The sequence below is a fragment of the Lissotriton helveticus genome, chromosome 3_1 (genome assembly GCF_964261635.1).
Source record: "Lissotriton helveticus chromosome 3_1, aLisHel1.1, whole genome shotgun sequence".
Taxonomy (NCBI): domain Eukaryota; kingdom Metazoa; phylum Chordata; class Amphibia; order Caudata; family Salamandridae; genus Lissotriton; species Lissotriton helveticus.
This window is the reverse complement of record NC_136061.1, coordinates 1,023,760,802-1,024,049,159: the sequence shown is the minus strand read 5'-3', so window position 1 is coordinate 1,024,049,159 and position 288,358 is coordinate 1,023,760,802. Positions and strand designations below refer to the sequence as shown.

At 46.2% G+C, this 288,358-nt stretch overlaps 1 protein-coding gene across 3 annotated transcripts; it reads right to left on the bottom strand.

Annotated features, from left to right (window-relative positions):
* Positions 1-90,371: 90,371 nt before the first annotated feature.
* On the bottom strand, positions 90,372-279,411 carry SP3 (Sp3 transcription factor). 3 transcript variants are annotated; one of them, XM_078681549.1, is made up of 7 exons: positions 278,848-278,986; positions 278,658-278,764; positions 278,364-278,465; positions 230,642-232,010; positions 151,703-151,898; positions 102,405-102,601; positions 90,372-92,069 (listed from the first exon to the last, which is right to left on the bottom strand). In XM_078681549.1, the coding sequence occupies exons 1-7, from the start codon at positions 278,852-278,854 to the stop codon at positions 91,753-91,755; spliced, it is 2,295 nt and encodes a 764-aa protein (XP_078537675.1). In that variant the 5' UTR covers positions 278,855-278,986; the 3' UTR covers positions 90,372-91,752. The 3 variants fall into 3 exon arrangements, with proteins under 3 accessions (XP_078537675.1, XP_078537674.1, XP_078537673.1); XM_078681548.1 differs by lacking the exon at positions 278,364-278,465 and having other exon boundaries at positions 278,848-279,411; XM_078681547.1 differs by lacking the exon at positions 278,364-278,465 and having other exon boundaries at positions 278,649-278,764; positions 278,848-279,374.
* Between the last annotated feature and the right edge of the window lie 8,947 nt (positions 279,412-288,358).

Below are 288,358 nucleotides of genomic sequence, written 5' to 3'. Positions count from 1 at the left end.
AACAAAAATCCAGTTTCAGCGTGTGGACATTCATAAGAGGAATCAGCAGGATGAAATATCTATCTGAATATCTGAAACAAGTTCAGTCCCTACGTATTTCAAAGAAAGTGAAATTCCAAAGATTTTAAAAGATTTTTCAACAGGAAAAATAAAACTACGGTGGAGCTCAGAGCTCCAGGATTGTGCCAAAATAAACTGAAACAACCATCAATGACATGGCATGGTGGGATAGAAGTGATGCATGCTTCCTGAAAGGAGAAGTGCTAGTTGTTAAGCCTCTAAAAGCTTCGGCCTAGCCGTATAAATTGTCTTTTTACCTTAAAAAAAAAATGTCTCTTAAAGGTTTTTTTGTCACTTTTCATAACCTGGTAAGAGTTGTTTTGAATTGCAGTATTCTTCTTTTATTTAGAAACACAAGTTGGATAATTACAGTCTATAGCTGGCGGTATATTAAGAGTTGTAATTTAAAGAAAAATTAAAAAAAATGGTCTCCTCAAAAAAGAACAAACAGGTTACAAAGGTAGTGCTTGGAGGCTACACATTTAAGCAAGCCAATGGTTGAAGAGAGCAGACCAGAACCCCACAATCTCTTTCTGTATGTTGCATTTATTTGCGTTTTTTTTTATTTGCCATGATTTTCCATAACACTGCTTTACCAAGTGGTATTAGGGCGCTTCACAAATAAACAACAATTACATGTTACTGGAGCATAATAGGTGTACAGTGCACATGGAAATTAACAGTACATTGGACTTTAAAAACAGGGGGGAGAATGGTGAATAATAGTGAAAACGGAACAAGGATATCTTTAGGCGACTCTACAGAGAGGAGGGTGATTAGAGCTTAGGTTTGAATTGTCAAGTGTTTGTCGTGAAATGGTTTCTGAATAGAAAAGTCTTAAGTTGCTTCTTAAAGGCAAGGTTGTTGGGTTCCATGCTTATTTTGTTGGGTAAGGAGTTCCAAATGAGGGAGCGGCACCCGAGAAAGGCTGTGTTTGAAGGGAGGAAAATCTCTTGCAGTAATAGGCTCTAAGGCTTGGAACAAACTCCCAAACCAGCTCCGCCAGATCCAATCCGAGATTCTTTTCAGAAAAGCCCTAAAGACTTGGATTTTCTCAACATCTGATGCTCTATGCAGAACTCTTATCTAATGCCTTTCCCTCACTTATCGCATCCACCCAGTATATTTCTAACCCCGTGTTCCGCTTGGCTCCATGATGCTCCTCGGAATGACAGTAGTGCTCTACAAGTGTCCAATTACATTACATTTACATTTGAGCCAAAGATGATTTGAAAAACAGGTTTTAGCAAGAGGGATAGAATTTGCTGAGGGATTGCCCAATTCCTAGAGATATTTCCTGTAGATCAGAGAGGTAACTGGGCTGGCCCGTCTGAAGTGTTTTGACGGTGGCAATTTGTAGAATGGAAGATCATTTTCAGTTGCCAAAAGTGGTACCTGGAATCCTAGATAGGAAAGAGTTTCCAATGTCAATTCTAGAGATCACCATGGCGTGGTCTTCTTTGGCTGCCCTAAGTTGTTCATTGGTGAGGGGTGTTTTATTCTTTTTAGCTGTCTAAGGTGGAAGTTTACAGTTGGGATTCGAGGGAAAGTTTGCATCTATGAATAATTCCAGGCACCCATATTTCATTAGCATGAACATTAGTGATGGATCAACTCTGTTGTCTGTTTTGTGTGACAGAAGAAGGAATTTGTTTTTTGGTGAGTTCAGCTTCAGTGGGTTTGTAGAGGCCCAGTTAAATACTTAAACAAGACGTTCGTTAAATGCAAGTTGTCTTGTGCTGACATGGGGCTGCTGACAGCTAACTCTATCTGTAGCCAGACCAAACAAGCATTGGCATAGCCAATAGGTCGTTCCTTTTGGATCTTATAAGTGTTTAGCCATACATCACATTATCGTGGGTACTGTAACCCCAGGGATTGAAGACCTATAGCAAAGCTGTACTGGTCACCTGTTTGCTTTTTATTGCTACATTTGGGTGTTAAACTGGCACTAATGAGGTGCAAGCAATGTCCATTCAGTGTTACCAAGTTTAAAAAGAACGAAATAATGAATAGGGGTGGGCGTCAAATTCCGTTCCATTCGTGGAAATTGCGATAATTTGACATTTTCACGTTCCGCGGAGAGCGATAAAATGCCAAAATTTCTGCGATCCGCGGCATACCGGAGATTTTTTTCATGCTCGCGCTTTGAAAATACGTTCTCGCGCGCGCGATCGCCTTACCGGGATCCCCGCGTTCGCCGACAAGTTTTCCCGATCTGGTTGCGTGCTCCACGAGATGTTGGTAGCCGTTTGCGCTATCTTGCGAGAGTTCCAGCCCGCGATCACGTAATTCGTCTCACGATCATGCACCGCAAGAGTATGAGATCTCAAACACGTCATTCTCCACCGCGAGCGAGAGCATGAGGACGCGAACACGTCATACTGAACGTGACAAGGAGCGAGAGAACCCGAACACGTCATTCTCCAGCGAGAGCGTGAGGACGCAAACTCGTCACATCGAACGCGACAAGGAGCAAGAGACCCGAACACGTCATATCCAATGCGAGAGGGAGCGAGAGAACGCAAATACGTCATTTTGAACGGGCCATCGACATCCGGCGGAAGTAAGGTGAAGCTCGAGAACTCGAACATGTAAAATTTTCAATCCAAAGAAGAATATGATCTCTAGCAGCATAAAACCTTCTGCAAATGATGATTTGGATGAAAAAAAACTCCTCAGATTGACATTTGGATGTCCTTTTTTGTGCAAGGAGTCCTTTTTAAAATGGGGAGAGAGGGAGGAAGTGCCACAGAATCTCCAACTTCTTGTTCCTGTCCAGCAGGCTCCTCACAGTGCTTTGTCCATCTCCTGCTCATTCTGCCTTTGGATTTTGAGCTGGAAAGATCACTCTTTTTGCCTGCTGCATCATTATCATTGGATTTGAGGATTTTTGAATTGGATATTTTAGAAGTAAGTGGTTGTTGTGTCTGTTTGATTGGGGGCATTGCAGTTGTTGCAACTACAATTTAATTTTGGTACTTATCATTCCTTTTTTTTAAATTGCTGTGGGTAGTAGTAGTCAGTAGGCCCAGAGCTAGTCATGGGTGGGTGCATGATGAAGTAACTGTTCCTTTGGTGTGTTTTGATTGTATTTCATTTTCAAGCATCATTTAGGGCATGGATGGCACTGGATTGAGTTGGGAAATGTGTTTTTTTGGGAGTGGGCTTTCTGTTGTTGGGCCTGGCCATGTGGCTGGTGGCCATTTAGAAGCCTAGGCCTGCAAGCTGTCTGGCCTTGTCTGCCAACAGGCCTGCTTTCATCCAGTAGGCTCAGAGCAGGTAGCCACAGCTGCATTAAACAAGTGCTTCTGTGTGGTCTGTTGAATTTAGACATCATTTAGGGCATGGATAGCATTGGATTGAGTTGGGATATGTGTTTTATGGGTGTGGGCTTTCTGTTGTTGGGCCTGGTCATGTGGCTGGTTGCCATTTTGAAGCCTAGGCCTGCAAGCATGTCTGGCCTTGTCTGCCAACAGGCCTGCTTTCATCCAGTAGGCTCAGAGCAGGTAGCCACAGCTGCATTAAACAAGTGTTTCTGTGTGGTCTGTTGAATTTAGACATCATTTAAGGCATGGATTGCATTGGATTGAGTTGGGAAATGTGTTTTTTGGGGTGGGCTTTGTGTTGTTTGGCCTGGCCATGTGGCTGGTGGCCATTTTGAAGCCTAGCCTGCAAGCTTGTCTGGCCTTTTCTGCCAACAGGCCTGCTTTTATCCAGTAGGCTCAGAGCAGGTAGCCACAGCTACATTAAACAAGTGTTTCTGTGTGGTCTGTTGAATTTTAGACATCATTTAGGGCATGGATGGCATTGGATTGAGTTGGGAAATGTGTTTTTTTGGGGTGGGCTTTCTGATGTTGGGTGTCTTAAAGACATGTCTTTGTTGTGTGTGTCTGGTGTGTGTTGGTGTACAATGCATGCACCCTGCAGACCTTTTTTGGGCCTGTGTATTTTTGTGTTTGCATTTTATTGCATTAAAACGGCAGAGCAGTGTGCTTTAGCATGCATCCTTTGCCTGGCTTTTATAGGCCTTTTGTCAGCTCCTGGTGTTTCCCAGGCCCCCTGCTTGTTGCTTGTGATTTGCGAGTGTCCATGTAGCTGGTGGCCTTTTTTTGTGGTGGGAGTTATTAGTGTCCTGCTTTTGCCATATAGGCCTGCATGGTTTTCCTATTGGCTTACTGCTTCCATCCATCCATCCCCTTTGCCAGCAGCAGCTCCATGAATGATGTGATGCTCAAATAATTTAATGGCAAATAGGGTCCACCCCACTTCCATTACATTTTTATTTTGGTGGTTCTTATTCTCTTTCCTATCCTTCCTGAGAGTGTAGTGTGTACACAGTAGTATAACATAGCCCTTGTTGACAAAGTCTCGGAAATGGCTAGACTATATCTTTGTTTGTTTGTTTGTACTTGTGCCGTAGTAACTGAACCACAACAACAAATGCAACATTTCACTGATTTTATTCTCCTGGCTTATTTCCTTTTAGGTGCACACAAAGCCAGAGGAGGAGGTGTCATCATCATCACCCATTGTACTGCCAGCCAGACATAAGTCCTGCTGTGCATCACGTCCACGTGTGACCACAACTTGTGCACCTGCATCCTGCCTGACATCTGAAGAAGATGGCCCCAAAGAAAGGTACCAGGTCCAGTACCAAGAAAGGTGCCGGTGAGAAGAAGGAACAGAAAAAAGAAGTGCCACTAACCATGACTGGTGTGCCGGCCAATGTTTTTTTTGGGACTAAAAATATTACGCCTGCAGCAGCGTTGTCCGCGAACCAAGCTGGGAGCAGCAGCTCCGCACCAGCGGTCCAACCCCACCAACTTAGGCTCAAGCCCTTGAGTGTTGCAGAGGTAGCCAGTCTACTAATGAGCAGCGATGTTGAAATGTCATTATCGCAAAGTAGTACATAATCAATGCAGGCCATACATCACATTATCGTGGGTACTGTAACCCCAGGGATTGAAGATCTATAGCAAAGCTGTACTGGTCACCTGTTTGCTTTTTATTGCGATATTTGCCTGGCTTTTATAGGCCTTTTGTCAGATCCTGGTGTTTCCCAGGCCCCCTGCTTGCTGCTTGTGATTTGCGAGTGTCCATGTGGCTGGTGGCCTTTTTTGTGGTGGGAGTTATTAGTGTCCTGCTTTTGCCATATAGGCCTGCATGGTTTTCCTATTGACTTACTGCTTCCATCCACCTATCCCCTTTGCCAGCAGCAGCTCCATGAATGATGTGATGCTCAAATACTTTAATGGCAAATAGGGTCCACCCCACTTCCATTACATTTTTATTTTGGTGGTTCTGATTTTCTTTCCTATCCTTCCTGAGAGTGTAGTGGGTACACAGTAGTATAACATAGGCCTTGTTGACAAAGTCTCAGAAATGGCTAGACTATATCTTTGTTTATTTCTTTGTACTAGTACAGTAGTAACTGAACCACAACAATATATGCAACATTTCACTGATGTTATTCTCCTGGTTTATTTGCTTTTAGGTGCACAAAAAGCCAGAGGAGGAGGTGTCATCATCATCACCCGTTGTACTGCCAGCCAGACAGAAGTCCTGCTGCGCATCACGTCCATGTGTGACCACAACTTGTGCACCTGCATCCTGCCTGACATCTGAAGAAGATGGCCCCAAAGAAAGGTACCAGGTCCAGTATCAAGAAAGTTGCCGGTGAGAAGAAGGAACAGAAAAAGGAAGTGCCACTAATCATGACTGATGTGCCGGCCAATGTTTTATTTGGGACCAAAAAAATTACGCCTGCAGCAGCGTTGTCCGGGAACCCAGCTGGGAGCAGCACCAGCGGTCCAACCCCACCAACTTAGGCTCAAGTCCTTGAGTGTTGCAGAGGTAGCTAGTCTACTAACGAGCAGCGATATTGAAATGTCAATAACGCAAAGTAGTACATAATCAATGCAGGCAGAAACTCAGCAGATAAGTGTGCAGCAGCAGCCGCAAGAACAGCAGCAGCCTGCAAGAACAGCAGCAGCCGCAAGAACAGCAGCAGCCGCAAGAACAGCAGCAGCCGCAAGAACAGCAGCAGCCGCAAGGACAGCCCACAATAGTAGTTGTTGCTCCTGAAGTTGGGGCATTTCAGGAAATCGAGCTTCCTGTAGACAAAGTGGAGCGAACCACTGTTTCGGAAGATCTATTGTCTCCCAGACCACCAGCAAGGAAAAGGAGGCTTAGTCCATCATCTTCTTCTTCAAGCCCTACTTCTGATGATCGTGATGCCACTTGGCAGCCACCAGCTCAGTCTGAGAGTGATGCACGCCACAAAACAATGCTACTAAAAAGGAAGGTTCCAGAAAAACTTAGAGTTATGGAGGTAGATGTACAAGAGGGGGATGATGTTGATGAAGACAAGCCAGTCATTACGCACATCACTCCCGCCCCAAAGGGGATGGAGACCAACATTATCACCCTATCCAGAAAGGCTGCTGCTGAGCGGGATGAAGCACGGATACTACCAACACAGGTTACACCACCACGACCTCCAGCCGCGATATTTTCAAAGGCCCAGCAGGGACCTACATCCAGCTCAACCATCTCAGTAGGTAGTGGTAGTAGAAGGCACAGTGTAGCGGCACAGAGTCACATTCCAAGCACACCCTCCAGTTCATCTGGTATTGAATGTGGCACATCCAGCAGCGCCAGAAAGTTCTCCTCCCCAGTTTGGGACTTCTTTTCGATTAGCACTAAGGAGGAGAACGTTGCTATATGCTCAATTTGTCGCACAGGTGTTCGGCGGGGTAAGCTTGGTACAGACTATGGTACCGGAGGCCAAACAAGTTATCTCAAAATACACCACACTATTGTGTGGGAAAACCACCTACTTCACTTACAACAAAGTAAAAAAAATCAACCCATTGATGTTGGGCATGAAGAATCAGAGGACGATATTATTGTGGTGGAAGGTCAAGAAGAAGGAGGCATTTCTAGCCCTGTCCCCAGTAGTGTAGTGGTACAGCCAACATCCTCATCAGCAACATCTCAGTGGCACTGCAGTAAGAGCCATACTCGGAGTCAGGCTGAGACACCAAGGCGACCAAGTACTGAAATGAAACAAAGTGCGTTGTTGAGCCTAAGTGGGTTGATGAAAACAACAGCACCACAAAGGAAAGTAATCCTGCCTACCATTTCGAGCATGCTTAGGTTGGAGGGGCAGTTCCAATGCAACCACCCAACGGCACGGTTGTACAATGCGAAGCTGGCTAAAATGTTAGCGCTGGACCGTCTCCCTTTTTCATTTGTGGAAGGGGTGGATTTTCTTGAATTTGTGTCAGCCATCTGCCCTAAATGGAAGGTTCCCAGCCAGTCCTATTTCACAAGAATTGCTGTTCCGGCACTACATCATGATGTGCTAGAATTGGTTGGACAAGCTTTGCAGCAGAGGGCTGTTCACAATATCCACCTGACAACAGACATGTGGACCAGTTGCCAAGCCACAGATTACATGTGCATCACTGCACATTGGGTCTCTTTTGTGGGGGTTAGAGATAAGCTATCTGAAGGAGGTGCTCTTGACACAGCTCAGATTTTTACAGCTACTCTGAAACATGCAACTGTAGCCATGTTCGCCATGGAGAAATCTTATACTGCTGTAATCATTTTGGAAGAGTTTGCAGCAAGGTTTTTGAATGGCTGCGCCCAAGAGGACTTAGTATTGGTTTTGTTTCCACAGATAATGGCAGTAATGTACTTCAGGCCATGGAGCTTGGTTCCTATTTCAGGGTTCCATGTTTGGCGCACTGCATAAACATTATAGTTCAAGACTTTCTGAAAAAAGAACCCATAGTCAGCAACTTACTGACCACCTGCCGAAGAATATGCACTCACTTCAGCCATTCTTTTAAAGCTCGGAAGCAGCTGAGGATCATTCAACATGACTATAAAATGCCAGTCAAAGCACTCATCCAGGAGGTGGCATCCCGTTGGAACTCAACTGATTACATGCTTGATCGTCTGTTTGAGCAGTATAGGCCACTCAATGAATATGTCATTCGAAGAGGGGCTGCTATTGTGAAAGGCATGACCCTTCAGATGGACCAATGGTGTCTAGTTAAATGCCTGACTGACATGCTTCGTCCTTTTGAAGTCTTCACATGTGAAGTCAGCAAGAAAGACTGTACTATGGTCCAAGCGATCCCATTATTGCAAATGCTAGAGCATCAGCTGAAGGCGGTGTCTGAATCATACAAAGGTGTAGAGTAAAAAAAGTAGCCTATGAGTTGTTGGAGTGCTTAGCCCGTAGCTTAGCTGACAATACAAGGGTGTGAAATAAGATGTTGTCAGAAGAACATTACATTTCTGTCACAATTCTGGATCCACAAACAAAATTGGCACTGAAGACATTAATTCCTTTTTCAGAGATGGATGTTGCCCACTACAAAACTTGGATAGCTGAGGCAGCGAGTAAGTTGGAAAATGAACGGCTGTTAATTAAATTTAACCCGCTAGATCAACCCACAACAAGTACTGCAGCAGGGCATCCGGCATCAAGTGAAACTTCGGAGGCTGAGGGTAGTGCGTTTGGCTCAGAACACTCACCATCACTATCAACAACATCAATAACTGGATCATTCGGCCCAGTAGAATCTTTACAGGATTGGTATTTACATTTAGGCATTGGTAAACGCAGTGCTGATGCACAGAGAAAAGACCCGGAAAAAAGTTTAGCACCCCTGAGCATTGAGGGGATGGTCCAGGCCTATCTGGACGACCCAACAGAGTTGTACATTGACCAAAACCCATTGCGGTATTGGTATGGGAAAAGGGCCCAATGGCCACTGCTCAGCAGGCTGGCGATAAGCTCTCTGGCTTGTCCTGTCGCAAGTGTCTCTTCCGAACGTGTTTTCAGTTCTGCTGGGAACATTGTAACAGTGAGAAGGACCAGTCTCTCTCCCAAAAACGTGGAGAGGTTAAAAATGATCAAAATGAATCAGCACTTAATACCACCCAATTACACAATACATGAATCAAGGGAGGAAGATGAGGACAGCCGCTCTGGTGACAGAAGTAGTGTGTTACATGATGATTACCTACTTCTGGTTGAACCCCCAGAGTTTGAGGACGAGGTATACTTCCCTGACATTTAGTTTTGCACTTACTGTCTTCCCCCCTGATTTTCCTTTATTTGGTGTCTGTCTTTCCAGTTAATAACTTTGAATCACAACAAATCCATCACCGCCGTCTTCTACTCTTTTTATTTCAATATACGAGTTTCAGCTGTCTGCATTTCACAGTACAGTCCTCCGAATCCAGCTCCTCTGCTCCAACCTCCTGAATCTCCATAAATCCATTGCTCTCAAGACAGATGATGATTGGATGATGCAAAATAGAAGAAAAAATAAAATCTTTCATAGTCCCACAAAAAGAAGTGGAACATGATGACTAAGCTATCCTCCTTTCAGAGCCGAGAGAGACTGCCCATTAACTGAAAATGAGATGGAACAGGAAATGAATGATGCCATGCATTGGACGCAGACTGAGTGATTTTGTTGTTGTTTGTTGTGCATGAAGTTATTTCATTGTGCACTATTTGTAATAATCATCATTCTATACACTAAAAGTAACTCAAGGCAATTTTCCCCTTCTTACAACTATTTTTAATAAGAAATTTGTACTTCTACTGCAGCTTGATACATTGCTTTTGATTGAATACAGGAAGGGAACTCAATCTGTGCACACTGAGTATGACAACAGCACCGTCCATGATGATGGTAGTGAGAGAGACGGCCCCTTAACTTAAGATGACAAGGAACAGGTAATGAAAATGAATGGCATGCATTGGACACCTGACTCTGAATGATTGGTGTTTCTGTTTTTGTTGTTTGTTGTGCATGAAGTGAAGTCAAAGTGTACACGTCTTAGTGTGCACACTAAAGAGTGCCTCAAGTCAATAATATTTCTACTCTTGTTGTTTAATAACAAAATTGTACTTCTACTGCAGGCCGATCTTCACAGTCAGTCAGTACAAGTATCAAAGATCATTGATGGAATAATAACAAGACAGGCCGTTTCATGAGTGGCATAAAAGGTAAACAAGTCAACAACAATCACAGCAGACCTAAATGTCTGTATAGAAGTGGAGTCCAGTGTGGCGGTGGTATGACTGCGGTGCATTGATTTAGTCATTTAAATTGTAAAAAGCTATGTTGCTGGATACATATGTGCTTTGTCTAACTCTTTAAAAAAACGGAGGATGTGCTAAGCGACGTGCTGTCACTGTGGGCCTGCTCTGTCCTGTTGCTGTTGAAGGTCAATGCTGGAAACGGACTAGAGTAGAGGTGATGCATACATGCCGCCTCGGAAAGTGTTCTTGTTGCACTACATCATAATTAGGGCTCCCGGTTTTCCGTTTTTACGGATTTTTACATATAAATACAGACGGAAAACAAGTTTTTCTTTATCTGTATTTATATATAAAAAATGGGAAAATACTAGTATATTGTGCTGTGCTGCCGTCTGGTGTCTCTCCTTTCTTAGAGGGTTAAGAGGTGACAGCTTCCCCAGCTTCCTGTGTGCACACAGAGCTGCCAGCCGCACCCAAGTACTTCACAGGTCTTTGAAAGACCATTTATTTGTTAATGAGGCTGCTTTGTTATTTCACCCCTTTTAGAGCCCCTGCCAGAGTCAGATTAGGACGGACCCATAGCTGCCAAGGTTTCAGATTGCTATGTAAATAAGAGTGACATTTCAACTACCATGAGTGATACTTTCACAAGCAAAATAAAGCAACGCATAATAGGGAGACAGGATATAAGTATCAGAATTTACATCCATTTAAGCAACTAGAAAAAGAAGATTTTTAAAACTGCATCAGAGCACCAGAAATTGAAGGGCACTTCCCTTGTAACCTTACCGTACTGTTAAGGTCGGCGGGACGGCCCGATTCCTCTAGAAATACCGCTGTATCGACCAGCACAGGGCACTATAATTGCAAGCAGCGTTCGCCAACGAGCAAGGCTCCTCATTACACCTCCCTCTCAGTTAAACTACTGTAATATCCGCTAGTGAGTCATTCCTCAAGCAGAGACAGACGGCTTGACTGCACAATTGCTTGGGTATAGGGGCGAGTATAGGAGCAAGAACGGCAGCTCAGAATGAAGCCATTTTTATACCTGTTGAGTGCAACTAGGTAGCAGGCAGGCACAGGACGTGAGAAAGCTGTCCGTGCTGAACCAACTATAAAGGTGTGCACAGAGTGGTGTACTAGCCTGCTCTGGGCTCCATCACGGAGCTGCGGTCCTGGGAGTACAGGCCCCAATCATCACGGGATCACAATGTAAGATTTATTTTACATTTGTTGCAGCTTCCTGATCGTGCACGGTCTTTCAATAGGTTAACTTAAGATTACAGAAGCTGGTACTTACTTGGGCCGGGGCCGGAAGCAGAGTCCCAACTTGGAGTGTGGCGAGGACGGCTCCATTAATTACTAAAGCAGCGTCTCTCTGCAAGGCAGTGGCTGCAGGCTCATGAATTCAGCCGCGAGCCACCGCAGGCTACCATAATTCAGGGGTTTGTGAAGGCGTATCAGTGATAGTATGCCTCTAGGCTTGCGCCAGTCCAGTGAGTAGTCCCAGGTGCAACACGGCCGTCCAGTGACACACAGACCCAGGGCTAATGAACACGCGCTGGGTCTGCATCTGCTCAGTGCTGCACTGATGGCCATGATTGGCAGAGAGCTGCCGTCCAGGATCCAACGCCGGGTAATATGCGCAGGCAGGAGCACACTTAGGGGCTAGATGTATCAACATACCCTTTTGCGATTTCCAAATAGCGATTTTTAAGGAATCGCTATTTGGGAATAGCAAAATGGCATGTATGTAGCAATTCGCTATTTTTTAGTGATTTCTTAAAATTCCTTATTTGCGATTAACAAATTGCTAATCGCAAATAAGGAATCATTTCCCATTCATTTCTATGGGCCAGGAGGCCCATAGGAATGAATGTGAAATTATTCTCAATTTGCGATTCGCAATTTGCTAATCGCAAATTGAGAATAATTTCAAGGGTGCAGAGGTGTCTCAAGGACACCCTGCTGCACCCCTGAAAAAGACATGTGTGCGCATATGGCGCACATACATGCCCTAAGGGCATGTATGAGCGTCACATGGCACCTTTACAAATTGCATAAAGTGCTTTTGTAAAAGAATTCGCAAATTACCACCAACTACAAGTTGGTGGTAATTTGCGATTTCTTAGCCAAAATTCGCTAAAATGAAATGTTTCATACAATTTGCGATTTCTTAAATGCTTGCACACTGTTAAGGAATCGCAAAATTTGCGATTCCTTAATATTGCAAACTTTTTGCATGATACATCTCATTTCCCGTTTTTCTTGTCACAAACGCTGCTATTTTGCGAATCGCAGCGTTTGCGACAAGAAAAAATCTTGATACATCTACCCCTTAGAGTTTAGCCGCAGATGCTAAGAGGGACGCGGTGGACAGAACAACTCCAGTCAAAGCTCCCGCCGCTTCTGACCGACCTCACTTCCTTCCTGTTCCAGGACATGAGGTCACAACATCCCCCCGCCCTGGATAGGTATTGGGCAGTGAAGTGACGGGTCACTAATGTGACCGGCACCATGCCATTTTATATTTTAAATGCTTTCATAATATCTTAAAATGTTTGTTGCATTCCAACAGGCAGGCTGCATGATGCGAAATTAAATGTTTCATTAAACAACACAGAGTGCATGTGCATTAAATAATTACAAATTATTCTAAAGCGTGCCACGCTTGACGTGCACTGTGTGCGTCAACCTGCAGTGCCAGGAGTGTATTAAACAAAAACCTAATTATCACACTGAACACAGCTCTGCACGTTTGTATCATGGGAATTCAAGCCAATAGGCTTAAATCTTTTAAACAGGAACAAAGAGTGGGGGTTAAGTTCTACCCAACAGCAATCTTCCTTTCTCCCCAAGCAGGAATCTAATGACCCAAAATGACCTGTGTCCTGCCTGCCTCCAGACCTTCGACAGAGATCATAGATTGGGGCTTATTTACAAGCTCCTCGCGTTGCATTGTCAATTTAAATAAATGTGGAAAAATACTAGCTGTAGCGTCATCTTTTGCTTGCGGCAAAAATAAATGTGGATAAATACAGAAAAAATGCCCGAAAAATAAATATGGATAAATACAGACGGAAATGGCAAAAAAATAAATACCATAAAACTGGGAGCCCTAGTCATAATTTGTGCATTTTTAACAACTTTGTTTCTCAATAATATCCCTTTTGTTTTTCCATCTACAATTACAGGCCACGCCTTACCCTGTGCTCTACTTGGGAAAACAATGCACACTTACCTTACCAATAAATCTACATCAGGCAGGCAGTGGCGACACCCAAGATTGATGGACGAGAGGACCAAGAGGAATGCCGAGATGCAAATCCACATTTTTCACCGGGAGAACACAGTAACAGTATCAACTTTCATCATCTTTTAAATAATTTGTTTCATTTTTTGGTCGATAATCTTTACAACAGTGTGTGTTCTTCTTGTTGTTATTATTATCATTAGGCTTGCTCTCTGTATATGATTCCCTACCAATATTTAAAAAAATTATTTGCTATCTGTAAAAGTAAGCCTGCAACAACTGAACAAAAACTGTATGTAATCCGGGTCTCCTTATCAATCATCATCATGCATGCATTTCCTTTTTCTCCCTTAACATATTTATATGGATATGGTAGTCTACAGAGTTTGTTGTTTGTCCATGCGTACTGTTTTTCATTTTCAAACCTTTCCCCAAACCCCCCTTCCCATCCATTCAACAAACCCTAACCCTCTTCCCCCGGGCTGCGTGACTTATTGAGGTGTGACTAAATTAAATGTACACCAATAATTTGTCACACGCTTGCTGGGGCGGGTGTGGCGAAAGCAACAGTACTTCAATTTCAAGCAGAGCGAGGATTTTCTGCTTTCCCACCCATGAGCAGTATATTTTAGAGGTGATTTTTATTTACCAAAGGAACATATACATCCGCATTAATTGCCGGCATTGATTGGATTTGTTGTCATCCTCATACACAGCACTAACTTTTACGCTTGTGTCGAGTGCACTATAGGCCTAGTCAAGTGACTCAACACAACTATAGTTTGTAACTCTGTCTAGTAGGCTATCCCCCCACCACCATTATGTTTTGTTGTAAAATATTTTTGCATATTATTGTTGCTCGGTAAGTTCTGTACTGTACTTCATTCTACTACTCCTCGAACAGTTTCTCTCAGGCGACTGACTGTCTCATTTTCTTTTTTTGCAAATGCTGCCACCCTGCCAGTGTCTACTACTACTACTACCACCACCACAATCATCGCATGTTAGGAAAGGAAACCATCATCACCATGCAGCCATCGCTGTGCCTAAGTTAAACATCAAGCAAAGGTAAGAGAAGTTTGGGGGAGGCATAATTAATAATGGACATGTTTTCAATCAATTCACACACCCCTTTGAGTCCAGTCAAAGAATGCATAGACTAGAAGAAAGAGACTGACAGAACTAGTAAGACAACTCAATCAGTGAGGGGTGTGGCATCTATCTGTTTGTGTCTTACACAGTCAGCCAATTATTTAAATCAAACACTGGCTATGGGCAGACCTGCACCAGCAAGGAAACAGTGTGATGCAAAACAGTAACCCCACCTTTAAAACATTAACAACATTGCATGTAAAGTAGAAATATTGATTTAATATAATCCTAACAAAACTAAACTATGTAAAAAAACACAAAACCTGACCCATTCCCTCTCCCTAACCCCAACCAATGTCCGTAAAGAAAAAGTCCAAACAAATGTCCAAATGTCCAATTGTCTAAAACCCCAATGCCCAATTCCCACCCACCAAAACAATAAATAAAAAAGGGGCAATAAAAAGGGTCTCCTATGTCCGGTGGGATTGTCTTTGGAGGACATGCACTGCCTCCTCAAGTAGGGTCACGCGGCGCATTACAGCGCGGCAGTTGCAGCCACAGTGGGGAGGGGTACCAGGGATTGAAAGGCGGCGGCGGGCAGTCGCCAGATGGTGGCGCCGTACTGCTGGAGGGCGGTGGCTGGGGCCCAGGGCATTGGAGGAGGCTTCAGCTGCTGCCGCCTTCTCCTCCTCTTCGAGGACCACCAGTTGACGTTATTCCAATTGTATGGCCTCCAGCTTCCGGCGCCGTGCCTTGGCGGCCAACTCCTTCCAATCCGGTTTGGAAGGAGTAGCTGTATATCAAAAAGAAAAAACAAGACTATTTTAAAATATACTTTTAGAAAAACAGTAAGACAAGTTAATTATACACATAGTGGCATGGTAGCACTATAAAGCACAGTACATAACATTTGTGGTGTTGTAAATGAATCAAGGACCCTAGTGTAATTTTCCCGATTCATGCCCTTATATAGGTATAAATTACCCGATCCTTATATAGGCATAGAAATCATTACCATATTGAGACTGAGCCTATACAGCCCAAATACGGCATGGCTACTTCCACTAAGTTCCAAGAATCAACAACGATTTCTTAGAGAAACCCGCCTTCAGCAGCTAGGGACTTCCCCTTGCCTGAATACTAATTTATCTAGGAAATAATGGAGTTTTCGAAGAACTGAGTCTTTGATGACGTTATTAAGTCCAATCATACGTCAAACTCGGCACCTTCAAAGTATAAATATGCCTAAATTTGCCCAGACAAACACACGGTGGTTTGGAGCAGATCGACTAACTACTTGCCCGACGCCCTGCAGCAGCAAGTGCCAAAGGAAGCCTACCCTCCAGCTGACGCACTGAGAGACGCTGTCTTTTCTCCTGCCGAGAAATCCAGCTCCAGTGTTTCCAGGCTACCCTTGCGAGTTGCTGGGAAATCGAGTCCTGAGAGAGAGATACAAGACCTCCTTCATTCTAAACCAAGGTAAGGAGCTGATTAGACCCTTAGAGAATTCTTGGCAGAGAAATACTAAACCTAAACTACTCCTCACTTACTTCTTCTCTTGTACTAGACTTAGGTTAGGTACACCGGGGTAGGCGTATTTTAGAAGCACCAGTTGAGTACTTTTAGTCTTTATTTTATCACTGTATGTATTTTATATGTTTTAGGCAATTTATGGCTTAGAAACCATATCATGCCTTTACAGTACTACTTTATAATACTTTTCGTATTATATGCCTTGTACCTTATAACCAGTATAACGATTGTAGCAGTACATTTCTTATGATTGAGAAAGAAGACTGTTCAATAAATACTTTTTATTGAAAACGCCCGTCTCTCTATTTTCTCAGCACCTCTGGTGAAACGAAGCATGCACGATTGACTGAGTAAAATAGCCACCTATTGTTTCCGTGACCCTATGGATTGATTTCTTATTCTTGGGAAACAAATTTGTCATGTTTATGCGGTTGTCAGGAACTAATCCCTTCTTGTGAGTTCGAGAAAGTTTCTAGTGACCTCTGAGCTAGCTGGCACTCACAATTAAGTCTAATATATACGATAGAGACCTAGTCGACCTCAGTCCTACGTCTAAACTATAGTATATGTTATTCCAATGCGCAGAGCCTATTGGGAATAGAGGAACTACACTACATGGCGCCCAACGTTTGGTAAGGCGATAATTTAACGCTAGATACTAGAGTAACTCAGTCGTGCTTTTCACACAGACGCCCTTTTTCCCGTAAAAAACTCCAATAGACGTCTGGAGTGGGTAAAAGGATAATATCCGCCAAAACTAAGTAGGACGAAAAATCCTATGTATTAGTTTTTGGTTTGTTCAACGTTGAAGGATACAGTGTTCCAAAAATATTGTGCACCTAATCTTTGTTTCCTTGAAACCTGTTCTGCAAACTTTTCAGTCAGCAAAATAATGAATAGTGACGAAGAATTAGCTGCAGCGGCAGCACAAGCAGTTTTAGATGACAGAAATCGGCTACAGAATGACCCGGAGGTTATAAACATCCCGGTAAATGTAAGGAAAACAATAACTTACAAACTTATAAATAATGGAGTATCATCGATGGGTGGTAAAGTAATCTTTGTTATAGAGGCACATGAATATCGGCAAACAGAGGTATTCTATTCATGGATTCACTTGCCTCCAGCAGATGGAGGAACACACGAGTTCCACTACTACAAAGTAGGGGAACCTCCAGAGGAATACATTCCTTACGAGGCCATTGAAATTCCATTAACTTACAAAGAGCATCAGCTCTGGTTTAAAGGCGCCCTACATCATCAAAATCACATTAGCAGGCTCAGTCCACCAGGTAGACCAGGAGCAACATGGCCGATTCTAGCCAGCTATACACCACATCCTGACATAGAAAATATGACAGGTCGAGAACTATTAGCTCAGCTGAAACAGTTAATTAAAATACATAGACAATTGGTTCAATATGTCATGCGGACCTTAACAGTCCAACACAAACAAAATCACACCACAGACTATACAATCAGTCATTGGTAAATTGCCTGCCAAAAGGGAACAAATTCCGTTTTGGTTAGCACAAAAAATTACTCAGATAGAGGCAGTATTTCCTGATAGTACGCCTCATGAGAAACACACAGTTCTGACAATCTGTTTACCAATGGGGATAGCACCACATGTGGAGGACTGTGACACTTGGGGTACAGTCTTTGCTTCAATCTACACAAAAACACATGGTGTTCCGTCCATGGAGGTAATACCAGACGTTCTGAGACAGATTCGAAATGAATACGGACCAGAACCTGCCTTAAATCTTGGTATGAAATTACTAAAAGATTTCAAACAGGTCTCGGCTATACTATTAGCCAACATTTAAGCTGAAGCAGCATCAGTGGCGATCCGCCAAAAGCTAAAAGAAACAGATATAACAGACCAACCATATGAGCTTGCTAGAATTATTGAAAAATCATATGAAGAACTAGGTAGAGATAGTTTGGGTGGGAAACCATTAAAACCCCAACTAACTGAAAATCCTGAGAAGGTTTTTATTAAAAATAATCTAACTACTCCTAAAGAGAAGTGGGAAAATACTAAACAGACACTTCCTAAAGAGAAGCGTTCTCAGTCCAGAGGAAGATCTCCCCAACGGGGAGGTAGGTCTCCACAACGGGAGCCCTCTGAAAAAAGATATAACCTTATAAATAGTGATAATCTAAATAAACCTAATAGATATCAAGATACTGATACACGTTCCTCTCGTACCTTTCAGACTTCCTTGCAGAAATCCGAGAGGAGAGGACGGTCAGAACAGAAACAGGAACGCGTGAAGTCCAAAGAAGAGCAGCACGTTCCAAAAAATAAGAAAACTCAATTCACCAAGAAGAAGGTAGCAAGCGTAAAGATCAGACATGCCGAGGATCTTGAGGACACAACTCAAGAACGGGGAGTGGGCTCAGACAATGCTAGACAGCGCAGCAGAAGTCACCATAGCTCGCAAGATCCTGATGGATCATTTGGAGACAGTGGACTTGAATGAATGCATTCAAGTTGAAACTGCCGACACCAGGGTTAGTGTACCCCACAAGTTATATGAAATAACACTCCGGATGGAGGGAGACATACCAAGAAAAATAAAAGCACTTTCTAAGGGTTATGACATTCTTCTAGCTGAACAAGACTGGCCACCTGAATTTGTCAGGGAGTGCCAACATGGTGAAGAGATAATTATGCCAGCCTTCTCAAATCATATTCCTATTCATAAAAAATACACCTATGCCAGAAAATGGGCTGTGGCCCAAGCTCCAGCATTATAAAAAAAATCATGTGGGATGGGATGAGGACTCTCCTCTCCATAAAACCGAGTTAAAAAATCAACATACTGCACAGAGGCAGTATCCAGCAAGAAGCTAAAAAACAAGTCAGGGAGATCTTAAATCAACTTGAATACCAAGGGGTGATTGAAACATGCACCTCGTCAATGAACAATTCTTTGTTTCCTGTCTCCAAACCAGACAATTCATATTGTCTAGTTTTGGATTACAGAAATTTAAACTCCTGTTGCAAAACATTTGCAGTACAAAATGCACACAGTGCAGCATTGATGAATAACATTGTGCGTAAAAAATATAAAACCACATTAGATATTTCGAATGGGGTTTTCTGTCAAAACATTGCACCTGAAAGCAGGCATTTGACCGCTTTCTCAATTATGGGGACACAGCGACAATTTTGCCGTCCCTCCCAAGGATCCAAGAATAGTCCAGGGTTATTTTCAGCCAGGGTAACAGAGTTACTACAAATGTATGAGGATGAGGCATTATCTTATGTCGATGACATTTATCTTACAGACGATGATTTGGACGTGCACTTGAAAAGAGTGAACACCATAATACTTGGGTTTGCTTCGGAAGGGTACAAATTCAATTTTAAGAAATCACAAATTGCCCACCACAGTGTCCTATTCTTAGGATACGAACTTTCAAGTGAAGGCAAAAGCCTGGCAGCAAACTTTCTAGAGAAATGTGCACTGCTTCAGCCTCCAAAGACGCTGAAAAACTTACAGTCAATTCTAGGTTTCCTGAATTTTGGAAGAACTTATGTTCTAAACTACGCAGAAAGGGTTAAACATCTCTACAAACTAATCAAACCTGATTTCAAACCAACTAATTGGACTCAAACACACACAGAAATTTTGCGTTCAGTACAAACGGACATGTTAGCAAAAACACAGTTAGAGACACGCGACAATGTGCGCAATCTTGTGATCCGAATCATCCCAGGGAGATACGGATTCACTTACCTAACATTTAATGAAGGTGAAAAGGTGAAAAGGTACCAATAGCATACAAATCACACTTGTACACACAAGCTGAAATAAAATTCACTTCAACAGAAAAAATTCTGACAGCGGTTCAAACTGCAGTAGCAAAAGAGAGAGCTCTCGCGCAGGGAAAACGTACAATGGTTGTTACACCCGTACCTGCCTTAGAGGCAGTGACGAAAGCAAGCATTCCCAATGCTAAAGCTTTAAATCTGAGATGGATTCAATGGGTTAACTCTCTTGCTGCAACGGTTGAATACGTTTTTGACCCCTATCTGAAGACACAAGAATTCCTACAATATGAACACAAATGTCCTCTGCCGACCGAGATACTGCCTCTAGAACATTACAGATGTATAATCTATACAGACGGATCAGCACAGCCCGCAATTGGGGGTAAACAAGCCTATAGTGCTGCGTGCGCAATTGTTAAAGGTCGCTGGCACAAAGGTAAATTCAGACCAATGGTCACTAAAACCCAATCACTCGGAGACTGTACAGCTCAGCAAGCTAAACTACAGGCTTTCAAGATGGCGCTTGAAAATACCGATCGTGAATTCCCCACACTGATAGTGTGCGATTTGCATTACTGTGTCCAGTCTTACAACGAATACCTACAAAACTGGGTTCAAAATGGTTTCAAAGACGCATAGGGTGGCATAATCAAGCACAAAATGCTTTGGGACCAAATAGTTCTTTTACAGAAAGAACTACAAAAGACTCACGTGATTCACACACTGAGTCATCAGCGTGATGGCGTTCACGTTGCAGGGAATTCATTGGCTGATGAAGCCGCGAAGGCAGCTGTTCAAACGGCACTCGGTCAAAAACAAAAATAGACAGTGAGATAATGCAAGCTGTCACTGCTTCAGTAAAAGACAGTGGTAAGACACTCCCGAAAGGCTTTCCAGTAAAGTACTCATATATAACTGATGCGAATAATGTTCCTTTTGCTCGAATCCCTGGAGTGGGGGATAGGGCAATTCCAAACATGGAACATAGGTTAGGACTAATCTTAGCAGCACATGAAGGGCTCGCCTCTGCACACGCAGGAGTTTCCGCCACAGTATCATTATTAAAACAGAGATATTGGTGGCCACTTCTAATTTCAGATAAACCATTAGCGTGTGTTTACCTGGACCACTGTGGTCCCTTACAAAGGGATGGTAACTATAAATATATCATGGTCGCAGTTGATTCCTGCACAAGATTTATTTGGATGTGGCCTCAGCGCTCGGCTGACGCCAGAACTGTTATAAAGGATCTGCAAGTCTTTATCGGCACATACGCAATCCGCACGCTACATTCTGACCAGGGTCCTGCGTTTAGCTCTCGAGCTTACAAAGAGGCCATGGCTAGCTTGGGCATTGCATTGCGGTATTGTAGTCCCTTCCATCCTGAGGGTAATGCGGTAGTGGAAAGAAAAAAACGTGACATAAAGCAATCCATAACAGCTAAGGTATTAGGTTCGGGTGACGGGTGGGTCAAACATCTAATAAGTGTCCAACGTAGTCTTAAAAATCTGCTAAGAAATTCTCTGGGTGGAATCACTCCATATGAATTACTATTTGGTACTAGAATTTTAATCGAGGACCTCGATTGTCAAACTTCAGTGGTGGAACAAAACCCCTTTGATGTGAAAGATTGTTTGGCTGTTTTACAGGACTTAAATGAAACAAGAAGAAGTCTGAGTAACACGATACAGAAGCCAATAACCACTGAAGAAAAACCACCTGTCCCAGCAAGACCTGTCTGGATTCCAAAGATTGGGGATCTAGTCAGGGAAAAGATCGCGGTAAAGACGGAATTTGGGCCTTCTTACAGAAAAGCAGTACCTGTCTTGGCAATCCAAGGAACAAGATCAGTAGTACTACCACCCCTTGCTGGTAAAAGGGAGAACAGAGTTGTGTGCATCGACCTGGTCAAACCACAACATGTGGCCGATAATAAGTAATAGGGCAAGTGGACTCCCAAGATGTAGCAGACGACCAAATCTTACTACAATCCAAGAGGTTCAAACTGAAAGACTTATCACCTTTGATAAACCTGCAGTAAGAAAAGAAGGACTATGCAACAAAGCAATGGAACTTGTGCCTCTTGAGACCCAAATAACAGTTCGTCAAGAAACTCCTGTCTACAATGATGTAGCCTCTGACTATACAAACAAAGGAAGAAGCAACTCCAAAGATTAATAACAATCCTGATGCAATTCCAACAATTGACAGAACTGCCCCTGGCTATTTCATCAACTTTGATACATTTTCTGAGGATCCCAGTGAACCTGAAGATAAGCCAGCAAATAAAACTTTCAAAGAAAAAATAACAGAACTCTTTCATCAACTTGAAAAAACATATTTGGTTTCACCATGGATTGCATTTTGGATTGTGCTAGGTGTACTGTTCCTCCTGCTCTGGCTCATTCTGGTTTTAAGCTTGGGAAAGATGATAGATGGAAAATACAGTACAATGGACACAGCAAGTAAGAAAATCAACTTGCTCCTGAAACCTCACAAATCATCTCATCGCGAACGAAGAGACCTCTCATCAGTGACCATCACAGCCGTTCCTATACCTGGTGGTATAGCATGGGACATAACTGATTATGACATCTATGGCCCGGTGGAACTGCTGAAGATTTAACACCAGTTTAAGGTTTCTTTGAGTGACTTTATATCATCCAGCACATTTTCTGATGATTGAGACTTTAAAACTGTTAACAACATGATGACAGATTTAGAAATGTCAGCTAAATTTACTGAACATGAATACTTAGAAGGTTCATCAGATTATGAACAAATGTATTGTTTTAATCACTATGGTCACCATTATTTGCATAAATCGGCAAACCCTAGGAATGTTTTACTTATAATCAATGGGAACATTGTCCAACGCCACCAAGGGGTAGCTCAAAAACATTTTGTGAAAAATTTCCGTACTTCTCAGGGTTTAATGTTTCAAATCCAGAAACGTTTTATTTTAAAAATATAAATAAGACAGGAATTAAAACAATGTTGACCAATACTAAACAAATTTATTCTGCAAACTTTTATGCTCAGCTGTCTACATTAGGTTTTGACTTTTGGAAAGACAACATTGAGACAAAAACTGTCTGAGGCACAAAAGATTGGCAGGTGCAAGGTTTAGAAGCCTTGTTCAGAGCCTGCGTTATACCAGAACAAATAGTGTTTTTAAATGACACTGTTCACTGTTAATGGGGCCTCGCAAACCTCGTCAAAAACGTTTCATATACGCCGGTATATATGCTGCGTACAACGAAGCTTGGAAAATAACGCAAATGGAAACTGCAGACAGAATACGAGAAATTGATTGTATTAATTTAGAGAAAGCTCTCTCTGTAGTGGATAATGGGTTAACGACTCTGTCCTCCAGAATATATTCTTTGGACAGCATTGTATCCTCTGCAATTGACATAATAGAGCAGGACTTGCTAATGTTACAACATGGCCAGTCTCAATTATGTTCTATAATGCAGCTAGGCTGGACGTTACAAAATCTTCGTTCAGGCTACGTGCCATGGCGTTTAATCAATACCACGTCATTGTTTACTGTGTTTAACCTTACAGATAGACAAATCTCTTTGGCACAAAGAGGAGCAGACTATACGGTGCTGAGCATTAAAAAACTGGAAAGATTACCATTGACAATTTCTGAGAAGCCTGTCATTGAATGGATAATACATGGCACCATCACGATACCAGTGACGATTTTCCAATTTCAGTATTGTACACAGCATATACCAGCGGGCCTGTATGAAAGGTTGGGTAAAGAATACATTATGTCAACCTGGACTTTACCATACACACACAAATGTTGGAAAGGGGGAAAGGAAGTATTTGTTAGTGGTAAAAATTGTAAGAACACACTAAGTGGTACCCTTTTGTGCCAAGGTATTAATTTACACAGAGCCTGCAAAGTTTCTGCAAATAACCTCTCTTGCCACCTGCACGGTTCACCCTCCACAGTGATAGAACCATTCTTCAGGCAGCTATCAAATGGCAGTTACGTTATGCTCAATGACCACAGCTGTTGTGGCATGTTGCCAGGAAAAGCGTATCTAGTTAGTGTGTCATCCTGGGTCACTTGTTGTATGCAAGTATTGTATCCAAAGAGCAAGACAGACAGGGGGACGGCATTATGGCCTTCACTGAATATCTCTTCTATATGAATTGATACTTTAAGTAGAATGAAAGTCATTCTCTTGCAAAAAACTGTGCCACTGACCTCATCTAGAGAAACGTATGATCTGCAAGTTGCAAGGACTTCTGCAGAGATACATGCATTATTATCAACAAACTGCCCAGTACATTTCGCAGAAATGTTAAGTCAAATCTTAAATATGTCTGATACCAGTGGCATCGCACATGTATTTAAGACGATTTTTTCGGGACTGTGAACACCATTTGAAGCAGTCCTCTGCATTTTTCCAAATTTCGTGCACTCTGTGTTTGGCGGCCTGCCTCTCATCTTGGAACTCGTAGCAGGAATTCTATTTTAATTCCTTCTGCTCCAAAATGGCAAGTACAGTCACCAGCGATACCCAGACTACCATGGAACAAGCCCTCCTTGCCATGAGGTATCGTGAGAGAATTACACAGATTTTTGGCTTGGCTCGTTTAAGAGATCTGAGCACAACTTGGTTTTTATAGTTCAGACCAATCTGGCAAGATTGCATCTTACCTGTTCTACGATATCTGCTTTGCGGAGAGGAATGTGTGTTGGACATTTGTCTTACACTTTCATCAGTCCTGCCATCGGATGTTAACGCTTTGCTAGGTCCGGTAACGACTCATGCATCGTGTTGCCCGCAATGGCTGCCAATTCTAACGACGACATTCATTTAGGTCTCACCGGCAAGTCTAACTGAGGGTGAGATACATGACACTACAGGCACACAGGTACGTTCTACTGTGGACATTGCTAATGCATCAAACGCTGACGGCGATGATCCTCATCTGTGCACATTTGACCTGCTAACTGAAGTGGTTCCACATTCGCCTACTATGGTAGATGGTTTCTTTGCCAGTCTAGACGATCAGATGTTTTCTCCTGACACCGAGAATAACTTTTGATTCATGCACACAGCGTTCCCTGAACTCTGAAATTCTGCCTTCATTTTTTTAAAATAAACCATCCAACTTGGGAACTCTTTCTGCGATGCAATTTGGACATTTTCCAAAATAGAACTTTTTGGTACAGAGTAATCTGCTTAAAGTAGAACTATTCTTAGAGAACAAGATTTCTTTTGACAACTTCGTAGTCACAATATTTGGCCTAATTATCATTACAAAGCGGTTTAAAAATTATACTATGGGATGGTCTCTATTTCTTTTCTGTAAACTTAAGAGACATTTCATGTATGTAATTTTATGTTTTGTGCTAGAATGTATGCTCTCATACTATGCTTCATATCTGTTGAGAGCTGTTTTTTCACACAATTTATACTAGTTTCATGTAAACAAACCTTTTCAAATGTAAATTGTATTTTGTATTTTGGGTGGGATTGTAAACACTAGCGTTAGATATGTTCAGTGCTTATACGTTTAGTTTTATTGAACTTAAAATCGTGGAGTGGGTGTTGAATCTAGGACCCTAGTGTAATTTTCCAGATTCATGCCCTTATATAGGTATAAATTAATAAGTTCCAAGAATCAACAACGATTTCTTAGAGAAACCTGCCTTCAGCAGCTAGGGACTTCCCCGTGCCTGAATACTAATTTATCTAGGAAATCATGGAGTTTTCGAAGAACTGAGTCTTTGATGATGTTATTAAGTCCAATCATACGTCAAACCCTGCACCTTCAAAGTATAAATATGCCTACATTTGCCCAGACAAACACACGGTGGTTTGGAGCAGATCGACTAACTACTTCCCCGACACCCTGCAGCAGCAAGTGCCGAAGGAAGCCGACCCTCCAGCTGACGCACTGAGAGACGCTGTCTTTTCTCCTGCTGAGAAATCCAGCTCCAGTGTTTCCAGGCTACCCTTGCGAGTTGCTGGGAAATCGAGTCCTGAGAGAGAGATACAAGACCTCCTTCATTCTAAACCAAGGTACGGAGCTGATTAGACCCTTAGAGAATTCTTGGATAGATTCTTGGCAGAGAAATACTAAACCTAAACTACTCCTCACTTACTTCTTCCCTTGTACTAGACTTAGGTTAGGTACACCGGGGTAGGAGTATTTTAGAAGCACCAGCACTTTTAGTCTTTATTTTATCACTGTATGTATTTTATATGTTTTAGGCAATTTATGGCTTAGAAACCATATCATGCTTTTACAGTACTACTTTATAATACTTTTCGTATTATATGCCTTGTACTTTATAACCAGTATTATGATTGTAGCAGTATATTTCTTATGTTTGAGAAAGAAGACTGTTCAATAAATACTCTTTATTGAAAACGCCTGTCTCTCTATTTTCTCAGCACCTCTGGTGAAACAAAGCATGCACGATTGACTGAGTAAAATAGCCATCTATTGTTTCCGCGACTCTAGAGATTGATTTCTTCTTCTTGGGAAACAAAGTTGTCATGTTGATGCGGTTGTCAGAAACTAATCCCTTCTTGTGAATTCGAAAAAGTTTCTGGTGACCTCTGAGCTAGCTGGCACTCACAATTAAGTCTAATAAATACGATAGAGACCTAGTCGACCTCAGTCCTACGTCTAAACTATAATATATGTTATTCCAATGCGCAGAGCCTATTGGGAATATAGGAACTACACTACAGTGGTATGTATCTATCCTCCCACTTGCTTGGGCTTTAACGTTTGCGGGATTTTTTCAGGCATTCAACCAACCATGCATCAGATTCCTATCAACCACCTTTGCAATTTGCATGCTTGCATCACACGTATCCTTCTCGCTGTCAGTCATAAATATTAAATCTCGCCCGCCCTTCTTCCTTCCACCCATCTTTCCCTTTTTAGTTCAACACCAGGTGATCTGATCTGACTTTTAGTCTTCTCAATAAAACTTTCAAAGCAGAGTTGAAATCCGATAGAAGAGGCCATTGGATACTCAATACTCCAGCTCCTAATGCCTTTACTAATGCCTATTAAAGGGTTTCTTCACTCTTCAAACATTCACAACAACTCTTACTTACTAAGGGCATCATTAGGATGTCCGCCCGCCATCCTCAAGCTAAAAGGGACCGCCCGCCATAAGGGCGGGGTTCCGTGGGGGCAATTAGGATGCACCCGCCATCGCCCACCACAATGTTAAAAATACATGTTGTGCTTTTCAAAGCACAACGTGACAGGCACCGCGCGGTGCTTGCCACATTGGGCTTTGAAAGGCAGGTGTGGGGTACCATAGGTAACCCCCCATGTGCACCCCCCACCCCCCGGAGTCCATGGGGGCCCGCAACGGGCCCCCCACGCAAACTCTGCATGCCTTTCCGTGGTGGCACTGCCGCCACGGAAAGGCATTCCAAAATGCAGATTCTAATATGGCTGGTGGTGTCTTTCAGACACCGGCACCATATTGGACCCTTTTCCGCCCTGTCGACATGTCGACCCTGCGGAAAAGCAGCGGACGGTCTTTCCATCCGCAGCGGACCCCCCCAGCCATTGTAATATGGCGGGGGGTCTTTTCTACAGGGATGGTGGGTGGTTTGCCCCCGCCGGGCCGGCGGTGACTATCCCCGGCCCGGCGGGGGCACTCCGCCCGCCATCCTAATGGGGCCCTAAGTCTCAACAGTACAGTATACATACAGTACGCCCTTGCAGTGAGTGTAATGTCAATAGTCATGGATTATGAATCTAACTTACCACTGACCGCCACTGGTGCTGGCTCACCCCCTGCAGCTCCATCCGCAACTGCCGCATCCTCGCCAGCAGCGTCGCCTTCGCTGCTGGCCCCGGCACTGGTGGTCGGAAGTGCACCTAGAAAAAAAATTACACATTTTTTAGGTGTCATATACACCTCCCTCTATTGGTCAGTATCAAGATTGAAAAATTAGTTAATAGTATACAATACATCACTAGTACAAATCAGGTAGTACTAGAGTAGACATTAGTAGTTATATGGTCCCTAGAGTCATTCTAGTCTTTTCGTAGTTAGCCCGAGCCATGCAACCATTTTACCTTTGTGTCTTTTATTTTTGTACACGTGACATTACCTCGCAGCTTGTTCTACAAGACACCTTTGAGCCCACATGACCTCATACTGCTACTGTCTAACCTCTGTCTAAGCGGTGCGTACAAGGTCAACCTAAACATTAACAAGCCACTTTTTTATGAAGTCCTGGTGTTAGTCCATATTGCTTAGCCATAAAAATGCTACACTTTTTGGCCCGGCTGAGATATGCTTGCAATATACTAACGTGCACCATTTTTCTCATTACAGACAGAAGATTCCCTTCTACGAACCAGAGCTTTGCAGAGCTTATGATGTAACAACTACCAGTACTAGGTTCTTCTAAGGTGAGGGGTCTCAGAATTCGCTCAGAGATCTTCATTTATAATTTTATATAAACTATATTCCTACCAACGGGATGGTGGTGCTTCCACCACTGTTCAGTTATCATGATTTCCCTTGTTTGTCCTATGGACTTTTAGTTGTTGTAACTGTAAGTAAGTGTAACAATGTTTATTGTTTTAATGTTATGCATTTTCCTGTTGGTGCTGCATTATAGAACAACGTAGATAGCTTGTCAATTCAAAATAAAACTTTTGAACTTACATAGACTCGGTGGTATTTGGTGTGGACTTACACGAGTCAGCGAGCGAAAGGAAGGGTGTGCATGTGCATTGCTTCCACGACTGAGAGGTTGGGTGTGTTATGTTCTGGGTTGTCTACTTGTTGGGTATCTTGGGGGGAGGGTTCGAAGAGCTAAAAGTTATATGACGAGACACTACTATAACGAGTCGGGCAGGGGATTGTGGTGGGTTCTGAACTTCTGATTGAGGTGTGAGGAAGGTCCACCCTCCCATCACCAACATTCTATTTTCTTGTGCAAAGTTCTGTATGTGCAAAATCCCTACAACAGTAGTAGTATGTCCTATCCTATCAAAATAGTAATAAATCTGGTTGGGCATTTGTTGGTGGGAATTGTCGAAAAGCCTCAAGATTAACAAAGACTCAAGATCAATAAGGCTAGAAGTAGTACAAGAGGACAACCCAAAGGACTGGACTCAATGGCTAGAGCTACTGGTGAATCTGAGTTTTATTTAAAACCTTTTAAATAAAGAGTGGCTAACTGGGCAAGCTAGCTACTACAGACAGACTAATAGTAGTAGTACAGAGAGTCATTATAGCAGAGGCAGTTAGAGGCAGGGATAACAAGAATTTCAAAACAGATAGTACAGATCGAAGGATAATTGTTGATAAAAAATAGCATTAGGAAACGGTAACAATAGTTCAGAAAAAATAAGGTGCAGTACAAGTTCTGGAATAAGAATTATTAATATTTAAAAACAAGAAGACTTACTAGGGCCAGTAGAAGAGCCCTCGTCGGTGTCCTACTGTTGCTACTGTTGTGCTCCTCCAGCCGCTTGTGACCCTGTCTGTCTCTTTCTTATATCTTTCCTGTTCGGCACCCAGGGGCAGGCAAACATTGATGATTGGTGTGAAACAAATGAAGTATTTATAAAGGACGGTCAAAAAAACATTTATGTAAACAACAATTGCAATAAATAAATTGACCGGTCTCATCTGGTCAACAAGTAGTATCGGGGGATTCGGGGATCGACTACTTACTATTTATCAACACTAATCCAGTCTTCCATTCTGATTCCAGAATACTAACTAAGCCTAAGTAGTACGTACCACCTGACCTAGCCCGCCTATTCCAGGCGTGCCAATTGTACATTAAGTATGCATTTCCACTTCTTTTAGTCCTGAACAATGCATTTGGTCAAATGGAGGACACATGACTACATTTTTGTATACACCAAATTTTTGGTTGATTGATTGATGCTGATGTTCTGCTAGTGCTAAGCCTATTACCACTCATTGCACAAACTAGAAAAGGTTCTACTAAAGACTGGGGTACTAGCAGCACGTGACATAACAGAGAGGGCATCACGCATACCACTAAAAAAATTACAAACTCATACAAAGTAACTAAACCTAAGTATCAATCCACCCCTATCTCTTAGTGACAGGACAAAGTAAGGACTAGAGTCACTATAGCATTACATAACTTAATTTCTCTAAAATAAACTCCTAAATAATCACGCTAAGCGAGAGCAAACACAAAGTTGCAAACAAGTAAGATTAGTAGCGCAGAAGAGCACCTGTGTCATCATAACAATCACAGAAGACTTTTAAAAGTAATTTACCGGTAATGTAAGCAGCAGCATTCTAGCTGGTCGGAAAAAAAGATATTCGCAACAAATAACACAGAATAGAAGAACAGTCACAAACTAGTAATAATTTAATAGTTACTCACCAATACCCGGGACCTCCACTCCTAGCAGCTCCAGCAGGTCCTGCTCCTGGTCCAGGTTATCGGACCACCGGTGCGTCAGTTGGTTCTGGGTGCGCCGGACCCCAGAGTAGCAAAACACTGCCCGGCGCACCTTCCCCCACCGCTGTCAACACTCCCGGAGCCCGTACTCCACCTCCCCAAATAAGGCCCGTGCCTGCACCCCTTGAGGGTGCCGCCTGCCGCAAGGAAAGCGGTTGCGGATCTGGCTCCTGCGCCGAGACCTTTGACCCTTCGACATGGATCTGGGGTAGATGGGGCGGGAAAGAAAAGGTAAAAAAAATTTAAAAGTAAGTAAAACAAATGAAAAGAGCAGGCAATAGAAAAAGAGTGAAAAAGTAGTTGAAAACACACAAAAAGTAGACAAAAACCAAAAATATAGAGCAGGAAAATAGTCAGAGAGATAATAAATAAAAAACATTTTAAAAAGTGTCTAGAAACAAAGGATTGATAAGATAGAGGGAGGATTCAAAAAAAGAAGGCCCCAGAACCATAGCAATAGAGTGAAAAATAAGATGGCTGCGCCTATAGCGACTGCGTGGGCAAGTTTGCGTGATATTTTCTCCCCGAGCATGCAAAAAGCGGCGCGAACACGTAAAAGCATTCCCGAACAGGAAATACCTGTCGCAAACGGGCACGAGCATGCATTGCGCGACCCGGAACAGGAAATAAGCATCGCGAGCGGGCGGGACAAGTGAAAACAGGATGGCCGCGCCCATAGGCGAGCGCATGGGCAAGTTGTCGAGACATTTTCAACGCGATCACACAGAAAATATAGCGAACAGGCGGGAAAAAAACTTCCGCGTCTTTGCAATATTTCAGAGTGTAAAAAAGTTTTTAAAAAAAATGTGAAGTGTAAGGCTTCACGTTTACATTCACTGCATCCTAAATACGAAGTAAATGTAAACGTGAAGTCTGAAACTTCCGTTTTTTTTTTTACTTACAAGGTCCCAAAGGCGAGACCTATTGGCTATGCCAATGCTTTTTGTTTTAGTGAACCGCTCATGAAGTGCAGAACTCTGTCGTTGTTTGTGTTTGCAAACTTTACCGCTCCTAAAGAAATGCAAATTATGGAAATTAGTTGGCGAGAGCTGTTTAAAATCCTACTCGGGTAAAACCGATCGCAATGCTGCTTGCGTGTGGCATCACTTGCCTGAATGCTGATGTAAGACTCTGCCTGCACTCCTGGGCTCCTCTCTTCGGCATCTCCATAATGAGGAAGCACCCGTTGTTGATCCCCAGGCGTTACTAAAGCTTATGCAGTGGCGGGGGCGTGGCTAAGGGTCCGGCAAGATGGCCGCACTTTAGTGTAGCTCTGCCTGCCGCAAAATATATCCTTAAATAATCCTTCTCCAACCGGGCCATCTACACTTTAATTTAGCCCAGGAGCCCTGTAGCCACTGAGAGCTATCCGGCGCTGGGTCCCTTGTGTGGCAAAGCGCCCGACTCCGCGAGCGCACATTTCTCAGCAGTGCGGGCCGTGCTTCAATGGCGGCCGCGAGCATCGGTAAGCGCGGAGTCAGAGCAGCTGGGACATGTCAGCGTCCAGCCTACACAGTGCCGCGCTGCTGAGAGGATCGGCGGTGCTGTGGTGTGGGTCGGAGAGAAGCGCCAGTGCGCTGCTGGACTTGCGGTGAGCTCTCTCCCAGTTGGCGGCTGCTGAGACACCCCCTGCTGTGACCCGGGAGAGACGACCAGGCGAGGCCCCGGCTTCAAAGGTGGAGGTAGGCCGCGGATATTGTCGGCGAGGCAGGAAGCGGCAGCGGTAGGCTCCTCCGTTCCCTGCCTGTCGCTCCTGCCCCCACGCTAACAACACCACGAACACTGCAATCCTGATTGTGTGATCACGCTGGGGTGTATGAGACCCACTTCTTTGCCACGCACACCTGACAGCGCATGAGAGGCGGATTCGCGCCTGCCATATCTCCGCAGTGGACATTGACTAATGGCGGCGTGGAAGGCATATACTGAGTGAGCCGCTTTTCCACATCTCCTCGCCCGATCTGTTTTCTGAGCAGTGAGCACTGGGGCAATTGCCATGAGACATTTGTATGTGGTGCGTGCTATGTGCCTGGTGTGGGGTGATAGTATCCTGTGCTAACTGTAGATCGTCTGACATTGCCACGCCGTTTTGTCACGCAGAAGACCAGTACTGTGGGCACTGTGGACCTAACCCTGCCCAGTACCTGGAGGCTCATCCTTACCAGTGCGCAAATATACCTGCTTGGGGCGGGCCAGGATATTGCTCCTTCTTCCCAGTAGCCAGTCACTATGGGGAAACCCGACAGGTCCCAACCCGATTAACATTTGATCAGCGCAAGGGCACCAAGTTATCACAAAATGCAATGTCTGCCTCTGAACTGGATGCGGCTGCTCCATCGTCCTCAAAGCTGGAGAAGTCTTTAGCGGCCATACAAGCCAGCCTACAGGCCATGGATGGCAAAATAGAGGCGTTAAACAGGAGGATGGACCACTTCTCCTCCAAACTCGACAAGCAGGCTGCGAGACTGGGGTAAGCGGAGCAGCGAATTTCAGATGCTGAGGATGGGTTGCAGCAGGTCACCTACAAGATGTCGGACATATCCAAGCTCCTGGCCGTGATACAGGCTAAGAATGAGGACACAGAAGCGCGCTCACGGCGCAATAACGTGCGCATTTTGGGACTTCCGGAGTCCACGAATGCTGGAAGACTTGAAGACTACGTAGAGACACTCTTGCGCGAAGCTTGTGGAGCAGATAACCTGTCGGTCATGTTTGCGGTGGAGCGAGCACACCGCTCTCTTGCAGCACGTCCCCCTCCTGGTGCCCCGGCGAGGCCGATTATTACACGACTTCTAAACTTCAGGGACCGCGATACGATCCTACGCGTCACGCGCCAAAAGGGCACCATCAACTATCAGGGTAACGTGCTCACATTTTTCCCGGACTTCACAGCTGCTGTCCAAGCGGCCAAGAAAGAATTTTTGGGAGTTAAGAAACTGCTGATTAACCCTGGGCGTAGTGTGCGGAGTGTGGCTCCGCGGAGCTATGCGAAGTGGGCGCACAACTACGCCCACCCGCGCACTCCGCGTAGCCCCACTCCGCGCCACCCGCCTCCCTCCCGCCCTCCCTAAATACATAAATAAATGTATAAAAAGCTTTTAAAAACACTTACCTTGTCTGCCGCGTCCCCGGGGCTCCCTCTCGCCGTCCCGCCGTTCGCGCCGCCACCGAATCGGATCCTAATGCGCATGCGCGGGCGGCCGCGCATGCGCATTCCTCACGAGAAATGCGCATGCGCGGCCGCCCGCGCATGCGCATTAGGATCCGAAATGGCGGCGCGCATCGCGGGACGGCGAGAGGGAGCCCCGGGGACGCGGCAGACAAGGTAAGTGTTTTAAAAAGCTTTTTATACATTTATTTATGTATTTATGGAGGGCGGGAGGGAGGCGGGGGAGGGAGGCGGGTGGCGGCTGGCTACGCTCCGTCTGCGGAGCGCGCGTAGTGCCGCCTGGCTACGCCGGCTACGCAAAATGCGTAGGAGGCGGCACTCCGTGCACGGAGCGTAGCTGGCCGCCCAGGCTTACTGCTGATGCAAGAACACGTCCCAGTGGAGTAGTGTGGCTCACTGGTTAGAGGCGGCAGGCCTGAGAGCAGAAGTCAGCCCGGGACCAGGGTTCAATTCCCGACGCGGCAGGGTCGTGGACCTTGGTCAGCGGACTCGATAATTCTCGCTTCGGTGCTTACTCTAATCAGGGGTTCCACTCGGCAACTCTGGGCATTAGCTTGCCTAATCTCCACAACGGCCCCACCAATTCCAGGGATGCCTGGCTCCACCTTGGGGACTCCCAGCAAGGGACCATCCCACAGGGAAAGCCAGGACGGGTTCCCCAGAGTTATACAGCGCCGGGACGCCCCGTTGCTGGGGCAGCTGTGCGCTTTACAAGTATACTACATTTACATTTACATTTACATACACCATGCTTTATCCAGCACGACTGCGCATTGGAGAAGCGGATGCCACGAAGATATTTACCAACCCCAAGCTGGCGATGGGCGTTGCTGCTGTAATGTACTGCGCATGCATCAGCTGCATGACGTCTTAAAGCTTGGAGGGAACATTCTGCTTCTGCGCACTAGCATTTAACATGGCTGCTTGAAAACTCACGTGCTAAGCATCTGCCTTGCTGAAACTAAAACAAGATATATACTAAGTATTAATGCATAAAATGTTTTTTTAAGTAAATGGGATTTGAGTAGAGATGGCTGGTATACAGTGAATTAAATTTTATGTAAAACATTTTTTATTGGTCAAATGCACATTTCAGCGGAGCACTGTAACCCAGAGGCTTCCATAGCATCAATATACGGTATCATGAGTTGACAATTTTCTCATGAAATAAAACAGAATAATGAAAAGACTTGCAGATAAAACATAACCAATAATAAACAATAAACATATAATACCCCCCACCCCTTCGCACTGTTGAATCAAGCAAAAGAAAACAACATGTATTGTCGAAGCAGTAGTTCTGCACTCACTATGATAGATTTCTGAGAGGACACTGTGCCACCCAGGATATGTATGGATCGGATCCCCCCCCCCAGTTATATGGAGGAGAATACTACAGCCCATGCGATCTCTGCCCTGGAACTGGCTCCAATTCCAACCCCCGATAATCTGCCCAGCGCTTCCAAATTTTGTAATGTTTGCGCGGGTACCCCCTTGCTAAAAAATGGGGGCCTCTAGGCCCATGGTAATGTCGCCTTCCAGGCTCTAACAATGTCGCGTTTGGCAAAGGTGAAGCCCAGGAGCATAAGGTGGCATTTGTAAACGTTTCCTCCTATATCGTCCATAACATGTAGGAGCACTAATTTAGGGGACCAAGGAAGATCCCAACCCAAAACCTCCGATAGGCATGCCATTACGCCCCGCCAAAACCTCACCAGCACAGAACAATCCCATACAGTATGCATCAAGGTACCCTCCTCGTGCATACAGTGAAGACACTCCGAGGAGGCCACCAAGTCAGCCCTGTACAGCCTGCTCTAGTAAAATACACCCTATGGAGGTAATTAAACTGGATGAGCCGAAGACTCATAGCTATGGCTGCCCCGCGAGGGGAGGCGAGGCCTTCCGTCCAGTCCTCCCCCTCGAGGGAGCCCACATCGTCCTCTCATGCCCCACGAAGACGCTGTAAAGATGGAGAGCAGTGCGTGACCAGAGACTGGTAAATTGTAGATATTTTATGGTCTTGTAGGTCCCCCATGAAAACTTTTGCCTCCACTGGACTGAAGTCAGCCAGCTCCTCCAGGCCCACCAAGCTCGGGGAGAGAGCATGACAAAATTGCAAATATTAAAAAAATTGCGTACGCTGCATTTGAAAGTCTTTCTGCAAGTCCTGGAACGATTTCAAGACCAGCCCACGCATAACATCCCCCAGGGTAGAGATACCAATCGCGTCCCAATCTCTGAAACCAGGCAAAGCCACCAGCTGTGGAAGGCGTCCATTTTGCCACAAGGGAGTCTCCCGAGTCAGGCGGTTCTTCCACCACATCCTCCAAAATGCCTGCCTCCATATCCGAAACACCAGCTGTGTCACACTCGGCAAAGAACGCCACAAGGGCGCAGAGTGTAGGAGCATATGCAACAAATGATCGCCTATCAGTCGACGCTCCACTGCAGATGCCGGATCTGACCTATCCCCCATACCACCATTCATTGAGGACCAATAAGTGGGAAACCATATAGTATGAGAGAATGTCAGATGTCGTGAGCCCCCCGCAATATGTGGACTGAAAGCAAGTGCGGAGTGCCACCCTGGCAGCCCCATCACCCCATAAAAACTGGCCCAAGGCCATATTGATCTGGCGGAACCATCCCTAAGATATGGGATATGGATGATTTTGTAACTGGTATAGCAGAAGAGGAAGAGAGACCATTTTAAAGATGGCCGAGCGACCATATATAGAGAGGGGCATGTGAGGCCAGATTTTAATATCCTCGCGCACCCTATTCCATACAGGCAGTAGGTTTCTATCCCAGGCTATCGATCGTGAGTCAAAGAGGAACACACCCAAATATTTCAGCCCCCCGTGCACCACCTGCACCGCAGAGGCCCAGGCACCAGGATCGTCTTCCCCACCCAAGACCCAGAGAGATGATTTCCGCTTGCTCATATAGAGGTCAGAGGTCTCTCCAAACACCTGCATGATGCGCAGCAGCCACGGACCAGTCCTGTCCAACTGAGTAAGAAAAAACAACACATCATACCCATATAAGGCTATGCGATCCGACAGTCCATCATCCCATTCAAGGCCAGCCACTTGCGCATCAATACACACCCATGCAGCCAGGGGTTCCATTGCCAAGGCAAACAAATAGGGCGACAAGGGGCACCCCTGCATGGTGCTTCGACCGATGGGCAGAACCTTAGCAAATGCGTTGAGAAGGGAGATAGGACGGTAAGATGCATGGTACTTGGGAGGCCTACCAGGTTTATGAAAGACCACCACCTCTGCATGCCGCCAGTCATCTGGCAGATGACCAAGCTCCCTGGTCTCCTCCACCACACTGCAATAATAAGGGTCAAGCTGCAGGAAGTACCGCTTAAAAAATTCATTCCGGAAGCCATTGGTACCCGGCGCCTTACCAGGTCGCAACTCCCGAAGGGCAGAGCCCAGCTCATCCTCCGAGAAGGGATGGTCAAGGTCCACGCTAACCTCATCAGTCAAAGCTCTGGGTGGGAGATCATCCAAAAACCAACCAATAACCTCAGCTGGCAGGCATTCCGTGGGAGCATAGAGGTCTGCATAGTTTGTCGCAAAGCTTTCTGCGATGGCCGACGCGTCTGACAATGGCACCCCATCCGGTCCGACAATACCCGGGAGGACCATGTAGCCCATTGCCCCTTGACACAATCTATGTAAGAGTTTACTCGACTTGTCTCCCCATTGGTAAATCCTACTCCGGGTTGCAAACCATGCCTGGCGAGCTTCAACCAGTAAAAGGGAAGAGTAGTCCTGTTGTGCAAGCGACAACTGGCGGCGGACCAGCCGCCCCCCTTCGTCTCTGCTGCACTCTTCAAGCTCCAAAATTTTAGCTTACGCCCGGATAAGGGACTCCCTACGGACCCTGTGCGCTGCCGTGCAAAAGCAAATATCCACCCCGCGAAGGGTGGGCTTCATCGCATCCCACAAAGACTCCGCCGCCGTCACCGTACCCACATTGTGCAATAAATACTGGTCGATGGCTCCTTCTATATGTTCCCTATACTCCTCGTTTTGGAGATTCCATGTAGAGAGGCGCCTCCGGAAAGGCCCACGTGCCACTCCAGCACGCTGAGTGATGGCCACTGGCAAATGATCCGAAATGCCTTGAGGGAGAATGTCCGCCTCTGCCACCCTGCCAGCCGCCCTCGAGACACAAAGATATAATCAATACGAGAAAAGGAACCGTGGACTGCTGATAGATAAGTAAACCCCTGGGTCCCACCGTGTAACCTGCACCATGGGTCATCCCAATCCTGGCCTACCACTAGGGAATGAAGCTTGGTGGGATGGCGAACCACCGGGCCCCGCCAAGCCCCCACTGATCAACGGCAACATCCACTCCAACCACTGCCAGGCGCTCTGGAATGTCTGTCCAAACAGTCACCAGTTTCTCTACAAATCCCCAAGACAATGGCGGTAGGGCATAGACGCTACCCAATATCATGGACTCACCCATTAACGTACCCTGGAGAAAAAGGAATCTACCCTGAGCATCACACCACGTCTTAATGTGACTATAAGGGACTCGTCTATGGATCAAGACTGCAACTCCCCGGGATCCCCGCACAAAGCCTGAGTGAAACACTTGCACATAACCGAAGCGCTGAAAGCACAGTGCTTGTGTCCCCATAAGGTGCATCTCCTGCAGCATTAAAATATCGGCGCACGCGCGTTTAGCCTGCTTAAGAATTACCCCGCGCTTAATCTTATCCAGTTCAGCACGCGCAGGGACCCCAAGGGGTCTAACGATCTACCCATAATGGAAGCCATTTGCTGGTATCATGAACATGAAGAACCCCGGTGGCCTAAAACAAGTAGTGTAGCAGGGCCCCGACATGCAATTAGACAGTACGATTTGAACACAACAACCATTCCCAGAACAACATAACCAACACCCCCCACCCTATACCTCAAAACAGTGAAGTATCTGTTGCAGAGGGCAGAGTAGGTCGACCACAACAGAAGGTACCACCCCTCACCCGCCAACAGATCCCCAACATACAGTCCATCATCCTCTGGCCCCTATCCCTGCCCGGAATTATCCTACAGAAATACCGGCCATATTCAAACTTCTCCGGCCAATTCTAAGTTTTCTAAGAACCTTTATCACAAAATCACAGAAAACAATCAGTCAGCTGGTGCAGCTTGGCCTGAGGCAGATCCCACACGTGACGGGGCATCGCCAGACTTGGACCGCCTCCTGGACCTGGAACGTCTAGACCCCCTCCCCTTGCCACCAAGCAAGTGTTGTGCCACCCCACTCGAGGACCACTCAGAGTGTCTCCCAGACGGCGAGTGAGGGCGCAGTTGCACCGTCTCGTTCGTCCACTGGAACAACTCCTCCGGGGAGTCAACAAAATATGTGCAAGAGCGATAGACAACCCGCAGCCGAGCCGGGTAAAGCAATGCGTATGGGAGCTTAAGTTCTCGCAGGCGGGCCTTAGCTGCGAGGAATGAATGCCACTGTTGTTGGACCAATTTAGTATAGTCAGGGAATATAAGGATACGGGCATTATTGTACACCAATTTTTTTGGGCCCTGGACTGTTTCAGGATCGTGTCCTGGTCATGATAATTAAGTAGTTTCACAATCACTGGCCTCGGGCGAGCTCCTGGAGGGGGCAAATTAATTTATTTTTGAATCTAATACTTTGTCTTTTGACCTCTCTGTTAGTTCGTATTTGGGACTCTGGAAGATACCAAAGTCTAAAACCCACGTGGGTTTTACCGCATGCGCAAGAGAGACAGTGACCTCAAGTCTTGGGACTCGGCCACGGACATTCTCCACACATGTTCTGGGAACCAGCTGAACAAACATCCTGTAGATTCAATGGACAACTGTGAAATTATATACAATGTTTGCTAATATGGGTGGGAAATATAGCTTGGGAGAACAAATTAATGGCCGGGAATTTAAAAAATTGATATTAAGAAAATATTCAAACAAGCATGGTGTGATGATCATCCCCTCAGCCTCGTCCAATCAGAAATAGGAGTTTCATAAAGTTGAAATATTTAGGGGTGGTACATGCCATTAGGAATGTATAATTGAAGTAGTTAGTTAGATTAGTTACCGCAATCACAGAGAACGCAGAGAGACCGAGATGCTGTCCGAATGCTGATCAAATACCTGAAGAAGCAGACTTAGAATTTCAAGAAAATTAGAATTAGAAGAAGATAGCGGAAGAATCGAGGAGGAAGTTAGTATCAGAGAGGGGTGCGACACAGACGTCGAATCCAGAAGAGGTCATCTATTCTGTCCATCCCGACTTGAAGCACCTGTCACCTGAACTTTCTAAGGGCCTGTTAACTTTTGGCCAGAGTGGTCTGATTTTCGCACCATCCTAGGTAAATATAATTCTGTGTATTGTGTCAATGTGCTCTCTCTTTCTATTCTCTCTTTCCTGAGGTACTCGTTATTGTGGAATCTTAGTTTAAATTGATAAACCAATCTTACTTCCTACGTATGATGGAGTTAACACTAACTTGTCTGCTCTTAATGATTAATTTAGATAAACATTTTAAACCTATCCGAGTGTTGTGGTTTGTACAAGGAACATGGCTCCGCCTCACACTGTGTCATTGGACCAACTTCTAATCATGGTATGGCTGTGTACTTTGTGGAATAGTTGTTACAATTGCCTTTGTTTAATTATTAATATGCAAAATATCAGTAAGGCTCCATTGTTTGTACTAAAAGCTTAGTGGATCATTGTATTTACTTATGCTTGTTTTATGTTGCCCTAGTCATCTGCACTAAAGTCTGGTTACAAACATTGCACTTGCCTGTGATTGTTTCAATTCAGGGTGCATTTGTTTAAAGGTCACACTGTCAAGCCAAGAACTAATTTTCATAAACTGCACCTGTCTGGTTAAGCAGTTAAAACATGTGAGCCATTTTTCTCTTCCCTCTCCAACTGAAGAACCCCAACCTTCAGGAACTCTATAAAAGCCCTTGAAACCCAATCACTCGTGCTTGCGCTCGTTAGCCCACTTCCTCACCTGGATTCCAGTCTCATCTCCGCGTCCTTCCTGCAGCGAGAGGATCTCTTCTTTGGTGCTTCCATTCCTGTTTGGGTCTCCATGGCTACGTCAACGCGGTGATTCCTCTTTCCGGTCCCGATTCCTTTCTGCTCCGACCTGAAACACAAAACAAAAGAGAAGTTGAAGTAAGTTTATCGTGTGCATGATTGGAAGTGCTTTCAAAGGGATTAATGTATTTACGAACTTGATTTTATAATTACTTTAGTTTGGATTCAAAGCACTTTGTCAACCAAAAGTGATTCAAGGGTTTTAAAGGCAAGACACTGTCCTTGTTTTAGAGCGCATAAATGAAAAAATGATCATTGAAAATAAATATACTTTTACGAATACTCACCTTGGAATTCTGGAACTTTTCCCAACACTTTGGTGTAATGAAGGGCTGCAGCTGTGCCTATAAAGAAATAAGACCAAGAGAAGAGGACAACAATTAAAAACATTTCTAGACTCATTCATATGTTTTAAGATGCGCTATATATTGTTATTGAAGATTGTTATTTTAGTAAGTTAGAGACAAGAAGCACATTATACTATGAGCAAAGATTTGGTGCATACAGTGAATATTCTTTTATTTCTCTGCAGACCTAGTCAGAAATATAGGTTAGGTTGCATTCTTTAACGAACACTGTTCTGGTGAAAATAACCACAAGCACTAAAAAGTATTTTCCCTAAAGTTTAATAGATAGACAGAATAAGACTAGTCTATGAATATAAGTTAATATGTTTCATTTGTGTTTTTAAATAGATGTCAGCTCACAGACGCAAGAGTACCTCAAACAGTGTACAAAAGAAAAGAGTGGCGTCAAGTGAAGTTGAAACCAGTGGAGTGTTTCTTTTGTTTATTATCTTGTCCCATTTTCCCCCTTCCCCTGGAGATCTATTCTTGTCAGACTGCATTGTGAATTCAGTCGGGCAGGTATAGGTTTTTAGGAGCAGAAGAGAAATAACGTCTCATCTCTCAAGTTGAACAACCTGGATTTCAGGTAAGTGAAGGTTTAACACCGAATCTGTGGTTATTCAAATAGAAATCGGGTAATTGAGACGTATGTCATAATCATCAAATTCTAATTAACTAAATTAGATCCATTAGTTATGAAAGGGCTTCAGATCAGTAAAAGATAGGAGAATTGATACATAAATGAACTCTCATTTCTAGCCCTATAAACTTCATCCCCAGCAGTTTTTACTGACCTATATGAGTGAGTGTGTGTATGGGCCTAGATGAGCATATAGTGATAGATGTCCACAGGTTGGTAGCCCGCTGGATCAATGCAAGTCAATCCCTTAATTAATCTCATCACAACAAGGGCCTTAAAGCAACAATGGCTGGTAACACAAACAAAGGTAGGTAAAAAGGCAGACTTTATCTGTGCCCACTGTAAAACCTTGCCGAGCTAAGGACACCACAATGCGCCTACATCAAAAAGAAGCTAGTCATTCTATTGAGTGCACCAATTAACAAAATAGGTAGTGTCCAGAGTAAAGGGATTTGGTGAAGGGACGACATGGCACTAAGATCATATTCACAACCTCTACAGGTAAGTCAAAGAGTTTAAGAAGATTGGGATGCACAGCCCAACCCTACAAGGTCCGAACCTGAGAGGGAGCGGGAAAGGACTACATAGAAGTAAAAAGGTCCTCAGAATAGTGTCCCAGACCATAATGATAATATGAAATACCTCTGGGTGAAGTCGCCACTCCTGGCTGGGAATATGGTGCTGGCCCACAACCTCAGCATCCTCCCCACAGAGAATCTGGGTCCATGTCACCCTGCATGTTGGTGAACCAAATCACAATAGTGTTGTCCATGAGGTCTGAGCCAACTAACCATGGGAAGATGGGAGGTGGGGAAAGTGGGGCAGGGGGGAAACACCTCCAGCACCAGGCAGATCACCTGAAGTTTGAACATGGTAAGGACACCTCTGTTCTGCTAGATTCCAAAGTCTTCTGTTCACCAAGGCCTCCAGATAAGTATCCCACTGAACAGTGGAGGCATCTGTCACCACCGTAGCCACTGCTGACTGAGGGCAGAAGGGTCTCCCGCCCGGCTGGTACTTGTAGAACAAGTTACTTACCTTCAATACCGCCTTATTTGGGCGAGACCATCTAACTGTAGAATCCTTACCTTTAAAAAATACCCAGAGGTCAAAATGAATCTGGAAGATTTTCGAACAGTACCCCTGCACGCGGTGTCGTCTGCAGGTGGCGTCATTCAGCTCCAACTCATCAGAGTTGTCCGTGCCGGAAGTGACGTGCGTGGTACCTATATAAGCACCACCTTGGCAAGCTGACATCAGTTACTTTCGTGACTTTCCACGTCAGGACCACGAAGTCTCCATGAGAAATGACCACTGGTTTTGAAAAGACTAGGGCCCTGAAAAGGGTGTTCCTTACACCTGAACCAGTTCGCAGAGCGGGGATGGGAGGGTCAGGGATGGGAGGGTCAGTAAAGAATCTGCCGCTAAATAAGAGTCTCTACCAGATATGGTGGTACCAAAGGTAAGTAAGGAGTAGTTTCTGTCCTGTAACTCCAGTTCTGTAGTAGGGGTATCTCTGTTATAGTCATAATCTAGTGAATAGTCCCGCCCACGTGCGTGGACCCCGGAGCAATCAAAAATAATCTCTTACAGTGTCGAAAAATGCAGAACTGCACAGACACTTAAGAGAGAATTTAAAGACAGATAATGCAGCCTAAAAAGGCTACACTGTCCAGTACTTCAACTAGAAATTCCACCACAAAAATCCACAAAACAGCAAAGCCTGTACAGATTTCCCTTGCTTTAACAGCAAAATCCCTCAGGAATGATAGAGAGAAGAACCTGGACAGACAAGCCCCATAGGCTGCCATTATGTGGCTCAGAACAGGATACTGTGCCTTTAAGAGAACTTTCAAGAACTTCACAGTATCCCAGAATGCCCTGCAGGTCCCAATTACTTTCAGTTCTTTTTGAAGGCGTAACACGCCAGACCTGTAGCATTCCGTACATGAATATCTCTCTCCACCGGGGAGGAGGGCGGGCGCTTATGACTATAACAGAGATACCCCTACTACAGAACTGGAGTTACAGGACAGAAACTACTCCTTCTGTAGTAGGGGATCTCTGTGTATAGTCATAATCTAGTGAATAGAATGGCAAGCCCATCCCCACACCAAAGCGGCGGTGGAGAAACGAGAAATAACACCACTATTGTGCAAACAGATTTCGCAGCAAAGCCTGCCCAACCTGAGCGTCTGCCCTGGCATCAGAGTCCAGGCAGTAATGCTTAGCAAAGGTATGGACCGACTTCCAAGTGCAGATTTCCGCAATTGGCACGTTACGAAGCAAAGCCGTCGTGGCGGCTTTGCCCCTGTGGAATGAGCCTTAGGTTTTCCCCCTAAGGTCTTATTAGCTTGTTGGTAACACAATTGTATGCAGGACACAATCCACCTCGAGATGGACTGCTTAGAGGTAGCAAAACCCGTCCTGACTGATCCATAATTGATGAACAATTGGTCTGACCTACGAATATCTTTGGTTTTATCCAGATAAAATTTCAGCACCCTCCTAACATCCAGGGAATGCAAGGACCTTTCCGCTGGAGATGAAGGTTCTGAAAGAACGTAGGTAAAGTTATAGTCTGGTTGATATGAAAATCAGAAATAACCTTGGGAAGAAATTTAGGGTGAGTACGCATAACAACCTTAGCAGTATGAAATACAGTATAAGGTTCTTGGCAACACAATGCCTGAATTTCACTCACCCTGCGGGCCGATGTAATGGCCACGAGGAACGCCGCCTTCCAGGACAGGTGCTGCAACGAAGCCTTATGAATAGGTTCAAAAGGCTCCTTCATCAACCTGGACAGCACCACATTCAAGTCCCATGAAGGCGAAGGAAGCCTGACAGGAGGGAATACTTTCTTCAAGCCTTCCAGAAAATCTTTGATCACAGGGATCTGGAAGAAGGAAGTCTGTGAAGGGCATTTCCTGTAGGCAGTCAAAGCAGTCAGATGAACCTTAATGGAATGGACATTAAGGCCAGACTGCGCCAGATGTAGCAGATATGGAAGGATGACATCCTCCTTGCAGGTCGTAGGGTCATAGTTCTTAGACTTGCACCAGATGCAAAACCTCTTCCACTTGTAAGCATAAGAAGTCCTAGTGGAAGGTCGCTTAGCCTCCTTCAGTATGTCCATACAATCCTCTGGGAGATTCAGATGGCCATATTGCACTATTTCAGGAGCCATGCCGCCAAACTCAAAGACGAGAGGTTGGGGTGCACCATTCGCCCCCCGAACTTCGTGAGAAGGTCCGGGCTGCACGGCAGCTTCATGTGAGGAAGGAGAGACCGGTGAAGCAGGTCCGTGAACCACCACTGTCTGGGCCATTCCGGGGCAATCAGAATCATCCTCGCCCTGGATTGGGACAGCTTGATGAGAACCGTCGGGATCAGGGGAATGGGTGGAAAAGCGTACAGAAAACTGTTCGACCAGTTGATCCATAACGCGTTCCCCAGCGTCCCTGGCTGGTAGAACCTGGAGGCGAAGTCTCGGCATTTGCTGTTTTCGGCGGTGGCGAACAGATCTACGTCTGGAGTTCCCCACCTTGCGAAGACTTCTCCTAGTACTTCGTCGTTTATGACCCATTCGTGGTTTTCCTGAATCAGTCTGCTCAGCTCGTCTGCCGGAACATTCTGCACACCTGGCAGATGAGTGGCCGTTATCGACAGTCCTTGGGCCAGAAGCCAGTGCCAGATCGCCTGCGCCTCCTGCGACAGAGTGCGGGATCTCGAGCCCCCCTGCTTGTTGAGGTAATACATCGTAGTCGTATTGTCCGTCTGTACAAGCAGAGAGTTGGTCCGGAAGGACGGGTGAAAAGCCTTCAGCGCTAAGTGAACAGCTCTGAGTTTTAGGAAATTGATGTGGTACGTGGACTCCGTCGGGGACCACGTCCCTTGAATCTGTAAGTCTCCGGAGTGCGCTCCCCATCCCTGGAGAGAAGCATCCGTCACGATAGTCTGTGTGGGAATGTCCTTGTGGAAGGGAACCCCTCTGAGGAGATTCTCCGCTGAACACCACAACTTCAGAGCCTGAAGAGCATGCAGAGACAGTTGTATTTTGTCGTCCCAAGAACCTCTCCTCTGGTCCCACTGATCTTCTAAGCACTCCTGCAGCGGTCTCATGTGCAGCCGCGCATGTGGCGTCAGGAAGATACAAGAGGCCATCGATCCCAGTAGAGAAGACACCGTCCTTTCTGTCGTAGATGGAGTGGACATGAGAGCCTGAGCCTTCCGAAGGAGTGATAATCGTCGCTCCTCCGAAGGAGACACGCTTGCTGACAGCGTATCGATGGAGGCTCCCAAGTACTGAATGCACTGGACCGGAGTCGGAACAGACTTGGACATGTTGATGTGCAACCCCAGCTTGTTCAACAGAACGCACGTCTTCTGGAAGTGTGCTTGAGCTTCCGAGAAGGAGGAGGCCTTGATCAACCAATCGTCCAGGTACGGGTAGACAAACACCTTGTTCTTCCTCAGGTGTGCCGCTACCACTGCCATGCACTTCGAGAACGTCCTGGGTGCAGACTACAGCCCGAACGGAAGTACCGTGTACTGATAGTGATTGGTGCTGACTAGAAATCGCAGGAACTTCCTGTGTTTGTGTGCAATGGGCACGTGGAAGTATGCATTCTGTAGGTCTATGGCACATAGCCAGTCTCCCCGTTGCAACTGAGGATAAATCTGATGCAACGACAGCATGCAAAACTTTTCTCTGCGAATCCACTTGTTTGCCTGTCGCACATCCAGAATGGGCCTGAACTCGTTCTTGTCCTTCTTGCGGACCAGAAAGAACCGGGAGTACAGACCTCTTCCCCTTTGAGACAGAGGCACATCTTCTATCGCCCTTTTCCGTAACAGGATATCGGCCTCCGCCTGGAGCTCGCGCAACTGATACTGCGAGCTGACCGGAGGAATCGACGGAGGAGGGCTGATAAACCGAAGACTGTATCCATTGCAAACAATATTCAGCACCGACTTGTCCTGAGTAATTTTTCTCCACTCTGCCAGAAAAAATTGAACGCTTCCCCCCACCGGAGCGGGTAACGGATGAAGGGGAAGTAACCGCTCAGGGGCGAGACTCGGCCGGGCCTTTGGTCGCGGTAGAGGACTGCTGTCCACCTCTACCCCTCTGACGTTTTTGGAAGGGTCTTCGGAACTGCTGCTGTTGTTGCTGCTGCTGTTGTCCAGAAGACTGTCCTCTTCCTTTCCCCTGCGAGCCGAACCGCCGTTGGAACTGACGGTAAGGCTTTTTGTCCTTGGGTTTCTCCAGACCCACAGCCGTCAGGGTTTCAGCCTCGGCCTTCATCCGGGCCATTTCGTCGTCGGCATGTTTTCCGAAGAGTGTGTCCCCGGAAAACGGCAGATTGGCCACCCGCTGTTGCGCCTCAGGCTTGAGTGACGTAAGCCTGAGCCAAGCATGGCGGCGCTGGTTGACCCCGTGACAGTAGCCATGTGCGGCCAACAGCGCTATGTCCGCAGCGGCACTGATGGCCTGGTTGGAAACCAGCATCCCTTCCGAGACAATTTCCAGGAAGTCCTCCCGCCTGTCGCGTGGCACAAGGTCCGCAAACTGTTCCAGGGAGTCCCATAGCACACGGTTGTACCCCCCTAGCAAAGCCGAATCACTGGAGGCTTTCATGGTGGTGGAAGAAGTCCCACAGGCTTACCTACCAGCCGAATCAATCCAGCGGCTCTCTTTATCCGGTGGCACTGTGGAGGACGGGGAGGTAGAATGCAGCTTCCTGGCCGCCGTCACTATCACCGAGTCGGGCACCGGGTCCACACGTAGGAAGGCCGGGTCCGAATCAGGAGCTCGGTACTTTTTCAGGAGTCTTGAGGGAGCAGCCTTCACCACCGCCGGCGTAAGGAACAGCGCTTCCGCCGGTTCGACCAGTCCTGGGACCAACGGCAGAAGAGGGCGAGACAGGTGCTTCTTGTGAAGCGTCTCGAATATCACGGACGTCGTAGGTGTAGGAGCCGTCACCGTGATACCCAACTTCGCAGCCCCCCTCAGGAGCACCTCCTGGAACGTGCCAATGTCGTCGACCGGGGACACCCTAGTCTCCGGAGAATCCGATAGGGTAGGCGAATAGGAACGGGTCCTAGATGATGCTGTACGGGATCTGGACCTATGCCTCCTGTGGCGATGTCTAGATCTGGTGGAGGACCTGTGTCTGCTCCTCGATCTGTCTCTCCGCCTGGAGCGCGACCTTGACCTCCTAGGTCTGGGGCGTTCTGCCAGTTTCTCCGGGGCGGACGTCTTAGGCTTGGGCGGTTCCTTAGACTTAGGAGTCTTCTTGGGAGGGGTCGGAAGCCTGGGCAACGAGACAGACCTTGGCACAGGGGTCCTAGGTCCCGTTGGAAGTGGAGGCAGAGGAGGCAACGGAGGAGGGGTTGGAGCCCTCGGAGGCAGACCTCCTGGCAACGGAGGAGGAGGTGGAAAAGTCTTCTTCGGGGTATACACCTCTTTTCCGGACTGAGGGGAACCCCCCACAGTCCTAGGCCTGTCAGCACGACCCCTCGACGCCGAAGAACGGTGACCAGGCGTCGAACGTAGGTCCCTCGACGTCGAGCGCCCATTCGGCATCGACCTTCTTCTATGCTTCGGCGTCGAACGGCCTCCATGCCTCGACGTCGAGCCCGACCATCTCGACGACGATCCTTTATGTCTCGACGGCGATCTCTTGTGCCTCGACGGCGACCTCGACCGCCTCGACGGCGACCTCTTCGAACGCCTTGACGGCGACCTTGTCCGCCTCGACGGCGACCTCGACCGCCTCGACGGCGACTTCTTCCTCGCCGGAGATTTCTTCTGCCTCGACGGCGACCTCTTCCGTTTCTACGGCGGTCTCGACGACGAGGATCCCCTCGACGACGACGATGTCCTGTCCGTCGACGGCGATCGGCAGTGTCGCCTCGAAGGCGAGCGCCGACGCCGGGCCCGTCGACGTCGAGTGATCGGCGTCGACGGGCCCGGCCTCGCTGGAGATCTCTTCTGCCTCGACGGCGACCTCTTCCGTTTCGACGGCGGTCTCGACGACGAGGATCTCCTCGACGACGACGATGTCCTGTCCGTCGACGGCGATCGGCGGTGTCGCCTCGAAGGCGAGCGCCGACACCGGGCCCGTCGACGCCGATCACTCGACGTCGACGCCAAAGACGACGACGAAGAAATCGTCACTGGGTTCGACGGCGGCCTGTGTAAGTCCCTCGACGTCGACAGGCGACGTTTTCTCAACCCAGAGCCCTGGGGAGACCGGGAGCTGGCCGTGGACCTCCCTCTCGACGTCGTGGTCAGCGCTACTGACCCAGACGGAGAATGTGGACGTTTGCTGGACTTCCTGCCCCTGGGGAGCCCCCCAGAGGCCTCAGCATGGGCAGATGAAGCCCCTCCAGACCCACCTTGCGCCTTCAGCCTTCTTTCCTCGAGTCCCCTGAAGCCTGATCTTCTTTCTTTCCTTCAGGGTCCTGCCAGAGAAGCCCTGACACATCTCACACTCCTCTGGGACATGGGAAGAGGGAAGGCAGAGGATACACACCTCATGGGAATCTGACTTTGCCTTCTTCCTGGAGCACTCCGGGCATTTGTCAAATAATGCAGGCATATTTGACATCAAAAGAGTGCAAAACACCAAGAAGAAAAGCCTAAAAGTACTTAGAAAGTACTCAAATCGAATTTACAGTGAAAAAACACCAATAAACCCTTGAAAAGGGAGAGCTCAATGCTCCAGGGTCCTGCTTGCAGGAGCCGGAAAAAAGAACTGAAAGTAATTGGGACATGCAGGGCTTTCTGGGATACTGTGAAGTTCTAGAAAGTTCTCTTAAAGGCACAGTATCCTGTTCTGAGCCACATAATGGCAGCCTATGGGGCTTGTCTGTCCAGGTTCTTCTCTCTATCATTCCTGAGGGATTTTGCTGTTAAAGCAAGGGAAATCCGTACAGGCTTTACTGTTTTGTGGATTTTTGTGGTGGAATTTCTAGTTGAAGTACTGGACAGTGGAGCCTTTTTAGGCTGCATTATCTGTCTTTAAATTCTCTCTTAAGTGTCTGTGCAGTTCTGCATTTTTCGACACTGTAAGAGATTATTTTTGATTGCTCCGGGGTCCACGCACGTGGGCGGGACTATTCACTAGATTATGACTATACACAGAGATCCCCTACTACAGAACTTGTTCATCTGTTATAGACTTCATGGTGCAGATTCCCTATCTTTGAACAGATACCAAAGTCTTGGCTCTGGTAGAGTAAGCATGAAAGCCGTCAGGGGACTATTTCTTGGCCAATGCATACCAGATCTTAATATACAGGACCATCCATCGTGAGATGGTTCTCTTTTGTACAGATTTTCCTTTCTTTCCTCCCACATAGGCTACGTCCACCCAGAACTCTTGTGCTGTCAAGGTAGAACGACAATGCTCTTTTGGGGTCAAGTAGGTGGAGTCTTTCCTCTCTTTGGAGGAAGGAGGTGGAGCAAAATAAAAAGGTAGAGTGTTGTTCTGTCCTACATGGAATGGAATCACAACCTTTGGAAAAAAAGGAGGGAAGAGTCCAGAGAACCAGCTTGTCTAGATAAAATGTGGTATAAGGAGGGTGCGGAGAGAGCGGTTGTAGTTCGCTGACCTTCCTGGGCGATGTTATGGTCACTAAAAAGGCAGTTTTGATGTTCAAGAGCCTAATAGGGCAATTCTGCAGAGGCTCAAATGGTGCACACAATCAGAAAGCTGAGGACAAGGTTGCAGTCCCACTGATGCATGATGTATGGCGTAGGTGGAAACATTTTGAGGACCTTTAAGGAACCTAACCACCATAGGTGATTTTTTTTTTATTCGGCTGAACATAGCAACCATAAAGAGCAGCATACAGCACAGCAACAAATATATAAATACACCTAAAACTAAAGGTGAAAAAAAATTCAGAATAACAAGACTAAAAACATGATGTCTGCTAAAGACATGCTGGCATCAGTCAAGTCTAACGTCTAGATGGGGGGGGCGCTAGAAGGCGCGCACGCAGAATGGCCGCACTGTAGTGAGGCTCCTGCAGCCTGGCCAGAAGATCCTTAAATTATCCTGACTTACCAACACCAAACCCGATTTAATCCATGCAAGGGTGGCGAGGATATCGAACTGCAGACCCAGTGAAAGTCTGAAGGCGATCGGACCTTGCAGACCGGAGTTAGAAGCGGCGAAGTGCTAGACCGAGACCTTCGCTTAAGCCTGGTGGAACGAGCTGCGGGGAGCAAGAAGCTACTTTACACCACGGCGGCACACAAAGCGCACAGGCCTCAAGAGATAGACCGCTAGAGGAGCCCCCACCATGCGTCGCTGCTGCGGTGCGGAGGTTAATGCGGCACTGGGACAATCGTGGACACTGCCAAAACCATCGGAACAGCCCGGCGGAGCTTCTGAATGCCGGATGGCGGTGCAGCGACGGGCTTGCTGAAGAGGGCCAAGGCATTGCCGTAAGAAGCGCTGGCTACTGAGGAGCGGAGGTGCGGAGAGCCCAACAGTGTGGGGCACGAAACCGGGGTGACCCACGAGTGAAGCCGGAGCTCTGAAGCAAGACACAGACCCCCCCTCCCCGCTGCACGTTCATGACTGATTTAATCGTGCTCGCCTGAGCGGTTTGGCTGGAGCACTGCACGGCCCGTATTAGACTGTACTGTCCGGGGTCATTCAGCTCTGGGCCCCGGACTAAGCTATAGATATCGCTACAAGGACCGGGCCAGGTGGTGGACCCCGGCCTACATAGCGGACAGATTGCGTATAATAACTGCGCTGGGCCTGGAACACGCACACGGGCCTGCTCCGCGACGCTGGGCGGGCAGATGATACTGAGGCAGCTGAACTACACCGGCAGGGAGCACCAGTGATGACCGATAGAGCGTGGAGGGAAGTTATTCCCACGCTACCCTTTTTGTAGATACCTCGGAGGCCTGGCAGACCAGACCGAGACCTTAAAGTGAGAAACTGCACAAGAATTGGGCACCAGCCAGCGACGTAATTACACCGCACTGTTTCGATCGTATGAGTGGATCTACCCGGTGCCTGCCTCAGACTTACATTTACGCGAACAGGCCCTGAAGACACCTGGGATTAGCTGCAGCACGCCTCAATGCCACTTACGGGCAGTGGTGGTACACCCTTCCTGAGAGCTTAACACACCACCATTTAATAAGTACTGCGCCATAACGTGCGGGCGTATTGCCGGCGATATCTGACCTCGAGTCTTAACAGATCGGTCTGGCCTTTATTGCTCCACGCACAAGGATTTGCGCTGCTGCCCGCTTTGGCCGAACCTTGGAGGGCTGCTAATGGTGCCACGCCATCGGGGCTCTTTTTGCTGTCGCGGATCAAGAACTGTTGCCCATAGCGGTTCCCCCGACCGTTTGTGATGTGGTTGTAAAGTCAAATAGCTCCCTACATATCCTCACTTTATTAAGAACAAACATTTGGCTGCCACAAGGCTAAGGGAGGCGAATGGCATCTTACTGACGGGGGTGTGTTGTGTTCCTACTCCCGCAGGAGTGATACATAAGGGTGCATCGCCTTGAGAGTCCTCGTACATTAATAGTGGATTTGTCTAGGCACGCTGCACTCTGCTCATGAATATAGGCTCTGACCTATCCAGAGAAGAACGTGGGAAATGACCCTCGCCAGCTACTTCAAGTCCCTACAGGAGACTCACAATGGGGAAGCAGGACAATCGACAGCCTAAACCGACATTTGAGTCCACGATGACCAAAAAAGGACTGCGAAGCGCACCGGACGCAGGGGGTTCGCAAAGCCCATCTGCCACTGGAGCGAGTTCTAGCTCATCCACGTCGGACATACAGCAGATGATGCAGGAAATGAGGCAGGGTTTTGCCACAATAGTGGATAAAGTGGACCGCATGTCGTCTAGGATGGACGCCATTGTACAAAAAATAGATGTACATGAAGAGCGAATCACCGAAACTGAAAGGAGAATCTCTGATAATGATGACACCACGGCCTCGCATACCACTCAACTTTCGAGAATGGATAATGTCCTCAGAGTCATTGCAGCGAAAAATTAGGAGTTGGAGGCCTGCAGCAGGAGCAATAACATTCGGGTCACAGGCGTGCCGGAGTCCACCAATACAGGGCGTATGGAAGAGTATGTGGAAAAGATACTCCATACTGCGGTTGGGCCTGAAGCGTTCTCCAAACAATTCATAGTCGAAAGAGCACACCGCTCGCTTGGACCGCGGCCTAAACCTGGGGCTCCGCCAAGACCCATCATTGCACGGCTCCTAAATTACCGGGACCGGGATACTGCGTTGCAAGCAGCACGTACCAACCAAAACTTAGCATGTGATGGAGTCCAGTTTTCCATTTATCCAGACTTTACGCCCCTAGTACAGGAGCAGAGACGTAAATTCCTTGATGTCAAGAAAAAACTCCGGGCACTACAGATAGACTATGCACTCCTGTACCCTGCAAAACTGAGAGTGAACCATCAAGCAAAGTAACATTTTTTCACGAATCCGCAGCAAGTGGACGATATTTTGAAAGCTCTGCGACGGGCAAGACCGGGACGTCGAGATGAAGACGTTGAGAGACAGGAGGATGCACAATCGATGAACGCGGACATTTAACTTGGAGTTTATTTTGAATATTGGGGTGTTATAATGTCCCGATGGAGTTCACTAAGAAGCCCACAGGGACGCTTCTATCGTGTGAGAACATCGCTGCTGGTCGCGAATACCATGAACGGGTATTGGACTGTTGGTGGTAACGTATTCCAGGCACCACCCCCTTCCCTTAGACTGTGCCCAAAAGAGGCCGTACAGAGCGAAGGGCAAGGTGTAGGGGGTGCCTATGTGCATTCCCCAGATGACCCCGATAGGGAGTACCCCGATGGTCATGTTTGGCGCATTTTGGATGTTGGGTTGTTCAATTGCTGTTTGGGGTGGTGGGTGGGATGGGGATTCTGGCAAGTTGGGGATGCTTCAGTGGGAGGGGAGAGAGGTAGGGTTTTTTATTTTAGATCTATTGAGTGTTCTACGCTATCATGCATGGTTCTGAAATCTTTCTACTGAAAATGCATAGTAATGGCTGGTTGGGGAACAGGATGAGTATATTATTTGCAAGAGTGAGGAGAATGTTATGTGCTTGGGGCTCGACTGCTGTTGTGTCCTGGGGTGTGGGTAGAGGAAGGACGTATCCAGTGTTACCTCATTGGAAGGGGGGTGGGACACAGGACATCGCTCTATTTTGGATAGGACTTACTGCATTGACAACTGGAACTGTAGTAGGAGTTTCTTCTCCTGGCAAGTTGGGGCTATTTCAGTTGGGGGGAAGGGAGGGTTGGGGGTTTGACAATTCTACTGTAAGTTTGGGCGCAATAACTATCAACGAGGTGTTACATCTGGATACGATAGGCTTTCAGGATGATGGTATGCGGGAGAGTACTCTCGCAGTGCATTTTGTACACACAAGCATTGATTCATGACACTACACTAGCGTGTGTGTTACTAGGGGGCCCGGTTTGCATGGCTCTTGGCCTACTGAGAGGGAATGGAATCCGGGAGCCACTACTCACGGTTTTAGGCCCTCACTGACGTACCTGACATGCTGTATACTACCGTGTGACCAAACTGCTCATGGGGGATACTGATTTAAATGTGTTGACGTGGAATGTGAGGGGTTTGGGAGACTCTAGGAAACGGCATCAAATTCTATCATACCTGGACCGCCACTCAGTGCACATCGCCTTTCTCCAAGAAACTCATTTCAAAGCACAGGCTGCCCACACCTTTGCCAGCAAATGGGCGGTTCACGCTGTCTTCTCGTCCTTCTCGACATATGCTAGAGGTACAGCGATTCTAGTAAAGAGAGGTACGCCCTTTATTATGGCAGGCACCAACATTGATGACCCTCAGTTCTTCACAGACTTATGGGGGGCCATTGTAGGCACAGGCCCACAACACTTGCTCTGGGGGGGAGATTTCAACACTACGCTAGACCCGGCTATGGACAGGTCTCACCCGTCCCCGCACCATTACACTAGGGCAAGAATGACACTGCGTACGGCGTTCGCAGATCACAATTTGATAGACACCTGGCGCCATCTGCACATGGACACACTGGAAGGTACACATTTTACGGCACAAGCACATTCATGGGCGAGGCTCGATTATATATTTATATCACCACAGTTTTACACTGCACTTGTTAAATCTCAACACCTCCCTAGAACATATTCTGATCACTCGCCGGTGAAGATTACTTTGCGGTCTGTGGATTTGGGCCCCCCGACCACTGCCTGGCGACTGCAGCCCACGATGTTGCTTGACACTGCGTTTCAGGAAGAGTTACGTGAGGAATGCTTAGATTGTTTCAAGCGAAATAAAGATTCTGTAAATGATGTGTAAACTATTTGGGACGCCTTCAAGGTAACTTTGAGGGGGTTCTGCATTGCTAAGGGATCGGGAGCTTTGAAGAGCATAATGGCGCGATTGACGACACTAGAGGTGGAGCTTAAAAGCCTTGAAGCGTCATTGGCTACCTGTCCTGATGATGCCACCCTCTCAAGTATACGTGAGAAACTGTCTGAGTACACCGATGAGGCCGCTAGGGAGTCTAAATTTAGGGGCAAGCATTGGATAGCTCACCGATATGGCGAAGGCGAACAACCAGGGAAGGCTTTGGCTGCGACGATGAGATTGGCGCGACCCCCTAATGTTATACTGGAACTTGAAAATTCAGAGGGAGAGGTGTTTAGAGACACCGCGCAAATCCTCAACACTTTTGTGACGCACTACAGCGCACTGTATACGTCCACTAGGGCTGGTGACCTCCAATTGCAAGAGTATCTTGACGATGTGTCCCTGGGTTGGCTGAGTGATGCACAGAGGGCATTTTTGAGTGCCCCTTTCGAGCTAGATGAGGTGCGTGATGCTATCATGCATATGCGATCGGGTAAAGCTACGGGGCTGGATGGAATCCCAATAGAGTTTTATAAAACGTACATTGACTTTATGGCTCCGGTATTACGGGAGGTCTACGAAGACGCGCTCAAGGTAGGCCACTTGCCCCCTTCTATGAGTGCAGCACTTATTACATCTCTCCTGAAACCCGGAAAACCGACGAATAAATGTGACTCTTACCGGCCCCTTTCATTGCTTAATTGTGATGTGAAAATACTTGCCAAGCTGCTCCCTACCCTGATACTGCCCGATCAATCGGGCTTTGTTCCTGGCAGAGTGACATCACATAATTTACGTACTTTCTTTTCAGTCCTAAACTCGGTACACGAAGACCAACCGATGGCTGCCGTTTTCCTGGACGCCACTAAGGCCTTCGACTCGCTAGAATGGGATTAGGTGTTCCGGATACTGGAGCGCATGGGCTTCCCGACAATATTTATTTCATGGATTAGGCTACTATATGAGACTCCAGTGGCCAGAGTGCTTATTAATGGCAGACTTTCCTCTGAATTCTCCGTCACTAGAGGTACTAGGCAGGGGTGCCCCCTGCACCGCTCCTGTTTGCCATAGCTACGGAGCCAAAATTGAGGCAGCATCACAAGGAGAGAGCGCTAAGATGTTTCCAAATACTAATATCCATGTACGCAGACGATATTACTTTATATGTGCGAGATCCCGGCGAAAACTTGAATCCCATTCTCAGAGAATTTATTCGTTTTGGTAGACTCTCAGGGGTTCAAATCAATTGGGGTAAGTCTTGTATATTCCACTCACGGCATCCACAAGACGAGTTGGACTAGATTACCCCATTGCTTGGTGCGAAGGAGAGTTCCGATACTTGGGTATCCACATAGAAAAAGATCGAGATGAATTATTGAGAGCCAATTATGGCACGACAATGACTCGCATTGTGGATAACATTACGAGATGGATCACCCTGCCTCACTCCATGGCGGGTAGGGCGTCTTTGATTAAGATGGTGATCCTCCCACAATTGCTATATCTGTTTTTAAACATTCCTTTCTACCCAGGCAGGTATTTTTTTCAGCAACTCCGTACGGAACTCATCAGATCAGTGTGGGGTGGAAAATCGCCTCGGCTAAAATGGGACATTCTAACTAGGCCATACAATCAAGGCGGGTTTGGCGTTCCCGACTTTGAACTGTATTATCAAGCTGCTCAGGCTCACTATGCCTTCTTCTGGGTGCTTCAGCCTAGGTACATGCCCCAACTAGCGGCGGAGCACTGGCTGGCCCATCCAATCCCCATAGAAGGCGCGTTGTACGCCTTAGTCCCAGGCAGAGACAAGACGCCCACGACTGTGATGAGCACGGTGACAGCGTGGACCCGACTTGCTGCTAGATTGGAGACTGAAATGCTCTATGCGCCGTTGTTACCTCTCGCTTATCACCCGAATTTGCCCTTACTGCAGGAAGGGGTTTCGCAGGCTGCTCCAACGTATCTACGTCACGACATGGGGCGACCTATATAATGATGGAACATTCCGATCCATGGAGCATTTATATGGAGGTATACAACCATCTCCACTTGACGTCTTTCTGTACATTCGGCTACGTCAGGGACTGAAAGCGCCTACGCCTGATTTCCCCCGTGAGCCTCAAATTTTTGCACCTTTGCAGCGCATACTCCAAGACGATACGCCTAACAAACTAGTGTCGACTATATACAGGTCGGTCCACATACGAATAGATGCCCCACCATTAGCGGCTAGAATAAAATGGGATCAGGAGCTAGGGGTGCCACTTACAGACAGGCAATGGGAATTTTGTCTCCAACAGACAAAGCTCATTTCTTCTAGCAGTAGATTCAGAATAATATAAATTTGTACATAGACTGTATTATACCCAAGCCCGAATGTGTAGATTTCAACTTCGCACCACTGACAATTGTGACAGGTGCCACGCCTCAGGGGCTGATTTTTTGCATCTTTCGTGGGCATGTGATGCAGTCCAGCTATATTGGCGGCAGGTGTTCGCAGCACTGTCCAAAATGATTATTACAGAAATAGATCCCTCCCCTATTCTGGTGATACTGGGATATGTGGAGCCCATACAGGCAGCACACTGCAAATTCACCGCACTAGCCCTATTAGTGGCCAAAAGGAGAGTTGCATGTAGATGTGGCAGGGGCAGGGCCCCAAAATTTAAGGACTGGCTGCGTGACCTTACTCATTGCCAAGAACAGATAAATGCATACTCTGAGCTATTGCCGATCGCCTCACGACCTACGGATATCTGGGCCCCATTGCAATGTTACCTGTCAGAGGGGAACGGCGCTGCTACGGGGGAGATGACTTCCTAGGCGGACTCTTGAGAGTCCTCTTTGAGATATTTTTCGGCACACACGCAAGCACACGCTGCTGAGAATGTGGATTTGGGATGTTGAAATGAATACTGTATGAGTGATAACTTTGGAGGATAGTGCTGTATTGTTGCTCAGGCATGCGTTCGGTAGATTACTCTCACGTCATTTTGAACTTGGGCCTGGGAACTTAATGCGCTTCCTTCTCAAATGCTAAAATGTAGAGATTTATTGTCGTAGAAATGTGCTGATGACACAAGTGGCCAAAGATGCAAAGAAGACCCCAGCTGTGTGCAGTGTGAGACTAACTGATATGGCAAAGTAGTATTATGATGAGAATTCATATTCTCCGGTTCCCTGCTTTTATACATGCTCTGTAGATTTTGGACTAAAATGTGTACATGTAAATGCACCCTTTGTTGATGTATTGTCGCTTAAAACCTATAAAAATAAAGTTTAATTAAAAAAAAAGTCTAATGTCTAGATGCCAGGGCAGCTCGTAAAAACCTCTGTACAGCAGATAAAACATGTTAATTAGGGAGCAATGGTTAGAATAAAAGGTCAGGGAGTACTTGGGTAAAATTCAAAGACCTCAACAATGGTAGCAGAAACCTTTCTGGGCCAGCTATAATAATTACATAACATGACAAAATGTAGTGTTCTGTGGAGACCTATTGTCCAAACCACAGGGCAGCCAGTTGCCAGAGTGCAACCACCCCGTATGAGTGGCCATTAAATAGCAAATTTGATTAAAACGAAACCTGGCTAAACCAAATCAAGCATGCCTATTTGTAACCTGCGCAAAATATTGTTTCATGCCACTTTAACAACAGGTAGCCCCTCACTAATGGTCAACAGTTCTGACCCTTCACGATGTGATAAAGCCCGCTCAAAAAATAAGGCCTTGATTCCCTGCAAGTCACATGAGCTCAGAGCATGAGGTGTCAGATGAGCATTAGCTCTCCCTAGGGCCTGAGTGCTGACAATGTAGGCAATCCATGTGATTCTAGATGCTCCGGCCAAGGCCAAACAGTTGGAGAGGATCAATCGGTTTATATTAAGTTACTGTCTAATCCAGACTTTTACCGAGCAAACTAAAGGGCTAAGGAGCACTAGATCGGCAAGGGATCTAACTCCAAGCTCTGCCTGCACAGAACAAGGCGGTGTACCTTGCGGGACCTGTAACAACGCCTTAAAAAATGTTTTCTGTTGTTTGGATGCAGTCAGAATCAATGTAACCCATACCTCATTTCCATAGCAGACCTGCGAACACTGTCCGCCATATAGACTTTAACCAAGATTTGCAGAGACCAGGAACCGAACCTGTGCGCAAAGGAAGCCGGAACCACAGTTGTTTTGATGAGCTCCGTTCTTTTTTTCTCTAGAAGAGTACCCCAGCTATCCTTGGCATCAAAGAGTACCCCTAAGTAGCAGTCCCACTTAGGCATGATGAAGGGGGTAGGTGGATACTTATGTTCAGACCTTTAAGGAACCTAGCCACCATAGGTGCCAAAGAAAGAAGGTTGATCCAGCAACCACAAGCAAGCAGAGAGGGCAGAAAGGTAACCCTTGAATGTGCCCAAAGCAGAATCTGCTGGGCCAAAGACAAAGCAAGCAAGAGAACGTGTGAGAGAGGTGCAGATAGTGGTTCAATGGTATGGGAGGCACACCATGACACAAATATCTCCTAACGGCAGGCACACACCGACTTTGTGGCGGGATGCCTGCTGCCAGAATAACTTCACATACTTCAAGAGGAAGGTCGAATGCTGTTGACTGTCGCTTATGCAGTTGGAGGGTGCGCAGGTTTTAGAGCAGAATCCTCAACTGTTGCTGTGACAGAAGATCCTCTCAAAGAGGCAGCCTGGCTGGAAGACCTATGGTCATGCTCACCAATTCGAGATAACAGACTCTCTATGCCCAATCCAGAGCCACAATAATGACTTGGATCCAGTTATTCCTGATCTGCTTGAGAACTCTGGGCAGGAGAAGTACTGGTGGAAAGGTGTACAGGAGGCCGGAGCAAGAGTCGCCTTGGAAACTCCAGTGCTCAGATTGCACATTCTCAGAGGTGGCGAACAGATCTAATCAAGGATCTCCCCACTGATAAAAGAGACCTTGAACCACATCGAGGTGGAGACAGCATTCGTGTTCTGATAGGTATCTTCGGCTGAGTTTGTCCGCTCTGGCTTTCAGTGAGCACGCTAGATGCTGCAGCACCAGGAAAATGCCCTGATGTTCCAGCTATGTCCAGTGGCGCAGAGCCTGTTGATAAAGGGTACATGACACTACCCAGCCCTGTGTGTTGCAGTACTACATGGTGGTGGGGTTGTCTGTGTACACCTGCACCAACCTTCCCTTGATGAAAGAAAGGCATTTTGTGGCAAGTGAATTGCCTGAAGCTCCAACAGGATTATGTGTAGCTTGGAATCCGCCGGAGACCAGAGTTCTCCTATCTCCACCTCTTCTAGATGGCCAGCCCAGCCAAAGAGTGCTGCATCTGTCACTACAGTCAACTCTGGTTGGGAAGGGAGAGGGGTCTGCCACTGACCCAATTGCAGTTCGTTAGCCACAGCTGCAGGTCTTTTGCAGTTTCCTTCGTGATCTGGACCATATCAGAGAGGTTTCTTTGATGCTGTACCCACTGGGCCTTCATGTCCCACTGTAGAGTCCACATATGTCAGCAGGCATGTGTCACCAGCAGGATGCAGGAGGCCATGAGGCCCAACAACCTCAGTCATTATCACCAAAATCCAGGACAGGGACTAAAACATCGATATCATAGCCTGAATATACTGCACTTGCCACTCAGGAGGCTAGACCCGAAACTGCACACTGTCCAGAACAGCTCAGATGAAAGGGAGCATCTGAGAGGGAGTCAGGTGTGACTTCTGCATTTTGACACCGCAGCAAGTGCAGGAGATTTGCCGTTGACTGAAGATGGGTGACGACTGCCTAGAGCAAGGCCACCTTCAACCACCAATCAATGAGGTAGGGGGAAGACTGAGATTCCCCAACCTCCGCAGATGACCTGCGACCACCGTCATCACCTTTGTGAACACCCGAGGGGCACTGGTAAGGCAAACTGGCCTACCATGAACCACAGATAGTGTCTGTGGACCGGCTGGACTGGGATGTGGAAATGGTGTCATGCAAGTCCATTGTACTATCCACTCTATTGGATCTAGGGCAGACAACACTTGAGTGAGCATGTGCATTTTGAATTTCTCCTTCACAAAGAGGTTGGGAAGGAGGAGATCTAGGATAGGACAAAGACCTTTGGCACCAGAAATTAGTGGGAATAGCAACCATGACCTACTTTTGATGCAGGCACCCTCTCTATGGCTCCTTTGTTCAAGTGTGCACTTCTTGAAGGAGAGATGGTTCTCTGTCAGCCATGTGTAAGTGGGTGGCATAGGTGGAGGGGTGTCACGAAGGGGAGGGAGTAGTGCCTTTGGACTATCTATAGTACCAAACTGTCTGATGTTACTGACCGCCAGCTGGGAAGGGGATGATTATACTGCCTTTCACTGGATGGCCCAGGATGGTCTGAGGGCGGACTAAAGAGGATTGGAGGCAGATGCTTCTGGCAGGGGGAGGTGGATTGACCTGACCGCTGGCTGCATGTCCCACATGGTCGCTGGGACCCGCACCCTTGGCATGAGAAGGTTTGAAAGCCTGTTGGCTGTGGTGGCTGGGAGGGTATTAGAGCACTTGGAGAACCTTTCCATAGCCTAGATAGTTGCAGACAGTGGAGTGGTGTTGATAAGCGGCCATAGATAAGGCTAAGGACCTGGCCATAGCCCTGCTGTCGTTGACGTGCTCCACCACTGAATCTGCCTTTTCACCAAAGAGGTGAGAGCCATTAAATGGCATGTCCCTGAGTGAAACCTGAATATTTCCTGAATAGGCAGATGTTTTCAGCCTGGCATGGCATAGTAAGCCACAAACTATGAAATCACTCTACTAAGCGAGTTGGTCATGTCAAAACAACATCGGTGCATTAAGGAACAGGAATTTCAGCATGAGGGTTTGCAATTGGACCCAATACACCACACAAAGATGTCGAATGTCATGAAAATTTCATATGGCATCGGAGCCAGGCTTCCAACCCAGAAATCTTAAGGTGAGACAACTGACATAGCGGCTTTTGAAAGCAGAGTAACTTCATCAGTGAAGCACCAAGATTAGGTCCGGACCTGCATTCAGGCGTGGAAACCCTACAACTGATGCTGGCACACCAGTTCATGCCTTGTATACGCCAAGATGATAACATCCAGAGCCAGTAGAGTTTCAGCTGAGGCGTTAAGAGTGCCATCAGATGATGGTGAAGAGCTATTGCCAGGAAAAAGGTTTCTGGATTGGTGAAGAGCTATTGCCAGGAAAAAGGTTTCTGGATTGGTGAAGAGCTATTGCCAGGAAAAAGGTTTCTGGATCCAATTTGGTGCCAGATGATATACATGAAGTGAGGGAAGTTATATTTGTCAGAAGCTGAAACATGTCCTCTGCCACTTTTGTACTATAAGTCTTTGAAGGCAACTAAGGAAACTAGCTATTCAGATTTCAGTGTAATTTCCTCTTATTGGCTCTCCAGTTCACACAAGCAGATCAGTGTGAGGGAACAACCCAGTTTCCCTTCTTTTCTCTATAAAACCTATGATGCCTGGCTTCATTGTCTGGCCTTTGCCAATTTGAGCAAAATACAAATTACTGCCACATTTCAGAGCCAAAATGTTGACACTCTCTAAAGCATATATCTAATGAGTGTGTAGATTTGATTGGGATAAATGCCCTATTTTGGGGGGGGTGGGGCGGGGTGGAATACTTCCAGGTGGCATTAGTAACATAACTATCACTATTTTAAACGTGGAAAAATGTGCAATTTTTTTAGACCTTCATTCACATTTGACATTCCAATTGGCTATATCAAGACTGGCAACTGATTCTAAATTAGGACCTAGAGGCGCAAATTGCCAACATGGATATCTCATATTGTCCGTTATTGAGTGATTTTTAATGACACAAACATCTACTTCCTTTCTCTTCTTGCTTCAATAATTTACTCTGTAAAAATTGTTGGTAGTTACTTAATGCTAGACATGCTATAATCCGCTCTCCTCACATAAATTCATATACTCAAACCTGAGCTCACTCGTCTTACTCCATGGCCAGACCCATATACTCTGTCCTGACCCTACTCTTTGGGCTTTTCCCTCTGTTGCTCAAGCCAAAATGCCATACTTTTTCTTACAGCTGGCAAGCTTTTCTTCCCATTGTGCTGCAAAGGTTGTGTCATTCAAGCAGGAGCCAAGTCAGTTCACCACTATTGCAGTGACAGAAGGCAAGATTTTTAGATTTATCCCCTTCCCCTATTTTCTAATAGTATTCCTACAAGTTACTTGGTATTATTTGCCTAGTTTCTTCCTTGTTTGAACAGTCCCCTATTTTTTCCAGACTCTAATATAACTGCCTCCCCTTTTTTCTTTCATCTCACCCGTTTCGTATTGATAACTTAAATACTTCACTAGATACCATGTTGAATGCTAAACGTGGTTCAGAAAAGAGAAAATAACATGAGTCTACACAATGCTTTTCCAATGACTGTTTAAGAGGTGTTCTGAAAACCCTTGCCAGCCTAGCAAAACTGTCTGCAGAAGTTAAAATTTCCGTTTGTTTTACTTGACATATTCAGTCACTATTAGAGTAGAAATCTAATGTGTTCTTCTTTGGCCGAAGGAAACCAGGGCAAACTAAATGGCCACTAAATAGGGATCAGATTGCCTTTGCTGGTGTTTATAAATATTTGGGGGTATGGTTCTAAAACACAGGACGTTTTTACAAACAGCAGACAGTTCTTAAAGCAAATGCTTCTAGTTTCATGTTAACCCTGCTGAAAATAGCTAAAAAAAATGTCGGGTCTGTCTTTAAAGCTTCTTGCAACGATTTAGGGCTGCAAAGTAGGGCAGATTAAATGTTTAGGTGGGCTGAACTGAAGGATAGCTAAATGAGTAATCAATTGCACAAATAGGCACTTCATAATGATTTAGATCTGTTAGAAGTACAAGACATTTGAACATTTTTAGTTTTTTATCCCCAACTCAATTTGAATTTATATTTAAAAATCAATTATTTACAGTCTTTTAATCAAGATAATGACACTAAAGCACTATGCCACTTTACTAGCTCCTTCTGCTGAGTGTAAGTTACAACTCTACCTCACTGAAGCAGTGCCACTAATCCTAAAAAATAAAAATGCCAGACTTGGATCCGGTCTGTTTGATATTAGAGAAATAAAACCAGTACAGAGATGTATTTGGCTCAAAACTCACTGTGGTTCTCCAGTATTAGTATCTTTCATAGGTTCACATGCTTGAATAATTCCCTGTCGTCGGGAGTCCTACTGTACATATAAAGCAGGCAGTAGTAACCTTAACATTGAAGTAAATGGAGGAAAAACATTTACTTTAATAGCTCGTCCTAGTCATTAGGAATGGCCTTATGTCCAGCCAATCAGGCGAAAACACCCTATAGAACCCTCACCACGTAGGCTCCATGCTCTCAGATTTTCTAGCACAAGTGAGAAATTAAGATTATGGATTAGATAGGGGAGCCCCTATAGGAAGGAGGGTGGGTCGCATGTGAATCTATGAAAGATGCCAATACTGGAGATCCACAGTTACCGTTTTTTTATTTTCTTCTCCAGCATTGGATCTTTCCTAGAAACGTTTAGTATATGTGAATACATATATACACACATCTAAATACTATATACCTAACTATAACTATACTACCTACTGCCAGTAGGTAGTTATAGTTAGGACCTTGTTTCTATTTAAAAAGCATTTTTTCTTTTCCCAATTACTTTGGCGCCGGTTGACGAATCTTCGTGAAATTTTCAAAACTTATGGCCTGCTCCGGTCAGCTCCTATCTTGAAAGTTTCGGGGTGATTCGGCAAGCGGGGTTTGAGAAAAAAGGGGGGTCCCAAAATGTGTTTTCTCCAGGTTAATTCCCATAGGAAACTTTAGACACGGCTACAGCTCAAACTGCTAAACAGAATTACACCAAATTTGGCATAAAGGTAGCCCTTGTTTCAGAAAGAACTATTTTTCTTAAATTATGTAAATCTGTTCAGTAGCTGCTGAGAAAATCAAAAATAAAAGTTTCAATATTTAGAGGCACGGAGGATCCGCAGACCCTCCCCACCACGAGGTTTATTCTAATTGGCTGTCAACACTCCAAACCAGGAAGTACTGGCAGCCATCTTGTGCCTCGGTAACCAAGCCACAAGAAAACAGGGAAACAAAGGCATAAAACAAGAAAAGGGGGAAGGGTAGAAACGCCCTAACCCTCTTAGTCCTGCTCTGGGGACCCCACAAGGACCACCAGGGCCAAAAAAAGCATTTTTTTTTAATTGGCAAAAGTCACAAAGGATCCGGCGCTTCGGTATTATTTAGTCCACGGGTGGGCCAGGTCCCGGGGGCAGTGACAAAAAAAAATGTGGGGGGCCCCAATCCCTCCACACACTGCCCCGGGGACCGCCACCTCCCCGGGGCAAGATAATTGAGTTGCGGGGGGCACACAGCCCCCGCAGCCCCAGGGCCGCCACCTCCCTGGGGCTTCACACACCCTCCTGGAGTCCTTCATGGCCCTGGGGACCGCCACCTGCAGTGTCCTGGGGCGCCCACCCCCGGGACACTGCTGTTTACTATGGCAGGACGGGAGCCTCGCGGCTCCCGCCCTGCCATAGCAAACTGTGGTTTGGATTTTGGAAGCGACAGCTCTCTCTTCCAAAATCCAAACCAGATTTCTTTTCCACACGCAGAGCTGCATATTAGCAGCTCCCCATGTTGAAAAGCAATGCCAGCTCTCCCAGGATGCGGGGAGCCGGCAGGGACCGTGAGGGCATTGGGGCTCCCCCATGATCCCCAACAAAGTGGCCAGGCCCGAGGGATGGAGTCCCCGGGGCCAAAAGTGGCCCCCCTCCTCCATATTAAAAATTTTATAAGAAAGAAAACAGCCAAAGGCCGGCCCCGGGCTGAATATGGCCTCGGGAGGGGGGCTACGCAGACCCCTTCCATTAAAAAAAATAGGTGTAAGGCCCTGTGGGATGGGGTCCCCAGGGACCACAAAATAGGAAAGGAAGGGGAGCCACACAGCCCCCTTCTTTAAAAAAAAAAAGGAAAAAACCAACATGATTGTGCGGGAGGCCCCGCCCCCTCCCAGCAACACTCTGCAAATGCGTCCTGTGGCGCGTTTTAATTTGGAGAATTAATTCCCCTTCAATACTGGGGGTCGCTAACTAGCCCACTAGGTATCTCCAATAAGCGCCACAGGGCTGCTTTGCAGAGAAGTGGTCCAGGCCACACCCCTTTTTACACCTCTCTGCAACGCAGCTCTGTGGTGCTTACTGGAGGTACCTGGAGGGTTAATTGGACCCCAGGGACCTTCAGGAATCAAGGGGACTTTATCCCCCCAACGTAAAACGCGCCACGGGCGCGTTTGCACAGTGGTGAAGGGAGGGGCAGAGCCTGAGGTGACATGTGTGCAAACACACCCTGTGGCTTGTTTTAAGTTGGGGAATTAATTCCCCTTCAATCCTGAGGGCCCCTGGGGGCCAACTAGGCCACCATGTATCTCCAGTAAGCTCCAAAGGCCTACGTTGCAGAGAGGTGGTCCAGGCCATGTCAGATTTTACACCTCTCAGCAATGTAGCTCTGTGGCGCTTACTCGAGGTACCTGGTGGGCTAGTTGGACCCCAAGGGACCATCAGGGTTCAAGTGGACTTAATCCCCCAATTTACAACGCACCAGGGGGCACGTTTGCAGAGTGGTGGAGAAAGGGGGCATGGCCTTTGTCTACCTCTCACCAATCCCACTGCGTGGGGGCTTACTGGAGGTTAAAGGTGGGCTAGTTGGCCCCTAAAGGACCCCCAGCAGTGAAGGGGACTTCAATCCCCGTCCAAGAGCGTGCCAGGGAGGGTGTTTGTAGAGTGGTGGGCAAAGTGGGCGTGACTGACATGGTACGAGTACTTACCAGTGCTTCTGTGTGGGACTGACTGGAGGTAATAGTTTGAGAAGTTGGCCCCCAAGGATGTCCTTGGGGGCCAACTACCCCTCTTGTTACCTCCAGTAAGTCCCACACAGTGGGATTGCTAAGACGTCTGGTAGGCCATGGCCCCCTTTCTCTACCACTCTGCAAACGTGCCTCATGGCAGAATATAGGATGGGGGATGAAGTCCAATTTAGACTTGAGGGAGTTTGGGGGCCAAGAATCCCTCCTGATACCTCCTGTAAGTCCTACGCAGCAGAATTCCTGAGCGTTGGTTGGACGCCCAGCACCCTTTCTCCACCACTCTGCAAATGCAACTACTAGTTAAAGTAGCATATTTCTGCACCTGACTTGGAGGTAGTTTTAATCCCCCTGCCTTATTATGTACTAGGGCCTTACAGAGGAGGTCATGCTAATCACAGCGGTACCCCCAACCTATAGTGTTCCCTAGTGTATGTAGGTGTTTTCACTAAATTCTAAGTGTCTTTTAGCATAGTACTGGCTCTAGGCCTGGTTAATCAGTCAGTTACCACCAGTACCCGTCTGAAAAAGTTGTGGGCATAGGATGATTTTGCAACAAGGCCTCTTTCTGCTCCTCTGTTGGTTCTTTCTGCACGTCTTGCTTCTTCCTGCATTTTTCTTTGTCTTTGTGGACTTCTGTTGCTTCTTTCTGCATTTCTTTTGCTTCTTTCTGTGCGTTTTTTCTTCTTTCTTCACATGTCCTACCTCTGTAGGCATAGTTAAAAACTAGCATTTAAAAAACCTTTGAAATTCACTGAAAAAACCACATGTTTCAGACACGTCATAGTTAGAAATTAGCATTTAAAAAACCATAGGTTTTAGGGAAAGTTATAGTTAGTTGGACGTTTCACTCGTACAAAACCAGAGAAATGCCCCCGTTATAGTTAGTTCAGCTAACTATAACTCGCGCCCCGCAATGCACTGCTGATGACGTCACATATTACATCACTCATTACATGGTCAGTGACATCACTGTGACATCATACATGAGATAAGTTGATGCACCTTCTCACACCCCAATATATCATTTGATACACTCACTGATAACTACATAGCCACTCACTGATATTTTGGATAACACACACATACACCCGTACAGTCACTCATACTTATGGTCACTCAGTACAGGACTATCATATGCTCTCATACACCTATATAGACACACACACCGCCACTCATCCATAGAGGTACTCACACACCTAGTCAGTCATGCAAATAATCAATCACACTGCCATTTACTCACCTATACAGTTATACACACAACATCTCAATTACTCATACAAATACTAGCACATTCTTACGCTCTTATACAATCACTGATACATGAACACACTCATCCACACAGCCACTCTCACAATCACACACTTCTAGCCATTTATATACTCCAACACACAAATATACTGCCTTTCACATATGTAGTACATGTACCACTGAGAAATATATATATATATATATATATATATATATGTATATATATATATATATATACACACACACACACACACACACGCGCGCACACACACACACACACACAAAAAAAAAAAAAATATATCAATAGCCCATATAGAAACTCATGTAGCTATTCGCAAACCCATGCAGCTGCTTACACACCAACAGACAGACGGACACAGACATTCACACTGGCTAATGTCACTGACCATGTCATGAGTGATGTAATATGTGACGTCATCAGCAGAGCATTGCGGGGGCGCGAGTTATAGTTAGCTGAACTAACTATAACAGGGGAATTTCTCTGGTTTTGTACGAGCAAAATGTCCAACTAACTATAACTTTCCCTAAAACCTATGTTTTTTTCAGTGAATTTTTAAGGTTTTTTAAATGCTAATTTCTAACTATAACATGCCTGAAACCTATGTTTTTTTCAGTGAATATATATCCACCCCAATGTAGATATGCTCAAGTAAAATATCTATTAAGTCTTAACTCTATGTTTTAAATAAACATAAATAGGTCAAAATGCAATCATATAGCAAGGTGGGAAGTGAAAGAGGCTCATCTTATTAAGAGAGATTATGTCCCACAGCTGCATCCGCGTTGTTTGCGGTATCAAGAGTAATGCAGAGTAAAAGTGTGCCTGCTGACTAGGTTGCTGCTTATTATTTAAACACACTAAGTTTTTTGGCTTCATAAATCGTACATTGCAATATATACTTTGTAAGACATCCTAACAGTGTTGGTCTTGCATAACTACAGATTTGCGCCTCAGTATTCCAGTGTTTAAGCATTGCATCATCTCTTACAGTACATTTTGCAGAAACCTTATTTAAGATGTAGCACCGTAGTATCAGGACAATCTCACAAGTGCATTTATATTAACTTCAACAACTATCAAACCCTTTTCCCTCCCCTTCCCTCTTGCTCTTTAATGACTGCTTAAGGGACCTAGTTCACCCTGGTTCTTTCTTCTACGTATGTTGTCACGATTAATGTACTATTTACATTTGGCAGCGTTACGCATGTAAACCTTCCTGGGACAGAATCGTGCCATCGGGGGACTGTCTACAAATGCTCCTCTATGTGTCATTTGCCATTGGGACAGGCGCAGGTTCTAAGAATTTGAATTTTCCAGCATTAAGTCCCAGTCCATTGAGATCACTCTTTTGCGCAACCCTTCCCATCTAAAGGCAGCACTCTACGTGTTGCCCCATCTCACCCTTTCCTCATGCCACAAGTACACTAATGTACCCCTTGCCGCTTTCCATCTCATGGTTATTCCACGCTTTGCATGGATAAGTGCTAAATCAGCAAACCGCAAGTGCACCTTCCGCGATTTTGATCACCGCTACATTCCCAGTATGCAGTTTCCAGCTGTTTCCTCTGTGGGAATACCCGTCACCGCCCTGACACTCCAGAGGAAACACCGTCCAGAACTCCGCTAGGGCTGGGCAGGGCAGGGCAGGACCACAACATACGCAGGAGGTCTGCATCCTCCACCTTGCATCTTGGGCAATGTTGCTGTGTGTGAGGGAACATACGCTGCAAGTGGTATGGGGAGAGATAAGCTCTATGGAAGACCAGATGCTGAATAAATTTAAATGTGGCGTTACGTTACACCTTTTTTGGGTACTCTAACAAGGCAGACCATTCCCTGTCTGTCAGATCCTTCCCAAGTTCCGCAGACCATTTGTTGCGCAGATCTGTAAGTGTAATCCCAGCGTGTGCCCGAAGAGCCAACTTGTGAGAGGTCACCCCTCGCCCATCAGGTACATTGCTTGCAAAAGTGCATGTGTCGGAGGCTCTTCTTTTGCAGGGGCCCAGTGCCTCCTAATATATGCAGTAAGTGCTGTATAGGTCATATATAAATTTCCTGAGACCCCATTTTCCCTGGTGAAATTTTCATGATCCATGAGAGCCCTGGCATTGAAGAGTGCCCCTACTGTGGTGACTCCTCCCTCAGACCAGCTGCAGGTGTACCATTCTGTGATGAGGCCTGTGGGCTTAGGGGTACAGAGTAGTGGTGTGTTGTTTGAATATGAAGGTGCATTGACTCTTATACTGCAGTGCTTTCTTGCAGGATGCCAATGCTGTGCGTAATAGCATTGGGGCATTCTGGGGTACCTGGGATCAAGGCAGCAGGAGTGTATGCAGTATCTCGCGGCTTAAGTCCTGGGCTGTGTAGTTCAGTTTGTGCAGGTTGCACCCCGCCAGCCAGAACGAGAGCTACTGTAGTTGGCTTGCATACCAGTATGCATGAAGATCAGGGGCTCCCATCCCTCCTGTCTGTCTCCAGCTGCAGCTTGGCTAGGCCCACCCGCTGACGGCCGTTCCCCCAGATCAAGTCAGATAATGGTGTTTCAAGTGCTTTGAATAGAGGCGCAGGGATTATCACTGGGACGTTTGTAAAAAAAAAAGTATAGTATTCATGGGAGGACCACCATTTTAGAGATTGCCACCCGTCCCATTACAGATATTGGTGGCGAGACCCAGAAAGCAGTCTGGGATCGGAGCACCCTAATCGCTCTGGCCAGGTTGGCCTCTATTAAGTCTTGCGGATCTCTGTATATATTTATACCCAAGTATGTTGCACAACTGTTAAAAAGAGCCGCCCAATTTGTAACCTAGCCGGGGGCACGCCAGGGTGAGAACACAAATAGCAGGGATGAAAGCGGGCATCCCTGATGGGTACCTTTGCCCATTAGGTATATACCTGATCTGTGGTTCCCGGTCCAGGCCCTTGCCGTGGGTCCTGTGTACAGTAATTGTACCCACCTCAGATATTCAGGCAGTATACCAAACTTCCCCAGTGACCTGACCATGTAATCCCATTGCAAGCTGTCAAAGGCCTGTGTAAGGTCTAATGTGATGCAACCTGCATTATGCGTGTCTGCTGGAGCGGACCCCATGACATAATAGTCTTCTAATGTTGAGGGATGTGCTGCGCGCTGGGACAAAGCCACATTGATCCACATGTATGAGCTTGTTATGTTATAAATTCTTGTAAAGTGCATGCCTGCCCCAGCAACGGGGCGTCCCAGCGCTAAGACTGACAGGATCATGCAGGGAAGATTTCAAGTAGAGGTTAGAGAAAAGCCACATTTTAATAATTTTCCTGAAGGTCCAAAGGTCTTGCGTGCCCCGAGCAGCAAGAGGAATAGAATTCAATAGTACGGGTGCGATGACCCTGAAAGAGCACCCCCTGCTCTTAGCCTGTGCACCCGGGGGGACACAGGCCAGATGCAGATCCGCGGAGCACAGGGTTCCAGATGGAACATAGGGCGAGCACAGCCCGTTCAGGAGGTGCGGGCCTTGGCCATGCAACATCTTGGGTGTAGTACAGAGTCTTAAAACAGACTCTCTGTTCTATCGGCAGCCAGAGAAGCTGACGAAGGTCGAGCCATGGTAATGCTTAGGTAGCGCAAAAAGCATACGGGCAGCCTTGTTTTGCGCCAGTTGAAGTCTTTTGGTCATAGCTTTATTCACGCCAAATAAGAGCCTGTTGCAGTAGTCGGGACTGTACAGTTAATTGAACAATCATTTGATGGATGGATGCGTCGAAGAATCCCAGAATGGGTTTCAGGCTACGTAGAAGACCGAAGCAGGTGCCTGCCACTATTTTGGCTTTACTCTCAAATAAGAGGGCACTGTCCATCAGAATTCCTAAATTCTTGACCAGGCTTTCCGGTTGGTGAGGGGTACCCAGGGATGCCGGCCACCATTGGTTGCCCCACAGATGGGCATCGCGGCCCACCAGGAGCTCCTCTAACTTGGTGGAGTTCAATTGCAAGTAGTTATCTGCCATCCAGTCAGAGATGGCCAGAAGATCATCTTGAAATTTCGCTTGGTCCTGTTTGGGTTTATTGGAGAAAGTGAATACCAGTTGGGCATCATCGGCGTACCATACTATGTTGATGCTATGTGCCGTGGCCAGAAAGGGCAGGGGGCAGACAAACATTGAAGAGTGGGGCGCAGGGCAGAACCCTGAGGAACACCACATCCAAGAGGGTGTACACTGGAAAAAAAAAAAGGGGGAGCACAGACCTGAAAGGATCGATCGGTCAGAAAAGACGCAAACCAGGCCAGGACCTTGCCCTTGACCCCGATCTCCTCTAACCGTTGTAACAGAATCCTAAGGGAGACCGTGTCAAAGGCCTCACTGAGGTCCAATAAAATCAGTGCAGAGGTTTTGGCCTCATCCAGAGTGGCCTGTGGCTGCTCTGTGAATGCAAGTAGTGCAGAATCAGTGCTATGTCTGGGATGAAAGCCATTTTGTGACCTATCCAGGATCGGATTTGCTTCCAAGTATTCAGTCAAAGCGTTGTTGACATAGACTCCATGATTTTAGCCCGGTATGGAAGAAGGGAAATTGGGCAGAAGTTCTCTGGCAGAGACGTATCTAGTGTTACTTGGGCATGATTCCAAGTCTTCGGGATCACCGACGCTGAGAGTGATCTATTTATCAGATCCCGGCCCTCCAGCAGGAGGCTGTTGTGAAATTGCCTGACAAGATACGGTTTTAAAGGATCATCAGGAGAGCCTGATTTTACCTTGGGTAACAGAACGTCCATGTCTTTAGGGGACATGGGTGGAAGGTCCTGCAGGGAGTACGGTAAGGCTACCATAGTAGAATTCTCCCGCAGTTCAGAGGCTGCCTTCCTCGGTCAGAATGCAATATAAATACGTTCCACCTTGCTGATAACATATTTAGCCAATGTCTTGCATTGTAGGTTGGAGGATATAGTGTTATTGACAGCAGGAGGGGGTTTTACCATTTCTTTCATATGGGCAAAAATAGTTTTAGTAGGATTACTGCTCATCGTGATCATGTTAGCATAGAACATGGCCTTGGTCTTCCGGACCAATTTGTGGTATGCTTGGACTGCATTCCTATAGATAATTTTTGCTGTGAGATCATATGCACTTCTCCAGGCCAGTTCTGGGATTTTTAATTTTTTTCTTTTCCGCAATCAGGGCCTCATCATACCAAGCGAGCGTTTACTGTGAGATCATACGCTCTTCCCCAGGCAAGTTCTGGGATTTTGCCTTTTTTCTTTTCCGCAATCAGGGCCTCATCATACCAAGTATGGGTTTGAATACGTTTGGCATGGGTCATTTTAATCGGACTACAGTGATCTAGTGCTTTATTGACCCATCCCTAAACGCAATGTCTGCTGCCTCTAAGTCAGTAGGCCACTCTGGGCGATGGGAGTTTAGAGTGGATGTGAAAATGTTCGAGTCCAATTTATACCAAGGGTGCTTCATTGAAGACTGACGGGGGGATTGTAGTGGGGGGCCTGCTATACAACGGCGCTGAGAGATGAGGAAGTGATCCGTCCAGAGCATAGGAAGGGGCGGGTTGGCCTCCATAGTCTCGTGATTCGAGAATACAGGATCAAGTGGATGACCGGCTACATGTGTCGGTCCCACCACTATCTAGGTTAACTGGCAGGTGTCCATATCTCCCAGGAAATTGATAACCTCCAGGGAATCTTGGCATTCAAGGTGTAGGTTGAGGTCCCCTATGATATTAAAGTTGGCTTCTTCTAGTATGACTGTAGATGCAGTATTAGCTAAGACTTTTTGAAAGGCTTTCGAAGGACCTGGTGGGCAGTCAATAAGCAGCCCAGCGAAGGTAAAATTGTGATTCAGTTCAATAAAAAAAAAAATGGCACTTTCACAGTCTGGGAAGGTCTGTTGTGCGAGGGTGCATGAAAATGCAGATTTAAATATAATAGCTATATAATAGCTAACCCTCCCCCCTCCTGATTGTCCTATTTTGGGTGCACTTCAGGTAGCCTCTGGGTAGGACCATGGCTGGGACGGCCAGAGAGTCAATAGTGAGCCACGTTTCCATGAGAAAGGAGATATCTGGTGTGGATTCTTGCATCAGATCTGATACCTCTGCATGTTCAGCAAGAGGTCTGCAGTCGAGGCTGTATATAGTGAGATATTACAGCCCTGGGACCGGACAGGACAGCCGTGTACCCATATCCACCCTAAACCCACAACTGTTTCGCTGCTGGTGGGAGAGTCCGGATGCCAGTTATGTGGTGCACAAGGGGTATTGGATTGTAATGCAAGCAGATATTTCCGTGTGTACACTTGCCTATGGGATGTCCCAGAACCAGGGGTCCTGGCGTCTGGTGACGTCCAGGCGCAGACGGGCTTGCCTTTGGTGCGCAATTGGAAGTAAGCAGCGCGCCAATATTTTCCTTAATATTTTAAATTCAGTGGCAAACAGAGCGAGGTCTCGATACCCTGCAATATCTGTAGTAAAGCATCTCGGCTTGGGGATTGATACTAGTGCTTGCATTGTGGTAGAGGAGAGGGTCCCTGCATCCAACGCAGATTGGTACAGCTGTTCTAGATGGGAATCAATGTATCTGAAAAGATGTCAAAGAATTCTATAGGTAGGCCATCTAGACCAGGGGGCTTGTTGCGCAGCAGCACCTTTATAGCCGCTCTAATAATGGGGTCTGGCAGTTCCATCTCGCTGGGGGAATGGTAGGTCATCTAAGAAGGCGTCAATAGATTAGTCTATCTGTCAAGTTGGGGCTTGGTAGTGCCCTTCATAATACTTACAGAATGCTTCATTTATTTCCTGCTGGGGGTGCACTGTGTTCCCTTCTAATGTGGCTATTTCATGTATTGCGGGAGGGGTTTCAAGCAGAATAAGCGCACTAGACTTACCAGCCTCTGTGTGTTTTATCAGAGTGTACACTCTGTAATCCATTACTCTAAGGCTAGTTCGTCATGTTAAATGTGCGCCTCTTGGAATGCCGCGGTCTTTGTGGGATCCTTTGCCGCTTCCTGCTCTATTGTATTCATGGTACTCTCAACTATTTTGAGGTTATTGTGTAACTCCTGTCACCCCCCTGCAGTGGTACTAAAGGCCACACCCCGTATGAGGGTTTTAAAAGCATCCCACTCTACCTGACGTGTGGAGGCAGTATCTGCTTTTTCTGCAAAGTAATTTGTGAGGCCTACTGCCAGTGTATTCCAAAAAACTGAGTCCTCCAACATCTGTGGCTACAGTCTCCACATGGGTGGGGATCCTGCCCCATCCAATCGTGAGCTCTAGGGGGTTGTGATCGGAGAATGTCTTCCCCAGATACGCTGTGTGAGTTACTTGCATAGCAAAGGGAATGCAGCAAAATATCCCATCTATTCTCATGTGGAGCTGGTGTGTTGGGAGAGAAAAAAAATAGCATTCCCTATTGCTTGGGTTTTAAGACACCAAATGTCTCTCAGTGCCCACCCCTCCGACCATCTACACAGTGCCTCCTCTTGCTTAATAGATCCTGGCCCTGGAATCAGTGGATGCGAGCAATCCATAATAGTGTCCATAACCGCATAGTAATCGCCACCTAGTATCCATGGATAGGCCACCCAGTCTGCCACCACCCCATTTAGACCGGCACGAAATTTGTTTTGCTCTAAGTTTGGGGCCTAAAGGCTGCCCAGCACCACAGGCGTATCATCCAGCGTTCCTCGCACCAGTGTGTTATCTACCCAGTGGATCAGCTTGCGTCTCAAACTCTACAAATGGGACTCCATTCCTTACCCATATGGTCGCCCCCCTTGCAAATACAGAGCATGATGTACAGAAGAACTGTCCCTTCCTTTTCTTGCGCAATTTACCAATCTCCGAGATGAGACTCTTGCAGAAACACTATCTGTGCCTTGCGCCTATTGAGCTGCGCATGTATCCTAGGACGTTTATATATGGATCCAAGCCCCCCGCACATTCCAGGTAAATATATTATAGGTACCCAGCATGTGGTCTCATGTTTGTGAATGCTGCGTATAATAAACCAGGGCCTTCAGGCCAGCAAGCGATTTCATAATGTGTAAAGTGAGTAAGTTCCCCTAAACACCCCTATATTAACTTGAAATACTAGGTCCAGTGCTAAAACTGACCTGGTCAAAACTAGGATCAAAGCAATGTGAAAACTAAGCACATTAGAAGTTACTTTTGCACGCTGGGGGTTGCTACCTACATCCTGCATGGTAGTGTGTACAGTTACAGAGTCCCCTTAGCCCGGCCTAAATACAATTAACCACATACACTGGCCGAGCTGGGAAGGGGCATGTGCGCAGATATCGGCTCTCTTACTAAACACCAGTTATAAACATAATTTGTCCAATCAGCTCCCAACAGGTCCTTTCGTTTACAAAAAAGGGAGGGGGGAGGGAACATTACTTTTATCTTATAAAATCATCTGCTGTCTGAGGAGTCACAGTGCGAAACAGGGTTATACCGTTCTCTGAATCAGAGTTCAGAGAACTGTGTTCTCCTCCGAGGAATCCATCGTCGACTGGGAGTGTGGGTCTCTAAGCGTACTTGCCGCTGCAATGACCTCTTCGCTACCATCAGGGCTTACTCCAGAGTGGGATTTCTAGCTTGGGAGCTGCAGGCCAGTCCGTTGCGTCATGATCGCCGACTTGCTGTAGACTTGGGACTATGAGGCATGCTCTGTGAGGAGGCCCCAGATGTCGTTGGGGTGAACACTACTTCCAGCCACTCATCAGCCTCCACCAGGGTTGCAAAAAAAATGGCGCTTTTTGATCATGCAAGACCTTCAGGCGTGCTAGAAATAGCTAGGCATATTTTAGGTTTAGTGCCCTGAGCCTCTTTTTAGTAGCATGATAGGAGGACCTTTTGAGCTGCACAAGCATGGTGTAGTCTTAGTATAAGGATATTCTTTGATTTTCATATTGGATTGGGGATTTCTCTCTTGCCTTTTGGAGCAGCCAGTCTCGGTCCCTGATATTTAGTATTTTGGCGATTATAGGGTGAGGGCGAGCCCCGAAAGGATCCTGTGCGCCCTCTCCACACAGAAAAAAATGTGAGAGACCCTCCGGGGCAACATTGTCTTTGAACCAGTGCCCCATGAACTTGGCGGCATCAGGCCTTCACTGCATTCCGGCATGCAGATGAACCTAACATTGTTCCAGCAATTCCTGCCCGTTGCGTCATCAACTCTGTCCTGGAGATCCATAATTTGCCGTAATTGAGTGAGTTGCAATGTAGGTTCTTTGTGTTGTGGTATCAACTCCGCTAGTGTTATTTTATGATCTTTCATAGTTGCGGCCAGGTTGGCGTGGTCTTTAAGAGAGTGAAGCCCGTTGTGAGGGAACCAATCCGCTGCTCATTGGATTTTCACAAGTCTCTCACCTCTTGAAGAATGAAGTCTAGCTTGTCTGGTGGTGATTCCATGTTCGCTGGCGGTATGCAACTTGATAGTAGTTGCTGGGTGTCTGTGCACACTTGCAAACGTGAGCTCGTGGCAGCTGCTTCAGGGATTTTGCCTTTGGTGCGCCCCATTCCGTTGTAATGAGCAATGCACCGCTGACTCACCACCGAGGATTCTCGCCAGGCAAGTGACGCATCTGAGACCTGGCGCAGTGACTGTCGAAGGCAGGGTTTACTACTTGTACTTGGATAAGCAGTGTATGGGTTCCTGTGCCTGACTGCTGTCAACCCAATTCAGTTCCGTGGGCCAGAGTGTCGTGGCTGTAAGCCCCAGGGCCGCGTGTGGGCAAGGTTCCGGGCCTCTCGGCAGGGGTGCTAACCAGTCTGGCAGAAGCGAGTAGGCGTCAGTCTTCTAGAACTCTCTACGCATATCGCCCGATCCACCACATTCTCCCCAGGCCCTTCCACACACCTTGTCAGCTAGCTTCTTTTATTAGGGGTGGGCCGTAACAGCGGGTGTCTGTACAGTCTCCTGCGCAGCATGGAATTTATGTTGCTCCCCAGATACAGCAGACCATGGTCCGGCTCCCAGATCACACCAGGGGGACGAAAGAAGGTCTAGTTACAGACCCAGAGGCCTTATAGCCCAAGCACCTCTCTTACCAACACAGGGGCTCCACCGCCCTTCTCCACACCACACTCAGGGAGCACCCAGCAGCCTCCCGCAGCCCGACATCATCATATGTGCCCCCACAGCACTGGTATCCGCGATCCAGAAGAAAGGGAGGGGGGGGGGGGAAGGGAGAGGGAGAACCTCAGGCACCCCCAATGAATACTCGTAGGCCGGGGCCCCCCTATCACTCACCTCATCTCCCCATATATTCCGTAGGGCCACTGCCCTTGGATCACCTTGCCAGCTGCTGCAGGGCCAGGCCCCCACTACACTCCCGGGCCAGCTCCTCTCTACGCCTGCATCCATTTAGTCAATGGCCGGGCCCTCCTGCCCCTTCACCGGTACTGCCCCTCGGGAAAGCAGCAGAGCAGCCCGGTCGTCTAGTGCGCAGGACGCGGTCCCAGCAGCAATCGTTGGCCACCACTTCGTGCTCCTAGGGGTGGGGGCAGAAAAGAAGCCCCCGTCGCTGAAGGGGGTAGGAAGATCCCCCCTCCCTCCTGTTTTCGGAAGCGAGGAGGGCCACAGCTGCCCTCTGCCTACTGCAACAGCACTTCGTCCGCATGGGAGGTGGGTTCTTCAGGCGTCCCGGTCACCGCTACATGCACACATAGGGCCCCTTCCCATCTCCAGAATCCGCCGCTCCCCAATACGGCACTCACCGTCTGTAGAGTATGGCCATCGCACAGCACTCAGCAGGTATGAAGAGAGGGAAGCCTGGACTCTGGTACTCCCGGCCGGCCGCCATTTTTATTTCTCCAACTCTGGCAGCATGGTAACTGTTTGCAACAGCAGGCCCCCCCCCGCACCTCCGTGAACCCCCGGCCACAGGTAGAGAAGTCCCAAAACAAGGGAGAAGGCCGCACCTCGCGGCGCTCCGCTGATGGCGTTGCACCGATCCCCAGCTCAGCTCCAGGTCCCAAAGGCAAACCCCACAGGTAGGCCACAGCTAGCAAGCCCATACTCATCGTCAAGCGTCTCCTCCTGCGTCTTGGGGGCAGTCACTCTCCTCTCCGCCTTTGCACTTTTGTGTGGTTGCTGTTTGGGGGGTTAGATTGGCCCCAGCTCCGCAGGATAGTGCAGGATTTGCCAGACCGGGCAAGGAGCTCATCTAGTTTGCGTCCGCCATGCTTAGCAGTTAGCCACGCCCCCACTTGCAGATCTGATTTATAAGCACAACAGCAAAGAGAGCTGTTGAGGGGACAGCTCTGGTAGAGTGGGCTTACGCTGTAGAAGATAAAGTTTGCCTACTTGTTAATGGCAAAACTGCATGGCTGATGATATCCATCGTGCTATGGTCGGTTTAGTAACAGGGTATCTTTTTCCGATATTATCATATGCTACAAAGAGTTGGTCTGACTTGCGTATGCTTGTAGTCTTATGCAAATAGAAATGGATACATCTCTTCCAATCCAGTGACTGTAATGATCTCTCTGCTGGTGTTCACGGATTTGGGTAAAACGCATCTAAAATGACTGGCTCATTTATATGAAAGTCTGATGGGACTGTAGGGATAAAAGATGGATTAGTATGAATGATTACACACACACACAAACTTCTATGAATCCAAGGAAAGGTTGTTAAATAGTGAAAGCTTGCATCTCACTTACTCGTATGGCTGATGTAAGCGCTAGAAGAGATGTCATCCATGAGGTGCATTTTAGCTCAGCCGTATGAACGGGCTCGAACGGTTTACTCATTCATTGAGCTCACACAATGTTGGGATGCCAGGATGGTGGCAAAAGCTTGATTGGTGGAAACATTCTAACTAATCCTTTAAGAAACCGTTTTATGATTCTTGAGGAGCAGAGTGACAGAGCACAATTATTTTGTTGAAATCTGAATACTGCGGCGAGGTGGACCTTTATAGAAGAATGAGAAAGACAGCTTCTTGCTTAATGAAGGAGACATGGAAGTATTTGTTCTGGTGGTGACTGAATGGGATGTACTTCAGAGTTTGAACATTAGTGGCAAAATCTTTTCCATTTGAGTTTGTATGTTTTAGTTGTGGACTTTGGTCTTGCATTAGCGAGGATCTCCCGGCAATCAGAAGGGATGACTAAACCGGCAAACTCAGTGTTCAGGAGCCAAGCGGTTAACTGAAGAGATGTTAGATCTGAATGGTGGGCCTTGCCCTGATTTATCGTCAAAAGGTTTGGTATGGGTCATTACTGAATGGGTTCACACCCTGGAAGGAGGAGTTCAGTAAACCGGAACTGGCGGGCCACCTGGGTTATATGATCAGGATTTGACAAGGCTCCTACTTCATTTTCATGATTACCCTTGGGATTGAAAGAATTGGAGGAAAAGCGTAGGAATAGATCTTTTACCATTCAATCAAAAACGCATTCCCCCACGATAACTATTGGGGTTGGCAACTGGTGAAGTACTGGCATTTGCGGTTCTTGTTGGTCGCAAACAGATCTAATTTTTTTTTACCCCACAGATGAAAGAGGTGGTCCAGAGTTGGTTGGTGCAGTTCCTACTCGTGACAGACGGCGCTTGTCCTGATCAGGGAGTCTGCAAGAACATTGGATACAACTGGAACATGTTCCGCTGCGATGTTTATTTTTTTGTTGAATTGCCCATTTCCCTATTTGCTGAGCTTGCAGAGACAGTGTAGTCGATCTTGTTCCACTTCAATTAGATAGTGCATACTTGTAGTATTGTTGAATCGAATTAGCACCGATGCACTTGAAATCTTTCAACGGAAAGACTTTAGAGCCAGGTAGATGGCCTTGAGTTCCAACGGGTTGATACATAGAGAATATTGATGGGTGTTCCACTTGCCCTTGACCGTCAAGCCCTGTAGATGAGCTCCCCAACCCTCGAGGGAGGCATCTGTTGTAATTACATATTGCGAAAGTCCATCAAGAATGAGCGGCCTATGGATACATTTGGGACTTGGGACCACCATCGAAGAGCATCACTCATTCGTGGTGTGATTCGAATGATATCCTCAAAGGAGCCGGAAACCTGTAACCACTGACTATCCAGTTCTTCCTGTAGTGGCCACATGCGCAACCTGCAGTTGGGAATGAGGGGAATGCAGGAGGAAAGAATTCCCAGTAGCAACTTACAAACTGAAATGGATTTTCTTGAAAGGAAGAGAGCTGGCAGTTTGCATATCTTTTCCTGTCTCTCCTATGAGGCGAAGGCTTTTGCCTGCAGGGTGTCAATAGTTGCTCCTAAAAACGTTATGGCAGTTGAGGGCATTAGTTGAGATTTTTGAAACCTGATTAATAACCCTTGAGCATGGAATAGAGATAGGCACTTTTGAAAATGCTTGTTTGCCATTGATGATTAGGATGCTTTTATAAGGCAATCGTCTAGATATGGGAATATTTGAATTCCTGCTTTTTGTAGATGAGCAGCAACTGGGGCAAATACCTTGGTAAATACTCGAGGCGCTGAGCGAAGGCTGAAAGGCAAAACTCGGAACTGATGATCTGCGCCAGCCACCCTGAAGTGCAAAAATGTCCTGTGTTTGGGATGGAAGGGGAATGTGAAAATAGGGGGCCCTGAAGATCCAAGGTCATCATGCGATCTCCTTGATTCAAGAGTTGTAGCACCTCCTTAAGAGATGACATACGAAATGAAATGTTTCTTTCTTTAGGAACTTTTTGAGGTGGCAAAGGTCCAAGACAAGTTCCCATTCACCTGATTTTTTTAATATGAGGAAAAATCTTGAATAAAATCCACTCACTCTTTGAGCTCGTTACCACTTCAATCGCTCCCTTGCACAACATGTTTATCTGCAACTGCAGCTCTGTTAGATGGTAATGAGGAGGACCTAGAGGTGAAAAATTGAGAGGAATCTTTTTAAATTCCAATGTGTGTCCATTGGAAACTATATTGAGAACGCATCTGTCCGTTGTCATCTTGGACCATTTGGGAAGGAAGCAGGAACTTTTTCCACCATCCTCTAGACAAGAAATGTGAGTTGTGGCTGGCACTAAAGATACATCACTGCTTCTTAGATGTGTCTCTACCTCTGAAGGATGTCTTTCTTCTATGGTCTTTGTAGTAGGCAGAAGGTGGCTGTTTGTATGGTTGTTGATGCTGTCGTCCAGTGGAGTATCTGGAGTGTCCTTATTAAGGCTGTAGCACAAGTTACTACTTGTGTAATGATATATCTGTGAGAGACATTAGTTAGTGATAGATTCCTTACCTTAGAATATCCCCAGGCGTCAGACTGGATCCGGAAATTTTTGCGTAGCAATACCCCTGCGCGCCGGCAGGCGTCGTCCGCAGCTAAGCGTCCGTCGTCGGCGTCGTTAGCGCCGAAATGACGTCGGAGTACTTAGACACCGCACATGCGCGCTGACGTCAGTTCTGATACACAGCTTTTCCGCGCCAGATATGCAGAGCCATGATAGAACCACCACTGGTGCCAAGAAACTAGGACCCTGAAAGGGGATGACCTTAACCCTGAATATCGGTTCGCAGAACGGGGAGGATGGGTGGGACGGTAAGGAATCTATCACTAACTAATGTCTCTTACAGATATATCGTTACACAAGTAGTAACTCGTGCATCTGAAAGAGACACGTTAGTGATAGATTCCTTACCTTAGAATAGATACCCCAGCAATACCAACCCCGGTGGTGGGTCTGCGAACCAATAATCACACCAGAAAGTCCTGGAGGACGGAACGGCCAAAGAAGCCATCCCTCCGGACTTGACTGTCCAGGTAATAGTGTCTTGCAAACGTGTGCAGCGAGGCACACGTAGCTGCCTGGCAAATGTCCTGCAAGGGCACTCCCCGGCCCAGGGCAGTGGTAGTCGCCGTGGCCAGAGTGGAATGAGCCCTCAATCCAACAGGGGGCTCCTTCTTAGCCAAGGAGTAACATGCCTGGATACACAAGATGATCCACCGAGAGATGGTCCGCTTGTGCACCGCCTTTCCCTTCTTAGCGCCCACGTAACAAACAAAGAGTTGGTCATCCACCCGGAACTGGCGTGTGCGATCCAGAAAGTAAGATCACACGTTTTGGGTCCAGACGGTGGAGCCTCTCTTCCTCTTTTGAGGGATGCGGAGGCGGAAAGAAGGTGAGCAAAGTAATGGACTGCCCAATGTGGAAGGTCGTGACAACCTTGGGCAGGACAGAAGGTCTTGTCCGCAACACAACCTTGTCCGGATGAACAGAGAGGAAAGGAGGCGTGGAAGAAAGAGCCTGGAGCTCACACACTCTCCTGGCAGAGGTGATGGCAACCAGGAAAGCAGTCTTCAGGGTAAAAGACGGAGAGGACAGTTATGGAGCGGCTCAAAGGGAGCACACATTAGGTAAGTAAGAACAAGGTTCAATTCCCACTGTGGCATCACGAAAGGAACAGGAGGGAGCATGTGGTGATGCCCTTCAAAAACCTATTTACAATTGGGGACTTGAACAAGGAAGGCTGATCAGGTAGCCTTAAGAAGGCGGAAAGGGCAGAAAGGTACCCCTTGATAGTGCCCAGAGCAGAGCCCTGCTGGGCAAGAGAAAGAAGGAAGAGGAGAACCTCAGAAAGGGGTGCAGAGAGTGGATCCACAGCCTTTGCTGTGCACCATGTCACAAATCTGTTCCACCTGCAGGCGTATACCGACTTTGTGGAGGGACGCCTGGCTGCCAGAATGACATTACAGACTTCAGGAGGCAAGTCAAATGGCCTCAACTGCCGCCGCTCAATCTCCAAGCTTGTAGGTGGAGACTGGACAGGTTCGGGTGGAGGACCGTCCACTGCTGCTGCGACAGAAGGTCCTCCCAAAGAGGCAGACGAATCGGGGGATCGACTGACATGCTGAGTAGCTCGGGATACCAGTACCTTCGTGCCCAGTCCGGAGCCACAAGGATAACCTGGGCCCGGTTGCGCCTGATCTTCTTCAGCACTCTGGGCAGAAGTGGTATAGGCGGAAAGGCGTACAATAGACCGCAACTCCACTCGCGACGAAAAGCGTCTCCGAGTGAGTGCCGCCTTGGAAATTGCAATATGCAGAACTGATGACATTGCGCGTTCTCTTTTGTGGTGAATAGATCTAACCAAGGCTCTCCTCACTGCTGAAAGAGGCCTTGAGCCACGTCCGAGTTCAGACGCCATTCGTGATCCATCATGCACCGACGGCTGAGTTCGCCCGCCCTGGCATTCAGAGAACCTGCCAGGTGTTGAACCACCAGGGTCACGCCCTGATGTTCCAGCCACTGCCAGAGGCGCAGAGCCTCCTCGCATAGGGTCCACGACCCCACCCGCCCTGTTTATTGCAGTACCACATGGCGGTGGTGTTGTCCGTGAACACCTGCACTACACTCCCCCGGACAGAGGGGAGGAATGCCTTCAGTGCTAGTCGGATCGCCCGCAGCTCCAAAAGGTTGATATGGAGCCGGGACTCCGCCGGAGACCAGAGGCCTCTGATCTCCGCCTCTCCCATGTGGCCTCCCCAGCCCTGGAGGGACGCGTCCGTCACAACCACGTGCTCGGGGTGGGGTAGGGAGAGGGATCTGCCACTGACCCAATCGCGGTCCGTGAGCCACCACTGCAGCTGTCTTGCAGTGCCCTCCGAGATCAAGACTTGATCGGACAAGTAGCCCTGATGCTGGGCCCACTGAAACTCCAGGTCCCACTGCAGAGCCCGTATCAGCCACCGGGCGTGATGCACCAGAAGGATGCAGGAGGCCATCAGGCCCAGAAGCCGCAGCGTCAACCTGACCGAGACTCGGGATAAAGGCTGAAAGATCGGAATCAGAGCCTGAATATCCCGAACCCGCTGTTCGGGAGGATAAACCCGAAACTGCGCTGAGTCTCAAACCGATCCGATGAAGAGGAGCTTCTGAGAGGGACACAGGTGCGACTTCGGCACGTTGATGGAGAACCACAGCAAGTGCAGGAGGTCGGCCGTAGTCTGGAGGTGGCGGACGACTGTCTGGAGCGAGCCCGCCTTCAACAACCAGTCGTTGAGGTAGGGGAAGACTGACACCCCTAACCTGCGCAGATGAGCTGCGACCACAGCCATCAGTTTCGTGAACACCCGTGGGGTGCTGGTAAGGCCGAAGGGGAGCACGGTAAACTGAAAGTGCTCGTGGCCTACCGTGAACCGCAGGTAACGCCTGTGGGCCGGCAGGATGGGGATGTGAAAATAAGCGTCCTGCAAGTCCAACGCTACCATCCAGTCTCCAGGGTCCAGGGCAGCTAAGACCTGAGCCAAAGTCAGCATCTTGAACTTCTCCTTCCGGAGGAAGCCGTTGACGTTCCGGAGGTCCAAGATAGGGCGTAGGCCCCCTTTGCCCTTCTTGGGTACCAGAAAGTAGTGGGAGTAACAACCACACCCTACTTCTGCCCCAGGAACACGCTCGATGGCCCCCATGGCCAAGAGGGCCGTGATTTCCTCTTGCAGAAGTTGCAAGTGATCCCCGACACGCTGTGGAATTGCGGTGGCATGACTGGAGGGGTCTCCTCGAAGGGTAGGGACTAGCCCCTTCGGACGATTTGCAGCACCCACCTGTCCGATGTGACAGTGCGCCAGTGGAAGAGGTGATGGCGAACCCTGCCTTCCACTGGCGTCACATGGGCCTGAAAACACGGACTAGGAAGGTTTTGAGGCAGATGCTGCGGGGGGAGGTGTGGACTGGCCTCGCCGTTGTCCCCGACCGCCGCCACGGCGGTTTCCACGGCGGTTTCCACGGCCGCCACTGCGCTGTTGAACATTCTGTGGTGCGTGGCTGGCAGCACGTGTGGGGGCGCCCCTTCCGTGGCCACGAAAGGAGCGAAAGGCACCCGTTTGCTGGCGTGTGGCCGAGAGGCCCAAGGACTTGGCCATAGCCCTGGAGTCCCTAAAACACTCAAGCGCATGGTCTGCCTTGTCGCCAAAGAGGCGACGGCCATCGAACGGCATGTCCAGAAGAGTGGCCTGGACATCGGCCGAAAAGTTGGCGGACCTCAACCAGGCGTGGCGTCGAACCCCCACCGTCGTTGCCATAGCTCTGCCCAGTGAGTCCGTGGTATCCAGCCCACACCGGATGGAATATCGTGCCGCATCTCGGCCCTCCAGAAGGGCTTGGGCGAGTTTAGCCCGGACCTCCTCCGGACATTGTGGCAGCACGTCCGCGTAGCGGCCCAAGAGGCATGCGGTATTGACAGACCGCAGTCCCAAACTCAGGGAGGAGAACACTTTCTTCCCGAATTGTTCATACCTCTTGGATTCCCGATCGGGCGGGGCCGTCGTGAATGCGGTCTGGGAAGTGGAGGCCTGGATGACCGGGCTCTCGGGGGTGGGATGGGTGGACAAAACGCAAGGGTCGCCCGGGGACGGGCGGTAGTGTCTGGCCACGTTCCTATCCACAGGCGGACTGTGGCGGGCTTGGACCAAGTGCCCACAAGAAGTTCACACAAGGCCTCATTAAACGGCAGTAGAGGCTCAGTGGAGCTTGCCTGCTGTTTAAGGACCTCAGTGAGGAGGTTAGTCCTCACGGCCGCGACGGGGAGCTCAAGGTTTAAGGCCTTGGCCGCCCTCGTCAACACTACACTGTAAGCAGCCCCCTGCTCCGTAGCCACGGTGGGAGGGGAGATAAATCCAGTGTCTGGCGAAGTGTCAATTCTACTGGCCTCCCCAAGCTCATATGTCCAGTCCTGTTGAGACTGGCACTCTTGTACCAGAGGGTCCACAGACCCCTCCCAATCACCTTCGTCACCCATCTCCTGCAGAGCAGGGTCAACAGACGGGGCAGTTTCATGGAAATAGAAATCTCCGAAGGCTGTCGGAAGCGGCGCCCAGCGGCACCACTCCGGCGCCAGATCCGGACCGAAGGCAGTATTGGGGACGGCGTCTGTAGTGGGCGCCTGGGGCGACACCCGCAGGGCCGGCGCAGTCGTGAGGTCGACCCGCGACGACCCGGATGCGGATCCAGTGAGTACCTGCGGCGCCGGGACCGAAGTCGCCGGCGGCGCCGGGGCCGAAGCAACAGACTGCGTCGGAGCCGAACCACCCGACGCGCTAGGACCTCCAGCCGGGGCCGTTGGGCCCGGAGGCACCACGGGACCCGGCGGAGAAGGGTGGGACCTCATGGCCATGAGGTACCGCTCGACCTCCTTTGGCATCGCGTCATGCCCAGGGACCCGAAGGTGTGGGGCAGGCAGCGACCCCTGCGACTCCATCGGAGCCACGTGGGTGGTGCACCAGAACCCCCGGCCGCATCGTGCGAGCGTCGGGGTGGGTCGGAGGAACGATGACGTCTCTCCGACCTCTCATGCCTCTTACCTGAGGACTTGGATCCCGACGACCGATGTCCACTCCCGGAGCTGCGAGGACTCAGACCCCACGACCGGTCCCTCGACCTCCTGTGGGACCGGGACCTGGAGCAGCGTGGGGCAGACTGCCGAAGCTCGAGTTGCTTGCGGGACCGCTCCCGCCTAGCTTTAGACGTCAGGGCCCAACAGTCGGAGCAGGTGCGGTCGTCGTGGTCGAGGCCTAAACACTTGAGGCACCGGCGATGGGGGTCGGTAACCGACATCAGTCGGTCGCACTTGGAGCAGTGTTTAAACCCGGGCATCCCTACCAGCACCGGAGTCGAAGACTCGAGTAGAGAAACGATCAAAAGATCAAAAAAGTTTAGTCAAAAAATGACTAAGGGGTAGAGCTTCTCCGGATCTGCGCTAGCTGGCGCGGAAAAAAGAAGAACTGACGTCAGCGCGCATGGGCGGCGTCTAAGTACTCCGACGACGTCATTCCGGCGCTAACGGCGCCGACGACGGACGCGGAGCCGCGGACGACACCTGCCGGCGCGCAGGGGTATTTCTATGCAAAAATTTCCGGATCCAGTCTGATGCCTGGGGATATTCTAAGGTAAGGAATCTATCACTAACTTGTCTCTTTCAGTTCATGTCTATACTGGTTGTAAACTCAGCGAAAGGAAGAGGTGCCCCAGCCTTGAGCGCCGTGATAGGGTTGGTTTTTAAATTGCAGGGTGCTTAGCGATCTTGCAGTGTCTTATCTTTTTAAATTGCTTGTAGAGTATCAATGTGTTGTGGGATTCACGATCATAAGGCATATTGAGCATTTTGTTTGCACTTTCTGGCCAAAATAAGTCGCCTTCAGTCATCGCTGTCGCCTTATTACTACCACCCCAGCTAATTGGCGGAACCTGTAGACAAGTCTACTGCACAACCAATTATTTCTGCTGAGATCCTTTCCCCCCTCTTGCTTCCGCTTTTGACTCAATAAATAGTTACATGCCCAACCACATTTGGAGGTCATATCTATCCAAGATTGGGAGTGAATTTGCTGCCATTGGAGAGAATGTTTTGCAAATAGTGTAAAGTCATCTCCTACCCCTATCCCGAGGAGCAGACAGGGTTGAAGCCAAATCCCTGACAACAGGCCCTGCAACGATGAGGCTGCATCTGTCGATGAAGTTTTGTATTTTCTCGGCAACTTCTTGTTTGACGATGTTACTGTTGACATAGAAGACTTCACTTTTACAGAAACTATGGTTGATGGAGACATAAAAGAGGACATTATTAGCTTAGACATCGTAGTATGAGTGACAATGAAGCCTTTTGTGGAGGGCGCCAATGACGGTTGGTTGACGGAGAATCAGTCTACAGCTTCTGAGGTGATAAAATCTACTGTGGTAGTGATTTTGCAGTTGTTTTGACCTTGGTGGCAGCAGAGGGCATGAGGGCATAGAGGACAGAGAATGTCTCTTATGAGATTAAGGCTTTCTCCTAGAGGTGGAAGGTTGGTCATTCGCCTTAGATGAATGGTGCTGCTTTTTTACCACCTTAGAGGCCTTTGGAGACAAGTTCCATATCATTTGCTCTCTTTTTTTGAGGCAAAAGTTTTGAGAGGGGTATCGCTGTCATCGTCAGATAGAGGGTTATCTTTGGTTTTTAACTTCTGCAACCACAGAAGAAGTCTGCCCTCTATTTCTATCATTTGAGAGAAGGTTCTACGGATTTTATAATCTCTCACCTGGTGGTCAGGGAGAAGGTAGTAAATGCAATTTGTACTGTCTCAGCTTACCACAGGAATCACAGTGTCTAAAAAGAGATCTTTTAGTTGTAGACATGTTGGGATGTAGAAGTCACGCTGTTTAGAAGAAATAAATTCTGACAAGTAGGCCATAAAAAAGAACACTGAGCAGAGCTCAGGGAGACTCCCTTCACATGACCTGCAGTAGAAAATCTGAGAGCCTGGGGCCTCTGTGGTGAGGGTTTAAAAGGGGGCAGTCGCCTGATTAACTGGACTTTGGGCAATTCCTAATGACTAGGACGAGCTATTAAAGTAAATGTTTTTCTCCCATTAACCTCAATGTTAAGGTTACTACTTACTGCTTTATACGTACCGAGGGACTATGAAAGATCCAATGCTGTAGAACAGAATCTCTCACACATTATATGTTGCTGTAAATGCATCAGTTCTGATCAGGCCATATTATTAATTCCATCACTCCAACGCTTAGGCATCAGGCTCTGTGTCCAGACGGTTAAATAATGCTTCAACTTGACAGATATGCAAATAGCAAGCAAAATTGCAAAGTTTTTAACTATTACTTTAGCTAAATTAAAAGCTGCCTTGAAAGCTATAAACGAACAGTGACAACTATTTTTATTAAATAGAATTGTGTGGCCAGAGCCCAATAGCAAACGGAGGTAAAAGGTTTGTCGCAGAAAGCAGACAAAATTGCTTAACAAATGTAATGAAGGCATTGCTCCAAAATGAATTCTACTTAAATGTTTTAATAGTTATTTTAACATACTATTTTATATCTAAAGAAGTACCCAATTGTGTGTGATTGAGGTGATTTGCAATTTTATTAACTATGCAATAAAGATTTCGATACAATAAACTATAATTTGCAATCTAAACAATGATCCCTGCTGTAAATTCATTAATGCACCAAGCTATCCATTCACTTTTTTTTTTATTCGTAAACCTTTAACACCGTCATCTTATATATACACCACATGTCAAAAGATCCCCACTAGCAAGACATGTTGAACCTGAAGCAAAGATTGTTTCAGGCTATGCAGATGGCATACTCCCTTGTTCTATTAATGCTTTGCCATTTGACTCAAACAAAAAATGTTTACTCTTCGAAAGTAATATTTCATGCTCCCTACAACAAAAAGTTAGGTAACTTATATAAACATAGCGAACTCAAAGGAAAAAATAGTGTTTTATTAACTACCACACTGTTATAATACACTTTAAACGTACAATAAGGTAGCCTTTAAATCGGAGGTGTTCTTAAGAGTAACAAACAAACAGAATTTCAAGCAATGCTTGCCAATACGTGAACTGTTGAAGTTGTTGCAGTTACTGCTTTATTACATTTTAGGAAAATTGGCTATCACATAACTGCAATGCACTGTATATTTGTACATTTTCTATAATTGAAAAATATAAACAGTTATTAAAAATGAAAAGAAAGTACGGCAACATGATAAAAAAACATACATATTTATCAGATAAATGTATTCGATACATACAATCTTTAAAGGAAGAAGCAAAAAGGTTTGATATTAATGCAAGTTATCTAGGAAAAAAAATATTAAACCTCTCCAGCGTCTTAGGACTAGCGTCTGTATAGTTGGAGTACTGTTACTATGGAAATGATTTTGCTATTTTTGCATATGCAATACTTTAATTTACATGATGGCTTTAACGCCCCTTGAAAACAGATCATTTAGAAACAAGATTGTAATAGTGGCGACACAATACACCATATTTTTGGTCCTCCAATGTTCCAAGAAAGGGTTTACAGAACTAGAAAGTTTTCCTAATCACCCAAATGCCTCAACCTAGAAAATGGCTCTTTTGACATTAGTTTATTCTCTGGCAGACTTAGTGACTGAAATCATAGGAACCAGATAGATTTGGCAAAATAAATCCTAGACATGGCTTTTTAACAAACTGTGGAAGGTGACTATCTCCAGAGTACCATGTTAAAATGCAGTTCTGAAAATATAACAAGAGTAATGCTTAAAATATTGTACAAAGCGTAACCTAATTAAAATAATGAGCTTTCAAATGACAAATTGGTGAGCTAGGTAAAGCCTACACTATGTAACATTTGCTTGGAAACTTGATTTGTCAGTAATGCATAATAAAAATTCCAGTCATCAAGAAAATTACAAAAGTTCATATCACAACATGATTTTGTTTTCACCCATCAACTTCGTTATCTTACAATAGATAAATACCAGCATGTTCTCATTTTTACACTAAACCACACAGGATTGATGCATTTGGTTAAATTACCATTCCCATCTTCCAAGTTTAATTTTCACTTTACATAACTTGGTAAAATTCCATCGTTTCTAGATTCCAAAAGTACCTACAAAAACATGCAATTTTACCATTTTATTATAATTTGGAATATCATACAAAGTAAGGCATTTCAGTGTCATGTATAACCAAGTTACTGTCAATCCAAAATAGTTTGCACATCAATAAAAAGATATCTAGGAACTTAGGAACAATATTCTTCTCACTACTGTATAAAAATAACCACAATTAATAGGTATCTTTTTAATATTTACTCCATTGTCTCATTTCCAGAAACTGTGACAAGCTGTAAAGGTATTTCTGAATTGGAAATTATATCTTGATTGCTGGTGCCAGAGGCATTCATAGTTCCTAATGCTGAAAGAGACCCTTGTTGAATATTTGCAAGGATAAGTGTTGTTCCTCCTGCAGAAATCATTGTATCATCGGCCTTTGCTTCGATGGATGCAAGTACTGCACTGCTAGTATGAATACCTTTTTTATTTTGATGCGTTTTAATGTGTTTGGCAAGGTGATCACTCCGCATAAAGCGCTTTGAACACTCCGGGCAGACAAACTTCTTTTCACCTACGAGACAATACAACAGTTATGAATGAAATTTTTTTTGTTTTTTTAATAATACAGGTTAAAGTTGCCCTTTCTACTAAAACAAAGATTAAACGTCACAGACTTAATAGAGATATAACAAATCCGCAATGCAGTGTAATTGAAACCACGAGTACCACATGAAGAATGTCAGTAGACTAACAAAAACTGCAACACATAATATCGTTAATTCAAGTTTAGTACAGATTAATGTGCAAGAACAAAATACAGGGTATATGGTTCCCCAGCATAAGTGAATTCTGTATATCACAGAGAAGAGAGTACTTGCGGGTGCTATGGTCTTAGTTCTCTTTTAGAAGCATCTCTAAAAAAAAAGCCACTTTTAAAACAAGATGATTGGCATAAGCAATTCACACATAAATGCATGCCTGACAATACCAGAAATCTGTTTGACGAACTTCGTGCTTTCATTTCAAATCTCTGACAAAGGAGCAAATCCTGCGTTTTGTCTTATACAGGCCTGTATAGACCATGAACAGTGCCAAGCAGGAAATGGTGGAAAAAGAATACCAAAAGGTAGGTATTTAAGCTGAAACGGCCAAATCGCTACAAACAGGACAGCTTCAAAGACTCAAAAACTTGGTGGTCAATTTCCACTCCCATTTCCTTCACAACAGAGTTTGGTGATGGTCCAAAGGCAGATCTTGAAGGACCTTCCTCTGACCTGGTAGCACTTTGACATCTACCTGATGGACCAATCGAATAGCCTCACTTTTTAAGCTGGCTTCCCGATTCCTAATATTAGGATGCAATTCTCCAGGAGTGGACGGGCATAGTTACATATGCTTCACTCATGTGTTTGGAAATCTCTAGCTGTAGGCTAGAATCAGGTGCTTTCCATGGATAGCAATCCTCCTGTCCCTCCCTGTCATTTGGTTCCCCACTACACTGGAGCTTTTCACTGAGAGTATCCCAATTTTACCGTTCCATTTACAGAGCCTCAGTGGGGGAAATCTAAAAGACCTGATCATTGAGGAACCTATGGAGCAAGTTCCCTCAGACACTTTTGATAGGCCTGACTTAAGCAGACCTTTCAGTTCAGGTTGCAAAACTCAAGTTGCCCTGGCAGCTCAAAAAGACTAATCGTCTGCTTTGAGAAACTGGATTTGCTGGTATTTGGCAAGGAGTCTGGATTCCAGTTCATCACCTAGAAATGTAGAGCGTCCTCTCGGTGGAGGATAGTACAATTTGCACTATTAACACTTACAGGTCATCTGTGAGCCGGGCTGATGGATCTATTTGCCATCTATAGAAAAGTCAATTCATATGAGCCCATGCATTTTTCATCCTTTGACCACATTTCCAAATAAGGTATGTACATTACTTTTATAGTAATTACTGCCACTAGGATGGGTTGAATACTTTGAGGCACAATTGCTCAAATGTCTGCTTCCTTGTGTTACTTACATCACGGGGAGCTACAAATATGCTACTACAGGCCTTTAAACTTGCCCATGCCCTCTTGCAATTGCTGTGCCCAATGTTTTTACTCGACCCAAGTGGTGAGTACATTACTCTGATAGTAACAATGTTTCAGATTCCTAAACTTTGCAGGTCTCGAAATGCTAGAGTATCGCTATCAGTAATCTGATTCGGACATCGTCTGTGTTTATTTTCCATGTACTGATAAGACAATTCATAAATGGGAACAAAAACATGAAAATAAACAATTAAAGTTGTCATTGATGTACAACTTCAGTAATCCATGCATTTGCTTAGCAGACTATCAGCACAATAATTAAAAAGTAGGTGGTGTGAGCGAGGTTTACCTCACCGGAGGAAAATAAAACTCAGCAACACTGACTCCCAATCCAGATTTACTTATTGACTTAATATCAAGATGGAATGACTTCACTAATAGGCAGGGTTTGCCATGTTATTCCAATGTAAATGGAATGCAATGGTACACCTGAATGCAAGATTGTGTCATCCTACTAAAGAGTGTGCAAGTCAGTCAGCTATGCACATTTCTATCCGCCTTGGTATACCGATTATCCCCCAGTATAGACTGGAAATGGAAACAAACCGAACACAAAGATACATTATTTCTCAAGTCCAGTTCTGCTAGATGCATTAGTAATGGTGGAACCAGAACAGCTTCAGACAATTATTCTCGCACTATATAGACACTGCCACCTTGTAGAGTAATAATGTGTTGTCTATATTGTGCTTGCCGTGCCAAGCGTCTTGTGCCAACTTCCACCTATATGAAAAGTGTCTCCAGTATTCAGGAAGAATAATTTCAGGATCAGCAGGGCCATGATGTGGTGCATTATCACTAACTTCTTTGGTGGCCCGAGGACATGTGGCTTGTGAGCTATTGGTACAATTATGGGCCTGCAATGTACTTTGTCCCATTCAAGAGATTATTTGTGACATCAATTGTTAACTGGAGGCATAGAAGAAAGATTTATCTGATCAGGAAATAGAAATAACTACAGTAAGAAATTGGATTATTGGTTGCGGGGTGTGTAGAAGCCCCGCAGAGGCAATAATCAAAAAAGTCACAAAATTAACCTTTGCTTAATCCTCTGTTAGCTTGACACAAAAGCAGTCAGGCTTAACTTGGAGGCAGTATGTAAAGTAATTATCTGCAGCACACAAACAGTAATAAAGTGATAACAAGAAAACCTTCAAACCTAGTTAGGAAATAGAGTACATTTTAATAAATAAAACAATACCAGAGTGGTAAACCAGAACTAGAATCATTACATTTTAAAGTTTATAGTGAAATAGCGCCTAAAAGCACAAATCTCCACTCGCAGTCATCTGGTCGCACTAGACTGGGGGAAGTCACAAGTTCAACCCAACCGCAATGGAGAGCGGGTCATATAATGGAACCAGGTTAGTCCGGCGAAGTGTTACCTTCTCATGTCCGATGCGAAGGGTTCAGTTTGCGTTGGAGGAGGCCAAAAGGACGAGGCTTTCGGCACAAAGAGCAGGTCAAGCATCACATATGGTCATTGCTGAAGAGCAAATATCCAGCCGATTGTTGAAGGCAGCACAGTTTTGGCGCAAACAGGCCGATGAGTGTCATGAAGAGCCTAAACTTCAGGATTTTTACCTTTTCTTCTTGGAGGAGCCTCCACTGATGCTATCCAAGGGTTTAGGACCCGGGCTGGGCACCTCCTGTCGATCAGGACTCACTCCAGCAGAGAGCATAGGCATTTCCAGTTGAAGCTGATCAGCTAGACAGTTGCAGGGAGGTCTCTGGAAGCTCGTGTCCAAGTAGCTCACACAGGGGATCAACCAACTGACCTTCGGAGTCACTCTGGGTAGCCTGGGATCAAGGCAAAAAGGACCAAACACTTTTCTTCAGACAGTAAGGCAATCCTTCAAGCAGCAGGGCAGCACTTGTAGCAGCAGGGCAGTGCTTCTTATGAATCTTCCATAGGTCCAGGAGTTTTCTGAAGCCCCATATTTTCTATCTGGTGCCAGTCTGTGAGGGGGAATTCCCTGGCTTACTCCCAAAATTAGTTTGGTTCAGATCATCACTTGACCAGGCTCCAAACTCCAGTAGGTGACAAACGGCAAAGAAGGCCTGGTGTCATCTTCCTTTGTGTGTGTTGTAGGCAAAAGCCTTTGAAATGTAATTGAGGCTGAGCACAGCTCCTTCACAGTGATCCTGTCCACACCTAAGCCCCCTTTGTCTTGCGGACTGGAAACAATACATAAACCCTTACCAGAAGTCCTTCACAATCATGTGACCCAGGATGTTGGCAGAGAGGCAGTTGGTTGGGACAAGAAAATGCCAACTTCCTAAAAATATATATGTCAAAATGGCAACTCAATATCCCCTTTGGGCTTGGGTAGATATGTGTTGGGTAATGTTGCCAACAAGGGATATATTTAAAGGTGTATTTAAGTTAAAATGAGCAAATACTTCCTCGATATCTATTCATGACATCCACAATCAATAAAAGGCACAATGGCCCATGTAGATTTAAAAATAAAGAAAAAAATCAATACAGTCGGGTGTATTCCTTAATTGAATTCTAATATATTTTAAAAAATGAAGCGTACATAAGGGGTCCAAAGAAAGGAGGTACTTCAAAAATATTGATAACAAGACTAATAGGTTCTGAACATTGTTATTTCACTAGTCATAAATACACAAAAACCCATTTCCCACAAGTCAACAAGGTGTAGACTGTCTTAAGCATAGGAACAAAGTTCTTCAGGTCCACTCTTAACAAGGACTAAAAGGAAAATGTGTTAGGGAGTCGAAGTTTCAGTCTCTGCTCAAATAAATCCATGAGACCATCATCAGGACAAGAAATTTCTGAAGATCCGAAACCCCTAGGTACAATAGTCAAGAAAAGTATGCATGAGCAACACCTGCAGATGAATTGCAGAATTTATTTGCTGGAGCTTCCAACAATATGTTGTAAGCATACAGGGTCCGTCAATTGTGACTGTGGCCATTGCAACCTCTGAATTGCGACATAGATCGTTCAAGCGTGTCTCTCAAGGAAATACTTTCCACAATTCATCTGCAGGTGTTGCTCATGCAGAATTTTCTTCACTTACGGCAAACTCTAGAAACAACTAGCACAGTTCAAGTGGCAGCCTCACCATAAGAGATTATCCTCAAACTACATCATGATGTCATGCTGAGAAATTATTATTTTTGCTGCTTAGAGGCCTCCACACATCTGACAAATATGCAGTGTGAACCCTCCTCTCAGAGCAGAAGGCAAAGGCTTGGGTGTGGGGCGATGTTTCTGTTTCTAAGGTAAGATGACGATTAGGGCTCTGCCCAGGAATCAGATTACCTTCAAAGAGACCTGCCCTGTATCTGTCAAATGTTTGTGGACACCAGGTCAGGGACTTTTTGTTCCTCCAGGCAGGGAGGTCCCAATCAAAATGTGACAGGAGCAGCCCCCGGAACTGGTTTAGAGTGACCGCAGAGGAGGGGTTTCTCATTTCCCTGGCCACACATCGGAGGTGGGCACTGAGGCTCTGCACAAGGGGAGAAGGTTTTCACCATCCTGGATTTCATCAGAGAGGGGCACTGAGGAATCATTGCCAGTAGGGCACACAGGAAGTGCTGTAAAGTGGGTAAGTTAGCCCCTGGAAACTCTTACCCCATTGGTTAGGAAGGAACATGGAGTAGACCTCACCAACAGGCTAATACGAGGCATACAAGTACCACCCACAGTACCCTATTCAGAAGACCACTAGACCTATGGAATATCAAAACAGGACCCAAGCTATGCCAGGGAAAATCCTAGAAGAGAGGACCTGGTCTCCCTCTTGTCCCCATGACAAACAAATTGGATTCCACAGGCCTTTAGGAGGACGACCTGTTCAAGCAAAAGGGACACAGCAAGCTACAAGATGCCTTTCCTGCAACTCCTAGGCTACCTAAATCCAACTGTACCTGCCCTGAACCCTGATGGAGTGAGTTTTGAGCAGCCAGGTACTGTTCATAAGCTCCTGGAACCGTGGACTGTGTCAACCCAACAGCTCCAGAAACCTTGGCCATAATAACGTTTTGGCCCCAAAGAGCTCCCTAGGACTGGGACCAATCTACCAAGCTGATCGAAATGCGATGCGTTGTTACTGGGTTGAACATTCAGGTGGCTCGCGCTATGAGCTTTTCTGCAGCAGCAAATCTGAATTAGCGGGACCTTACAGAGAAGTTATATGGTCTTGTGGGCCCTGTTCGGCTAGAGCCTGCATCCTTGCCTCACTGAAAGAATCGGAGCTCCAGAAAAATGACGAAGTCTGAAGGTATGAATCTTAACCAGGAAAAGGTGCAAAAAGTATCTGGCCGGCGAGTAAGCTGCTATGGCTGTGAAATTCAAATTGCTCCTGCCTGGAGTTTTCCAACCAAAAGTCAATGGCTGTGCCGAGATTGTGTTCAACAGCATGGCACCCTCCTCTGCCAAAGCCGTCTGCTTTGCACGCTGAACACTTTTTACATACATTTCAGAGTAAGTCTGATGGTAAAACGTCCGAACGGGTCGCACCTGGTTTATGTTCTCCAACATGGACAGCATCTTGGTTGGCCTTAAGTTGCACTTGGGTACTGGTCAAGCACATTCAGATGAAGTGGTTGGCGCCTAACACTTTCTGGAGATTTTACATTTTTAAAAGTCATATATCTCTTTCCCCTTATTGAATTTGTCATTTTTATATAATTCTATTTACTAACTTATACTCTACGTTTCTAATTGCTTTGGGGTTTTGCTTGCATTGAATTGTGACTTTATCACTGTTTTGATACTGCATAGAAATTGTGTACACCATTTACTAACCAGTTCAGATTAGTAAACAGAATGTCCAGAATGGCTACATTCAGCTGGTAGACATGCCTATTAATTGTGGCTAGGTACTTGTCCAAATTAGTACAATAGTAGTCCTTCAGCAACTCAAATTGGTTCTGTAGGGATTGCTTTCATTGTATTCGTAAAGGTGTTCATAATGGTCCATGTAGAGAATCAACAGATCTGGGACAAAATCCGCCACCATTGTAGCACCTTTGATCTGATAATAGCACTCATTCTGAAATGTATATTTGTTCCAAGGGTGCTATTTCTAACATATACTTATAAAAGTGGTAGGTTTTTGTGTTGGAAGCTCTGTGTTGTTCAAAATAGATCTAATGATGCTAAGGGCATCCTGCTGGGGGATATTGGAATATAATAACTGGATGTTTATTGTCACCAATAATTGAGTTAGTTCAGAGGAGCAGTCCTCAATACTTTTAATAATGTCTATGCTATCTATGATGAATGCTTTTGTGTTGGATGCTGGTAACTAGTGCAATTCCATCTTTATATTTAACGAGTCAGCTATATTGGAAGGGACAAAAGTTGTCCCTTACTTAATACTGATGACTCAGTGTTTTCTTACACAAATTAACTAGAAAAAGGTTTATTACATTGTCAGACTCCTCATTTTCTAGTGGGTCTGCCTTGCATAATAAACCACAATCTGGGACTAGAGCATCAGCTTCCTTTTCTAATGAGGGGCAGACAGGGGACAAACAAAGGAAAAGAACAAGGAAGAAGTTCAGGCAGAGCTGGGGGCAACGGCTGGGCAAATACTACCCACAGTGATCTCACGGGGAGAGACAGACCCACTAGTATCAATTTAAAGGGTAAACAACCATCTAAACCCTATAACTAAGGCCCCTATGTTTAGTTTAAGTACACACTGGCTCAAATTGAGTTGTCTGTATTAAGAAAGGTACTTCCGTATCTACCAATATACCCGACTCACTCAACATTAAGATGGAATTGCACCAGTTTATACACAAAGTGAGACTTAAATAATATTTTGACCAGAACCCCTACCAAGGAATGCATGATCCCTCCGGTCTCAGATACCCCACTACCATCATCCCTCTTTGCATTCAATCTCGGATTAGATTCTAGCAAGGATGACACTGAGGGATGTATGGTGTGTACTGAACAATACGCAATATTAAGTTCAGCATCTCAACAGATAAACAGGATGCTTTAACTGCTCTCCAAAAGAGAGAGTCAGTTAAACCAGCAGATGAGGTAGGTGCCATAGTTGTCCAGGACATCTCAGACTATAATACAGACTTTATGCAGCAATTAGCTGTGCAAGCACACTACAGTAAACTCATATTTGACCCCCCTTTTAGAAATCAGTCATAGAATCATGGAAGTTACAGGTGCCACTTTGCAGGCTGGCTTAGTCAGGATAAATAGGAGTATCTCAATAAGAAATTTCCCAGCATGCCCACTAGCTACAATCTTCCTAAGATTCACAACCTACACAATCCATCAGGTAGACCGATACTGCCTGCTTGGTTCCATCATTGAACCATTATGCACATACACTGATTTATTTATCAAACCGTTTGAAACTAACACAAAAGCATACATGAGGAATAGAATGAGCATTATTAAAAGTATTGTGCACTGCAACTTTGAACCAACTCAGCAATTATTGGTGACAATGGATATAGACAAGAGAGAGCTTGACACTAGTGCCTACCACTGTTTTTATGCACCAGCTAGAAATAGCACTCATACATTTTTAGTTTGAAATTTCAGAATGAGTACGATTTCAATGTCAAATGTGTTATGACCTTCCACCCAGAATATGTGATAAACATGGACCATTACGAACATCTTTAAATACAGAGTGACAGTAATCGAAACAGAACCTATTTGACTTTTCTAAGGAGATGCACAGACTATTGCCCTACTAATTTGGACAGACCACATCCCCTTACTTTATCTGTTTGAAGACCAACTGAATGCAAGATCCACAGATATTCAGTTTACTATGTCACAGAGCAATTCTGAAATTAACTTTTTGAAATGTAAGTAAAGTAAATGAGGACAAACTATATATTAACATGTTGCTGCTCTTGGCACATAACATGAATTCTGTTTTGGTTGGTGGAGTATGCGCTGGACATCCAGGTCTGGATGATGTGCATGCAAGTAATTTTTGAGCAATTGGATGCTTTATGCAGAGGAGACTTTCAAGTAGAGTTGAATATCATTGGCACATTGGCTAATCTCTATGTGGTTATTTGTGAGTGCCGCACCAAGTGGCTCCATAGAAAGGTTGAAGATGACAGGAGGCAGTATAGAACACAGGGAACGCAACAGGTGATGGGATTTATTATGGCCAGGTGGTGTAAATATGGACAAACTGATGACAGTTGGAAAGGTGGAAGAGAAGTAGTGAAGGCCATTGCTGGTGAGTCCCATTTGTATGAGGGTGAGGTGTGGCAATATAAGGAGGCATCATCATCTGTGGTCAAGAGGACATAGTCTACAATGAGTAGAGCAGAAGTGTCCATGCTGCCGTGGAATCTGAAGCCAAACTGTAAGTCATGCAGAAGGTGGTTAGCACCAATGTGATCTTTGAGTTGCGATACACTGCTTTTCAAATGATCTTACCAGTTAACGGTGGGCAGGTTTTTAGTGAGGTCATTAGAGTCTAATTTAGGTTTCTCTGGGAGTGGGAAGATACTTTGAGGGATGCACAGACAATGGTAAGTAAGGGGTAAGAGAGGTCCCCGGAATTAATTTTTTTATATTTCCATCTTTCCAAGAGGAGGCGTTGAGGGAGTGGAGTATGTCGGAGATATGGCTTTAAAGGATGGCCATTATGGGATCCTACAGGAAGGTGTGGGTGAACAGATTACGCAGGCTTGGTGTCTCAGATGTATTGTTGGACCGTCTGTATTTTTTCTCTGGCGTGAAGAAAAGGTGGGTACGGCAGGGCGTTGATGCAGATCTAGATAATTTTGAACAGCGTTCTGCTTCTTTTGGTGGCTTCATTCGTGGCTTTTCGTTCATTTGGTTGTTGAAAAAAAAAAAAAAAAAAAAAATGTTTGCTTATGTCCTGATGGTTGTTTGACTCCTGTCCACATTCCACCATACAAAGCAGAACAATTATGCTTTTTACAATTCCCTGGTAAACAGCCCATGATTTTGGTTGCTTCACGATACATTCTACAGCCGGTGATGGTAGTATTTCGCGTTCTTTTTATTCACAGTGTCAACCATTTCCACATGCTGAAGTGTGCATCTTTTCATTTTGTCCAGGTGAATACCAAGTTGTAAACATTATCGGCCTACAGGGTGAAACATCACCAAACTAAACAAACCTGGACTGTACACATTTGATTTCTATCATACACTGAAGACAATGCTGACCCATAATAGTGTCCTTTTATGAATGTTTAGTACGACCAAGTTTTTTAAAGTAGTTTTGCGTTGACACTATCGTCATCACCTTTATCACAACTCTTGTACACCGCACTATAGATTTTCTTTTTCTTTCTATCGAGCACCTTAATTGTATACTATTGATATATATAAATAAAGGTATTGATTGCATCCTATGGGCTCTAAAATGTTTTGAAATGATTTATGATCATGTGAGGACTGAATCAGCCTCCAAAAAGAAAATAAGTGTTGTGCTAAGCAGATCCATGAGAAACCTTGTTGTTTGTATCAAGAAAAAATACTTTAATGCTGCTGTCCTGCTTGTTCTCTACTGCAGCATCTTTGCAACTAGTTCTTTCACAGAAAGCAGAACCCACTAAAGAATATACCACACAAACGAAAGAGATGATGCACACAGCATAAGATGCTGGTCCATAAAAATGAGGCGAGGCAGAACTAGTGGACATATGACACTAGAAATTTAATGCCCTACAATTGATGTGCTGCAAATCGATAAGAGATTAGAAAACGAGTGACACCATCAAAGAAACAAAATACTTTAATCTCCCCAAAGATTACAGTATGTTCACAATGAAACTGCATAAAAGAAAAAAAATATGCAAACCTGTATGAGTTCGTCTATGTCTCTGTAACTCATCACTGCGGGTGAATCTTTTACCACAGAACATCCATGTACAAACGAAAGGACGCTCTCCTGAATGCCAGCGGAGATGAGCTCTCAAGTGCGATGTTTTCCCATAAACTTTACCGCACCCAGGGATGTGGCAGACATGCTGTTTCTTTTTTCCTAAATTAGTGCCTCTAAAGAGTTGCAGACAAAACAATTACATTAGACTGTGATATTGTCATAAACATGCATTCAAGTGTAAACACAAACCAGTCTCAAAAGAATTACCACAAATCTCAAGTTATTGTCTAAAATAAAATATTCCTGATATCGTCAAATTATGTGGCACGGCTGCACTCTACACTGCCCTATATCAATATATTTTGTTTTAGAATCTTTTTCATAAATTTGCATGCCACTTAGTATCCCATGCCAGGCTGGGAATCTTCAGTAAAACATGGAACAGACCTCGTCTTTTAAATAACGCTAAACCATGTATGATACGATTCCGAACATGTTACACAGATTCTTTCATTCATCCATTTGTTACATCTCCACATAGAGCTATGGTGTGTTGCAAATCAATCTATAAAAGACACTGAAGAACAACTTATACAGGATAAGTAAGAAAAGACGTTGCTTACCTGTAACTCTAGTTATCCAGTATTGGTATCTTTCATAGATTCACATGCTTGAATCATTACCAGTCGAAGTCGGAGTCTCACGATACCATAGTAATGCAATTTAATACAGTAACATCAGCCAAAATGGCATTGCCAAGTAACTTTAATAGTCTACCTATGTCTTTATTTTAAAAAGGACCAAACTTAAACTATAACCAATCAGGAGAAAGTACCCTCTAGAACACTCCCAACAGAGGCTGAATCCCTAGATTTTCACTCTTAAATCAAAATGGGGAGAAGGAAGAGTTAGTGATCCATTCAGCTTCCTTAATCTTAACGTCCAGAAATCAAAGTGGGGAAGGATCACTTGTCCTGAGTAACCAGGGTTTGTTTGTTATTCGTTTCGGATACAGATAAGAAAAACCTCCTTCACGCACCAAGGCTCGAATGGCGGTATATTTTGGTCCTGCGCCTCTCTTTTTAGGTACGTGACAGCATTATCATCAGGTTAGTTCACATGCTTCCTCTACCAGGAGGTGAACCAGTGGTGTAACCGTGCAGTAGTGATTAGTGATGAAAAAGTGAATGAAAAAATTCTTGATAAAAAGCTTGGATGACCAGACAGAGCGAAATTTTATTAGGCCTGGGATTTGACTTATTTTAAAATTATTAATGTGCGTTGGAAGAGGAGTTAGGGGGCTTCCGCACTGATTAGTGTCCAAAGTAGTTCAAGGGGTTGGAGATCTATCTGGTTGAGAAATTAACAACATATACTACAGTTATTTCCGTTGATAACTTACTACCTCACAGTTTGTAATACTGCGGTTTTATAAAATACTAGTTGCTATAAAAAAATGTATACATAGTGCTTCATTTAATATTTTGAAAAAGTGTACATTTCTATGTAATATGACGTCATTTGTGTTTAACAATTTTTTACTCATTGTTGTTGTAACCAGAGATGATGTGGTGTGGGAGTGTTTCTTTTAGCACTTCTTTTCTACTTTATCTAAAAGTAACTGATGTTCTTTTGAAATTTACAAGGATATGGGGCAACACTTTTACAAACTATAGGCGACAAAAAAAAAAGGCAGGGTGTGGCCACGCTTGAGGGATATTTTATGAATTGCGTTTTTATTTGTCACCCCTCTGATATATAAAGCTTCACTTTCCTAAGAAAGTATATTTGTAATTGCTTAATAAAAACTGTTTCAAACCTAGACTAAATTTTTTGCAGTGCAAACACACCTCCCTGTCAGAAAAGTAAACACATTCTAAGTAAATAGCGGTCCTGGGAAGCATCCCACCCGCGGACTAATTAAAAAGAAGACCGCAACACACTCTGTTATTTTCCCGCTGTAATTTGTAGGCCCCACGCAAATTATATGAATGGCCCTTAAAATATATAAAAACAATTTTTACCTTCACAGTCCCTGTCCACCACCTTGTGACCACTGTACAGAGTTAATAGTGTTCCTAACCTCCCCTCTACTACTTTTTGCCCCGTACTCCTTTGAAGTGCGTCACAAAATGGCTGACCGCAGTGAACCGTTCCCAGCCAATAAGGAGCAAACTTGTTCTCGGAACCCTTTAGCCAATAAAATGTCCATGGTGTTCCGCAGAGGGGGGAGGGAATGGCTGCCAACACTTCTACTTTCAATGCTTCACAGCCAATGAACATTAAGCTTGGGAAGGTCCTGCTTCGAACACGTCAGCCAATCAGATGTCCGTGCTACTCCGCGGAGTGGAAGGGAATGGCTTGCAACACTTCTACTTTTAATGGTTCGTAGCCAATGAGCATTAAGCTCTGGAAGGTCAACCTTGGAACATGTGAGCCAATCAGATGTCCTTGCTACTCTGCGGAGGGAGAGGGAATGGCTAGCAACACTTATACTTTCAATGGTTCACAGCCAATGAACATTAAGGTCGTTGTTGGAACACCTCAGCCGATTAAACGTTGATTTTGCTCCACGCACAGGGACAGAACACTCCCTCCCACCTAATATTACATTTCCTCTAACAAAGTGACACTATCCGTGATAAAAGTGAACACCGCATTATAAGTAAACATTACTGCTCATTATATTACAGGAAGGCCGCAATACGGTGCATTGTTGTTTTCCAGATATGATTTCCACAAGCCTACTGAACATTACCGCAATACCGCGCAATGTTGTTTTGCGGACGTGATGTCCGCGGCCTACGCAACACTGAAAACTCCCTGCCTCTGCACCATACAGACTGCTTAAACTAAGTCCACAGTGTTCTTACTATACCCTCTTATACAATTTTTCTCTCTTTTTCCCCCTACTCCTTTCAACTGAGTCACAAAATAGCTGCCAACACTTCCTAGTTTTAACCGTTCACAGCCAATGAGCCGCAAGTAAGCTCACGCTTGTAATGTCTCAGTCAATCAGATGTCAGAATTCTCAAATATCGATATCTGTAAATCTTGACATCTCTCAAAAACTACAGAACGGATTTACACCAGATAAACAAAAGCGTGCTTTCTGGACCAAGACCTTCCTCCCTGCCAAATTTGGTGTAATTTCGTTTAGCAGTTTGACTTGCAGCCTTGTCTAAAGTTTCCCATGCAAATTGCATGGAGTAAGCACATTTTGGGACCTCCCAATTTTCTCAGCCCTCCCTTCATGAATCACCCCCAAACTTTCAAGATAGCAGCAGATCTGAAAAAATAATTTTTGGGGAATATTTCATAAAGATTCGTCAAACGACGCCAAAGTTATAAGTAAATCAAAAAATGCTATTCCTATGGAAATTTGGTTCCAACTATAACTACCTATTGGCGACCGCGAGTAGCTGATACATGCTCCAAGGTAAAGAAATACCAACACTCACGGGAGCAGGTTCACACAGATTTTAATTGGGTACAAGTACGCAAAGACTCTTTCGGCAACTGCCTTTCTCAATGATGGCGGGCGCCGTAGGACGACATCAATAAATACACCATTCATTGGTTGTTTACACAATTCATCAACATTTATTTATTTATTGAAGTTTTGTATAGCGCTGGCTGGACCCGAGGGTATCAGAGCGCTTCACAGCATGTACAGTTATGAGCAAAACATTTTTGGGCAAAGACGTGAACAAAGAAAAGAAAAAGAAAACACAAATAATCTGCAATTTACCAACTCCAGGGCCATATGGGCAAAGTTACAGTACAAATGTTCAGTCTGAGGGGTATCAAGAAGAGGAGTTAGTTGTCCTTCCCAAAGTTTATTTTTTTTTGTGGGGTTTCTCGTTACAGTCTAGCGCGCTCTAGGAAGAGGGCTTTGAGTAATATCTTGAATTTCGGGAATGAGGAGGGAGGGGGGGATGGAGTTCCAAATCTTAGGTGCATTTCCCGCAAAGAATTTGTTTGCGGTTTTGTGTTTCCGTGATTTCATTGGGATGAGTAGAAGCGTGTTGGAACTTCGGAGGGTCCTGGACTGACCGGCCCTTTTGAGTTTGGCGGCCAGATACGGTCCGATGAAGAGGAGCTTCTGGGAGGGACTCAGGTGTGACTTCGGCATGATGATGGAGAACCCCAGCGAATGCAGGTCGTCGGCCATAGTCTGGAGGTGGGAGACGACTGATTGGGGCAAGCCCGCCGTCAACAACCAGTTGTCGAGATAGGAGAAGACTGGAACCCCTAATCTGCACAGATGAGCTGCGACCACCACCATCACTTTTGTGAACACCCGAGGGGCACTGGTGAGGCAAAGAGGAGCACGGTAAACTGAAAGTGCTCGTGGCCTACTGTGAACCGCAGGTAACGCCGATGGGCCAGCAGGATGGGATGTGGAAATAAGCGTCCTACACGTCCAACACTACCATCCAGTCTCCAGGGTCTAGGGCAGCCAAAACCTGAGCTAACGTCAGCATCTTGAACATCTCCTTCCGGAGGAAGACGTTGACGCTCCTGAGGTCCAAGATAGGGCGCAGGCCCCTTTAGCCCTTCTTGGAAACCAGAAAGTAGTGGGAGTAACAACCCCGTCCTACTTCTGGGCCAGGAACGCGCTAGAGGGCCCCCTTGGCCAAGAGGGCCGTAACTTCCTCCTGCAGAAGTTGCAAGTGATCCCCCGACATGCAGTGGTACTGCGGTGGCATGGCTGGAGGGGTCGTCTTGAAGGGGAGGGAGTAGCCCCTTCGGACGATTTGCAGCATCCACCTGTCCAAAGTGATGGTATGCCAGTGGAGCAGGTGATGGTGAACTCTGCCTCCCAATGGCGTGGAATGGGCCTGAAAGCTCGGACTAGGAAGGCTTTGAGGCAGATGCTGCGGGAGCGGTTGTGGACTGACCGGCTATCTGTCCTCCTGCTCCGGAATGCATGTCCGCGACCACGTTTAGGTTGGTTCTGCGGCCTGTGGCTGGACGAACGTGCAGGGGTGCCCCTTCCGTGGCCACGAAAGGAGCAAAAAAGCAGAAGTTTACTTGGCTGTAGCCCTGGAGTCCTTAATAGCTCCAGCGTTCTATCTGCCTTGTCGCCAAACAGGCGACAGCCATCAAAAGGCATGTCCATGAGAGTGCTATGGACATCCCCTGAAAAGTTTGTGGACCTCAGCCAGGCGTGACAAAGAATCGCCACCGTCGTTGCAATCGCTCTGCCCAGCGAGTCCGTGGTGTCAAGTCCACATCGAATGGAATATCGTGCTGCATCCCGCCCCTCAGCAAGAGCATGGGCGAGCCGTGTCCTGGCCTCCTCCGGACACTGGAGCAGCACGTCCACCATCATATCCCACAAGAGTGGGTGTAACTGTCTAAAAGGCATGCAGTATTAATGGGCCACAACCCTAGACTGATGGAGGAAAAGTTTCTTTCCAAACTGTTCCAGCCTTTTGGATTCCCGGTACGGGGGTGCGGTCGGGAAGGAGGTTTGGGACATGGAGGCCTGGATAACCAGACTCTCAGGGGTGGGGTGGGTGGACAGAAAGCAGGGGTCGCTCGGAGCTAGGCGGTGGCGCCGGGCCACGTTCCGATTCGCAGGAGGGACTATGGTGGGCTTGGACCAAGTGCCCATCAGAACATCAGTGAGGGCCTCATTAAACAGCAGCAGAGGCTCCGAAGAGCATACTGGAGCTAGAAGCACCTCGGTGAGGAGGTTAGTCCTCACAGCCGCTGCAGGGAGCCCAACGCCTTGGCCGCTTTGCGCAGCACCACAGCATAAGTAGCTCCCTCCTCCGTAGCCACGTGAAAACCAGTGTCAGGTGAAGTGTCTAGACCACTGGCCTACCCTAGCTCATCTGCCCAGTCCTGAATTAACTGGCACTGCTGTGCCAGAGGGTCCTCAGACCCCTCCCAGTCCTCCCCTTCATCCGTGTCCTGATAAACAAGCAGAAATGACGGAGCCGGTGCGTAGGTGAACAACTCACCAGTCGGCGTCGGATACTGCGCCGGTTCGACGCCGGGCCGAGGCTGAAACCGGGAGCGGCGTCACCAGAGGACGGCGCTGGTGGTGGCTCTGAGGGGGTCGGCGCCAGCGGAGGAGTCGTGAGGTCAACCGGCGTCGACCGGGACCCACGGGGTCCTGCGGCCCCGGGACCAAAGTCGCCGGCGGCGAAGAGGAGGCGGGCCGGCGGGTATCAACGGCGGAAAGAGAGTCCTCATGGCCACGAGGAAGTCTCGAATCTGCTCCAGAGTTGCATTGAGCCCAGGGACCCGAGGGTGTGGGGTTGGATGCGACTGCTCGGGCTCCGCTGAAGCCGCAAGGGCGGCGCCACCTGAACCCTCGACCAACTCTTACGACCGGCGAGGGGAGGTCGAAGAACGATGGTGTTTCTTCGACTTCTTTTTGCGATGCCTTGACTCACCAGAGTGTGAGGACTTGGATCCCGACGATAGGTGATGACTGCGGCTCCGCGACCGGTCCCTCGACTTGCTCCTCGGTCGGTGCGGAGCCGACTGCCGGAGCTCGAGGAGCTTACGGGAACGCTCCCGCATAGCCTTCGACGTCAAGGCCCGGCAGTCTGGGCTTGACATGTCATCGTTGTCGGCCTCCAAACAGTAGAGACACCGCAGTGGGGGCCGGTAACCGACATCAGTCGGTGACAGGTGTCACACAGCTTGAATCTGGGCATCCCTACCGGCACCAGGGGTCGAGTCAACTTGAAAAAGACAAAAATGTCCAAAAAGTTAGTAAAAAAATGACTAAGGGTACGCTCTTCCCGGATCTGCGCTTGTTGGCGTGGAAAAAAGAAGAACTGATGTCAGTGCGCGAGGGCGGCGTCTAAGTACTCCAGCGAGGTCATCCCGGCAATCACGACGGACGCGGAGCTGCAGACGACTCCTACCGACTCGCAGGGGTACTGCTGACGAAAACTTTCCGGATCCAGTCCGACGCCTGGGAATATTCTAAGGTAAGGAATCTAACACTAACATGTTTCTTTCAGATTTATGTACCAGCATATTGCAGAGGAGAATGCTCTTTAAAATGTATAGAATGAAGGTTATATTTGTAAGGATGGGGGTACCCCTGACAAAATTTCCTAAATCCGGGTAGATAAATCAATTGTAAGAACAATTTTAGAAAGCATGATTTAAATTCTGGAACTGAAGTGCATACACAACATATTATAAATACAAATACATCCTGTCAAGTTTGATGTAGAAAAAATATTTTTATTTAACCATCAACCATCGATATTTGTTCCTTGAATCAATTGAACATTCAGTCCAAAAACATTATGTATACAATCTTATTTCATGATATGAAACGGATTTTCTTTTCTGGCATGGCCTGGAGAATTTAATTCCATTAAATTATCCAGAGCCATGCCAGAATAGAATATCTATTGTGGATACTGTGACGGAAAACATATTTACAATACAGTGCTTGGAAAACATGATTATAAAAACATTAACATTATGTATTGCCTGATTGCAGAGAGTATTAACCTCTCAGTACGTTATTTTTAAGCTGTATAGCAATTTAATATACTCTATAATTAATATAAAAGATAAACAAACATTTTTTCTAAATCAAACTTGACAGGATGTATTTGTATTTATAATATATTGTGTATGCGCTTCAGTTCCAGAATTTAAATCATGTTTTCCTAAAATTGTTCTTACAATAGAATGATGGTTATAGACATGCCATAAATACATTTAGAAGCTATGGAGATTGGCATATATCCTTTATTAATACATCCATTAAGCACCACTGCTCCTAAGTCACAGCAAGCCAGCTGGACCCCCAGAGTGGACACACCACTCTCAACTGTCCCTTTCTTCCATGTCCTAACCCGACAGCAATCTGGACACACTCACTGGAAGCAATTACCATTAGGTGGGGGAAACAGAGCCCAGTCCGTAAGCAAGGTTAGGCCATCCCCAAGATTTATTTCCATCCACTAGCTCGTATCAGGCATAGATATGGAAGCCCTGGACCCAATTCAGAACACTCCTGGACATGTGGAAGAACATGTATCAGCCAGGATGATTAGTTCTCTTCTGAGACGGCACCTGAAGGAGTGAACCTCCTCTCCCTCTCAGGACAAAAAGTTGACTCTAAGGGTCATCATGCTGACCTCCTTTTCAAGCTACAGGAATGTTAAAAGTGGCCTTTCCTGCAGATGTCCTGCTGATCAGTGGCGAACAAAGCAAACGCAAGGAGATGATGGACGGAGCTCTGAAACTTTTCAGACTCTCACCCCCAGTTACAGAACTGGGTTGAATACATCATCACTCTTTAGTTCACTTTCCCACCTTAGTTCAGACCCAGCTATATGCAAATCAGTCTTGACCCTTTGCCTCATGGGAACAGTCCAGCCCGAACTGCCAGTCTCCAAGTGCCTCCCTGAGGGACTTGGGTGTTTCAGAAGTGTACTGATGTGATGGACAGGGATTTTAAGGACAAACATCAGAAGGTAAAATCTTGACCAGGAGAAACCTGGTTGATGTTTCCGCCTGGGCTCTATAAGGGTCAGGGTCAAATTGCACTTAGGTCCTGGGCTTCCACTACCATTGGGACTTTTTTGTCACTAGTTCTACGTCATTTTATTTATCAAATGTACTCTTATTTTTCTAAATTTGTTTCAGGATTTTTATTGTTTTGCATTTCAACTTTATTACTGGTTTAGCACTGAGTAAATACTAAAGGCATTGCCTCTCAGTTAAGCCTATCTGATGTGTGCCATAGCTACCCGGGGTTGAGCTAAGACTTATTTAGTGACTTTAGTGGTTCACTCTGACAAGAATTGTGTTTACTACTTCAGGTGGGTATGCTAAATCATGCAGCCAAGTGCAGTGATAGGAAGGTAGTAAAAGTTGGCATCAGAGCCTGGATATTCGATTCAGTTTGCACAAAAATGTCTTGAGAGGTCACTCTGGCATGTGAATTAGATCCTTGTACTAAAACTTCCTTGACCAGTGTAACTGCATCATGTTGATCAGCACTGATGAAACCAGGGTAAGTGGCTGAAAAGTGGAGAGAAATTTCCCTGGCCAACTGATCCTAATGGCACAAACCATTATCCCTAGTTTACGGAATATGGATGCCAAGCTTGTTTTTGATATAGAGAACAGGAAGCCCCTATTACAAAAGACATTTTAAAATTGGTCTAGGTTTGCTTGCAAAGTTATTGTGATACTCTACTCAGAGCACACAGTTGACCATTGCAGATACCTATAATGAAACCAGATTTTACTAAGATTGCTCATAATCAGCTACTGCCATACTGATTGAGCATCTTGGAAAAGTATATTGAATATTGTACCCTCTTGCCCTCTTACTCATTCAGCTAATACATGTAGTCGACTTGAACAAGAACAGTTCTTAGTCATGGGTTAGAGAAAATATTTGATGGTTAGATGTACTGCAATCAGTTCCATTAAGTTGTAGTATTGGTTCTCTTTGATAAATGCCTTTTATTATCAGTGCACCAAGATGAGCACCTCAACGTGTTGGTGACGCATTCATCACAATCATTTGTGCAGGGAGGGTTAGGTGGGAAGGAATTCCTGTCATCATCCAACTCCGAAGACACCAAAATGGGAGATGCTAGTAATAAAGCAAATGAGTGGCTATTTATTTACCTGATGCCTTCCAACTAGCTCAATGTATTCTCCATGCATGCCTGAAGGGTTTGCATTTTTAGTCTGGCATTCCACACAATAAAAATGCAAGATGCAGTAGAGTTACTGGAGAGGAGATCTGATGTGCTGTGGAATGAAGACTTCTCTGAAGATGGCAATGTTGGTGAATAGATGACCATCAAAAGAAAAATCCAGAGTTACAGTAGGTAGTTTAGAATTTGCACCAGTGTTTTCATTGTACAATGGAGAATTGATATGTAGCTCAAGAGACTGGAGAGCTGAGAAAGGTGTATGGAAGTTTTATTAAGGGCCAGTTTTGATTAACTAACCATCAAGCAACCGAGATTAAAATACATTGTCTTCTTATGCAAGCTGCCAAAACTGCCAATCACCTGGAAAAACCAGTGTGGGGCTAAACTGAGTCAGAAGGAAAGCACTTTGTAATGTTAGTGAGATTTTCCTACTGCAAACGTAAGGAATTTCAGATTCTTTCTCACTAGGTGGATGTGACAAACATGAAAAGGTGTCTTGATGTTTAATGGAACACATTCCCAACTGAAGTTAAGGACACATCTGGTGTGTAGTCAACATCCTGACACACAGTACTCACCCATTTGTTTGCTGTCTTTAGATCCAGTCTAGGTTCAAACATGTGCCTAGTACCTTTCTTCTGAAATAGAAAGTGCCAAGAGGATATCTTTTTGCATGGGAGCTACAGAGCTTACGATCTGCTTGAGGAGATTATTGGTTGGAATATGGTTGCAACTCAAAGACATTCTTGATTCACTTTCTTTGGTGAAATCATAAGTGCAAGATAATATGGGTCTTTAAGTAGACAACACCCACTCATTCAACATCCATCTGCCTTTGATTATGTGCCATTAACTTATCAAGATGACTTAATACTACTCAATAATAGAGTTGTGCATGATGGAGGGGAAGTGGGGAAATTATTTTTTTGCAGCTTCTCTGCAGAGGCTGCTGGTAGTTAGCATCTCCTGCTAAACAAATGTCTCATCTGCTGGTAAGTCCTTCTCCAATGCTGTTGCTGATATTATAACGGAGGTATTTGAACCCGCTGCAGCTCATTTTTACAGAAATAGGGATTGTGCAATGCTTGAGGATTCTTTTTCTTTTCTAGGCACACTAATTTCATGGACTTATCTTCGGAGTTGGTCTTGCTCATCTATATGGTTTCAGATCATACTGTTCCAGAGAATGGCACACTAATTTGGCATTCAATTTAAGATCTGTGAACCACAAATGTATTGGAGCATGACAACAATCACAAACGGCCAAATCTGTCTAATTACACATGTGCTAATCACTGATTCTAAACCAGTCAACCCCTCAACCAACTCTGAGGGCTTCCTGAAAAGTCTTGCTCTTTTCCCCTAGGAGGTCCTCTTATACCCACTACAAACATTACCATGAGGACTTAAGAGATCTGATCATTAGCTGCTTTCTGCATAATTCTCTCATTTGTACATATTTCTTCCTACCAAACCTATCTTCTTCTTAAAACTATTAGGAAGCATGGAATGCACAGAAGCATAAAAATGCCCCTTTCACATGGCGCAGACAAGTGCATAAGTAGTGAGGATTTCCCACAAAACAAATACTTAGATGGTCTTTACTTTATTTATCAACCTTTGAATGATAGTTGCAAGGGTTAGCAATGTTTCCATGACCAGGACGACCAAGCCTGGAACCAGCAGCCTAAGTGGTTTCAAAATCAGAGACAGGTGTCTTCAAAATCTCGATCAGAATCTTTAGTTTCATAGCCCCTCTTGCTACTGCACTGGTATGTATCATAATGTTGCTCACCTGAGAAATTCCTAGCTGGTGAATCTACTGGAAATGCTGGTGTATAAGTAGCAGCTTGCATCTGCGGTGCCCATATACCTTCTTTACTGAGAAAGTGAGAAAGCTTTCTCCTGCAGTGATTAGCCCTCCTTTCTAGATTAGAATGTCCACACCGGGAGTCTTGGTTTGTCTGCTAACTAGATTATCAGTCACAGGAAGGCTTTATGGATTGATATTTGGACTCTTAGTAGCAGGAGTTCTTTGAGATCAGATGTCTGGGGCCCTATCAAGAAGATGCCTTTGTGACCTGGAATGGGCAAGACTGGACCTTATCAGAAGCAATACAATCATCTTGGAATTCACAAGTGGCATATCTGTCATTTTCCAGTAGAGGCATTTCTGGCTTTCTGGGTTCAATGGGTTCTCTGCAGGAGTTTTAAATGCTAGCAGATATGGTGCCTAATTAGGATGATTAAATAAGCCGCATGGACATTTGAGGTATGGGCTGAGTCAACATGTAATGTCTGGCGGTCAAATGTGTCCGTCTCCATGTCAACTGAGATGATCTTTTAAGCACTGATATTATTCTTGAAATCCTATATGTACTGGACAGCAAACATTGCAGCTGTACCAAAACCAACAGCGTTGATGTCAATGGAGAATGTAGAGATTTGGCCTTTCTAGTTTCACATCATCTACCTCTTAGAAAGTCCTTTGCAGAGAGTTTTGAAGGTAACTTGGTCCCTTCCTTTCAGGTAGTCTTCTTCTCAGCCTTTAAAAGAAGAACATCTGTTTCCATGAATAACATTCCTTCATTGAAAGGGTTTGCCAGAACCAAACTATACAGAAAATATGATGACTCAAAAGGATTTAAAATATTAATGTAGCACTTAGAAAACAAATCTGTAAAAGATTTCTACAGGTTGGGCACTGTGGTAAATCTGAAGATTGACTCTCACAAGACAGAAAAAGAGAACTAAGGCAACTGCTAGGACTCAGCATGGTAGGATATGGAAGCTGCTGATTTCCTCAAAGATCAGAGTCAAATTTTAGCTTCCAACAGCTGCTGCCTATCTAATTTCATTATTAATAATTGCATTCCGTTTCTTCCTTTAGTGAAGGAGCGGCAAATGTAATTTTAGGCTGTTTTTCTTACTGTTCATTTTCTTTTCATCAAGAACAAATTCAATTATGGAAATGCCCATGATTTAAGGTCTGGCATTAGCAATACCTTTTGATTTTATTAACATTATATATATAATACGCTTATTTATAGGGGCTTTCAGCCAGCCCTCCTCATCCATTGGTTGGTTTTTGTGTGATTCACATTTTCCTTCCGCCAGCCAACGCTAAACCCACTGGCTTTGCCAATGCTAATCATAAAATGTAACTATATAGATTCATGGTTAAGTCAGAGTAAGTCAGAGTTTACACTGAAAAGGTGTTTGTTTTCTTAAGCTCTTCGGCACTGCTGGGCAAAATTGGCCACAACATTCCAATAAAAAATGTCATGGCAAGTTTAATGCAGATCCATCAAGTGGGGGTGTAGCAAAAAAATGGCATTTCCTATTTTGACTACCGTAGGATGCTTTGCTCCTTGATTCAGTGAAAAAAACCACAGCTCAACAACATTTCATAAGCTTGGCATGGAAGTAGAACTTGAAAGTGCCTTTGTTAGGTTTGGTGTTAATCAGTTCAGTAGCTTGATAAACTAACAATCCTCTGGTGTGGCCAACACTCACTGCATGGTCATCAATTATGTGCAGTAGGAGTAGTCTACCCACGGCCAACCTTGCAGGGTTTAGTTCACCTACCTGTAACTGGTGAATTTATGTGATTTTTAGATTTTGTCCTGTAACCTAACTGCACTTTAACTATTGTTTGCGGTGAATTTAAGGGGTTTAAAATATATGTGTGAACGCAGAGTCTGATTTCATAAAAATGCATGCTCAGCATTATGAAAATGTTTACACTGAAAAGAAAAACGCTGCACTTGACAATATATTTTCATGTGTTTCGCTACACTAAGCTTAATATAGGATTAACTTCCATCTTGGATTTAAAGCACTCATGATGTGCGTTTTCGTTCTTTAATGACGTAACATGCCCTATATGTTCTGTAATGACATGCTGTTCTTGAAGAATCGCAGAGGAAGCCTTTTGTTACTTTCAAAGATCCTCCTGGATGTATCATTTACAAAACTGCCATTGTTTATGTAACCAGATTTGTAAAGACACCTTTTAAAGTATTAGGTTAGAACAAGGGAAATTTAATATGCCGTTAGGAGCTAGAATGGTGGCATTAGATGATGCGTGCAATTTCCATTGATGTTGATGGTAAACATGTTTTTATAAGCTAAAACTTTGGAGGAGGGTCAGCCTAGTCTCCGGAGTCCCTGACTTTGGGGACTGAAACCTCCTTCCAGGTTGGCCCAGCAGTTTGGATTTAGAAGACTTTTTATGCTTGACTTCATAACATTCTATTGCTGCATTTGATTGACTAATATTTGTCTTCTGTAATGCTCTTAAATTATTTATAATAAGCTTCATGGTTTACATTTTTTTCTTGACTCAAGAGAGTATATTAAATGAAATGCTACTTAATTTATTTGAGGCGGGGTGCCATTTAGGGACACATTGCCTTCTCGTCTTTAGGTTAAACACCGTCCCCAATCCAGAGCACAAACAATCTCTATTTTATCAGATTATCTGAGATAGCGTCAACAGTTGTGGTAGACAATGTGCACATCCTACAAATATAGGATGCTACAAAAATTTGACATCTCAAAAATAGATTACCCCAACATTTTACCTTACATTCTGAGTGATCGCTAAACTGAATTATTTGCTGAGTTCCAGAGCTGCTTCCGACCAAAGAAGTTTGAATAATAGTAGGGCGTAATGAGTAGTGACTTATGGTGGCACTAGCAGATCAGTGCACAGTGGCATATTTCCTTTGAAAGGCTTAATTTTTGTGAGGACATGAATTATTCGGAGTTGGAGCTTTTTGGTTATGCACTTTTGATTTGTGGGTAATTAGGGGGTTTCGTCACTGATTAGATTGGTGTTTTATTTCGTTGAGCGCAGAAACAGACAGTGATCAAGGGAGAACCGCAACAGGTCGGAAATTTGCCTGTGTGAGACTGATGGTGCCGCAAGATATTATTCCTTCTAAGATTGAATTATGATCCTTTCCTTTCCTTATTTAGGTAAAGCAGACAAGTAATTTCGTTGGCTGTTCGTGTATTTTTGTTAGAAGTCTGAAAAGCATTGTGCTGTGGTGAATCACGCTGTAACTGGACTGTTAAGAGTAATGGAAAGCTGTGCTGCAATTGGTTGACTGTCACAGAAAAGCCGCACTGGGATGGGAGAAAAATCCGAGCGAGTTGTGCTGTCACTGGCTGATTGCTGTAGCATTTAGTGTTGTGATTGGTTGACCTTTACCGTGGGCAGCCCTGTGATTGGTGGATTGCATTTGTGTATATTTCCATGATGTGATTTGAGTGAAAATGGGTTCTATATTGAACAAAACAGTCAGTTCCTCTAATTGAGATCAAATTTCTCCAGAAGATTCTCCAACCTATGAAATAGTGTTGTGGTTAAGAGAAGGGAATTAGATTACTTATGAGGACAAAAATATGCAGTTACTTCTAGAGGGTACTTTTAATGCGAGAAACGTGAATATGTGAAATAGAAGATGCTTGAGAGAAAACCACAGTCAAGACCTTTACAGTTTGAGACACTGAATGAATGGGATCATGATACACCTGAGAAGGAGCAAAAAAAAAAAGAATGAAAAGTCAGGTTAAAACTATAGTCTGAACTAACAGGCCAAGTCTTTCCTGAACCGGAACACAAGCAACCCACAACCAGTTTCTCCCTAGTTAGGGCACATAAGCCAGGTATAGCTTCGTTCCAGTGAAACTGTGTGCTACTGTTTCCACTAGAGCAGACTCAAGACTTATCTGCATTTGGCTGGGTCCAAACTGAGGTGATATGCCGTGAAAATACCAGTGGACTGGGACACAGCCCAGAGTAATTACCAGTAGCTAAGAGCAATTCAAGCATTCCACCACTTTTTGGTATACTTTTGAATCAAAGTCAGAAAAGGGTATGGTGAGAATACCATGCTGAGTGTTGGTGTGTTTCCAGCAATAGTGAGCGACACTAACAAAAGGAAAAAACAGAGGGACCAGAGAAATAAGACAGCAAAATATTAAGAACAATTCAGATGAGGAATATACATTTTTTGATGATTTATTGGATATAAAACAGAAGATGCTGGTGCAGCTGGCACAGGTATGTGTAGGTTGCCAGTAACCCCAACAGCATCAGGAAATAAAGCAGTAGCACTGAGTGGGGTTGACACGTGTAAAACAAGTGTTAATGCAGAGCAAGAAGAGAGATTAAGATTTACAAACTGTATATGGAGAAATTCTGCAGGGTACTGTTACCGTAGAGAGATAAGTAACCTAAAATATGGAAGAATTAAACTGCCTGATTAAAGTAGAAGTTAAGAGTGTGAGTGTAAGAGTGATAGACAGAGATAGATGCAGACAGATAGATACAGACAGAGACAGACAGACAGACAGACAGACACACATATAGAGACAGACAGATAGATATATACAGATAGAGATAGGGCGATTGAGAGACAGAGACAGAAAGATAGAAATAGAGATAGAAAGAGATAGATACAGACAGACAAAGACAGATAGAAACAGATAGAGGGATAGAGATAGATAGCGAGAGATATAGATAAAAAGATATAGATAACGATAACGATAGATATAGATAGAGAGAGCGATAGAGAGAGACAGAAATAGAGAGATAGAGAGAAAGAGAGATAGAGAGAGAGAGGGAGAGAGCTAGATGGAGATAGAGAGAGAGTTAGAGAGAGAAAGTTAGAGGGATAGACAGATAGAGAGTGAGATAGATAGAGATAGATAGATAGAGAGAGAGAGATAGAGAGAGAGATAGAGAGATAGATAGAGGGATAGATAAATAGATCGAGAAATAGAGAGATAGAGAGAGAGCGATAGAGAGACAGAAATAGTGAGATAGAGAGAGAGAGGGAGATAGAGAGAGAGAAAGATAGAGAGAGAAGGATAGAGAGAGGTAGATAGAGATAGAGAGATAGAGAGCTAGTGAGAGAGAGCGAGATAGATAAATAGAGAGAAATAGAGAGGTAGATAGAGGGATAGATAAATAGATAGAGAAATAGAGAGAGAGAGAGAGAGAGTGATAGAGATAGAGAGCGAGCGATAGAGATAGACAGACAAATAGAGGGAGATAGAGAGAGCGATAGATATAGATAGACAGATAGAGAGATACATAGATAAAGACAGATCAAGAGACAGATAGAGAGAGACAGATCAAGAGACAGATAGAGAGAGAGAAATAGAGTCTCAATTTTCACTTTTATCCTTCCATGCTGGGATTAAGTCTTGTTTCCCACATGCCAAGATGCAGCCTCAAATTGATGTTTTAGGGTAAGTGAGAAATAAGCTCATAAATATTCCTGAGGCTTCCTTTTCCCATATGAGTTGATAACCGTCCAGGCATGCTGTCTTTGCAGTAAGGTTTTCTCATCAGTTGAGTGAGACAAGAGTTTTATTGTAGTGTTGATTAGTTTATTGAATCCCTTTTTTCCTATGCTAAGTTTCCAAATGTCTTGGGCTGACAGGTCCTCTATCACCTGGTTTAAATACCTACCCCAGGATCCTTGCATTTTCTTTTCTTTTTGTCTGTAGTTCTTTCCGGCATAGTTGGCCTATGGCCCCGTTTTCAGAAGCAGGCTACCGCCAACATAATTTAATGAAGGTGCCTTTGCTCCGAAATTCCTGATTTAGTAAGCCAAACTCTAGCCGCACCTGGGCTGGCGACGCACATTGTTGGATATGAAAAACTTTATAGACTTTTGTTTGTATGTTGTTCAGGGCAGGGATGTCACATCCTTTCATTATTGCAGTGCCATAGGTTACTGTTGGCATTAACTGTGCCTGCATGACAGTTAATAGATTACTGTATGATGGACAGCTTAATTTATTTTTTAAATACGTTAAAACCGTATATCAGGTTTTGAATTTTGACCTCATTAAGGTGAGCTGTGATCCTCTCCTTGCAGCTGCCAAAGTAAGGAATCTTGTAGTAGTTTATGATGCGGAGTTGTCATTTTCGCACCAGTTCAATCAATTGACTTCATCATGTTTTTTTATGTTGATAAAGGTGTCGCCTTTCATTCCGTCTGAATTGCAAAAGACAGTTGTTGCTTTAGTTTTATCTAGGCTTGATTACTGTAATGCGTTATTTGGGCATTAAACAGCAGTCAGTAAATAAGCCTCAGGCACTGCAAATACTGCATTTTAAAGAAAATGCTAAAGTTCAAGTTGGTCTCTGGTGCTGAGCTTCATTGGCCGCCCGTTAGAAAAAGAGTTGCATTTAAGGCATTATGTTTGGTAAATCAAGCCTTGCATGTGGCTGGACCAGAGTAACTTAAGTGAAATTTAGGTGGTGCTCTCCAAATAGACTGCTGCAATCGGATGCTTCGAGTTCAGTCAATGTTCCAAGAATCAAGAAGGCTTTGTGGGGCGGCCAAAGTTTTGTCCATTCCACTTAACTATGGAACAGAATGCCCTTGCATTTTAAAAGTCAGTCTAATCTTCTTATCTTTTGGACGTATTTAAAATCTTGGCTGTTCTCAGTGTCTTAATAGTTTATTTTCGACTTTGGTTTTTAGAGTTGAATGTCAGGATGATGCTTGCACCAAGACCACCATGGGCATTCGCATTCTTTAGAAATATCAACATCAAATCAATTTCGAAGGTGCTTTGTGTTGATCTGAATGCGCTATTTGAAATTGTGATTCCAAATGATTTGAAGCCAGAGTGTAAAGCAGCCATAAATTGGCTTAAGTGCCCCCCAAGAGTGCTTCCTCACAATACCACAGCTGCTTTAGATCTGGATAATTACAAGGAAGTGATAGCTAATTCAAGGCGAAATGTTCCATAAAAAGATGAATTGGTGAAAGAATACGAGAGCCATCCAAGAGCCAAAAGAGTTAGTGACTATTATTAGAGGCGCATGGAGATTCATATAAAGTTCAGGTAAATTGAAGATCCCGCAAAAGAAAGTAATGGTTATGTGTCAGATTTCCTTTTGAGTCTGCATCCGGAGCTTAGATCTCATCTTCAGAACAGCGTAATATGTTGGCAGGCTAAGAGTATGAATGAAATAATAAAGTATAGAAATGTAGCGCAGTGACTGTTTTGAAGCAAAGCAACAGAAACTAAAGGAGAAGTTAAGGATTGTTCAGACTAAGCAATTTCAGCAAGGTGCTAAAAATTAGCAAGTAGATTTGGAGGATTTTGGTTCAGCTGGTGTTACAAATTATGGTTTGATTGCGCAGGGAAATAGTGGTCAGCAAACAAGTTCTTCTTCAAGGTAGAGGTAGTGGTTTCGTCAAGGGCTCAAATGATACCACAACAAACAGTGGAGAGAGGGTCAAAGGGATATAAAGTGTTAAGACCCTTGCCTGGTTCAAATCCCCAACTACACTATATGATCAAGGGCTCAAATGAAACACACACACATTACCTGTTATATTCAATATCGGTACCCTAATATAGGTCCAGGGAACATCATACACTTTCCCTACATCAGCTCCTGTCATTTCATATGAACGAGCCTTATAAGGTCATAACTCCAAATAAGGTAAAACTGCCTTGTATTGACATAATGCCTTAGAAGGGCTGCAGCCTTTTATGGACTAAACCTTTCACCTAGTTCATGACGAGGGTGGGTTCTGCCCGATCGATACTGCGAAGAAGTCATCCTCAGCACATATGAACAATTAATGAGTACACTCTCCAGGAGGTACACTTCACCTCTCCCATCGATGCACAAGGTTTATTCCCAAAAAGTCATCCTCATAATGAACAATGGGTAACATACGCACATAGACTGTATAAATACAGCACCTCTTGCTATTAGTGAGCAGGAGGGACCCAAGACTTCACGGCCGACACACTGACCAGGGACGCTGCGGCTCTGGCATGACATCGCTCCAGCTGACAGTGGTCTGACGATCCCTTGCGGGGTGGTCAACTCGAGACCAGGACGGATACCCACACTCACTATCTAGGTATGGGGGTTAGACTAAATCCTAGCGGATTCTTGGCTCTTAGATTCTAGGCTATTAGTCTCATTCGTACCTACTCACATGCTAGGTACACTTGGGAACATCTAGTCAGACATCTTAGGAGTACGCACTTTATTTTATAAAGGCATTCTATATTCATGCATAGGTTCATGACCGTTGCAAAATGGTAGAATACTATTTCTTCGTATTCACTGTACTGCTGGCTCAATATCTCTGCTACTGTGTTACAGTCTTAACAGCGCACTTATTCTACATGAGAAGAACTACTGTACAATAAATTCTTATTGTAAACACATTCAACTGTTTCTTCTCTATCTCTCGGAGAGCAAAGACAAGAAAGCACGAGTGACGGGGTGAAAAGTAGTATATTGATTCCACGAGTCGGAGGATTATCGTGTTCTATAGTTGCACAAACTAATCTCTGACAACAGGAGATTCTAGTGGCACTGAGAGCTAGCTAATGTGAATCCAAGGCTAATATATGCGGCAGGGGTGTACACAGAGTCAGTCTGCCCCAGGACCCAATGTATATGTTGTCCGTAATCGTCGTAGGTCCGGCATGACAGGGTACTTTTTGGGACTACACTACATATCATGTTGAAGACGACTACCCCTTGTCAATATTGCAGGTGTCTTGGTCATTGGAAACTGGAATGACAATCAAATCTAGATCAGAATCAGAATTATTGTGTTCCCTAAATGCAGCAAAGTCTAAATCAGTTAGCCATTCATAATGGCTAAAGTCCTTAACGCAAGGAGGCTTACTCTTCCTTAGGGGGAGCGGGAGGTATTGCAGGGACATTGGATGCCTTCTTGACACAAGCGGAATCTGTATTAATCCACGAAAAAACAGATTACTGAAAAAAGATTGTCGCTGGATAACTTAGTGAATCACAAGAGGTCGTAATTGGGGGATATGAGCAGGGCTAAATCCCCCGCCATTGCCCACACAGATCTCGCACATTTGCAAAACGATATAGATAGATAGTCATGAGGGGGGAACGGTTAGAGATTGAAGGAGCTGATACGCATACCTCTGCAGACATTGTAGGTATGGGGAAGACGATGGTGGCGGGAGATGAAGATACGTCAATTCAAGAGTCGTCTGCACCCCCAGAGATCTTGTGTACTGGGCCTTTAGCAGCTCCGCTTTTTCCTGAAACATCTAAGCCACATGGTCTTATGTTAAGAGAGATGGCTACCAGATCTAAGAAGCATTTAAGAGCTAGCCCAAGTGGGGGAGGGGCAGGCACGGGATTAACAACCAACAACGTACTGCCGGCCCAACGGTCTAGGAGTGCTGCCCCTCAAAGACCAAAACAGAAGCCTAAGCAAGCTCCTTGCAAATGCCCCTGTGAGGATCTCACGGACATATGAGTGTATTCTATGCCACAGGGCTCAGATCTGAGTCCCCCGATATTGGACTGTAGCAACATTTGTTGGAGAAGATTAGAGACATTGGTTACAGTACTGTTGGATCCCCTAATTTGCAAACTACGGCTGATCGAGGAGAAATTTGCAGCGATTGTACAGCTTAATAGTGGGCTTGCAAACACAGCCAAAATGGGGGAGTGCTGTTGTAACCACCCTGCTCGAGCAGCGATTGTACCAGTTGTGGTGCAGGGGGTAGTAGGAGGGGTGGAAACAGGGACAAGGATTCCAATTCCAGTGCCCCCAACTGGTCCGGACCCTGTTTTTTTAAAATATCTGGGAGGGGTAAAGAAAATGTAACTTTTTGCCTCAATCAAACGTTGCAGGAGCCCGTTCCAAAACGCGATCCAAGATTCTAAGGCACTCAAGGGATGTGGGGGCAGGACAAGATAAGGCTGAGTCGGAGAGAAGGCAGCACATCCCAAAGAGGGGCATTGAAACCCAACAATCAAGGGGAGGGGGTAGACGGGTTGTTGGTCCCTCATAGTGCAGAGCTCCCAGTAATTGATCTCCCACCGGCAAGCTGCCCATATACAGTGGTAATGACAGGATTTGACTGGGCTTGACAACACACAGGAGGACACCATCCTCCAGTTTATTAACAAAGTGGCTCGCTGGATGTGCAAGTATGCTGGATATAACATCAAAGAGCATCGGCACATCCTTATGGCAAGGAGAGTCGCCTGGATAGGGAGGTCAAAGAAAGCTTTCCCGGGGCGTTATTGTTATATTTAGATACCCAGAACTGGCCCAGGGTACCCTCTTGTATTCAACCAGTGTATTTGCCATAGAGTCCAGCATTAAACCTTTGACCCTGGGGTATTTTTATAGACCAGGGCCTAGTATTAATCATGTCCAATGTTTTGCGGGAAAGGGTCAGGGAATTGGGCTGCCGGGTTTGGGGCATCCTTGAATGCATTCGCATCACTGAGGGACCTGAATGACGTCAATTGACTCCTATCCAGGGAGGTGCGGGGGGAGCTAGCCACAGTCACCTGGCTAATACTGGGTGGCAGAGAGGAGCGTGGAACACTTTATAGGGACAACAATGTTATCCCCGGCTATGTACAGCGAAACTGCTAATCGGGAGACAAACTTGGTGGAAGGGTTTGCAGGCCCCTGGAGTAGTAGTGGGCCTATCGTTCTAAGTGGGGGGAGTAGTGGAGGAGATATAAAGATCAATTTGTGTAATATAGCGGGATTATCTAGTAAATTTGGTGATGAGCTATGGCTCACCCATGTGAGGGAGTTCCATATAATATGTCTACAAGAGACATGGGAGACAAGAATGAACGTCTTTATTGAAGGTTATAAATCCTTCTTTTCCCAGTCAGTCAGATCAGTATCCGGAACAGCTAAGGGGGGTTTGATTATGTTTATAGATGTGAGATTACAAAGTAAATGGAAGAATTTGCCCTGGGATTCAAAGGTCATTCAAGGGATTCAAAGGTCATTCTAAGATTAAAATTCACAAATAATTCCTTCAGGGTAATTCTAATAAATTTCTACAATGCATTGTTAAACTCGCAGGGTGTGTGTAGTTTCCATGAACTAAGTACATGGCTAGAAAAGACACAAGCAATCTCAATTGATACTAGCAGGACACTTTCTCTGTCACCTGTGCCCTCAATTGAGGGTGGCACAGGATGACTGGCTATCCTGCCCACTAAGGAAAGGCCCACATCTGGAGCATACCCAGTTGGGAAGAGAACTTACTGGCCTATTACACTCATACGGGTAAATTCATGCGATGGACGTGATTACCAATTAAAGGAATAGTTTGGTTTCCCTCACATTTATAGGGAGAGGTTGTCACTTGTTTATTGCTTTTATCTTTGCCACCCCCTTATTAAAGGGAGGTGTACTGAAATACGATATTGAACATAGTGTGTTCAGTGATCACAACCCACTTATTATAGTGCTTGGAACACAGTCACAGTTGCAAGTGATGGATAGACAGGTAGGGTGTACAGAAGTTGTTGCTAAGGATCAAAGTAGAAGGCTTAGATGGGCCCAGGTCGATACTAAAACTTTGAATGCCTCTTTATTTGATAGAGGGCAGCAGGAAACAATGAAATGTCTAGATTTAGGTGTGGAAGGGGTGGAACTAATTGAGGCCTTCACGAACATTGCACATCTGGTAGAAAATGTATTGAAGTCCCCGTCACAGGGGGTCTAGCGGGGCCCCCCCAAGGTGGGTTGACAGCCAGTGTTCGGAGGCCCTGAGAAAGTTAAAAGGGGCACTTCAAACAGAAACCTAGAGATAGGGAATTGGTGGCTGCTTGTCGTGCAAGCTATAAGTTAGTGGTCAAAGGAAGAAAGTGGAAGTTACAAAGTGCTACATGGGAAGAACTCACAGGGGCGGCAGAATCAAAGGACTCTGCTCGCTTCTGGAGAGTAATTAATAGCCCCTGTTTCTCAGACCCAAATAAGCCAGGGCTAAGTAATATTTTGCTAGACCAATGGCAGGAGCATTTTCAGGGATTATAGAACCATCTTGCTAGTCAGGTTGAACTGCAAACCCCAATTATGCAACTAGGTGGTAACCCCATTGTCTTTACGTTGGATGAAGTAACCCTAGGAATGGAGGGTTTGACTAGGAACAAGGCATCAGGGCCAGACTGGATTCCACCGGACCTTTTTAGGTCTAACACGGAGGTCTGGGGCCCTCTTCTAACCAGGGTTCTGAATGCAGCAATAAATACAACTATGCCAGCATCCTGGTCGTCTGCTATTATCGTGCCGATTTTTAAGAAGGGCAACAGGGACAGTCCAAATTGTTATCAGCCGATATCTTCGATAGATGTCGCTGTGAAGGTCCTGGGGCGGGTGATTCTAAACAGGTTGATGGATTGGACAGAGGAGACACAAATTATCACGAATGTGCAATGTGGGTATCGCCCGGGAAAATCTACAGTAGATTAAGGTCTTAACCTGTACCTTATCACCGCAAAATATACTATAGCAAAGCCTGGGGTGCTACACTTAGTCTTCATGGACCTCACCGTGGCCTTTGATCGTGTAAATCGCAATTAAGTTGTGGATTCTAATGAGGGACCTCGGGGTAGATAGCTATAATAAATGTCTTTCAGTCACTGCATTCCAACACAACAGTATCTGTAAGATACACAAAGGAGGGGAAAGTCACAGGGTTTAAGTGTTCTAGTGGGGTTAGACAAGTATGCATTTTAGCGCCATTCTAGTTTACTTTATATATGAATGGGCTCGATGCCACCTTGTGTAACATTGAGGCTGATATACCTAGAATAGGTGATAGAACCAGTTCTGGTTCTGCTGTACGCAGACGAAGCAGTGCTTCTAGCCCGTACCCTACAAAGCTTGCAGCTTTTAATAGATGGCGGAGTGAAATTCATGGATCACTTGGATATGTCCTCTAACCTTGCAAAATCATATGTAATGGAGACAGGAAAGAAGCCTAGTAAAAAATATAATTACACCATAGTCTCATACACCTTAGGAAAAGTCCCAGCCTTCGCCTATTTGGATGTGTTTTTTGATAACTACCTGAACTTCAAATATCTAATAGAGGAGAAGTGTGACTTTGAACAGGTCCATGGGTTAAATTGCAAATTATGCCCAGAGGCTGGGGTGTTGGAACCCAGGTGTGATTTTAAAATTATATAATTCCATCTGCTGTGCTAAAGTCTTGTATGGGAGTGAGGTGTGGGGATTTGATAAGCCCACCAACTTGCAAAGGGAAGAGAATAAATATCTAAGGCAGATGCTGAAGGTCCCACATACCATGCCAGCATACTGTGCACATGCGGAACTGAGGGTTAGGTACATACCAGATAGTGTGGGAGTGAAGCCCCTAGTATGTTGGTTGAAGATTTGGATCAATGCAGAGGTGGGCCTGACAAGGCTGGTAGTGCGGGATTGTCTCTACTTGGGAGTACATGCGGACAATCCCATGGTTGAAATACGTTAGGGATTCCTTTTTTAACCTGGGGCGCGCAGATCTATTTAACGAACCAGAGACAATAAGGTTAAAAGAGATAGGTGGGGGGTGGGGGGGGTGGGGGTCAGGGGGCGAAGCTAGCGACAGACAAGATGGCCGCAGTTTAACTGAGCTCCGTAGTAGACTGGGCATTCCCGCATAAATCCGGAAATGATCCTGAACGAACAGCAGTGTTGCACTAAGAATCCAGTGGAGGACAATTTCCGACGCCGAACGGGCTAATCTGGACCCCCGGAGCTGCAGAGAGCGCAGAGATCTGCTACCGAGAAGAGAAGATCGTGGCCTGTGCCCACGTTGCAGCCGGGACCTAAAGTCAAACTCGCCCTGGACGAGTTAGGCGGCGCCGGCTGTGGCGGAACTGGGAGCGGAGGCTGAAGGCGCGCTGACTCAGTCATGAACCGCTGTGCAGTGTTAGATCACTGTGCCCGCGGCTGGGAGACACAGGCGACTACGCATAATAGCAGCGGGGGAAGACCATCAGTACCCGGGGAGGCCCCGCATAACTGGGTCTCACTGATGGGAGCGGCCTGGGCACCAACGGGCAACAGATTGTGCAGCGCAAAATAATTTCAGTGGGGTCACTCACTGCTCTCAGTAGCAGCAACTTCCAACGCTGGACCCCCAATGATAAAGAGATCACTGTGACCTGCCATCGGAAACGTAGCAGCCTAGAACCACGCTGCAGCCGAGGCCTCAAGTAGTGGCTGACTCCGTAAGATCGTGCAGGACTGACGTAGGCGGTATTGGCTGGGGCGGAGCTGGGCACTGAGATCTGCGGCGTGCAGCCACCGCCGCTGTAGGAGAGTAGGGTCTGCTTCCTATGGTCACCCGCACTTTTTGCTGAGATTTTCTGGGTTTTCGACTTTAGTGTGGCTGTGGGCCTGCTAATCAGACCCACAGCCCAGCTGTTCTCTCTCTAAATTGATACCATGTAGTTTAGGTACATACCAGATTGGGTATTGGGTCACCTTTGTGAGCCCCTGTATAGTGTACCATAGGTACCCAGGGCATAGGTGCATCCAAGGCCAGCATGTAATATACCACCCCTGGCTGGCCCTCCAAACTGACACCACAGGCTGATCACTCAGCTTGGGTAAGGTGGTGTAATCACCCCTTACTTAGATATAGTATATCTATATCTACCTATACATATACACACATATGCACCTATAAGTCACTCCTAAGGTAGGCCTCGACAATCCTGGAGGCAGAGTGCTTGGTTTTATGTGAGAGGGTGCCCTAGCATGAGCTGAGCCCCTCTACAGCTTTCGGAACCATCTCCTTATAGCTGTTCTAAGATATAGCCATACCATATACTCTTAAGTGCATTATAATCCTTGCGGTTAATGCTAACTTTGGTTTGGCTTTATCAAAACATGTTGTGTAAGGTGTCAAACACTTTGGAATACTAAACACCACCCCCACCCCAGCCAATTCTGGCGGCGGGGGTAACATTCCACACCCTTCTAGAGGGAAAAGACATGTATGTTACTGCTTTACCCGGTTAAAGTTAAACAGAGCCCCAGCATCACAAAATGGATGCTGCTGCCACAGACACAAGTCTGACCTCCTGCTGCTGGACGAAAATCCGGCACGAGAAGCCTGGACAAGAGGTTTCCTGTCCAGGGAGGTGCCAGCACCTCTCCAGACAGGCAGATGTGTATTGGGACAGGGAGGGCTACATCAGCAGATGCTTTTTAAAACACTGCCTGGGGCACACAAGGTACTCCATGCATAGCCCGGTTCAAACCAGTTGCTGGACAAAGGGAAAGGGGTGTAACCACCCTCTTCTCAGGTCCACCTATAGGAGGGACCTAGGCAGGTAATCCAGCCCCTTAGCTTAGTATAAGTATAAGAGCTGTGTCCCCAGGACTTTAGATTATCCTGGAAAGAAACTGTGATACCGAACTCTTGGACCTTCGACATTCAATTTGGACTAGAAGACGGAAGACATCTCCCTTGTGGTCAAAGAGTGACCACCCTGTGCAAACAGGCACCACCAGTAACTTGCCGGTCTGCTTTGTCAACGCTTCCGCCGGAACCCGAAGACTCAGCGACACAGGAACTGGACTCTCAGACTTCTCTAACTCCGACCCACATTCACAGCAAAGCTGAGACCCGTGGCGGACACGAGAGACGTGGGACTGGACATCCTGCATTTTGCTAACAGCTCGACTACCGAGCTACCCTCGCAGTTGCGCATTGGGGTACGAGAAGCCCCAGACCCGAGCGCCATTTGCACCGAAGGTCAGCCCTCCACACTCCACGAGTGCCACGTGAGGCCCGCTCTTGCATTTCAGCTCGACGCGCCTTCCCGGTTTCTTGCCCGTTGGCTAGTGAGCCCCCTGAAGACTTTCCTTCTGAACTAAACTGCTTTCCTGGTTGCTCCAGGCTTGCTCCAGCTTCCCTTCAAAGGAAATGTGCCACAGACCTTGCTGGTCTGCAACAGAGTCAATCTCGACATCCTGCGTGGATTGCGGTTGCCAAGGCTTGTTGGGTCCAATCCGGATACCAACACCGCAGTCAACTAGATCCTTCGTGGTACAGCTCAAATCCAGCGCCTGGCCATCGTCGATGCCTCCTGGACTTCGTGGCTGAAGAGACAAACTCACCTTCTTCACCTTCAAGCACGCGACATCGCCTGGTTCCTTCCTGGTCACTGGCTAGTGACCCAGACTATGTCCCCTCTGCTTTCAGGTTCTTCACATCACTGATCCACCTTTGGATCCACCCGAACACTTTTCCTCTGGTTGCCTCCAGTACTTCTTTCCAGATCTCCACAGAAAACGACGACGAAACCGGACACCAAACAGGCACCTATGCACCCAGCTTCCCTGGGTGAGGTAACGAGTACTCCGGTGTTCCCGTGGGTCTTGACTCTCGAAGTGTCCTAGTCTAAAGGGGTTTTATCGTAGTCCATCCGGAAGTATCCTTAAACAGTAACTTTGTAACTTCTTCGTTTCCCATTATAAGTCAATGGTAACTCGCGACTGTGTTTAGACACTGCACGCGTCTCCCGTGGGCCTCCTACTTCCTAACCTTTGGCCGTTTAGTGTAGCCCCAGCGATTCTACAGGCCCTAGGCCTGCTGTCTAGCTCTCACGTGGTTCTTATATCACTTCCTTAGTATATGGTTTGTGAGGCCCATACAGCATAACTGTATTTGTGCAACTTATCGTATGCTAATTGAGTAACTTGTGATGTACTTTTACCTCTGACCTCAAAGAGTGCAGAGGGGTTCTGTTTAGAATAAATACATATATATTTGATATATACCTTGTGTGGTGTCCTTTAATTTGGTATTCAAGGGATTATAATTGGTAAAACAGCTTGCTTCACATGCTCTCTGAAGTCTTAGCCTAAGACTGCTGGTCGATGCTACTACTAGGATAGCTTGTCTATAAGGTTGACTTTACAACCACCATCAATAAGGGTCGATTAGACTGGTGCAAGGTGCCCACTAGAATAGTGGACATCATATGCCAGGCTAACTTCTCGCATTGGTGTGCAGCGGATGGGATAAGAGCTTGCTGTTTTTTTTTACCATATATTCTTAAGATAACATTTGAAAGATCACATCAAGGTACCTGTAGGTACATATAAATCAAGTTCTTATAATACATAAGTTCTACTGAATTTAGCAGTTGTAGGTGGTAAGGGCCTAGCACACCCTGACTACAACTCCTAGAGAGGTTCTAGTAGGAAAACATTTAGCGTAGGTAGGTGCACACACCACACCTCATTAGAAAAAGTCCTTGGATGCAGGGCTTAGTGGGCCTCTGCCAGAAGCTGACCCTCCCAGGGCACCTTCAAAATATGACACATTCACTTTTCATGAATTGAGAAGCCGGTGTACAGCCAGAGGGCTGAGACAAGGACAGAGTCCAACCTTTAACCACCTGGTAGATATTTAAGTGGAGTATGATGTAGAAATGGCATCCACCCCAGATCAAAACGGTAGTACAGAGGGGGGCCATCCCTCAACAGAAGATACCACTGGTGATAACCAAGGGGAGTCTGATGATGATGATGATGTAGATGCTAACCAGGTAGAAGTCAGGAAACTGAACCAGGTTAACCTAGGACTATTTGGGACTGGAGGAGGAAGAATCCAATCCAGACCCCCAAGTAGGCCTAACCCTGAGCACAGGTCGCTCTCTAGTGAGTCCAACCACTCTGATGACTCAGTAGGGTTCCATGCCTCAGCTCTAGGGAGAATGACTTCCCCTCAGAGAAGAGAGCATAAGGCTAGGATGAGGGAATCCAAGCTTAGAATCAGGAGGCAAGAAGTTGCCCTTGCAAAAGAGACCCTGGCTTTTGAGAGAGAGAGAAAATTGTGTGGGCTAGAGCCCACTGGTGGCAGCACAGTACCTAGAGATAGGGAAAGGTCTCATGACCATAGAAACCTGAATAAGATTGTCCCTCCCTACCAGGTTGGGCATGACATCCACAAATGGATAACTGCTTTGGAGAGGGCTTGCAAAGTATAGCAGGTACCCCAAAGTCAGTGGGCAGCAATCGCGTGGCTCTCCTTTTCAGATAAAGGCAGAGACAAGCTCCTGACAGTTAATGAACAGGATACTGACAACTACTATGTCCTTAAGAGTGCTGATAGATGGGTTTGGCTTAACCACTGAGCAGTACAGGTTGCTGCTCAGAGATACCCAGAAGGCACAGACTGATGACTGGACTGACTTTGTAGATTGTGCTACGAAGGCTCTGGAAGGCTGGTTACTGGGCAGTAAGGTTAATAACTATAAAGGATTGTATAATTTGATCATGAGAGAACAAATTCTTAACAACTGTCAGAACCAGTTACTGCATCAGCACCTGATTGACTCTGATCTGACCTCTCCCCAAGAATTGGGAAAGAAGGCAGACAAATGGGTCAGAACCAGGGTGAAGCAGAAGGTACAGAACCAAGATGGTGATCACAAGAAGCAAGACCAAAAGGGTGGGGAGAAAGCAAAAGACAAGAAGTCTTCTCAAGGTCCCCAAAAAGCTTCTAATGGTGGGGGTTCCCAACCTGCAAAAAAGAAAGAAGGTCCTAAGAAACCATGGTGCAAAGTATGTAAGGTAAATACTCACTGGACCAGTGAATGCACCAAGAAGGAGGCAGCTCCAGCCACCATTGCCCCCAAGGCAACTGCCCCCCCTAGTACAGCTAATAATGGTGGTTCTCAACAGAAGGGTGTAGTAGGGTTAACCCTGGGAACCCGAGATGGATTCTGGCCTATTCAGAATACCAACTCAAGCTGTTCTTGTCTGTGATGTGGACATGGCTATGTCCTCTACTGTGAGCCCCAGTAACTTGGGCAAGTACAGACAGACTCATTTAATTTTTAACAAAGTGGCTCAGGCCTACAGGGACACATGTGCTAGTGTCACAATGGTGACACCCAGCTTTCTGGACCCTGGACAGATAATACTAGGTGACAATTACCTAGTGACCAATGAAAGCAATGTCACTACCACCCATAGTATGGCAATTGTTAATTTCTCCTGGGGAGGGGTAACTGGCCTCAAAAGAGTTGTTGTTAGTTCAGACCTCCCTGTAGAATGTTTGCTTGGCAATGGCCTAGAATCTTCAGTCTGGTCTGAAGTGGAGTATACGACTCATGCAGATATGTTAGGTATATCAGCACATGTCCTTGCTGTGACCAGGTCACAGGTCAAAAATGTCAACACTGAACAGGCCCTGGATCCTGAAATAATAGACCAGTTACCTACCAGGAGGAGAAGTTAAGGCAGTGCCTTCCCCTTGCCTCAGGAAGAGGATCAGCCTTCTCAGGAAGCGGATTGTGAGACCCAGGAGGAAACTGTCCTCGAATAGCTTGAGCCTGATCCGGTTGAGTTTCTTGGGGCAGGGGACCATGCAGGGCAGATCGGAGGCAGGCGCAGTTGGACTGCCCTTCTCTTGAACCCCTCAGACAGCAAGCTGCTGCTGAGGCTGCTGGGAATGCTAGTGGGACCCGAAAAGTCTATTGGGATGATGGGCTCCTGTATTCAGAGGCTAGATACCCCAAGCCTGGTCCTTCCAGGAGGTTGGTCATACCTTTGGCATTCAGGGGCTTCCTTCTCACACTAGCCCATGATATTACCCTTGCAGAACATCTTGGCCAGAACAAGACTTGGGACAGGCTTGTCCTCACTTTCACTGGCCCCACATGTCAGAAGACACCAAGGAGTTTTGTCGCTCCTGTGTCACCTGCCAAGCCAGTGGCAAATCAGGTGGCACCACAAAGGCCCCCCTAATACCACTACCTGTGGTGGGGGTTCCCTTTGAAAGAGTAGGGATTGACATTGTTGGACCAATGGATCCCCAAACAGCCTCTGGGCACAGTTTAATTCTGGTGGTAGTGGATCATGCCACCAGATACCCAGAAGCTATTCCCCCAAGGACCACAACAGCACCTGTTGTGGCAAGAGCCCTCCTAGGAGTTTTCTCAAGAGTGCGTTTTCCAAAGGAGGTTGTCTCAGACAGAGATGCACACTTTATGTCTGGATATTTGACTGCTATGTGGAAGGAGTGTGGAGTGAACTACAAGTTCACCACACTCTATCATCCACAGTGCAATGGTCTGGTGGAGAGATTCAACAAGACCTTAAACGGCATGATCAAGGGTTTACCTGAAAAAGCTTAGGCGAAGGTGGGACATCTTGCTGCCCTGCCTTTTGTTTGCTTACAGAGAGGTCCCACAGAAGGGGGTTGGCTACAGCTCTTTTGAGCTTCTGTTTGGGCATCCTGTAGTAGGACCCCTTTGTCTGGTGATGGAGGGATGGGAGTTACCTCTCAAAACTCCCAAACAGGACATTGTGGATTATGTACTTGGTCTCCGCTCCAGGATGGCTGAGTATATGAAAAAGGCATCCAAAAACCTTGAGGCTAGCCAGGAATTACAGGAAGGCTGGCATGACCAAAAGGCTGTGCGGACTGTTTACCAGCCAGGACAGAAAGTGTGGGTGTTGGAGCCAGTGGCCCCAGGGGCACTCCAAGACAAATGGTCTGGACCCCACACTATTGTTGAGCAAAAGGGAGAGGTAACCTATTTGGTTGATCTTAGAACTCCCAGGAGCCCCCACAGGGTGCTTCATGTCAACAGATCGAAACCATACGTTGACAGGGCAGACATGGGGTTGCTCATGGCTACAGATGAGGGACAGGAGGAGGAGAGTGACCCTCTCCCAGACCTGCTTTCTCAGAACCCTGATGATGGTTCAGTTGATGGTGTAGCCTTGGCAGGCAGCCTCACTGACCAACAGCAGCAGGACTGCAGACAAGTTCTACAGTCCTACAGACATATGTTTTCTCTGACTCCAAGTCAGACTACCGGGTGCACTCATGAAGTGGACACTGGGGACAGTCTGCCTGTTAAAAGTCATGTCAGGGACTGTATCAGGACAGAGGTCCAAAAGATGTTGGAGTTGGGAGTCATTGAGCCCTCAGAGAGCCCGGGGGCCAGTCCAGTAGTCCTGGTGCCTAAACCTCACATCCAAGATGGTAAGAGAGAGATGAGGTTTTGCTTGGATTACAGAGGCCTCAATGCTGTCACTAGGACAGATGCCCACCCAATACCAAGGGTAGATTAACTCATTGACAGATTTGCATCTGCCACGTTTTTGAGTACATTTGACTTGACAGCTGGCTACTGGCAGATCAGACATGAGGAACAAGCCAAAACAGCATTTTCAACGCCAGGAGCACATTATCAATTTGTGATAATGCCCTTTGATCTGAAAAATGCACCTGCCACATTACAAAGGTTGGTGAACCAAGTCCTCTCATGTCTTGATGACTACTGTGCAGCTTATCTAGATGATATTGCTGTCTTTAGCTCCACTTGGGAAGATCACCTGATCCACCTGAAGAATGTTTTGGAGGCCCTGCAAAAGGCAGGCCTAACTATCAAGGCTACCAAGTGCCAGATAGGGCAGAGCAAGGTTGTATAACTGGGCCACCTTGGTCAGGTTCAACCATTGGAGAGCAAGATCCAGACCATAAAGGACTGGACTGCTCCCACCACCCAGACACAGGTCAGAGCTTTCTTGGGCCTGACTGGGTACTACAGGAAATTTGTCAAGGGCTATGGGTCCATTGTGACACCCCTTAATGACTTAACTTCCAAGAAAATGCCTAAGAAAGTTCAGTGGACAGTAAGCTGTCAAAAGGCATTTGATGACCTGAAGCAGAACATGTGCACTGCTCCTATTCTGCAAAGTCCAGACTACCCCAAAGAATTCATTGTTCAAACAGATGCTTCTGAGTTGGGTGTAGGTGCTGTTCTTTCACAACTGAATAAAGATGGTCAAGACCAGCCAGTAGCTTTTATTAGCAGACGGCTGACCCCTAGAGAGAAACGTTGGTCAGCTATTGAGAGGGAGGCCTTTGCTGTGGTTTGGGCACTAAAGAAGCTGAGGCCATACTTGTTTGGTACTCACTTCAAGATTCAGACAGACCATAAGCCCCTCTTGTTGCTAAATCAGATGAAGGGTGAAAATCCCAAACTGCTTAGGTGGTCCATTTCCCTACAGGGGATGGGCTTTACAGTGGAACATAGACCGGGGACTGACCATGCCAATGCAGATGGACTCTCCAGATAGTTCCACTTAGAACATGAAAACTCAACTGGTCAAGGTTAGTTTAATGTCCCTGCGTTTGGGGGGGAGGGGTAGGAGAGTAGGGTCTGCTTCCTTTGGTCACCCCCTCTTTTTGCTGTGATTTCTGTTTTTTCAACTTTAGTGTGGCTGTGGGCCTGCTAATCGGACCCACAGCCCAGTTGTTCTCTCTCTGTATAGATACCATGTACTTTAGGTACATACCAGATTGGGTATTGGGTCACCTTTGTGAGCCCCTATATAGTGTACCATAGGTACCCAGGGCATAGGTGCATTCAAGGCCTACCAGGGGCAGCAGCATGCATTATACCACCCCTGGCTGGCCCTCCGAACTGACACCACAGGCTGATCACTCAGCTTGGGTAAGGTGGTTTAATCTCCCCTTACTTAGATATAGTATATCTATATCTACCTGTCACTCCTGAGCCCCTGTACAGCTTTCGGTACCATCTCCTTATAGCTGTTCTAAGATATAGCCATACCATATACTCTTAAGTGCATTCTAATCCTCGCAGTTAATGCTAACTTTGGTTTGGCTTTATCAAAACATGTCGTGTAAGGTGTCGAACATTTTGGAATACTACCCCCCCCCCCCGCCAATTCTGGCGGCGGGAGTTGCATTCCACCCTTCTAGAGGGAAAAGACATGTATGTTACTGCTTTACCCGGTTAAAGTTAAACAGAGCCCCAGCATCACAAAATGGATGCTGCTGCCACGGACACAAGTCTGGCCTCCTGCTGCTGGACGAAACTCCGGCAGGGAGGCCTGGACAATATGTTTCCTGTCCAGGGAGGTGCCAGCACCTACACAGACAGGCAGATGTGTATTGGGACAGGGAGGGCTGCATCAGCAGATGCGTTTTGAGACACTGCCTGGGGTACAACAGGTGCTCCATGCATAGCCCGGTTAAAAACAGTTGCTGGGGCACTCCAGCCCCAGCTCTGGCGCGAAACTGGACAAAGGGAAAGGGGTGTAACCACCCTCTTCTCAGGTCCACCCATAGGAGGGACCTAGGCAGGTAATCCAGCCCCTTAGCTTAGTATAAGTATAAGAGCTGTGTCCCCAGGACTTTAGATTATCCTGGAAATAAACTTTGATACCAAACTCTTGGACCTTCGACATTCAATTCTGACTAGAAGACGGAAGAAATCTCCCTTGTGGTCAAGGAGTGACCATCCTGTGCAAACAGGCACCACCAGTAACTTGCCGGTCTGCTTTGTCGACGCTCCCGCCGGAACCCGATGAACCCGAATACACAGGAACTGGTCTCTCGGACACAGGAACTGGACTCTCAGACTTCTCTAACTCCGACACACATCCACAGCAAAGCTGAGACCCGTGGCAGACCCGAGAGATGTCGGACCGGACACCCTGGACATCCTGAATTTGGCTAACAGCTCGACTACTGAGGTACCCTCGCAGTTGTGCATTGGGGTACGAGAAGCCACAGACCCGAGCGCCATTTACACTGAAGCTCAGCCCTCTACGAGTGCCGCGTGGGGCCCGCTCTTACATTTCAGCTCGACGCGTCTTCCCGGTTCCTTGCCCGTTGGCTAGTGAGCCCCCTGAATACTTTCCTTTTTAACTAAACTGCTTTCTTGGTTGCTCCAGGCTTGCTCCAGCTTCCCTTCAAAGGAGAAGCGCCACAGACCTTGCTGGTCTGCAACAGAGCAATCTCGACAACCTGCGTGGGCTGCGGTTGCCAAGGCTTGTTGGGTCCAATCCGGATACCGACACCGCAGTCAACTAGATCCTTCGTGGGACAGCTCGAATCCAGTGCCTGGTCATCGTCGATGCCTCCTGGGTCTCGTGGCTGAAGAGAAACTCACCTTCTTCACCTTCAAGCACGCAACATCGCCTGGTTCCTTCCTGGTCACTGGCTAGTGACCCAGACTCTGTCCCCGCTGCTTTCAGGTTCTTCACATCACCGATCCACCCTTGGATCCACCCGGACACTTTTCCTCTGTCTGCCTGCAGCACTTCTTTGCAGATCTCCTTAGAAAACAACGACGAAACCAGACACCTGTGCACCCGGCTTCCCTGGGTGAGGTAACACAAGTACTCCGGTGCTCCCGTGGGGCTTGACTCTCGAAGTGTCCTAGTCTAAAGGGGTTTTATTGTAGTCCATACGGAAGTGTCCTTAAACAGTAACTTTGTAACTTCTTCGTTTCCCATTATAAGTCAATGGTAACTCACGGCTATTTAGATACTGCACGCGTCTCCCGAGGGCCTCCTACGTCCTAACCTTTGGTTGTTTAGTGTAGTCCCAGCGATTCTACAGGCCCTCGGCCTGCTGTCTAGCTCTCACGTGGTTCTTATACCATTTCCTTAGTATATGGTTTGTGAGGCCCCTAGAGCATAACTATATTTGTGCAGCTTATCGTGTGCTAATTGAGTAACTTGTGATGTACGTTTACCTCTGACCTCAAAGAGTGCAGAGGGGTTGTGTTTAGAATAAATACATATATATTTGATATATACCTTGTGTGGTGTCATTTCATTTGGTATTCAAGGGATTATAATTGGTAAAACAGCTTGCTTCACATGCTCTCTGAAGTCTTAGCCTACGACTGCTGGTCCATGCTACCACTAGGATAGCTTGTCTATAAGGTTGACTTTACAACCACCATCAAGAAGGGTTGATGCAAGGTGCCCACTAGAATAGTGGACATCATATGCCAGGCTAACTTCTCACAGCCGTGCAACATCAAAACGCGGTCAGCCACTACACCCGGGGTGGGGAAAACCAGGAAGATCACCAGTGAGCATAGAGGTCCCGTGCAACTAGGACCCATTGCACCAGCACAACTAACCCAGGACACAGTAGGCAGCAGAGGCCGGAATAAGGTGGTGATTGCCAGCACAGGCGAAGGCGCGCACCCCGAGCCCAGAAACAGAAGTGCCAACATTTTCCGAGGGTGCGCATCAATTCCAGTCCGACAGCAGGAGCCAGGGAAAATAGACCGTAAGGGCACATCGACCCCACCATCAAAATATAGTACCGGTGCAGACACGGCAGAGTGTGATTACAGTAAGCAGACTCACAACCCTCGAGCGGAACACGCCTCAAGGCACTGGGTGGTAGGCCTACAAAAGGCGTGAATCTGCCGCAGAGATGAGTGGGAGAGGGCCCAAAGTACAACAGGCCCCCAGGCTAGACAAATATGCCTACACGAAGGATTCCTCCAGTGGCTGACCAACTTCTTAGTAGATAGAGGGCAGACCACCTCACTTGGAGCATTTGTGTCTAAAGGCAAATTCTTATTGGACAAGGGGGTACCACAGGGCTTTTGCTTGAGCCCTACCCTCTTCAATATATATGTAGCCCCATTAACAAAAATTGTCCAATCTTTCGGCTTCGAGATAATCTCGTATGCCGATGACACGCAGCTACTATTTCCCATAGGAAAAAACATCATGGACGAGAAACTGCGTTTCTCGGCTGGTATGCTAGCGGTTGCTAATTGACTGAATGATCGGTGCCCACAACTGAATCTTGGGAAGACAGAGCTCATGCTTTTAGGGAAGGATGCTCGATCCTGGAGGTCGGAATGGTGGCCCCCAGAGTTAGGAGAAGCGCCTACACCCGCCACCTCAGTGAAAAGTCTGGTAATTCAGCTGGATAATTCACCAAACATGAAAAATAATGTTAAGCATATAGCAGGGACGTGTTACTATAACCTACGCCTGTTACGTAGAATCATTCCCTATCTTCCTCTAGATCATCGCCCTACCGTGGTTCAGGCCACGGTAGGGAGTAGGTTAGACTACGGCAATGCCTTGCTGGCAGGAATAGGTACTACCACCTTAGCAAAACTGCAGGTTATACAGAATACCGCTGCCAGAATGGCTCTGAATGCGCCGCCTGGATTCCCTTCCCTCCCCCTACTCAGGCAGTTACATTGGCTCCCTGTCCAAAAGAGATCTGTCTTTAAGGTATGCTGTCTTGCCTTTAAAGCATTCAGAGGAGGGGGACCAGCATACCTCCATAATAAACTCTTAAAACAACTTCATGAACGAAACTTAAGATCTAATGATCTAGTTCTCCTGAAGATTCCACGGATTAGGTTAACCCGTACAGGCGGCAGAGCCTTTTCCTACATTGCCCCTACATTTTGGAATTCTTTACCGATTGCTTTGCGGCAATCTAGTACTTACTTGATCTTCAGGAAACAATTAAAAACATTTTTATTTTAATTAGGTCATGATATAACACATTCTGTTCTCGTCTGCCGGATTTCTATTGGTACTGCGCTGAGATGCCCCTGGGTGAGTCATGCGCTATAGAAGAAATCAATAACATAACATAACATAACGCTGGCCAGCACCCGACCTCCCGACGCATCAGAGGGCACAGAGGAGGTGACCCTCCAAGATGTAATGGCGGCCCTACGGACAATGCAGTCCTCGATGGGCATGATCTCCACGGATATCTCCCTAATGCGGGCGGACTTTGCTAAAATGTCGGACCGACTGGTGGAGGTTGAGAAGAAAACGGCGGGGCTCTCGACGGACATGGCAACACTGCAGCAGCAAGTGCAGAGGCTAGAAGAGGACAACAAAATGAAGGCCAAACTGGACGACCAGGAAGGCCGTGCCCGGTGAAATAACGTGCACCTCGCAGGTGTGCCGGAAAATGCAGGCGGACCAGCCCTAGATCTTTTTGTAGAAGATCTGATCCAGAACCAACTGCAGCCACGGGGGCTCTCTAATTATTTTTCAGTAGAAAGAGCGCACTGTGTACCAGGAGGCAAACCGCATCCGGGAACACCACCGCGGTCGATATTGGTGCGAATTTTCAATTTTCGAGATCGCGATGCAATCCTGCAGGCGGCATGAATCGCACCACTAATAAAGGTTGATAACTCGGAAGTCTCCTTCTATCCTAATTATACAGCAGTCGTCATACAACAAAGACGCAGTTTCACGGAGGTTAAGAAAGAACTGCGTGCCAGGGAGCTGAAGTACTCTATGATTTTCCCGGCGAGGCTCCGAGTTGAATCTGAAGGAAAGACATTGTTCTTCGAAACACCGGGAGAGGCACATGACTGGCTAGAGGGATGGAGGCCGGCCAGAGGGCCCAAGAACAGGGAGAACACACCCGCTACTCGCTGAGAAGACTGAGGGCAGAACCCAATGAGGAGGGATATCACTGCGAGATTGAGACTATGGACGCCTACAGGACAAACGCAACACAGGCAGCAACAGCTAATGACCTACTGTGGGGCCCTCATTTTGAAAGAGGCCCTTTGTTGAACACTGCTGTGCGAGAAGAGACACTGCCCACGAAGGGACTGGGTCATGAACATTCGATTACACGAACTTTGATCAGGGGGTCGGAGCCCCCACAGGTAGGATCTAACAGATGGGGGACAACACGGAACAGACAGTTTGTGATGGGAGGGCCTTGTTCTTATCACGGAAGACTCACCCCCGCGAGTGATGTGGTCTGTTTGGGAATTTTGGCACTCTGCTCAGTTGGGGGGGGGGGCAGTTTTAGAACCGCCGGGCAGGGAGGCAGGGTGGGGGGCGCAGGTCAAGGAAATCAAGGGAATCGTTTGGTTATGTTTTGTTTTTCTGGTTAACGCATCTCTCCTAAGGAAGTTGATGACAACCGTACATTGTGTTCATGCACACGACACACACCTCTGCACTGACACTACCAACAGCACTGTAACCAAATATCACAAACTATGCCACGATGTGATGATCCGGGCGCAGACTCTCAGCCGGTATGATCACTGGGCCCTCCCCTGTCTGTGATATCGTGGAACGTGAACGGACTGGGGCACAAGATCAAAAGGGGGCTAGTTCTTCAATATCTAAAACGGAAAGGCCCCACAGTAGCGTTACTTCAGGAAACACATTTGGTGGGCACGGCCTGTAAAGCGCCTGACGGCTGGGGATTCAAAATGGTAGCCCATGCGTACTTCACATCTGGGTCCCGGGGGGTGGGTATCCTGGTGCATAAAAGCTCTCCCATGGTGATAAAGAGGACTTGGACTGATGACCAGGGCCGCTTTGCCGCATTGTCATGTCAATGGGAGGGAAGGATGTACAACATGGTATCGGTGTATGTCCCCCGGCGCTTCATCAGACAGCCTTTCAGGATCTTGGGCGGTTCCTACTGGACCTTTCTGATGGGGGAACTGATCGTAGGCGGGGATTTTAATGCAGGGATAGATGCTACTCAGGACTGAAGTCCACCCAGAAGAATCAAATAGGTCCAATCAGGCCCTGAGGGAATTCCTAGACGCAATCGGACTAACTGACATCTGGAGGGTTAAGCACCCTACTGAACACCAGTACACCTTTCACTCTGGAGTACACAACAGTCTTTCCCGAATAGACTACATACTCACTCTAGCGATAACCCCAGAAAGGGTAAGCAAGGTGGAACACTTACCAAGAGGCATCTCAGACCACTCACCAATACAATTCATATACACCGCACAGATTCCTGGCAGGAAAAGAATTTTCCCACTCTACCCGGGTTATTTGAAGGACCCTAAGATTGCCAAGGCCCTAGCGAAATCCACTGAACAATACTTTGCCGAAAACACACAATCAGTGTAATCACTGGGCATTTTATGGGAGGCATACAGGTCAGTAATTAGGGGTCAAGCCATCTCGGTCATTACCAGACACAAACAATAACATAGGAAGAATCTAGACACCCTAGAAGAAGCAGTGCAGAGGGCGGAGGTGGGACATGCCGCAAATCCTACTGATACCACAACGCAAACCCCGACGTTAGCAACCCAAGAATTTAGGGATTATGTATGGGAAACAGCAAAAACCAGACACTCCGATACCCTACATCGAATGTATGAATTGGGTGATAAGACTGGAAGAATGCTTGTGTGGTTGGAAAGACGAGAGAAGGCGAATAGATGGATTGCCCAACGGACGTTAGAGGACGGTACTATAACGACTGACCCCCAACTCATAGTAGAGGAGCTAGCAACCTATTATGAAAAGGTTTATACACCGCGTGCCATTGCCACAATGGAGGAAAACATACAGTTCCTCCGAGATATAAAAATGCCTACATTACAACCGGAGGCCTTGCAAGAGCTGGAAGCAGACTTTACGGCCGAGCAATTGGGGGTGGCACTGACAGCGCTTCACATGGGAAAGGCAATGGGGCCTAATGGTTTGCCGGTAGAACTATACAAAAAAGTGTCAGGGAAAATCACGCCGCATCTCCTCAATATGTACAATGAAAGTCTAGAACAGGGGACGTTACCCAAAGACCAAAGATTGGCCTTGATTGTGGCAATACACAAACCAGGGAAACCTGCGATGGTTAGCTCTTCTTACCGCCCAATATCTCTAATAAACGGAGAAGCCAAGATAATGGCCAAAGCATTGGCACTCCGATTGCAGCCACACCTTAAAACACTGATTCACCCAGATCAGTGTGGATTTATGCCGGGACGCAACACCTCCCCCCCCTTTTTTTTTTTTGCTGAGTTTTGTATAGCGCAAACTTGACCCGAACCGAATCAGGTATCAGAGCGCTTTACATAGCACCAGTTACATTACATAAGGACACACATTCATTTTTTTGTTAGGCCTAGTGGAATGGCTGTTTCTGTTCGCAGTACTCCGAAAGATGGGATTCGGCCCAAAGTTCTGCGAGTGGATCAAACTATTATACACAGCGCCTTTAGCGCAGGTGGTAGCAAATGGGCGTGTATCACGAGAGTTTACATTGGAGAGGGGGACGAGACAGGGTTGTCCGCTGTCTCCGCTCCTCTTCGCACTAATACTGGAACCCTTTGCGGCATGGGTAAGGCAGGATTTGTCGATCCGTGGGATGAAATGGGAGGCGGAATGGGAAGACTGAATTTCGCTTTACGGGTATGACGTGTTAATATACTTAACATCCCCGGCAAGATCCCTGGTATTCTTGCTGGACATCTTTACAGCATACGGGACAGTATTAGGATACACTATTAATTGGACAAAATCACTGCTCTATGTGTTACATGGTCCTACTCCCAGGCTCCCCCGAGGTTGTGAGTTACAAATCACGACCAGAGGATTTAAATATTTAGGAATATATGTTACCCCGCAGGAAACTATTTTTATAGAGGAAAACCTGATGAGGCCTGTTAGAACCGGCTATTTCTGGTAGGCTAAGGCTGACGCCAAAGCCAGGCAGAAACCACCATTCTAGTCAGGGCAAGGAAGTCACACGCCAAGATAACCCCTGCTCACCCTCTAGGTAGCTTGGCACGAGCAGTCTAGGCTAAACTCGGAGGCGATGTGTAAAGCATTTGCGCCAGCGCACAACAGCAACAACATACTAGGTACACCACAAAAGAGACTCCACACAAGGTTATATTAAAATAACTTTTGTATTGTCAAAACATATCAGATAGAAATCACACATGTACATTATGCCAACTGGCACGGCAATATTCACAAGGGATTATTTACAAGACAGGGCCACATGGGCCACTGTCAGAATCAACACTTTGCAGATATAAAAATACTTGTCAGAAATTAGAATAAAAGTATATAAACTTCACTGTAACACAAAGTAACAGTTATAGATCACATCCAGTAACTACTGGGAACAGGTAAGTACCACCTACGCAACCCTAACCCCTTAGGAGACTGTCACGCAGAGGACCAGGACCTCACTAGGACCACCTGTACTAAAAAGAACAACCACCTAAGTATCACACAGCATTTAGGGGTCTAAGAAAGAACACATTACCCATGATGCATAAATATACATTCAGAGGAGTAGTAAAGAAAAACACATAATGCATGAACCTACACATTCAGCGGTGTTAAGAATAAAGCACATGATGCAATAAAATTACATTCAGGAGGTACCATAATACAATAGCGCAAAAGTCACATGATGTCTAAAAACATTCAGAGGTGCAGGAATAAGACATGATGCAAGAAATCACATTCAGAGTTGCAAATAACCATACAATTGAGCAAGACCTACATAAGCCACCATCTGTGGCAGTCCCTAGGCCAACTGGCCTTGTTGGGGCTAGAACGCCCCGAGTCTCAATGTACTTGCTGGGCACCTGGGAACACTCACAAGGGCCTAAACGCTGCAGCTGGCACTAAGTGCTGCGCAGCTGTGACTGGCCGGGCACCTCTGTGCCATCTCTATCCCTCTCAGGGACCCCCCCTCCATCTTGCGCCTAAACGGTGCAGCTGCCCACTAATTGCTGGGCAGCTGGAGAATCAAAACTGCGCCGGGGCCCTCACTGGCCCTAGAACAAAACTGCACGAAAGGTTGGAGCCACACAGGCTCTAAAACAGCTGTGGGGCGTTGGAGCCATCTGGCTCTAGAAATACCTCTGCCCCCAAGTCCTCCGTGGAACTTTCAAACAACTGGCCAAAGCAGAGCCACACAGGCTCCGAACAAATATGCCCCCTGAGCCTAGCAGGCTCTTAGAACAACTGTGGGGTCGTTGGAGCCCTCCCTCGGGGGCTCGACATCAAGCACCTGGCCCCCGAGCCTCTATTGGCTCAAAACACACACAACTGCGGGCGGGGAGTCCCTCTCGGGGGACTCAGTCCAAAATGCCCCACGATGCGGCCGCTGGGCTGGCAACCCAAAGCCCCCTGGACGTTGGAGCCTCGCTGGCTCAAAGCACGCAATGCCCCATGGCCTTACTGGGGCTCCATCCTACGTTGGGGCGACCCGCTGCCAACCGGGGCCGCCCTTCCCGTACCACCGCCTCTATGTGGGAGCGGTCCACTGCCATTCGGGACCGCTCTGGACCTTGTGCCCCCCGGGTACCGCCAGCAGCATCACGGAGCCCCCAGCCCTCTCACTCACCGGGCTGTCTTCGGCGGGGCTCCTTCGCCGGCGCTGCTCTCCCGGCTCCTCTCTTCAGCCGGCCGGAATTCCTGTCTCTGCAGGGCTCCCTCGGCACACGGGAGCCCTGTCACCCGGCCGCCTCGTCTCCTCGGGGCTCCCTCAGCCGAGAGGAGCCCCGCGCACGGCCGCCATCTTCCGCGCCTTCCTTTCTTCTTCCCCGGACTGCGGGGGCGGGACTTTCGGCCGGCCGCGCTGGGATTGGCCGGCCAACCGCTTCCGGGTCGCTGCGGGCAGCGCAGCGGCCCTTCTCCTTTAGGCAGGCAGGCGGGGGCTGATTCCTTTTACGGGCCAGATGCCGGGTGGGCACCGGCCATAGGAAATAAAGCGCTTCCAAGCGCTAAGGAAAATTAGCAGAGCGCTACCAGCGCTATAATCGGGAATAAAGCGCTCCTAAGCGCTATTGTCCCAGTGAAGCGCTCACAGGCGCTAAAGAGAAGAAACCCAGCGCTCCCAGCGCTAGAAGGACACAAAGCGCTCTCTCAGCGCTAGATGCAAATGAAGCACTCCCTCAGTGCTACAGGGACAAGTCCAGCAAAGTCCTTCAGGGGATACAGCAAAGTCCCTCTAGGGTAAAGCAAAGTCCCCCCATCCTTCCAGGACAGGCAGAGGGGTCCCCCAGAAGTCCTCCAGGCATCCAGGGGCTGGGCAGCGCCCACCCCTGGTAGATTCAAGTCAGTCACAGGAACAAGACAAGAACCTTTTGGAAGGGGACACATCCCCCTTCTTATACACAGAAAAGGCTTTGAAGCCTTTTGAAGTCTTTGTGTAAGCGAGCCCTAAGCCCTGGGTGTATCTGGTTTCCTTCTCCTGTCAGCCTCAGGTCAGAGGTGACAGTGGGCCATCAGGAGGGAGAGCCAGCATGGTGGGCTGACAGGCACAGCCCGGCACCACCAGAGCTCTTTCCTCCCATCCCTGACAGCAGATGGTGGCCTTTCATCTACGGCTGGCTCAGACCCCCTCCTCCGGGGCCCTGCAGACCCTGTATTACTCAAAACAGACAGTCCATCCACCAGCAGGCCCAGGCACTCCTGGGCCAGGCTCATCAGCCAATCACGTATCAGCAGACTCACTACACAATTATGCCAACTTCTAAAAGTGGCGCTTCTAGACTAGACACAGCCATGCCGCATATACCATTCTGCAGCATTCATTCTCACGAGTTCACACATATCAAACTCGACCCTGCACTCCCCACGCATCAGGAATCTACCATGGGCATACATATTCCCCATTCATTCCTATGGGAGGGCAGGTCACTCACCACACATACACAGAGAGCACACGCACTTTACACTGTACCACAGTGAAAAAGTGCGCAGAGGCCTAAAAATCACCAACCCAGGTTCCAAAAACAGGCAGGGAAAAAGCAAAAATTCTCGGGGTGAACCTGCCCAAAGGACCGGGTCCAACAAGGCCACTGGCAAAATTCCGGGCAGATGTTAAACACTGTAGATCCCTTCCGTTGACGTTACTGGGGAGGCCGGCACTTTTCAAAATGCTGGCGTTGCCTAGGTTTCTCTACGCCCTTCAGAATACCCCATTTCCAGTCCCCCCTCTTACTGTAACGCAATTGAAGCCGAAGTATCCACACTGCTGTGGGACGGGAAACCGACCCGCACAGCACAAATTAGTGCGTAGCTGATACGATGGGGGAATCGCATTACCAAATATTAAATTATACTATTGGGCCTCACAATTAGTGGTGATCAACCAGTGGCTACACGTCCCGCAGGATGAACAAGCATTCAGAATAGACAGATGCCTCCTGCCCATAGATCGTCTGATGAAAGCCCTTTACACCAATAAGAGACGCAGCACACTCGCAGGACCGACGGCGCACACGATTAAAATATGGCACACAGCACAAAGAGCGCTGGGCTGGGAAGGAGTACTGACACAAGCCACCCCACTCTGGGAGACTCGACGTTTGGGCACCTTGGCCAACACTAAGGGCTTTAGACAATGGGACCTCATTGGTATTACAGAAATAGGTGATCTATGGGTGAAGGTCCTTCCCTTTGTAACACTGCGGGAAAAATACGGAATGGCGGAGACAGAACTCTATCGCTATATTTAAATTAGACACGCGCTCCGGAGCGCTATCCCCGGGATACCCAACTAGCTGAGACTTCGCCCTTAGAAGACAGACTCCTCACGGACTATATGGACAAAAAGGCCATCTCCCAGACGTATCGTAAGCTTGGTTGGTAATCGTAATAACCAACCAGACCCCACTGTGACACTGAAAGAGAGATGGCAGGCAAACTTAGGGGACATGGAGGAGTCAGACTGGATGGATGCACTAGCGACGGCCCGGGAGGCTGCGATACCATCTAGGCTAAAACTCATACAACTCAAAGTGCTGCACCGTATACATTATCCACGCACCACATTACACAAGCTTGGACATACACCCGATCCACTCTGCCTCAGAGGTTGTGGGCATACTGGAACATTTTATCATATAATATGGGACTGCCCGCGTATACACTCCTATTGGGAACGTGTGATGTCTGACATCTCGGAGATGGGGGGGAGGGGGGGGGGAGGGGGGAGAGGGGGGGAGGAAGTCCCGCTAGGTCCCAGTTGCTGCCTTCTGAATGTTTGGCAACCTACCGATTTAAGTTTGGCGCTACAGAACTGGGCCACTCTAGGGACAACGATCGTCAAGCAAAATATAGCCAAGAACTGGGGGTCTGGGGTACTACCTACACACCAACAATGGGAAAAAGATATGGATATCGAAATGGTGGCTGAAAGGGCGGTTTATACCCATAGGGGGTGTCCCAAAAAATGGTCCAGAATATGGGGAAAGTGGAATGAATTCCAGGGGAATATATGTGAGCCTCCACAAACTGACTCAACCCCTGAAGCAAGCCCGTGAACGTAGGAAGGGCCACGTATGGTGAAATGTGGATATGGATAAAGGAGGTTGGCAATGGGAGGGATGATATGTTGGTAGAGTTACCTGTTGTGGTGAAGGTTTCTAAGATATGATGCATTTCTCATGTGTGCCGTACAATATATGTACAACTTAACTTCGGATGGAGATGTTTAGTGTTTATTGTTCATACGGATGTAAATGACAACGCAATAAAATAAAATGTTTTTTAAAAAAAAGATCAAAAATGCCACCTTCAATAAGGGTAAATGAATAGATCAGACCTGGCAATCAAATTGTTTTTCATTCTTTGTCAATATTTATTGAACCCAGTCAATACCAAAAAAAAAAAAAAAAAAAAGACATAGGTTATATTAAAACGCTGTACCTAAAGTTTGCTATGGCGCAGCGCGAAACTGTTGAATTGGGGAAACACTCAGTGAGAGATCATATCTAAGTTAAAACATCACAGGGCATACAACCTTATCTAACATTAATGACCAGTGCCCATGACAGATTTTTGATAACCTGCTTTAGATTTAATTGCATCCATCATTTATTGGCAGTACCGGCAGGTTTTATTATAAATTTAGAAGAGAGAGGGCCCTGCGGCTGCGACAATAGGTCTCCGCAGGATACCCTTCATTTAGTTTTACTCTGCCCGTATTACGCCCTCCCCAGGAAATTGTTTTTGAAGGACCTGTTAGGGAAAGTTAGATTTAGGCAGGCACGGGTAGCATTGTTGTTTTTAAAATTGTCAACCGATGTGTTTACTCTCTATTGTGTGGTAAACTTTTTAAGAGCCACTTTAAAGCTATGAATAACAAGGGAGGATTGAGTATATCAGTGAGTTTTATTTCCCGTTAACACACAGTAAGTTAAGGAATCATGCTAATGATATTTTACTTAAGCTTATTTTACTCACATTCCTGTGAAACATTTTTTTAATGAATTATTTATATGCTTTTATGGTTTGTGTATCAAATCGAATAAAGTTTTTTATAATAATAATAAAATCAGTTAGCACAGAGTACACCGCAACGTCTTCGGTCAATAGTCCCAGCACACCTGGCTCCTGTGCAAAATCTACAGAATCAAGAGTGAATCAATATATATATCTGCCTGAGCCTTAGTTATGCAAAGTGCCAGAATCAAAATACAGGTTGTACAGCAAAACCCTCCGTTGATTGAAAATTACTTTAAGCAAATCTCACTGAATGGGACTAATTCATAAGGACAACGGCTGAGGTGTGGCGAGGGGGGACTGCATGCATGGAGCAATCAGAGAGGTAGACCAGAGTGGCCCATATCTAGATGGAGAGTTAAATGGCCACCCAGTATCATATCCGATTGATACAAATACTACCCCATCCACAGTTCGTCTGATGGAGGTTCTAAAACTACCCCTCTGGGGAAAACAAATCCATGTTGTTGGTATTAGTAATAGACAAATTACGAATCCGGTCTCAGCTAATGACCCTTTAAAAATTGGCCCACTTGAGAACGACCATGATTCATATTGTGATAGTCCTGTAAAGTTACTTGACAGGAACCTACTTTTCTAAATGAATTGCTTGATTTATTATAAGCCCGATGGTATCGGAATTGAAATCCAAGATGAAGACTTTACCTTTCAAATTTAAATCAGAAGAGTCCAAAGTACATTTATTCCCAGTTCTTACAATAGAGGATTTGCCACCCAAATAAAGACAAAGTAAAAGAGGAGGAATGGGATTTTACAAGTAAAGAGATAGGACTAATCAAAAGTTTAGCGCCAGAGAAAATTACAGTGAAACCAAATGCAATTTATCTGTTTGGGTCATCAAACTGAAAAAGGGGCAAGAAAAGTGCCAAAAGAAAGTGTTTCTGCAATGCTAAATACCAGTCTTCTGAGTACCCAAAGGGAAGTGAGTATGTTCCTGGGAACGGCTAGATACTGTAGACAGGGAATTTCAACTGTTTCCCTCATTGCAAAACTTTTACTGAAGCTTATCCACATCGATGTTCCTGATCTGGTGCCATTTGATGAGGAATGCTTCAGTGCCTTCCTTGACCTCCGAGAAAAACTATGCAGTGAATCCACTCCGCTCTAAAAATGTCAATTTACATAAGGGATTGTCACCTATTTTGTTACAAGAGAGAAGGGTGTGCTTTGTCAGTTCTTGTTTAAGAGTATGGTGAAGTCAAGAGACCTATGGATTCTTTCTCTGCCAAGTGAGACCAAATTGCTAATGCACTTCTGGAATGTTTAAAATTGGTTGCAACAGTTTCCCTTGCAAACAAACTGAGTGAGGTTACTGTAATGATGTATTCATGTATTGTGTTAGACCCTTATTCAGTTGAGATTTTTCTGACTATTATACAAACTCAAAAGCTGACTTACATCATCTTACTAAATAAAAGCAAAGAATTGTATTGGCTTACAATGTACCCAAAAGAGAGATGCACTAATGATATTTGGGTGGTAGCCCTGAAAAAGTACCTTTTTCCTGATTCCATGTTGTTTTCTATGAGTAGGTAGGTTTATCGACAGTACCAACTAGGTTTTGAGCAGACACATTTGTAAAACGTTTGTATGAAAGCCATTTTCTGAATACTCCTGATGCTGACAATTTAAACTGGCAACAATACAAAACACTAGACAAAAAACAGAGCAAAACAATTAGCATAGACAAATTCTAGGCCTATGTAAAAGAAGACAACCAGACTGAGTGCCCTTCTTAACTGGTATGATGCAGCCAAGGAGTGAAAACCTGCAAAACTATATTTCTAAAGAGATACTGGTAACTGGACCTATAACTGGTTGTTGGAACTTTTAAATGTTTTTCTTTCAAGTCAACTTCAAATTGCACTGAAAATTACAAGAACATTTCATGTTGTAAAAGCTTATTTCTTACCTTCCACCGCCATCTTTGCAGTTAGGACAGGTGCACGCTACTCGTCGCAACCTTTTCCCTTCTAGATGCGATTGGTCCCCTTCTTCTTCTACTACCTGCACCCTTAAATGGGTCAGGTCATTGGTATTCAGAGTAGAGTCTCCACTAAGCTGCTGCCATTCCTCAGGATCTGGCTGTTCCTCTTTAATTCTTATACCTAAAGACAATACAAAAATAATGGTATCTGGCATCTACAAGGCAAAGAAACCCACTCTTAAAACAGAGGTGAGAGACATAAAAAAATGCAATTAGAGGGAAGGTAAAATAAAGAGATAGGAAATAAGGCACTTGACTAGGATTTGTAAACTGCTGAAGTAACCTGCAAGTATAAAAGGGAGAGGACTCAGTTCTTGGGCATCTAGTTTGTCAATGTAAAGTCTAAATGATGGAAATAATAATGCACAGCAGTAAAACCTGTCACACAATGTACTTCTTTAAATAAAGGAATATTATATTCCAAATAAACAAAAATAGTAGTGTATGAAGATACATTTGTTTATTTTAACCCAACTTGATCATGCAGCCAATGTACATTACCAGCCAAAACAATGCAATTCTATAATACATGCATAAGTGGTCCACACAACAGTTGAGATACAGAGCGAAAAACCAAGCTACAATATTCTCATAGTTATGCACATCGACAGGCAGAGTTTGTCTTGGTATGTTGCGTGGAACTTGGTACCTAGCATTTACTGCTATTGTGGTGGCCTCCGGCCTACATGCCTTTCTCTGCATCTGCCATTGCGCCGGGCAGATATGCCCTTAGGGGCTCCCATATTTCTATAGGTCGGATGTCCACACTAGTAGGTCGCAGGGGTAGTAGGTTGCTGTATTTTTCAGAATGCATGTGGCAAAGCCCGTGATCTACTCGGCTGTTGTGGGAATTTTGCCTCTGCCCCAGTGTATGGCTACTCTCTGTTTGCCCATCAATAGGGCTAGTCCTACAAATTTCCACTCGCTCTTTGGGACTTTTTTTTTTTAACATAGTGTAATAGTGTTGTCAGTGGGTCTGCCATCTGTGTCAGGCCAATAATGGTGTCAAGAATCTGCAATAGCCTCCTCCAGTAGTTACTAACCGGTGCGCAGTGTCAGGCTAGCTGTTGAAAATCTGCTTGGAGGACATGGCATCATAAGCATAGTGCGTTATCATGACCACTAAATTTGTTCTGCGAGACAGGTGTGTAGTACTTTAAGTATATGAATTAATAGTGAGTCACTCCGTGCCTCCCCTTCATGGAGATTTTAGTACGTTTCAAACAATAAATCCAGTGTTCATCTATTATTTCAGTTCCCACCTCACAGGCCCACTACTGTTCTCTAGTCCGGTTGGACGGGATTGATAGATCTGCAATAGCTGCATTATACATTAGGGTGATCAATTTCTTGGTCCTGCAGCCACTAGTGTTAGACCCCATGTTTTCATCTCTGTGGGGGACCCAGGGAATACCGCCTGCCTCTCTCAGTCTGTGATAGATTAACTCATCTAAGGCGGATCTCTTGCCCATATTTAAGTAGTCTGCCGGAGTGATAAAATAGTTTTTGATCTATAAATACACCAGAACTTGAATGACCTAATCCGCTAGTTGTTTGACAGAGTGGTTCAAACGCAATCTCGAATTTGGGATTTCTAGCTAAAGGTTTGTGTGGGAAGTATATGGCGTCAATTTCGCATATCTTGGCTAGTCTATGCCAAGCTCATACTGTGCAATTTACAGTGTGAATTTCATTTTTGGGTCGTACTGGGTCTCTCAGTATCACTGTGCAGAGGTCACTGGGGCTAGAGTGTGTTTTTTCCAGTACTCTATGCGGGATTGGACAGAAATGAAGTAACCAGTGTGAGGCAAATTGTGCTTGAGATATCAGGCAATATACCTCAAAATTTGATTCCGCAAACCTCTCCCATCCACCACTCTTCACCCCCCTCTGTATGGTCTCTGTATCATATCTCAAGCGTGGCTGTTCACCAGCCCATGCAAACTTTATCATCAGTGATTTAAGATTATAAAAAAAAAAATAACCTTGCTGACTGGTATGGGAATGTATATGTATTTGACGTAGGATAACCATTTTCATTATATCAATTCTGCCTGCCATGGGGAGAGATAATTTCATCAAATACCATCCAGTTTGTCCACCGTTCTGCCATAGTTCTCTTTTACTACAACCAAGTATAAATGGAATTGCACACCAGGGTACTGAATTGAAATAGCTGTGTCAATATCGGTTTGTTAGTGTTATCCGTCAATAGCATCAGGTTGGATATAGAATAGGTAATAGTCAAACCTGACCACTGACCAACTGCTTTGATTTTATATTATTATGGGTTGCAAGTTTACCTCAATATTCTTTTAATAGTAACAAAAAAACCTATCAGTGTATAGGGATATCAGCAGTCGTCACGTGCCAAACTGCATGCCCTGGTGTCGATGGGATTGTTGTAGTTTGCATGCTAGGGGAGTTGTTACCAATGCAAAAAAATAGCAATAATGGGCATCCATGCTGCGTACCAAGCTATATTTCTATAGGGTTTGAGGTTAGCCTTAAGACGTATTCACGTTGTAGGGTGTGTGTATAGGAGACCCATCTATCGCAACATTGCCCTTCACAGGTTCATTCTATTGAGTGTCGTCATTATGAATGGCAACTCAATCGAGTCAAACGCCATGGCTGAGTCTAAGAAGATCACGACAGTGTTGCTTTCAGGTTTCCAACTGATGGGCAGCAATGAAGAGGGTTCTCAGACTGTCTGTTGTGGAGTGACCTACTGTAAACCCAAACTGTGCTGGTAGGATAAATCCATGAAGTAATGGTAATAATCTGGCAGCTAATATTTTGGGCAATATTTTATGGTCTATATTTAAAAGTGATAGTAGTCTGTATGACCCCCAACACTCCAGCTTAGGTTTTCCCAGTTTCAGTAGTTTAATCACTATTGCCTCTTGTACAGTAAGTTGGATCTCACCTTTCATGATGGCCTCCCCAGTCACTTCTACCAAATGTGGTGCTAGGAGGTTGGAGTATTCTTAATAAAACTCACTGGTCAGTCTGTAAATCCTGGGCGCCTTGCCAGATTTCAAGTCGGCAATGACTTTTTTGATATTGTGCTCAGTGATTAGGGAGCATATCTTTCTTTTGGTCGACTGGACCCAGGACAATGAGACTGCGTCCAGATGCAGATTGATATCATCTTGCTTCTTCCTATATTGGGAGTAGTATGGTATTCAGCGAAGGTCACGAAAATATCTGGGGTACAGTGAACTGTATCCCAGTCTCCAACTTCCACAGAGACAATGTGGTCTTCGGCCCACCTGGGCTTAAGGCAGTTGGCCAACGTATGCCTGTGGCGCTCTCCGCCTAGATACACCCTTGCAACAGCATATTTCCTCAAGTAGTGGACTTCCCTTTCAGCTTTCATATGTATGCGCTGAATGTTTGTCAGAGTGTGTGGAGGGCAGAGTGTCTAGGTCTGTGTTATAACATCTCCTTTCTAGTTCCTGGCGTTCATGTACTACTGTAGCCAATCTACCCCAGATAGACTTCAGAATGCATTCTAATTATCGCTTTGAATGCCCCATGGCAATAAGGATCCTGTCCAGTCCTTATTAAACAGAAAGTAGTGTGCTCCTCTCTAAAAGCGCTGGCACGTAGTATGGATGCAAATAAGTTACTTACCTCTAACTGTTGTTCACCAGTATTGGAATCTTTCATACATTCACATGCTTGAATCAACCCTGCAGTTGAAATGGGAGTCCCACAGTACATTAAAATAGCTAAGTGGACCAGAAAGGCCACAGGCCCTTTCATTTTGTAACGTAGCACAGTCTTTTTTTAAAGTGACCAAAGTTAGGTTTCAATTAATCAGGTTGCCCTGTCCTCTAGAACACCCCTGTAACCTTGCAAATTGTAACCTTGCAACATATGCTAATTTGAATCACAAATGATCGTTGATAGGACAACAAACTTTGAACTTCCAGGGTCATAGTCAGGTTAATGATTGCTGATAACAAGATAAATCCTTTGAACACAACAGAACTGGGACAGCAAGCAATGTCTCAGTTATGTCTTGCTTTTTCACATTCACAATCAATGGGAGAAAAATACCATGCTGAAGAAAATAGGCTGTGTACAGTCCAAGGTTGTACCAATTTAATTTTGTAAACAACTGAGTTTAATTGAACCTCATCTTTGGAAGCAACATCCTAATAGTGATAGTGAGTTTCCCAAGCAGCTGCCAGACAAATGCAGCCTTCGTCCTTGTGAAGGATATTCTGCAGCAGGAAAGAATTGTGGGAACAATAAGATATGAACCTAAAGGAATTTAAGTGACTATACCTTTAGACCTCTAAGTAAGTCAGATCTTTCTTGTGCAATCATTAAATAGTACTACTACTATGGATATCTACAACAGGTGCTCCAAAAATACGTGCCTCAATTAACTGGTCACTTAGGAATTTGCAATGCAGACACTTGCAAAGCGGAGCAAAAAATACAAAGGTGATGCACAATATTAGGTCATTCTTTACTAGCAATAAACAAGTTACCTTTAGTAACGTTCTTTCTGGTGGATACTCAAACTGCGGATTGCTCACCTTTAGAATATCACATGGGACATACTGGATCCAGAAATCTTTTCGGTATAGTCCTTGTGAGCCAGTCAGTGGAGTCGCGTAGCTACATATCGACTCCATTCCGCCCTGCACATCATAGATGGGAGTCGCAACAAAGCAGCTCCTAGGCATGCTGATGTCAGTTTTTTTTCGCGATAGTGCTGGAACGCTGAGCCTAATAATTAAGGAACTTTGCCAGTGTGCAAATCTCTCATTTGTGGCATTTTTATACGGCAAATAGGTAATTCCACAGAACTAGGAGGTGGGAGGGCGGTGAGGAACCTGCAGTCCGATAGATTATCCACCAGAAAGAGTGCTGCGGATGCTAAGTAACTAGTTCTTCTGAGTGTTAGATAACAGTATATTCCTCACCTTTAACACCTTCGTTGCGGGGGTAATTCCCCCACGGTGCAGGGGGGTGGGGGTGCAGCGCCGCAGTGCTCGTGACAAACCCAGCTCGTCATCAGTCACAGTGGAGCTGTGCTCATGACGAGCTGGTCTTGTCACAACCCTGTCTACGGATTCATTCGCCAGCACAGGCGGAGAATCAATCGCGCGTGGGCGGCGCGCAGCAGTTAGGACAGCTCCACTGTGACTCATGACGAGCTGGGCTCGTCATGAGCACTGAAGTTTAAACTGATAACAAAACAGTAGCAGCGGAAGGTTTGTGGATCGACTCAGACCAAAAAGTCCTGTAGGATCGAACGCCCAAAATATTTTTTTAAGTGAGCTTGGCCGACAAGGGAGTAGCAACGTGTGAATTGATGCCCATGTGGTGAAATGACGAATATACAGGACAGGGGTTCTGGTTATCAGCACACTGGTAGCAGCCTTCGCACTGGTGTAATGAGCCCTCAGTTTACCTTGAGGCTGCTTCTTGGGCAGTATGAAGAAGATCTTGATGCACAGGACAATCCATCAGGACAAAGCCCTTTCCTGCACTGCCTTTATTTGCCCCAAGCATGCCCACAAAGAGCTGATCATCCACCCAGTAATCTTTGGCAAAAAATCAATGTAAAAGCTTAGTGCCCCACTGGAGTCCAAACAATGAAGTCTCTGTTACTTCTTCGAGGGGTGAGGTGGAGCAAGGAACCCTGGAAATAGGAAGGATTGCTCAAACGAACAAGTTACTTACCTTCGGTAACGCTTTTTCTGGTGGATACAGTATCTGCCTGTGGATTCCTCACCTTATGAATATCCCCTGCGCCAGCATTCCGCGGAAATGTTTCCTAGCTCTCCGCGCCGAGGAGGTAGTCACAGCGTCGCGGCTCTGCATTACGTCACCGGAGCCATAAGAAGACCACGTCGGCGTGATGACGTCAGTTCCACCCATTTTTTCTGTGCCACCGAGGCAAAACGGGCGGACCGACCATAGAGACAATTCGTACATGGTATACAGAATTCACACAAATACACACAGTGTATAATGAAATAAGAATGCTTACATTTCAAATAAGACAACAGTAAACCATTAGAGGTAGTAAAGTCTTGAGTACACAAAAATACATCAAATAACCAATACATCAGCTCTTAAGGTATAAAAAGGGTGGACAACGGGGAGGTGGGTGGGTCAAAGCGGAATCCACAGGCAGATACTGTATCAACCAAAAAAAGCGTTACCGAAGGCAAGTAACTTGTTCTTCTGATGGATACATCTGCCTGTGGATTCCTCACCTTATGAATAGAATCCCACAGCAGTCCAACTCCCGGAGGAGGGAGTCCACCCTTCTATACCAAAAAGTCTTGTAAAACAGAGCGTGCAAAATGGCCGTCCCTCCTCACCTCAGAATCTAGGCAGTAAAGCTTCGCGAAAGTGTGGAGGGAGGCCCAAGCTGCGGCTTTACAGATGTCGAAAACATGAACACCCCTGGACAAAGCAGAAGTAGACGATTTGGCCCTGGTGGAATGAGCTCGGATGCCTACAGGAGGCTCCTTACCACCCAGGGAGTAGCATATCTTGATGCACAAGATGATCCATCTCGATAAAGTGTGCTTGTGCACTGCCTTGCCCTTTATACGACCAGCATATCCAACAAAGAGCTGATCATCTTGACGGAAGTCCTTCGTTCTGTCCAAATGGAAGCTAATCGCCCTCTTTGGTTCCAAAAGATGAAGCCTCTCCTCCTCCTTGGAAGGGTAAGGGGGAGGATAAAAAGTAGGGAGGGTAATGGACTGACCCAGATGGAAGGGAGTTACCACCTTAAGCAGAATAGCAGCCCTGGTCCTGAGTACCATCCTTTCAGCATGTATGGTCAGAAAAGGAGGCTTTGAACTCAAAGCCTGAAGCTCACTTACCCTCCTAGCCGAGGTGATAGCCACTAGAAAGACCGTTTTGAAAGTCAGTAGTCTCAAAGGACAACTATGCATAGGTTCAAACGTGGAACCCTTTAAAAAAGTTATCAGATTCAAATCCCACTGGGGCATAATGAAAGGAGTGGGTGGAAACAATGTAGTGAGCCTCTTAATGAACCTTAAGACTATTCGAGACTTAAAATGAGAAGGCTAATCGGGCAAACAAAGAAAAGCCGACAAAGCAGACAAATCCCCTTTAACAGTGGCCACAGCACAACCCTGCTGAGCCAACTAGAGTGAAAAACAGAGAACATCAGAAAGATGTGCTTTCAGAGGATCAATAGATTTCTCTCCACACCATCTAACAAATTTCAACCACCTGTAGGAGTAGATAGATTTGGTGGAGTGTCGCCTGGCCGATAAAATAACATCCACCACGTCAGGTGGGAGAGAAAAAGAATTCAGGTTGTCCTGTTCAATCTCCAGGCATGAAGTTGCAGGCCCTGGAGGTGGGGGTGTAGAACCTGCCCCGCCATCTGAGAGAGGAGGTCTGTCCTGAGAGGGAGATGGAGCGGAGGGTGCAACGAGAGGTGAAGAAGGTCTGTGTACCACACCCTTCTTGGCCGGGTCCATCAATATAACTTGGGCCCGGTCTTGGTGAATCTTCCTCAGAACCTGAGAAATCAAGGTTATGGGAGGAAACGCGTAAAGGAGTTGCGAGCTCCAACTCAACTGAAACGCGTTCCCAGACGCTCCCTGCCTCGAAAACTGGAGACTGCATAATGACAGGCAGTGCGTGTTCGAGTGGCCAACAGGTCCACCCGAGGAGTTCCCCACGTCTGGAAGATGTGTCGAACTACCTCCGGATGAAGCCTCCACTCGTGGTTGGCAGAGAACTGTCGACTGAGACTGTCCGCATGCACATTCAGCACCCCGGCCAGATGATTTGCCATCAAGCAAATCTGATGGTCCTGAGCCCAGGATCAGAGACGCAACGCCACTCTGCAAAGACGGTACGACCCTACTCCTCCCTGCTTGCTGACATACCACATTGCAGCAGTGTTGTCCTTCAGGACTTGAACCGACTGACAGCAAAGGGAAGGGAGAAAGGCCTGGAGCGCCAAACGAATCACCCGCAATTCTAGAAGGTTGATGTGAAGCAACCTTTCCTCTGGAAACCAAAGACCCTTGATCTCTAGATTCCCCCAGATGAGCACCCCACCCTAGGGTAGAGGCATCCGTTATCACTGGGCCACTGATGGAGGAAGATGGAAGGGATTTCCTTGGGACAGATTGCCCTCCACGCTCCGCAAAGACAGATCCGCTGCAGCTACTCTGGAGATCCTTACAGACTCCCTGAGATCTCCGTTGTGCTGATACCACTGCCTGCGGAGACACCACTGGAGCGCCCTCATGTGCCAGCGTGCATGGCTGACCAACAGGATGCAGGAAGCGAACAGACCGAGCAGGCGAAGGACCTTCAGAACTGGAAAAACCGCTCCATTGTAAAACAGAGGAATAATTTCCTGAATATCGAGGATCCTTTGCGGCGGCAGGAAAGCTCGACACAGTGGTATCCAGTACTGCCTCTTTGAACAGGTTGCGCTGAGAGGGCACCAGGTGAGACTTGGGTGCATTTATCGAAAAACCCAATTTGTACAACAGCTGGGTTGTAACCTGCAGATGACTCACCATCTCTGGTGACTCTGCTTTCAGTAGCCAGTCGTCCAGGTAGGGGAAAACAGGGATCCCCGACCTCCTGAGATGGGCAGCCACCACTGCCATCACCTTGGTGAAGGCTCGAGGTGCAGTAGTAAGACCAAACGGAAGACCCGCAAACTGGTAGTGTTGCGACCCAACCATAAAGCGGAGATACTTCCTGTGTGACTCCAGGATTGGGATATGGAAATACGCATCCTGCAAGTCGATGGACACTATCCAGTCCTCTTGTTGCAGCGCCTTTAGAACCTGCGCTAGAGTGAGCATCTTGAACCTCTCCTGCTTGAGAAACAGATTCAAGATTCTGAGGTCCAGGATAAGACGTAACCTGCCATCCTTCTTGGGGATCAGGAAATACCGGGAGTAGCAACCCTGACCCCTTTCCTGCTCCAGAACCACCCCTATCGCACCTTTCTGTAATAAAGTAAGAACCTCCTTCTGAAGAAGCAAATGATCCTCTGTGCAAAACCTCTGACAAGGAGGGTAAGGAGGAGGGAATTCCCTGAAGGGAAGGGTTTACCCATTTTCCACAAGATCTAAAACCCAAAAGGTCCGAAGTGATTAATTTCCAATCTTGTAGAAAATAGGTAAGCCGGCCTCCCACGGGACCCACATGATCCAGGATGGCGGATCTAGGGCTGCTTTCCTGCATTACCAGGAGGGGTTGGGGAGGAAGAGGAAGAGGGATGACGTCCGGCTCCACAAAGGTGACCTCTGCCTTTACCCCTGTAGCTTTTATACAAGGGGTTTTGCTGCTGTTGCTGCTCCTGAGGCTGCCTGAACCCAAGATAGGAAGACTTCCCAAGCAACGGTATCTTTTATATCCATAGCCTCTTGATTGAGTCTGCAGACCCAAAGACCTTGCCGTTGCCTTACTGGCCTTACATTTATGCAGGGCAGAATCCGCCTTTTAACCAAAAAGCTTGGAACCATCAAATGGCAAATCAACAAGAACAGCCTGCATGTCAGGTGAGAACCCCGAAGATTTCAACCATGCATGCCTCCTTGTCGCAATAGACGAGCCCATGACTCTGGCAACAGGTTCCGCTGTATCCAAACCAGACTGGATAACCTGTCGAGCAGCTGCTTGAGCATCCACCAACACCTCACTCAGGTTTCACTTAGCCTCCTCAGATAACTTAGGGAGAAGCTGTTTCGCAGAGTCCATCAAAGCATGAATGTACCAATCCAAGAGACAAGTGGCATTGGTGGACTTTAAAGCCATACTAGCTGAAGAAAATACCTTTTTCGCAGTCTGATCCAACATCTTAGAGTTCCCTGTCTGCCGGAGCCTGTAAAAACGCTCCTGACAACTGCTTCGAGCATGAAGCTTGCACAACCAGACTTTCAGGAGGGGGATGAGAGGAAAGAAACACCAGATCTCCAGGAGCAGGTCTATACCTTCTTGAAACTTACCTTAAGACTGCAGAAGCAAAAAGAGGATTGCGTAGCCACTATTATTAGATCCACCAGGCTCCTGCGGGGCATCGACTGGGGAGACGGTTGGGAGGACAGAGTGTCGCTATATGCCGACGATATGTTAATATACCTAACAGACCTGGAGGTGGGCATTCCTGTGCTACTAGCGCTGTGTGAGAGACAGGGAATAACCTCAGGTTATAAAATTAACTGGTCGAAATCGGTGGTCTACATGCTGCATGGAGCGCCACCTAACCTTGGAGAGGGCTGCCCACTAATATTTGAGACTGCATCCTTTCGATATTTGGGGATCCAGATCAGGAGAAACCACGCGACATTTCAGGATCTGAATCTCAGACCACTGCTCGAACGATTGAAGACAGATGTGAAACACTGGAAGACCCTCCCACTAACGCTGCTGGGCAGAGCGGCGCTATTTAAGATGTTGGCACTGCCCCGTTTTCTGTATGTCTTGGAAAACACGCCGGCGATGGTCCCATCGTCGTTCTTCAGACAGGTATCAGGTCAACTGTCGGGCCTACTATGGGGGAACCGGCCAGCTAGGGTTGCACAGGCGAAAATGGTTAGGGACTGGTATAGTGGGGGAGTGGCTCTCCCCAACTTGGAATTATACTATTGGGCGGCTCACCTCAAGGTGATCAACCAATGGATACATGCACCACAGGATGATCCGGCGTTTTTAGCGGACAGAAGACAGCTAGGTACTAACACCCTTCTGGCCCCACTCTACAACAAAGGAATGGTGACAACACTGATTGGCCCGACTAGACATACAGCGTCGCTGTGGCATAAAGCGCAGATACGGCTGAAATGGGAGGGAGTGATAACACAGCTCACGCCTTTGTGGGATTCCAAAGTCCTGGGTAATCTAAGACATAGTAAAGGGTTCACCCAATGGGATACCATTGGAATATCCACTGTAGGTGATATGTGGACGAAAGATGGGGTGGTTCCATTTGAGACCCTGAGGGAGCAGTATGATATGGGCATTACTGAAACATACCGCTACATACAGATTAGGCATGCGTTACTGAATGCAATTACACCGGGAACTAGGGTCCCAGAATCTGCTCCACTAGAGGACCGCCTACTCACAGACTATATGGAAGCCAGCACCACTTCTCTCACCTACCGCAAATTGATAAACAATCTACCTGACCCACTGCAGAAACTGAAAGAGAAATGGGAGGATGAATTGGGGGAGATGGATGAGACAAACTGGAATGCAGCAATGGCGTCACCTAAAGAAGCCGGTATCTCAGCGAGATTTCGGCTTGTGCAATTTAAAATATTACACCGGGTATATTACACGCGCACCACCCTACATAAAATACAGAGGGCAGATCAACCTTATTGCTTGAGAAACTGTGGGGAAGAGGGCACACGGTTTCATACGCTGTGGTCCTGTCCCAGCATGGTGGACTACTGGCGGCGTGTAACACGCACTATGGCCCAAACTCTACAAACGTCCATCACGCCTGACCCTAGAGTATGTTTATTGAATGTGTGGGGCCCAACCAACCTGAAGTCGCAAGAACGGCAGTGGGTGGTTATTGGTATGATGTTGGCAAAGCGAGATATAGCGCAAAAATGGGGGGCATCGGAAACACCAACCTTAGCGCAGTGGTGCAGGAACATGGATATGCTCATGGTGGCAGAAAGGGCAGTGTATCAGCAGAGAGCTAACCCACGTAAATGGAACAGAATATGGTCACCTTGGAACGCATATAGAGGAGATCTGTGTGAGCCACTGCCCGAAGAGGAGGAGTTAGATAGTTCAGGGGAGGAAGATGACATAGATGTGAGTAGCTAAAGGGGGCAGGGAAGTGCAGGATACGGATTGCTCCGGGACTCCCGTGCTCTCCCAGCATGAACAATTGCTATACGAACTATGGCGTACAGAACTTTAATCGCTATACTACCATGACTGACTGTATTAATATGTATATTGCTTAGTGCTAGGATTCCAATCTATAACCGTAAAAGTTGAAAGTTGCATTCAAATTAAAACGGTTGCTTTAGTGGTTGGGTGTGGCTGAATGTTGACGCTACCCTGACGAATGATTGCTCATGCTAATCTATATGTCTTGTTGCAACAATAAAAACAATTTAAAAAAAAAAAAAAGAGAGGATTGCGCCACACATCAAGTATAGGCTCCGTAAGAGCATCATGGCAAGAGTGGCTCAACCACAGAAGAAGGAGAATGAAGCACTTCAGTAAGAAGATTAGGCTTATACTCCACCACACGAAGCTGCAAGTCCAGAAGTTCAGCAGCCTTCCTAATAACTGTGTTATATGGAGCAACATCCTTAGAGGGAGAAGCTTTCTGAGAAACAAAGTCCCACTCTGGAAAAGTGTCAAGCCCACTTGCTTCACACAAGTCTTCAAAAACATCCTCTGTGTCATACACCCCTCCTTTCTCCCTCTCTTCATCCCGGTGCTGCTCCTCTTCTAATAACATCTGCGCCTCTCTCCTCAAATGTATCTTTGGCTGCGACGGCACCACACGCGGCCTCGACGGCTCCGGATGCGGCGTCGAAGGTGGATCCATTATCGGCGCCGTTCGAATCAGAGTAGCTTCACAGGATGGAGCTGGAGACTGCAGATACGGTGTCCACATCCTCAGAGCCAGAAAAGACCAGGAAGACATCGCTGGCATGAACGGCATAAAGAGGGCCTGAGGATACTGGTGAGGCACACCCAAATTAAATGTTAAAGGACCCATGGGACCCAAAGGTGCTCCACAGGGGTACGAAGCCCTGGTGAAAACACCATACATTGCATTTAAAAAAAGCGAGGGATCAGAACCCGGCATCGGAAACTGTGGATAAGAAGCCGGTCCTGGATCCGAACGAGGTATCTCTGGAATCGGAGCAGCTGGAGCCACAGGCGGATCAACCAGAGCCGAGGGAACCTCATCATCATCAACCGGATTCGGAGGTGAGAATCTCAGCCGCGTTGCCTGCTCTGAAGTCCCCTTATAGGAAGAAGAATGAGCCAGAGTCACCTGAGGAGACACTGAAGGCGAAGGAGAAACAAAGTCCTTTTCTCTATGTCGCGAAGCAGGAGAAGGCGACCTCGACACCATAGACTTCGAAGATCAGCGTCAAGAAGTAGGTCTCCTCTTCTTGGAGTCGCACGACGTCGAAGAACTACATTTTAACTCTTCTTTTCTTTTCTAGCTTTAGCCATGTAAAGCTTTGCTTCTCGCTCCTTTAACGCCTTTGGATTCATCTTCCTGCATGAAGAGCATCCCTCGACGTCAAGGTCTGAAGGGAAACACCAAAGGCAATCCTCATGTGGGTCAGTAATCGACATATGCTTACCGCATTCCCTGCAAGGATTAAACCCTGACTTCCTCGGAGCCGACATTGTTACAAAGAAAGGAAGAGATACAACCAAAAATACAAAGTATTCAAACGGAGTATGGAGAGTCCCAGAAAAAACAGTTAGCGTTGACAGTGCAGAAAAAAGGGAACTGACGTTATCACGCCGACGTGGTCTTGTTATGGCTCCGGTGACATCATGCGGAGCCGCGTACAGAGCCTTGACGCTGTGACGACCTCGTCGGCGCGGAGAGCTAGGAAAAATTTCCGCGGAATGCAGGGGATATTCATAAGGTGAGGAATCCACAGGCAGATGTGTCCATCAGAATTAAACGCTGCACTACTCCTCAACACTAGTTTGTCCTGAAAGAAGGTAGTGTAGGGTTGCTTGACTGAAAGATCCTGAAGCTCATTCACAAGAAGAGCTGAAGTTATTGCGACAAGAAAGACTGTCTTTAGAGTCAGGAGGAGTAGAGGGCAGCTGTGCATCGGGTCACAGAAGGATACACAGAAGAAAAGTAAGGATCCAATTAAGATCCCATTGATGCATTCTGAAGGGTTTTGGTGAAAACACATGAAATATGCCTTTGAGAAATCACATCACAACCAGTGATTCAAACAAGGATGATTGATCCAGTAAATACAAAGAGACCGAAAAGGCAGGCAAATAACCCTTAACAATGTGCACTGCAGGACCCTGCTGAGCCAAAGACAAAGCAAACAGTAATACATACGACAATCTGCCCTCCAATGGGACCAAGCCACAAACTTCTCCCAGCATCAAGAGTAAATAGACTTTGTGGAAGGACGACTGGACACAAGAATGACATCCACTACTTCGGAGGAAGGATCAAACGTGGTTAACTTCCAATTTCCACCTATGGGGGAGTAAGCTGTGCAGGCCCAGGTGCAGGACTTTGCCCTACTGATGCGATAGAAGATCCTCTTAAAGCATCAGACTTAATATGATGACAGAGGCTCAAACCCAGAAGTACCAGGTACCACATTCCCCTGGTCCACTTCAAATCCACGATAGTTTGGCCCCGGTAATTCCTAATGGCCTTCAGGTAGTAGAGGGAGGTAGAGGTGGGAAGGTATATAGTAGCCCCAAGCCCCCGTCTAGGTATAAAGCATTTGAGGGAGAGTTCTCTTGGGAACTCCATCATGCAAAAGCTTGGAGACTACACGTTCTTGGTGGTGGTGAAAAGATTGAGCCAAGGTTCACTATTGTTGCTTGCCTGCACTACGTCGGAGTACAACTGCCATGCATGATCTGGTAGGCAACACTGAATTAGGTAATTTGCCCTTGTATTTAAATATCCTGCCAGGTGGCGTACAACCAGGGAAAAGCATTCATGACTCACCCAATACCAAAGATGTAAAGGCTCCAGGCACAGGATCAATGATATCACTCAGCCCTGCTTGTTGCAGGGCCACAAGGAGATAGTGTTGTCTGTGAGTGCCTGCAACTCTTCGCCCTTGGATCGGAAGAAGGCTTTTAGTGCCTAGCGTATCACGCACAACTCCAGCAAACTGATGTGGAGACAATTCTGCAGGAGACCAGAGTCCTCTGATCTCCACCTCCCCCAGATGACCTCCCCAATTCAGCAAAGACGCATCAGTCACGATCATCTTCTTTGCTTTGGGAAGGGTAGGGAGATGGGACTGTCACTGGTCTGACTATAGTCTAAACACCACCGCAGAGCCTTTGCAGTCTTCTCTGACACCTGGTTAAAATTCAGAGAGGATTCCTTGGTGCTCGACCCACAGTAGAGCCTGAATGTGCCATCTGGCATGGCCCACTAGCAGGATGGAGAAGACCAAGAAGTCTCAGAGCCACTGAGGCCCAGGTCAAGGGTTGAAACATCTGGATCACAACCCAGGTGTCCTGCACTCATTTAGGCAGAGGGAAGGCTCAAAACTGCACTATATCCAGAATGTATTCGATGAAGGGGAGCCTCTGCGAAAGAGTTAGAAGTAGCTGGCATGTTGATTAAGAACTTCAAAGATGTCAGGAGGTTTGCCGTCATATGGAGGTTGCAACGACTGACTGAGTTGAGACTGCCTGAAGCTGTCAGTTAATGAAGTATGTTAATGCGGTCTGATCATCTCAAAGTACATATACGCATATATATATTTGTATACATACACACACACACACACACACATACATTTACATATATACACACACACACACACACACACACACACACACAATGAGGGGACTTACATTTGGGTAAGTGAGCGAGTGGTCTCTGGGCCCTTCCTGTGGTTGAACCTGCATATCGGATACAAAGCGGGGAAAGTGGGCGCTTTCAATATCGGTGGATATAACAGTGGGGGAGCTTCTTGGGGCACCCTTCCCACACAAGAGACTGGTGACTTTTCCCTGCTATGCCACGCAACAGGACAACCAAGGAGACCCTGGTGACTTCCTTTTGGGGCAAACCTTCGTCTTCAGAGATAGACAAGCAGCCTGCAGCCCCAGACAAGCCCGAAGAGCTCCCCCCCAGCACCAATAACGTAGGAGTAGATGAATCATTTCCTACAGGAAATATGGTCCAAGATCAGCTAGCCTAAGCAGACTTTCGAACGTGCATTAAAGACATTGAGAAAGCGGTTTCAGAAATTGGGGAGGACCAGGAAATGCTCTGGCGATGCGTCGCAACCCTGGAGGTGCAACATAATTACCTTCAGGTCAAACAAGGAGACCTAGAAAACAGCAGTCGCCGGAATAATATCCGCATCCAGGGGTGCCAAAGGTACTAGAGGACAGTGACATTATGGCCCTCACAACAGCTTTTCTAAAAATGATCCAGGGAGAAACCGAGGAGCCCCTCCCACAATCAGGTCTTGGATATGGCACACTGGATAGTCTCTGCCCTGAACCAACCAGATGCGACACCAGACATCTTGACACGAGTCCACTACTTCACAGACAAGGAGGACATCCTTCGTGCTGCTTGGAAGAAAATTGTTCTGGTCTTTAAAGAGCACACTATTCAATTATTCCAAGACCTCTCACTTACGACCCTGCGACGCAGAAGGGATTTCAAACCGATCACAAACTGCATGTCATGGACATTAGATATCACTGGGGCCATCCCTTCATTCTGCTCTTTGCCTAATAAGGTAAACGGTGAATTTTACACTCAATGGAAGAGGCTAAAAAACTCCTGAGGATGTCATCTCTGGATCGGAATGGACCCTACTCCACAGCTCTGCACACACCCAGGGACAACCTGTCTGGACCACTGTCGGTACCTGCCGCAGAGAAAAATGCCCAACAGAATAGATTGACCTGGAGACAAAGTGGGATATTACCCAACACCCCTGAAACATGAACAAGGATACGTCGTTGGTACCCTCCACCACGGAAGCGGCTAGTGGGGGCGTCACTGCAGTGGCTAGGCCTAGAACATGCACGAGAAGCAGACAGGCAACCAGCCGATACCTAAATACAAGGATGGGGATGGCAAATGGAGAGCAGCAAGATGTTCTGACGAACTTTAACATCACACTTACCTCTTCATTGGAGGGCCTCCTTCACGCACCTCATGAGGGTAACTCCTCTGGCGAGATGCAGGCACTCCTGTCTCGGTTTCAATAGGGAGCTGATGCACAAGTTGCACCCTGCTGCTCCATCGATATTCTTCGATTTGTTATTATTATTTTCCTTTACATTTCCCAGACCTAGTGTGGGGACTGCTGGGACTATGGGTGGGCTGCACAGGATGTACTGCTCACTGACATTACAGGGATGGAGTTCTCTCTCCTCAGGGGCCTTCTGTTGACAAACACAGGCTGACGACACGTACCCCACCTCCTGTCGTGCATAAGGTTCTTAAATTATCTTTCTCTAAATACTGGTGGTCTCAATTCCCCCAATAAATGTAAACAGGTTTTGGGTCACAGTTTTTCTGCAAAAACTGCACTGTCGCCAAGTAGACCGCCACAGGATGGCACACCCGCGATAACCCATTAGACATTGGGCCTTCACTGACTCTAAAACACTAAGAGTGGGGATATTTTGTAAAGCTAGCTTTGGGTCTAATATCACCAAGGTGGTGAGGGACAGAGAGGGCAAGTTCTTGATCTTGCATGTGGACAGAGAAGGAGTAGTTTCTGTCCTGTAACTCCAGTTCTGTAGTAGGGGTATCTCTGTTATAGTCATAAACTAGTGAATAGTCCCGCCCATGTGCGTGGACCCCGGCAATCAAAAATAATCTCTTAAATTGTCAGAAAATTGCAGAACTGCAAAGACACTTAAGAGAAAATTTAAAAACAAATAATGCAGCCTATATTCACAGGCTACACTGTCCAGTACTTCAACTAGAAAATTCCACCAAAAAATCCACAAACAGCAAAGCCTGTCCAGATTTCCCTTGCTTTAACAGCAAACACCCTCAGAAATGATAGAGAGGAAGGCATGGACAGACAAGCCCCATAGGCTGCCATTATGTGGCTTAAATAGGATACTGTGCCTTTAAGAGAACTTTCCAGAACTTCTCCCAGTATCCCAGAATGCATAGCAGGTCCCTCTCACTTTCAGTTCTTTTTGAAGGCGTAACACGCCAGACCTGTCGCATTCCCTTAACTGAACATCTCTCTCTCTCTCTCTCCACCGGGGAGGCGGGAGGGCGCTTATGACTATAACAGAGATACCCCTACTACAGAACTGGAGTTACAGGACAGAAACTACTCCTTCTGTAGTAGGGGATCTCTGTGTATAGTCATAATCTAGTGAATAGAATGGCAAGCCCATCCCCACACCAAAGCGGCGGTGGAGAAAAGAGAATTAACGCCACTATTGTGCGAACAAATTCCGCAGCGAAGCCTGTCCAACCTGAATGTCTGCCCTGTCATCAGTGTCCAGGCAGTAATGCTTAGCAAAGGTATGAACCGACTTCCAAGTGGCCGCCTTGCAGATTTCTGCAATCGGAACATTACGGAGCAAAGCTGTTGTGGCAGCTTTGCCCCTGGTGGAATGAGCCTTAGGCTTACCTCCTAAGGTCTTATTAGCTTTTTGGTAACATAACTGTATGCAGGACACAATCCACCTAGAGATGGACTGCTTAGAGGTCGCAAGACCCGTCCTGACAGATCCATAATTGATAAACAATTGGTCAGACCTACGAATATCTTTGGTCTTATCCAGATAAAATTTCAAGACCCTCCTAACATCCAGGGAATGTGACGACCTTTCCGCTGGAGATGAAGGATTCTGAAAAAAAGTAGGCAAAGTTATGGTCTGGTTGACATGAAAATCAGAAATAACCTTGGGAAGAAATTTAGGGTGAGTACGCATAACAACCTTAGCAGCATGAAATACAGTATAAGGTTCTTGGCAACACAACACCTGAATTTCACTCACCCTGCGGGCCGATGTAATGGCCACGAGGAACGCCGCCTTCCAGGACAGGTGCTGTAACGAAGCCTTATGAATAGGTTCAAAAGGCTCCTTCATCAACCTGGACAGCACCACATTCAATTCCCATGAAGGCGAAGGAAGCCTGACAGGAGTGAACACTTTCTTCAAGCCTTCCAAGAAATCTTTGATCACAGGGATCTGGAAGAAGGAAGTCTGCAAAGGGCATTTCCTGTAGGCAGTCAAAGCAGCAAGATGAACCTTAATAGAATGGACATTAAGGCCAGACTGCGCCAACTGTAGAAGATAAGGAAGGATGACATCTTCCTTACAAGTCGTCGGATCATAATTCTTAGACTGGCACCAGATACAAAATCTCTTCCACTTGTAAGCATAGGAAGTCCTAGTGGAAGGTCTCTTAGACTCCTTCAATCTGTCCATACAATCTGCAGGAAGATTCAGATGACCATATTGCACTAACTCAGGAGCCATGCTGCCAAACTCAAAGACGAGATGTTGGGGTGCAACATCAGCCCCCCGAACTTCGTGAGAAGGTCCAGCCTGCACGGCAGCCGAATGTGAGGAAGGAGAGACCGGTGAAGCAGGTCCGTGAACCACCACTGTCTGGGCCATTCCGGGGCAATCAGTGTCATCCGCGCCCTGGACTGGGACAGCTTGATGAGAACCGTCGGAATCAGGGGAATGGGTGGAAAAGCATACAGAAAGCTGTTCGACCAGTCGATCCATAACGCGTTCCCCAGCGTCCCCGGCTGGTAGTACCTGGAGGCGAAGCCTCGGCATTTGCTGTTTTCGGCAGTGGCGAACAGATCGACGTCTGGAGTCCCCCACCTTGCGAAGACTTCTCCAAGTACTTCGTCGTTTATGACCCATTCGTGGTTTTCCTGAATCAGTCTGCTCAGTGCGTCTGCCTGGACATTCTGCACACCTGGCAGATGGGTAGCCGTTATCGTCAGTCCTCGAGCCAGAAGCCAGCGCCAGATCGCCTGCGCCTCCTGCGACAGGGTGCGTGACCTCGATCCTCCCTGCTTGTTGAAGTAATACATCGTGGTCGTATTGTCCGTTTGCACAAGTAGAGAGTCGGCCTGGAAGGACGGGTGAAAGGCCTTCAGTGCCAAGTGAACAGCTCTGAGTTCCAGGAAATTGATGTGGTACGTGGACTCCATCGGGGACCACGTCCCTTGAATCTGTAGGTCTCCGGAATGCGCTCCCCAGCCCTGGAGAGAAGCATCCGTCACGATAACCTGAGTGGGAATGTCCTTGTGGAAGGGAACCCCTCTGAGGAGATTCTCCGCTGAACACCACCACTTCAGAGACTGAAGAGCATGCAGAGATAGACGTATCTTGTCGTCCCAAGATCCTCTCCTCTGATCCCACTGATCCTCCAAGCACTCTTGCAACTGTCTCATGTGCAGCCGTGCATGTGGCGTCAGGAAGATACAGGAGGCCATCGATCCCAGTAGAGAAGACACCGTCCTCACGGTCGTGGATGGAGCGGTAATGAGAGCCCGAGCCTTCCGAAGCAGTGATAATCGTCGCTCCTCCGAAGGAGACACGCTTGCTGACAGCGTATCGATGGAGGCTCCCAAGTACTGAATGCACTGGACTGGAGTCGGAACCGACTTGGACATGTTGATGTGCAAACCCAGCTTGTTCAAGAGAACGCACGCCTTCTGGAAGTGTGCTTGCACTTCCGTGAAGGAGGAGGCCTTGATCAACCAGTCGTCCAGGTACGGGTAGACAAACACCTTGTTCTTCCGTAGGTGTGCTGCTACCACCGCCATGCACTTTGAGAATGTTCTCGGCGCAGACTTCAGTCCGAATGGCAGCACTGTGTATTGATAGTGATTGGCGCCGACTTGGAACCGCAGGAACTTCCTGTGTTTGTGTGCAATGGGCACATGGAAGTAAGCATCCTGGAGGTCGATGGCACACAGCCAGTCTCCCCGTTGCAGCTGAGGATAAATCTGATGCAACGACAGCATGCAAAACTTTTCTCTGCGAATCCACTTGTTTGCTTGTCGCAAATCCAGAATGGGCCTGAACTCGTTCTTGTCCTTTTTTCGAACCAGAAAGAACCGGGAGTACAGGCCTCTTCCTCTTTGAGACAGAGGTACGACTTCGATCGCCCTTTTCCTTAACAGGATATCGGCCTCCGCCTGGAGCTCGCGCAGCTGATACTGCGAGCCGACCGGAGGGATCGATGGAGGAGGGCCGGTGAACCGAAGACTGTATCCATTGCAAACAATATTCAGCACCCTGAGTAATTTTTCTCCACTCTGCCAGAAAAGATTGAATGCTTCCCTCCCACCGGAGCGGGTAACAGTTGTCGGGGAAGTAAGTGCTCAGTGTCAGGATTTGATAACTATATTGCGCCTGCCTAGTTACCAAACTACAACTCCCAGAATTCCTTGCTGGTTGTGGGAGCATAAAGGAGGGGGCGTGGCCTAGAGACATCGTGTGTAATTTGTATTTTGTTCGTGGTCAAGGAAGACAACAGGTCGCTGGCTCCAGCGCGACCGTCATGTCTTTGTAAAAGAAACCGGTTCGGGGTTTCTTCAGGAAGCGAGAGCTGCCGCGTGAGTAATTCTCATTCACGGGCGGAATCCTGAAACTGACTGTGCGTGTATTGTTGGAGTGTGGCGTCTTGCCTTTCCATTCTGCAGAAGGGAGGAACCTTTTTGCAAAAGCTTTACAGCGGGCTCGTTGTGAAGACGATACTTGTTGCACGCACAAGCGGTCCTGGTAAGCGCGATCATTCGCGTGTACTTCATTCTTGAACTGAGAAGGACTTCTGTTCATGATAATGTTCGAGTGTTAATGAAACACATCCGGTAACTATTCTGACTGTGATTGTGGTGGCTACAAAGACGTATTTGGAGTCGTATGATTTTTGTATACTACTCTTAAAAGGAGGAGTGTGATTGGCTTCAACTAGTGTAAAGGAATTCGGAGTCAGTGATTGAGCGGAGGATAGTGGGGTCGCTCCCTACGTTCTACCGTGTCAAAAGGCTGATATTTCAATTGATGACAAATAAACAATGAACAAAATATAGCGCGGATACTAGTGGTGGGAAGCTACATTATACCGTGCAAGAACTATTCCAATTGGGGATTATACACAGTGGTGTAACATATTGCTTTATTTGGAACCTTTCGTTCTTGGGAAACTTTTGTTGTTTGCTGGTGAAAGACAGAATAACAAGTGGATATCTTTATCTGGAAACAGTACACAATATATATATATATATATATATATATATATATATATATATATATATATATATATATATATATATATATATATATATATATATATACACTAAACAGGAGGGTATGTTCTAATCAGAGTGGTTTCATTACCTCTTAACCATTGGAGGAATTCTATGGCCCTAACCTGTGTGTTTGTTTTGTATAGGGGGCTGATAACTCATTATAGTACTTGGTACTAGAATAAGAGGAGAGCGGTGAATGCAAAGGACACAGGTGAATATATGGATTAGTTAGGGTAGCGAGAATGAAATGAGAGTAGGGTTATTGAATGTGTTCTAATCCTGTGTGTTTTCTCGTTACAGCTATCCCTTCCCAGCTGTCCCCTTCCTTCCCCTCCTGTTTATTATTTTACTCACAATTTTCCCTTACCTGATCACTCGAACACCCTGTGTTGTACTAGGGGTGTTGGTGCGGTCTGGAGGTGGAACCCATATTGCATCAATCGAATCCTGCGGAGCTCAACCCTGACAGAATTACACACCCAAGAATTACGCTCCGCCTGATTCGGTTGGTGTAGATATGGCCACCATGGAGGATGTACTGCACGCACTGGTGTTGGTGCAGCAGGAATTGGCAGCATCTAAGGCTGAGGCCATTGCTTTAAAGGATAGGGTAGAACAACTGTCAAAAAACCCTTTTTCCTCTGGTCCGTCTCAAATACAGGTTACTGTGCCTCCCCCCATTCCTTTGGCTAATCCTGAACGTTATGCGGGGGATCCCCGTAAAATCCAGGTGTTTCTCACGCAAGTGCTACTTCACTTTTCTTGTAAACCTGCTGCGTTTCCGAGTAATCATTCCAGGGTGGCGTTCGCCATTTCGTATTTGGTAGGTGAAGCGGCTAACTGGGCTGTTCCACTGGTGAAAAACAATGATGCAATCCTCTCCGACTGGTCAGCTTTTAGAGCTGAATTCGAAAAGGTTTTTGATAGGAGGGCTAACACCTTTAGCGCAGATAAGGAATTGATGGAGTTGAAACAAGGTAGGGGAGAACTTATCACCTATCTGACATCCTTTAATCGGCTGGTGGCAGAATCTGAGTGGCCAGAAGGCAAACGTATGTCCCTTTTCTATCAAGGGCTCAGAGATGAGATTAAGGATGTCATCGCTCAGATAGACCCTCAACCCACTTCGTGTGTAGATATGATAAACCTGGCTTTGAGACTGGATAGTAGAATGTCTGACAGAAGTGGGGACAGGAAACGATGGGAGAAGGGGAGATATCGTTATGACAGGTATTCTGGCAAGTCGGCGAGTGCCTCAAACCCTGAGCCAGAACCCATGGAAATAGGTGCCATAAGGGCCCCCTTGTCCAGAGAGGAACGAGAGAGCAGGAGGGTTCAGGGTTTATGTATGTATTGTGGCCTGAAAGGTCATTACGTCCGGGAGTGTCCAGTTAAAAAACAGGGAGCTAATACCTGGGATAGGAACAGGAAAGTGGCGGCCTCTTCTACCTTAAGGGTGCAGGAGGAAAGGGAGTCACTACCTCAGAAAGACGCAGAACCCCCTCAGTGGAAGCTTACTTCTTTGTCCACAAATGTCATAGGAGAGACAGAGTCTCATCTGGTTCTTAATATGTTGGTTGAATGTGAAAACAAAACACATAATGTCCTAGTGATGTTGGACTCTGGTGCCACGGGCAACTTCATAGATAACGGGTTGGTTACATGTTTGGAGTTGCCAAGAGTTCCTAGGGAAAACCCAGAGGAAGTGTTAGCGGTGGATGGGCAGCCTATTAAATCAGGACTCATCACTGAGAGAACAGCTGAGATGAGGGTATCCATAGATGTGGACGAGGGGAGACACTCAGAGATGTTGGAATTGAATAGAATAGATGCCCCTCAATATGAGATCATTTTGGGTATGCCATGGTTGATATATCATAACCCCGTGATAAACTGGAAATGCAGAACGATTATGTTTTTGCCTGAAGTTTGTCAAGAGCATTTTGTTCCCTGTGTGTGCTCTCATGTAGCAGTGTTGGCTAGTTCATTCATGATAGCTACTGCGGCAGAAAAGGATGTGAAGTTCCCAGTCGAATACTTATCTTACCAAGATGTGTTCAGTGAAATTCAAGCGGAAACCTTGCCCCCACACCGGGATTACGATTGCCGCATAGACCTGGTGGAAGGGGCTACCATTCCTACCTGTCGGGTCTATGCGCTGTCGGTCCCTGAAACCGCACACTTGAAGGAGTATTTGGAGCATTATGTGAGGTTGGGGTTCATTAGGCCTTCAAGATCTCCTGCAGCCTCGCCGCTGTTTTTCATAGCGAAAGCCAATGGCTATCTTCGAGCATGTGTGGACTACCGCGTCTTGAACAAAAACACCGTACGTAACCGATATCCTCTCCCCCTCATTTCTGTTTTACTCGATCAGGTGAGGGAAGCAAGAATTTATACCCGATTGGATTTGCGGGGTGCTTATCACCTGGTCAGGGTTCGTGAGGGGGATGAGTGGAAAACGGCGTTCAAGACGCGGTACGGGTTATACGAATACCTGGTTATGCCTTTTGGGCTGTGTAATGCCCCCGCGGCATTTCAATTTCTCATTAATGATGTTTTAAAGGAGTATATTGATTTGTTTGTGGTGGTCTACATAGAAGACATTTTGGTATACTCATTGGAGACATCTAGACACAGTGAACATGTGTGCATGGTCTTGGAGAAGTTGAGAGAACACTGTCTCTATGTCAAATTGAGTAAATGTGAATTTGGGGTACATACTGTGGAATTCTTGGGGGTGATGCTTAGTCCAGAGGGACTACAAATGTCAGAGCGAAAGGTGCAAGCAGTCCAGGATTGGCCTGTTCCTAAGAACGTGAGGGAGGTACAGAGTTTCCTGGGCTTCGCTAACTACTATCGTAGATTTATAGTGCAGTTCTCACAAATAGCGGTACCCATCACTAGATTGGTAAGGAAAGGAGTCACCTTTACATGGACAAGAGAAGCAGGGGAAGCCTTTGAGAGACTGAAGTCAGCATTTATTACGGCTCCTGTGTTAGCCCATCCGAATTTAGAACATCCTTTTGTGGTTGAGGCTGATGCCTCTGATGAAGCAATAGGAGCAGTGCTGTCCCAAAGAGACAAACATACGGGGCAACTACACCCTGTGGCATATCTATCGAAGAAATTGAGTTCGGCTGAACTCAACTATACAATAGCCGAAAAAGAACTGCTGTCTATAAAAAGGGCGTTCCAGAAATGGAGACAGTATTTGTGGGGTGCACGTCATGTCATCACTGTGTACACTGACCATCGAAACCTACAACACATGACTTCTGCGAGACACTTGACGCAACGACAGATGCGTTGGATGCTCTTTTTTTACAGAATACAATTTTGTGGTTACTTTCAGACCGGGTTCTGAGAACCGCAAAGCTGATGCGTTATCTAGACAGACTTTACCTGTGGTGCCTAAAGAGGAAGAGGTACAGGCTATTATACCAGCAGCCAAGGTGGTGTGTGTAGTGAGGGCTGAGACCTTTTTGGATGAGGTGAAAGCACATCAATACCCTGGAGGATTGAATGCTTGGGTAAACGGTAATCCAGCAAGAATGGTGAAACAGGGATTGCCTTTTCAACAAGAGCGTTTGTATTTGCCCAACGTTCCTTTGCAAAGAAAGGCCTTTCGATGGTGCCATGAAGTACCTATGGCTGGTCACCCAGGCATTCGCAAAACGATAGTCACCGTCCAAAGACATTTCTGGTGGGAATCTCTTGTAAAGGACATTACGTTGTGGGTAGCGCAATGTGATGTTTGTGCTCGATCTAAGGGGGTGAATGCAAAAAAGGCTGGGAAGCTTAGGCCGATGCCTACTCCTAAGCGTCCATGGTTGAACATTAGCCTGGATTTTGTGTCTGGTCTACCTATGGATCAAGGATATAATGCCATTTTGGTGGTTGTGGACAGCCTTACTAAAATGGGACATTTTATCCCTTGTAAAAACTTGCCTACCGCCAGTCAGACGGTGCAGTTGTTGGCCAGTCATGTCATCAGATTACATGGATTACCCAAGGTGATTGTCAGTGATAGGGGTCCACAATTCATAGCCCGTTTTTGGCAGATGTGGTGTCATGCGCTGAATATTGATGTATCCTTGTCTACCAGCTTCCATCCTCAGACGGACGGACAGACTGAGAGACTTAATCAGACTCTGAAAAAATATCTGCGATGCTATTCCAAAGAGGCTCATGAATCTTGGGTGGAACTGTTATGGATGGCTGAGCTGGCATACAATAATGCATGGCACAGCTCGACTGGCATGTCCCCTTTCAAAGCCAATTTGATGCCCACACCTTGCCAGTGGACATCCCTGATGAAGTTCAGAACCAGCCTGCTGTGAGAGAGCAAGTGAGACTGCTGAGGCGTGTGCATAAGGGTGTGCATGCCCATTTGGTACGAGCCAAAGAAGTATACAAGAAATGGGAGGACAAGTGTGAGAAGTTGGCCTGATGTGCAGTGTTCACTATTCTAGTGATCACTATATATCAGTCCAAACAACCCTTATTGATGATTGGTTGTAAGTCAACCTTATAGACCAGCTATCCTAGTAGCATGGATACGAGCAGTCTAAGGCTAAGACTCTAGAGGGCGTGTTAAGCCAGCTGTTTTACCATCACATTACCCCTTGAACACCCAGTGAAAGGACACCACACAAGTTGTTATGAAAATAAACAGTGTATTTATTTATAACAAGACTACCCTGGCTCTTTATGAGACAGGGAGCTAAGCACACAACAAAACTCTTACGAAAATACTTAAGTTAGCACGTTATACGCAAATGCCCGAGGGGCACGAAAAACCATATACTCTAAAAGTGGAATGCGAATTACTAGCAGGTAAGTAACAGTTCTAATAGGCTTTGGAATCGCTAGGACTGGACTAGGGAATCGTTAGATTACTACTAGGAGGCCCAGGGGACTCGGGTGCAGAGTGTGCACTCTCACGCGGGATGCGGGACAAAGTCTATGGAAGCTAGAATTCACAAAGTTAGTGTTCACGGGCGAACCCGACCTGGTAGGGAGAAAACGACAGTGGATCCTGACCCTTGGATAGTGAGGCTATGCTGGGACACCGGAGTGCCGAAGTTACCTAGCCCAGGGGCTGCAGCTGCATAGGTCTGAAAAGACGTTGGGGATCTCGTTGCCGGACCAGGAGCCTGGAAGGAAGAAGTTGCTGGCAGGCGACCAGTGAAGAAAAGTTCGATGGATCCAAGCCTGGATCAAGGAAGAAGAAAACCTGAAAGCAGAGGGGACCAAGTTCTTGAATCACTAGCCAGTGATTAAGTGGGCACCAGGATGGCACCGGGCGAAGTCACCTCGACTAGGTGAGTGGGCGACACTGGCTCTGCAGATCTCACGGACCAGGAGGCGTTGTCGGCGACCAGGATGGAGAGGCGAGCTGTCCCACGATGGATGAAGCTGTCGGCGTCGAAGTTACCCAGGATTGGGCAACAAGCCTTGGCTAATTCAAGCCCACGCGGTGGACTCAAAATGGCGTCTTGAGTGGACCAGGAGGGTCCGGGGTGCTCCTCTTTTGGAAGGGAGCAAGGGCCAGTCTGGAGCAACCAGACCAGCAGCAGAAATGTCGTCGGGCGTCGTTCAGAAGGCCACAAGCCAGCGGGCTAGTAGCCAAACAACGCGGTGAGCAGCAAAAAGCAGAAGGGCCCCACGCAGATCGTGGAGATGCTGGGAGGCTGCACTTCGGTGCTGGAGCTGCTCAGGGTCGGGGCTTCTCGGACCCCAAAGCACTCACCAGGAAATTACTCGGCGGGCTTGCTGGAAAGAAGTCGTGCAGTCTTGAAGATGGCCGGTCCCTCGAGGTCTCGTCACACCCACGAATCTCAGCGTGACTGATGATGCAGGTAGAGGTCAGAGGTGCCAGGGAAGCCGGTTCTCGTCGAGCTGGGCAGTCTTGATCCGGAGGAGAGACTTGCAGCAGACCGCAGTGTTCTTAAGATGGTGCCTGCGGATGCAGGGTGACTACTCCTTAGTCACAAGGGAGAAATCTTAGGAAGAAGTCTTGAGTTCCTTTCGTGGAAAGTAGTTTCAGGATTCAAAGATGATCTGATCTGGAAGGGGGCCAGTCTCTACCTTTATCCTGTAAAAAGGGGCTGGCACGCGACTAAGTCCTGCCCTATGGGTGGGACTAGGAGGGGGGTGGTTACACCCACTTCCTTGGCGGGCTTTTCCCCAGCACAGGGTCTGGAGTGACCCTGGAACTGGTTCCAGCCAGCCTATGCACAGTGAGCACCGGGGTGCCACGTGCAGTCACCTTCCTCTAAAGCCCTGCCTACCTACAATACACAAAACCCTGTCTGGGACGGTGCTGGCACCGCCCCTGGCAGGAAACCCTTTGTCCTTATCTCCTGCTCTGGGAGGACTCCCAGCAGCAGGAGGGCAGACTTGTGTCTCGGTGGCAGCATCCATTTTGTGGATGCTAAGGCTCTGTCTGACTTTTAACCGGGTTATAGGTTACATGCATGTCGTGTCCCTCTAGAAGGGTGGAATGCTAACCCCGTCGCCAGAATTGGCGAGGGGTTAGTATTCCAATTCGTATGACACCTTACTCGACATGTTTTGATAAAGCGATACCAGAGTTGGCATTTAACCGCGAGGATTATAATGCACTTAAGAGTATATGGTATGCGATATCATGGAAACGGCTAAGGGATTGATCCCGAAAGCCGCAGACAGGCTCAGCTCATGCTAGAGCACCATCTCACACGATTCCAAGCACTCTGCCTTCAGGATTGTTAAGGCCTGCCATAGGAGTGACTGATAGGAGATCTGTGTGTCCATTTTAGGGTTAGATATAGGTATACTATATCTAAAGCAAAGGGTGAGTACACCACCTTGCCCCAGCTGTCGTGCAGCCAGTTGTGTCAGTTTAGTTAGTCAGCCCAGGGGTGGCATAATACATGCTTCAGCCCCTGGGAGACTTCTGGGTGCACCTCAGCCCTGGGTACAGGGACTTGGAGGGCCCAGTGCCAATTCAGTACCTGAGTACAATTTGGATAGAGAGAACAGCTAGGCTGTGGGTCTGATTAGCAGGCCCACAGCCAGGGAAAGTCGTAAACCAGTGCAGCAAAAAGCAAAAAATCTGGGTGATCATAGGATTGCAGACCCTACTCTCCTACATGACCCCCCCCCCAAACTTTGGGACAATAAACTAACCTTGACCAGGTGAGTCTTCTTGCTCTAAGTGGAAATACCTGGAGAGCCCATCAGCATTGCTGTGATCAGTACCAGGTCTATGCTCCACTGTAAAATCCATCCCCTGTAGGGAAATGGACCACCTAAGCAGTTTGGGGTTTTCACCCTTCATCTGATTTAGCCACAAGAGGGGCTTATGGTCTGTCTGAATGGTGAAGTGAGTGCCAAACAAGTAGGCCCTCAACTTCTTCAGGGCCCAGACCACAGCAAAGGCCTCCCTCTCAATAGCTGACCAATTTTTCTCTCTGGGTGTCAACCTTCTACTAATGAAAGCAATAGGCTGATCATTACCATCAAAATTCAGTTGAGACAGAACAGCTCCCACACCCAACTCAGAAGCATCTGTTTGGACAATGAATGGCTTGGAGTAATCTGGACTCTTGAGGATAGGTGCTGTGCACATGGCCTGTTTTAGGTCATTGAATGCTTTCTGACAGCTTGCTGTCCACTGAACTTTCTTTGGCATTTTCTTGCTTGTCAGGTCATTAAGGGGGGTCACTATGGACCCATAATTTCTGACAAACTTCCTATAGTACCCAGTCAGGCCCAAGAAAGCTCGAACCTGAGTCTGGGTGATTGGAGGAGTCCAGTCCTTGATGGCCTGTATCTTACTCTCCAGTGGCTGAACCTGGCCTCCACCTACAAGGTGGCCCAGGTATACAACCTGTGTCTGCCCTATCTGGCACTTTGTGGCCTTGATAGTGAGGCCTGCCTTTTGCAGGGCCTCTAACACTTTCCTCAGGTGGACCAGGTGATCCTCCCAGGTGGAGCTAAAGACAGCAATATCGTCCAGATATGCTGCACAGAAGTCATCCAGCCCAGTGAGGACTTGATTCACCAACCTTTGGAAGGTGGCAGGTGCATTTTTCAGTCCAAAGGGCATTACCACAAATTGATAATGCCCTCCAGGGGTAGAAAATGCTGTCTTGGGTTTGGCTTCCTCAGCTAACCTGATTTGCCAATACCCAGCTGTCAAATCAAATGTGCTTAAGAAGTTGGCAGAAGCCAATCTATCTATAAGCTCATCTGCTCTTGGTATTGGGTGGGCATCAGTCTTAGTGACTGCATTGAGGCCTCTGTAGTCTACGCAAAACCTCATCTCTCTCTTACCACCCTGGGTGTGAGGCTTTGGCACTAGAACTACTGGGCTAGCCCAAGGGCTATCTGAGGGCTCAATGACTCCCAGTTCCAACATTTTCTGCACTTCAGTTTTGATGCAGTCTCTAACATGATCAGGCTGTCTGTAGATTTTACTCTTGACAGGCAGACTGTCTCCAGTGTCAACATCATGGGTACACCAATCAGTTTGGCTGGGGGTCAGAGAGAACATATGTCTGAAGGATTGCAGAACTTGCCTGCAATCCTGTTGCTGATGTTCAGTGAGGCTGCCACAAAAGACAACACCATCAACTGACCCATCATCAGGATTCTGAGTGAGCAGGTCTGGGAGAGGGTCACTCTCTTCCTCCTGTCCCTCATCTGTGGCCATGAGCAAGCTCATGTCCTTCCTGTCAACATATGCCTTGAGCCTGTTAACATGGAGCACTCTGAGAGGGCTCCTGGGAGTTCCAAGGTCCACCAAGTAGGTAACCTCTCCCTTTTGCTCAATGATGGTGTGGGGCCCAGACCATTTGTCTTTCAGAGCTGCTGGGGCCACTGGCTCCAGCACCCACACCTTCTGTCCTGGCTGGTACACAGTCAGAACAGCCTTTTGGTCATGCCAAGCTTTTTGAAGTTCTTGGCTGGCCTCAAGGTTTTTGGATGCCTTTTCCATGTACTCAGCCATCCTGGAGCGGAGACCAAGTACATAGTCCACTATGTTGGTTGCAGGCTTTTTGAGAGGTCTCTCCCATCCTTCCTTCACCAAACACAGGAGTCCTCTTACAGGATGCCCATACAGAAGCTCAAAAGGGCTGTAGCCAACCCCCTTCTGTGGGACCTCTCTGTAAGCAAACAAGAGGCAGGGGATCAGGACATCCCATCTTCTCCTAAGAGGTTCAGGTAGTCCATGAATCATCCCTTTCAGGTTCCTGTTGAATCTCTCAACAAGCCCATTGCATTGTGGATGATAGGGTGTGGTGAACTTGTAGTTCACACCACACTCTTTCCACATAGCAGTCAGATATCCTGACATGAAGTTTGTACCTCTGTCAGAAACGACCTCCTTAGGGAAACCCACTCTGGAGAACACTCCAACTAGGGCTCTTGCCACTACAGGGGCTGTAGTGGTCCTAAGGGGAATAGCTTCAGGATACCTGGTGGCATGGTCCACCACCACCAGTATAAACTTGTGCCCTGATGCTGTCTGGGGTTCCATTGGACCAACAATGTCAATCCCCACTCTTTCAAAGGGAACCCCCACCACAGGTAGTGGTATGAGGGGGGCCTTTGTTGTGCCACCTGACTTACCACTGGCTTGGCAAGTGACACATGAGCGACAAAACTCCTTGGTATTCTCATTCATATGGGGCCAGTGAAAGTGTGAGACAAGCCTGTCCCAAGTCTTTGTCTGACCTAAATGACCTGCAAGGGGAATCTCATGGGCCAAGGTGAGAAGGAAACCTCTCAGAGACAAGGGGATGACCAGCCTCCTGGTTGCACCAGGCTTGGGGTCTCTTGACTCAGAGTACAGGAGTCCATCTTCCCAGTATACCCTGTGGGCACCTGTGGCATTCCCTGCAGCCTCAGCAGCAGCCTGCTGTCTGAGGGGTTCAAGGGAAGGGCAGCTCAACTGTTCCTTCCCCAGGTCTGCTCGGGAGGGTCCCCCTGAGCCCAGAAACTCAACTTGATCAAGTTCAAGCTCTTTAGGCTCAGTTTCCCTCAGCTCTTCTAGATCAGCCTCCTCAGAGACTTGATCCTCAACCTGGGGCAAGGGGGAAGGCAAAGCCTTACCCTTACTGCTCTTCTTCTTGGAAGGTGTCTGGTCCATAATTTCAGGATCCAGCACCTGTTCAGTGGGGCATCTTCTGGCCTGTGACCTAGTCACAGCAAGCACATGTGCTGGCAAGCCTAACATCTCCATGTGAGTCCTCTGCTCCACTTCTGACCATTGTGATGACTCCAAATCATTGCCCAACAAACAATCAACTGGGAGGTCTGAACTGACTACAACTTTCTTTTGTCCCTTCACTCCACCCCAGGAGAAAGCTACAATTGCCACACTATGACTAGTAGTGACATTGCTGGCATTGGTCACCAGGAAATCAGTACCTGGCATGATCTGTCCAGGGTCCACAAAGTTAGGTGTCACCATGGTGACACTGGCACAAGTGTCCCTATAGGCCTGAGCCATTTAGCCATTTATCAAAGGTGTCTGCCTGTATTTGCCCAAGGTATTGGGACTTACTTCAGGGGACATATCCATATCCCCTGTACAGACAAGGACAGCCTGAGTGAGTGTGCCAACTAAGTTGTCAGACCCCTCAGTACCCAAGGTTAACCCAACTAATGCCTTGGGAGGTACACTACCACTACTGACTGTACTAGGGGGTGCAGTTGCTTTAGGAGCTGTAGTGGCAGGAGTTTGTCCTCCTCTTTTGGTGCACTCACTAAACCAGTGAGATTTACTTTTGCAGTACTGGCACCACCTTTTTGACTGGCCTTCTTGAGTCTTCTTCTTCTGGGAAGCCTGACCCCCACCCTCTTTGGTTTGTTGGGGACCTGGTGAAGACTTCTGGTCATTTTGCTCGTTCTTAACATTACCCTTCTGGTCTGCTTTCTTCTGACCACCCTGGTTCTGGTTCTGGTTCTGCTTGATCCTTGTCCTGACCCATTTGTCTGCCTTCTTTCCCAATTCTTGGGGAGAGGTCAGATCTGAATCAACAAGGTGCTGGTGCAGCAACTGGTTCTGACAATTGTTTAAAATTTGTTCTCTCATCATTAGATTATACAATCCTGTGTAATCTGTAACCTTGCTACCCAGCAACCAGCCCTCCAAAGCCTTAGTGGCACAATCCACAAAGTCAGACCAGTCCTGAGACTGAGTTTTCTGGGTGTCTCTGAACAGCAACCTGTACTGCTCAGTGGTTAAACCAAACCCATCAACCAGTGTATTCTTCAGGACCTGGTAATTGTTAGCATCCTCTACTCTTGTAGTGAGGAGCTTATCTCTACCTTTACCATCAAAGGAGAGCCACAGTATAGCTGCCCACTGACTCTGGGGAATGCCCTGCACAGTGCAGGCCCTCTCCAGAGCAGCCATCCATTTCTGGATATCATCCCCTTGCTTAAAGGGGGGCACTATTTTAGTCAGGTGTTTAGTATCTAAACCCTTCTCTCTATCTCTTGGGAGATTGCTGCCACCAGTGGGTGCTAACCCACTTATCTGCTGCTCTCTAGCAAAGGCAAGCTTCTCTTTGGCCAGGGCAAGTTCTTCCCTTTCAATCCTCAGTTCAGCTTGTCTCATCCTAGCTTCATGCTCCCTTCTCTGAGGGGAAGTGAATCTCCTCTGTGGAGGATTCCTTCTCCCCTGAGAAGAGGCATTAGAGTGCAGAGATCTATTGGAGTCCCTAGAAAGAGATCTATCTCTCCTAACTCCAAGGTTAGGCCCACTTCGGGTTAGTACTGGGGGGCCCCCAGATCCTAGCCCAAGTAAGTCTAAGTTGGTCCTAGTTAGCCTTCTGACTACCTCAAGACCTTTGTCTACCTCATCCCCAGAGAGTTCCTCCTGATCCCCCTCCTCAACTGCTGAATCAGTGTTGGGGAGGTCTGGATCCCCAGAGGTTCCCTCTAAGGCTGGCATGTTCTCATGTAACTGAGAAAGCTTTCTGGCATCATATGTCTCTAAGAGACCTATCAGAAAGGGAGTGGTGGGGTTAGACCCCTGCTTCAGTTTTCTGGAGACACAGATTTGTCTCATCTCCTGGAAACTGAGAGCTGCATATCTTGAAGTGACCTGTGGAGGGTCAACACTGACCAGGGGAGTCTCAGTAGAGTCCCCCTGAGTCGCCATGCTTTTCTAGTGAGGTGTAAGTGGTGCACTTACCTACACTATATGTTTGCCTACTGATCCCTTGCTAGAGTTGTAGTTTAGGGTGTGCTAGGCCCTAGGAACTACAACAGCTGGTTCAGTAGAACTCAGTATTCTAAGCTAAGTTATATGTACCTTTAGTACTTATGTGATCTTTCACAAGATATTCTTAGGGCATGTGTGGTAAAACAACAGCAAGCTCAAATCCCAACCGCTGCTCACCAATGTGAGAAGTTGGCCTGATGTGCAGTGTTCACTATTCTAGTGATCACTATATATCAGTCCAAACAACCCTTATTGATGATTGGTTGTAAGTCAACCTTATAGACCAGCTATCCTAGTAGCATGGATACGAGCAGTCTAAGGCTAAGACTCTAGAGGGCGTGTTAAGCCAGCTGTTTTACCATCACATTACCCCTTGAACACCCAGTGAAAGGACACCACACAAGTTGTTATGAAAATAAACAGTGTATTTATTTATAACAAGACTACCCTGGCTCTTTATGAGACAGGGAGCTAAGCACACAACAAAACTCTTACGAAAATACTTAAGTTAGCACGTTATACGCAAATGCCCGAGGGGCACGAAAAACCATATACTCTAAAAGTGGAATGCGAATTACTAGCAGGTAAGTAACAGTTCTAATAGGCTTTGGAATCGCTAGGACTGGACTAGGGAATCGTTAGATTACTACTAGGAGGCCCAGGGGACTCGGGTGCAGAGTGTGCACTCTCACGCGGGATGCGGGACAAAGTCTATGGAAGCTAGAATTCACAAAGTTAGTGTTCACGGGCGAACCCGACCTGGTAGGGAGAAAACGACAGTGGATCCTGACCCTTGGATAGTGAGGCTATGCTGGGACACCGGAGTGCCGAAGTTACCTAGCCCAGGGGCTGCAGCTGCATAGGTCTGAAAAGACGTCGGGGATCTCGTTGCCGGACCAGGAGCCTGGAAGGAAGAAGTTGCTGGCAGGCGACCAGTGAAGAAAAGTTCGATGGATCCAAGCCTGGATCAAGGAAGAAGAAAACCTGAAAGCAGAGGGGACCAAGTTCTTGAATCACTAGCCAGTGATTAAGTGGGCACCAGGATGGCACCGGGCGAAGTCACCTCGACTAGGTGAGTGGGCGACACTGGCTCTGCAGATCTCACGGACCAGGAGGCGTTGTCGGCGACCAGGATGGAGAGGCGAGCTGTCCCACGATGGATGAAGCTGTCGGCGTCGAAGTTACCCAGGATTGGGCAACAAGCCTTGGCTAATTCAAGCCCACGCGGTGGACTCAAAATGGCGTCTTGAGTGGACCAGGAGGGTCCGGGGTGCTCCTCTTTTGGAAGGGAGCAAGGGCCAGTCTGGAGCAACCAGACCAGCAGCAGAAATGTCGTCGGGCGTCGTTCAGAAGGCCACAAGCCAGCGGGCTAGTAGCCAAACAACGCGGTGAGCAGCAAAAATCAGAAGGGCCCCACGCAGATCGTGGAGATGCTGGGAGGCTGCACTTCGGTGCTGGAGCTGCTCAGGGTCGGGGCTTCTCGGACCCCAAAGCACTCACCAGGAAATTACTCGGCGGGCTTGCTGGAAAGAAGTCGTGCAGTCTTGAAGATGGCCGGTCCCTCGAGGTCTCGTCACACCCACGAATCTCAGCGTGACTGATGATGCAGGTAGAGGTCAGAGGTGCCAGGGAAGCCGGTTCTCGTCGAGCTGGGCAGTCTTGATCCGGAGGAGAGACTTGCAGCAGACCGCAGTGTTCTTAAGATGGTGCCTGCGGATGCAGGGTGACTACTCCTTAGTCACAAGGGAGAAATCTTAGGAAGAAGTCTTGAGTTCCTTTCGTGGAAAGTAGTTTCAGGATTCAAAGATGATCTGATCTGGAAGGGGGCCAGTCTCTACCTTTATCCTGTAAAAAGGGGCTGGCACGCGACTAAGTCCTGCCCTATGGGTGGGACTAGGAGGGGGGTGGTTACACCCACTTCCTTGGCGGGCTTTTCCCCAGCACAGGGTCTGGAGTGACCCTGGAACTGGTTCCAGCCAGCCTATGCACAGTGAGCACCGGGGTGCCACGTGCAGTCACCTTCCTCTAAAGCCCTGCCTACCTACAATACACAAAACCCTGTCTGGGACGGTGCTGGCACCGCCCCTGGCAGGAAACCCTTTGTCCTTATCTCCTGCTCTGGGAGGACTCCCAGCAGCAGGAGGGCAGACTTGTGTCTCGGTGGCAGCATCCATTTTGTGGATGCTAAGGCTCTGTCTGACTTTTAACCGGGTTATAGGTTACATGCATGTCGTGTCCCTCTAGAAGGGTGGAATGCTAACCCCGTCGCCAGAATTGGCGAGGGGTTAGTATTCCAATTCGTATGACACCTTACTCGACATGTTTTGATAAAGCGATACCAGAGTTGGCATTTAACCGCGAGGATTATAATGCACTTAAGAGTATATGGTATGCGATATCATGGAAACGGCTAAGGGATTGATCCCGAAAGCCGCAGACAGGCTCAGCTCATGCTAGAGCACCATCTCACACGATTCCAAGCACTCTGCCTTCAGGATTGTTAAGGCCTGCCATAGGAGTGACTGATAGGAGATCTGTGTGTCCATTTTAGGGTTAGATATAGGTATACTATATCTAAAGCAAAGGGTGAGTACACCACCTTGCCCCAGCTGTCGTGCAGCCAGTTGTGTCAGTTTAGTTAGTCAGCCCAGGGGTGGCATAATACATGCTTCAGCCCCTGGGAGACTTCTGGGTGCACCTCAGCCCTGGGTACAGGGACTTGGAGAGGGCCCAGTGCCAATTCAGTACCTGAGTACAATTTGGATAGAGAGAACAGCTAGGCTGTGGGTCTGATTAGCAGGCCCACAGCCAGGGAAAGTCGTAAACCAGTGCAGCAAAAAGCAAAAAATCTGGGTGATCATAGGATTGCAGACCCTACTCTCCTACAACAAGCATCGGGCGGAGGGTCATCAGTACCTGGTGGGCGACAGAGTTTGGCTGTCGACAAAAAATATCCAATTCAAACTGCGCAGCGTATTCCACCCTCGATTCATTGGTCCTTATCCGATTATTAAGAAAATCAATCCTGTTGCCTACAAACTGAAGTTGCCCGGATCTCTGCGAATACACCCTGTGTTTCATGTACAGTTGTTGAAACCTGCATTGTCCTCTAGAAGGGAGGTGCCGCCTCCAATGATAAGTGACGGTGGGGTTGATTATGAGGTCAGGAGTATTCGTGATTCCAAGTTGCGCAGAGGGGTGCTCTGGTACCTGGTGGCTTGGAAGGGATATTCTGCGGAGGATGATTCCTGGGAGCCCTGGTCCAATGTGCAAGCCCCTAGGGCGGTGAGATCTTTTCATATGCGATGCCCGGATAAGCCCGGTCCTAGGAGGCGCTAGGGACGGGGACATACTGTCAGGATTTGATAACTATATTGCGCCTGCCTAGTTACCAAACTACAACTCCCAGAATTCCTTGCTGGTTGTGGGAGCATAAAGGAGGGGGCGTGGCCTAGAGACATCGTGTGTAATTTGTATTTTGTTCGTGGTCAAGGAAGACAACAGGTCGCTGGCTCCAGCGCGACCGTCATGTCTTTGTAAAAGAAACCGGTTCGGGGTTTCTTCAGGAAGCGAGAGCTGCCGCGTGAGTAATTCTCATTCACGGGCGGAATCCTGAAACTGACTGTGCGTGTATTGTTGGAGTGTGGCGTCTTGCCTTTCCATTCTGCAGAAGGGAGGAACCTTTTTGCAAAAGCTTTACAGCGGGCTCGTTGTGAAGACGATACTTGTTGCACGCACAAGCGGTCATGGTAAGCGCGATCATTCGCGTGTACTTCATTCTTGAACTGAGAAGGACTTCTGTTCATGATAATGTTCGAGTGTTAATGAAACACATCCGGTAACTATTCTGACTGTGATTGTGGTGGCTACAAAGACGTATTTGGAGTCGTATGATTTTTGTATACTACTCTTAAAAGGAGGAGTGTGATCTGTATTGGCATCAACTAGTGTAAAGGAATTCGGAGTCAGTGATTGAGCGGAGGATAGTGGGGTCGCTCCCTACGTTCTACCGTGTCAAAAGGCTGATATTTCAATTGATGACAAATAAACAATGAACAAAATATAGCGCGGATACTAGTGGTGGGAAGCTACATTATACCGTGCAAGAACTATTCCAATTGGGGATTATACACAGTGGTGTAACATATTGCTTTATTTGGAACCTTTCGTTCTTGGGAAACTTTTGTTGTTTGCTGGTGAAAGACAGAATAACAAGTGGATATCTTTATCTGGAAACAGTACACAGTATATATATACTAAACAGGAGGGTATGTTCTAATCAGAGTGGTTTCATTACCTCTTAACCATTGGAGGAATTCTATGGCCCTAACCTGTGTGTTTGTTTTGTATAGGGGGCTGATAACTCATTATAGTACTTGGTACTAGAATAAGAGGAGAGCGGTGAATGCAAAGGACACAGGTGAATATATGGATTAGTTAGGGTAGCGAGAATGAAATGAGAGTAGGGTTATTGAATGTGTTATAATCCTGTGTGTTTTCTCGTTACAGCTATCCCTTCCCAGCTGTCCCCTTCCTTCCCCTCCTGTTTATTATTTTACTCACAATTTTCCCTTACCTGATCACTCGAACACCCTGTGTTGTACTAGGGGTGTTGGTGCGGTCTGGAGGTGGAACCCATATTGCATCAATCGAATCCTGCGGAGCTCAACCCTGACACTCAGGGCCTAGACCCGGCCTGGCCCTTAGTCGCTGGTGCCGACTGATGGCCGCCACTGCCCCTCTGGCGTTTCTGGAATGGTCTTCTGAACTGCTGCTGTTGTTGTTGCTGCTGTTGTCCAGAAGACTGGCCACGCCCTCTGCCCTGACCACCGAACCGGCGTTGGAACGGACGGTATGTCTTCTTGGTCTCCTTGGGCTTCTCCAAACCCACCGCTGTGTTTCAGCTTCCGCCTTCATGCGGGTCATTTCGTCATCAGCGTGCTTCCCGAACAGGGTTTCGCCAGAGAATGGCAGATTGGCAACCCTCTGCTGAGCGTCCGGTTTCAGAGACGTAAGGCGGAGCCATGCATGTCGTCGCTGGTTTATCCGTGGCAGAAACCATGCGCCGCCAGAAGAGACGAGTCGGCTGCAGCACTGATGACTTGATTCGCCACCAACATTCCTTCGTTAAGCACCTCCTGGAAGTCTTCACGCTTGTCCCGCGGAAGGAGCTCCACAAATTGTTGAAGGGATTCCCAGAGGGCTCTGTCAGACCGACCCAACAAGGCAGTGGCACTAGCTGCCTTCATTGAGGTCGCCGAGGTCCCACAAACTCTTCTCCCAGATGAATCCAACCACCTAGATTCCTTATCTGGCGGAACTGTGGAGGAAGGCGTGGTGGCATGCTGTTTGCGCGCCGCCGTCACAATCACCGAGTCTGGAGGGGGCTCCAGCCTTAGAAAGGCCGGGTCCGAGTCCGGAGCCCGGTACTTCTTCTGCAGTCTGGAAGGCGCCGCCTTAGTCACTGCTGGAGTGAGGAAAAGATCCAGGGCCGGTTCTTCCAGGCCCGGCACCAGTGGTAGTAACGGCCGAGACAAATGCTTCTGATGGAGCGTCTCGAAGATGACCCAAGTCTTTGGAGTGGGCACCGTCAAAGTAATGCCCAATTTCGCCGCACCCCGTAACAGCACGTCCTGGAAGGACACCAGATCGTCAACCGGTGAAACCCTCGTGTCCGGCGAATCTGACAAGGTCGGGGAGTAGTCCCTGGTCCCAGACGACCGGGTCCGTGAACGAGACCTGTGTCTCCTGTGGCGCCGTCTAGATCGTGTGGAAGACCTGTGACGCGAACGTTCCCTTCTCCTGGAGCGGGAGCGCGATCTCCCAGCACGTGGGCGCTCCACCGGCTTCCGTGGAGGCGTCTTCCGTGGCCTGTCTCGGGGCTTCGGGGTAGGCGTACCCTTAGGAGGTGTCGGAAGCAGAGGCAGCGACACCGACCTCGGCGGCCTATGAGGAGGGACCGGCGGTAGAGGCTGCCTCGCAGGAGACGGTGGAGGCTGCCTCGCAGGAGACGGCAGAGGCAGGGAGGGGAGAGGCGGCTTAGCCGGAGGAGCCTCCTTCGGTAGAGGAGGAGGGGTCATAGGCCTTGGCGGCGTATATACCACCGAGTACACCGTGCCCGATGACTTCTTCGAGGGAGGGGCCTGTGATCCAGACCCTCCAGAGCGTGAGCGACGCCTCCGACGTCCTCCACCAGATCCAGCGTGACTTTTGGCGCCAGAATCCCTCCTGCGCCTCTTAGAGGAGGTCGAGATCCTTGGTGACGCTGATCTCTTCCTGCTCGACGTCGAGCGTCGTTTTTCAGGCGTGGAACGGCGATCCCTCGACTCTGGCGTCGAACGCCGTCTCCTCGACGTCGAGTGTTTCTTCCTCGACGACGAACGTCGCCCCCTCGACGACGAGCGGTCAGACCTCGACGGCGAGCGTCGACTCTTTCTCCTCTATGACCGTTTCCTCACGGTCCTCGACGCCGAGGATCCCCTCGACGTCGAACTGGTCGACGGCGACCGGCGGTGTCGCTTCGACGGCGAGCGCCGGTGTCTTCGTCGACGGCGATGCCTCGACGATGACGACGGCGGCGGCGGTGACTTCGACGGCGGCCTAGCCAGGCCTCTCGACGTCGATCTTCCACGCTGTCTCGACCCGGAGCCCCGGGGAGAAGGGGAACACACCGTCGTCATCCCTCTCAACGTCGTCGTCGATGCTATCGACGTCGACGGAGACCGGGACCTTTTGCTGGTCTTCCTGCCTATGGGGAGCCCCCCAGAGGCCTCAGCAGGGGCAGAGGGAGCCTTCCCAGCCTGCCCAGACCCACCTGCAGCCTGCAGTCGCCTCTCTTCCAGGCCTTGGAGCCTAATCTTCTGCCTTTCCCTCAGGGTCCTTGTAGAAAAGGTCTGGCAGATGTCACAATCTTCAGGGACATGATCATCAGGGAGGCAAAGAATGCAGACGTCGTGTGGATCAGTCTTGGCCTTCTTCCTTCCACATGCTGGGCACTTGTCGAATAAAGCAGGCATTTTAGATCCCTAAAAGCCTGAACAAACACACAGAAGTGAAAAGGAAACACCAAGAATCAAATGAGAACCCTTTTAAATCCAAAAAGTGTAAAACAAAGTCCAATAAACCCTTGAAAAAGGGAGAGCTCAATGCACAGGGTCCTGTAAGCAGGAGCCGGAAAAAAGAACTGAAAGTGAGAGGGACCTGCTATGCATTCTGGGATACTGGGAGAAGTTCTGGAAAGTTCTCTTAAAGGCACAGTATCTTATTTAAGCCACATAATGGCAGCCTATGGGGCTTGTCTGTCCATGCCTTCCTCTCTATCATTTCTGAGGGTGTTTGCTGTTAAAGCAAGGGAAATCTGGACAGGCTTTGCGGTTTGTGGATTTTTTGGTGGAATTTTCTAGTTGAAGTACTGGACAGTGTAGGCTGCATTATTTGTCTTTAAATTTTCTCTTAAGTGTCTTTGCAGTTCTGCAATTTTCTGACAACTTAAGAGATTATTTTTGATTGCCGGGGTCCACGCACATGGGCGGGACTATTCACTAGATTATGACTCTACACAGAGATCCCCTACTACGGAACAATATCGGCTTACACTTCTTAATATATACGCCCCTAATACCTTGCAAGACTCCTACCTCCAACGCGTCATATGGGAACAACTGCAGGGGACGGAAGGGGACACTATTATAGGGGGACCTTAATCTGGTCTGAGACCATGCAATGGATAGAAACTCCACCTCCTACCAAGGCACAGGGTATATGTATGCGAAACTGAAAAGAGACATAACAGACCTGGGTCTCAGACACCTGACGGTACAAACATCCGTGATCAGAATTACTACTTTTATTCTCACATGCATGCTTCTTATTCTCGGATTGATTACTTTTTCGTGACACACTCCCTACTCCGCAATCTGGACAGATGAAATATCCGATATCTACATATCCGGCCAAGCACACATTGGACTGATATGGGTACCCACTTGGTTACATACAAGGGCTACCCTGCGATGACACCTACCCCCACTGCTGCTGCGCGGCCCAGTGGAAGAGATATTCAAAGGCATTGTAGAGAACATGACAGAACACTGTACGAGATGTCTTGCTATCAACCCTACAGGACGGATTAAAGGCCACTATTCGGGGCGAGGGGGGTCATATCAATAACTACTGCCCGGAACAGGGAGGCACGTTTAGATGAAGACAATCTCTCAGAGAGAAAGGCATTAGAGATTCAAGATAAGATGGAAAACTGTGAGCGCACCGAACAAACAGCACAGAATGCTCCCTCCTGGTGATTAAACAATGATACTATGAGGGGGATAAAAAAAGGTGGGTACACCCCAGGCATGCCAGGTACATGCAAAAACATATATCGTTAAACTTAAAGCAACAGAATGGAGATGGGTGATCTCAAAGCATGACAAGAAGAGAAAATTTTATAACTTGTCAAACCCTCTATATTAGCGAGGAGACATCGCCAGCTCTGATAGAGGCATACCTTGCGCAGTGTTATTGGGAGCCCATACATCCCCGCCACGCAGAGCTATTAGATGCCCCTATCTCAGGGGAGTTACTTGGTTTAGAGCTTCAAGCGTTGCCACTTGGCAAAAACCCTAGGCCAGATGGCCTACCGGTCCGCTTCAATAGGCTGTTCCTACCAGAGATGGGCGACCAATTGATTAATCTGTTTAACTCCGTCACGCATGAAAGCAGCCTCACCCCCTCCATGGCCTACACAGGGATATTGCTCCTCCCTAAACCAGGCAAAGACCAGCTGTTTTGCTCTTCATACCGGCACACTGCCTATTAAATACTAATGCAAAGATCTTCACTAAGATTTTAGCCACCAGGCTCGAGCACTATCTCCCCTAGCCAATAAATCCAGATCAGGTTTCATTCGTAATCGGCAGGGGGGGGGTTAATGTTTGCATCGCTATCACCTACGGGCATGCCTTCTCTCGCTTAACGCGGAGAAGGCCATTGATCAGGTAAACTGGGCTTTCCTATGTGCAGTGTTTATTAAAACAGGGATGGGCCAAGAGATGATCTTGAGAATTATGGCCTCCTATTTCGCCCAGGTAGCAACCATTAGTGTCAACGGACAGCTCGCAGACCCAATCATGATTTGCAGATGTACAAGGCAGGGATGGCAGTAGTCACCCCCTTTATTTGCTTTAGCAGAACCCCTGGCGATCACCAGATGGGGCACCAAAGTAAAAGAGGGCATACCTTTTGGGGGTCAAATACACAAGACTAACCTGTTGTCGTCTCTATCCTAGAGATATTTGTGGTCATTGCTGGCTTAAAGGTAAACATGTCTAAATCAAGTATTCTTCATTTTTGTGCCAGCAGCAGAGGTGTCCCAGCTTCAGGCCCTCGCCCCATTCCAGTGCTCCTCCGATAAGTTTAAATACTTGGGCCTGTATTTCACACCCACACTTGCTACAGGGACAACAGCAACCTGCCCAGACTCCCCTCCCCAGATGCGCTATTCTCGAGGACCTCAGAAGGTAGAAAACACTTTCTTTCTCATGGGCGGGGTGGGTGAACGTGGTTAAAATTGACAGCTGGCCCTTTATTGGTTTCAGATTTTACCTACCTCGATCCCCCAGGATGATCGTGTCCAATGGCAAGGTGAAATTTGCACGTTCATTTGGAAAGGGAACTGCTCAGAATATCCAACTCTGTCATGATGCAACCCCATTATCGAGAAGGCCTAGCCTGCCCCAACCTGTTGGGATATTACTGGGCAGCTCACTTGCAGTTCATATCTGCCTGTGTGGCTCAAGAGAGTGAGTCTCGTTGATCCATATGGACAGTGCTGTTGCCTGTAGGCCGCTATAGTACCTAGCTTGGATATTCAAGCACGCCCGCTCTCGCAGTGAGTAGATCGCCACCCAAACTAAGACTGTCCTCAACATCTGAGCCACACTAGCACTTGCAAAGGGCTTGACCACCTTCCCCTCACCTATCACCCCTATTGCGCGCAACCCTGAATTTCCGCCTGCATTAGCCCCCAAATATTTTAGGGAGTGGACAGATCGGGACTGTAGAACGCTTTGCGACCTGTTCGTGGGGACAGATATGAAAACGTTTGACCAGTGCAAAACGGAATACAAACTACTTGATACAGCCAGGATGCAATATTTACAAAAGAGAGATTAGACCCTTCAACCCACTACGTACCCCGACGTTATCACCCTGTACACCCTTTGTGAACAACTTGTGCGAACCTATGATGGGTCCCGTGGGCTCATTTCCAACACTCACAACACCATCCAAAACTCCACACCATCTCACACTTACCCATACCAATCGCAGTGGGCATCAGTCAACTATGAAGAGATAATGCCCAAACAATGGGACATTGCCCTTACCATTCTTTTTGACTACTTCGCTCTTCTTTGGATGAGCTTTTTGTGATTCCCGGGATTAAGTTGTCAAGAATGGATGGTCGATCCTTCTCTCTGCTGGGGCCCACTATGTGGAATTCCTTACCTGCTGCAATGCGGAGGGAGAAGCTGCTCCCCAACTTCCGTAAACAATTAAAAACTTGTTTTTTTTTAATCAACACTGCTAATGTCAGATCATTGTTGAGCTTCTGTTGGCTTGCGCTGGGAAACCCTTGTTGGGCAGCTGTGTGCATTATAAAATAAATTAACATAACACAACATCGTGTGGACCTATACACCCAAAACATTGCACAGTATTTTCCCAAGGGAAACAGCATATAAATGATGCGCTGTCTCGCCTGTCCACCATCTACACTGGGTCATCCAATCTTTGCTGGGGATGCCGAAAGGCACGAGGAGACTAGAATCATATTTAGTGGTCATGTGACTTGATCAATAACTTCTGGAAGGAAGTTCTTAGCCACATTAAAGACAGTAGAATCTCCCCTCTCTGCCTCGTATTTTTATATGGGCCCTTAGGGACATTGTCGACATTGCTAAATTAGCATGAGCTTCTCTGCCATGATGCTGCTTTTGCGCACATTACCACATGATTTTGTTTTTGCAAGACTGTTTGTGCCTTTTCACATGAGAACGGGCTGTTTTTGGAATCTCTACCTTTCCTGGAGTTTAGTTGATGTGCAAGGTCGAACAACAATGCCCCTTGTTATTCTGTTCTGGTAACAAGCTACACACAGCTGTAGTATTGAAGACTCGTGCTGTGATATTACGTTGTTGCATGTTGTTTTAACACACTTGGAGAAAGCCGTTCCATGGTGAAGAGCTCTGCTTTTCCTATGATGTAAACCTTACATCCAGGCTTTAAGGTATGGGGTCTGCTGTCAAAGCACAGAGATCGTCCTTTCTATAAAACAAACCTCTTCTAGTCAAGGGGAGGGTGGTCAGCCCTTATTTCCACAGTCTTTTTAAAATTACTTCTTCCTTTGTATTCTATTGAATTGTAACAATGCTAACTGTGCTGAGTTTATGGGATCTGCTGCTCCAAAAAGCACATGAAAAGTCACAGATTCAATTTGAGAATTGCAGGTCTCATTGTATCCTGATTACACGTTGCTGGTCCAACGCCGTACCTCAAATATGCTTTGCTCTTCCCTGCGCGTTTAAAGATCATTTATGACCAAAAGACATATTTTTTCGAGAGCCCGGAGGACGTGGAGGAATGGCTGAAAGTTATGGATCCCACACAGCTGTCAGTAAAATCCCCGCGACACACATCTCGTGGCCCCGGAGGGCCAGGATACCGACAATCTCAACAAACTCTTGGACTCATGGGCCCATCAACATTTCTGGGAAAGACAAAGAAACAAGCCCAAGCAAGCAAAGAACTGGTGCTGGCGACTGCAAGCACTCTTAGGGATAACTCATCTCGTAGAAATTCAGGATCATCGGAACATAGCAAGATTAGATCAGACTCAGAGAACAGCCTAACACTTTTCCCTTCAGTGACCCCTCAAACGGCAGATGGAATATTGGGGCTGTAACGCTCATGAGAGAACTGCAACAATGGACTCTGCAGCGACTGAGGGTGGCCTGGAATTCATATATCCTTTTTCAGGCTCTGGCTGTAATTCAATTTTTATGAAAATGTGTTATTATATAATTTCTGCTCGGGGGAGCTCTAGCTTGTACGTTAACTTACATGTTGACGGTGGCCGACAACCCCCACTTTGCAAAGGCTACAAGTTATTCCGTAACAATTTATTGGTTCCTTTGTTTGGTCTGGCCTGGTTTAGGTTATGGGCGAGACTTTGTATTCGGTTTAGTTTGGGCGTTACAGGGCTCCAATGTACTGCAATTGTTACGTCCCGCAGGACAACTGAGTGTATAACATGGAGGGAAGGGGGCACGAACACTTAAAAATGCAAACACTTCAGGACTGGCAAACAAAGGGGAGGCCAGCTGGAGGCGGCGGTACTGACACTGCAGCGGAAACGAGTAGATTGGAGGAGCAGGAATGAAACGCTTTGGTGTTGGTCTGCGGAGCTAAGATCTGGCGGTATACGCAAGTAGGGGGTCTTGGGGGGGGGGGGGGGAAATCTGGCTCATTGAAACGAGACTGTTTTGGCACTTTGGGTTTATGATGTGTATTATCTGCTGACTTTATTGATGTGATATGATGTTGCTTAGGTTTTGTAAGACAAGGAAGGCTGTGTCTGCAGGAGGGGGGACCGGTTCCCTCTGCATTTCTAGCATTTCAGGAGGGGGGGGGGGGGTTAGAGGCACTCTGCCATGTTTGGGGGTGGGTGGTTCTAAATCCACAGGCAGAGAGGCAGGAAGGGGGGCGGATGGGGGTGCAAGGGGTGGAGGGGGGTGTTTGGTGGTCAGTTGCTGTTTTCAAAACATTGGCATGCTTTTATACTGTGGACAAGTTTGCACTTTTATCGTGGGTTATGAAATAGAATTTCATAATGATTGTAATGCGTTACATTGTTTTACTTTTCATGTTCCTATTTTATGTGACAGACTCAAAAGAGATGCTGGTGCCTTTCTTTGCAAGTTACGAATGGTATTGTTGGCTGTGTTTCCGACCGGTGAGACTATGATGTTAACCGTGTTGGGGGATGGGGGCTGAGCGTGATTTAGTGCTCTCTGTCCTTACCTGGAATTTTAATGGCTTGGGCGATAAAATAAAAGGAGGCATCGTCCAGCAGTATTTAAAGAGACAATCCCCGGACTTGGTTCTCCTGCAGGAAACTCACTTGGTTGGCAATAAAAGTAAGGCCCTGAATAGATATGGATACAGGCTCCTGGTGCATGCGGACTATACCACCGGATCTCGGGGTACAGGTATTCTGGTTTGAAAGAACACTCCATTGATCGTTCATAATACCCGGGCGGATTCTGCTGGGCGGTTTGCGGTGGTTGAGGCTCAGTGGGAGGGGGAAGCCTTGAACATAGTTTCTGTTTATTTGCCGCCATTGCTGGGCAAGGATGCCTTAGTAGAGTTGGGCCGGGTGCTGACTGATCTCCCAGATGGTACTTTATTAATGGGTGGGGGATTACAACATGGCGTTGGACGATATGACTGACAGGTACCCGCAAAGGCAAGGGGCGAGGCCGAATGAGCTTATGGCAAAGTTTACCACAGCATTGGGCCTCTCGGATGTGGGGCTGGAGCTGCAGGGCACTATTACTGACTTTACTTATTTTTCTAATGTGCATGGCAGTCTCTCCCAAATTGATTACTTTTTGACGTATGCAGCCTCAGTGGGTAACTTCAGGCGGCCCAGGACGTATCCCCGAGGTTTATCGGATCACTCCCCAGTGGGAATAGACTTTACTCATGGAGATAAGCAGCAGAGTCGCACTATTGTTATTAACCCATGGTTGCTTAAAATCCAGGATATCAGGGAAGAGCTTGGGGTGCAGACTGGATACTTTCTGGGTGAAAACGTGGGGTCGGTAGAGTCGGCACAGACGATATGGGAGGCGTATAAAGTGGTTCTAAAAGGGTATGCCCCGTTGGTAAAAAGTGAAATATGTTGCAAAGCGGCATGAGCTTCTGGTGCAGTTGGAGGAAGCCCTTCGAGAACATGAGGCGGCGCATGCGCTCCACCCTTCGGAGGAGGCGCTACATTGCCCGACGCTCAAAAAGGAGGAATACAACCTTAAGGCTCGGGAACACATGTTGGCTAAACAGGCTGCTACCCACCATTGGCTGTACGAACTTGGGGATAGGGCAGGAAAGACTCTTGCATGGCTGGAAAGGAAGGAGCAAGGCGTGAGGTGGGTATCCCGATTGACGATGCCAGGTGGCAAGGTTCTTTACTGCCCAGGCGAAATAGCGGATGCATTTGCAGATTATTTTGAAACGGTGTACTCACCCTCGACGTCATACAGTGGAGGATTCACGTCAATTGCTGGCAGAAAGCGATGTACTGACTCTTTCAGACCTAGATAGGGAGCTACTTGACGCGATCTATCCGATGAGGAGATTCGGCCAAATTAAATCTGGGAAGGCGATGGGGCCTAATGGTACCCCGGTGGAGTTTCTCAAGGTAGTGGCTACCCAAATGGTCCAGCGGGAAATATATCGGGAAAGATGGGAGAAAGGGATTCTACCGCTGGACCAGCGGCTGGCAAGTATTGTGGTAATTCACAAGGCTGGCAAACCGGTGGATGATTGTCGTTCCTACAGGCCAATCTCCTTGATCAATGTCGAGGCGAAGATTTTGGCGAAGGTACTCGCCACGTAGCTGGGGACAGTGATGTCCTCCCTCGTGCACCCGGACCAATCCGGCTTTATGCCAGGGAGAAATACGGCTCTTAATATTCGCCGGCTTCATAATGTGTCGGCGCGTCGGCGATATCTAGAGGAAGATGCAGTCATACCGTCCCTTGACGCCTCTATGGTGTTTGACTCGATCGAATGGCCCTACATGTTGTAAGTTCTGGCGAGAGCAGGGTTGGGCCCTAAATTTATTCGGTGGATACGGCTACTCTATACCTACATCTTAGGGCAGGTCAGAGTGAACAACCATACATCCAGGCAGTTCCCCTTACGAAGAGGCACCAGACAGGGCTGCCTTCTGTCACCGCTGCTGTTCTCGCTCATGCTGGAGCCCTTGGCAGCCTGGATACGGCATGACCTAATGACAAAGGGTATGCGGTGGTCACACGAGTGCGAAGACAGAATATCCCTTTATGCGGACGATATATTGTTATACCTTACATACCCATACAGGTCTATCCATATGGTCCTCAATATTTTTACACAGTAGTATTCAGGGTATGCTATTAATTGGGGCAAGTCAGTGTTATATGTGCTCCATGGACAGACCCCTCCCCCCCCCCCCCCCGTCTCCTGGGAGATTGTGCATTGATGATCGCGGAAGATGTATTTAGGTATCTGGGAATCTTCGTCACGCCGGATCCGGCTCTTTTTTTTAGTCGCAATTTGGCGCCCCTGTTGACAAGGCTGCGGGCTGATGTCAAGCATTGGAGGTCACTGCCATTGTCACTGGTGGGTCGCGCTGCTCTTTTTAAGATGATGGCCCTCCCGCGATTTTTATATATTCTCCAGAATTGCCCGCATAGAGTTCCGGATACTTACTTTGCGGCAGTAGACGGGGGGGTGTACACTACTCTGGGATGGTAAGGCCCCGAGGATTGCGCTTCAGAAATAATTAAAGGATGGTACGATGGGGGCATTGCGTTGCCTGATATACGGCTGTGTTATTGGGCCTCGCAATTGGTGACTGTGAATAGGTGGCGATATGCCCGGCCGGATGACCCGGCATGTGCTCTGGCATGTGCTCTGGATAGGTATCAGATGGATCGATCTGGCTATCTTGGGGTTCTTTACTCCCATACTAGGAGGCAACGTATATTATCTGGCACAATAATCTATCTGTCGATGTTTATATAGTTCACACTCACTTAGAGAAGAATCCGCCCAATATATATTCCAATCTAGTAGCACACTATCAGAGGTTACAGTCGTCCTCATTCATTGTCAATATGGAGCCATGATAAGTTCCATCATAAAGCCCAAAGTGTGTCTCCGACCGATATGTGAACGCGACCATATTGACATCGGCAGATAGATTATTGTACAAATTGGATTTTTGCCTTGAGAAAGCCTATAGGGGGCGAAACGCGCGTCGGCTGTGAAGAATCTTGTTTTAAAAGAACTAAAAATCTGGAATTTGTCTACACTACGTGATTCCTTTGAACTAAGAAGTCGTGTCTGTGCGTGCAAACAGCACATGGATGAAAGAGACTATTTGTGATGTGCACTGATGTTATTTTTTTGTACACCTGGATAGCATAGAGTTCGGGGCGCTAGTAATCCCAACAGCCCGGCACACTTTTAAATATTTGGGCATTAACGTGTATAGGTCACAGGCAGACACGCTGGAGGACAATCTGGTTAGGGCTATCCTATTAGACACATTGTTGACGGACCTTATCTGGGGTGAAGGCCGCCGCAGAATAAGTCTTAAGAAGTTGCAATTATCCACACAACAGGGGGGCCTGGGGGCACCTGATTTCAGAGCTTATTTCTATGCCTGTCAGCTGCAAGGTTAGCTTATTGGGTGGCGGGCCGTAACCTGCAGGAGATTGGATACACCGCCAGGCACATTGAACAGGGAGTGCTCAATGAGCTCCTATTGCCACGTGCGAAGCTCCCTCCATCGTTACCCACCCTACTACACTCAGCATTGCAGAGTTGGAAGAAGGCTCTATAATATACGACAAACGGCGGTCAGTACACAGACAACATCCCACTAGTAGAAATATCAATAGCGAACGGCAGGCTGACGACACAAGTACTAGAGCCTTGGTTGGCGATGGGGTGGAGACAGTGGGAGTCCTTTTTTGCGACGGATCCCTTATGGATCATGACACCTTCATGCAGAACACGGGAGCACCAAATACATTATATGTCACGCATGCTGCCGTGGTACATTATGTGAAACGTCAATAGGCCCCGCAGAGAGAGGAACCCCAGGTAAATGAGATGATTAAAGTCCTCTATTATATGTGTGGTGGTAGTCATCTCATAAAATGATGGCTGCATGTTAGTATCCGAAGGCACACTAAAATATCTTTGGAAAGTACCCGGGCGCAATGGGAAGGGGAATTGGGGCGGGAACTGACAGATAAGGAGTGGTCAGACATATTGGAATACCCACGTAAGATACCACGTAACGCTAAGTTTAAGTACATACCATGTAGTATTGTCCACAGAGCTTATTTGACACCAAGCAGGCTCCAGAAAATGTATCCGATTAATGCCCATTATTGCCCCCGATGTAAGCAACCGGAGGCTGGCCTACTTCATATGTTATGGGAGTGCCAACAACTCAGGGAGTACTGGCGTGGGTTCCAAAAGGCGATTACAGACATCACTCATTTATCAACAGAGGGGGCGGTGTTGGAATGTTTACTGGGTTTCCGAAGGTGTAAGAAATCCATAAAAGTACAGTTGCGTTTCCTGGACCTGGCGCTCCTAGTGGCAAAGAGGAGTATTTTCAACGCGTCCAGGAAAAAAGGTCCGCCGTCGGATATGCGGTCGGTCACAAACAGGCTAGCCGATCCGCTTGCCCCATTTCTTCGGATCGGCTTGCCTGTTTGTGACCGACTGCATATCCGATGGCGGACCTTTTTTCCTGGATGCGTTGAAAATACTCCTCTTCGCATCCATCATTTTTCACACCCGATTAGGACCGGGTTGGAATTATCACCGGTCTGACGATACTGTCCTCAGCTTAACTTCGACAGCCCTGAAGAGTCACGGGTCCACCCAGTTATTGACGAAACACGTGTCGGCTGGTTTTCGTGTAAAACAAATACTTCCACTGGACTAAATAAATAAGAAACGAAACAACAAAAGTGAAGTTTGATCTTATCCTTTCATCGAAAGATACACAACATACCATTGAACTTACTAAGGTTGTGTGCGCTTGACCTTGCACGCTTATTAGTTATATGTTGCAAGCGCCTCAACAACTGACTGTGCTGTCTTGGACACAACCAGCCCTGCCCACTATAGGTTTAATCAAATGTGGCATGTTCTAGCCATGGAACAACTCTCGCATAAGTTAAATGGAACGGACACTAAGTTCCAAACTGTATGGCGACCCCTCTTGCACTGCTTCACCCACATCAAATTCACATGCTTTAATCCTCCACGCCTCAGGGCACTGCAGTTATTCACTTGACGCATAGAAACAGCATGGACTTCAATAGCAACACTGGCCTCCTACCTGCAGCAGGGGACTAACCCATCCCACATTACATGACAATACCAGACTCACCACCTTTCTGGGGGATAACAACCTGCTGGATCCATCCCAGATGGGATTCAAAGCTAAAACAGTGCAGAGTCTACTCTCCTCACTGTTCTGGACAACATTGGACTAGAAGTAGATCAGGGAAAGGCCGCGCCCTGATTCTACTGGCATTCAATACTATCTCACATAGTCTAATGATTATTAAACTGCATGAGACTGGGTTACTCTCAAAGGCCCCACGATGGTTGGGTACCCTTTTTTTAACTAACTGAACACAGGCCGTCCAGCTGAACACCTTTTGTGGAGTTCCCCTCAGGGATCTAAATGCAGGGTCCCCAAGGCTCTTCCCTGAGCCTGACACTTTTTAATGTGTATGTCACTTCCCTCATTAAACTGGTCAGAAACTGGGGATTTGAGATTTGCTAATTTGCCTTAGGCACCAAATTGGTCATTTCAATCTCTGAGAAAGTTAAAAAAAGACAGGAAAAACCTCACTAGTTGCCTCTCTCAGGTAGCCAATTGGATGACAACACACTTTAGATCTTGCTCTTCAGTGGGGCTCATCAGATCTTGCATTCATACTGGTGGCCGGTCTCTCTGAGCTCTGTACCGGAGCCTAAAAAAAGGGGCGAACACCCTAGGTGTTCTGACTGACGCCTCACTATCCTTGCAGGATCAAGGCACTGCCACATGTGGCAAGTGCTTCAGCATGCTTAGGCTTCTAAGGAGACGTTTTTGCTGGATTACAGCAGACACTGCCAGAAAAAAATCACTACTACAGAAATGCCCTATGTGTAGGAATGGATGATTCCCTCTTTTTTCAACTGCAGGTAATACAGAACTTATCTGCAACAAAGACAGATACAGTTCCGCATCAGCATGCTGAAAAACTCTCCAGTGGCTGCAAATTTGCACAAGAGCTAAACTGAAGCTCCTCTGCCACACCGAGAAGGCACTCTACAACTCTGGACCATTGCTCCTACAATCCAAGGTGGAACTCTATAAACCAACACAAAACGAGAGATCACTGAATCAAGAGACCGCAGACCCGAGTTCCTTTGTTTTCATTCCGAAATGAGAAACATGTAACTTTTTTTTTTATTATTTAAAAAAGCCTGTGTCCATTGAAAGCACTGGTGCAAGTTAAAAAAAAAAATTACATTAAATAAGAAAAATGTGACTATTTGTTAAGGACACTGGGGACAACAATAAGCAGTCATGATTCCTGAAGGAGGAGAGGTCTCATGGGGGGTAACTTCCCATTTAGGAATCAGATACACCTTTTTGAGTGGTCTGTATCTGTTAAAGCGGATACATTCCTCTCCGAATCGCCAATAGTAGGGACAAGCTATTTAACATCCCCCCTATTTGTGATCCAGACAGGATTGCAAGAGCCTTTTTATGAGTTCGAAAGACATTTCTGGCTTGCAAAAGGGCTTCTGATAATGGGAAAGTTGTGGTCGCAAACTCGGGTTTGGCAACTACAAAATTCTTTTGAACAGGTAGCATAAGGCTAAACGTTTTGCTAGATGGGTTAATTTGTTTTAGTACATATTCCAAAATATTTGTGATGGGACCCAGACTTAAAACTCAATAGGCTAATCAGAAAGAGGAAAACGTGATGTAATTATGCTAAAAAATAAAGCTCAGAAGGACTAAAGTTGAAGTTACATTTATAGTATACAACTCAGTTGCCTTGATCAACATAAATAAAATACAAGAGCCGAAAGGTACCATCCGTCAGGATTTTTTAGTTGTGGCTATACCTGGGACTGTACTAAGTTTCAAAGTGTTCAAATGGTAAAACCACAGCATTATTAGCTATTCAATATAGTGATGGACGCTAGGAAATTATTTACTGCGATTTAAAAAAAAAAGGTAATTTCACCTTGTGCAACTTTCTACATACATTGGAAACTCTTTCGGCAGCAGGTAATTTATTATCTTCTACTTGCAGGATGACGTTCTTATTCCAGGAAACAAACATTTAGCTTGGCAAGTTTCTAAAAAATCTGTTCTCAGAACTGGTCTAACAGCTCTCGTCTGCATGTACTCAACCCACAAGCACAAACCTCTTCATTCTCCTACCCCCAGCAAAGGAAAGCAACAGATGAGCAAAACTCTGCATGATATATCAATGTTAAATCATAATAAAAACTACCTAAGAAATGCCCATTGTTCTAAAAGGATGACCAAACGCCTCAGCTTACACAAGTTTGGTAAGAAATAGAAGCATTCTATTTTAAGCTGTTTGTAGAAAAAATAAAAATGAAATCATAATTCATCTAAACTGAGCCTCCTCAACATTCAATTTATATATGTTAGGACTAAGGCTTAAAAAGCACCATCAGTAATGAAATTTGTCCTAATCCTTATAAAGCCGGAAACTACTTTTTAGAATTACCAAAGTGCTGCGTTACAGCCACTACAAGGAAACAATTTCATTGGTATTTTAGGAGTGGAACATAAAGAAAAACAGTACGCTTTCCATTTACCTAATACTTTCAGAGTGCTTTGACATTCTACCGTTGAAAAATAAGTGACACCAAAGTAATCTAGCATATTGCGCAAATTCAGCAGGTAGGAAAGGACCAGGTACTCTCCCACAGAAAAGCACTAGGTTACATTAGAACACCTTATAATGTTTACCATTGGTTTGGGACTAGTTAGAAGCATGATTCAAGGACTCCAATTAGTAGGAATTTAAAATTCAATCTGATGTTAAAATTGATTTTCTGAGGATGCCACTTTTAGAAAGTTGGCATTTTCTGCCTAAAGCCTCAAGTAGTCCTTACTGGGATATTCTGAAATGGTCACTTTGCCTTGGCTGGGAGGAGGTGTTAATCGCCTCCTGATTGGATTTGGGGAGGCGAGTGAGGAAAGGGCCTGCAGCAAGAGGTGGCCACCAACTGTACACGCTTCAAAGAGTTAGCCCCTGCCACTGTCTCAGTAGCCATAGTAACACTAATCCCAGTGGGGGACCTGCCATAGAACTCGTTTGTTTTTTCATGGGGGAGTTGCTCATTTCCCTAGACACCTCTCACAAGTGTGTCCAGAGCTCTGACGAAGGGAATAAATATTCTGCCATGTTGGATTTTGGCAGAGTAAGGCACTGTGGGAATGTTTAGGGCCAGACCCCCAGGGAGTGATATCAAAGTGGGCAGGGTAGCACAAGGACAATTTTCCCTATGGTAATGGAGTCTCCCACCACCCACAGGCTGTTGCCAGGAATAAAAAGTGCCACTCTGAGCACCCCCTTCTCAGAAAACGTCTCGACCCGTGGAAGACAGAAGGATTGCACCTGCTGACCCAGATTTCAAAAAAGCATTGCAGCTACTGTAGCCTGTGGCGAGAGACTTCAAGGGCTGGACCTGCTCCCACTTGTACCCAGTACTGAGGAGTGGTCTCTAAGGGCTAGATGATCAGCTTCTGTTAAGCTCAGGTACCCCAAAAGCTACAAAAAGTCCAAGATTTTGCTGAGCCCAGCTGACTAGTTCCAACTGTATTTATCTTGACTCAGCTGGTGGCTTCTGGGAGACTGAGTTCTAATCTGTGAGTGGTGCCCACAAAGCCTGGACCTATGCCTGGCAGTAGAGTGCACTCTTCTCCACCAAGGACTACAGACCAGGAAACTTCAAAACGTTTCCAAAACCTTCTCTATAAGGAAACAGAAGCTCAAACTAGGACAGCATTGAAGCCAGAGTTACCACACACCGCTGCTCGGATTCACCTGGCCAGGATCCCCGAGCAGAGTTCCTCACATCAACAACAACAGTCCTCAGTTTCCCCACAAACAGACTTCACAGAGGTCAATGTAGTACCTGCATCAGACTGCCGATGAGACTCTTCCGGATACAGACTTTCATACTTTACAAGCACAGAGCTCTTTGCATCGACTACAATCCGCGATTCCCACCAAAACATACTTCCGACCGGCAACTGCTACTCCATTAGGCTGCCATCAACTAACTGTTCTTCGGATATAACCTGCAGCCCAAACCACCAACAACCCAGTAAACAAATTCTCCCGAAGACAAAGGGCTTAATTTAGAGATTGGCGGACGAGTTACAAGGAAAGCATTACATAATACTACATGCAGGTGTAAACGTTCAGTTCTGTACAATGCTGTACATTCAACGTTGTGATTTTTTTTGCACTACTCCTCAAGGTGCTATTAATGTGTGTCTCCTTTTGAGGGGCCAGAAGCCATCCACTAACAATTGGCCCAGGATGGAGGTCTAGGTGAGCGAAACAGGGTCTAATAGAGAACACTGATGTCATGGTCAGGAAAAACATGGCAGAAGTCCCAGATAATTAAAAGCTGTTTTTCAGGTAATGCCTAGGCAGCGTTTGTTGCACGGTCTCTGCAAGACATGCAGAGTCAGAATATGGGCTTCAAAAGCTCCACCCATTTTCAAGGATTGCCCCTGTTACATGGGTTGTTAGTCAGAGCTTGTGAGCACTATTTTCTTACTCTAAGCTAAAGTACTGGAGACCAGTGCTTGTGGTTGACAGAGCTCTGCTGTAATCAGGGCTGTACATCTCGTTCTTATCTTGCCACATTTGCTGTGCATTCAAAGACCCATGTCTGTTTTGGCTGCGCCTGCCTCCTCCTCCCTTTGAAATGCAGGGACTGGCGTAACGGTCCTTGCCTCTCTATGGCTACTGCTGCCTCATCTTCAGAGCTCAACAAGCATTTGCCATACAATAGGTCTCGCATTTGCAAGAGTTTGAGCCAATGACATTGGAAATGACAATGCCTTTTATTTATGTGTTTTGAAAACATGCAAGTGGTGCCTAAACACGCACTTTGAACTTTTAGTCCTTCCTTACGAGAAGCAAGGCTGGCAGTAAAAAAGGCGCAGTTACTACCAGCCTTGCTTCTCGTAAGCAAGGACTAAGTATAAAGTGTGTGTTTACGCACTGCTTACATTTTTTTCAAAACAAATAAAAGGCATGGTCATTTTCACAATGCCAATAGCTCAATCTCTCGCAAATGCAAGACTTATTGCATTGTAAATGCATTGATACAGGGAAGAGTATACGATTACCTACTTTAAAGTATGAAATGTGTACATATTAAAATACCTGTTCACTTCAAGGGTAAAGGGAAGTTGGTAAAACTATTGGAATTGATAAAGTATGTGGCAACGCCATTAGAGACAATGGGTGTAAATGGTGGAATGTTAAGAGTGGTAAGATATAGACTAGAGAAACGCCACGCCAGATTTGTGTCAATAGCAAAATCCATGGGTAAAATAAACCAGGGGTGAAATGATGGACAGGAGAAAAATGATGGTGATATGCAGTCTCTCCGCAGACATTCTTGTATCAGAAAACTTTCTATTGGATTCCATAAGAGCCATGAGGCAACAAACTATATCAAGAGGTTTCTGGGGATTCAAACCCAACATACTTGGGAGGTAGGCAATACTCAGCATATTAAACACCCTTAGCTGAAATCAGTGTAACTAAAAAGAATACAGAACAAAAAGACAAAGAGGTCATGCTTCCACAGGAAAAAGCAAAAGTTCATGAGGAGAGCCCTACGACTTTTCGATGACAACATACCTGTAATAATGGAGATCAAACCGGTGATTGCCGCAATTGACAGCAAACAATCCGGATCAAAGAGGCCAATAAGAGAAAAGCCAAGGCAAAGAAAGCAGAGTGGGCAGAGTAAAGCTTTAAATCTGATCTTCAGTTTTGGTGTTGCTGTGTCCAGAGTGAAAAAAAACACAAAAAAAGAGGACATGCTCACCATGCAAGCAGCACCCATCATGGGGCACACCTGGATCTTGGAATGGTAGGAGACCTCAGCACTGTGGATTACTAATGATGCATAACAAAACAGGGGAGATGGTGAAAGAAATTAGAGAAGAACATTGGCGGCAGTCTTGTGTGCATTCAGATTGTCCTACTGCCTCTGTTGCCATCTCGGAACAGAAATATAGACCAGTCTTAACTACAAACAAAGCCTACATCTTAATTCCCTCTCCTATAATACTAATTATTGAAATCTAATTTAATGTTAGCATTTCCCATCTAAGTGACAAAATGCAATTTAAAACTAAAACAATAACATTTTCAAAAATCATAACAACCCAAGCTGAAACTATAAAATGCTCAGATGGAAGGTTTAGGTACTAAACGTCAAATGGAAACTTTCTGCCATTCTTTTCTGACTCTTATGGGTTCCTTGTATGATCAAGTTACTTCTGTGATATTCCCTAGCCAGAGAGAAAACTTACTAATAGACCCAATATGAAATAATAACGCACACTGCTCAAAAGAATATCAATGGGTTGCGTAGATAATGGTTCAATGGTCATTTGTGCATGCAAAGTTAATCCTCCCAAAACAGAGCCATTGAATGAACAACAGTCCTGCTTCATGCTGGTATTGAGAATGGAGTATCATGATTTGGATGACGACAGGCTGACTGAGATCTGAGGGTTGGGGTGCATGAATTATTTGTGTGGTAGCCAACACCGGTCCCATGCAGAGGGCTGAGCAGCAGTGCGCCATGATAACTTCTGTTGGGAGTAAGGACTGGCAATGCATGGCCAGTGGCATTGATACTTCTCCAAACTTTGCAATACAGACATTTCTTAGGTGGACTAACTACTCTAAGGACATACTGCTCCCGGCTGATACATGGATGGCCATCTGAAGTTGACACAGCCCATTGTTTTATTCACAAGACATCTAGCAGACAGCTGAAACTGTCAAGCAAAAAACAGCTTTGCCGAAGGCCCTAGTCATGCTGTACAGAAACCCCATTGCCATTCACCATGGCTTTTTAAGAAGAAACGCACTCCACCCCAAAAAAACATGCCCAAGCCATGCAGCCGTCATTGTCATTTTGTAGGCAAGCTCCCAGACCATGTGCGCATAGAAAAAATTGTGCATGCACTTTTTCCCCCCCATGCAAGGTTATATTAGTATATATTTTTTAGGTCTCGCGACCTATCAATGCGCACAAGCGCATTGAGCGGAGCGAGAATTCATGTCCTCAAAATCCTCGTCAAACCAAGGGCTTCTTGCTGCGGTTTTCTTTAAGTTCACGTGAATCACGTGACCAAACAAGCACGCGCATCAGCCTCCCTCCCTCCTAATTGCATTTTTTTTAATGGCCGCACAGCACATCAAAGGGCTTCGCCCAGAGTGCGCTCTGCGGCTTCTCCTCCCCTAATTAATCATGGCTGGCCAGCCGTACTTTCAGTTTCCCGGCCGCTCTTCCTGTTCACACACCCGTTCTCTCTCATTTCACGTCTTTTGTTGACTTCTTTTCCATTTCACTCCCTCAGCCGTTTATTCCTCCTTCTCCTGCCCGCACCTCCTTCCCTGCTGCTCCGTTCCGATTACCTCTGTGTCCTCCACATCACCCGTTCTCTCATTTCACGTCTTTTGTTGACTTCTTTTCCATTTCACTCCCTCAGCCGTTCACTAGATCTCCCACCTAGAGCTTTCGCCTCCTCGGCCGACGCCTGCTCCTCCCTTATTCCTCCTTCTACTGCCCGCACCTCCTTCCCGCTGCTCCGTTCCGATTACCTCTGTGTCCTCCACATCACCCGTTCTCCCATTTCACGTCTTTTGTTGACTTCTTTTCCATTTCACTCCCTCAGCCGTTCACTAGATCTCCCACCTAGAGCTTTCGCCTCCTCGGCCGACGCCAGCTCCTCCCTTATTCCTCCTTCTCCTGCCCGCACCTCCTTCCCTGCTGCTCCGTTCCGATTACCTCTGTGCCCTCCACATCACCCGTTCTCTCATTTCACGTCTTTTGTTGACTTCTTTTCCATTTCACTCCCTCAGCCGTTTATTTCTCCTTCTCCTGCCCGCACCTCCTTCCCTGCTGTTCCGTTCCGATTACCTCTGTGTCCTCCACATCACCCGTTCTTTGACTCTAGCTTTCTCGTTACATGCCCATATACGTCTCCCTTCATTTTCCTCCACTTCTCCCAGGTCTTGTGCCGCTCTCCCCGCTCGGCCCCCTGCCCAGCCCGCCGTGTCGCATTTCTCCTCCCCCCTCCCCTTCTCTGCCTTCCCTCCGTCTTGTTTAGCACTTGAAACACATGTTACGGCCAATCTATATACTTCTTAAGTATGAATCTCTAAGTATCCCTTGCAACGATTCTAATCTGTACCCTGCAGGATACAGACACTCGTCAGCAGCGAAACTCGTGGAATTGTAAGGTGGGTGTAGCATCAAAATCCCGCAACATCATCTGCGTCTCCACGAGGAATAAACACTTCTAACGTTATACCATTTTTCAGTGGAACCGTGTAGCAATTTGTGCACACGGCAACTAAATAACACGCACATTTCAAATGTTATCGGTCTCATGTTTGTAAAAGTTACAGCACCTAATGTCTCCGATCAGGGAGACGTGGGTGTGAAGTACAGGCTGGGCAGCAGAACAAAACTAGGGAGCAGTCAAGGCTCACTCCAAGAGGTTGTAAAGAGATGTGAACTCGTACACAGGATGACATTTAAATGCTCAATATCCTGAGGAACTATATTTTTTAAAATGGCTCGATATTAAGGAGGAATTATGAAATGAAACCCAAACAAAAAATGCGCTCCGTGACTCGCAATACCTCCCCACCCCCTCCTAGCTAATGTCTTCCAACATCTCTGAGATAACAAAGTCTCTCCTCACACGGAAAGTGTTCTTCGAAGTGATAATGGAAAGTTAGCCACTCTGACACAGTCAACCAAACTAACACATCCAACATACATGCATTCAAAACACACTGATACACATAACCAAAAGCAGCACACACTAACAGACAAACACACAGTCGCGCAAAACACATACGCATGCAACACACACACAGGCACACCCCATATACACGAGCAGGCGTTGCGAGTTGACTACACTGCCACAGGGCCCTTTTGTCTCCAGTTCGCTCAATGTGGCATCTGTCAAGGCCATTAATGCCCATTCGTGCCTGGACGCAAAAAGTTGGAGATATTGGTTTTGTAAATGACAAAGCCCTTTATGTTATTAAAATGAAAACAAAAATAAAAGGCATTGTTATTTGCAATTGTAATAGCTCCAACTTTCCTACTGCGAGACCTATTGGCAACGCCAGTGCTTGTTTTAATGTAGTGTGAGGGGAAGCACCTTGGATGGGGATGAAACAGGGGTTAGTGGGAGGAAACAACAGAGGACAGAGGGAAGGAACATGATAGGGGGGAGTAAACAGATGAAAGAGTACAATATGGAGGTGGTGGGAGAAGAACACAGAATTCCATGGGTGGGAAGGGATAAGCACACAAGGGCGAGGGATGCAAACTGGCAGTGAAAGAGCAACACTAGCAAGCATGTCAGGGGGCGTATACAAAGGGGAGACAGCTGGATAATGCATTCACTCTCATACAGTGCTTACACCAAAAGATGAAAGTAGTATCTGAAAACAGAGCAGTGGAAAGGCAAGTAATGGGTCCATGCTCCAAGGGAGGGACAAACCCATGAAGAGAAAGTGAAATCCACACACACGAAAGAATTAGAAGCAAGCAAATAAAAGAGAAAATTAACCCAACCAATGGCTTTAAGCCTACGGTAAGCTAACAAAATGAGTCTCACAACATGGCATTTGGAGGCATATTCACAAAGAAATGGTGCCTACGACGCATCCCAGCGATTTTTTTTAATGACTTAGTGAGGCGCTACTAAATTGCCTGCAGCGCCGCACTATGTAATTAAAAAAAGAACAGGGATGCGGCATATTCACAAGAATATGGAGCACAAGTGTTTAGCCGTGCATCCGGTGCTAAAAAAAAATAATGATGCCAGGCGCAAACACAGACACCCTTGCGCCATGCTGCAAGGGTGAATGATTTTCAGGAATGATAGTTTATGTGCAGCAAAGCACACCTTCCAGCACATAAACAGTCATTAAAGGCGATTTGCTCTTATGTGTGCTGCAAAATGCAGAACACCTAGTAAGAGCAAAAATAAGGAGAAATAAAAGTATTTCACCTCATTACGCCACTCTATCCCCTACTTTTAGTGGTGTTCGTTTTTGGCACGGTCTCAGATTTACACATCCTTGTAAATCTGGGGCAGGTAAAAAAAATAAAAAATAAATGGGTATGAAGGGGGGGGCGGAGTGGGGGGAAACGCCCACAGCCACCCATCGCATACCTCTTTCATGCAGATACCTGCATGAAAGGGTACAGATATTTACAAAGCGGTGTTATGCCACGTAAAGTGGCTTAATTAACACCACTTAGTAAATATGGTGCAGGCTACTGCTCCACTGGAGGATTGTATAGAGACTCTCTGGTGGTGCAATCCCCTTGTAAACCAGCCCCTTGCTGTCTTAGGCAAGACCTAAAACAAAGTAAGTTACAAGAAAAATGCCATACCTTTCATAGAGGTATGGTGGATGGTAATTAAGAGTATTCTGGGTTGCATGCATACACTCAAGGAGTGAAAATAACTGGCTGTACTTAATCATGCTGTTTAGTAGCCTTCAGGTTATGTGCAAAAGACTTCACGCAGAACATCAAATCACTGATGTATGGCGTTCCCGTACATAACACTTCAAAACTGAAAGTACAGCAAGACATTACACATGTCATACAGCATTACTGAAAGTGTTAATTGAAATCTATTACTGTACAGTGTTCTTGTGTGATGGGCTCAGTTGTCATCTAAATAGGTTTGTTTTTTATTACCCATTAATTGACAGCTTAAGAAATAAAAGCAAAATAAAAGTGGGAAGTATATTAACAAGATTGTCCTTTGGTAACTGTAGAGTTGAATCAGGTCAATACTGTCTCAGTCAGTCATTTGTGATAATTGAAATCAACTGGAAAAATGTGCTATCACCGTAATTTTGAGCTGCATTATATCAATTCAACTTTGCAAGTTGGCACCAGCTACTGAAATCTTAATGTATATGCGTGAACTGAGTGACATCTTTGATAAGGAGTATGTAACTTACTCTGAAAGCATCTATTCGTAGCTTGTAGTGCCTGCAGATTCACATGCTATGCATACTCCTGCTATCTAGCCGAGGAAGTTTTATGATAGGAGTCATGCTTCGTTTCTCCTCCCCCCTCGTGCTATTGCACATACTCAACGGCACCTTTGTAAGATATTTTTTTCCACCGTTGCCATATATGGAGTAGGAATATAGTCTGCTCAGTTAGCGTTTGTTTTAATCCTTCCATAAAGGCTTTGACCACAGGAATGCGGAAAAGTGATTGGTGCTTCCTGTTTTGTAGGTATACAGCAATGGCTGCTGAATGTAGGCGTAGTGAGATATATGCCAAATGTGCCTTTTGCAAGCGTTACAGGTAACAGACTCGTTCTGTTGGTGAAGAAGGGTTAATGTTTAAGTATGCATAGACGTGGACACAACTTTTCCATTTTGCTCCTTTAGAATAGTCCGGCATTCTGGAGGTTGATTCTGGTATACAACCTCTATGACCTCAGGAGCCAGATTGAGCTGTTGTGTATAGGGATGTCTCACCCTGCCCCCGCTGTGGGTGAGAAGGTATGGATAGTTAGGTAGCTTCTTGTGAGATACTAGGGATAGTTCTAGGATGGTTATGTACCATGGCTGTCGAGCCCAAGGAGGAGCAATCAGTATTAGGGTCATTGGTTTCCTGACGACCTCTGGAATGAGTGGGAGAGAAGGAAAAGCTTAAGCAAATATCCCTGACCAGTTCACCCATAGAGCGCTGCCTTTGGATAGTGGTTGTGGATATCTTGATGCAAAGCTTTAGAATTTTGAGTTTTGGGCAGTGGCGAACAGGTCTAACGTGGGGGTCCCCCATCAGTGGAAGTACTGTTGCAGTAACGGAGTGTAAATTTCCCACTCGTGAACTTGTTGCTGCGTCCTGCAGAGCAGGTCAGCAATTAAGTTTTCTTGCCCTGGTATGTATTGTGCCAGGAGGAGGATGTTGTGTTTGTTTGCCCATTTCCGTATGGTCTGCGCTAGCTGCGACAGTTGTGTGGAATGGGTTCTCTCCCTACCCACACCAGTTTCAGAACAAAATACATTGCAGTCATATTGTGGGTTCATAGGAGAGCCATATAGGTGGCAAGAAGCTCCAGCATGTTCATGTGCATTGCCTGTTGTTGTGAAGTCCAGTGTCCCTGAACCACAGTGTCCTTCATATGAGCACCCAACACTGAGGTTCTGTAATTCTCGAGTCTGACTCCATTTTGTTCTGTGCCACCATTTTGTGTTGCCCTCATGTAGACCTGTAAAGGTAACCTGGCAAACGAAGTGGCCTGGCCTTCTTAGTTCATGTTTACATTAACTAGGTTTCTTTTTGACTCTGAAATGAACTGTAAGAAACTGACCTCTTCACCTGAAACTGACCTCGCAAATCCAATTTCCCTGATCGATCTTTATCTGAGATTGCCAATCAATGTTCAGGACATCGTTAACTTTTTAGTTTCCTTGCACGTGCTTTATCTTGTTCAGCATCTGTTACTGTTTCTTTTTTATGTTTCTTCATTACATGGGTTATGCTTTCAATTATAGGTTTGTCTGGCTTGTGGAGATTGAATTTGGGACATTCCTAATAATTAACTTTTGGGTTGGGATACTGTAAATTGAGTTTTTGCTATGTGATACTTTGTTTGAAAATGTATCTTATTGGCTAGAATTTTGTGCAGTGGGTGTACATTTATAATGTGAATATTGGGTATAAAAGGAGACGTCTCGCCTTAGTAAAATGAGCAGTCACCTGAGAATTTACACCGTGATTTATTTCTAGGATCACTGTTACTAGCTGCAGCTAATAAACTTGGTCTCTGACGCCATCCAGAAGTATTCCGTGTCTTTGAATACCAAGACAGGTGAACTCGAAGATCTTAGGCGTGTCCCTGACGCCGCTGGGTTAAACCCCGGTTCTTCAACACCACGAGTGATGCATCTGTTGTAATTACTTCTTGCGGGTTTGGGTTCTTGGAGGTTCTTTCCTTCAGTATTTTTGAGGTGTTCCACAACTGTAGTGCCTGATAGACCTTGGGTGAAACCAACAGTAGATCTTCCATGTCCCCCCCCACCGCTTGTGACCACTGGGATTCAAACACTCCAGGAGAGGTCTCATGTGTAGTTGAGCATGTGGCACTATCCCTATGCATAATTTCATCATTCATAGTAAGTGCATCACTGATTTGAGTGGTAGGTGACGGTGTGGCTGAAAAAGATCCTGTTTCTGGAGATCAAAAAACCCTTACAGATTTGGGGTAAGTCGTTCCCGTTACTGAATTGAGTATTGCTCCTAGCTATGGTTGGACCTGGAGTAGTTGGAGTTACGATTTTGTAGCACTGTTAGTTAAATCCAATTAGTGCAGTAGGTTGATCGTGTTTTGGGTGTCTATTAGCCATTTGGGTTTGGTTGGACTCTTGATCAGCCAATGGTCTAGATACTGAAAGACACGCATGTTTTCCCTTCATAATTTAGCTGCTATTACAGCTAATCATTTTTTTAACACCCTGGGGGCTGTTACCCCCAAATGGTAGGACCTTGAATTGATAATGATGTGCACAAACTGTAGGTATTTGCGGTGCGCTGGATGGATTGGAATGTGTGAGTAAGTGTCCTTCAGGTGTATGGCAGTCATGAAGTCACCTTTTTGTAGTAGTGTTATTACATCTTGCGATGTGACCGTGTGGAAGTGTTCGGATAGTATGTAGCGATTGAGTGGCACAGGTCCAGAATTGGCCGTAGTGAGCCATTTTTTTTTTAGTATCAAGAAATTAAGGCTTCATCATTTAGCAGAAATATATATTGCAGATTAAACACCTGCAGTTTTGGCAGGATATTTGGTGTCTGCGAAGTTAGTTCTAGGCAATATCCCTGCCTGATTATTTGTAGTACCCATGGGTCTGATGTGATGTTTGGCCACGATTGGTGGAATTATTGTAGCCTTCCCAGTCAGGTGTTTTATGCTCTGCCGGAAGTTTGGGCAAGTCATTTACTTAGTGGTGTGTAGGTACCCTTGTTGGGGGTACCTCTACCTCGTCCCTTGTTCTTGTAGCCTCCTTTATAGTATCAAAGCCCTTGCTGGTAGACCGGGTGTTGCTGGCGCGGATATGTGGTATTTTCTGGGGTAGAAACTTTTGCTGCCCTTGGTAACACCCAAAAGGCTGTTTAGGTGTAATGAAAGGCACCCATAGATTTGGCAGTGTCCTCGATTTTCTGTAGATGTGTGTCCACAGCAGTCCCAAATAGTTTTTTCCCATTCAATGGGACACTGAGAATGTGCTGCTGCACCTCAGGCTTGAACCAAAATATGCGAAGCCACACATATATATGGAACATGATTGATGCCACTTGCAGCAGTGTCAGCTCAGTCTAATGCACATTTGATTGTTGCATTTGATAGACTCCGCTCATTTACCAGACCTCCCCCTTGTTTTTTGTATTCATCTGGGAGATGTTGCATCTGGTCTTGCATCTCATCCCAGGTTGCCCTATTGTATCAGGAATCATCTTGAAAGCATGGCAACTGAATTGGCGATCTTTCAATGGTTTGCGTGCCCTGTTGCATCAATTAGTTTACTTTTTTGTCAGGAGGAGGCCCTCTCCAGTTCCCTAATGCTGCAGCTCTCTTCCTGGCTGTGGTGACAACAAGGAAGTCTGCTGGGAGATGTCTCTGTATGCAAATAGGAGAAGACCTGCATTTTTTCTCTTCTCTATGTGAGGAGTTAGGACCCTGGATTTGAATGGGTCCTAGAAGATCTCTTTGGTTATGTCGAGGACAGATCCAATCCTTGGCAGATATTGTACTGTGCGCTCTGTGCGATTAAGTGTTTCCTCTAAGAGGTCAGTAGACTCCCATGTAGTGTGCATGGGGAGCTTGAAGTACTCTACCACTCTTTGGATGACACTGTGGTAATAGGATGTGTTACCTGGTGGCGAGTAGGTACTGATGTCTCCATGTCTGGGTCATGCAAGACCACATCATAATCATCCCATGCGTAAGGGGCATGGTGGATGTCTTGTGTTCCTTGGAAATCTGTGTCCTGTACGTCCCCTCTTCCTCCTCTTGTGGAGAGGGCAAATGTGTTTGTGGTGACTCTAGGGGGCTGAAAGTTATTAGGCTTGTGGCCCTGTGTTCTTGTGCAACCGTTTTTGATGGAGGCTGTGGCAAGTATTGATCCTTAGCCTGTCTCTTGCCATTTTCTTTACATTTTCCTGGCTAAATTATTGCAGTCCTTCAAAGACCATGCTTTGTTCTTCCCTTGGTCTTTGTATAGGAGTCTTGTTTCATTGGAGCTGGTGGTGTGACCTCAAGCTTTGTGTGGCTTTGGAACCCCAGAGGTGTGACTTTTCTTCTGGCCAGAAGAGGGTCCATGTTGTTTTTCAGTCCTTGAAAACAAGGTCAGTTTCGATTCCAAGGCGCTCGAGCATTTCTTTGGATCCTATGATTTTCTTGGGGTCGCAGCTTGCTTAGCATACTTCGGTGCCGATGGGTCTGCCAGTGCCGACTTATTCTTCGGAGCCGATGGCTCAGTCAGTGCCGACTTGTGCTTCGGTGCCGGCGTAGTGCCAGAGCGGTCCCCGTACTGTGGCCTTGTTGCCAGATGGGGATAGAGAACGTTCTTGTCCCTTCTCGGCTATGAAGCATGCTCACTGTGTCAGCCAGAGGGCTGTGGTGCACCGTGGGGTGGCGAGTGCAAGATCTTCTTTACACAGGGGTTAACAGGACTTAGTATGTGGCGGTGTCCTAATCCTCAGGCCAAATATGGAGATCATCCTGGCATGGGGACACCTCGGCCTGCACCAAAGCGTGTTCGTTCACTGAGGATGAATCAAAAGTAACATAGTGGGGGCAGGGGATGAGCACCCCGCCTTCTACCGGAGCACTTGCCTTGCTTTTCCACTTCATCACTGTCATGCTAGAACTCCACCTTGACTGCCAGTTCTATGGTGTGTGCCAGGTATTGAACCATATGGTACCAAAGTGTCTTTTTGAACAATGAGCAAAGCGAACACTTGTCTTCGTGCTCTGAAGGTTGGCACAAATTACACAGAGTGTGTCGAACTGTGTGTATTTGGCCCCCGCACCAAGGGCACCGTCGGAAGAGGCCATCCTTTGTCTCCATCACACAGAGACAGTCAGTCTCAACGGGGGGTGTAATCGGGTGCCAGGTAATTGGTCCCCGGCACCTAGAATCCATGGGTGAAGTCTCCTGGTTCTCCGTTCGAGTCTTTTCTTGACCATAGGTCACACTACATATATCCTTAACTCACTACTTTACGGAAAACTGGGGGATGACCAGTATCAGATCTATAGAATGGGATGTGTTGAAAGTAGTTCTCAGGGGAGTCTGCCTATCAACTATGGTGGGGGTCCGTTACACCCTTCAAACAGACTTAGCCAAACAAGAAAAAAATCATAGAGGAAATTGAAAAGGATCTGCCTAAAGCTGCCCCCAACAGAGTAGGTTGGGTTTGTCACAAACAGAAAGTAGTTGAGCTTTGTGACCAGCTAGAAAAACGTGATTAGAAAAAAAGGTAGACAACGCTGGCATGCGAAAAGAGAAAGCAGGTAGAATGTTCCCACATTTGATTAGATAAGAGTCTCCCCACAGCCAAACCTAGCTGTCAGGGAGAACAATGGTCGAGTGGTGAGGACACAACACAATTTCAACTCAGCCTTTGAGGCCTATATTCGCCAGGTAAACGCAAAGGCTGTAGCAGACAGTTGGGGAGGGAGAGTGAAAGGACTATCTAGATCACTTCACCCTACCGATGATCTCAAAGGAAGATTAAGTAGAAATGGGGGACACATAGGTAGGCAAGAGCTTCAAGAAGCATTACAATCAATGGTCAAGGCAAGGACACCAGGTGGTGATGGGCTCCCATCAGAGTTCGATAAAAACCTTCCCGAATATCTTAATCAATAGATTAGTCCAGGTGTTTGCAGAAGCATACCAGCAACGAGAGCTCTAACAGTCTATGTCCGAAGCCCTGATCACCCTGATACCAAAACAAGGAAATGATCCTCTTGAACCAGGTCCATATCACCCCATAACCTTGCTGAATGTTGATCTTAAGCTCCTTAATCAGGTGCGTGCGGGCACGCCTCATCCCCCACCTTCCATGTGGATCAGTCCGGATTTATACCACACACAAACATGTAACGTAATCGGTGACGACTGGTTCATATTATGACTGTTCAAGCTATTCAGGAAGAAAATTTGTGCTTGCTTTCCTAGATATTGAGCAATAATTGACTCCCTTGACTAGGAGTATATTTGGATTGTATTATCCATGGCAGGATTTGGAACCACATACATAAATTGTTATATATGACCCCAACGGCAAGGATCCGTAATGGACGATATGTCTCAGAAGCAATAGTCTTACAACTGGGAACAAGGCAGGGATGTCGCCTGTCTTTACTTTTTGCCATAGCGATTGAACCCCTGGCGTGTATACTTCGGCAGACCCGAAAAGGTAAACAACAAGCTAGCCTGTCACGGACTGAGAGAGTTTGTGGCAGTGCGGGATCATCAGTATTCATGAACGATTTATCTGGAATATTATCAATGACAAGATGGTCTGAAACCCTAGTGGATTCACACACCCGAGCATTCATTTTTTTATCTTTTCCTCATGACTCCTTCGGTTATTATAGAACGTCTAATTTCAGATTGATTCACAACTTTTAAATCGTACGCTTGAGAAATAAATACAACCATCATACAGCCTAGCATGACTAGACTAAAATTAACCAGATAAAACTATTTGCCGAATGATTAGCCACCACGGAGAAGATCTTACGACATCGTGGCCTCAGCGCATAGTTTGCGGTTCAAAGAGAACAATAGAAAAAGTTGAGACGGGTTACCTGACGAAGGCCCTAAAGCAGAAACGCGTGTCATGTTTTTCTTCTCTTTATATCAACCGCCAGCCTTTATACCATTCATTAACCCCTCCTTTAGGTTTTTAACTGTGCATAATATTGGTTTGTGTATTTTTGTATAAAATAATGTATGTGCCCTGATATTTATATGTAAAAAAGAATTATCAAAAAATATACATGAAAAAAAGAAGTACACACTTGCTATATGTGATGAAATTATAAAGCAAAGATAAATGAATAAAGATATATATTTTCATATCAAAAGAACAACTGTCTTTAATAAATTGATGTGTAAACAAGTCTAATACATACTGTTTTCGTATAAATTAAGGCCTGGCTTTTTCATTGTAAATGCATGCTCTTGAACTTGTGGCTAGCTTCTTGTTTACTTTTTCAGATATTGTACCCTACAGCTAGCAAGATATATTGTTGTTTTGTGGGGGGTCCCCCTTTTTCGAAACAATACTTCTGCAGACCTTCCAGGGTTGGGGAATTCCTGTGGGCAAATCAGAACTTGTAATTGTGTTGTATGCAGATGATGCTTTGGTCGACCTCCGGCAACCGGAAGATTCGGTTCCAATCCTTGTTGGGGTTATGCAGGACTTCTGGGAGATCTTGGGGCTTTGGGTAAATGCTCAAAAATCGATTTTATTCCAGCTGGGTCTGCTAACCAATCATCAGGTGGAAGAGCTGCCAGATCTTGGTCTCCGACGGGAGATAGTCAGCATTAAATATTTTAGGTATTCATATTGCCAGTCATGAAAAGCTATTCTTTTATCTCACTATAGGGAGGGTTATGCCAGGTTAAAATCATCTATACAATTTTGAAACTAGATTGTTGACAATAGCACTCCTCAAAAAGGTGGTACTCCCACCCGGTCTATACGTAATGCAGGACAACTTTTATGAGCTCCCGCGAACAGTATTTGATGAGATCGACAAACTGACTATATCACTTCTTTGGCACGGTAGGAGATGTAGAGTAAGTCTACTTACCTTGAGGTGCGAGTGGGGAAAAAGGCGGCATGGAAGTACCAGACTTTAAATTGTATTACTATGCAGCACAATTACAATATGCGGTTCATTGGCTGGACGGCGAGCCAAACTGAGAACGAAACCTGCTGGAAGGAACTTATCCCGGATACCAACTGAGAGAGCTCCTAATGAAGGGTGCTAGGACTACACAGACTGTCCCCCATGGGATTCGCCACATGGGGAGATATGGGAGAGAGTGGTAAGGTCCATACTTAGAAGAGCCCCATATGCCCCAGACATTGATATTTGGTTGCTGGTAGCCTTCGCAGAAATCGCACAAACTATGGCATAGTCTGTTCCATTAGCAGATCATTCTTGGTCCAAGCTGAGGAGATGAAGAGTAGGCCTGAATGGGCAAGACTGAGTGGAGAACAACATATCGACGGTCAAAGGTTTTTCATTTTCCAGTAGATTACAATGGAAATGTGTTCGAAAGAATACAAATGAGTGTAAAAATGAACAGCGAACCGAAGGATGCCTGAAAAGGTCTCGAACCGGAGCGTTAGATAACCTGTCTGAACCAGACAACGAAAAGAGAACAATCTAACAATGGAGGTGATGACCATGCGTATTATCACTAAGAGTAGGAGCCACTTTGTTTCGTGACTCAAAAGACTTCTTCGAAGAAAAACAACTTGCCCACAACTGGACCCAACACTAGATGGTGAAAGTATGCAGAACATGTGCATCTGCAGCCACACATGCTTCAAACACTTATCTCTAGGTGAAGAACGCAAAAGCAAAACTTGCAGGGAAAAAATTAGCTCATTCAGGCTGTTGGATTTTATCCTAATGCAGACACCAGTTTTTTTAAGCACCATATTAAATGCAAACTGGTGGTCTAAAGGTACGTCTGATACAACATAATACTTACAAAAAAGTTTATAAGATAAACTAACCTAAATAGTTAAAACCTTATAAACGTACCCAACATGCAATCAAATGCATAAAGTGGAGACATTTTGGGTCTCCAATAGTTCTTGGAGGATGGGTTACTCGGTCACAACCGTGACAGATATCCCGTCCCCCGAAATATAAATTCCATTATATCCTATAGGATTTAATTTCGCAGATGGGATACTCCTCACTGTTGTGACTGAGTAACCCATCCGCCAAGATCTAAATCAGACCCTTTGTATTAAAAAAAAGTTGGGGGAACTTAACACCGGCAAAGCCCCGGGACCTAATGGGTTCCCAAGCGAATTTTTCAAACGATACCATCTCCAGCTAGGATTGCACTATAAGGCTGCCCTGGAGGCGGCGAGGGAGGATGGCCTACTGCCAGCAGACTGGAGGCATGGGGAGATTGCAGTGTTCTGCAAGCCTGGGAGACCCCCGGACCGACATGAGTCTTATCGACCAATCTCCCTTCTAAATACTGAGGCCAAAATATTGGCCAAGGCGCTTGCGAATCGCCTCCTCCCATACATCACGGACCTGATCCACCCAGATCAGGCGGGATTTATGCCTCATAGAGCGACGAGACATAATATTAGACGCGCACATGTAGCAGTGGAGGCGAAGGGTAGGACTGGGGACCAGGCGGCGCTGCTATTGGCCGATATTGACAAGGCTTTCGACTCTTTGAGTTGGACATACCTGTTCGCACTCCTTTCACGGCTCAACCTAGGGCCACGTTTTAGATCATATATGCGGTTGCTATACACCGATCTGATGGCCTCTGTGAGGGTGGCGGGAGCGACCTCAGCGGCCTTCCCAATAGGACGGGGCACCCGGCAGGGATGCCCGCTCTCGCCATACCTGTTTGCTCTTGCTATGGAGCCGTTGGCTGCGTGGGTCCGGGTGGATGCGCAGCGGCGGGACTTTGAATGGGAGGAAGGACCGTCAGACAGAATAGCATTATATGCGGACGACGTCCTGTTTTTCCTCACCAATGTGAATAGATCCGGGCCTCGGGTTCTGGAGGTGATGAAAATCTTTGGAGAGGTTTCGGGATTGTATCTCAACCCACGGAAATCCACACTTTGGATGCTGGATAACCGCATGGAAATCGGGCCGTGGGCATCGCCACTTCAGATTGCAGTTGGAGGTCTTCAATACCTGGGGGTGTTCCTGACGTTTTCACCGGCAATTGCTTGGGAACGCAATGTCGCCCCGGTGTGGGATAGGGTACAACAGGATATGAAGAGCTGGTCTCGTATGCCCCTTAACATCTACGGCAGAACGGCAATTTTTAAGATGGTTGCCCTCCCGCGCCTATTATATCAATTACAGAATCATCCATATTCAATTCCGATGCAATGGTTCCGACAGGTTAACTCGGAGCTGGGCCGTTTCCTGTGGGCCGGGGGAGCGGCACGAGTGGCCCTGCGTACCTGCTTTTTGTCCACATACTGTGGTGGCTTGGCGAAGTCGGATTTGTTGTCATACTACCAGGCATTCCACCTCGTAGTTTTGAACGAGTGGTGGTACAATGACAGAGGGGACCCCGCATACGCCCTAGAGAGATACCTGATGGACCCAGATACACTGCACACTATTCTGTACTCGGCAAGGCTGAGAAAGGGGTTACCAAGGGCGACCCAGGCTGAGAAAGGGGTTACCAAGGGCGACCCAGGTCTTCTTCCAGATATGGCGGCAGGCACTACGTCATATGGGATGGTGGGGGAAGCTGACGGAAGACACCCCGCTATGGCATAATGGGCAACTGCCGGCACTAACACAGTTGCGGGGCTTTCACGGATGGGACTTGATAGGAATATCCACCCTGGGACATGTCTTGAGGGGCACAACGCTTAAATCATTTCAAGAACTTAGCGATGAGTTTTGTATGCCCCGAACACAGTTCTTCAGGTATCTGCAGTTTAGGCATGCAATTACACCCACACTGGAGGGATTAGACACTCTGCCCGAATTCAGCCCAATAGAGGCGAAATTGTTCATGGGGACCTGGGGGAAAAGAAAATATCCAGAATTTATCAGACATTAGTTGTACACTGCTCTTCCAATCTACAGACACGGCGGGATCACTGGGTGAGGGATGTGGGGGACCTGGAGGAGGAAGATTGGCGAGAAGCCCTCGAGTCCCCCAGGGGACCGGCTATTGCCATGCGCCTGCGCTTTATACAGTTTAAGTATCTACATCGCTCTTATTATACTAGGGAGAGGCTGTGGAGGGCAGGCCTGATTGAGTCCCCGACGTGTCTGAGATGTAATCACGAACTGGGGGATTTTTTGCATACAGTGTGGGATTGTGCTGATCTGGTGAGATTTTGGACAGAAGAGTGGAACTGTTTGTCGGAAGTGCTGGATTGGGACCTCCCCGGTACCCCTAAATTAGGCCTATTTCATGTCCTCGAAGGGGTTGGGGGTAACATCTATAAGAGACACCTACTTCTGCTGGGTCTTACGGTGGCGAAAAGGGATGTGGCTCAGGCGTGGAAGGACCCCAGAGCTCCCAAAGTGATTGTGTGGAAAAAGGGCCTAGACTTCTGTATGGGTCTGGAGCGGCCGATATTTGAGGCCAGAGGCTGCCCCACAAAACATTATAAAATCTGGAAAAGATGGGCGGACTACAGGGGTCTGTGGCTGGAACCTCCGGCACCGACTAGAGATGTTGAAGGGGCGGATGTGACGGGCACATGAGGGAGATGTTTAATACCTGACTTATGTATGTACACTCGATACAGTACGGGAGAGACGCCGTGCAGGGGATAAGTAGGGGAGGGAGTGGGTCAGGGAAGTTGGGGTAAGGGGCTGGGGGTTGGGGGTTTCTTTACTATACTACTGTAAACTGAATCGCTGATTATGCTGTACTGTATTTGCCGCAGTTCTTCCGGGGTACGGAGAGCTGTATCTTTTATGCGATTTGCCAATAAAATGGGTTGTTAAAACAAAAACAAAAAAAGTGTATCAACTCCAAAAAACGGAGTACAAGTCAAGAAGAATGGAAATGAAAATCATCACACAAAGATTCCTTTTGTATAGTGTGGGTAATTATAAAAGCATAACTGGTGTATAAAATTTTAAATCTTCTCACTCTGTAATTATCTAAATCAAATAAGAATGTAAGGCGATCAAAAGACTGTTTTGTTGGTAAAGGGTTTCTTAAGGAGCTACACACTTTAATAATAGGGGGGAAAATTAGCCACACACAATCTGGTCACATATGTGTTGCATATATGCCTAGTTATTATACCAAAGCAATAAATAAATAGTATATTATTGGGATATTTCTAAAATCTAGAGGAAGTCGCTGTTTAATTTAAAGCCATTTTCATTTAAGAACTTTAACAACACTTCGCACTAATGTGTAGTAGCATACTGAATGTAGGTGTTTTTTTTTTTTATCTGGGAAGCTGGGTCCCTCCTATTGCGTATGCCCTGCACAGTTTATAAAAACAAACTCTCCATGATATTTTACATTGTGCTACAAGTATGTGTGTGTGTACACAAAACAATCCAATAGTGGAGGACTATTTATTGCACTTCATATACAAAGGACAAAGTGTGTGTGTTTGATGTGCACCTCGCGTAAAGTGTATAGTATAGAGATCTCCTGATAGGAGTCCCTTGCAGATCGACTCTAGAGCATGGGTACTCACAAACATCTTCTCAAGGCCACAAAGTTTGGTCTGTGTTGTGACGAGGGCGGCATCAATGCCGCCAGCAGAGGTGCAAATTGAGGGGGCAGTAAGGTGTGTATAGGGAAAGCTAAGCATATACATCTAGTGGCTGACTTGCACAATGTGAAACTAGAAAGTCTGAGATTAACCTCAGATTACCCACTTTACCAACTGAATGAAATACACTTTTTGAATTTGGAAGAGACGTTATCATATATTTACAATTTAGCCGCAAGATAACTTCATTTTCAAAGCTAAGTGGAGCAGGACAACCTTGTTGTTATTTTTAAACTTCAATTAACCTTTAAATAAAGGCTTGCCTGTATATTTATTCTATTTTTAATGTTAGGGCCGAGTTCAGTGAACAGCAGCCCACTGCTGCTGTTGATCAGGGGGCCACAAGTGAAGGTCAGGAGGGCTGCATGCCACCCCCACGCCGTTCTAGGAGTATCACGGCTCTAGGGGTTCTGCACCACACAAACATTTGATAGATGAAGGTGCAAGCTTGGAGATTTTGTGCCACCGCTGAATTTTAGTAAACTGGATCATGTAAAAGACCTAGAGCAAAAGGGTCTGGTGGCTCAACTCTGGACATTTATTTAGGAGCAGACAGTCACAGGAGCAGCTTTAAAAATTAAAATTAAAAAAAATCAGACTTAGAGGGCAGAATAAATGTCCTCATGCTGGACTCTTATTGCACATTTCTGGGTTTCCAAAAAGAGCTGGCAACTCCAGTTGAGGCAACAGCTCAAGTTCAGATCGTAAGTGAAAATACAAAAAATACTAACTGCCCTGGGTAATGGTCCTTGAATCATATATTGTGTAAACCAAAGAACCCTGAAATGTCTTCACTTTAGGCTTTTTTAATGCATCATTATTTTATTTATTTCTGTAAAAAAGGTTATGAGGAAAGGTGTTTGAAGTAATGAGTGACCCTTAGACTTAGCCTCTTCACGAGCAGAACCAAATGGTCAACCCATTAGGAATTTGGGGTCACAACTCAATACGCAGTGATAAGCGTTAAAGTATACCGAAACAGAATTCATATTAGTCTACGCAGTCGCATTGAAAAGGGCTTACTGTACAGTCTAATCTAATCAGTCCTAAAGCACCGTTTCAATGAAGGCAGAACATCAGATAATGCGCACTTTTCAAGGTTTCGAGAATGTCAACCTGGATAGGCAGGACTAGATGATTCCTTGCTTATTTCCCGGACATGGATTTTAGAGTACAGAACCGATGGCATCTCATACTAGCTAGCCCAAGGATAAACTCCACCTTTCTAAGAAATGTTTTGGGTCTTAGTTCACAGTCCACTATACGTGGCTTTGTGGAGAGTAAATCTCTCATTTGATATGTTCTCAATGTCTGAGCCACAGATTTATAGAAAAAGACCATGGGGTATTTTCAGCCATTTGGAATGTCTTTTCCCCCATGAAAGTCTTCGTCATTCAGTTACGTGTAGTAGCAAACTCTTTGCAAAATTTAGGAGCAGGAGGTTGGGGTAAAACAAGGAACATGTTATCCAGTTTTAGCACATTTTTCAGTGACTGTTTGGGAAATGCTCTTCTAATTAGTAGAAGAGAGTGCCGAAATGGGGGGGAGGTATTCACACTGTGTTGCCAATGTCAAAGTCAACTTGAATACATAGCCTTATCTTGTATCCATTTTACCTTTGCATGAGATGGTAAATTACTTCTAGAAATTAGCTAGTAGAAGAGCTTTCAAACACTTTTTTAAAATACAAAACACAAATGGAGCAGAAATTTCTTAAAATAAAGGTCACCGTGAAAAAGGGTAAAGGTCTTCAATGGTTGGAAAAAGAAAATCCAACTTCAGGTCCTTGAAGCATTATCATTTACAAACAATCTAGAAAGGCTAGAGTAGATACCATATGCTCTATAATTATAGGCAAGGCAAAATAGTCTGGATTGACTTGATGGTTCTAACCTGCAGTCAAGTTGTTTGAAATTATTCTTAGGCAATAATCACTGTTTCACTTGCTTACTGTCAATATCTTTTCCTCTGAGCTTCCAGAACTAAGAAAAATCTCACTCATTAAATGGCCATCTCACCCAAGAATTCCACAAAAGAAAAAATATATAATTTGTTGTGTGCACCTAGGATAAGGTTGTACTTGCAATTGGACACCAATTGCCACTATTTTCACAATGCGGAGAGGAGTTGGCCTAACGGCTAGGGCGCTCGACCTCGGACCTGGAGGGACTGGGTTCGAGTCTCGGTAACGACGCCAAACATCCTGTGATTCTGGGCAAATCACTTAATCTCCCCATGCCTAACAAAAATGAATGTCTGTCCTCATGTAACGTAACTGGTGCTATGTAAAGCGCTCTGATACCCGATTCAGTTTGGGTCTAGTTCGCGCTATATAGAACTCTGCAAAAAAAATGTTTTTAAATGCTGTACAACGTGTACTATTTGTCTTCCAGATAATGCGATCTTATTAACAAAGTGCACTGGCTATTAAGTATTCTTCTACAAAGGGCTGATTTCAGCCAATTACATTTGTCATTTAATGGACTGGGTGAAGCCTTTAGTTATCAGTCTCTGGACATAGTTTCTATGTTAGATGACACAAAAGTGAAATGGAGCAATTGCCCATGTGTATCATTTCACACAGGCTTGGAAAGTAATCTAAATATTTTTGCTCCACAAAACTGCAGGTTATTATCCAAAACTTGCCTACATGGTGCATGTAGGAGTAAAGAGCACACAATACAATAGGCTATATAGTTTGTAGTAATAGCAAACCAATGTAGCGGATTGAGAAAATTCCAAGACCTGAATTACTTGCAGCATTTATCTTCATAACTATCAGCTCATCGGCACGGGAACAGGGTACCAAATGAGGTAAAGATATGCAATAACAGTAAACAATTAACATTCTAGAAATAAAAAATAAACAGATACCTGATGGGCTATCACCACTTTCTCCATGCTGCAAATGCATTCCACCAGTATCTATTGAGTTTACAGTAACAGTCTGAAGATTTGGCATTTGACTAACAGAGGCTGATGCTGAAATGCCTCCAGCTCCAACTTGACCAAGAGTAAGCGTCTGCACAGGTGTTAGAGTAATTTGCTGCTGCGATGGATTCTGTATCTGCAAGTTTTGCAAATTTTGGACTCCTTGCACTTGAAATGTTTGCCATGCTATTTGTCCAGAGGGTGTCACAGTTTGAGCCTGAATTAAAAACGTTCCAGGGTTCAACTGCAATTGAAGATTTTGCAAAGCCTGCTGAGATATGCCTTGGACACCATGGATTGTCTGTTGTGCAATGCTTTGCACAAGTTGGGCTTGACTGTTATGCTGCTGAGTCTCTTGAAGTTGTATGATAGGCTGTGCAGTGGAGACCTGAATATTGTGTGCCTCATCAGAGATAGAAGATTGCATGTAATTTCCCTGAAGTTCAGAAGTGTGCACCTGCTCACTAGGACTGGAGGTCAAACTATTTGAGCTTTGCTGCAACATGCCTGTGTGGTCCATGCTTACAGACAGCTGGGATGGTGAAGACGTTGGCACATACAAATCTGTATCCATGTTGGATTCATTTGCTTCTGGAGAGGCTTGTTCACCAGTCCTTTCAGAAGTATCTGAACTATCCATAGCCTGCCCTGCATTTATCATGTGTCCATCTGCATCAATGCCAGCAGTCATGGTTTGAGATCCTCCTGGTATGCCCAAAGAGTCAAGATCAACACTATTGATAGGTACAAAAGTGATGTTGCCTGGTCCAAGTCCAAGTGGTACATTTGTAACTACTTGTGCTTGTCCAGGAAAGCTTGACCCACCACTACCACTAATAGTAACTCCTTGAATCTGGACAGATCCACCTGAATGCTGGACCTGGCCAGATGGAGACAACAAATTTGAGTTTGAAGCCAAAAGATTACCGGATGTAGATCCAGAGGCAATGAGTGTTTGATTGGTGCCATGAATGAGCTGAATTTGACCAGATTCTTGATTGATGCTGCCACTTTCTGATGTAGTAAAACCAAGCTGCACTTGCTGACCATCGGCTGTTTGGAGCTGAGGAATTACTTGATACTGTACATTGGATAATGTACCATTAGATGAATCTGATCCTTGTGCAACTGAAAATAAATGCTGGTTTTGAAGACTATGAAGAGGAAGGACATATTGCCCAGTTGACGTCACTGTAGTACCACATGGAAGCTGTACTAAATTGCCAGCTTCATCCTTAAGAGCAGAACCAGTGGAATAGACTTCCCATCGATTTGGAGTTTCTGTCAAATTTAGGGAATCCAAATCTTCAGTCTAGAGGGGGAAAAAAAGAAAACAGTAGTGTGAATTTGAGATTGCACTAAGTATGTGCATAATCAAATTGAGGCCACTATACCACAAAAAGAACACTGATAAACTCTGGATTTTAGCAGAAGACATTTGAACATTGCGAATAACTGAATATTTACAGAAATAACCTGTAATTAACAAAACAGAAACAATTCTAACAGCTTGAAATACAGCAGGCATTACTGGACATGTATTGTTAAATCATTAGATTCAAAGTGCACAGCGATTAGAATTTGTTTTGTTAGCTTACCAAAAAAGTACAGTAGATGCCGAATCACCAAATGCCACCAGAGTTACACATATTTAGCATTTGTTTGCTGTAGAGAGCACAAATGTCACCTTGTATCCACTTCATAGCATTTCTGCGACAGAAACTTTGAACATGCGCACTTCTTTGCTTTTGAATTGTGTGACTGAAGGTGAAACCACTAGACAGTGGCTTTTCCATCTGGCACGCGACCTGACAATTGCACTGATGCCAGGATAAGTTATCCCAACTTTCACTATTATTACTGCTTAGGTATCCTTCCTAGACCTACAAGTTTTTGAATTATTCCCAGATCGGAAATCTTTAATAATTTTGACACGGCAGTATTAAAAGGATGGATACAATAAATGTGTTGATGAGGTTTTTGTACTTCATTATTTGGATCTTTATGACAAACTCCGTGTATGCTTGGTTGCAACATTCAGATTTCCAAGAATAAGCGTATTCAAAAGACCACACCAAGATTTTGAACCTCAGAGACTTGGGTCCTAATCCAAACTTTCGCCATTTGAAGAAAAGCTAAACTTTTGACAAGTCAACTCATTTCTTTGTGTTTAAATGTTCAAAAATATAAATGGAATTTTTTTTTGTAATGTGCTAAAAATGAATAGTTTACGAACTTGCTCTCAAACCATCTCCAAATCCTTTCCCTGCTGACTCTCCCATTGGTGAGGGCACGCTATGCAAAAATCAACACATACATGAAACTGAGTCTTCGAAAGACTAATTAGTATATGAAGGAGAAACTCAGGGGGCTCTCTGCAAAGAAAGATAAGATTTATCTTCAGTATCACACTAAATAAAACCAGGAAGTATGTACTTCAACTGAAAAGTCCTATATTTTACAAAATCACTGTTCAGATATATGCACTTAAATTAATCTAAGTGACAAATTACAGCTGAACCTCGAAAGGGAATCCCCCTCTGTTGAGTAAGCAATGTGTGAACATTCCACAATAAAAAAAAAATTCAAACTGTATCCTTTGTAGACTCCTTCGCCAGTCTAGTCTCGAAAGTAGATGTATGGGTAGGATACCTTATGATCCAAGAACTGGTCATGAAACGTACTCTGACAAAACTCTTAGTCATTTTCAAGATAAATGAAAAATGGGGTCGGAAAAAACTTAGTGTAATAGGTAATTTCACATTGCAATCCATTCTCTTTGTACCAAGTACAGCACATTCTCCATATGTTCCCCAAGTTGCCACTGTTTTTGCTAAATGCAAACTTCTACATTTTTCTGGACTCACAAGATGTCTAAATTCCAAGTAAGACTGATATTTGACTCTGTGCCAAACAGCCTGATCCATGCTGAAGATTTAGAATCGTTGGAAAACGTCATTTTACCTTGGATATGTTCGTGGTATTTCTAAGGTATTTGGTTTTGTGAGGAGCAAGCAAAAGTATCAGACAAGGTAACTTTGAATACCTCCCAACTGTCCATGGTTTCAAAGGTTCAGCATTTGCTGCCCTAAACAGTGGCAAATACGTTGAAATGCAGAGTACTATGCACCTTTAAAATGTCTTCATAATAGTTATTAACCTGCTCCCATTTTTTACTTGCCTCTTTTTTTGCAGCTGAAGATGTCCGTTAGTCTACTCAACGGTCTTGAGAGATGCTCTGTAATCAAATGGATGCCATGCTGTGTAGCCCTCATAATAGGACCACAGACTTTATGTCCTCTCTTTTCAGGATGTATAACATGATAGTCAGTTGTAACAAATTAAGTGAAATCTCCTTGTAATCTCTCCCGAAAATACAAATTCTATAAAAATATTCACATTAAGTCAGTACAGACCACAGTGACTCAAAAGAAATGCAATGCATTACCCTACCTTCTGCTGTCTTTCTGGTGATTTTACTCTTTTTTTGTCTCTGTACTTAATAAGTCATTTCATCGGTTAAAGGAAAAACAGTTTGGAGATTAAATTTGTGAGATGATAACGGTCTACAGAGTTTAGACGGATTGGCAATATGAACATCATTTTCAGGATAATTGGATCTTTAAGAATTCTGTTTATCAACTGTAGGTGAGAGGATAACAGGGGCGCGAAAAGGGAAGCAGTAGTTGACCTTCAGTTTTTATTTTTTACTATATGTCGTTAAAACCAATAAAATTTGTTTATCAAAAAGAACCTAATAGGCATACAACCCTGCACTTTAATTTACGTGCAGAATCCATGTTCAGAATTTGGTCTTTCTCATCTATCAGCGTCGCAAGCAATGATAATGAATCTTAATGTGATCAAAAGGCACAGAAAGCTCATGTTACAGAATTAATGTCAGACAAAAGTGACAGATTAGCCCTTTGTTGTCTTATTCAATAATCTGGAAAATCTAACCACAAATAATAGTATCTCATGAAAGAGCAGCGGCCTATTGGGTGTTGGGTATCTCAGCATGACATGCATTTGATCATTTAACTGGCTGCCAGGAACATATTTTTAGAGACTGTGATGGAATTTGTACTTTGAAAAAATATATATTTATTCGTTATATTTATGCAAACCACACAATCGGGTGCTAGATCACACCCCTACCAACAGAGATCAATTAACAGCAATAGACATCTCAGGGAGATTAGTAAGCACCACCATATCTTGAATAAACATATATGCTGAAAGGCCAACAGCTTCAAGCGAAACAAGATCAGACATACAGCAGATGTACAAACATCCTAGGCATCACACTGGGCTACTTGCCCCGAAGGTCTGGTGTCGCCATCAACGGGGCCCAGGTTATAATGGTTAATCCAATAAACCCATATTTTATATAAAATTTGTACGGAAACCCCCCTGCTCATGTAGGTCACCTTTTTCGCTGTAATATGCATGTCCATTCTGGTCATCCACTCACGTAGGTTTGGGACCTCCAGCACTAACTAGTACTGCATTACTTTTCGCCACCACCAGACCCAGGAGACACTAAAGAGAAACTTATCCTGTGGGACATCTACTTCAGTCGGAACCCCAAGGAGAACGGACTTCGGCTCGATCAGAATGTAAGCACCCAGGATTGCCTGGAGTTTCAGCATCACCCTAACCCAGTAAGCGTGGATAACTAGACACCCCCACAGTGCGCGCATGAAATTGCCCCTGGCCTCGCTACTCTGCAGGCAATCTGGGGACAGCACTCTTCCCATCCCATGAAGCCTGGCTCTGTCATAATCAGCTTGGTGGGGTATCTTAAACTGTATCAGCTATAACTTGGATTTTATGGCTACCTCCTGTGGATACATCAGGGCCGCTACCAAGTCTGTGTCATCCAAGTCTCCTACCTCCTTCAGCCATCTTTCCCTCAACATGTGTAGCGTGTCGGACTTATTTTTGTTTAACGTCTTATATGTGAAGGAGACCACCCCCTACCCAAGCTCGGCCACTTGTAGCCTACCTACAAGCTGGGAGTATTTAGATATACCTACAATCCCTATTCTTTCTCCCATCCATGCATGGCTTAGCTGTGCATATTTCAAGCACTGATTCTGGTGGAGCTGAAATTCTCTTCTGAGAGAAGAGAAGGGAATCAGATCACCGTCCTCTAAAATAGCTCCAATCTAGGCGATGCCCATCATGTCCCAGAACCTTTCCCACGTCCAGCATCATCCCCTCCTTCCCACAAAGGCATCTCCCAGGTCACCTTATTTGCCCAGCCTAAGCACCCAGTAGCATTACTCCCAGCCTCAACCATCACCTGTGTTGGCGGCAGCGGTTTGCTAATCCCAACACTCCCCCCCCCCCCACCTAGCCCACCCCCACCCCATGCAGAGGGAAACACAGAAGCAACTGTGCCCACTCCACCTTATAGGTCGAATGACCCAGAGGTGCAAATATCCAATCATTGACCTTTATCAGATATGCGGCCCTGTAGTAGGCCCGCACATCCGGAAGAGCAATGTCACTGTTATAGGAAATGCAAAGCCGCATTTGTAAAGCAACTCTGGGGTGGCCCCTATTCCATAATAGTGTTCTCAGTTCCCTTTCTATTTTGGCTAAGCCTCCCCTATGGAATTTTGTAGTATGTGTTCTGGAGGGCGTAGAGCAGTTTCGGAACTGTCATCTTGATGATGGCAGCTCTCCTCAGAATAGTCAGGGGCAGCCCATGCCAGCGCTTTGCATCTCCCTGAAAACCTGTAACTACCCTTCCCAGGTTGTCGGAGAGAAATAAGTCCCTGCTGGGCGACATACAAATTCCAAAATACTTAAAGCCCACCGTCTCCACTCACAGTCTGCTTGGTAGGGAAGTCAGGTCGGAGGGGCCATATGGTTGAAATAACACAGACTTCCCCCAGTTTATCTTGTACCTCGATAAGCCTCAAAATATCTCAAAGGTCTTTAAGATTACAGGAATTGTGACTACGGGCTCGGTGACAGAGGAACAGGTCATCCACATAAAGCAAGATTCTCTCTTTCTCCAAGCTAGAGTAAGAAACAAGGGATCCCCATATAACAGGGAGTGTATGGACCATACATGCTAGAGGTTCAACTGTAAGAGCGAAGAGGAGGGAGGACAGGGGGCATTTGTACTTCCGACTGTCAATGTTACAAGGCCTTCTGTTTCTCCACCTACATTTTGTAGATCCCACAAGTAAGCCAATATTTGGCTACTTAATCACCAATAACATGATGCAGTGAAATGTCTAGGATCTGCACGAGGATTCAAGTGAAAGTGGGCATGATAAGGTAAGTCCCACTGTAAAGACAAAGATCTACATTTCAAAATTGTTTCTACTTCAAGAGACGCCTTGTACAAATACGCAGTGAATACACTAGGCCAATATCCAAGGGCGGTGCACGATGAGATAGTACATGAAAACGGAAGACTCATCTGCATAAATCTTTAATCCGCAGATCTTGAAGTGTCTCATTCATTTGACAAGCTGATAAAACAAGGTTCAATGCTCTTACAATCCCTTTTTCTAAGGCACTGATAAAGAAGGCTAAGTAGCGCAACAGATAGTCTGTTCACTTGTAGAAATCATAGCAGAACTGCTAACACTGAACAGGTTCAATTTTAAAACTGGACAGGTGGGGGCGTAGCCAAGATGGCAACCGATTTGGACGTGCCTGCTTGTCGCTCCGACCCCTGGCCTGGGCCCTAGCCGCATAGCAGCCCCCAGCGGATCCCTAGATAGCGTTCTGGACCCTGCTCCGGACCAGTGCAGGTCTGCGGAGTCTGAACCCTGGGGGCGGTGCAGCATTGGCGCCTCGTGCTGACAGGCAGCGCGCCGATCGGTACGTCACGGTCCGCAGTCTACTTGGCAGCGTGCTAAGCTGAAGCCCCTTCCCCCCTGGAAGGACCCGGGCGGTGCTGTTTGGCCCGAGGGAGAGACGCGGTGACCCTGTTGGCAGCGGGGGCACAGGTGTGTCTCCGCGCTGGACATTGTGACGGATGGCGGAGGCAGCGCGGCCTTCCATCTGGGGCCGCTGAGAGATGCTGCGCCGTCGGCGGAAGGTGAGACCACCCTTGGCAGCTGCGGGCCCCGGTCTTCGGGCAGCTGTATCCCTCCTCTCCCCCACCCCCCGGCACTTGGAGGTGCGGGACCGAGCGGACTTGGGCCCGGGCCCGCACGACGATAGCCTCGTGATGGCAGTGATCAGGCCTCACATCTGACCCCCGAGAGATGCCCTCCCCCCAGCCGGAGGGGGTGCTTCTCTAGATCGCCCCACGGAGACCCTGAGTACCATCACAGGGAGGGGGGTGTTACACCGCCCCCCCTCGGCGGTGGGAGGCAGCAGAGTGGGTGCACTGGCCGAGAAGCGGTGCTGATCGGCATAGCCAGGGACATTTCCACAGCTGCGGGCCTGGGGCCAGAGGGGGAGTCTAGGGGGAACACGTCTTGAGGCCTCCACTGCGCGGTCAGAGGAGGATTGCCACAGCAGAGCTGTGGTGTGGCTTTGGGGAGAGGTTGCACTGGGGGAGCCACACGTTGGAATTTGCTCACAGTGCCATCACTTTTCAGTCCCCTAGGAGCACGACTGGCAGGGGCGACAGCTTGGGCGCCTTGTAGGGGAGTTTACCTGGTCCCTGGTGCTTTGACTTCTCTCACTATATCCAGCACCGCTTCCACGTCGCAAGTGCAAGGGAGCTCACCGCATTACAATGGCCACCAACAAATCCAGGAAAGCTAGATCAGTAAAGGACCCTCTCCTTAAGCTTGGGGCTGGAGGGGCTGAAGCATCGACAGCGCAGGGGTGGGGGGGGTCTCTCGGTGGGACAAGGACCGGACGGTCCAGAAAGGGGGGGGGTCACCCGCAGCATCCTTGAATATCGCTCTGCTGCCCTCACAAGAGAATTCCATACCATGAAAAAAGACGTGACCGCTGAGATTCGGGAGATGCGAAGAGACATTGACTCGGTGGGAGAGAGAGTCGAAGTGGAGACGCAAACAGCCGCATGAGAAGAAGTGGCGCAGCTTCAGCAGGAGGTCCTGCGTCTTCAGGACCAGCACTTGGATCTCCAAGCCCATGCGGAGGACCTGGAGAACCGTTCCAGCTGGAAAAACATCCGAATCCGGGCGGTTCCTCAGGGGTCGGAGGGGCAAGACATCGAGGCCTTTGTAGTGGAACTCTCATCATATCCTAGGAGCTTCCCCGGAGCAACGGATCAAACTGGACCGGACACACCACGTAGGACCTAAGAGACCAGCGACTGCCCCCCTTCCGACATACTGACATGCGTGCACGGCTTCCAGCTCAAAGATCGCATCCTGCGGGAGGCAGGGGCCAAACACCCCATAGACTTTCGCTCCTGCAGGCCTCTCCTATTCCAAGATGTGGCTGCCTCAACCTTGCAGAATCTACAGGAGTTTCGGCCCGTCAGGGCGTTCCTGCGCTCCAAAGACATCTTACTCCTGGGGCCACCCGTTCCAGCTCATTTTCAAGTGTGAGGGCAGGCTCCGCCAGGTCCGTTCTCTTAGAGAGGCCTTGTCGCTTCTTCACCGGCCAGATGGTGACCGGGATACTCCGGAGAGGGAAGCCTCCAATGGACACCACAAAGGTACATCAACATGGCAACAAGTTGGGAAATCAACACTGCATCTTCGCCCGGACCCGAAGGCAATGGCTAAAAAACACACGGCGGTGCTGAATTCTGTCAGGGGACTCCACTGCCGCAGACTGAAGCAGACCGGCTATGGTAATGGCAGCTGTCATTCATGTGGGATCCCTGTGCGGGGTGGGGGTGGCGGGTGCTCCTCCTCCTTCCAGATATGAAGGGTTGACGATACTTGCATTCTGTGCCTTTATATTCGCTTTTCGCAAGCTTTGGGACAATTATTAGCACACTTTGGGTCCCCTCCCATGACGGTAGACATAATATCCTGTCCCTTAATGTTAAGGGGCTTAATAACCCTACCAAAAGGCGGGCCGTCTTATCCTTCCTTGAACACTCGGGTGCTCACATTTGCCTGCTCCAGGAAAAACACCTTCTGCCAACTGACACACATAGACTGAGGTCCAGGGCCTTCCCATATCAGCTGTTCTCCTCTCGAACCACTAAGACAGCGGGGTGGCGATACTGGTCTCTGCTAAGTTTCCGGGCCAGGTGGGCAGCAAACAGGCCGCGATCAAAGGTAGACTACGGGCGCACACCTTCACCCTAGGCACACATACAGTCACAGTAGCTACTGTATATGTTCCTAATGAAGGCAAAGAGGGGATTTTTCAGGAAGTGGTACATGAGATGACTTGCCTCTCAGACATTTGGCCTTTGATGGCGCAGTGGACCGATCAGGGCAGCGATGGGGCAGACTGGGGGGCCCTTTCTGAGGATGTGAGACGGCTGCTGGCAGAGGCTGGGCTCACAGATATCTGGCGACTGCGACATCCAGGGTGCAGGGTCCAGGGAATACACCTTTCACTCGCATCCCCATAAGGCATATGCCAGGATTGACTACATGCTCACATCATCTCGCTGGCGCAGCAGAAATGAGAGGTGGAGATCCTTCCCTGCCCCCTATCTGACCACTCGGCAGTGCGGATTTCCCTGTCCTTACACCACCGCCGATCCTCCCGTAGGTGCAGGCGCCTACGTGAGACGATGCTACAGCGTCCCTCTGTGGTACAGCAAATCCATGAATGTATTACCAACTATTTGGACCTGAATGATTCCTCAACCATCCCCACAACGACCCTTTGGGAGGCTCTAAAAGCGGTGGTCGGGGGGATTTTCTGGGCATTGCGGCAACAGACAATAAGGATAGGAGGGAGAAAAGGGAGGGACTATCTGGGGAGGTTGTCGAATTGGAGTGAATCCATCAATGAACAGGAGCACCCAGAGTCTGGAAGCAGCTTAATGCGGCCAGGGAACAGCTGGCGGGACTGGATATAGATAGGGCTGAATATTCTGCTTTCCGCCTGAAGCATGCATTTGATGTAAGGGGGATAGGTGCGGGAAACTCCTTGCTAACAGGCTCCGCACACAGCGACAGGAGTCTCGCATCACTGAGATCCTGGATCAACAGGGTCGAAAATATGACACAGTTCACGAGTGGTAAGGAGACAGACTAGTGCAGTCTCTTCCCAAAACAAAAGTTGTTTAAAAACGATTTTCCCCTTCTGTGATTACTGTCTTTGCCTGTGGTTGTTACAGTTTGAAATTGTAGTTTTAACCTGCCTGTGATTGCATATATTTTATCACCTGTTTTGTGTTTTAAACTTGTTGTTCTCCCTGCCCATGATTGCTTCCATTTAACGTGTTGGTGGGATTTGCAGTCCAACCTTTGTAGTTTATCCCTCTCATTCCTAGTGACAATTCCGTCTTCCCTCCAAATCTCTCCTTTGCTCAGTGCTAAGACCTGTATGTTAAAACAGTGCACCCCCAGCCCTTTTGTGTGCACAAGCCAGTGAAACCAGCCCCCATGCCTCCCCCCCCCAGCAACAGGATAATCTACATCAGAGGGTGCCTCTGTGAGCTGTTTAAACTGTGTTTACTGGGGCCTGTGCACTTCATTTTTTGGCCAGCAGAGGGAGTAAAGTTTTATTCAAACAGTATTGTTAGATGTCAAGTTAGTGAGGCCTTTACCTGCAGAATTCCAAAGTGTGGATTGAGCCTGTCTGCTCCTAGGAGATTCTGAACAGGAGAAGCAGCTTCCAACTCCCTGGCCAGCAAACCTTGTCTGAGGTCGCTGGGACCTTATATGGCCTGCTGGTGGTTGGTACATGCGTACACTGTTTGGTGGGTGTATCTGGTGTTTCTATTGGATTAGGGTTAATGTCCTTATTGGTTGGGTATTTGAGGGTTCTTATTGGTTTCTGGGTCTGCGATTCAATCATTGTATGGTTGGGACTAGGGCTAGGGTTTCTATTGGAAGTAGGGACTAGGGCTTCCTATGTTATTGGTTGTTCGGAGTAGGGTGGGACTAGGGCTAGGGTTAGACCTTTAATTGGAAGTAGCGATTAGGGCTTCTGGTGTGATTGGTTGCTGGACTAGTTGTGGGACTAAGAGTAGGGTTGTAGTGTTTTATCTAGGACCCTGAATCGATCTTCCTATTTTATGCCCTTGTCCGGTTATAATCAGTAATATCCATACAACGGCATAATAATCATATCCATAATTCAGTCGTAGCCCATGCTGTCACATTAAGCAGGGCTACTTCTCCGGCCCCCTAGTAAGCACACCGAGTTCTCTAAACAAAACCAAGCCTCCATGAACCTGGGAAATCCCCCTTGCTTTAGTTTTGATTTCGTCCTAGAACTCCTGTAAAGCACTGTAAGAACGGCCAGTTCTTAGTGACATCTTTATTGACGTCTTATGTCCAACCTTACGTCAAACCCAGGCACCTTTCAGGTATAAATATACCAACATTGCCTTAAGCAAACACACGGTGGTGATTCTGGAGCAGAGCAGCTATCTACTTGCCCGAGAGCCCAGCTGATGAGAGAGCCCACGGACGCTGCCCCTCCTCTTTGACACACTGAGAGAGACGCTGTATTTTCTCCTGCCGAGAAATCCAGCTCCAGTGTTTCCAGATACCTTCGCAGGTTACTGGGATATCGAGTACTGAGAAAGAGATACAAGACCTCCTGCTTTCTATTACCCAGGTACGGAACTGACTAAACCCTTACAGAGAATTCTTGAGCCAGATTCTTGGCAAAACAAACTTAACTTAAACTGCTACTTACTTACTCCTTCCCACGTATTAGGCTTAGGTCAGGTACACCGGGGTAGGCGTATTTAGAAGCACCAGTTGAGTACGATTAGTCAATGTATATATGTATGTATATATTTTATCTATTTTAAAGTATCATATGGCTAAGAAACCATATCAATGCTTTTACAGTATTATTTTATAATCCTCCCTTTACTGTACGCACTTTACTTTACCATGAGTATTACAATCGTGGCAATTCATTTCTCTTGTATGAGGAAGAAGGCTGCTCAATAAATAACACCTTTTATTGAAAACGCCCGTCTCTCTTTTCTCTACATTCTGGTGAAACTAAGTATGCACATTTGACTGAGTGAAATAGTTGTCTATTGTTTTCACACGACTCTAGAGATACACTCTTATTCAGGGAGAGCAAAGTTGTCATGTTTTATGGTTGTCAGAAGCTAATCCCTTCTTGTCTATCCAGGGAGGTTAAACTCCTCCTCGTCGAGAACGTTTCTAGTGACCTCTGAGCTAGCTGGCAAACCTTAAGTCTAATATAGTCAGTAGAGACCTAGATAACCTCAGTCCTACGTCTACACTGCTGAATATATTATTCCAATGCGCAGAGCCTATTGGGAATATAGGAACTACACTACAGGGTTAGGCTTTCTATTGGAAGTAGGGACTAGGGCTACCTGTGCCACTGGTTTCTTGGACTTGGATTGAGACTACTGGTAGGGCTAGGGCCTTTATTGGACGTAGGGATCAGGGTTTTTGAACTGATCAGGTGCTTGGACTAGATTGGCTGTAAGGTCCTGATCTCCTATTGGTTCTAGATTTTAGTGCTAGTGTTGTGATTGGATAGCGTTAGGGCTAGGGTTCCCATTGGCTGAAGGGGTCACCTGATTACTAAGGCTATTAAAGGCCAGGGTTAGGGCGTCCCAGTCCGGGCGTCGAGGCTAAGGGGGGAGAGGGCAAGGGCAGTTGCCTGTTTGAGCCTGTTCAAGACTGGTCGGGTCCAGGGCCAGAAATGCTGCCCATCTTCCCATTTAGCAATACCCAGCCCACACCATCCACAAACACAAACAGAGCAACACACTCACACCAAATGTACACCACGCATAACACTATGCACAGATTAATGTACCAGCATGCACTACGAACCCAACCAAACCGCATCTACACACCCTACTATCCCAACTACCACACATATCTACCATCACCTACAAACAGTACACAACTCTATCCTATACTACTAACCAATACACTCATCACTAACACAACGCCAATCAACACCATATATAACTACATCCCATTCAGACACACTCTCCCTGCTACAATTACACCTAACAGACCACCTTTTATCACTACCAGAGATATAATCATCCTTCCATCAGTTGTCCAACACCCACCCTTCTCTCCCTTCTACCATAATAACACTAACGAACAACATACACACTGCACACCACCACACTTTGTAACTCTTGCAACAAACCAGTCTAAGATAAACTCTCACCTCTACTTCATTCCCTCCTACACACAACATACACTCTACTCAAACACATCACCACCCCCTATATGTCACAACCTCCTCTCACAAACTATACAACCAAATCCATTGCATAAAACATATACATCAGCACCACTTTTCACTACTCCTCAAAAGCAAAACATATCACACACACCAGCACAGCATGATCTTCAAAGCGCAACACCTCATAATACTTACCATCACAAAATACAAACATATACCCACCTTTCAGACCTCACAAAGGAACAAACTCCAATCCGAAGCTTTCCCTTTTCCACCACACCTTACACAGATACAGCAATAAATCCACATTTGTAAAGCGCACAATCACCCGTAAGGGTCTCTAGGCGCTGGGGGCCGTCGGGAAGATTAAGCAAGCTATTGCCCAGAGTCACATGGTGCTGGGCTAATCTGCCGCTGGTGCCGGGGATCGAACCGTGATCCCCAGATTCCGGAGTCAGTCGCCCTGGCCGCGGCACCACACAGCAACTCTCTTCCAACCACCTCTCATCCATTGGACAATTTAGAACATTACTACATGACCCACATGCTGCACCACACCCTTGACTCATACACCTTCTGCCTTAAACACACGCAAAAAAATATAAGCAGCATGCCACACCTCACAACTTTGCTTCCCCATGTCTACTTCACAACAATGTTACACCATAAAAGCAACACAGCACTCCAACTCACTCTCAAACACCATCTCCAACACATACACATGCAGACCCATTAAAATGCCTTCTTAGCATGCTGGATGAGGAACACGATACAGAACAGCTATACAATTGCTATCCTAATACAGCTAATACCAGCACTAAAAACAAATCTGCTACAAACCCACACAATACTGATCACTCTTCTACAAAAAAAAAAAAAAAAGTGTCCCACTATCACCAAAGGCCACTCACTAAACGGTCTACTAATAAATGCTCAATCCCTCTCTAAAAACAAGCATCACATCTACCACCTTCTCACCGATTATTATTATTATTATTATTATTATGCGTTCTTATATAGCGCTCGATTACCCGTAGGCATCTCGGCGCTTGCCTTGGGAACCCGTCCTGGCTTTTTTCCCTATGAGATACCCATACTGGGCATCCCCAAGGTGAAAGCCAGGCATCCCGCCGCAGGGGGGGCGTAGTGGAGATTAAGCAGCTAATGCCCAGAGCTGCAGAGTGTGAACCCGTGATTCGAGTAGGCACCGAAACGAGAATTATCGGGTCCGTGGGTATTTGGGCTCAAGACCCTGCCGTGTCGGGAATTGAACCCTGGTCCCGGGTCTGACCTCTGCTTCAGGGTCTGCCTCTTCTAACCAGTGAGCCACACTTCTCCACTCTAACCAGTGAGCCACACTTCTCCACCGATGCAAAACCAAACATACTATTCATAACCGAATCATGGTTGGGAGAGGATATGGCTCCGGTCCTGCATGAAGCCATTCCTCTAGGCTATCAAACAATCACCCAAAATCGTATAGCCAAAAACAGGAGGTGGCCTAGCTGTTGTATTCAGGCAAACAATACATATCACTAAAATTGACAAGATCTCCATAAAGAATTGTGACGCTCTTCTAACAAGATGCAATCCTACACCGTCGTCCTCCTGTAACTTCCTGCTCCTTTACAGACCTCCACCTAGCAAGGCAACATTCCCAGGCACACTTCTAGACACAGTTTCAAACAGGAGAACAATACACTCCAACCTATGCGGTCTGGGTGACCTTAACATTTGGTTTGATAAACCCAATATGACCCATCCAAAAACAATAATCACTGGCCTAGACGCATTTAACCTGAATCAGATTGTCCACAATCCGACAAACACCGCTGGACATATCCTAGATGTCATTTTTGCTAATACTGAACTAGTTACCTTTCAAACTATAACTCCAGTGACATGGTCAGACCACCACTTGCTTGCTTTCCAACATAAAACACTAAGCGACTCACCTAAAACTACCTTACATCCATCCACCTATCGGCCGTGGAACAAACTCAATTTTGAACACTTAGAAACACAACATCCAGTACAAATCTGGAAACCATAAATTCTGTTCAAAATCTATATGAGTGGCTACAGGAAGTTTTTGACATTCTGATACCACTCAAAACCACACAACAGAACAAAAGAAAAAAAAGCGCCTTGGAGAAACATAGAAATAAAAGACATAAAAACAACAAATTAGAAAGCTGCAACGTACCTGGCTCAAAACAATTGCCAAACAAGACAAACTTCACCTATAGAAAATTAACAGATTATACATGTCGGATATCAAAAAAGCTAAGAAAAGGTACTATTTAGACAGAATTCAAAACGCTAAATTTGCAAATAAACAATTCTATAAAATACTTCAATGAATTTCGCAAACCAAATTGCCTAGAAGGAACTCATCCTGTTACTCAAGATTTCACAGACAAACTGGCAAATCATTACACGGACAAAGCAGACACGTTGGACTCGCACTTAAAACAGAAACAAAGCAGCGGCACTAATCCTTGTACAAAACAACAATCCAAGAATGCTCTAATCAAGCCTCTCCGTTCCTTCCAACACATCTCACACGATGAATTTATGGACCTGGTCAAAGCAAGCAGGCCTGCCGGCAGCCTTTTTGACCCCTGTCCGCCACAAACTTTCAAGACAATTCTTTTAACAACCTCTGCTGCCATTCCAGTAAGAAGAATCATCAACGATTCCTTAACTACTGGAATATTTCCAGAAGAACTCAAAAAGTCATACATACGCCCTTTACTGAAGAAAACAAAATTTGGACCCGCTGAACCCTGACAACTACAGACCCATTACAAATGGACCTTTCCTGGGCAAACTGATAGAAAGAGCAGAGTTCGCCCAGATGTCACAATTCATTGAAGAGAATGACATACTTTCCGACTTCCAAACAAGATTCTGTCCAGGAAGAGGCACTGAATCTGCCCTCCTTGCCATCTGGGATGACCTGAAGAATACAGTTGACCGCAACGGGGTTGCTGTGCTACTCCTCTTGGACCTCTCAGCTGCCTTTGACACGGTTGACCATGACACTCTGAAACAAAGACTTTATGAAGATGGCTTAAAGGGAACTGCTCTAGACTGGATCACGCCCTACCTTCGAAACAGAACTAATGTCATCCATACCCCACCTTTCTCATCCAAACCGTACTCCACAAAAACAGGGGTCCCTCAAGGTTCTATCATCTTGCCCATGCTTTTCAACATCTACATGAAGTCATTACCTGTACTGATCAATAAATTTCACCTCACGTGCTATAACTATGCAGATGACACGCAAATACTCCTTCAACTGGAATGCCCAAAAGAAATTGGAAAATCGCCAATTTTCAGCAGTCTCGGAGCCGTGGATCAGTGGATGATTTGGAGCCATCTCAAACTGAATGTTTCACAAACTGAAATACTCACGGGTGGCGATTGGAAATGTTACAACCCGCTTGCCGCATGGCCTCATGAACTGGGATCACTGCCTAAAGTATCGAAGAAAGTAAGAAACCTCGGAATGACCATCCAAGCTGTCGATGAATGCCCAAGTGGATAAACTAGCAAGATCAAGCTTTGTCACTATAAAAACAATGCGACAAATTTTCCCTCATTTGGGATTTCCACACAAGGTCCAAGCTACCATCTCCCTTGTTCTGTCCAAACTCTATTACCAAAAAAAAACCATTAAGAGAGGGTCCGAGGGATATAAAGTTTAAAGACCCATACCTGGTTATTATCCCCAGCTACTTGTACATATAAAACACAAGAACACAGGGGGTCTAACAGCTAAATTGTGTAGCTGAGCTGTCAATCCGAATGACCAAGATCTCGGAGTGTCTAAATCACATAAAGACAGCCTATTGAAATACGGGTGAACAGTGTGTTTATAGGAAACCAGACACTGTATCGGTCATTCAGAAAATGGTTTACAAAATCCAAACTGTTTAGCAATGGGTTACCATTAAATTGACTTGGTGATCAGTCCTATCATCTGGCCATACCCAGGTGTGAGTAAGGCTAGTCCCCTGATCATTGGGATTTATAGAGCCACACCACTCGTTGCTGGTTTAGGATTTGGTCCACCAATGCAAATGAACCGTCCAGTGATGGCTGATCCTTAATGGTTAAGTTAGTTATAGTGCAACAAAAACAATATAGTGAATTTAAAATAGGATGATGTGTCCTCCTTATATAAATTTTATTCTGCGGCCGAACAACACCTCCTAATTAAAAACCTAGAACAGAGCAAGAAAGACAGTCAACAAATATCTGTCTAGTAATGGGCCAACTCTATTATGCCAATAGCTTGTACCACGGATCACCTTTAACGACCATGAAAAAACTACAACGGATTCAGAACTCTGCTGCCAGACTACTCTTGCATATCAAACCGCGAGACCACATCTCCCCTGCCTTGAAAGCCCTGTATTGGTTACCGGTTGCCAGAAGATTCACGTTCAAGCTGCTCTGTATCACCCACAAAGCAAAACATGGAATGGGACCACTCTTCCTCAGGAATCAAATCACCAAACACATTCAACAAAGGAACCTCCGCTCTAAAGGAGCATCTCGCCTCAAATTTCCACCATACAAGAAAAAAACCATGGGTGGCACATCCTTCTCTGTTCCAGCAGCCAAACTATGGAACTCTTTACCCCCCAACATAAGGTCCACCAACAACCACCTTATCTTCAGAAAACTACTCAAGATTTGGCTCTTCCCCACATAAGCACCATACGCAAACAGAAATTTACAGCATATCCCTCTGTATAAGCATTTGTTTTCACTATAGATAGGTACCTATCTTTGTGTATTACTTTGTATAAACATGTAAAATAATTATGTTGTTGAGAGAAAAAATTTAAATAAAAAATAAAAAAATCATCTTTGGTCTACATGTACATACTTCCATTGTGCATCTATGTACCTTCCATGTACCTGGATCTATGTGTCTGTTACTTTTCTCCTGAAAAAGCATATCAAATGCACTACCCTATTTCTCACCCTGTGCCTCCTATCAATGTTATGTTATGTTATGTTATAAGGATATTTGTTGCGCGCACAACTACTCAAGAGTATCCTGGCGCGAAGCATAACCGCAGAGAAGTCAGGGCTGAACAGCAAAGCGAAGCAATTTTAATAGGCAATGTTAAAAAGATGGGTCTTGAGGAGCTTCTTAAAACAACCGAGGTCTCTGGTGTTCCTGAGAGTGAGTGGGAGGGAGTTCCAGAGGGTGGCGGCTTTGACCGAAAAAGATAGACCGCCCAGTCTGGTTCGCCGGAAGCGGGGAACTACCATCCTGCGTTGGGAAGCCGACCTTAGGTTGCGACTTGGGACATGGAAGGTCACTCTTTTCCTGAGATAGACAGGGCCTGTATCGTGGAGGGCTCGATGTGTGAGTACCAAAGCTTTAAATTGGACTCTTTGGGCCACCGGCAGCCAATGAAGGGTAGCTAGTTGATGTCTTATGCTGTTTCGTCTAGAGATACCCAGCAGGAGTCTTGCGGCAGCATTCTGGATAAGCTGGAGTTTATTAACCAGATAGGAAGGGGAACCCAGATACAAGGCGATAGCATAATCCAGGCGGGACAATATAAGGGCCCTAGCGACCGTTTCCTTAGCTGACTGGGGTAGGAGAGGAAAGAATCTACTCAGAGATCTGAGGGTCCCGAAGCAGGCGCCCGTCAAACGCTTGATCTGCTCTGCGAACCTCAGGTCTTCATTAAACCATATGCCCAGGTTCTTGGCTGGGCCACCTTCAGAGAGGGGACGGGGAGAATCAGGGGGCCAAAGTAGTTCAGTAAATTGGCTTGGGAATTGACCATACAGTAAAATCTCTGATTTTCCCTCATTACATTTGAGTTTGGCATGAGCTAGCCAGGTGAAAACGGCTGCCAAACATTTTTGTGCTGCATCAGTTTCTAATGACGAGTTGCCCCATGTAAACAGAAGCTGGGTGTCATCAGCGTAGGCCATAATTTTTGCACCCAGCTCCTCGGCCAGGTAGATCAACGGGGTCATATAGATGTTAAAAAGAAGTGGGCTCAATGTAGAGCCCTGTGGGACCCCGGTCTGAACACGCCTGGCCGAAGAAGAGTACGGGGGCATCCAGACTTGCTGATAGCGGGAGTCAAGAAAGGATTCCAGCCAGGACCACGCAGCCCCAGTGATACCAATCTCGGTGAGGCGAGCCAGGAGGAGTTGGTGAGGGACCGTATCAAAGGCGGCAGAGAGGTCCAATAAAATTAGCGCCGCTCTGCCACCCTTGTCCGTGCACTCCCTGATGGCTTCCACCACCTCCACCAGAGCTGTCTCAGTGCTGAAAGATGACCTAAAGCCCGACTGGGCTGGATGTAGCGCACCAGACTCCTCAACAAAAGCGTTCAGCTGCCGAAAGACAACTTTTTCGCAGACTTTCGCCAGTGCCGGGAGCAGAGAGATGGGGCGGTAGTTAGCTGCAATAGCAGGGTCTGCCGAAGGTTTCTTCAGGAGAGGCAAGAGTTTAGCTTGCTTCCACTGCTTAGGAACCACTGCCGATTTTAAAGACCAATTGATCAAAGTTGTGACCTCCGGGCCTACACAATCTGCAACTCCCGCCAGAACTCTTGCCGGGCAAGGATCGGAGGGGGAGCCTGATTTTAAAGATTTTAGAAGTGTTAGGATGTCCAATTGATCCACCCTGGTGAATTTGGTGAGGCAGCTACTAGCGGGGGCGCTAGGTACCAGCTCCGGGGGGTGTGAGACAGCAGTACTCAGTGCTAATCCCTCTTCAATAAGCCTGATTTTATTAATAAAGAAGGAAGAGAGCTCCTCACACCATTCGGCGGAAACCGGGATTTTTTTGTGCTCCGCTATAGGTGAAAGGAAGCTTTGAACTATAGCAAAGATTTCTTTATCATTGTTAGCTGCTTTCTGGATCCTAGCCGCAAAGTAAGCCCCCTTCGCAGTCTTAACTTCTTCACGTCTTATCTTTAATCTACATATACTTACCTCCTTTATGTATCTATATACTTTCAATGTACTTATGGATCTATAAATTTATCACGTTCTTCTAATTTAGCATTTCCAATGCACTACCCTATTTCTCAGCCTATACTTCGCTCAATATATCTTCTAGCCCAACCTTCTGACTCATCTCAAACTTCTTTCTACTACTCTTTCCAATGCACTACCCTGTCTCTCATCCTATACATCTATCAATATATCCTCTACATCCACTCTCTCATTTATCTCAAACCCCATACCACTACTATGATCGCCAAAATAACCCTTTCTAGACTCTCTCCTACTCTATCCCTCCTTGCATCATCTGACATCTCTTTTTACTATACCGATCCCCTAAAACAAACCTTTCTAAACTCTTCCCTCTGTCTCCTCCTCTCCAAAACTACTTTTTGCTCATCCAAAAGCCTCCTCCTACTGCTAAGACCTAAAAAAAATCCTTCACTCTTATCCCTCCACTATCCTTTTCAATCAAGATTAAAAGACTAACATGTTCACTTCTCAAATTCCATATTCAACTATACTAATTCACGACTAATCCTTTATTGGGTTCCAGAGTAGCGTGCTACTCACTAATAATGAGTCTCAACACCCCATCAGGGTTACAAGTGCTATATAAATACAAAACTTTTTCCTTTTCTACCCTTCCCCAACCCTTCTCAATCCAATTAACTGACTAATATATCCACCACTAAAATTACTCTCATGTTTCACCTTACTAATTCAACACTAATCCTGATGGGTTCCAGAGTAGCGTGCTACTTGCGCTTCAAAACGCAATCAGGGGTAGCAAGCGCTATATAAATACAAACCTCTTTCCCTCTTCTATCCTGCCACCTACCCTTCTCTACCCAAATAACTGAACAACATATCCACAACCCAAATTACTTCATATTTTACTATACTAATTTTCAACACTAATCCTTTATGGGTTCCAGAGTGGCGTGCTACTCGCCAGAAAAGCGCTTCAACACCCACCAGGAGTAACAAATGCTATATGAATGCAAACCTTTCTTCCCCTTTTATCCCTCCGCTATCCTTCTCACTCCAAATAATCTGACTAAATATCCACCACTGAAATTACTTCATATTTCACCATATTAATTCACCACGAATCCTTATGGGCTTCCTGAATAGCGTGCGTCAACAAACGCTATATAAATACAAATCTTTCCTCCTCTATCTTTCTGCTATCATTCCAAATCCAAACAAACTGACTAACCTATCCACCACTTAAAATGTACTTGCATGTTTCACTATACTAATTCAACACTAATCCTCTATGGGTCCCGGAGTAGCGTGCTACTCGCCGAAAAATCGCTTCAACGCCTCACCAGGGGTAGTAAGCGCTATATAAATGCAATTACAATACAATACAATACCCACAAACCAGACAGCCTGGCCCAATACCTGCAGGGGGACCCCATGGCTAAACTTCTACTGAGTCAGGCGGAGAAGCTTGAAGCTCCCATTAGGCTGGAGGAGGTTATTTCAGCCATCTCTCGCTTAACACTCCATAAATCACCAGGCCCGGACGGATTCTCCTCTGTCTTCTATAAAAAGTTCTGCGCAGTTCTGGCCCACCGCTGGTGTGGGTCTATAAGTCAATTATGGTCGCCCCTGCCGCTTCCCCCTATCTTCTATGCTGGAGGCGCCGATTACGGTAATACCCAAGCCGGGTAAGGATAGGCGTTTGTGTGGTTCCTTTCGCACTATATCCCTTCTTAATGCAAATTTAAAAATCTTTACTGAGACTGGTGCGGAGACTTTCACGCCACCTACCCAGGTTAATAGACCCGGATCAATCCGGGTTCGTTCACGGACTGCAGTGCTCTGATAATACCAAACGGCTCCTGTATTTGGTGGATAGATCGGAGCACTTCCCGGCAGAACGGATGATTTTCTCTGTGGACGCCGAGAAGGCTTTCAACAGAGTCCACTGGCTATACCTAACCCTAGCATCAAGGGAGCACGTTTCTGGGGGACAGAACACAAACTCTGCTTATACGCAGACAATGTGGTGATCTAGCTGAAACATCCTAGGGAGTCCCTGCCCGCACAATTGGCTGAACTGGACAGGTTTGCACTAGCATTGGGCTTCAAGATTAATGTGCACAAGTCACAAGCCCTAGATCTCTCCTTGGAGCATGAGACATTGGGGCTGCCACAGCGATTCGATCCGGTCCAGTGGGCCCGTGACTCAATTCCATACTTAGGTTTGCAAGTGTCAGCCACAATAGAGGCCACCCGTGAGTCGAACTACATGGCAATGGTGCGGCAGGTCCGAGACTCCCTCCGGAAATGCAGACCACATTCGCTCTCATGGCTAGGCCGCATAGAAGCGGTGAAAATGGTGATACTACCACAAATTCTCTATTTGTTCCATACACTCCCACTGGTACCCCCGATGGGAGTCATACATTTACTGCAGAGGGACAGAGCGTTTTATCTGGCGGGACCAACGGGCTCAGCTACGCAGGGAGCTCACCTACAGAGATCATGTCGAGGAGGGCCCTGATTTACAGGCTTACTGGCAGGCGGCTCAAATGAGAGCTCTAGTAGTGGTCCCGCCCGGAATCTGAGAAGCATTGGTTATTTAGGGCTAGGTCTCTCGCTGGTCTGCCTCTGTCGGAGGTTCCCTTTCTCACGCGCGCAAGCAAGCCTCGGAATCTCGATCTTCCAAGGGTGACCCCATCCTACCCTATTGGCCTGGGATAAGGTTGCTGCCTCTAGAGGACTTATGACCTTTGCGTCTCCGATTATGCCTATAGTCCATAACCCTGACTTTACACCTGGTCTAGATGCCACGAGGTTCCGTCACTGGACTAAGGAAGCTTGCTGTTCTGTCAGTCACCTTTTTGATCTCTCGGAACCCTGATCTTTTACAAATCTTTGCAAAGACCAGGACATACAGGACATGGAGCGGTATTGCTACCTACAGGTCCGGCACTGGGTGCTAGGTGGGGTTGTGCGTGGAGGAGCGGAGAGACACCTCTCTTCGTTTGAGAAGTGGTTGCTCACACACCACAATGATGCTCGTTTGACCTCGGACTTATATAAGTTGGCCAAACGCACACCTGGCACTGGGAAGACTCCAGGCCAGTTACGCTGGGAAGGGCAATTAGGCAGAACCAAGACGCAGAAAGAAATGCATGATGTCTTTAATAGGGCTCGACACACGGCCCGCAATGTGGCCTCCACGAGACAGCCACGAAAGTGGCCACCGATTGGTACCTGACCCCTGTTTAACTCCATAGAGGTAACCCTTCCTGCAGTCCAAATGTTGGAGAGCCTGTGGCTCGCTGGGTAACCTTACTCATTTACTATGGGATTGTCCTTCTCTACGGGGATATTGGCAGCAGATCCTTGATGACGTGGACTCTCACTTTGACACCCAGATCCCCTGCTTTCCAGTATATGTCCTACTGGGCCTTCCCAATGCTATTACCTTCCCCCTTAAATCTCAGAGGGGCAAACAGGTGGCACTAGCCCTGGGGGCAGCAGTACAAAACATACTTGCCCACTGGGGTACTAAGACGGTCCCAACTCGACTGGGGTGGCTCCATAGACTGTGGAACATTGGGGATGGAGAAGATCTCTCTTTCACTGACATCACGGGGCCTCTTTTCACAACTTGTGGGAACTTTTCCTCACTCTGCTGACGTCAGAATTCACAGAGCTCACTTGTCGCAAATACCCGAGGCTCCTCCGTCTCGCAGACCCCCTAAGCAAATAGCCCCGAACACTCCTGCCATCTAGTGCATTTATCTACATTTTGACATTCCCAGCTCATAGAGATTATTTATCCAACACATGGGGGGGGGGGGGGGGGGGAGCGAGTGGGTTCCTTTTTTTGTTGTTGTCTTATCGTATTTATTGCCAAATGTAATTACTCCATTGCCGGATTGCATTCCGATGAAAACAGAGCATGTTGGCTCGTTCGTTGAATCCTTTGTCTTGAAACTCAAAAAAAATTTAAAGAAAAAAAAATTGAACTAAGCAAGTATGTGGGAGGAGCTTAGAGATGCAGAAAGAGATCTAGTTTATAAAACTGATTTGGAAACATTTACTCCAGTAATAGCTGTCTAAAGTCATCAGGTAGTGGCAGACAACCCCAGTCGTGGTCTACATATCCAGAAGTAAATGTACCGGCTGACACTGGTGTCAGTTCTTTGCATTTTTTTCAGTGACAATAGATGTGTGCGGAGAGGAACCAATACATTTTATGTCAGCACATAATAAAGAGCAGTACTAATTGAGTAGAGAAGGAGATGATGAATCTGGGAGAAGAGACAACATCCACCAGAAATATACTTACCAAAAAAGTACACAATTGTTTCTTCTGATATAGACACTTCTTCCCGGAAATCTGGCTCATGAATGAATCCTAATGCAAAACTCACTAGCAGGTGGGACGGATTACTAACAAGGAACTTCTGTTAACAAAGGCCTAGCAAGTTTTCCATCACTCCAAGAAAGTAATGTTCAGAAAAGGTATGTAAAGACCAATTTACCAGCAGACCAATGTTAGCCACCAGGATGCACTTACAAAGAACAGTGGTCGCCACCATGGTCTTTGTAGAGTGTGCATGAATGCTAGTCAGAGGGTTTTTCTCTGCCTGGATGCATTATATCTAAATGTAAAAAGAAGCCCAAAACAAGACTTTACACTTGGTCACAACTCTGCCTTTCTTGGCTCCAGAAAAACCTACGAAAAGCGGATTGTCCCTCACTCTGATCGCCTGATAAACCCAGTTGGAAACAGCTTCCTTCAAGTCCAACCAGGCACCGTTTGTGGCATAAAAGATGGACTAGCGCTGAGAGTGTGTTTGTACTGATAGAAGAAAGTAAATGGTAGCCAGACCGATTAAGCCTGCAATTCTCTGGCCTTACAGATGCAATCAATCGCCACCAGGAAGAGAGTACTGAAGGTTAGAATGCGATAATAACTATCGAACTGTGATGCCAAGAGGAAAGTAATAAACTGTACAATGACATGGGTGGAAGCATACAATACACTTTTCAAGAATGCATCATAAGTAATCAGAATGAAGAAGGTTGACTCATAAAAGAATGCAAAAAGAGCAGCAAACACCCTTTCACAATACAAAATGGGAAACCATGCAGGGCAAGCGAAAGCACAAGGCAGAAGACATCAGATAGGGACATCTGTTACATTTCCGCCTGCAGGTTAGCACCAGGAAAAAAACTTGAACCAGCGACCTGCATGGACAGACTTGACAGATAGTTTTCTAGTAGTTAAGATGACATTCACTACTTCTGGTGGTAAGCTGAAGTGATTTCTATGGTAAAGAAGTTGATGCAAGAAAGCTCCAACATGGTAAACATCACATCCATCACAGTGGGGTGGAACATCCATTCCTGATCCTCTACAGAAACTCAAACGATCCACCTTCACAAATTGCCTGCCAGGAGAGCTGCCACTGGAAAAATGCTTTGTGGCAGAACCTACTACCAGAGTCATAAGGCAACTCGCCAAAGTCTGTCTACCCACTCCACCCTGTCGGTGACATAATAGACGGGGTTCACTGAGAGAAACTCTCCTGCAGAGATCAACAGCAGACATGCCATCAGAGCGAGCCGAATGATGAAATTTCAGTGCTTATTTTGTGCAATCTTTGATTTGACAGGGACCAACAACCTCATGCAGTTACGTGCCCTCGGGGAGTGCCCCAGTCCCGCAAGGAGACGTCCACAACAACAATGGCTAACGGCTGTAGATAACAGAAGGGGCAAACTAACATGAGGTTGAATGGGCATATCTACTAATTGAGGTCTGACAGAAAAGAACGGAAGATATCCACACAAGCAGAGAGACTCTCATGATGTTGCAGCCATTGACTGCTCAGACAAAACTGAAGTGATATTGTACACCACCTGGTGTGCGATACGAACAAGATGCAAAACACTCTAAGACCTACTAGACAAAGCATCTGCATAACTAGAGTCTGAAACAATGAATTATGATCATATTCTGACAGTCAGATTCCCAGAGATGGAGGAAACCCTCATGCAGGTCAGGGACACCACCCACTGGGGTAAATTCAGCACATGAACATCTGACTCTCCGACAGCATTTTGAATTTGTCCTGATCAACAAAGATTTTTGGAGCCTCAAATACATAATAGGCCTGAGGTCTTCTATCCTTCGTAGGGACCAAATAATTAAGAAATTAGACTTCCAAGCCCAGCTCCTCTATGGGCATAATTTCTATGGTTCTCTTTTGAAGCAAGGCAAGAACTTTCTTACCCAAGGGTGAGGCATGGGCTAGAATGCAGTTCCTGATGGAAGGCTGGTGATCTGGAGAGTCTCCTGTATTGTGAGAGGGTAACCTTTGCGTACCACGTGGAGCATTCCTAGATCCCTTGTGATGGACTCTTACCTGGCAAGCAATGAAGAGTTGGCCTTTTGACCAAAGTGTCTCTTCCCCATCAAGGGCATATCCATTAAGGTAGCCTGGACATCACCAGAAAATCCAATGGAGCGCACTCATGCATGCTAAAAGAGAGTAACTACCGTAGTGATAGAATGGGCCATTATGTCAGTCTAATGTATGCCATATGTTAGGAAAAAAATTAAGGAAGCTAGGTCATCTTTAAATCAGCTCAGAAACGGCTCTTTGTGCACACTCGAGAGCTAATCACTGCCAGTTTGCCATTTCCCCGAAGGGCAGCTGTAGACCGTCTTAGAGAGCATGCAGCATAAGCACTGCAAAGACAGTTTGAAAGGACCAAAAGCTTTCCATACGAGGGAGTGAAGTAATTAGATTTCACGGTTTGGAGGTTCTGTAGATGTTTGGGTTTTATTTCCTCAAAAATGCTTGAACCACCAAAAACTCCAGAGAAACATGGGTGAACAAGAATGGAGGATCAGACAGCACAGACCAAATGCATCTAGCAAACTGCCAGTGGCCTTAAAGGTTCTTTTCCTCAAGCAGCCAGCACAAGTTCTAGCAGAACTTCGTTAAAAGGCAGAATAGTCTTGGGGCGAATTGAAAAGGACTGTACGAATTCTGTAAGGATGATGGCTATTGATTGAGCATGGTAAAGGACAAATGAAGTGCCTCCCTGACTTACGCACAACAGCTGTGACTTTGCAAACTTCCTGAAAAGGGGGTTTGAAGGATAAGGAGTCATCCCTTCAGGGGCCATATTGAAGTCGCCTGCAATGTGAAGACCCTGGTTGAGTGGGAGAAGAGGAGATTCTCAGTCTCCAAATCATCGGCCTCTGAGAACTTAAAATGCAGGTAAGTGATGCCCAGTGCATCTGAATCTTCAAGAAGCGAGTGGTCCTAAAGGGGCTTTCATATTCTTGATTGGCACCCAAAAAATGTCCTCCAACTTAACCATGCGTAGTTGTGGAGTTGGAAGCAAGGACCTAATCGTGCTGTGCAGCTATTACTTAAGGAAAATTTGACGGATCAAGTCAGGCCCCAAGCGCTATTTGTAAAGTGAGGAATCTGCAGCAAGGAATATTTATCTAAAGGTTACCTTATGGCAGTTTGAAATGACTAGGCTTGGGGGTTGAACAACAACCCTGCACTTTCTGCTATATGGCACAAGCATGCACGGTTCGCAGTCACAGCAAAACAAAGTGAAAGCAGGCCACGCTAACAGTATGGTCTACTTTCTCTTGATTGGTTCTGGGGCGGACATCATTTTTCCCACAAGCACTGATCTGTGCGACAGAGGAAATGCTGGAAAGGGGACAATTTCCCCTTTCAAGTGCTTCACTCCTTTGTGGATCCGGTGTGTTTTGGGCCTTTCCTGTCAAGGAAACCAGGCCCAAATTTACTTTACCAAGATGTGAGGAAAGTATGATTTTAGCCCAAGTTTAATGTTAAAAGGGCATTCTGGGTAACAAAACCTAGTGGGAGCCATAAAAGTAACACCACTCTAGACTTCCCTGGGTGTCTAGTATATAGAAATGTCTGGGTTTGGTAGGTTTCCCTGGGTGTCCACCAAGCCCGGGCCCAAATTCTGCAAATACTTACGTTGACAAAATTCGGATGTCCCCATGACAGGTTGTCTGGCCTTTCTTGTCATGGGATGTACGCCCACCATACAAGCGGGTACCTCTGACTTCGAACACACAGCAAATTTAACAAGATTCACATGCCTCATATCAGAAAGGAGCATTTGGGGAAGGATATAAGGTGAGTTGGTGCGAAAAGGCTTTGCTCCTTGGGAGGGAAAAAATCATGCTGACCAGCCTGAAACAAATAAAGCCAGCTAATAGAAAGCCAGAAAACGTAAATAAAAGACCACAAATCCAATGGTAAGCAAAGGGCAGAACGTAATCCTGGGGAAGCTTTCTGGATGTCCCCAAGATTTATTTAATAAATCAGGCAGCTGCACTGACTGGTAGGCTTTGACCTAAAAAGCTGTGTGTAGGTGGTGGCCCATATCGTACAGGGGGACAATGTATTGTACAGTCCCTAGATGCATTCCCAGGCTCACAATGGGATATTGGTGTCTGCCATAATAGGTAGTGATATTTAGCATGCAGGCATGGCAGAAAATCTGTTGCGAGATGATGTATACAAGGAGGTGGGGAGAATCCTTTATTCTTGTTGGGGCATTCTTGTCAGAGACCATTGTCTCTATTGCAGAGTGCTGTCAATCTCATAAAAGACACTGGGCTGACACCACCTGTTACTGGCAGCATCTTTTTTTATTTTATTTTATTTTTATTGTCAACCCACTTGAATACATTTGACAGATCTAGAGGCATTCCTAAAAAGATTATGCCCCTTTTGCTCTAAAAACCTGGCCCAAGAGGATGAAACACCTGGAGGTTCGTACAGGTTTATGCCAGGGCAATTATCCTCACTGGGGAGACAAGCACTCAGGACAGGCGATGAAGAGATGTAAGAGGATTTACTTCTTATCTCTAGTAATACATTGTTGAGGCCTTTGGATAAGGAATACCAGGAATAAGGAATGCCTGAGGGCAGAGTATCCACAACCCTCACTGGATGATAAGGTGGACCTTAGATTCAAAACGGTTAAAGGTCACCACGTTGCTGGAAAAGTTCATCAGGGATCTGAGGATGGCGCTCGACAGCTACTGAAAGATGTATCAGGATAAACTCCTGGACATCTGAGGGCTGCAAACAACAATCTTGGATAAGGCTGAAGGGCAAAGGAGTTGGTGAGAGTGACTTTCCTAGAGATGCTATCTGGCTGGGCTCAACATGCCATTTGCCTTTTGGTGAAATTGTTGTTGTCCATCAAGAGAAATCACTCTTTCATATGGGGTGCCCTTAAGTAACTCTTCGATGAATGAGGCACATTTTTTCCACTGTTATGTCCCTTGACAAGACAAAAATGTTTCTGGCCCCAAGTTCTTTGCTGAGGGGAGTCAAGATAGCAATGCATCAACCAGCTGTTTCTCTAATTTGAGTTCACAGAAAGAAGAAAGCTACATTAGAGGCACACTGTGGCAAGACCAAAGACGTGTTGGGGTATTTTTCTTTTTAAGAGGATCAGGAAAAGGATATAGTAGTACAGCTAGATTCTGGGGTTCCCTGAATGCCCACTGTGGATACTCCGGTAAAAATAATCAGGTGTTCCTTCTGAAGGTAGGGGGTATGTTAGCCTTGGTCGTTCACAGATGGCAGACTGACTAAGGGGACAAATGTGTACTCCAGACTGTGACCAGATTTCATATATAATTTGACTGTTTCTCAAATAAAGGAAAAACACTGCACCCATTATGTTTTGCAAGGGAAAGGATCCTTCTCATTTATAGGAAATAATACATTTAAAGGCTTAAGGACCTAGGGCCACGCGTATCAAAAAATAGCATTTTCCGATTAGCAAATAGCGATTTTTACCGAATGGCTATTTGGTAATCGCAAAATACTATGTATGTAAGGAAGCGACAAAGATTTAACAATTCCTTAATATTACCAAATAGTGATTCACTAAATAGGTAATCGCTATTAGATAATACTACTCCATTTGTTACTAAGGGCCTAAACGCCCAAAGGTTCGAATGGTTTTGCATTAGCTAATTTGCAAATACCGAATTGCAAGTCATGGCGAATGCTTATCATGTCAGCAGAGCACCTATTTTACTCTGCAAAAGGGAATACTAACCAAGTTTTCAGGCATATTTTTTTAATAAAATTTCCAAAGGTTATCACTAGGCAACACCTTGCTTATCTCTAGGAGTATTTCACACAACAGTTTCCATTCTGCAATATCCCTATTCATTAGAATCAGAAAACAATTTATGTGAGAACAGCCTTGAAGTTCACCAGTCCAGTTCAATGTGGTCATGATTGCTATGGTTCCCAGTTACTGGGGACATGGCCTATCAGTACTACTGGACTGTGCGTAATGAGGCAAATACAAGATTAATTTGCATAAAGATTGTCCCTTTCATAAAAGGCACAGACAAGCTAAAAGTGACATTATGGAACGTGCCCAGCACAATTACCAGTGATTCAGATCAACTGAAGCATTTCCAACTATCACTTTTTGGCTGCCTTGGTGTAGTCTTTGAGCAGTTCGATACTGTTGTGAAAGCAGAAACAACAAAGTGGATTGTGGCTGGGGAGAATTAGTACAAAGTGTCGACTTACGGAGTGGGTAAAATAAAGAATAATTTTAAGAACTTGGAGCTCATAAGAGATATGGGAGTTCAAATTATGGTATATAGTGTTCAAATGCGTGAAGTAAGAAGGATAGGACAAAAGAATTGTGTGTTACAACGGCAAATGAAACATCTTGATTAAATGTCCTATACCAGTGGTTCCCAAACTTTTGACTCCTGAGGACCCCCATTGAGTCACCACTAGAAGCCGGGGACCCCCAAGCACTTTGTAGGATTAAAATTTCAAACATTAAAACAGTAATTCGAAAAAAATGAACACACGTTTGCACACAAAACAAATCCTCGAATTACTAATGATTTTAGGAAAATATTTACAGGCCCCTATCACCATGAAAATCATTTTTTGCGGCGTTCCCGTGGCGATAGGGGCTTCGCCTTATTCACAAGGCAGCGTTAAGCCACTTAACGTGGCTTAACGCTGCCTTGTAAATAAGACTCCCTTTCATCCAATGCTTAGCGTTAAAGGGTGGGCAGTGGGTGTTGCGTGGACGTTTCCCCTGCAACACCCATTGATTTTGACGCTGCCCCCTATTTACAAGGGCAGCGTAAATGGGAGGCAGCGCCAAAATTGAGACCAGGGACAACCGGGTCTTAACAGGAGAAATGCTTCATTTCTACTCGTTTTTGCAAAACGACTTGGATTGTTTATCTTCAGGAAGGTGACCATTCCTGCACCTCAACAATCTAAAAAAAAATGCCATTTTATAACTTTCATGTGTGCTGCATTAAGCAGCACACATAGAAGTGATAAAACGACACTTCAAGATTGTTTATGTGCAGGAAGGGGGACCTTCCTGTACATAAACAATGTTCCCCTGTTAAGTGTAGAGCCAGCGCAGGGGAAACGCAGGGCTGCACCATATTCTTGTAAATATGGTGCAGCCCTGCGTTTCTGAAGTGGCGGAGTGTGTTGTTAAGCCAAGGAGGCTAACAACACTCTTCGCCACTTCTGTATTTTATATTGAAAGAATTTGCAAAAAAACAAAAAAAGTTAATGGGAAGGTTGGTGCTGCGTCTCCGTGACTAACTTTTCAATGGTTGGCTTTTTTTCGCAGTACGAGGCTCCTGCTCCTGCCAGGGCCAGACTGGAAACCCAAACCAGCCCTTGGCAAATGATTTCAGACCAGTCCCCATACTGAGTGCAGTGAGTGAGCCTGACCACTACAAAGGGGACTTTGGGTGGTCCTCCCCCCAGCAATTTAGGAAACAATGGTGCAGTCTACAACACATTGATCATTATATATTGAATTGTAGTCGCTTTTAAAGAATAGTAAATGAAGACCTGACTATGCACCAGAATACGACAATCTTTCTGGGGGTTCTTCAATGATTCCCCCACCATCACACTCCAACAGTGCTTCTCATCTCTCCATAGCCCCGCTCTGTCACGTGTATTTCCTTTTTTATAGCATCTCTCATACCATTGCAGGATGTCACAGCACTTTACATCACACACATATAGAGACAGTGAATCATACATGTAAATCAGTGTATAGAAAGTGTTACATAAGGCAAAGGGGACTACGAGGTGTAGAATTCACATGTCATTCATACTGGTAGGCATTTTTAAAGAGTGCTTGTTCTGGAGAAGCACAAACCCAGGATTCAGAAAATAACACAGTGGTTAGCAATGACTTTAACAATAAAAATGTATTTCCACCCAAATAAACCTTTTTAGCAGCATCAGGATAATGAAAGACTGGGAAAAAACATAAGTTACTAACTTGTACCTTACAGTTTGCAAGCAGCTCTTTGATGACAGTTTATAGGTCTATTTGCTAGATTACGACTGTCACTTATGAACTGCAGAGTAACAAAAGAATCCCTGTGACAAAAGCAGTAACGCACTGACCTATGCATATAAAATACTGTTTCTTAAAATTCATGGTACACTTCCTTGCAGTAGGCATATTAACCCTCTGTGCTACATTGGATAAGTCAAAGCTGCCACCAGAAAAAACTCTCCTCTCTCCAGCAGGGACATTAATCACTGGCGTTATCTAGACACTTTTATTGTTCTTTGAAAACTGCTAATTAAACAAGATACTTTGCAGTGCTTTTAAAACTGCTGTCTGCGGACCCCCTGGGAATGTGTCAGGGACCCCTGGGGGTCCGCGGACCACAGTTTGGGAAACACTGTCCTATACCATACAATGGATAATACAAAACCAATACATGTTTTGAAAAAGTTCAAACAAGCTAAGGATCATTTACGAATGTGCAACAATAAACCTATGATAAAATGTATTGTGACGTTTACTGTGATGAGACTCACTCCAAGGAAGAAACAAGCATTTACAATGCAATGGTTTTGCCTTTGTTAAAGTTAGAGCTATTGGCATTGCTCTTGACACTCTGAAGCTCCACTCTGAAGCTCCACTCTGCACTCTGAAGCTCCACTCTGCACTCTGAAGCTCCACTCTGCACTCTGAAGCTCCACTCTGAAGCTCCACTCTGAAGCTCCACTCTGAAGCTCCACTCTGAAGCTCCACTCTGAAGCTCCACTCTGAAGCTCCACTCTGAAGCTCCACTCTGAAGCTCCACTCTGAAGCTCCACTCTGAAGCTCCACTCTGAAGCTCCACTCTGAAGCTCCACTCTGAAGCTCCACTCTGAAGCTCCACTCTGCACTCTGAAGCTCCACTCTGCACTCTGAAGCTCCACTCTGCACTCTGAAGCTCCACTCTGCACTCTGAAGCTCCACTCTGCACTCTGAAGCTGCACTCTGAAGCTCCACTCTGCACTCTGAAGCTCCACTCTGCACTCTGAAGCTCCACTCTGCACTCTGAAGCTCCACTCTGCACTCTGAAGCTCCACTCTGCACTCTGAAGCTCCACTCTGAAGCTCCACTCTGAAGCTCCACTCTGAAGCTCCACTCTGAAGCTCCACTCTGAAGCTCCACTCTGAAGCTCCACTCTGAAGCTCCACTCTGAAGCTCCACTCTGAAGCTCCACTCTGAAGCTCCACTCTGAAGCTCCACTCTGAAGCTCCACTCTGAAGCTCCACTCTGAAGCTCCACTCTGAAGCTCCACTCTGAAGCTCCACTCTGAAGCTCCACTCTGAAGCTCCACTCTGAAGCTCCACTCTGAAGCTCCACTCTGAAGCTCCACTCTGAAGCTCCACTCTGAAGCTCCACTCTGAAGCTCCACTCTGCACTCTGAAGCTCCACTCTGCACTCTGAAGCTCCACTCTGCACTCTGAAGCTCCACTCTGCACTCTGAAGCTCCACTCTGCACTCTGAAGCTCCACTCTGAAGCTCCACTCTGCACTCTGAAGCTCCACTCTGAAGCTCCACTCTGCACTCTGAAGCTCCACTCTGCACTCTGAAGCTCCACTCTGCACTCTGAAGCTCCACTCTGCACTCTGAAGCTCCACTCTGCACTCTGAAGCTCCACTCTGAAGCTCCACTCTGCACTCTGAAGCTCCACTCTGAAGCTCCACTCTGCACTCTGAAGCTCCACTCTGAAGCTCCACTCTGCACTCTGAAGCTCCACTCTGAATCTGCACTCTGAAGCTCCACTCTGCACTCTGAATCTGCACTCTGAAGCTCCACTCTGCACTCTGAATCTGCACTCTGCAGCTCCACTCTGAATCTGCAGCTCCACTCTGCACTCTGAATCTCCACTCTGAATCTCCACTCTGAATCTCCACTCTGAATCTCCACTCTGAAGCTCCACTCTGAAGCTCCACTCTGAAGCTCCACTCTGAAGCTCCACTCTGAAGCTCCACTCTGAAGCTCCACTCTGAAGCTCCACTCTGCACTCTGAAGCTCCACTCTGAAGCTCCACTCTGCACTCTGAAGCTCCACTCTGAAGCTCCACTCTGCACTCTGAAGCTCCACTCTGAAGCTCCACTCTGAAGCTCCACTCTGAAGCTCCACTCTGAAGCTCCACTCTGAAGCTCCACTCTGAAGCTCCACTCTGAAGCTCCACTCTGAAGCTCCACTCTGAAGCTCCACTCTGAAGCTCCACTCTGAAGCTCCACTCTGAAGCTCCACTCTGAAGCTCCACTCTGAAGCTCCACTCTGAAGCTCCACTCTGAAGCTCCACTCTGAAGCTCCACTCTGAAGCTGCACTCTGAAGCTGCACTCTGAAGCTCCACTCTGAAGCTCCACTCTGAAGCTCCACTCTGAAGCTCCACTCTGAAGCTCCACTCTGAAGCTCCACTCTGAAGCTCCACTCTGAAGCTCCACTCTGAAGCTCCACTCTGAAGCTCCACTCTGAAGCTCCACTCTGAAGCTCCACTCTGAAGCTGCACTCTGAAGCTGCACTCTGAAGCTGCACTCTGAATCTCCACTCTGAAGCTCCACTCTGAAGCTCCACTCTGAAGCTCCACTCTGAAGCTCCACTCTGAAGCTCCACTCTGAAGCTCCACTCTGAAGCTCCACTCTGAAGCTCCACTCTGAAGCTCCACTCTGAAGCTCCACTCTGAAGCTCCACTCTGAAGCTCCACTCTGAAGCTCCACTCTGAAGCTCCACTCTGAAGCTCCACTCTGAAGCTCCACTCTGAAGCTCCACTCTGAAGCTCCACTCTGAAGCTCCACTCTGAAGCTCCACTCTGAAGCTCCACTCTGAAGCTCCACTCTGAAGCTCCACTCTGAAGCTCCACTCTGAAGCTCCACTCTGCACTCTGAAGCTCCACTCTGAAGCTCCACTCTGCACTCTGAAGCTCCACTCTGAAGCTCCACTCTGCACTCTGAAGCTCCACTCTGAAGCTCCACTCTGCACTCTGAAGCTCCACTCTGCACTCTGAAGCTCCACTCTGCACTCTGAAGCTCCACTCTGAAGCTCCACTCTGCACTCTGAAGCTCCACTCTGCACTCTGAAGCTCCACTCTGAATCTGCACTCTGAAGCTCCACTCTGCACTCTGAAGCTCCACTCTGAATCTGCACTCTGAAGCTCCACTCTGCACTCTGAAGCTCCACTCTGAATCTGCACTCTGAAGCTCCACTCTGCACTCTGAAGCTCCACTCTGAAGCTGCACTCTGAAGCTCCACTCTGCACTCTGAAGCTCCACTCTGAAGCTGCACTCTGAAGCTCCACTCTGAAGCTCCACTCTGAAGCTCCACTCTGAAGCTCCACTCTGAAGCTCCACTCTGAAGCTCCACTCTGAAGCTCCACTCTGAAGCTCCACTCTGAAGCTCCACTCTGAAGCTCCACTCTGAAGCTCCACTCTGAAGCTCCACTCTGAAGCTACACACCGCGCAGGGCAGCTCTGGATGCTGATGCGAGAGGCCAGCTGGGAGGCGCGCTGCTCGTCTTCCTGCTCGTGCTGACTCGGAGAGAAAACTTGTTTTCATTGGGAGAGCGGCCTTCAAAGACCCGGTCACTGCGCCTCTCCGAGTGTTTAGCTTGGGATAAAATGGGCGCAGTGTTGTGGTGATGACAGTAGAGCAAGGGAGGTGCCGGCAATGCCGGAACAGACTCGGGGGCGTTCCCGGCGTCGCGTGACGTCGGCAAAAGGCAAAGAATGTCAGGAACGCCCCCGTGTCTGGTCCGGCATTGACGGACAGGCCCCTCGTCCAATGGCAAGGCTCCGTTTACGGAGCCAGCCAATCAATGACGAGGGCCGACCCAAAGCACCCTACAGTTCTCAACAGGATTTCGCCTGCGCGAAAAGCTGCGCAGAGCGCAGCTTTCGCTAGGCAAAACCTAAAAAGACAAGAGAACGTGTACTCAAAGAAGGAAGTTAAAAATATACTTACTCATGATTGGGGATGGGGGTTAAAAAAAAACCTTTTAGATTGCACCAAGACCAATCTGGTAATAAAAGTTTTAATCGGGCAGCTTTTAAAATGGCACTTTTGGTTGCAAAAAAAAAGTCCAGCTTGAGGAGCTTCTTTTAATCATGTCAATGAATGCTCTACCAATAAAGAAATGTATTATCTGCCGTGGTTATTTATCTTTGGTTCAATATGATAATATAGGGCAAGCATTAACAAAAATGTTTACTTTTGAGGTTTGCTAAAGCTTGTATTTGTTACTTTTAGATCCTTCGAATTATAGTAACCCTGCTTATTTGTAGTATTTTGAAATATTGCAAAGTAAATGTCCAAAGTAGACTATTCTAATAGCCAGGCTACCAAACTTTTGAACAGCTCAAACGAAAAAAAAAAGTAAAATAAATACATCTTTTGTCTGATGCACTGATTGCACTTTATACTGGAGAAAATAATATAAAATACGTACATAAAGATTTCAGAGGAGCTACAACCTGGCTTAGACTTACTTTGTGGAATGCTGCCTTTCTATGTCCCTTGGCCAAAATATATATCCATAAAAAATACAATTTTCATTCCGTTAAAAATTTCACTAAAACTGTCAACTATTTAAACCACAATAATCAGGTGCTTTGTTAAACTAAAATATTAAAAATAATCCATCATGTCATTTATATACAAGTTGGCTATTCTCTCTCAGGGTCTCATCCATGTATACGATAATATCAAGCCATCAGGGTATTATGGCAAGAGTATTAAGACATGGCTGGCTCAGAAACGATTTTAGATCGGACAGGCCAGATGGATTCTGGGTATTTTGCAAAAGAAAATACAATAGGCAATGCGGTATCTGATCTACATACCTTGTATTGCCGAATACCCAGATTTCGACATAAAGACACTATCGATCGCTTGCGTTCTGTAAAAAAAGATAAAAGGAAAAAAAGGTGGACGTCTGTCCCTTCTGCTCTCTTGCAAGCTACACAGACTTTACTACCTTCACTAAAACCCCTCCAGTAACCGGGGCAAGTGGTAGGATTCCCAACCTAAACCTTTTGTATTGTATTGTAAACAAAGGGGGGGGGGGATATAATCATGAAAGGGCTCAAACCTTGGGGTCGATTTGAACTCTAGAAATCTATTTGATAGTGTGCCCAAGTTTGATGATTGGTTAAGTGTATCCTCTTCTCCTTCCAAAAGGCTGCCTTCACCGTCTTGGTGAAGTAATGAGAGATGGCGGTCTCCAAAGGTTAATCAGACCCAGTCCAATTAATGTCCGTTTTATATATTTCAACTGTGGAAACAATGCCACTGCTCTTGGTATACCCAGGATTTCACCTAGTTCGGCCCTGTAAGGTTCTGGTTCTTCAGCTGACCAAGTCTGTACCCTATACAAGATTGATTTTAGTCTCACTGTGGCGGTTATCAAATGCATATCCAAGTCCAACTTAAAAATAAGTGTCGTACTTTGGGGTGCTTAGGTGCTGCCCTCAAGAATTTGTTGTCAGCGACACCCTATGCATTGACAATGCTATGGACCCAAAGATCAGTGCCATACACTGCAGCAACCAATGCTTGGGCTCTACATGTTCCAGGTAGTGGTGATACCAGATGGAAATAGGACTTTTTTGCAAAGCCCAGGATTGCCGCCATCCTGTGGTGGAGAAGGAGGAACTATTCGCTACCTGGCTAACCCATAAGTTCGTACTAGATAGGCAGATTCTCAGATAGTCAAATTCTGGCACGTTTTAAAGATTTATTCCCTCCAAACTAACAACCCCTCTGATATATGCCTATGTGGATGGATAGACATATATTTGGTCTTGCTGGTATTAATTGCCAGGCCATGGTTGGTACAGAAAAAAATGAAATACAATGAGTAGGGTAGCAATACCCTTGGGGTTTTAGATACTAATAAAGTATAACATGCAAATAATAGAGCTGGTATTTTTATCACCCCCAACACTGGTGAGTTATTTTCACAATCCTTAAGGAAGTCCACACAACCATTATTATACAGCAAAAACAGTGTTGGGGCAAGGACGCAGGCTTTCTGCACCTCTTTGAGCACCCTTTTTAGGTCTGTCATTTCCCAATTTACTCCCAATCTAATCTGCGCATAATTGTCAGCGAGAAGATGCACAATTAAGTCAAGTACAGGAGGTGGTATCCTCATTCTTTTTAGAATACCTCAAAGTTTATTTCTAGGGACAACATCAAAAGCTGCCTTCAAGTTAACAAATGCGACGTAAAAGCGGCCTTGATTAATATTCCCTGCTTTTCACCTTAAAAGTTGAAATCTAAAGACCTGGTCCACGGTGCTTGTCTTGAATCTGAACCCTGCTTGAAACGGTTTGTTCTCCTCAATCCATGTCAGTAGGTGGTTCAGTATTTGCCAACAGAATTTTTTTGGGTCAATGGGCCTGATTAAGATGGTGGTTGATCGACACAGGAATGGAACCTCCCGACATGTAGTCAGCAGTTCCACTCAAATTACGATGCACCTGCCATGTAGCCGGGCGGAGAAATGCCTTTTTCTGTTGCAGACCGGTGAAGGACCGCAGCACACGCCGCCATGGGAAAAGGAATTTTGCAAACATCCATGCACCATGTGCCCAACACCACGTGGTGCCTGGCAAAGGGTGCATGGATGTTTGGGGGGGGGGGGAGGCACCACATGTGCACCCTGGCCCCATAGTGGAGGCCCACAGGGGACAGGGCCCTGCTAGGGGCCCCCAAAGTCCCTTTCGGTCTGCCTTTACATGGCGGTCGGACCACCATGTAAAGGCAGACCGAAAAGGACAGCGTATTTCCTACGGCAGTGCCTCCGCAGGCACAGCGTCCATTGTAGGGATTACGGTCCGACTGATGCTCGGACGAGCGTCTTGAGGCTGTGGGAGGTGGCGGTGAGTCACTTCGACCGCTGCGCTCTGATCAACTATCCTGGCTGCAGGGTGGACAACCACCAACAGGCCTAATAAGGCCCTAATAGGACGATAATTAACAGAGTCAAATTTAGAGCCTTTTTTGAAAATTGAAATGATCTCTGCTTCTCTCCAGGAAGCAGGTATCTGGGCACCTGCCATTAAGGCATTAAAAATGTGATTTAAGTTTGGTGTCCAGATATCAAGTTCTGCTTTAAATTGTTTTGCAGGGATTTTGTCCGGCCTGGGGGCCTTTCCCATTTTCTGAGCACTGATCACACAGCGTGTTCAGCCAGGGTGAAAGAAACCAGATTTTCCCATAGCTTCCTTGATGATATAGCATGTTCTAAAGAAGTTCTAAACCTTGAACAGGAAGGGATCATACCGAATATAGCTGGTCAAATGTAGCATACCCCTATTGCTTCCACCATACAGGACTGGAAATGGCTGGTCCAATCTTCCAGAAGTATGTTATTCTCGAGTCTTATCTTATTTAATTTGCCACCATTACCAAGCAAGTGCCAAAAACCTGTGATTTCCATTTCGGATGGTATCCAATATTTTGTGTCATAGGGTTATGTCCTAGGAAACTTGGGCATGAAGCCTCTGAACCGTCTTCTATTTATACCTAGATATCTTGATGTCACTTGCACCCTTACTTTTAATAGCTTTAATTAGGTTGGATTTAGCTGTTCTACAGCCTTTGTTATACCAAGTAGGCTGGGTATCTGGGATAGCATTTCGCCTAAACGGGGGTTTAGTAAGAAAGAAAAAAAAAATGTTTAATGTCCTCAAAAAACTAATTATGAAAGTTCATGACAGACTGGAGTGTAAAATTACAATCAACCATTTCCGACATACTTATACGCAAATGTTGGTAAAGTGGAGCATGGGTCACCTAATTGCAAGCTATGGCTTCCCACTTAATATTTCTCCTATTGTTGGTGACAATTATATCCCATGTTTATACTTTAGATTACCAGCCTGGGGGTCGGGCCTGCCTTGATGATTAAGTAATAATTGAAGATGATCACTTTCATGTCGTTCTTTGACTTCCATGTCAATAAGGTGGGGCAACGAATGCAAGTCTAAAAATACATAAACAATATTACTTGCCCCTTTTAAAATTGGGCTTTGTTAAAGGGTCAGAAGGTGTTTGACCTGTACGTGCTCTGATGCGACCACATAATGAAAGGTCTCTCACTTGCAGTTCAACTTTCAACCTTTATTTTACACACAGGTACATTTGAGGAATACCTTGTGCTTGATCTTCATATGAAACGACCCGCATAATAGCGGACGGCTCAAACCAGACATTGAAGTTTCCTCCCAAAATAACGGCAGCTTTTCTATCTAATCCTTCAAAAGTCTGAGAGTAAGACTGTGGACTCGATTGGCTTTGGGGAGCTTCTATAAAAAAAAAAAAAATTTTAAAGGTTTTTCCCGTTCCAGGATACAAGTTCTAAACCTAGGATGTGGGAGAGCCTATATTTTAGTTGTTTCACCCAGCATCCAGGTGCAACATTAATCCATATGGTTATACCACCTCCCAAACACACACCTCCCCCGAGGGTCTGCCGGCTTGCAACCTTATAGCTAGTACAAAATAGGTCTTGAAACCAGACTTCTGAATTGCCGTTAGACCCCCGGTTTCCTGGAACAATGTCTCCTTTATCAATAAAGGCACCCCCGTCCTCTTGTGGCACTTTGTTTTTCAGGCCCACTATATTCCAAGAGACTACTGATATGTTGGTTTGAGCATTAAATGCTAAAGAGTCTTCACCCACTGTGGTAGGACATGCATATACACACATATTCAAAGCAATGGAATGGGTGAAAATGTTCATATGTACTGTACCAGGGAAACTGGTACTGCAGATCTGTGCAAGATAAAAGGAAAGGGCAAAAAAAAGGTTGACGGTTGCCAGGAAGGGTTGCATTAATAATTGAAAAAGTAGAACTTGCTACATCGGGGTAAGTTTGGTAAGAGTGCTTTTAGGACAAGAGTTGGAGAACAAGGCTAACTCTACTGTCTGCTCCAATAGGCGATTGGTGTTCTCTAAATAGTGGAGTCTGAGTCAGGTGTATATACATGTGATATCTTCTTGAGTCAATCAACGTGACTAAAGGAAGCTATAGAGTTGTCGATAGTTGGTTGAACTTGTGTCCAAGTATATTTAAACTGAATGTTATAGTTGCCAGGAGGAAAGGTCCTGTGCTCTAGGTCCACTAAGTTATTTGCCAGATCAGAGGTGGACAGGATTAATCTAAGATGTCAAACCCAGGACTGCTGCCTCCTTTTCACGCTGATGTCATCTCAAATGAGTGATCGACAACCGCCAACATGGCAGATCCAATGTATCATCTTTTTCTTAAGGGAATCTACTGTCTCAATAGTGGATAGGCCTGAGGAAGATAGTTATCATAATGTAGCCTAATTTTGCATATTTACTCCTGCCCAAGTTACTCTTTTGGTCATTGTCTTATGCTCCACTGTGAGCATGTGGATAGGCCGGATTGTTTGGATTGACCTTTGGGGGAAACCGTACCAGTATTTAACTTTATTAGAGGGCCAACCGTCCTTGCTTCGAGCCTAGGCAAAGATATTCCTGGAATTTGAGAGTTAGGTTTAGTGGGTGGCGCCTGCACTGAGAGTGACCCATGCGGAGATGTAGGAAACAGCTGGGAAATTGGGGCTACGTACTAGGAATTAATTGAAGGTTAACTGTGGAAATCAAAGATGAATCCAAAGATTTAAAAAGGCCTACTTCATCCTTCAAGGATTGGACGAAGGAAGTGAGTAAAACCGTGTTGGTAGAGGAGCTCTCAAGTACTGCTAGGTCAAGAGTTCGGCATTCCGGGATATTACTTAGCAAAATCACTGTCAGTTCTCTGGTCTTCCTGCAGCTCACACAAGAGAGCAAAGAGATTACTACAGGGCACAGAAGCAAGAACCAAGTCTTAAGCAGTAGTGCCTGAGTGAGAGGAAAGTACTGGGACAGCAGGAGGAGAAGATGGACGTTGTGCAATCTGAGCTTCGGTGGAAAGTTTGCGTCCCTGGGCCCTTGTTCTTAAAAACATCCCAGGTATTCTCCGACAACTTTCTACTACGGTGCTAGATCTTGATGCTGTGGAGCAGGAAACAATGGGGTCCAGGACCAAAATCTGTTTGCAATCTTCCAGGAGGTTATCGATCCTATCGGGTACCAATTTTCCCCAGCTGATTTAAGTGTTTTCTTAGATTTTTTGGGTTTTAACAGCCCCAGCAACCCCTTCCATTGTCTCCTGTTTTGCCCTATGCAGCTATCAAAGGCGGGACACAAATGAAAATCAGGTGTCACCAAAACACCAACACAAATCGGTTAACAAGTCAACAGTGGGTCAGTTTAATATTTAAATGCTCGAGTACCAAGCAAAAAGCAGGGAAGTTGTTCAACAGTACCTTGACGTGGTAGACATTAATGGGGTGGCCCAGCCAGGCTTCCTTCAGTCACTGACAGGCGCAGAAAGGCCAGTCCTTTGCCCACACAGGAGGGTCTTTGGAGCCCTTAAGTAGGATAGATAGCTATCAGCTGCTGTTCCTGCAAAGGGTTGCAAGCGTAGTGCCCCTGCGGCTTACCCTCGCAGAGGCTCAACCATGGCTGAGACCAAGGCTCCTGTGCGGGATTGACACGCAGGATTCACTGCATCTGATGGTATTTGCAGTAATCCTCTTCCCTCAGCACACCAAAAATGGCAGATAGCAGGTCCCCTTCCCACTATCCCTTTGCAAATCAAGTAACAGCATCACCAAATCCCTGGTCAGTTGGAACTGCAACAATTGTAGCACATACAGCCCTCTCCCCCCCCCCAAAAAAAACAAATATATATATAACACTGTCAGGTCACTAGTCATAAAATGATGGCAACATCGTGTTTCCCCATTAAGAAACAATAGGCCACAAAATGAACCTCAAAAATCACTCTGAGGGAGACACAATCAAATTAAGTCTTCTGCACTATGCAGAAGGCAATCTGTAATTGATGGCGGATTACTCAACACCAAATCCAGCAAAACTACCAATTCAGACAAAAATTCAAATCCCATAAACACAATGACTGGTCCTTCAAAGTATATGGACCAGGGCCCTGCAAAAATCCAACTCCAAGTAACATTTCATTCTTGAATACATAAAATCATATAAGTACATAGCAGCTTAAACTACAAATGCTGATGTGATAACTGAGTAACACCGGAGAAGGTGGCACAATACAAATTAATTATGAGTGAGAAACCAATATACCCAAAAGCAAACTGATGATAAACATATAGGTCAGCCTACCACGAAACAAAAATATTGAAGACAAAATTAGATAACATAGTCCCTACATGGGATATTATTCACATTAAAGTGAAATACATTTTGATATCTCCTTACAACTCATGTATTATTAAGTTCAATTATATGGAAAGATGTGCCCCAATAAATACCACCCTAAAAAGCATTGTAATAAAAGCAATCAAATTTGAATAACGAATAAGCAAGCACACGTGTTCAATATTTAGTAAGGCAAGAGCTGGAGCTACTGGCAAGCAAAATGTGCAGCACTAATCCTCAAAAAGCAGTGAAACAAAACATGATATTATACCGCCCAATGGTTCACACGAACGTTATGACATTTTTGCCTAGCTTTGTAACCACAGCTGAATGAATAAACAAACCTATAGGCCCATACCGAATTAAAACAATGCCCTTCAAACTGTGATGAAAGTCTCCCCAGGACTTCAGAAACATGGAGCTGGCAAAGTGGAGGGATTATCTTGCCTCATCTCTCCCACATAATATTCTACAAGTTATTGAGAATATGTAAATTGATACGTATATTGGGAGAAATAATTCCAATAGCCACTTTGCTGCGTTAGCCTGCTCACAATATTTAAATAAGATACACATTAACACCATATTTCTATTTCACATAGTTATACCAAAAGGTAACAAAAAAAAATACGATGTGAATGCAAACAATCGCCTCTAACTGTCCCAACTGTTGAGAGAACAAAAAGGCAATAAAAGCTGAATTTTGATGTACTATACCTACCAAGGACTAGTATCCATGAACATCCAACCTGAAAATGAGCCAAAAATGCCCTTCAACAAAGCTAACTGTTACTGTGAACAGTCACTGATATCTCAGCAAAACCCCAATAGTGTCTAAATTAAGATGAACCCTACTCAACACTCATTTCTGAAAAGTTCTCCTACAAGAGTTCACCAACCCTGGATACCAAACTTTCGCTAATAAATAGCAAGGGCAACAAAGTACGCTGAACAAATGTTCCAAATACCAAACCTATGTTTATTTATCTTATCATCAATGCAGAATACAGTGCTAAGTTCTCAATGGCTTGCACAGCAGCCGTTTCATTAAGTTTCAATAGGACATTATCACCCATCACAAAATGAGTGAGTGGTGTTATACAATGCCCAAGGAAACATCCAGGCCATGCTCCTTGATGAATAAAAGCCTGTGCTCTGCTGTGTTTTTGCCATTAGCCAATCCAGTCACCAATTAAATTAAAAGCTTTAGCTTTTCCGTTAGGAACAGTGCCTACCAAGTCACAGGATTTTACAAAAGTTCACTCGATTGTATTTAGTATCGTAGAGCTGAATACAAACAGATGATTCATATTGCAGTTTGCAATATCGTGCACTCCAATTACTCAGACAATGAAAGACAATTAAAACGGTCCATAAACAACAAGCTATGTGCTGGGAATTACTATAGACGAAGTACTTAGATTAAACTAAAACGTAAGCCAAAAAGGGTTGTGTAAAACATAAGTAAAACAAGACTGCGAGAACCATACCTCTGCTAAGGTACATGGCTATGTTAAAGTGCCGAATGCACTGCACTGTAGTCTTTAAAGCTATCTATTTATCCCTTGCGAGCTCCTCCAGTATGGTCTTAACTCAAAATGGCACACACAAAAAATGGAAGTGCGATAATATAGAGTTGCTTGTAGTTCTGTACTTAAACCATACAAACACCATATGAAATCCCACTGAACATAAAGCAACATAAGTCTCAAACTCACTGCACCCTAAAGTAAGAGATCCATGTGACAAAAAGGGTCAAATATAGGTATTCAATATTTTACATGAAAAGGATAATCATGACCATATGCAATTGTGATGCTTACTCTGATCTCCGGACTGCACGTCCTGCCAATAAAGCCAATTACTTCTGACATAAGCTTTTAGGATAGCCTTTCTAATATTAGGAGCTGCTTTTATCCCTCCATCGTCGCTGTGCTTAATCAAGAGCCGGAAAGATACCACCCACTTTCGCGGCACTCTCTGTGACCAGAAGAAATAGGGCCATTTGAAAACGTTTGTTGCCGACAGTTGCGGTCTAAGGCACCATGAAATTGCATCATGATGCATCCATGAGGTGACGGGGCAAGCACATGGCTTATTGGTGTTGATTGTAAGTAACGACTAAATGGACAGAAAAACAATCACGGTCCACCTGGGAGATTGTTTGCAATGAGAAAAAAAAGCTTATGGACTATTGGGATGGAATGAAGGGTACACGAGACTAAGAAACGCACATGGTGGTAGGTGATAAGGGCATGATGGAGAAGTTGAGCAGAGAAAGGAAGGTGGCATGATGGCAGACATAAAGGAGAGGAACTCAGGGGTACCACAGACCAGCACGTAAAGGATATTTACAGCAAAGCTACTTATTTGATGGGACGCAACAGTAAATAACTTTGCTACTACAGGCTTAAATAGGTTGATAAATACAGTATGAAGGTGTAAGATGAAAAATGGAATGCAGATGGTATTCGGTACTTAGGGTGCTCCCTGAGAGGCCCAAGTCACCCATGCATTTCAGGATTTGAATTTGCTCTCTGGTATTTTACTCATATTAGTCACAATACCATCAGAATGCAAATCTGAAATCAATACTGGGTGAGCTCCAATACCCAACATGGGTCAACTTGAGAGCTCAGAAAGTGAGTTTCATGAAGAATATGAAGTCACAGGAGAATTGGACAACGAGAATGAAAATCAAGAAGAGAAATGTGGAAGGAAGGTAATAGAGTGGGAACCAGACAGTTGATGGGCATGTCACAAATGCACAAGCTGGCCGATAAGGGTAAACGGTGCTAGGCTGAGGCTGGTACAATAGATTGATATAGCACAAACAACTGACATGGAGAAAATGCTAAAGAAAAATAGGGCATATTGAGAATTTATGCAGGAGGTGACTGTCAGACCAGGCGCTATGAGGGCTACTCTGAATCCGTAAAAGACTGATGAAAGGGTTATGTATGTTGGTTCGTGAGTTAATGAGATTACTGGAAAAATAGACTACTTAGGATGGGCATAAGTTTGCAACGAGAACAAGAACACAAAGCCTAGTAGCGAGGAGGAAGAAGAGGGAGTGGTGTTTGATGGATTGAAAGTGATGACGCATAAAAAAAAGACAAAGGGCTGATATGAGCTAGAGTTATAGTGGGAGGTTTGAAAAGATTATGGCTAATAAGAATTATTGAATATTGTTTGGCCGAGTAGTACTCGGTTTGGCAGTGGTTTCCTGTACTGGGAGCATCTTTTAGAAGGACTAATGCGACAGGGGGAATGGGCAAGAGCTGAGATTTACTGGATTTCTTTGAAGGGATGTGGGGGCTGCTAGGAGAGAGTCTGAAGAGTAATAGTTAATGAGTAAGCATTTCAACAAACGATGGCTAATGAAAAGTTTTAATGGTAGGAGTTTAATGATCGTCGGGGGTTAGAGAGGTTATAGGCAGACTGACTCTTAGGGTGACTTAAGAAAGTAACCGGGTAACATTTAGAGGGGAATAATGGATGACAGGTAGATAGATGTGGACTGAGAGGGTGCCGCTGGAGACACAAGGAGTAGGGGGCTGACGGACTGAAAATGTGACGGCTAATAGGGGAGTGGTTTAAAAGAAATGAGGCTCGTGGGTTCAGCAGGCTTAAGTGGTGGATGGGAAGGGCATGAGAGGGGAGGCCGCCGGGGGGCGGAGGGCATGAAGGGGAGGCCGCCCGGGGGGAGGGAGTCGCCGATCCCAGCGGAGGCGGGGCCGAATCATCTGCCGTCGCTGCCTGTGTTTGAGACTTACCGCGCGGTCCGCGGCAGCAGCCGCAGCCTCCTCCTTTGGCGATGGCGACCCGATCTTGCTGCAGGTAGCTGCCAGCAGAGCGAGCGGTGACGGCTGAGTGTCCTACCCACAGTGGGCGGGTTCAAAAAGAGAAAGTGGGTGGCCGTTAGTGCGGAGCTCACACAGGAAGTACAGCTTGTCTCTCACACAACATCAAAATGTACAAACCGGTGACCCCTGCACATATCACAAGGCATGCGGGGCCGGGGGGCACAAGGGGGCCAGGGGAAGGCGCAGGGCCTGTACCTCTCTCACCTGCGCGCCGCCACCGCCGTGCTGCAGGTACTCGGAGCCGCCACCTCCGCCGCCGCTCTCCACCTCCAGTGCCGCCATTTCCTCGCGCTTCACGGGCTTCTCTGGAGCTGCGGGAGACACGAGAGATGAGAGCCGGCCGCACAGGCCGCGCCGCCCCCTCCCCCGCGGGCCCGGGATATGTACTACGTACCGGTCATACCGCGCGCGGTGCGGCGGGCTCAGCGCCGGGCCATGGCTGCCGCGGGAGGGGCTCAGCACCGGGCCACGGTGCGGAGCACGGGCTGCGGGTCCAGCAGACCCGGGCGGGTTTTTTCCCCTTATTTTTTTGATTGACGGTGCGGGAAAACACAAAAGGTGGGGCTTGCAGCCAAGCGAGGGGGGAAAGCAAACGTCACGAAGCGGAAGTTCCGCCCCTCTTCTCTACCGGCATTGGCTCGGCACGACGGGAGCTGAGCGCTGATTGGGCAAGCGACTTGTCAGTTCCGGGGTCAGGGATGCTGGGACTTCCGCTTGGCACCCGTGGCTGTCTGGCAGAGTCTGGGGACAATGAATATCCGTGAGCACTTTAGATGCAAAGACATCAACGTTTTCGCTAACACCGAACGGGACCAGCTACTCTGGGTTATGCGGCAAGCCACCAGCCTGGAGTAGGCTGAGGCGCTTTACAAAAAAAGAGAATACCGGAGATGTCGCCGCCTCCTGTCACCGCGGGGTTTTGACAGCTACGCTGGAGTGAGGCTCCCCGGGAAGCAGTGACAGGCGGAAGTGCCGCAGCCTCACGACACCGTCTTTTTTACGTTTACTCGTAGACATTAACTATACTTAGTTGTCACTCTTACCGAGGTCTTATTGACAGTCTATCGAAACGCTCTGGATTTATCTTCTCGCCCACTTTTCTCAACTAGTTTTGGCAGAACCCGTGTATCTTTCTACGGTGATCATGGAACGTACTTTCCAGACTGCTGCAGCAGAAACTGACAGCATCGAGCACTCCGTATTAGCCAAACATCTGTTGGCTTAAAGAGCTGATGTTACGGTCATGAGACACGTTATACATAGCCCACTTTTACATTTCCGCGATTCAAAATAGCATGGTCTCCTTAACTGTTCACTGACCAATCAGTAGTGCTTTGCTCAGAAACAGTGTTCTCAAGTTACTTTTTAACGGATAAACATCTAAAATATCTGCGGTTACCGTGGATTTTTTTTGTTCAAGCTTGGAAATATATCAGATTTCGGGTTTATTAGTATTTGTATTCAATCGATTCATACCTTTTTGTGCATGGTTCGTAGTTTTTCTAAAACTTCGCAAAGCCTGAAGGTATTTGTACGTTTTCTTTTTTAGATTAAAGGTGGTTCATGAGATGATCATTTTCCACATTTATTAATTAAATCAACAATTCGGTTATCTCTCTAGGGAAGTTGTGCAATTTATATACTTGTAATTCTGGGGTTACCTTGAAGGGTCATTTACACGAATGTTTCCCATGAGCCAGTGCAACGACTTCAGGATGGAAGTTGCCTGCTCCTTGTGTGCGTTGTTCTGCATACATCTGTTGTCTTGAGGATTTCTTTTCGTGAAGTTCTGTGGTGGGCAACCACAGCCCAGTGAAGACCGGGACACTTGCATGGGAAGTTACTCACCAACGGAAGAAAGAGCCTCGAGAGTTCGATTTGTCGATACCCTGACACTGCCAAGCATCAAGATGCGTGTCTCTGTGATGCATGCGCTTGATGGCACAATAAATCTCTCTAAATTCAGGTTAGAACTAACATTTCAGATTGCAGTCGTAAAACTGCAGCTTCAGTCTTTGATCTGGTCTGCTTTAACAAGCAGTCTCCCAGACGTCTACGTAGTTGGAGCTTGCGACGGAAATTGTACCAACCTGCCCCTCGACCACTTGGATGTCCTTTTGCAGTCTGGTTGGCGAGGTCGTTTGTAAAGGTTGGCTAGTTCCGAAGCTAGGGAATACGACATTAACAAACTTGCTATACGCTGACTATCTAGTCTTGATTAGTTAGACCCCTATTGGCCTTCAGCACCTCCTGGACGTAACGCAAACATTTTCTGAACAAAACTCTTTGAAAATAAACTTTAAAGAAAACTAAAGTCATGATAGTAAATTACCATAAGAAGACAAATCCCAGTTGGAACTTGGATGGTAATCGACTAAACGGAGTAACAAGCTATAAGTACTTGGGCATCCTTTTAGATCAACACAATTCCTTCAATCCTCAAATGGAATCCTTACGAAGGAAGGGAACTATGACCTATCTAGCACTAAAACCTCTGAAGAAGCTGCTGCCTGACCTAACGCTAGATCCTTTTCTAAAGGTCCTGCAAGCTAAATTACAGCCCACGATCACCCATGGGAGTGAATCATTGAGAGGGAAAGATGAAACAACTCTAGATAGTATAATAGCGTCCTCCTATCGAGTGAACTTTCAGCTTCCCAAATACGTCTCTCCAGACCAAATAAGGTTGGAATTTGGGCTTCAAAACCAGGTGATAGAGCAAAGGGGAGCCTTCGTAAAATGCTGGCACAAGATCAAAGCAGCCGAAGATGGGATTTTGAATAACCACCTCTGGGTAGAGTTGTCTCCTACCGGAAAATCGCCAGCGAACAAACATCTCTTGGAATCCATCAAGATCTTAGGCCTGATAGACCTTTGGAATTGCCCAACGGTTTATTCTGTATTTAAAAACATTGTTACAAAGACAAGACTAATATCAGTCATAGAGGACAAGAAAGCATTATCAAAGAGAGCCCATGGTTGGGCTGTGCTTTACAATTTTGACGTCCTTAAACCTCAACCCTACCTACAGGCAAGAACTAAGTTGGCGACTAAGGAAAATGTTTTAAAACATTGATTGGTAGTCGGCTCAATCGCCCCGTTTTTGTCGCCCTGGGAAAGAAGAGGAGGAGACAAGTCATGCCGCCTGTGGCATGGAAAACCTTATTCACATTATTTGCGTAAGGACATAAGGTGCACCCTACTAAAACCATCTTTTAACCAGCATGGAGTCAGGTCCTGCAGGCAGGCGGTAATGCTGTGCTTTAATCCAACTTTAGTTTAGCTAAACTGCCGCATTACAACATTTTTAGATCTCACTACATTGACATTGAAAAACATAACATCATCGGGCATTAACTTTGCTCTATAAGATTGGCAAGGGTATCTTTTGATCTTGCTTCATCTAGATAACTTGAGAATACTTACAATCGTATTATGATGCCGCAAACGGGCACAATCAGTAACTGTTACCTGAAGCCAGGGATCATTTTGAATGACTAGTGCACCTCAAAAATAAGAGTGAAAGTTTGCAAAAGAACTTGGTGGAGTGAAAATTTAAATAGACCATTCTTACCAAATTACTTTTAATTAGACTGAGCATTAACTGTTGAGGAAACTATTTTTCACGTTCTAATCTTAATCGTTTTATGCACAAAAAATAAAGCGGAACGTTTTTTAACTTTGTTTAACTTTTGTATTAATATAATCTGTTTTGATTTTAATGTCAATATATGCAGTGGTTTTAATTAATCTATGCATAATAAACTTACCTTAGTAGATGAGGGCGCATGTTGATGGCCAGCAGGCCTTGATTTGCTATCACTGCCCCAATCTACTTCCTAAGGGGCATAGTTTCTTACCTTGTTGGCCAGTCTTGGGGACCCTTGGCTTACAGTTGCATGTGACTTTCTTCTGTCATCTCCGTTGTGATAATCCTCTCATTTCGGGCAGTTTACACTTCGGAGCTACATCCTGAATGGCAGCTTGAATTTTTCTCCCGCACGTCTGTTTCTTCTGAAAACCCAGCCTCTTAGCTGGACGTTGTTGTCCTTTGCATCTCTGACATGGCAGCTGGCTTCATTGTGCTGGCATAGTCTCTGTTGGGTATTTACCAAGTCTAAGTGTCAACGTGGTAGCAGTTTGTTTTGTGTCAGTCCTCGAAAAATCTTCTTGCCATGGTGAGTTCGATTTTATCAGGTCGAGCCATATTTAAGACCTACTCGCCCTTTCTGGCGAATTGACAATGAACAGGTGTTCTTTTGAGTCAGAAAGCTAAGGAGCAGTAAAGATGCCTTTAAATCTTTATTCAGATACAGGTCAGAAGTTAGTTTACAATTACTTTTCCTTCTCTGCCTGCAGATTTTCAGGATTTTATTAAGAACTGTCTGACATGCTGTATGACGTGTGAAATGAAAGACAATAGGGTATCAGGTTTTTACTAACACACATTTAAGTAGCTAATAAATCCTGTACAAACATTTCAAAATATATTTCATCCTTTGTGAATGCCCACTTTTTGTACTTCTGTGTGATGAAAAAATATTTTAATAGGATGAAAAAGAAATCAGGACACTTTGATGTGCAAATGGTGCATATGTTTTCGAAACCCAATTTTACAAATTTTTGTTAATGCACTATATCACATTTTATTAGTACAGCTCCATAATAGTGGGAAGATTTATGGTAAGTTTTTTGGGAAAGTTACTGTCTGTAAATGACAGTGTTCCACCACATCACACATTATTAAAAGTGAGTGTGTAAACATGAACTGAAAAACACTCCTTTCCCTGCCCTAATGGCAATGCAATAAGTAAACTGAGAGGCAAGTTGGGGATCATGTGTACCCTAAATGTGGGCTACATTCTTATTACACTTGAAGCAAACATTTCGTCTATTTATTCAAACAAAATAGTTTAGTTCAGCTGAAATGCTGAACTGTTATTTGAAGGTGCACTCAGGAGAATGAAGAAAAAGGCGACTAAAATAAAATATTTGCCAACGATCACACAATTTGAGACTAGTTTACGGGTCAAGTACATAAGTTAGGTCGAGTAGATTATTCAAGTTATTCTACCTGCAGGCTAGTAACATGATTATGATTTTTTGAGGCCTGTGTGTCCATTACTTGGCATCCAAACAGTTTAGCTAGGGTTCTCCTCATTGTGCAATGAGGAGCATTTCTATATGGACGGAGGAATTGATGGATTGTAGTTTCTGTATCCTCATTTTGATCTACACTGATGCAGGTGTCTTTTTTTCTGCCTTCTCAAGTCTTTTGACTTCTCGGTTGGCTTGTTACTATTGATTGCACTGTTATCCTATGATGATGATGATGATGTCCAAAATCTATCCTTTGGAATTGCGGTCTGTTGGCTTTGGGGGTTTTATGCTGTCTGAACATTTTAACGATGTTCTCTAACTTTTGGTGGACTTTGCTAAAAGCGGTTGATATTACTAATCAAACAACTGAATAGTTTGTATATGAATTGGATATTGTAGCATCCTCTCCTGCCTGGGTACCCGCTAATAACTACACCACACAAGGAGCTTAGTATTACACATCTTTATTCTGCTGCATGTAATTACAAACTCCACATTATAAAACAATATTTAATTGCACTCCGCTCTGACACCTACGGCATAGCTCTATGGACTCCGTTAGGAGCCAAAGGAGTTCCATCTTAAAACTTGCAGGACACTATATCTCCCTCTCTGTTAAATAAAAAATACATGTTTTTAAAACTCAGTATGTGTGTGCTGACCATAATTTCCTTGGAGCACTCATTAAGTCAGCTAGTTCACACTTGTGTGATGAAGTACTCACCCGTGAGTGTAGAGCCTTTGGTGACCCTGAGAGCGCACACACACACAAACAAACACACTCACTCACTCACTCTCACTCTCTCGGCGTCTTCATCATTCAAGCGGATCTGGGAGTTGTCCTCTTCAGTGTCAGAGATTTTCGAAAACAGTAAAGAGGCAGCAGCAGTCACTGAGTTTGGAGGTTCAGTCCTTTCTTCCCCAAATTCCGAAAGTGACAAGTGTCACTGGTGATAGACTTTCCAGGATGCTGGACAGTCACCATGTGTCCCTTGGTGGACTCTGTGGAAATGGTAAGCATTGTAAGGAGCATCAGATTTCTTCATTTGTCGGGTAATCACTAAATCCACTCTCTTAAACTCAATGTTCTTTGCATGTCACATCTTGTCCGGATAGGCTTTAATTTTCTGCTTGTTAATAAAGTCCTTTCTACGAGATGTGTTCTCATTTTCTTCTCTTTTGTTGGTCCATTGAGGTAACTTGGGTGTCATTGCTCTCCCGAACATCAAAGTCTTTCGCCAGAGTTCGAGTAAGGTGTTGCACGATAGGCTCTTGGGGTGGAATTCAATACAGTTTTTAAAATGAGCCTCAAGTGTTGCAAGCTATAATACTTTCTTTAGCATATTCCTAAAACCCTCAACTAGTCCATTGGCCTGCAGCCACAAAGGTGTGCTCTTCTGATGCTTTATGTTTAGATGCTCTAAGAAATCCTGGAGGTCGAGTGTGTTGGTACCATGACTGTTGTGTAATGATATCTTTCAACTTCAGCATGTAACTATCATGACTCGTGGCAGTGATCTGGGCTAATATAGCAGCTGTCGTGTTAGATTTTGTAAAGAAATTAATGTAAGCTTCAGCCGTCTTAGATGGAGTACCCTGCCCTTGTGTAGGTTTTCTGGAAAAGTAGTCAGCAGGGTTTAGGTCTTTCCCTGGCCAATGCACAATTGTACTCTGGTAATCAAAGTCCACCCCCTCTCAATGCGAGGAGGCATCTTGGCTTTTGGATTGCCAAAGATAGTGAGTAAAGCTTGATCAGAAACCCATGGCGTCGGACCAGTTGAACGCTCAACTATGTCATGCTTAAGTAACGTTTCAAGTTCTTTTTCTACAGCATCATGTAAATAAAAAGCGGTTTGTCAGGGTGTGGCTTAGCCGTGGGCGAAAATGGCCGCACCATAGCTGAGCTCCGTAGTCAACTGAGCATAACCCTGCCATCTGTACATGAATCAGAAGCAAATCTCAGCCATTTAATGTTGAAAGGAAAGCATTAAACACCAAAGGCATTGAGGGACCCAGAGATCGGACGGTAACAGCGACCGGCCGGAGTAGAAGACGGAGTGACGGGACGAGTGCGCCGACCGAAACGTCAGAGTCTTGTTGACGGATCAGGGCTCCCACGGGCCCAGAAAATCATCCAGCCAAGCCGTACCCACCATAGATCCCATGAGGGCAGCACTGGGGGGGACCCTGGCCACCCGCGGGGAAAATTGGAAGTGAGGCCTGGACAGCACGTAACTTGTGGCTGGCGGGAGAGGGGAGGCCAAACTCACCGGAGAAAGGGCCGGAGAACACAGAAGCTGCCCCATTCCCAAGGGGGAAGCATGTGAAAACACCCAGACGGTCCAGCAGGAGAGTGCAGGACAGAAAGACTCGATTGCTGGAGTGGATTCCGAACAGAGTGGGCGGTGTCTGAAGTGCCTGCTTGGGAGTGGAGGCACCAATGGCAGCCCGGCTTCTGTTTGGGGATCTCCCACTGCGGGACTTGTCAGGGCCTAAGCTATGCACTCCTTGGGCCTCTGCAGGCGCAGCACAGTCAGGACCGTGGCCCACTACACAAGGCCGGCGTTAGGTGGTTGGAGAGGAGCATACACCACCAAAGATGGTGCAGAAAATGCAGAGATCGCTGCACCTATGAGAGGTGAGCGAAGCTAGCTGGAGGCCCAGTACGGATGAGCGGGAGGGCCTGGCCGCAGCGGTAACATTAGGGAGCCTGCGCCTTGGTGGACAGGAGTCGGGCGGTGGCCTCCCCTAATCACCCACCCCCCCGGGGCGTGGGCGAGTGAGGGAAGCCTGAAGTGACCCGGAGATAATCACGAGGCAGCCTGATTGCCCAACAGGGTGCATCTAACACCCTAAGGCCCACCGAGGAGCAGGGCGAGTTCCCCAGCCCAGGGTGTAACCATAGATTACGTGACCCCGCAGGTGGAACGGTGAGGGAAGCAGAGCCTCAGCGGGCAGCCGCAACGCCGGTCTGATGGGAGTTTGGAGACCGAGAACCCCTGTGAGGACCAGATGGTAGGTGTGATGGGGGTGCCCTTGCCCTTCTCCTAAAATGACTACACTCCCTTGATAGCCAGTGTGCTAGCCCACATGACGCAGTAACCTATAAAGAGAGGAAGAAACAAACAACTCCCTTAGTGCAATGGTGAAACCCAAAGGGCAGAGTGTTCTCCAGGCAAATAAAATGGACAATTACGCGGTCCTGAAACCCCACAAGTGGAAGGGAGTGAGGGGGCAGCGGAGCCATCCCTAAGTGCCATTATGACAGTCATAAGAGACCTGAAAGGCTCCCTAGAACCGAAAATAGGCACAGTAACTATTGAGGTGAACCTGACTTATCAAAATTAAGGGAGAAAGTCACGGCAGCCGAAACGCAGATCACCCAACTTTCATCAACAACAAAGCGCCTGGAAGCACAGGTGCAGACACTAACCCAGCGAACCACGCCAATGGCGGCCAAGCTCGAGGATCAGGAGGGCAGAGCCAGAAAAAATAACAGAGCGGTGGGGGTCCTGAAGAGGGCGGAGGGCCCTAGCTTCAGGCTCTTCTTGGAAGATTTCATAGTGAATACACTGCGACCCAACAGACTGTCTTAAGTTCTCCATCGAGACGGCGCACCGGGCCCCAGCCCCCTGCCCAAACCAGAGCCCCCCCAGGACAATTATTGCAAAGATCTTTAACTATGGTGACCGTGATGCTATCCAACAAGCAGCCAGAGCGATAGGGGAGGTCAATTTCGAAAATACTCCAATTGTGTTCTTTCCTGACTTCACATTAGAATTACGACAGTGCAGCAGCTTCAATGCCATGAAGCGGGAACTCCGCGAGAGAGGAGTTAAATACACAATGCTCTTCCCAGCGAAACTCAGAATTATGACAGAGGGCAAGACCTAGCACTTTATCTCCCCGGACGATGTGTGGGAGTGGTTGGAGGGGTGACATACTGCAGGCCGTAACAGAGGTGGTTGAATAAAGCGTGGTCGAAGTGACCTAAACCGAGGCCAAAAGAATAGTGAATGGTCAAGCCAGCAGGAAGCAGCTGGGGAGGAGTGGACGAGACTGGACTGGACACCCCAAGTGACTCCGCAACCTGAATTCTCAGGGGACCCGACCTGAGATGAACCAGTGCTGGAGATGGAGACATGACTTTCAAACTGGAAGCAACTCTCACCGAAGGCGAGGGAGCTAAGCATATCTTGAGGGTGAGAGATTCAATCCCACTAGGTACTACAAAGGGGTTAAAAATACAACACAACATCAGTTGTACGCAATTGTGGCTGAGTCACCCCCTTATTGTGTTTTGATATAGTTTAATATCTGAGCGACACATGCTCTGCAGGTTGATGAGTTGGGGTGGTATGTACAGCTTCTTTATCAGGGTAACAGGGAGGGGGCATTAGTTGGGGAAACTGGATTAACAATTGTAGTGTTTCTATAGCTCAGATTGTTCCTCAGGGGTGGGTGCAGAGACATTACAACAATTCCCAAGTCAAAAAGGAATCCAAAGTAGAAACCACCTAGAGGGAGGGGAGGAAGACTTTCTCATCCGTTGCGACCCCTGAGATCCCACGAGGTTCAATAAAATATGGTCCTGGAATGTCAATGGCCTTAATATTGGGTTAAAACTAACAATGGTGCTACAATTCATTAAAAACACTTGCCTGATGTTGTCCTGCTCCAGAAAACCCATCTTCTTGGCAACCAATTTAAATCATTGAATAGATATATTAGCCCATGCAGGCTACACATCCAGGTCCAGGTGAGGCTGAATACTGTGCAGAGCGCCACTCCCATTCATTCGAAAC

Bases quoted from the DNA above. Each gene is read 5' to 3' on its own strand.
- SP3 (XM_078681549.1), bottom strand. The intron at 151,899-230,641 runs GTATCTGTTTAT...TATTGTCTTTAG, and splicing joins AAGTGGTGATAGCCCATCAG to GTATAAGAATTAAAGAGGAA. The intron at 92,070-102,404 runs GTTTGCATATTT...ATTGTCTCGTAG, and splicing joins ACATAGACGAACTCATACAG to GTGAAAAGAAGTTTGTCTGC.